At 43.3% G+C, this 284,217-nt stretch overlaps 13 protein-coding genes across 21 annotated transcripts in view; 7 read left to right on the forward strand and 6 right to left on the reverse strand.

Moving 5' to 3' along the window:
• LOC138963131 (uncharacterized) overlaps nucleotides 1–1,814 on the reverse strand; it is an 8,356-nt gene extending 6,542 nt beyond the window's left edge. The window contains exons 1-2 of one of the 2 annotated variants that reach the window (XM_070335156.1): nucleotides 1,621–1,814; nucleotides 1–80 (exon numbers count right to left, since the gene is read on the reverse strand). The exon at nucleotides 1–80 is cut by the window's left edge and continues 81 nt beyond it. In XM_070335156.1, coding sequence (XP_070191257.1) covers nucleotides 1–63 — 63 coding nt within the window. In that variant the 5' untranslated portion in view covers nucleotides 64–80; nucleotides 1,621–1,814. Of the gene's footprint in view, nucleotides 295–1,620 lie in introns of those variants that run through there. The other variant, XM_070335157.1, reaches the window with a different exon arrangement.
• Nucleotides 1,815–2,998: 1,184 nt separating this feature from the next.
• On the forward strand, nucleotides 2,999–12,679 carry LOC138963135 (guided entry of tail-anchored proteins factor 1-like). The gene is made up of 5 exons (XM_070335165.1): nucleotides 2,999–3,155; nucleotides 7,047–7,212; nucleotides 7,716–7,783; nucleotides 9,397–9,511; nucleotides 11,311–12,679. Exons 1-5 carry the CDS (start codon nucleotides 3,075–3,077, stop codon nucleotides 11,385–11,387), a joined length of 507 nt encoding a protein of 168 aa, XP_070191266.1. The 5' UTR covers nucleotides 2,999–3,074; the 3' UTR covers nucleotides 11,388–12,679.
• Nucleotides 12,680–17,901: 5,222 nt separating this feature from the next.
• On the reverse strand, nucleotides 17,902–48,441 carry LOC138963132 (lebercilin-like). Its single transcript, XM_070335158.1, has 9 exons — nucleotides 48,327–48,441; nucleotides 47,497–47,850; nucleotides 45,904–45,924; nucleotides 32,089–32,318; nucleotides 31,452–31,742; nucleotides 30,030–30,167; nucleotides 27,491–27,691; nucleotides 24,007–24,051; nucleotides 17,902–21,312 (listed from the first exon to the last, which is right to left on the reverse strand). Exons 2-9 carry the CDS (start codon nucleotides 47,624–47,626, stop codon nucleotides 19,939–19,941), a joined length of 2,430 nt encoding a protein of 809 aa, XP_070191259.1. The 5' UTR covers nucleotides 47,627–47,850; nucleotides 48,327–48,441; the 3' UTR covers nucleotides 17,902–19,938.
• Nucleotides 48,442–48,507: 66 nt separating this feature from the next.
• On the forward strand, nucleotides 48,508–73,480 carry LOC138963133 (trichohyalin-like). Of its 6 annotated transcripts, none has more exons than XM_070335163.1 (9): nucleotides 48,508–48,690; nucleotides 49,226–49,411; nucleotides 52,557–52,661; nucleotides 53,159–53,191; nucleotides 55,576–56,127; nucleotides 56,221–56,334; nucleotides 56,488–57,526; nucleotides 60,297–60,345; nucleotides 68,805–73,480. In XM_070335163.1, exons 1-7 carry the CDS (start codon nucleotides 48,637–48,639, stop codon nucleotides 57,517–57,519), a joined length of 2,076 nt encoding a protein of 691 aa, XP_070191264.1. In that variant the 5' UTR covers nucleotides 48,508–48,636; the 3' UTR covers nucleotides 57,520–57,526; nucleotides 60,297–60,345; nucleotides 68,805–73,480. The 6 variants fall into 6 exon arrangements, with proteins under 6 accessions (XP_070191264.1, XP_070191265.1, XP_070191263.1 ...); XM_070335164.1 differs by having other exon boundaries at nucleotides 55,576–56,086; nucleotides 56,204–56,334; XM_070335162.1 differs by lacking the exon at nucleotides 56,221–56,334 and adding an exon at nucleotides 56,204–56,220 and having other exon boundaries at nucleotides 55,576–56,086; nucleotides 56,347–57,526.
• Nucleotides 61,447–65,088, reverse strand: LOC138961302 (uncharacterized). Its single transcript, XM_070332902.1, has one exon. It carries the CDS (start codon nucleotides 65,086–65,088, stop codon nucleotides 61,447–61,449), a length of 3,642 nt encoding a protein of 1,213 aa, XP_070189003.1.
• A 1,347-nt stretch (nucleotides 73,481–74,827) lies between the features above and the next one.
• LOC138963136 (uracil phosphoribosyltransferase homolog) lies at nucleotides 74,828–89,983 on the reverse strand. The gene is made up of 7 exons (XM_070335166.1): nucleotides 89,650–89,983; nucleotides 86,460–86,502; nucleotides 85,270–85,339; nucleotides 83,875–83,937; nucleotides 82,865–83,026; nucleotides 81,844–81,942; nucleotides 74,828–80,524 (listed from the first exon to the last, which is right to left on the reverse strand). The coding sequence occupies exons 1-7, from the start codon at nucleotides 89,766–89,768 to the stop codon at nucleotides 80,418–80,420; spliced, it is 663 nt and encodes a 220-aa protein (XP_070191267.1). The 5' UTR covers nucleotides 89,769–89,983; the 3' UTR covers nucleotides 74,828–80,417.
• Nucleotides 89,984–90,106: 123 nt separating this feature from the next.
• LOC138963138 (putative leucine-rich repeat-containing protein DDB_G0290503) lies at nucleotides 90,107–97,524 on the forward strand. The gene is made up of 9 exons (XM_070335171.1): nucleotides 90,107–90,158; nucleotides 92,327–92,464; nucleotides 92,946–93,193; nucleotides 93,671–93,955; nucleotides 94,351–94,497; nucleotides 94,812–95,336; nucleotides 95,751–95,972; nucleotides 96,662–96,943; nucleotides 97,257–97,524. Exons 3-9 carry the CDS (start codon nucleotides 92,978–92,980, stop codon nucleotides 97,410–97,412), a joined length of 1,833 nt encoding a protein of 610 aa, XP_070191272.1. The 5' UTR covers nucleotides 90,107–90,158; nucleotides 92,327–92,464; nucleotides 92,946–92,977; the 3' UTR covers nucleotides 97,413–97,524.
• A 119-nt stretch (nucleotides 97,525–97,643) lies between these two features.
• Nucleotides 97,644–102,764, forward strand: LOC138961303 (myosin-6-like). Its single transcript, XM_070332903.1, has 6 exons — nucleotides 97,644–97,659; nucleotides 98,228–98,373; nucleotides 100,720–100,849; nucleotides 101,696–101,814; nucleotides 102,154–102,313; nucleotides 102,754–102,764. The coding sequence occupies exons 1-6, from the start codon at nucleotides 97,644–97,646 to the stop codon at nucleotides 102,762–102,764; spliced, it is 582 nt and encodes a 193-aa protein (XP_070189004.1).
• A 4,524-nt stretch (nucleotides 102,765–107,288) lies between these two features.
• On the forward strand, nucleotides 107,289–108,803 carry LOC138961304 (putative leucine-rich repeat-containing protein DDB_G0290503). Its single transcript, XM_070332904.1, has 3 exons — nucleotides 107,289–107,294; nucleotides 107,440–108,733; nucleotides 108,799–108,803. Exons 1-3 carry the CDS (start codon nucleotides 107,289–107,291, stop codon nucleotides 108,801–108,803), a joined length of 1,305 nt encoding a protein of 434 aa, XP_070189005.1.
• A 34-nt stretch (nucleotides 108,804–108,837) lies between these two features.
• Nucleotides 108,838–156,180, forward strand: LOC138963137 (nesprin-1-like). 2 transcript variants are annotated; one of them, XM_070335169.1, is made up of 16 exons: nucleotides 108,838–126,384; nucleotides 129,872–131,584; nucleotides 132,102–132,239; nucleotides 132,965–133,126; nucleotides 133,412–135,595; nucleotides 136,407–136,670; nucleotides 137,146–137,412; nucleotides 146,283–146,752; nucleotides 147,305–147,944; nucleotides 148,340–148,714; nucleotides 150,529–150,675; nucleotides 150,824–150,918; nucleotides 152,278–152,437; nucleotides 152,791–152,851; nucleotides 153,568–153,622; nucleotides 155,832–156,180. In XM_070335169.1, exons 1-16 carry the CDS (start codon nucleotides 108,853–108,855, stop codon nucleotides 155,962–155,964), a joined length of 24,396 nt encoding a protein of 8,131 aa, XP_070191270.1. In that variant the 5' UTR covers nucleotides 108,838–108,852; the 3' UTR covers nucleotides 155,965–156,180. The 2 variants fall into 2 exon arrangements, with proteins under 2 accessions (XP_070191270.1, XP_070191271.1); XM_070335170.1 differs by having other exon boundaries at nucleotides 155,853–156,180.
• A 2,340-nt stretch (nucleotides 156,181–158,520) lies between these two features.
• Nucleotides 158,521–242,415, reverse strand: LOC138963139 (acetyl-CoA carboxylase-like). The gene is made up of 52 exons (XM_070335172.1): nucleotides 242,332–242,415; nucleotides 241,296–241,659; nucleotides 237,860–237,877; nucleotides 231,549–231,675; nucleotides 230,770–230,908; nucleotides 229,441–229,550; nucleotides 228,363–228,444; nucleotides 226,986–227,302; nucleotides 226,003–226,212; nucleotides 218,424–218,597; nucleotides 216,524–216,685; nucleotides 213,178–213,341; nucleotides 212,547–212,801; nucleotides 211,623–211,704; nucleotides 208,395–208,465; nucleotides 207,844–207,984; nucleotides 207,432–207,560; nucleotides 206,920–207,010; nucleotides 205,804–206,019; nucleotides 204,772–204,891; nucleotides 204,165–204,354; nucleotides 203,517–203,641; nucleotides 202,322–202,435; nucleotides 201,530–201,643; nucleotides 201,026–201,115; nucleotides 198,911–199,029; nucleotides 198,105–198,254; nucleotides 196,894–196,990; nucleotides 194,302–194,415; nucleotides 193,705–193,761; nucleotides 192,918–192,959; nucleotides 186,691–186,906; nucleotides 186,082–186,180; nucleotides 185,074–185,145; nucleotides 184,538–184,629; nucleotides 183,787–183,913; nucleotides 183,130–183,285; nucleotides 181,625–181,771; nucleotides 181,016–181,147; nucleotides 180,229–180,366; nucleotides 179,648–179,768; nucleotides 177,020–177,117; nucleotides 176,526–176,636; nucleotides 175,770–175,913; nucleotides 175,034–175,154; nucleotides 174,413–174,606; nucleotides 167,778–167,913; nucleotides 165,983–166,160; nucleotides 164,965–165,232; nucleotides 164,186–164,359; nucleotides 163,341–163,474; nucleotides 158,521–162,557 (listed from the first exon to the last, which is right to left on the reverse strand). Exons 2-52 carry the CDS (start codon nucleotides 241,595–241,597, stop codon nucleotides 162,401–162,403), a joined length of 7,137 nt encoding a protein of 2,378 aa, XP_070191273.1. The 5' UTR covers nucleotides 241,598–241,659; nucleotides 242,332–242,415; the 3' UTR covers nucleotides 158,521–162,400.
• Nucleotides 242,416–252,025: 9,610 nt separating this feature from the next.
• On the forward strand, nucleotides 252,026–261,282 carry LOC138963141 (PEST proteolytic signal-containing nuclear protein-like). 2 transcript variants are annotated; one of them, XM_070335174.1, is made up of 6 exons: nucleotides 252,026–252,056; nucleotides 253,499–253,635; nucleotides 253,917–254,198; nucleotides 255,700–255,786; nucleotides 256,461–256,513; nucleotides 257,333–261,282. In XM_070335174.1, the coding sequence occupies exons 1-6, from the start codon at nucleotides 252,044–252,046 to the stop codon at nucleotides 257,439–257,441; spliced, it is 681 nt and encodes a 226-aa protein (XP_070191275.1). In that variant the 5' UTR covers nucleotides 252,026–252,043; the 3' UTR covers nucleotides 257,442–261,282. The 2 variants fall into 2 exon arrangements, with proteins under 2 accessions (XP_070191275.1, XP_070191276.1); XM_070335175.1 differs by lacking the exon at nucleotides 256,461–256,513.
• A 303-nt stretch (nucleotides 261,283–261,585) lies between these two features.
• Nucleotides 261,586–282,381, reverse strand: LOC138963140 (beta-1,4-N-acetylgalactosaminyltransferase bre-4-like). The gene is made up of 8 exons (XM_070335173.1): nucleotides 281,979–282,381; nucleotides 270,059–270,550; nucleotides 268,917–269,152; nucleotides 268,243–268,430; nucleotides 267,372–267,494; nucleotides 266,786–266,881; nucleotides 264,221–264,359; nucleotides 261,586–263,059 (listed from the first exon to the last, which is right to left on the reverse strand). The coding sequence occupies exons 2-8, from the start codon at nucleotides 270,486–270,488 to the stop codon at nucleotides 263,000–263,002; spliced, it is 1,272 nt and encodes a 423-aa protein (XP_070191274.1). The 5' UTR covers nucleotides 270,489–270,550; nucleotides 281,979–282,381; the 3' UTR covers nucleotides 261,586–262,999.
• Nucleotides 282,382–284,217: the final 1,836 nt, after the last annotated feature.

Genomic DNA, 284,217 nt, shown 5'->3' on the forward strand with positions numbered 1-284,217 from the left:
TTCTATAGGCACAATGGACTCGTCCGTCACACAGGCTGATATCGTCACTGTATCACACTCCATCTCTTGTCAACGAGAATCTGCTTGACCAAAAATAAAATCACCTGGATATATGTATATGGTCGTTGAGAATATTTCTCAAGTCAACATTTCGAAATGCTTGAAGGATTAAGTTAAGTATTCATTACGTGAGCAATCAACCGTTTCTAACACTTCGTGGTAATTTATGACACTAAAGCAGTGAGTTGTCATATGCAGACGAAAAGGACAAAATTAGTGTGAGACTAAGGGTTTTTCCCACGTTCTTCCAGGATATCAACTGTAGGCGTCGTAGGATATCAATCGTCAATCGTCCCAAAGTAGCCATTTCCACTCGAGCTGAGTTCTCGGTGAGATAGCGTCAAGGAGCGAACGAGGAAAGACGAGGAAGATTCAAGTGAACAAATTTAATTGTCACGGACTATTGACAAAATGAGCGATTGTATCATAGTGCACGTACTCGCGTGCACGCACAGTCACAGACAGACAAAAAGACAGACGTAAACGCGTACGTACGCACGCACACACACACACACACACACGCACACACATGCACGCACGCACACACACACACGCACACACAGGCACGCACGCACAAACACACACACACACACTGACACACACACACACACACGCGTGCGCGCGCGCGCGCGTACATCACGACGGTACACTAAATGCTGGATCTGAGGGGGGTTTCCTTGGTTCTGGAAACCCCTCCCCCCACCCTCCACCCTCCTTAGCCGGCAAATGTACCTTTTTTTTCTCAAGGAAAGGCACAAAATGCCCCTTTCCGCTAAATGTCAACACCCCGCCCGGTTGGCCCCTGTACCCCTGCCCCATATTGGAAGCCCCTCCCACTCATACATACCCTGACTCGTCATTCCAACTCACAACATCAACAACACTACAATACTTCGGTACGTTTTTACAATCTGTTCAGCAGTTCCATGATAGCGGGCGAAAAAGAAAGATAGCAACAATAATAGGCTTCTGAGTCTAACAATAATAGGCTTCTGAGGACAGGATTTAGTCACAAAATCGTCTTTTTCTTTACAACAAAAGGCAATCGAAATGAGAATTCTTTATTTTAACGAGGGTAATAGATTTAACATGCAGTAATCTGCTTTTTTTTATTTTTATTTTTTTACATCAGCTGGTCCTAAAAAGGGACTAATTAGAAAGTAATCACACTTGACTTGACTTGATCGGTGAGGGCCTGTTCACTGTTGACCGTTATAAAGTTGATGGAGGAAAAAAATACACAGTTGACCTGGGTATGATTCAAATAGCACTCTTGCATCAGTAAACATCGGTAATCCATACTTTCTTTTAACAAAATAATGACACCACTTTACATAAAAGCAAACTACGTGCCGCGTGTGATTAAGGCTCTTGAATACAAGAGTAAAACGTCATCGAAGTGTGTCATTGTGTGCACTTTCGCATGATTCATTTCACACGCAGACAACAAATACAAGGAACACCCTGAACCAATTTCAACTTCAAGCAAAAAGGTCAAATTCACACAAAATGGTGGAATCATTTCACGTAAGAACATAACACCTCAAATGTATTTCCTACCTGGTCAAGAAAGATGAAGCAGTGCAGAAATATGATGTCTTCACAAAAATCGATATAACTTTCTTGAGCTGAATTAGTTGAAGCTATTCTGGATTTGGAATCCCGTCAGTCTCAGCCAGACACGTCGCCGGCAGATCAAAGTGTATCCTGCAGACTCGTGCTGATGTCAACGCAACAGGACAAGATATGAGACTTCTTGCTGAATCTTCGCCGAAAGGTTTGTTAAAGGTACAATCACTTTATAATGTGTCTTGGTAACGATTATAACCAGGGATCGGAGTCTTGGCTAATGACTCGACACACACTCAGACTGAACGCGCACGCACACACACACACACACACACCACACACACGCACACACACACACACACACACACACACACACACACACACACACACACACATATATATCACACGGCACACAAATCCGATCATTTCAAGATTCCATCCCATTTTACAACTCAGTAATATATCAGAATGTTTTAGGCCCTAAAGTCCATTTGACCTCGACGACCGCCCTCCCACCCCCCCCCCCCTCCCCCCAGACAAAAAGACAGACAGACAGATAGACTGACATGCAGATATAGGCAGACATCGAGTGACAGAAAAATATAAATAGGTTTTGCCTGCTATCTATGTGAATATTATCTGTGATAAAATTATACTCATATGTTCAATGTCCAGTTTCTTAACCGAGAAACCAACAACTGGTGATCGCTGCTTTAAAAGCCATCAAATTTCATGAATGTGAATTTCTTACGTATCCGTCTGAACGGCGGTCTCTGTGGCTTCAGTCGTATTCATCGCCCCGTTCCCGGTGTCTTTCCGAGTGTACTTCAACGCCGCTCGTGAAAAGGCGGACACAGTCTCCAGTAGGCCTAATCATATTGTAGGCGGCCGCGCGGTGCCGGAATTCCGTCAGCACAGAGCGCTACCGTGCTGGGTGAAGTCATGGATAGATTTATTACTCAGTATCCCTTGAGGCTACTTGTCAGTTTAGCTTATACAGTGCTTAATTCTTTTCTCATAATCATCAACATTATTATAAGTATGAAGATGAAGACAGTTGTAAAAACCTGAAGAAAGTAGGCCTATGGGTCTATCCGAAGCCGTTCCAGCACTGCCGGGTCGGCCTGGGTCTATGGGTCTATCCCATATATCCCAGTATGGGTCTATCCCAACCTGTCGGCCGACTACACAAAATACTTATATCATTTTACATCGCATTCTAAGAGGAGCAGATTGAGAACTCTAACTATGCACGCGGTACATTTCTAGAATCGCGTTGCGCAAAGTTGGAATTCCTGCAATGACAGCCATTGTTGGAATTCAAAGCGCAGGTTATTTCCGGAACAGCGCCGATAACGAAATGAGTCGCAACACTTATTCCTGTTCCGGTCACTATGAAAAGATAACTCTAACTGCTCACAGAAACTTCCACCTCAAAAGACAAAATGTTTTTGATGATATTTATCCTCGTGCTCGTTATTGTGTTCGCCCTGCTGCAGAATTTTGTGAAAGACATCGCAGTTTTCGTAAGTTGAATGCAGATTATACATCTGTATTTTTTCCGTGTTGATATTTTGGTGGTTTTCTCCGTCAGTCCGTGTGTAGAAAAATCCACAGACTAGTCCTTTGGGTAGATCAGAACAAATTTCTAACGATATATGCATATCTGGTAATAGATAAAAAAAAGAAAAACAAGAAGGAGATGGGCATGTGAGGTAGGAGAAAAGACAGGTCATTTTTATGCAACTCGAGAGGGCACCGTGACCAATGTGTTGTCATTCTTTCAGGATCAGGATCGATACATTGCAGGAACCTTTTTAGGATACAAAGTTGCAAATTATAAAATTTCTGTGTGGAAAATGATGTATCCCTGATGACTACAATTCCCAGGCCGGTGTTTTAGTCCCCCACTAGCCTTGCTAGGAGACCAATAACCATCATTACTCTTGATTCTTTACAGTAGTTAAATCAATACACTTATTGTTACACAATGCTAAAAGCATTTTTTTGCTTTAATTGGAGGTAATTTAATTAACTCGATCACTGATCATGCAGTAGCTCGTCTACCAGTACCAACCGTCCCCTGATTTATCCACTATCCACTTCATCTAAACAGGCGTGGTGGGAAGACATATCGGCCTCCTAATCGGGAGGTCGTGAGTTTGAATCCCGGTCGCTGCCGCATGGTGGGTTAAGAGTGGGAATTTTTCCGATCTCCCAGGTCATCCTCCCCCGATATTGGCGCATGCTGCCTAAATGGCGGGGTAAAAACGGTCATTCACGTAATACACCAGAATCTTCAATATATGTTGAAGGCGGGTGTGAACTAGAAGAAGAAGAAGAAGAATCTCTAGGGGCATTATTGGCGCACCAACCAGTGAGGATATAGTTGCCCTGTATCGGGACTATACCGCAATATACCCAGGCGTTCAAGTTGAGGATTAAAGTTGCGCCTTATAGTCTAAAAAGTACTTTAATCAGATGAAGGAGATATCTGCTCAAATCATTTTAGGCAAAAGCTACACTGAGTGTATACAGACAGGAGTGATAGGTCTGTATACACTCCGGCAATCAAAAGCTCTGTTACAAATCGTAAGCCAATGAAATTACCCCTTACAAGTCGTTAACAAATAGCCAATGACAATCAATCCGACATACATATTGACTTCCGCCATCTCTTTTTCGGAGTGTATGTAGGCAATAATGTACACTGACATAGTGGTATACAACCTCATCTACACACTCCAAGTGTGTTCCATACTCTGACAATAAACTGCTGTGCAGCATAAGTTTTGTGTGTGCATGTGTGTCACGGCCTTACAGCCAGCAGAGAAACTTTCAGATGACAGGATGAGTAACTTTGTTGACTTAGTAAAGATTTAGACCTGTTTTGGTGGTACACTCTTAGAGTGAAATTGGCCGTGATGACACCAGCCCTTCTCGTTTCTTCATTTTTCTCTTATGCATACTGATTGACCGCCGCCGTGATAGTGTACTATTAGCATGCATACTGATTGACCGCCGCCGTGATAGTGTACTATTAGCATGCATACTGATTGACCGCCGCCGTGATAGTGTACTATTAGCATGCATACTGATTGACCGCCACCGTGATAGTGTACTATTAGCATGCATACTGATTGACCGCCGCCGTGATAGTGTACTATTAGCATGCATACTGATTGACCGCCGCCGTGATAGTGTACTATTAGCATGCATACTGATTGACCGCTGCCGTGATAGTGTACTATTAGCATGCATACTGATTGACCGCCGCCGTGATAGTGTACTATTAGCATGCATACTGATTGACCGCCGCCGTGATAGTGTACTATTAGCATGCATACTGATTGACCGCCGCCGTGATAGTGTACTATTAGCATGCATACTGATTGACTGCCGCCGTGATAGTGTACTATTAGCAGGTCGTAAACTCATTCATTTTCACACCACATTCCAAAGAAAATTGACCACAGTGCTAGTGATGAGTTCAGTGCAAGTTGTGATGTGTCAGTCATCTGTTCTTCCCTGTGGTGTACTAGCGCTGTGAAGCAGACACATCTGTCAGTGACCTAATTAACCACCCCCCTGCGGGGCCCCTTCTTTACCCAAGTCCATTCTGGTAAGCTAAACTTTATCTAGGCATGTTGTGTGACTGCACATGTGTGTTTGTTTGTTTGTCAAAACTGGATTTCCGTTTTACAGGGTGTGGAACTTGAACAATTTCAACACAACAACAAAAGAACCAACCAACACTCTCAGTTTTCTCTTTATTTCCAACCGGTTCTGGTTCGAGTATTACTGTTCTCGTAAAAGTATTACTGTCAAAACTCTATCATGTTTGGTGTGTAAATGTAGATCAAGGTACTATTCAATACTAGGAACTGTATAATGAAGTTCGCAAGTAAATCGGCTGCAGAGGTAAAAGAACAAGGCGGGTTGTTTTTGCCGCTGGCCAGCACTCACACAGCGAGCGGTACACGCGGCTAGCAAAGAAAGGCTGTCTGTGTACAGAATGAGCCAGCGTGCTGCCTGGCGTCTCTCGCCATCCACGCTGCTCCCAGAAACTAAGCGTCAAGGCTGTCTGTGTACAAACTGAGCCAGCGTGCTGCCTGGCGTCTCTCGCCATCCACGCTGCTCCCAGAAACTAAGCGTCAAGACTGTCTGTGTACAGAATGAGCCAGCGTGCTGCCTGGCGTCTCTCGCCATCCACGCTGCTCCCAGAAACTAAGCGTCAAGGCTGTCTGTGTACAGAATGAGCCAGCGTGCTGCCTGGCGTCTCTCGCCATCCACGCTGCTCCCAGAAACTAAGCGTCAAGGCTGTCTGTGTATTGATGTGCTTGGCGTCTCTCGCCATCCCTGCTGCTCCCAGAAACTTAGCGTCAAGGCTGTCTGTGTACAGAATGAGCCAGCGTGCTGCCTGGCGTCTCTCGCCATCCACGCTGCTCCCAGAAACTAAGCGTCAAGGCTGTCTGTGTACAGAATGAGCCAGCGTGCTGCCTGGCGTCTCTCGCCATCCACGCTGCTCCCAGAAACTAAGCGTCAAGGCTGTCTGTATACAGAATGAGCCAGCACCTGCTGCTCCCAGAAACTAAGCGTCAAGACTGTCTGTATACAGAATGAGCCAGCACCTGCTGCTCCCAGAAACTTAGCGTCAAGGCTGTCTGTGTTGGCGTCTCTCGCCATCCCTGCTGCTCACAGAAACTAAGCGGCAGGGCTGGCACAGCCGTGGTGTGTGTGTTTGTTTTCGTGTGTGTTGGTCCCAAGGGTACTTTGATTCTAACTTCTATGAATCAAAAGTTCATTGCTTCCCTTCGCAAAATGGCGTCGAATGAGACTTCGAGTGTTGATGTGGTTGTGTGGTCTTTTATGTACGCTCTGAAAACGTTATCAACATTAAAGTAAAGGCCGTGCAGCATCAGATTTTTTTTTTGGTACTTTCATAGGAACGCAGAGTAGTTATTACTTTGATAATCAACTGCTCTGCATTCCTATCGCAAAGTGGCTTTGAATAGCAAATTCGCTTCGCGACCGGAAGTTGACGTCGGCATGTATACAGGGGGCAGAATCGTGTATACACTTGGAGTGCGTATAGCCAGTGCGATCATTTTATTTTACGAGTGGTGTGGCATAAGCATGACAAACAGGGTTTTTTTTCAACCAGCCCTCGCCCGAAGAGGGACTACTCTAATCATATAATATATATTCAAGGACATTTACAATTTAGAAAAAAAATAAAATAGAAAAAATAGAAAAAATTAAAAAACAAAAATCATTGGCATATGTACAAGTATATTACAAGCTTTACACGAATACAAAACGTCATTTCGGCAGTGGAAAATTACTGAACATGTAGCCTTAAAGCAAGAATGTTTGTCTTATCTGATTGAGTACTAATTCTGTGTGTACTTCTGCAGGTTGGTCGTAAAGTTTTCACGCTGAGCGATGAGGAGCTTGACATGCGGGTCAAGGTGCGCGACCTGAAGGACGAGCAGAGTCACGTCAGCATGATGGATGAGTTCGCTCGCTACATGAAACTGCAGCGCTGCATTGACAAGCTGATGACAGAGCTCAAGGAAGGGGGTACGCTGAGCTGGTTTTCTGTCGTACTGATTTTAAAGCAGCTGTGGTTGCAACGGACAGGTTAATTTGTCGGCAGTTTTTGTAAATCTTGTCAACATGAGTCTGAAGTTGGAAGCAAGATGTCCCTATGAATTGTGAAACAAAACCCCACCCCGCACCACCCCTTCTTCCTCCACAATCAGAGTAATGCATGATGATTGCTAATGTCATATTCCTAGACACACCAACTGACTGCAAATTCATGTTTGTGAACCATGCATGCAGCTAGATTTGAAATCATATAGCAATTACTCGTAGCACCCTGCAAAGCTAACCTCTCAGACTTTAGCATTGGGAATTATAATGCAAAATTTTAAAGATCTGCTTTTAACAAGGACGGATCATTATTTTAATAACAGATTAGCTGTTACTTCATAGTTTCCATTAAATATTCCAGAAAATTGTATCAATAAGAACAAAATCTGATTATGATTATTTGTTTGCTTTGATTTTTTTGTCAACAGGGAGCTCCAGACAGAAGAAGATGGCAATGTTAAATGTGGGTGTTAAAATTGGTCTTCATGTTTTACATGTGAGTAGAAGAAAAGCTGTTGTCAATAAAAAAATTAACGGAAGTTCTGTTATTTCAGCACAATTATGGGTGAATGGGTGCAATAGGTAATCATTAATGTGCAGGTAATATGTCAAGGATTTTATCTTGGTGGAAGAGTTCTATGCTCATACAAATCACAGCTCATTTAAATGATTATTAGCCAACAGAATGTGTCCACTGGTTATATTCCTGATGTCCATGATGAGCTATGTATAGCTCAGTCTACCTCACATTCAAGGCTTGCATACAATTCTAAAAAAAAGACAATGAAGTTGTTTTCAGAAATTGTTTATTAACTGCAGACTGCTTAAAGCCATATGTACTCGATGACTATACACGCTAATTGCTTTACCAACAGCTGGAGACAGACTAAATTAAGTTCCCTGCAAAATATTGTGGTCTAGGACCCCTTAAATGTTGAGATATTTGAATTTTCATTTTGATCTGGATCGTCCTATTTATAGATTTGGCAACACATGTAACGTTGATGCAAGGGAGCTAACACCGCGGCTTTGTTGACATCCTCACTTTTTCAGAGGCTAGAACAAGCTGTAATACATGTATTATGGTCCGCGCATGGTGACGTATCGTCATTATATGGTCTTATGGTGCGTTTGACATCGATTGTGGGCAAACTACACTTTGTAAACACGGGAGTGCGTTAGTATGCCTTTAAAATAAATGAAGTCTTCATAGACAGAGATTAGAGAGAAAAAAGTCTGTGCCAGGCTTTGATTAAACATTTGCTGATCCGTTTTGTACTGGTTAAATATTTGTTCTTTTGGTTATGAATCAAGCTTGACAACTAATCAACTGCTCTTGAGTGCATTTGGTTGCCTTGCTTTTACGAGGGCGGTCAGCTTCTCTACTACAAAAACTTAAGTCTTCCTGTTTGGCACATGTTTTGCAAGAATTATTTGTACTGCGGGAAGAGAGACCGGCATGGTTGGCCTAGTGGTAAGGCGTCCGCCCCGTGATCGGGAGGTCGTGGGTTCGAACCCCGGCCGGATCATACCTAAGACTTTAAAATTGGCAATCTAGTGGCTGCTCCGCCTGGCGTCTGGCATTATGGGGTTAGTGCTAGGACTGGTTGGTCCGGTATCAGAATAATGTGACTGGGTGAGACATGAAGCCTGTGCTGCGACTTCTGTCTTGTGTGTGGCGCACGTTATATGTCAAAGCAGCACCGCCCTGATATGGCCCTTCGTGGTCGGCTGGGCGTTAAGCAAACAAACAAACAAACAAACAAACAAACTGCGGGAAGAGTACATGTCCATGCGCACACACAGACACACACATGCACACACCTAGAATGACACACTCACACACCTGCAATAAGATGACTGCTTATGGTTTTATTAACATTCGTTATTTTAACTGTGAATTTTGCTATACAATTAAATCTCCTCTTCAAGGCCATCCATTTTAAAACCTCGCCTTTTTTTTAAAAATTCGGTTCGAAAGATATTTTTTTCATAAATTCTCTAAATTTACCTGCATTGTATGGCTCCTCATGCATAAGGTCCACATTTCTGAAAACAGATGTGAAACAAATGTGTGTACTGGATTCAGGATGAGTCTTTGCATTGCAGGCGCTGATAATGCTGTGCCTGGTGCTGAGTAACAGGACAGAGCCGCTGGTGATGCTGCCACAGGGCTGGTTCTTCCCTGTAGGGAAACTCGTGGCTCTACCCACAGGCGTCACAGGTGGGCCTTTCTTTATCGTGACCTCATTCTTCAATCCTCTCTCTCTCTCTTCTTTCTCATTCGAACGCACGCAAGCAAGAACGTAGCCTTACGCACGCATGCACGCACACACACACACACACACACACACACACACACACACACACACACCCTGCTGACGCACAAACCACGCACACACACACTGACTGTCGGCAAGCATATCTTTTTGTTTGCTTCACCTTTGTTTATTGTGTTTTCGATATTTGTGTTTATTTTTTGCTTGACTTATCTGTTTTATTTTAATGTTTGCTATCCACATCGTGTGATAAATGTTTCTTCTCTCCGAGTCAGTTTAGTTTCTGCACGCCGCTTTGGCACTCCTTGTTTTTCTAACTGGTGTATTGTGCGCAATTTGCGGATTTCTTTTTATTCCTTTCATATGCTGTTGAAGTGTTGTGGGTGTTATTGTCTGAATATGCTATGTTGCGTCTGTGTATGCCTACAAGAATTTGCATTCGCGCTCTGCCAGTACAAGTCCAAACTTTATTGGGTGTAATGTGCCTGTGGTCTGCTCGCAGTCGAGCACAGATAGTGAACATTCCTCCAGTGAGCCGCCGCTGCGACCTAGAGTAAAGCGCTTCTTTGGTCTCTGGCAACGTTGAACTGCGCTGATATGCCACGCAGCCCAATGCGTACAGCCACGCGCAGACAAAGTCTGTGACTTTGCCTTGCTAACAGTCTGCCAGCAGTGATATCGCCCCGCTGGCTATTTTTACCACTCCCTTTCGCTGGCCTAAAGCAGAAGCCAGGTACAGCCGTGGAAGAAATCATTTTTGGATCGATTGCTAAAATTTTAATTTTAATTAGAATTTTGAGATTTTTAATGACAAAACTCATCAATTAATTATTAAGCTTCGACGCTGAAATGCAATCCCATTATCCGGGCTTCGTCGCAGATTGCTTGACCAAAATTTCAATCAATTCGATAGAAAAATGAGGGTGTGACAGTGCTGCCTCAACTTTCACAAAAAGGCGGATATGACGTCATCAAAGACATTAATGGAAAAAATGAAAAATATCTGGGGATATCATACCCAGGAACTTTCATGTGAAGTTCCATGAAGATCAGTCAAGTAGTTTTCTTGGAATCGCACTACACACACGCACACACAGTACACCATCACCCTCGTCTCGATTCCCAGTCAACGTTAAAACATTTAGTCAAAACTTGACTAAATGTAAAAATAGCCACAACTGTTTGTGAATTATAATTTTAGGCAGTACGGTAGGTGATTGCTGGTATTGCCTGTAATTCCCTCTCTTTTTGGCTCACGAAGTGTAGCCTATGCGATCGTAACTTTGTCTGTCTGTGCATTTGTGCGTTTGTGTGTGTGTATGTCTGTGGTAGAAACTTTAACATTTCCGAGTCTATGTGTGAGTGGTTATCCAAGACTATGGATAAAGCTCGCATAAGATTACGTCACGGTCAAAAGTGTTTGACGTCAATTAATGCATCATGACGGCATGCCTCCCTGTAGTCTTTCTCTCTCGCGTGGTGTGTGTGGTCTCGGTCATTGTTATTTTGAGCGGGCCGAGACTATTTGGCAGTCGTGTCCCTGTAAGTAGGCTACCTGCAGACAGACAGATCTAGATCTAGTGTCTCTCTTTCTTGCACAGTGTCACCTAAGCTTACTGTGTGTGTGGGTGTGTATGTGTGACGGAGTGATTGAGTTTTTGTTAGTGTTTGTCTATTTCTTACGTGAGCCTTGAAGGCTTCTCCTCTTGTTCTTGTTAAAGATAGCTGTTTTGCCATTTTGCAGGAGGTGTTGGCATAGCCTGCTGGATTCTGGTCTGCAACGCGGTTGTTCTTCGTGGAAAACGTCTCCTAGACTGCTGATACACCCATCTATCTCTACGTATGATATACAAGGACACATTACTGTCTGGACCAAGAACAGCTGAAACAATTTTACTCTGGTAAGACGACAAGGAATGTGTATTGACTGACTTCATATTGGTGCTGGCTAGACCATAAACCTGACGGGTTGTGGGTTACTGTCTTATTTTTTGCCAACTGTGTGCTTCTGTAGTCTCTTCGAGATTGAGTCAATGTTTGAGGTGTTAATTGCTGTTTTGAGTGTTTATGTTTTTTTCTCTCCAGAAGCGCATTTTTGGTAAGGCACATAGTTTAACTTCTTCGTTGAATGCATTTGTTTTAATACTCAGTCAGGTGTATACAAATGTTTCTTGGATGTTAATTCTGCTGAGCCAAATCCGGTGGTCATATTTTTTTTCTGCTTTTGCTAAGTTGAACAGACACACACACATACTGACACACACACGAGAATCTTCACGCTTTTGGCTGAAATCAGAATTTTGGTGAGCTCCAAGACATATTTCAGAGCAGTTTTTGTTATCTAGCTGTTTTCAGAATGTATTTATCATTTTGGTCGCTTTCAGACTTTATCATGTGTCCTGGTTCCCATGTCTGAGTCACAAACACACACACGCACACACACACACACAGCTTTCAATTTCATGCATTAACTGTACAAAAGAAAAAGGTTCTTTAAGTTTGATACCATTTATTACAATATCTTGACAACATCATGTAAATACTGTGTGTGAGTGTGAAGTATTTGGTCTGTGTAATTTGAGTGTCAAACAATAAGACTGTGTAATTTGAAGTGTACAAAATGCATGTTAAGTATGTGACGGTGAGCAAATATGTATATATGCATATAATATGGCAATTGTTCATTTCATTGTGTAGAGTCTGAGTGTCATTTACATAAAACATCCCCAGTTTTCATTGTAATTAAATCATTAAGTGTCAATTTCATTTGATGTAACTACCCCAGTAAGTTAGTAAACTTTTCAGCATATACTTATTTTGAAGTAAGGCATATAATAACATATTTAATTGAATATGATGTCATACTTCCAGAGATCATTTTTTTAATACATGTATTAAAGCTGAGTTTAAAACAGTCTTTATGCATACAGTGTTCTTCTTTTCTTTAAATGTACCAGTTGTGGTTGTAAATTGAGTCTAAATGAAAGAAATAGCTATAGTGTAAAACAATCGTATACACTCAAATTCAACTGGTAACTGACATGATCCTGTGTACAAATTCACGTTAATCCTTGTTCTAATAGCTGTCTCAATAAATAAAAAAAAGACCTTGCTTTTAATGTGAAAGCATTTGATTCATAATAATGGAATGGACAAAACATCATTATACATAATTATATCCCATCCATTCAAAACTACTGGCATCTGAGAACTGTAAGAAATATGAAACTTAGGTCTTTTAAGGCACAGTCAAGCTTAGTTTAGATAACATATGCATGTGTATAGGCTTACACATAACATGATTTGATTTGTGTTGTGTAGAACAGCCGTATTATAACTTTGATTTTTGCAGACAGCTAGCACATAATTTGAAGTAGAAGCCTAATCATTCATGCTGTGGATTACACATGTATTCAATTAGATATATTTTTGAATCAACCTATTCCTAATGCATCTGAAGAGTTTAGTAACATTATTTTGTTTTCAATAAATACATACATGTACATTGAAGAAAAGACGAGTGATTGTTAGAAACAGAAGCAATGATTGTTAGAAACAGAAGCAATGATTGTTAGAAACAGAAGCAATGGACGGATTCTGAACATAAAACTGCAACAGCCTAGGGTGCGAACACGACCTGACACAACACTCACATTGGGTAGTTCTCTCTGGAGCATTGCTACAGAAGCAGAAAGAGTGTACTTCTTGTGCTTAAAATCAGTGAAAAAAATATACACAGCCGCTGTCTAAATCATGCAATCAGTTCTGTCGTTAGCACCATCGTAAATATTAACTAATGATTACACAGGAGCTCAGGCTATGAAGTTTAAAACAGTCAATGACTCATTCAAATGCTGTTCTTTCTTTATTTGGTGTTTAACGTCGTTTTGAACCACGAAGGTTATATCGCGACGGGGAAAGGGGGGAGATGGGATAGAGCCACTTGTCAATTGTTTCTTGTTCACAAAAGCACTAATCAAAAATTTGCTCCAGGGGCTTACAACGTAGTACAATGTATTACCTTACTGGGAGAATGCAAGTTTCCAGTACAAAGGACTTAACATTTCTTACATACTGCTTGACTAAAATCTTTACAAAAATTGACTATATTCTATACAAGAAACACTTAACAAGGGTAAAAAGAGAAACAGAATCCGTTAGTCGCCTCTTACGACATGCTGGGGAGCATCGGGTAAATTCTTCCCCCTGACACACGGGGATTCAAATGCTGTTCAAATCCACAAATGCTATAGTTTACATATACTTAAAGTACCTATGTGTTAGTCTCTTCCAATAAACGATGTTTGGAGATAACTCTGTCAGGTCTTTTACTGGCTATAGAAGAGTTGCGCCCCTGGATGCTGAGGCCAATATGCGATAGCACTGACCACTACCGTTAAAACAAGCATGCATGGCATCTCAGGGATTAATGACGGCCGATGTGCATGATTTTTTGAGAGGAGGCATCCTCTCAAGCAATCTCACTGTCAGTAATGCAGTGCCCGCTCGATACGATGCTACTTTTTTCTCTCAAAAAAAACTATGCACATCAGAGATCATCGATTCACAGCTGCTCTTCTGGCTTGCCGTGGCTTCAGGTGGAGACAACTCTGCCATAGCTCTTCAAAACCCCGTCAGAGTTATTACCAGAATGTGTCTATTAACACAAATCAGGATGTGGTTTTTTTCACCACAAAATAACTCTTACACCATACAGGAAACATAACATATTTACTGTATAACACCTACCTCCATCCCTAAAAGAAAGATGTAAGCTTGTGTCTGTCTTCAGACAAAATCACATATGGAACAAACAGCCCAATAATAACATTACAACTGTTAATACTACAGTGGTACCTGCGATGAAAGGACACCCTTGGGACCAGCCACAAGTGTCCCTACATTGCAGGTGGCCTTTCATGACAGGTATACTTTGGTAGAGATAATCTAACAAGGTACAAGAGGTGTCCTTTTAAGGGAGGTGTCCTTTCATGGGAGGGTCCACACATCACAGGTACTGCTGTACTTGGAACTGTTATGGTTATTTAATGCAGCCCCACTCTAATCTATATTTGTTATTTCTCACATTTATAGGTGTATCATTGTAGGGGTTGAAAGGGGAAGCAGAAGGGGTTGTGTTTATTACAATATATGGTATGTTTATTCAGATATCATGTATGTTTATCATCATAATCATATTGACTTTCTAATACACCTCAACTTCTTCAAAAAACAAAAAACATTTTGGTCCTAACAAAACAACATAAATACTATCTCTTGCCTGTCTACTTCTATCATAAAATTGGTAAAAATAGCCGGTGAAAGAAGTAGAACTTCATAAATTCAAGACAACACATCTAAAATGCTTTTTTTTGTTTAAATAATAAATAAACAAGAACTGACACCAATGTTCACCATACCAACAGAAAATGGAAGGATTTTTGATATGCACAATTTAACACAAAATACTAATTACCAATGCCATTCAATGACTGTACAATGTATGACAGTACATGATCCCATCACAATGTACAATGTATGACACGTCATGATCCCATCACACTGTACAATGTATGACAGTACATGATCCCATCACAATGTACAATGTATGACAGTACATGATCCCATCACAATGTACAATGTATGACAGTACATGATCCCATCACACTGTACAATGTATGACAGTACATGATCCCATCACACATTCAAGAGCCGAGACAATTTTCCAAGGTTGTTGAACTGTCGATCATTTCACCTTGTTTAGAACTCAGCTCAGTCATAGGGGGGTACGGGAACACTCCGGTGATGATATTTATTACCAAAGGTCCCTATATATAAAACAGGTGTTCAAATAAGAATAACTGACCTTTGTACAATAGCGATCACTGTGTTGAGAGGACACCATTGGGAAGTGTCCCTTCATCGCAGGTGACCTGTCAGCACAGGTATATTTGTTAAAGATAATAATAGACAGAGAGACAAAAGAAGGCGTCCTTTCTCAGAACTACGTGTTCTCTCATCTGAGGGGCTTCACATCACAGGTACCACAATTTGTACCTCTCAAACGAACCATTCTCTTTCATGAAGGGGGGGGGGGGGGGGGTGGGTTCGAGGGGCAATGAGGATGAGCTTCAGACCACAGTAAAAGCATCACAATATCACTTGAATGTCACCAACATGTATATCACAGACTAATGTGTACGACGTACAGATCCACAATCTCACGGCCTAAAATGGCAGACTATGGCAGCTTGGGGTAGACAAGACCTGAATTCAAACTGTGCAATTTGGACAAAGAATGGTCTCTGTCCAGTGACCATTCACACACTTGACGAAAGTTCACCTAAATACAGTGGAACCCCTCTTTCAGGTCCCCGCATGTGTGGAAACCATCCAACCCCAACCCCCTTTTTTTAAGGCCCTCATTTTCTAGATTTATAGTTAATGCTGTAAACAAACCTCCAATCTAAGACTCCCTCCCTTGTAAGATCTAATTTTGCTAGATATTGTGAGGTCATAAAAGGGGGGTTTCACTGTACACCGAAGGAAGTGATGTTGAACATGCACAAGTGAGACATAAATAAAATAGCAGTGTAATATTCACTATGTATGCTGCAGTCGATCCAAGCATGAAAACAAAGCCCCACCCCCCCAAAAAAATTCGTGCAAATTAGGAATGCCTCAGACTCGTTTGCAAAATGAACATGCTAGACAGATCTTTCCAAGCCAAACTTGAAATCTATATATTTTTAATGCAGAAGTTATTAATTGTAATTTTTTCCAAGGCCAATTTGTAAATAAAAAATAAAATAAATCCCTGCGCTTAGAACTGTACCCACGGAATACGCGCGATATAAGCCTCATATTGATTGATAAAGAGGCCTCCAAATTTGTTCAGTGATTTGTTCCTGACAATATCACATAATGCATCACAGAAACACATTTGGTAACAGCAATGTTTTATAAGCATCAAATAATAAGACTCGAACGGCCAATGCTGACACTGTAAAATAAAACGAAGTGTGAAATCGAAATGTTCACACATGGAATGTTATTTGGTCTTACATTTTGTGGGGTGGAGAATTTCACACGACAGACATAATCTGGCTGATCCATTTTTTGACATACCGTAAAAGTCGACCTATAAGCCGCGACTTTTTTTTCCTAAATGGACCCCTGCGGCTTATAAGGCGGTGCGGCTTATGAATGACTTTTTCTGAATCAGTGGAGTGTATCCGACTTCGCTCAGTGACCTAGTTTCCGGAAGTTGGATCGCCGCTGTGTAATGGCCTTGAATCAGCTGTGTTTACCTCAATTCACTCACTCACCTTCTTTCCGGAAGTTTGAAGCATGACAATAACTTACACTCACACAGTAATGGGTTGGCATACACCGGTTTTGATCGATCACAATGCCGAAAGAAAAGTTTCCGAAGGGGATCGTCGTGCAGGTTAACAAGAAGGGGTGGATGGATGAGAAGATGATGGACACCTGGCTGACAGAATGCTATGGGAAAAGGCCAGGGGGTTTCTTCCGTCGCACTAAAGCTCTGTTAGTCATGGACAGCATGCGTGCACACATCACTGAGAAGGTCAAAAAGTCAGTCACTGCCACCAACTCCATCATCGCTATCATCCCGGGTGGCACAACAAAGTACCTGCAACCCCTCGATATCAGTGTGAACCGGCCCTTCAAAGTGGTGATGAGGGATGAGTGGGAGAGGTGGATGGTGGATGGCAAGAAATCATTCACAAAGACTGGCCGCATGCGTAGAGCAACCTTTGCAGATGTGTGCCAGTGGGTCCTGAAAGCTTGGGATGCTGTCAAAAAGTCAACGATCATCAACGGCTTCAGAAAGGCTGAGATCATCACTGGAGCAGACGACGCAACAGACAACACGACAGCCACTGACAGTGGGGCCGAGAGTGACACTTCCGGTGACTCTGTGCCAGAAGCCATTCTGAACTTGTTCATCTCCGACACTGAGGAGTCCGACTTCAGCGGATTTTCAGCATCAGATGTTGAGTGATTTACAGAACTAACTACAGGTGCTGTGTGCAGGACGAGAGGACAGTTTGATAGTCCAGAGTTCTGTGAATCACTCAACATCTGATGCTGAAAGTAAAGTGCAAAACTGACAAGTTAGCCGGTTCGTTTTTGTGTGTGTGTGTTGTTTTTTCGTTGACTTTCGATGTTTCTTGACTTGAACTTTGCTTCTAGGCGCGGCTTGTATGCCGGAGCGGCTTGTGTATGGATTTTTCTGATTTTTTTTTAAAAATCGGGGGGTGCGGCTTATACCCAGGTGCGTCTTATAGGTCGACTTTTACGGTAGTAAAGCTATGGAATGTGACCTTACAAGCTGCCTAAAACATAAAAATCATCTGCACTCCCAATATTTATCACTTCCAATGTAAATAGAATATCTAAACTTCGTTATGCATGTAAATTGTTCCTGCATGCAGCTAAGCTGTACCACCTTCCAGACACCTCGTTCAAAGCTTTGAACGAAATCACAAGTGTAAGAAACAAAACTAGCTGATGGTGAAGCTCACCTCTGTTCTTCTGTTCCCTCTACAGCTGTACATAGTCATGCCACACTTGTCTGTCCTTCTCACTACATCTTCTTCTACAGACTACTTCTTCGTTCATGGGCTGAAACTCCCACGTTCACTCATGTTTTAGCACGAGTGGATTTTTACGTGTATGACCGTTTTTACCCCGCCGTGAAGGCAGCATACGCCGATTTCGCGGGAGGCATGCTGGGTATTTTCGTGTTTCTATAACCCACCGAACTCTGACATGGATTACAGGGGCTTTTCCGTGCGCACTTGGTCTTGTGCTTGGGAGTACACACGAAGGGGGTTAAGTCACTAGCAGGTCTGCACATTAGTTGACCTCGGAGATCGGAAAAATCTCCACACTTAACCCACCAGGCGGCAGCGACTTTCTTTCTTTCTTTATTTGGTGTTTAACGTCGTTTTCAACCACGAAGGTTATATCGCGACGGGGAAAGGGGGGGAGATGGGATAGAGCCACTTGTTAATTGTTTCTTGTTCACAAAAGCACTAATCAAAAAATTGCTCCAGGGGCTTGCAACGTAGTACAATATATTACCTTACTGGGAGAATGCAAGTTTCCAGTACAAAGGACTTAACATTTCTTACATACTGCTTGACTAAAATCTTTACAAACATTGACTATATTCTATACAAGAAACACTTAACAAGGGTAAAAGGAGAAACAGAATCCGTTAGTCGCCTCTTACGACATGCTGGGGAGCATCGGGTAAATTCTTCCCCCTAACCCGCAGGGGGTGCGGCAGCGACTGGGATTCGAACTCGCGACCTCCCGATTAGGAGGCCGACGTCTTACCACCAAGCCACTGCGCCCGTCCTGCTCACTACTTCATGCAATACATTTTGTGCTGCTCAAAAAACAACACAAAAGCCGATTGATGCTTCAAAGGTAACATTGTATCAGCATGCAAAAAAGAGAGCAAGAGGTCAGTGTTTAATAGTGTAATTTAAACTATATTACAACAATCAAACAGCCAAAAATAACACAGGGATCTAACCTAGAGAACTGATAAAAATAAACGTACTGAACAAGCTGATCAATTCTACTTTAAACTCAATACACAAATCTTGTCAATATACAGCTTGTGAAGTAGTCTTATTCTACCTAGCTTGACACACTAGCTCTTCTTCCATACGTGAATCTCTGTCAGCACAGTTCGACCGCTTCCTGATCTTTCCTGGCAGACACACAAACGAAAGTTCGAAACTTGCGGCAACGAAACTTGCCAGCAGAAGGCAGTAACGGCTTCAAGAGGGCACAGAGGAAAAACAACAACGAAACAGTAGCGATAAGTCAGGCACTTGATTGGTTGACATCCACAAAGGTCCAGTGTGTGTGTCCATAAATTATAAGAGAACATACACCAAAGGCAAACTATCACATGAAGACGAAGTGAAAGTGTCGAGAGTTTGTACAAAACTGTAAGGTGCTTTCCTGTCAGGTACTCACCAACTGATTTAATCCATCATACATCTTCCTGTTCAGATTCATTCTGTGAGTTTTGACAAGACCGACAACACTTAAAGTGAAACATGCTTTTCACTGCCAACACAAAGCATGCAGAAAGTGAACGGTGCAGAAGCATGACGTGGGGGTCTAATGCAGGCTTGCAGGGATAAAACAGGCTTAAAAAAACACCAAGTTTCCTGCCTGGTTGATCACAGTTCTCTGTTTGAGTCTTTTCATGCATCAGCTCTGTCTTTCTGAGGAGTTTGTTCACCTGTACAGCTAAATACTTCATGACTCTGTAATTCACAAAACTGAGCCCTCAGTTTTCCTAACACGTAGCTGTCCATTAAAGAATCACTTCCTCAAGGTCGTCATCCAAGCTATCCACGTTCATGACGGGTTTGGAATTCAATGTGGACGCATGCTGTCGAGATCGCCGTGGCAACATGTTAGATTTGGGACTCCTTCCTCCAGACGGGTCATCGTCCACAAGCGCTGCTCCACCGCCGAAAAGCTGGCTGGATTCCCTGTAAGCGGACCCGTTGACCTTGGCTGAAGTGGATGACGAGTCATCCCATGGGAATCCCGTTGATTTCTTAGTCTGAGACTGCTGCTTGGGTGGCGGCTGCTTGGGTGGTGGCTTGGACGTCAAGAAAAAATCATCACCGTCGTCTTTCTTCGCTGGTGAGCCAGTTCCACCGAACAAGTCCGCCATCAATTTGGATTTCTTATCTTGACTCCCTGTGGGCTTGGAGGCAGGTTTGGGGTCATTGTCCAATAACGACATTGGCTTTTTCTGCTTGCTTGGCGTTTTGCTTGGGCTTACAAACGAGGGCATATAGCCCCCTGTGTCCCCGTCCTCTCGTGATGCTTTCAGTTTCTTCTGCCTGTCGATGTAGCCGACAGACACGTCTTCATTTGATGGCTTACCCTTGTGCATGTTCTCAATTTGTCGTGTGAAGGAGTAATCCTTCTTACTGCTAGATGGAGACTCGGAACTGTCTCCGCGACTGAAAGCGAAGAGGTCTTTACCCGCTTTTCGGGAGGGAGAGTGAGCGAGAGGCGAGTCGCCCTGACCTCTGGCCCTGGTGCTGTCGGACGGAGCGAAAGGGTCAGCCGACGGCTGTGATCCGTCACGGTTGGCGTCCATTGCTTGCAGTCGACGCAGCAGTTCGTCTTTCTTGCGTCGCTCTTCGACCAGGCGCGGGTCGTTGTCCAGTTTCTCCCGTTCTTTCCGCTCACGCTGCTCTGTCTCCCACCTCTCTTCCCTCTCTCTGCGCTCCCTGTCATCTCTCTCCACCCTCTCTCTTTCCCCTCTCTCTCTTTCCTCTCTCTCCCCTCTCTCTCTTTCCTCTCTCTCCCTCCTCTCTCTCTCCCTCTCCCTGTCGTCAGCTTCCTTCCTGTCTCTCTCCGCCCTCTCCCTTTCCTCCATGTCTCTCTGCAGTTTTGACCGCTGCTGTTGGAACTTGGACTGTTCCCTCTTCTCCTCCTCCTCCGCCCGCCTTCGTCGCTCATCCTCCTGTTTTTCTCGGTTGTGCTGGTCGCGTTTGTGACGTTCCTCCTGCCGGCGCCAGAACTCGGACTCAGAGTCCTGGCGGTCTAGACTCTTGAAATTAAAGTTGGGTCCGCCGGGTGAGTCATCATCAGCGATGACGTCCTTCTCCGTTTCCTCCACCTCCCACTTCTGCTTGGGTTCCCGCCTCCTGGGAGATTTGTCCTGCTGACAGACACAGAGAACATGAGACAGTGAACATGAGACAGTGAAAATGAGACAGTGAACATGAGACAGTTAGGCATTTTTTCCAGCCATACAATATGCTTCCATTTGAAAATTTAGCTGATGAATTACTGAAGCCTGGCTTGAGCAGACTAAAATTATTATCATGAATCCCTGAAAAACAAAACTGGTATGTGATAAAAGTCCTGGACTTCAGATTAAAAAACACAAAGCAACAATCTCAAATTATCACAACGGAAGCCAAAATCTCTACACCTGAGTTTGTTGAATCACCTAAAGTTTTAGATATCTTAATGTTTTCCTTGTGCTGTTCTCACTATGAGTTACTCTGTTTCCGAAAACAACTAACAACTCTGCCTTTTCAACAACAAATATCTAAGAACAAGAAAGAGACAGATGATGGGTCACACATTTAGCTAGACCAGAACACAGCAATCACGTCATAGCTGAACTCATACTCGTTGCAACTGCAGCAACATATAAGTAATTAATAGGAAAATCCCATCTCTGATTAACATATGTAGCTGAGCTACGATGCCACAACCATACAGTGCACACAGTCAAGCTGGCCCGGGATGGCGCTATATAGCACAATTGTGACAGCAGCACTCGGAGTACCATTAAATCAAGCAACAACAACAAAATGGCATTCAGACTCTCTTTTTTAGTTCCTTACTATACTCAGACCTGGGAACCCAATACGATTTCGCTGTATTTTGTACGCATGCATGATTGTCTAGAATACAATCAGTGGAAAACATACGACAAGAAAAATTCCAAGACTATAGTTTTCTTCACAAGTGTATCCTGAAGACGCTCCAGTATTTTATAACATTTTTTGGGAGTAGTTACATTGAGAGAAGTATTTGTTTTAAATGTATTGGTAAACTTAATTAACGCGTAGGACGGATGCGTGTGAAGCATTGTCTGAATCATGGATGTTCAAATGCTGTTGTGGAGTACGCTCATTTAAAAGGGAGGGAGTCTTAAAAGGGAGGGAGTCTTAAAAGGGAGGGAGTCTTAAAAGGGAGGGAGTCTTAAAAGGGGGGTTCCGCTGTACTGCTGATCATTTTTGTTGATGCATATATATAAGGACGGCCTGCACATGCAGACTGATGTAAGCAATTATGCCTGCATGAGGAATACCTTTCTTATGACGCATATATATATACAGCCATAGAAAACCACACTAGACTATCAAGTTCTCCAAATTTATACATGTACCTATTTGAGCAAAAACATTATTCCATGAATTACCACTCTCTTATTACACCCCCGGTATAGGGGTGTGTATAGGTTTCACTCGATGTGTTTGTGGCGGTATTTCTGTTCGCAAGTAGATCTCAAGAATGAACGGACCGATCGTCACCAAACTTGGTGAACAGGTTCTATACATTCCTGAGACGGTCCTTACAAAAATTCGGACCAGTCAAACACACGGTTAGGGAGTTATTGGTGGATTAAAATTATACAACGACTTATAGACAGACACCCCCGTTGGTCAAAGGGAAATAACCTTCTCAGTTGGTGGCAGTGAGAATGGTAATTTCCCTTTGACCAACGGGGGTGTTTTTCCTATCAGAGGAATTTCTTGTTATATATATGTTTGAAAGGATTTTCAGTCAAAAGAATTCGAAGGAACAGCATGTGAGCTCGAGTATCCACATGCATGCACAACCACACCAAAACACACAAATGACATTTTATACATGTATTAAGTCAACAACAAAATTACACTGGCAGAAGTAAGAAGGCGTATCAGTCACAATGTAGCCGAGAATAAGAAATAATATGAGTGTGTGAAAATAGTTTCAAGACTGTCGCAGCCCAATAGCACCCTCAGTAAAAGATTTGTTGTGTCAATTACTGCAAAAGCAGTCGATCACACTGTTCAGCACATCAACATTTGACCCATATACTGAATATTCATGAGAAGTAACAGGGAAGCCACACTGTCTACGCAGAGCAAGAAAGAGTATAAACACATCACCGAATCAAAGTTTAAACATCTGTTAAGCTGTGAGAGAAAAAGGATAGAAAAGCGTCCGCAAACAAATATAATGGAACGTCAATTGTACACTTGAAACTGAGTGCTGCCTCTGGTCATGAGGAAAATAACCAAACTTTGTCACCTGAAACCAAAAAGGTTGTTTAACTTACAGAAAAAGAACACACAGAGAGAAAAAGTGTTACTTGAATACTCTGACGCTTTCCCTTATAAATGCAATGCGAAACACAGTAAAATTATTTTGAGGATGACCTTCTTCAATTTGTCCAAAATGTTGTGTTTCACAATATGTTTCACTTAAATTCGTATAAGAACTGTCCATTTTTCTCTTATCTTATGTTGTTTTGCAGATTAACTGATCAATCTTTATCTCTGAGCTGTCAATTAACTTTTTGTTTGACATGACACACACGCGCAGACACAGATACACACACACACAAAAGCACACTTGCACACAAATATTACAATAGTTACACATCATGGACATTTGAGATATTTCATGCACGAATATCAACGAAACTTTACAACTTGTTGGTGAGCTTAAAACATTGACAGAGGAGTGAAAGTCTGTACATTAATTAAGGTAAGACTGTCAACACACAGGAGTATACAGTAGGCAAACATCTAGACGTTTGAGGCAAAGAGAGAGGGCTCAATTCTGTACACACCCCTGTGCTCCGGGAGGAGTCAAGTTGTAGTTTGGGTAATCGCAGCTGCAAGCAATATTTATAATGTCATTCTCCTAAAACAGGAATAGATCCCAAGAGTTTTGTAACTGGTTTCTTTAAAAACAGACATTTTCCAGAAATAACCGTCACAGATTTTATGCGCTGTAGAATAGTTGTTGAAAATGTAAACACGTGGATATTGTAACGGTGAATAATCAGAGCTCCACTGTGCATCATCTTGAAAGAAAAGGTCATCGTTATCAAGCGGACATTGCCAAATACATCACGTCTTACCTTCAAGAAAGACAACTCTTCCACAGAGCATAACAACCCTGATAGTTATTTCCAAACATCACACTGAAGGGGCCGAATTCATACACTTATTTACCACAAACAGAGGAGCGATGAGCTCTGGGTAATTCCCAGAAGAGAGATGCAACCAAACTCTAGACCCTATGTTATAACACGACACAGAATTCCCTAGTTTAGTTACACGCCTGTTTCAGTAATAAGTTATTAGTATGATAATCGTCAATATACGTGACCTGTTCCAATGAAGAGAGGAATTTCTGTTACCTATACTACATCCCTCACAAAAAGCCAACAGCTGTTCTGACTCGTCTCAGTCGTTTGCACACAACTGGACATTTACATCTGTGTTCATTTATAGGGCAGATGCTAACTAACTGCTCTATATAGTTTAAATTTTCCTATAATAAAAAAGCCAACATTCTTGCTACTTACACTGTATATAAATAAAACAAAGTACTATGCTCACTTTCAATTAAAAAAAAATAGTTCAGTAGGTAGCTACTTCGCTGCTCTGATGAGTTAAGATTTTTCTACAACTTGAAAAGAAAGCTAAAGTAGTCAAACGTGTTTTGCCAATTTAAAAGCTACAAAATACTTTGGGTTAAAAGTGAAGCCTTCCGTTTGACTGAAGCTAGAATAGTCATAAGTTTTGGGCCAATTTAAATGCTACAAAATACTTGGGTTAAGAGTGAAGCCTTCAGTTGAACTAAAGCTAGAATAGTCAAAATTGTTTGCTAGCTAGCTAAACTTACGCTGTGTATCATAGGGCACTGTGCTCACTGCATTTCTGCCACAACAACCCCAGGGGGAACCTGCGCTTGTTGGCTGCACGAAACATCAATGCAGATAACCAAAATAGGATTTACTTTCAGGAATATTTTTGATGCATAATGATTTGGTAAGACTGTGGCAATGATTCCTAGCTGGATTAGCTTCATGTGACGTTCGTTGTTCCACTGAATACATTTCAAAACGTTTATTCTCCTTTCAGTATGTGATGTCATTTCCACCCGGCAAATACCGGAGATAGTGAAGACTAAGTTGAAAATCACGTTTACAGCTGAGAAATTGGCCAAAGCTGTTTTTTGTCTTTGGATTTCGATTGCTGTTTTTATATTTAGTCAAGTTTTGATTGTTCTTAACTTTATATGTTTCAGGTCATATGCAAGTAATAGTAAACCAGTTCAAAAGTTAATTCTTTTGTACAGAACAGACTCCAGAAAAAGTGTTCAAAAGGCATGTGTTATTTAAAACTGTAGAAAGTCAAAGTTGCTACTATACTGCTACTGCAAAATGTTTGGAGTTGAAGTTTTGACATAACGATACAGTAGCTGTAATAATGGTGTAGTATGTATTATTGTGCTGCATAGAACATGTCAGCACACTATACCTGAAAGTATTAAGGATCAACCAAATGTATGTCTTTAAATATATACATGTATCACTGTGGTACGCTTGAACAGCAAGTCTTTCATCTACTTATGAAAGAATCATTACTAACAGCCATAAGTTTATTGAAGCATTTCCTTGCATAAAAAGTAAAACTGTTAATGGTAAGTTTCACTATGTAGCGCCTGGCTACAAAGTTGTACCAGTTGTAATTGTTTAGGCAAGCTCTCTTTGTTTTAAAAGTAAAGCGTTCAGTTTAGCTAACTTCAATAAAAAATTTAAAAACTGGCTACACAGTGTTTTATCAATCTTTTCTGTTTAGGCAAGCTGCATTATTTTCTATTAAAAACTAAGGGTTCTGTTGAGCTAAGAGCGCCCGACTTCGGATAAATAAGCTGTGTGAATTCGACCCAATAGTCTGATCATTCATCTCAATCAAGCGATTCGTTGTCTAAATATTAACTGCAGACTCATGCACACCAACATGATGAAAAGATAAATCCAACAATCAACACACACACACACACACACACACACACACACACACACACACACACACACACACACACACACACACACACACACACACACACACACACACACACACACACACACACACACACACTAAGGTACAACTTTGACCATAAGCAAATTCTGAACAGAAGTGAAATCCAAGTTCGTTAGGGTGTTTTTGGGAACCAAATTACACTACTGCATACAGTCCTCAAACAAAAAGATGAACAGGACTCTTCATATAGTACAAGAAAATGCATGCTTAAAGAGAAATGGTGCAGCAATAAATATCCATGGGCAAATAAACATGTACAGGGGACACAGATTTCAATGAAGAAAGTATAGCATTGTGCAAGTAGAATAATGACGAGGAGTTTGTATTAGATTGATTGCTCTTTTACATCAATACAAACATGCTAAAACAGTACAACAAGAAAGAAATTAACATAAAAAGTGTATAGAACTCCAATGCTGCTCTATTTAAAATCATGCAAACAGTGCTACTATGAAAAATCAGTCTAATCCCATATTTCTAATCAATTAAAGACTGATCCTGTTCAAACAGCTCCAGCTAAAACATGTACATGTATATCTATAGCTATAAGCAGCAGCAAACACTGCACGATTCATGATTCTTCTTCTGCGTATAGGGATGCAACTGTGCACCTGTGTGTTTGCATGAGTGCTTTGTTTACTTGCATGGACATCAGTATTGCCAAAATGCTACAACCAATGGGCTGCCTACCCCCAATGGGCTGCCTACCCCCAATGGGCTGCCTACCCCCAATGGGCTGCCTACGGCTGCCTACAACCAATGGGCTGCCTACCCCCAATGGGCTGCCTACGGCTGCCTACAACCAATGGGCTGCCTACCCCCAATGGGCTGCCTACCCCCAATGGGCTGCCTACAACCAATGGGCTAGCTGCCTACCCCCCATGGGGTGCCTACCCCCAATGGGCTGCCTACCCCCATTGGGCTGCCTACCCCCAATGGGCTGCCTACAACCAATGGGCTGCCTACCCCCATTGGGCTGCCTACCCCCATTGGGCTGCCTACCCCCAATGGGCTGCCTACCCCCATTGGGCTGCCTACCCCCAATGGGCTGCCTACCCCCATTGGGCTGCCTACAACCAATGAAAGATTCATCAGTCAAAAGAAAAAGGAAACTAAAACAGACGAAAGCAAAAAGACTTATACTGAGAAAATAAATTAAACGAATGTAAATGAAAAAGTGAAGCATTTTTAAACACACACTAAAGTAACACCAACCTTCTTCTTTTCCTCCCCTTTTCTCTTCTGTTCATAGGCCTTGGCTTTGTCGCGTGGTGCCAAGTCTGTCAGGGAGTCTGACTTTTTCTTCAAGTTCTGTCGCCATGGCGCTGGTGATTCTGCTGGAGTTCCATTGTATGATGAAGGCTTTCCAATTCGATTGGAGTAGATGTTTTTGGCTTCTAACTGTTTCTCTTTTTCCTGCAGAAAGATAACGAAATATGGACTGTCTAAAAGATAAACAAGAAGGGCAAAGCCCATACGACTCACATGCTTGACCTAAACCTAGCAATGACATCATACACTAAGAACTGCTTTACACATTTTTCCCAAGGTCAAGGTCATCCAAGGTCATGCAACACAAAGCTGTTAATTCAAGACATAGGAAGTACAATGGTGCTTTTTGGCTCTTTCTACCATGAGATATGGTCACTTTTAGTGGTTCACTACCTTATTTTGGTCACATTTCATAAGGGTCAAAGTGACCTTGACCTTGATCATATGTGACCAAATGTGTCTCATCATGAAAGCATAACATGTGCCCCACATAATTTTTAAGTTTGAAACAGTTATCTTCCATAGTTCAGGGTCAAGGTCACTTCAAAATATGTATACAATCCAACTTTGAAGAGCTCCTGTGACCTTGACCTTGAAGCAAGGTAAACCAAACTGGTATCAAAAGATGGGGCTTACTTTGCCCTATATATCATATATAGGTGAGGTATTCAATCTCAAAAACTTCAGAGAAAATGTGAAAAATGTGAAAAATAGCTGTTTTTTAGACAACATTTATGGCCCCTGCGACCTTGACCTTGAAGCAAGGTCAAGATGCTATGTATGTTTTTTGGGGCCTTGTCATCATACACCATCTTGCCAAATTTGGTACTGATAGACTGAATAGTGTCCAAGAAATATCCAACGTTAAAGTTTTCCGGACGGACGGACGGACGTCCGGACGTCCGGACGGACGGACGGACGGACGACTCGGGTGAGTACATAGACTCACTTTTGCTTCGCATGTGAGTCAAAAACTGACAGTGAAAACATTTTCACTTTCATATCACTATCAATAAACTGTTAAAAAAAAGTGAGGTCTTTAAAACTTCTTTTATTTGAAATCAATCTTGACCATTTGTAAAGATGTAAATACAAAATAATTAAAATTAAATACATTCTACTGTACATGCACGAACAAAAAAAATGGTTTTCTCAATTTCTGAAAGAAAAAAACACAACATCAACAAAACGAAACACCAGCAACAACAAGAAAATGAAAACAAGATCACCTGATACAGAGAATTCCCCTCAATTTAAGACTTTTCCACTTTCAAGACCTTGCTTTTCCAGATTGTTGGTTTATAACATCTGTAAATTTACCTCCAATTTAAGATTTTCTCAGAGTTTCGTAAGTCTTAAAAGGAAGTTCCACTGTAGAATGAAAAATCAGGTTGCAAAAAGATTTTTGCAAATGAGAATTTACGTTACAAATACTTACTTGCAATGCCCTGGCTTGACCCTTTGTAATAATGTGAATTGAATATGCAAAATAGGAATTAAACAACAACAGAAGATAAAAGTTAATCCATTATGCTAGACATATACAATACAATACCAACATTTATTTATCATCATCTCATATATCCAAACCCAAGGAACCAAACAGACATGCAAGCTCTTGCAAACCTTAGTATTCAGCAAAGCAGATTGTTAATGGGCTATTAAAGTAGCCCACACCCCCTCCTGTTTGTCTGGCTTTGCCTCCACAGGTAATTCAAGTGATTGGCACACTTGGTTATAGTGCAACCCCTCCTGTTTGTCTGGCTTTGCCTCCACAGGTAATTCAAGTGATTGGCACACTTGGTTATAGTGCAACCCCCCTTTTCAGACCCCCAATTAAAGACACCCCCCCTCCCCCTTTTTAAGACCTTACTGGCGGGGATGTAGCTCAGTCTGTAGCGCGCTGGATTTGTATCCAGTTGGCCGCTGTCAGCATGAGTTCGTCCCCACGTTCGGCGAGAGATTTATTTCTCAGAGTCAACTTTGTGTGCAGACTCTCCTCGGTGTCCGAACACCCCCGTGTGTACACGCAAGCACAAGACCAAGTGCGGACGAAAAAGATCCTGCAATCCATGTCAGAGTTCGGTGGGTTATAGAAACACGAAAATACCCAGCTTGCTTCCTCCGAAAACAGCGTATGGCTGCCTAAATGGCGGGGTAAAAAACGGTCATACACGTAAAATTCCACTCGTGCAAAAAACACGAGTGTACGTGGGAGTTTCAGCCCACGAACGCAGAAGAAGAAGAAGAAGAAGAAGAAGACCTTACTTTTTAAGATGAACTGTTCATTATACTCCGCAAACTTACCTCCATTCTCAGACTACCTCTTTTTTCTCAATTTTCTCTGATTATTTCGAGGTCTTAAAAGGGGGGTGGGGGTGGGTGGAGGGTGGGTGGGGGGTGGGTGGGGGGTGGGTGGGGGGTGGGGGGGTTGGCGGGTACCATTGTACACAAATAAACATACGTTGAAGATTTCACTCACCCTGACTTGAGCTTCCAGCTTGGCTTTGGCCTCTTCGGCATCGTCCAGGTGTTTCTGGATCTCCTTGGCCCTGGCTCGCTCGATGCCCAGCTCATGGCGGTGGTTCTTCTTCAGCATCTCCAGATGGCGCTGCACCTCCTGAAAGCAAATAGAAAATGCAGAATGTAGTGCAGTCAATGTGGTACGGGGGGGGGGTGGGGGGGGGGTAGCACTGGTGGTAGAGCACTGGACTTGTGATCCTAGTGTCCCGGGTAGCTCAGTGGGTAGAGCACTGGACTTGTGATCCTAGTGTCCCGGGTAGCTCAGTGGGTAGAGCACTGGACTTGTGATCCTAGTGTCCCGGGTAGCTCAGTGGGTAGAGCACTGGACTTGTGATCCTAGGGTCCCGGGTAGCTCAGTGGGTAGAGCACTGGACTTGTGATCCTAGGGTCCCGGGTAGCTCAGTGGGTAGAGCACTGGCCGGACTTGTGATCCTAGGGTCCCAGGTAGCTCAGTTGGTAGAGCACTGGACTTGTGATCCTAGGGTCCCGGGTAGCTCAGTGGGTAGAGCACTGGACTTGTGATCCTAGGGTCCCGGGTAGCTCAGTGGGTAGAGCACTGGACTTGTGATCCTCGTGTCATGGGTTTGAAATCCAGGCAGGAACAGACACGGGTCAACTTTTTGTGCAGACTCAGAGACGGTATCCGTGTCCCACCCCCGTGTCACCACAGTTGCACATAAAAGTCCTCGGTCATTCTGCCAGTAAGTGCCAGTGGCTGCATGATTACATCTAAACACGCAAACACCTGTTTCTCATCTAAATTCCGGGTAACACCCGAAAACATGCCCCCAATGGTTTCACCGTGAGGGCGTAACATTTTTTTATCATCCTAGTCAAACCTGTCTATAACAACTACCCAAGGGACTGACCACAAGAGGTTGTTAGAGACCGGTGGTTGCTATGGAAAGGTGTATTATATTGGCGAAAAAACACGCCCTAGGGATCCTTTGGGGTGGTCGTTGTGGGCTGGTGATACATTATAGAAAGGTGCATGGTCGCCAGGGCAGGTTGCCTTACTCGGTTACTGTATTGTGAATAAATAAGATTACCAGACATTTCCTGCTGTAATGTGAAATTGACGATTAATTTTGTAGAGGGACGTTTTATTTCCTGAAACATTAACTGGGACAGTTTCATAGGAAAACACAAGCAGACCAAAATGCAGACATAAAATATGCAATTTCGAAGACAGATAAGAACACAATTTCAATAACAGACAAAGTTACACTACAAACATGCCACACAGACACAATCACACAATGACAATCACACAACGACACACACACACACACACACACACACTCTTTCATTTCACCCCCTTTCCCCATACCGTTGTTTCTCTCTCCACCACAGCCCCTCTCTCACTCCTGAACATACATACCTTTATTTTGCACTCTTTTTCCTCGATGGCAAGTTCAGCTTTGTTGACCTTCTTATCAAGCTCGCTCCGCTCCTCCAAATCTTTCTGTTCAGCTAAGGCCTTGTACTTCTTTAATCTGGCTTTTGCCGTTTCCAGCTCATCTTCCGCATCTCGAAGGTAGCGGTCCGTCTTATCGTACTTCTCTCGTGTGCGTCTGACTTGATCTTTGAGCGTCCGTATCTCATTGGTGTGGGCCTGAATCAGCTGAGGCAGCTCACTCTCTCTGTCCTCAAACTTCACCAGGGCTTTTTCCTGTGGATGAGATAATCGTCAGTGTTAGGCTGAAACAAGTCTGTTAAATCCCGCAAACCACTTCTTCAAAATGAGTGTTTCAACAAGTCTTCCGAGTCCTCCATCAAGCTTAAAACATAAGCAGAACATGGATTTAACAAGCAATGTCACTGTGTCTGGATTTTGTGTGTGTACATAACGCATGCATCAGACAGCTAGACAAATTAGAGACAAACTAATTTTTGAACTCCCGCACGAGCAAGCACCAGCATTCTTACACCTCCATTTTCCAACAGCTACTTAATTCACCCCCCCCCCCCCCCCCACCCCTTGATAGGGGTACACACACACACAGAGACGACTTTACCTGTTTGTGCTGCATGCGTTTGTACAGTTTGTTCTCATCCTTCACTGTACGCAGCTCTTTCTTCATCTCCTCCATTTTGTTGTATAGCTCGTTCATCTTGAGACGATTGGCTGACAGCAGTTGCTTCGTCACCACGTCCAGGTGTGTCTCGGATCTTGTCTGGCTGGTGGTGCGACCTCCAGCACCCCGACCCTTCCCCCCTCGACCCCTGCCACCGCGAGCCCGTGCTCCTGAAAAATTCAAGAATTTAAGATTGAAATTTTTCTTTATGAAGATCGAGGCAATGTTTTAAAGGTATACATGTAACAGAAATAAACTGTCACAGAATAACGGTTTTATTCAAAAGTAAGCTGAGTGGTTATAATGACGTTGCTCAAGAAGCACGGACCTTGGGGTAATATTTCTAAGAAGGACAGTGATTTAGCCTGTCTGTGATTTGAGCAGAACCTTCCGTATGTAACTGCAACATGCTGGGACATCAACCTTAAACTCTACACAATTTTGTTTTCCGATCGCTCCAAAAGTGTCAGTTTTGAAGAAAAAAATATAGACATGCACGGACAGTTGAACCCCCTTCTAGGACCGGCAAAAATGTTTGGTTTTATTAAAATTAATAAATTTTAAATAAATTCTTAAAGGCAGAGTAAGCCTCCCGTAAACCATCACAGATACGGTCAGGCTTTTACACACAGTACAAACACCCTTTCATTTAAACACTCACCAATTGAGAACATCCTAGGTGCCCTCCGTAAAGAGCGAACAATTTTCAAAGAATTTATTTTTTGCGTGGTTTATCTTACCCCTGAGCCATCGTGAACCCGTGTGATCCAGTTTTCCCTTTTCACAATGCAGTCGTCATAGTTAGTCATTTGAATGCGACTCGACGTGAGCTTATCTACAATAGCACGTTTTTTTATGCACGAAACAACGGCTGTGGTTCACAAGAACTCTAGCGATGGCTTTTGACTGTTGAGAGGAACGGCGATTTGCACTGACTGATAAACCGGCCGTCGTCTGCTACGACCCTTGCGTGACCCTGCTTCCGGGCTTTTCTTTTTTTAAACTTTCACAACTTCGAATTGTTTTGATCTTGTCTTGATGAAAAACGAATTCTTTTATGATTAAAGAATGTTTGTGTAACAAGCTGTCAATTTATTATTTAGATTTTAAAAGTTAGGTCTAGCGCAAAAACGAGGCGCCGTTGTTGTTAACGGAACAAGTCTACGAAAATAAATTCTTGGAAAATGTCTCACGCTCGACAGAAAGCAGCCAGGATGTTCCCGTTCGGTGAGCGTTCGAATGGAAGTATGCTTGTACTGTATTTAGACGCTCGGGGAGCTCTGTGATGGTTTACGGGAGGCTTACTGTGCCTTTAAAAGGTCTTACTTATTATGGAAGAATATTTACAGACCTAATGATTAGAAAATTTGAGAAAATAAGGGTCTTCAAATAGGGGTCTCAAAAGTATAGGGTACATTCCACTGTACGTGTTGCACTCTCTCAGGTACTTGAAAACACAAAGGCGATCTCTCGTATCCATAAATTGTTCCTGCCCGCTTTCAAGTCTCGAAATCAAACTCTTTCCAACCCCACCCAATAATGCGTCACCTCAACTCTGCCCCGAGCTTGAACTTCATATCCACAACAATCACCTCCACACCTAGCTCCCCTCCGCCAAACACACTCTGGAAGAGCCTTCAACGGTGGTAAATGTTTGGTCAATGTAAGCACAAGCCCATTACACCAACCGCTTTAATCCACAAATCTGCCACGCCCATTCAATTCACACCAACTAACACTATATTGATCACAAAGGGTCAGTAACTTTGGTGGGTCAGTGAAACAACACATGCTGCAATGTCACATTAACCCTATAATGCCTAACATATATACATAGCTACATGTATTGTGCAACGGTAATTTAGTCAGAAAAAAACAGTTGTTCCTGGTTGATTTAATCTTTTGGATGTGCATGATGTTCACAGTGACCCAAGTATTTCTTGGCACAAACTGAGGAATCGCACACACATCACTGCCACAATCCGTCAAGGGGTAGGGTTCATTATTAAATTTTGCGCAATTATTGCATTTCTGGGTGCAATTAGCATTTTTTTAAACCATGGACGCAAAATATAGGTCTAATTGTGTGTCAACCAAAATAATGCACACTTTCTTTCTTTCTTTATTTGGTGTTTAACGTCGTTTTCAACCACAAAGGTTATATCGCGACGGGGAAAGGGCGGGGATGGGATAGGGGAAAGGGGGAGATGGGATAGAGCCACCTGTTAATTGTTTCTTGTTCACAAAAGCACTAATCAAAAAATTGCTCCAGGGGCTTGCAACGTAGTACAATATATGACCTTACTGGGAGAACGCAAGTTTCCAGTACAAAGGACTTAACATTTCTTACATACTGCTTGACTAAAATCTTTACAAACATTGACTATATTCTATACAAGAAACACTTAACAAGGGTAAAAGGAGAAACAGAATCCGTTAGTCGCCTCTTACGACATGCTGGGGAGCATCGGGTAAGTAATTCACACACAGTCAGCCAGGTCCCCTTAAGACACTCTCATAAACACAGAAATCATTAACTGATAATGATGAATTGTATACAGACTGAGATTTCTGACTGATAACAAAAAGACACAGTATTGCAATTCTAAACAACATTCAAATGAGTCTATACATGAACATAACTGAAATAAAAAATCAAGTACCGGTACTAGAGCTATAGTTTCTGATCAACAACTGGTCAGAACTCCGGAAACTAATAACACAATGGTGTGGTTTCATAACCATACAAGAGTAATGAAACATGACATAGAATTAAGTGGTTTAAACCTCAATTGTCTTGCACTGCAGGCACACAAGTTTAGTTATATATTTGACACTAGTACTGCCCTGAGTCACACATTAGCTTCTACACAATAGCTACAAGATTGAGAATACAAATAATGCAGTGAAGGCCAACTGTCATGCAAACATACTTTACGCACAATCTTACAATTGTAATTTAGCGCGTGACAATTTACAATATAATGATTCACAGTCTTCAAGTAAGGATTTTTTTTTTTAATTAAAAGGCAAAGAAACAGCCAATATTTATCGTCTCATTAAAACAAACTTCTCTTTTAATAATTAAACCTTTTAGCGACAGAAAACAACAACACTTTGGCCTAATACCAAAGTTCAATCTATCAAGCAATAAAAGCCAAGACTTAATGAAAGGCCCAGTCTTGAAAACAGGGTCAGGACACAAGTGTTTGCATTTCTTGATAGCTGTTAAACTGACTCTTCAAGCCGGGACTCTACAACATATTGCAGCAATAAAATACAACCTGCTATATAGACTAAAGCAATTCAGATAACCACTACAGAATGAATTGTATCCAAGTAAAAATGTGAGTGTGAGATTACCTTTTAAACCTGTCTTTTTAATCTGAGTAATGCATGCATGTCTTTTCTACTCACTAAATTACTATTGAAGTAAATTATCTTGAACAGCGGCAAACATTCTAAAGGCAATAAAAACTCCGTTTTTCTTTCTCACTAAACATACCAGTCAACCATTACAAGCATTTAGATAAAAGCAAGCGTATATTTCTACAAGTTCAAAAAGAAGTATCATTATGGTTAACTGTGCATTTCAGCAACTCTAACAGAATTCCCAGCCCGTTTTCCATTGAACAATTAAATCAGCTCACACACATGCTGCATGCACACACGTACACACACACACACACACACACACACACACACACACACACACACACACACACAGGCACACACACACACACACACACACACACACACACACATACACACAGAGGCTACAGTAGTATTATAACATAAGAAAAACTGCAGCAGTGAACTTTCCTTTACTTATGTAATTTGATCCACGTACTGTGCAACTGCTGCATACAGTATCACTGAATGATCAATTAATGTTATAAATGCCAATCAAAAATCACACATAACAATGGTGCCTTTTAGGAGCCCATACAAAACTTAGTATCAATAGTAACCCGCGTGCGTCCTACAAAGTGTTCAGCAGCACTTCACGATGATCTGAACATAAAGGTAAACTCTGAGGGCTCCAAAAACACAAACATCTCCTTCATTCTCACCAAGCTTCTGAGCAATGGGTCTTCCGTACGGGTTCTTGTTGCCATAGCCACGCCACGACATGACACACAATGGTAAATTCTCACTTAAAGTGTGACCTCACTGATTTCTTTTCCTTTCCATCTATACCTGTGATTCACTGTACACTTCTGCTTTTCCCACTGTTCTACACTGGCTCTGCAGCTATTTCTCTCCCGACAGTATATTACTGTGCCCAGCACACCAGCACAAAAAGGGTTATTCAACTACAAATAATCTATTGATCACAGACTACCAAATCCTAACATACACTGTGAGTATTGTCTACAACTGTAAGAGGCCTGAGCTAGAAAACGGCAAAAGCGTAAGTTGATCAGATCGAATTGTACACTCATATCAGACCTGAAGACTTATGGCTATTGCTGCGAAACTGTACAGTCTGTGTCGGCTGTGCCGGCAAAGGAGGGGCAGGCTCATTTTTACCACCACACAAAAGCCAACTCATGAATGGTTCTGATTCAAGTTCTCCATTTAGAAGCAAACTTCACAGGTTAAGAACATCATAACTTCACATCACAATACACCACAGTCAACGACCAGCATAGTTCCTCCAACGAAAGTCAGCCATGTCAATTATTCAAAGATGCCAGGAAGAATTATTTATCGGTAGATAGGTCTCCACGGCTGTGCCACTACGGGGGAAAACAGATGAACCAAACATGCTGCTGCTATGTGTAGCTAAGCCAAAGATCGACCTTGCTACTCTCAAGCCATAATAAGGGCGTGTGTATATACCTGTGTGGAAAGGGGGGCCGGTTCCCTTTCCAGATCAATTTACCATACCTGAACAACCCTCCCCCCTGTTATAAAAGTGCTTGATCGGTTCCTCCTTTTTCTATACCTGACCTCAGTTTATTTACACAGCCAAGCAATTCCATTAAGAATAACTTATAGAAAAATGGGGTGAACCGTTCCCATTGATATGTAAATCACATTGATTGGGGTCTCTAAACGCCTTATGCCAATGAAAGTCGCATTAGCAGCAACAAACATACAGATAATATTGCTGTATTTGTAAGTGTGAGTTGTGTGAGCACGCTGTATAATGTCTGGTCTCAAAAGGGCCGGTCCCTGAAGGTGGTGGTTTAGTCTTGTGTTGTGTTAATAGTGACAGCTAGAGTAGCTAATGGCATTCTGCAGTTATCTGTGGGTTGTTATCAGTACACACGTTTGATTAAAACTGACACCTATATATGTCAAAGCCTGAAAATAAACAGACTTCCCCAGGGAACCATTACAAACATGCATTATGCTTGAGACGTTGTTCCTTGGCATTTACTCAAACAACAAACATAACAAAAATTAAAACTTAAAACAGGCAATTATGAAAACAAACCTCATACTTTCAAACAAACAGATAGACCGACAAACAGACAGATAGACAAACATGAGACATGAGACAGATGTATTAATGCCCATGTACAAATCGGCACATGCATGCGCTTAGTCTTATGCACACGCACAGACTGACAGATGGATGGGATGATAGAAACATGGACAAACAGACAGACACACACACACACACACACACACACACACACACACACACACACACACACACACACAAGTACTGCATTCACCTTGCACTGCAAGCAAAATACAAACTCATTGTCTCCCAGGTACGGATTATATCCGTACCCACTCATATGGCTCTATCTGACCATGCAGGTACGGATATATCCGCTCAGACTGTTAGCTTCAGTCGCTGTAACGTCGATCAAACGCCTGCATTCCCGCGTGTTGATATACAGTTACTACACAGTTACTACAATTCTGAGTGACCAGCTGCAGCACAGCTGGTCTCGGCTTAATAAAACGTGGTCAACATAGGTGGGGTAGAAAGTGTTAAGGGAGTAAAATGTGATGAATAAATAAACACGTGTCAAAAACAAACATAGGCTGCGCCTTAACAAAGGTGACAACATATTATATCACAATAGCTTATGTACACTGCTTACCTCCTGATTTAATGATACTATGGTGTTCAGAAGCATACGTATAACCTGTGAAAATTTAACAGCTGCAGAGCAGTGTACTGAGTTGGCCAGATTCTCACAATTTGCAAATAAAATCTTTGCGCAAGCACCCTGAAATAAGGATTGTAAAGAAAAGGTGTACATACATGCCCTGACATTTCTAATTTAAAGTAACACTAGGCTTTACAATCCAAAATTTTATAAATAAATTTTAATTTAATTAATATACTTACCCAACTCACATATAGCAATTAACTCTAGTTCAGTGCTGGTTACGCTGTACGCGTCCCCTTGGCAACAAGGGAGACCACTCTAAAAAAAGAGAGTGACCAATCCCATAAGGCCAGACCAACTACCGGTCCGACTTCCGTATGCGTGCGCATACGCCGCCATTTGTATCATTCCCATCGAAGCCCAACTCACTCCTTTTTTAGTCCCAAATACCACCACAGCGGGGAGGCGGGAGGGATTAAACGATGTGAGTTGGGTAAGTATATTAATTAAATTAAAATTTATTTATAAAATTTTGGATTAAATTACATAACTATACCCAACTCACATATAGCAGATTGCTACTATAGGTGGTGGGTACTTCCCAAAATTCAACCATGCAGGACTTGCCCTGCGGCTACCATCGCTGGTAGCGCAGAGCTGCCATCCTGCCTCAGTGAAGCGATGTCCCTGAGGTAAAAGTTTATGAAAATATCCTCTGATCGCCAGTATGCTGACTCTAGCACTTCAGCCAGACGACCAGACTTGAGGACAGCCAGAGAGGCAGCCCAGGCTCTTGCCTCGTGAGTTCTGGCAGCGGTGAGAGGCAAGACTGCCCTAGACTCCCCTGATTGAGCATCCCACCAGGCGTAAGCCTGTTTGATCAGTGTGGATACCCACTTGGTCAACGTGACCTTTGCAATATCCTTATTCCTAGCTGTGTTTAGAGAAATAAAGAGTAGCCTTTGGGTTTCTGAACGAATGTGCCGCGTTCGTGACAGGTAGAGGCTGAGCGACCGGACGGGGCAATTAGCTAAATCTGGATCTCCAGGAGCTAAAACCGTGCTTAACGGTAAGATATGCAAAACGGGCGAAACCTGACCGGGCTTCTGATTCTTAGCGAGGAAGCCAGGAATAAACTTGAGAGACACCGACCAGACCTGTTTACCCCCATAAGTGTTTTGGAGTAATGCTCAGCCCCAAAAATAGTAATCCTGGCACAAAAATAGTAATCATCCAGCATTCGTCGCCAATTACAACGCACATGACAACTGTGTCTGCGAAACGCAAACATGCACATATATATCCATCATTCACAAACAAAACACATCAGTCAGTTTTTGTAGTCATCATAATTTCAACGAAGATCACATCAAAAGCACATGCATCACTGATTCTTTTTCTTTTGCTCGTAGTAGGCCTTTTTCAGTGTGTCAAGCGCTTCTCTACTGTACTTGCGCTTGCCGAATGAGTGAGGGCGAGACTTCACCACTAGAATAAGGCTCTCCAGCGTCTTATCAGACAGACATGATCTCTGGTCAGTCCTGTGCTTTTTCACCCCATTTTGCCATTGAAAAAACAATGCCAAACATGTGAATTGATTAAAAAAAAATTTTTTTTTTTTAAACATTTTTTTTATTTATGAAAATCGTAGTCTTGACACGGATAGCGGAATGGCGTATTTTTTGCAGAAAATCGTAATAAATTACGCCAAAATCGTAAGGGTAAACAGGTCTGCACCGACCCATCCTTTTCGAAAGAAATGTCTTTTCCTAGACCTGACAAAGCATGAATTTCACTACCTCTCCTGGAAGTAGCAAGCAAAGTTAAAAACACGGCCTTGCGTGTCAAATTAATCAAAGAAGCCGAACGGATGGGTTCAAACTCCTCCGAGGCTAAGAAACGTAAAACCACCAACAAGTCCCAGGCAGGGAGCTGTGATTTAACGCGAGCAGCTGTAAGGGATGCGCCCTTAATAACACTAGAGATCACTCCGCCAAGTGAGATCTTACGCGCCAGCTGTAAAAGAGTTGAGGATATCGCAGACCTCCGTACTCGAAGAGAAGAGGGAGAACCTCCCTGCTCTGCCAACCACGCAAGATGGTTGGCTACCTGCATAGACCTAGGTGCAAGGGGATTAACCCCGTTAAGCGCGCACCACCTAGACCAAGCCGCCCAGTGCGATGAGTATACAGAAGTCGTAGACTCTCTATGGGCGTGGCGGACAAACTTTACAGTAGACGCAGAGGCCCCTGCCTTAAGCAAAGCGCTTCGGACAGAATCCAGGCGTGAAGGCTCAAGAGCCGCGGATTTTCGTGGGGGATGCCTGACCGAGGCTGCACGAGGTCCCCCTTTTTCACGGCGAGAGGGATCGGAGGCTGAACTGCTAGACGCAGTAGGTCGGGAAACCAGTGCTGGCTTGGCCAAAGCGGAGCGACCAGAACCAGCACTGGCTTCTCTATGTCTACTTTCCTGAGGACCCTTCCGAGAAGGCAAAACGGAGGGAAAGCATACGCTGTCAGGTTTGTCCAACTGATTTCCAAGGCATTCACCTTCCAGGCCAGAGGATCTGGGAAGGGGGAGACAAAGAGAGGGAGTCTCGCCGAAAACCTTGTTGCGAAAAGATCGATCACAGGCTTGTCTATCTGCAACCAGAGACGGTCCAGGGATTGGTGTGATAGAGTCCACTCCGAGTGAACCACCTTGTTCCCCCTGCTCAAACTGTCCGCCAGGACGTTCAGACTTCCTATCAGGTAAATGGCTGAAAGAAGGATGCAATGAGAGTTGCACCACGTCAGAATGAGGCAGGCTTTGTCTGACATACTGGGAGACCGCGTCCCCCCTTGTTTGTTCACATAAGACGCCACCGTCGTGTTGTCTGTGTGAATCCTGACATGTCTGCCCTCCAGCAAGGACCTGAACGCCCGCAAAGCCAGAGAGACTGCCTCCAACTCCAGCAGACTGATGTGAAGGGAGCTTTGTGTTGAGTCCCACACCCCCGACACCATCTGCCCGTCTAGATGAGCCCCCCACCCTGACAGAGAAGCATCCGTAAAGAGCTCTTTCTCTGGCTGAGGGCAAACAAAGGGAACTCCCTGAAAGAGCGTCGGGAGCAGCCACGCGCGAGTGGTCTTCAGAAACCACGTCCCAAGAGGGATCTGAAAGTTCCAATCTTGGACTGACTGGTCCCATCTTGACTGCAGAGCGACCTAAAACGGCCGCTTGTTCACTCTGCCCAGAGGGATAAGAGTTGCCATAGACTCCATTTGCCCCAAAAGCGACGTAAGAACCAGAGCACCGGCCTGATTCTCTCCGTTGAGAGAGCGTATCAGTGCCTGGAGTTTGTCCACTCGCCTCTGAGAAGGACGAACTGACCAAGCCTGCGTGTCGAACTCCATGCCCAGATACGAAAATCTTTGGGATGGAACCAGTTCCGATTTTGTGCGATTGATCGAGAACCCCAGCTGCGAAGCTTGACTCAGAACCCTCTGAGTATGCAGATCGCAGAGATCCTTTTGCTGGTGTAGGATTAACCAGTCGTCCAGGTAAGCTCTTAAGCGGACCCCGTCCTTCCTTACAAGAGCGCACAGCTGCCGCACAACCATCGTGAACACCCAAGGGGCTAGCGACAGGCCAAACGGCAGAGCTCTGAACTGATACACTTTGCCCCCCCAGGGGAAGCGGAGCCACTTCCTGTCCGAAACATGAATGAGGATGTGGAAGTACGCGTCTGTTAAGTCCACAGACGTCGCCCAGTCCCCAGGATGCAACGCCTCCCGAACTGAGGTAGCCGTCTCCATGGTGAACCGTATTGTTCGTAAGAACTTGTTCAGAGATGAAAGATCCAAGACCGGCCTCCAAGCCCCCGAGGCTTTTGGTACTATGAACAGCCGCCCGTAATACCCCGGAGACCGTAGATCTATGACCTCCTCTATTGCTCCCTTGAGCAACAGAGCAGTGACTTCCTTTTGAACAGCATCTCGTGCTTCTTGTTCCTTTGGCGCCCTGCAGGGCGGGATTATCCTGACCAGAGGAGCCGGAACCCCGAACACACGATCCCAGTAACCCACTTGCTGTCCACTAATTGTAGCCAGGAAGTGAGGGCCCTGGACGGGCCGCCCGCTACAACAAGCGCGGGGGCTACCGGAACGTGCCGTTCGGGGGAGTTTCATTGGGGGTGAGGCTTGCGCCCCGACCCCCTAGAGCCTCCAAAAGACTGCCCCCTCTTCTGATAGGGCGCTCCACGGCCCCTACCCCTAGAGGCAAAGGACTGTTTCTGCGCTTTGCCGCCCCCAGAAGAGGAAGCCTGAGGCTTGCCGGTAGCCTGAGTCTGCGTGCTCGACTTGCTATGAGGCTTTTGGAAACCGTGCTGCGCTATGCGCGCAATCGCAATGTCTCTCGCATCCTGGGTCTCTTTCCTGAGAGCATCAAGAGAAGATTGTCCCAGCAGAGCCCCCTCTGAAAAAGGCGAGACCTTCAAACTCTCTAAGGTCGCCTTGTCTGAGATCTTTGAACCCGCCAAAAAGGCTGACCTCCTAGACAGCACCGCCTGGGTGTAAAGCCATGCTGACAGAGCCATCTGCTCTCTCGTCACTTTAGCCAAAGAAGACCGGAGAGTAGTAGCCACAGCAGGAGAAGCGTCAAATCGAAACTCGAAAGGGTCGAGCGAGGACACCATGGATCGAGAAAGCGACCTCTGTAACGATTCAGAGACAGAGGACAACTCGAGAAGAGACCTTCCAGTCTCCTCTATGGCCAAAAGAGAACCTTCAGTGCAAGGGACAGGCTTGTCCTTCCTGTAGGCATCCTCTCTTAAACCAGCCAGTTCCGGTGAGACCGGAAGCGCACAAGATGGCAAAGCAAAAGATTCGATCAAGTTGACCGGAAACGGATTCAACCTGAAGTTATGCAAAGAGGAAGCAGGACGATCCCCCTCTTTCACAACCCAAGGCAACACTTCCTCCGGAACCTCACCATGCTGAGCCAGCAGAGGAACCGGAGCGTGCCGTTTACCCCTAAGGGTAGATGCCATCTCCACAGCAACAGTTGACGATTCCCGAAAGCGGAAGTGAGGCTTCTGCTCCCTCGCACACCGGAAATCATCAAGTGCCGAAAGGGGTGGGGCAAGATTCATCTTACTCTCCACCACCCCTTCCGGGAAGAACTTATGCGCCGCTTCCGTCGCCAGTGCCACCATGGCAGGGAGCTTGAAGGGCAAGTTCGGTTGGGTGTCCCCCGGAACGGAAGGAGCACCCTCGTCAGTATCTCCGTCCTGCTCTTGAAAGCAGTCCGGAAACTGACCCTCGGACAAACCCTCGTGTTCCGCCCAAGGATCATTACCGACAACTTCCTGCCCCCCGGGCGGAAGAGGACGCAGCCGCTCGCCGGCACTCTCTATGAGGAGTGGATCGAGAGCCTTATCCTTTCGCTGATCAGGGCCCATACCCGCAACCGACCCCCTGCCAAGGCAGGAGGGGCCAGCCGCAGTATCTGAGCTTTCGCGGGGCAACTTTCGTTGGCACGCTACTCTCTCCTGACCACGCACACCGCTTTCGCCAGAGAACCCAGCTACTCGCGGTGTCAACATACCTTTGTCATGTGAGGGCACATTCAGCAAAGACACCCAGCGTGCGCCGCCATCCTGCGAGGCATGAACCTCTGCCTGAGTCACAGTAGCAGAAGGACGGGCGGAAGTAGAGGTGGAAGTGAAAGGAGACGACCGGATCCTGGAGAGAGAACAAACATCCGAAACACCGGAAGGGAGGGAACGAAGTTCCTCCCTAGTAGAGGACAACTCCGACGCTAACGTCGAAACTTGCGCACTAAGCGTCAACAACAGAGAAGCTACGTCTGCGGCAGCTAAACCTGGGCAAGCCTTGGCATCCGAAACACCGGAGGCCGAGCCAGAAACATTATCCTTATCTAAGGCAATGTTAGTCCGAGAGGGGCTAACAGTCTTGTCAGCCAAAACGGGTGACTTAGCGGAAGACGAATCGGAAGTCAAAGACGCGTCAAGTCCAGCGTTCTCAGACCTTCGCGAAGATTTCCTAGAAGGAGTCGCGTCAGCCGGGACCTGTCTCGAACTGAGCTTCTTCAATGCACTGTCTTTGAGTGCAGCTTCCGCCATTACAACAACAAACTCACAAAAATTTTCAGTCAAAAAATTTATAAGTTCGAAAGCAGCGACAAAACGTCGCTAAAGTTGCGATAAATCAGAAAGATCTCACCCCACACAGCATAGGAACAGGTGTAAAGCTTCAGGCGGTACCAAGGGGCGAATCCGAAGTCCTAAGACCAAGGTGAAAAGCTGATAACAGCAGGAGCGTACGTAAACGCGACCAGACCCTTGGACGCTGAGATGTGGAATGATACAAATGGCGGCGTATGCGCACGCATACGGAAGTCGGACCGGTAGTTGGTCTGGCCTTATGGGATTGGTCACTCTCTTTTTTAGAGTGGTCTCCCTTGTTACCAAGGGGACGCGTACAGCGTAACCAGCACTGAACTAGAGTTAATTGCTATATGTGAGTTGGGTATAGTTATGTAATTTAATTGTCTCCGCCAACCCCCTTCCCCCCCCCCCACCCCATCACCCTTTCCTCCCCCCCCCCCCCCCCCCAAAGCAAAACAATATTTTAAAAAAACAACCACACACGAGGCACACTTCAACTGAAAGCAACAAAAATGAATACTGCCAGCATGCATCAGTCATCCAGCTCAGCCTTGTTTTCACCGGTCCTTCCCAGAATTAATATGTGTTACACTGTATATATATATGATTACATTTTAATAACATTAGTACTTGTTTGAGTACAGTATGTTTGGATATTACTCTGTCAATTATTCTGTGGGAACTAGAAGAGTTGCAACCTTTAAAAATGAGGCAAATATCGCGAGTGTTAATTAAGTTGAGTCAAACAATCGTGAGCTTCATAATCATCGTGAAAATTGAACTCTGATGTGCATTTTGTGCAGTGTTTGCACAATATGACGCCCTAACTTTTCTTCCGAGAATATGCACTGCGCTCAGTCAGAGCTTACGATCACTGCTGACATGATCGCTTGGCTGCCAATTAGAAACAACCCATGTGCATATGACTTCTGACCAATAAACAACACACATGATGACTTTTCAGTCGGCAACTGGGCGATCATGGTGGAAGTGATTGTGAGCCCCAGCATGTGTGTTTTCAAGAGAAAAGGCATCACACTGAGCCGACATTGTGTGTTGACAGTGTTCGCTCAACATTATACTTTTTCGTTTGAAAACATGCATATCAGTCATAGAGACGCTATCAGTACAGTGGAACCCGCCTTTCAACAACCTTCAAAAATCTGAGAAAATCAGGTCTTAATTAATTTTAGGGAGGTAAATTTACAGAGATTTATGAACAGAACATCTGAGAAATGAAGGTCTTAAAAAGGAGGAAGTCTTAAATTGGGAGGTCTTAAAAGCCTGGGGGTTCCACTGTAAATGTTTACGCCTCACCTTCAAGGAATAGAACTCTTCCAGTACAACACATTAAAATCCAGAGTTATTTCCATAAAACATATATTTCAAATTGGAAAAAAATAAACTGTGTGAGAGAAAATATCTATAATAAACTCTAATCTAGTACAGAAACCACATGCGCTACGCAAAGGACCTTTTCATAGCGAATTTAGAAAAATAACTCACCATACATGCCGTACTTAAACACTATTAAAAGGAAAGAAAAACTGAAACTGAAATCAATCATCAATGCACAATAACGAGCCATCAACTCGGAATCATAAATGGAGAAATGTAGTGCATCTACTATAATATTATATATGATCAGGGGTCGACACTAACTTATTTGGCCTGGGGCCACACTGGCCCCAGAGATGGAAATTGCTGGGGCGGAAAAAAAAAATCTGGGGCCCACTCTCAGTATTCACGTGCGGCAATGCATTGTCTGTTTTTCTTCATCGTACTGAAGCCAGGGAAATTCTTTCAACCATTTGACATTGAAATTACGACAGCGCTTCGCGCTTTTGGCTGCATCGGTCTCCTTTTTTCGTTTCTCTCCACCCTGTTCTTCATCTTCATTTCCATGTCTTTTTACACCAGGGATGTGTCGCCACATTTTGCGTTTGGCATTTGAAGGCGATACTTATCTCTCACGCTAAAGAGCGCAATCTGGGAGTTATTTCCCTTGCGGCATTGTCCTTCGACGATTTCAATGTTTTTTTTCTTCTTGACTGCGGCATTGATCGTAACGCAAATTTCAGTGACGACTTTGACTGGCGATTTTTAGTGATTGGCTCTGGCATTAGAATTTTCGGTTTGTCATTGTTGGAATTTATCCTGGGGCGGAGTGGGCCCCAAGCTTCAGCAATGTTTGGGGCGGAACGCAAAACTCTGGGGTGTTCCGCCCCCCGCCCCCGCTCGTGTCGAACCCTGAATTATGTGTGTAAATTTGCTTGTGACTAAAACAAATTCCCTTGGAGATAAATTGGCATGTGGCTGTCAATGTATGAGAGGGGGGGGGGGTGTTACAAATTCATGCAGAAACTGTGAACGCTGTAGTAAATGACTTAGTTGTACCTATACAAGGTTTGTGTTCAAATACAATTGTGTCATTTTATAAGTTGCAGCAGTGACATTGTTTGGGCCCTCACCTAATCTCTTGCAAAAAATAAAAAAAATTTAATCCTCCCCTGCAGAAAGCGTCCTATTATTCACAGTCCATTACTAATGCATGTAATGGCAGCCGAAACCTTCAAATGCCAAAACATAATTAAAATATTAAGAGGCAGTTGAGGACAGTATGCAGAAAATATCTGTTCAGGTCAGTAGGTATGTTATCAATCTATGTCATGTCTTAATCTTTGTAAATACTGAACAAAAACACAAGCATTTCTGCATTATTGAACTTGAAGGTCTCTTACAAATTTACCAAGTACCTGTTAAATGGTCGGTTGTATGGAAAAGAGTTTTTGCATAAGATACGTCAGCAATCTTCAGTACGAACAAGAAGCTAGCTCAATAATACCGTTGCACAAGGAATTGAAAGCATGATGGTCCATGGCAAAGTTATTAACAGCTATTGTGTTTTCAGCGTAGCAATAGCTAGGGCCCGATATTTAGACGAGACAATTATAATGCCGATTAGCCTCACGGCTTCGTTAGACAATCAACGTAATCTCGTGTGGAAGAAAACGTCTGTCACACGACCAAGTCTGAATAGCAGGTACTGTATGCTTCAACACTGAAACGTTTAGTGTAAAAGAAATAACAGCAACTGACCTCTAGATCTCGGAGACCTCTGTTTCTCTGTAGCAGATCTAACGGGTGGGTCATCCTCATCACTTTGAAAATCCTCGCTGTAATCGTCATATGAGTCTTCAGCACTGCTGTAGCGTCGATGTGTGGCCATGTTGAAAGTATTGTAGGCAAAAAGTCAAGACTAAATTTTTGACCAGTCTCTGATTATCATGCAGGAGTCGAACTGGAAAGTTTTGTCAGGAAGACAAAGACATGTTGAGTGTAATGTTCTTTTCCAACCCTAAAGAGAACACTCTTTTGCACTGTTTTACGCTGTCCTGGTAAAATGCAGTGGTAGGCATGCTTTGATCTCTCCCATTTTCCCTTTTCAGCAGCCTGAAACAGAACATGAAAAGTCACTGTGAATACTTTGAAAACGATTTAAATATCAAGAGAAAAAACATTTGTGATGATGGATTCCAGTTAATATGCAATGGCATGCATATAATCACTTGATCAACATGACAATTAAACGCAAATCGAAGCATGGCATTTGATTTATTTTCTTAACTTGACTAATACCTCAAATGCACGAATACATCTCTTTCTGCACACACACACACACACACACACACACACACACACACACACACACACACACACACACACACACACACACATACACACACATGAATACACACCCGTAGCGATGACATCACAGTCACAACTGTTATTATCTTCTGGCTTCCACGGAAAGACAAGAATGATCATGAATGAAAAAATCAGAACCTCAATCTACATTATGTGTTTCTAAGTAAAAACGAAAACTATGCCGTTTCTACCAGATCCCCACACTTTCTCTGTCAACTGACCGCAATATTCACAACAGGGAACCATGTGCCGTGAAACGAAATCGAGTTTTGGGCATGAACCGCCGGAATGTCAGGTTGTTTATCAGCCCCAGCAACAAGCAACAACTACCTTTGGTATGTGGTCTACGTCATCCGTTTTCGTGCAGTAGGAAGTAGAATGACGTAGCATTCCATGCTGTGACGTTTATCACAAGTGCTCTTGGAGTGCCGTACTTGGTCTGGCAGAAGAAGCAAGAACGTTTTTTGTCTTTCTCCGATTTCTTCCTTGATTTTACATTTTCGTTGCGTTGCTGAGAGCCGAAAACACCATATGAAAATGGGGTCGATCAAAGTGTACGTCACGAGCGTACCTGGAAGTACAAACGTAAGTTATGAAACTTCATGATTAGCGATCAGTCCGCAGCAGACGCTCTTTCCAAAAAAGGAAACAAGCGTTGGTCAATTTGGTGTGCAGATTGATCATCACATCTACTTTGCGTCTTTGCCAGTTATTTACTTTTAATATCAACAGATTAGATGATATTTGTTCAACTTCAAGAGACCCCCACTGATTTAATGCCAGTGCTGCCTATTTTCATTTAATAACTGTTCTCGGTGCAAAACCACAAGGAAATGGGCATGTGCATTTCATTGATGATATATATATGGGGGGGGGGGGGGGGGGGGGGTAATATCTAAATACCCTCCCGTCCCTTTTATTAATTAATATATACTTGAACTCGATCAAAAAACATTTTCTTTGGAAAGACTCGCGGAGACCGACTAGCCATGGTTACGGAGCGGCGCCCCCAGGCTCGAGAAAGAGCACTTATTTATGGGTATGCATGCAGATTACCGTAACATGGATTTTTTCTCTTCACTTTTATTAACATTGTTTCTAAAAATGTGTTTGTTGGCAGTTGAGGAAACAGCAACAGATGGTGCTAGACGCGCTGGAGAGCTTGCACATTCCGTTTGAGAAAGTGGACATCTCCGACCCCTGCCACGAGGAGGACCGCAAGTTCATGCGCGCCAACAGTAAAGGGCGCAAGCAAGGTGCTATCGCTTTGCCGCCTCAGATTTTCAACAGTGAAGATTACTGTGGGGTAAGTTATCAAAATAGATGTAAATGCTTTTCTGAAGTGCAGCTATAGCTGTAATTTAGTTGAATTTTAGTTTTGAATTTTAGTGGAATTTTGGAACGTTGGCAGTCTCTTTGTTTTTGGATTTGTAATTTAGTTGAATAGATTTTGTATAGTTGCTACAGTGGAACCCCCCCCCCCTTTTAAGACCTCCAAAAATCTGAGAAAATCGGGTTTAAAAAAGGAGGGTGAGTCTTAAAAATGGGGGTAATTTTACAGAGGTTATGATCAGAAAGTCTGAGAAAACAAGGTCTTAAAAAAGAGGAAGTCTTAAATTGGGGGGTCTTAAAAGGGGGGTCCCACTGTACTGAGATCATGACAGATTAGTTGATGTAATGATGAGTGTCAGTTTGATGTCAAGAAAGACAGAGTGTGATGTTGCCATTAAAACGATTAACTCAGCAGTGCATTCATTGATTCAATGATTGTTTGTCCTGTATAACTACATGTATGTATTGTCATTACAGTCTATCAATCAATCAATCAATCAATCAATCAATCAATATTCGTAATATGAGGCTTATATCGCGCGTATTCCGTGGGTACAGTTCTAAGCGCAAGGATTGATTTAATTTTTTTTTAAATTATTTTTTTATGCAATTTATATCGCGCACATATTCAAGGCGCAGGGATTTATTTATGCCGTGTGAGATGGAATTTTTTTTTACACAATACATCACGCATTCACATCGGCCAGCAGATCGCAGCCATTTCGGCGCATATCCTACTTTTCACGGCCTATTATTCCAAGTCACACGGGTATTTTGGTGGACATTTTTATCTATGCCTATACAATTTTGCCAGGAAAGACCCTTTTGTCAATCGTGGGATCTTTAACGTGCACACCCCAATGTAAGTGTACAACGAAGGGACCTCGGTTTTTCGTCTCATCCGAAAGACTAGCACTTGAACCCACCACCTAGGTTAGGAAAGGGGGGAGAAAAGTGCTAACGCCCTGACCCAGGGTCGAACTCGCAACCTCTCGCTTCCGAGCGCAAGTGCGTTACCACTCGGCCAGTCTATGACGACCACCCAATGGACCTACCAGAAGTAGTCATTATAGACAGGCGGTCGCTATGAAAATGAGAACTACATATAGAGCGAAAAAAGGCTTATCATTAGGATTCTTTTCGGTGGTCGTATTAAGGGGCAGGTGGTTGCTGAGGCAGGTGTGGAGGTCGTCAAAATAGATTGACATTGTATGCTTATTGTATGCCCATGCTAAAAAGTTTGTGGTTTTTTTTAATCTGAAGTGTTTGTTGTTGTCATTTACTGTCATTACAGACTTAAATACTCCAAGGTAAGTTTATGGGGAAAACAAGAAAAAAACAACTTAACTTTGCAGATTGATTGTGAGCTGGACATTCAAACCCTTCTGTTTTGTTTCATTCTTTTCAAGTCATCTTCGTTTTTAGCGAGTTGTGGTATTCTTCCAGTTCCATTAATTACTTCTTGTAATGACTGATTTTCTTTCAGCTATTATCCCTTTCGTGTGTTAATGGTTTGCCTTCATATTTACAGGTGTATTGAGGACTCTTGCTGATCTTTTCTCTTAAAAAGCTATGATTTTCAGACATCTAAGGGGAAGGTTGACACTTGATTCTCTGCTTCTCCTAATAGAAAGTGTTCGGAAAGAGTTCTGTTGGGGTGGGTTTTTTTCTTCTATTATGGGCTTTGCAAGAGTTAGTGCGCCCCTTTAAACATTGAAGCAAATATTGAAACTTCTTAATTGTTGTATTAGCAATCAAAATCACGATTGCTTGGCTGCCGACTAAACCGTCGTCATGTTTGGAAAAAACAACACGCTGTGACTTTTCAGTTAACAGCCAAGTAATTGTGGCAATATGCATATTTTTTTGCAAGAAAGGATGTTATGTCAAGCGCTTACTGCCTTAAATGCAGCCCGGAGCTCATTTATCACTTTGATGATTCTGATCTCTTGACACAATTATTTTATCATTGTCGATATTTGCCTCAGTATTCGTTTCAAGGGGTGCAACTCTTGCATAGTTTGTAAAACCCTAGACAGAGTTCTCTCAGGGAAAAAGTCTATTCTGTAGACCTGTAGATCCTTGCTTTTAATTGTACTTTGCTCTATATATATATATGGACGTGGGTATAAACAATGGTCTTTTCACTGAATAGTTTGAAAGAATGATTGAATTCTTTAACAGCACTTGGAAAGAACGGGTCTGCTACGCTGTTGATTGATTTAGAAAGTACAAAACAATCCTGCCTACATTTATTGAATTCAAGAATGAATGTGTGTAAATCTCATTATTTTTATGGTTAGGTTTATTCAAATTATTGGTTGATAGATGGAATTTAGCTATTGTGCTTCTTTGTTTGTTATGAGAGGTAATTTGTTAGATATATATATATATATATATGCAAAAGGTGAGAGGAACTTATTTGTTTGCTGATTGGATGGCCATTTGGTCATTTTTACTTAAACAGAATGACTGATGTTCATCCAATGTGTGTTGTTGCAAGTGCGGTTGGTTTTGAACCATCTGTCTTGACATTTGAGAGGCGAACCCTTTTGAAATTATGGCAGATGTAAATGTGCTTTAATACGTAGATCTATATCTTAATTTCCTCTTTGATTATACAAGCTTTCGATCAATAAATGTATCTGTACCGAAAAACAAACAAACACACAAAACAACCCAGACTGAGCTTGAATAACAAGTACATGTAGAGCCCATTTTAGACAAATTTCACATGAATAACATTCTGTTAAAGACAAAGGGGACTGCAGGCCACATTATAATCTGTCTGTACAGAATTTGTATTAAGGATAGATGACTCCAGTGTCCTTATAGTCTTGTCTGATATATATATATATATATATATATATATATATATATATATATATATATATATATATATATATATATATATATATATATATATTCTAGTACTGCCAGTCAAAGTCAACATTACCTGGGATATTTGAAGCTGCATTACATACTGTTCCTGATGTAGGGCACCAATATAGGGTTGCTGGTGAACAAAATCTTTTAAGTTTAAAGCTGTAGTGTGTGAAGACTTTAATGATAATAAAAAAACTATGCTTTTCATCCTTAGTTATTGTTGTTGTTTTCAGGACTATGAAAAGTTTGAAAACAGCGTGGAAGCAGATGAGCTTTACGAATTTCTGAAGTTGGAAAATCCCAATAAAACTGCAAAGGCTGCTGTCGAAATCACAGGGGTGAGGACAATAGTTACAGAATTTGTTCCCGTGGAATGTGTAATATATTTGCTTTTGCTAAAACACATTACACCTCTCTTGTACAATACTCACTGAGGGAAGTTTTTGTTTTCATTTCTGTATTTGGTTATGGAAAAACATTTTATATGCAATAATTCTAAGTATATGATTCATCACTCAGCAGCAATATTTGTAATAACTGATCATTTGCTTACGCAACTGTGATATATCATGTGTTTGCCGTCGTTATGTTCAAGCTTATTGATGTAGTATGCATGAATCGCGCTATCTGTGAGTGAATGTGTATGTCTGTCTGTGAGTGTGAGTACATGTGTATTTATGTGCTTCCTTGTTTGTATATACTGTTTATGTTGTTTATGGTGGTACGTAACAGATGTGTTGTCAAGTTTGCGTGACTGAGATTCACCAAGTGGACAATTGATGCATGAATGTGTATTTATTTGGCTTATTACTGCTGTTGTTGTATAATTTATTAGGAAGAGGAGGAAGAGAAGGAGAAAACAGACGAGGTAAAGCGTGGTTTGCAGTGTTGTGTGACATCATCACATGTATTACTAACACTAAAGTGTCATACATTTTTCTTGTTTTTTTCTTTCAATTGTACATGTAGATACATGCGTTAGAGCAGTTTAGTGCTGATCAACAAACAAAGCAGGTTAAAAAATGGTATAAATAATTATACAATTTCTGTGACTTTGTAGATTTTGTGTTTTCTTTGTTCCTGTTTTTGATGTGAGTAATGTTACTTTTAAGATGGTTTATTTTTAGTCCGGAGAATATAAATTGATCTGGTAGCCTTTACGGTAGAAATATTCAAATTAGATCAACTGTATGCACTATCCCTCTGAACAAAATCAACTTTCATTGATTTTTCATATATATTTGAACGTACAATTTGAGCTTTTTCAAATTCTCGCAATACGTGCTCAGTTCTTGCATATGATGTTATATTTGATATTGCGTATGGAATGGGCCAGACACAACAAAAAGTCAAATGCTAATGGGATTTTGCTAGCTCCTAGCAGATGGCAAGGTTTTTGGAAAGTATGACTTATGGTTTTGCTCAATGCAAACAGCTAGATTTATATATTTTAGAACATGTCTTTCATCAGGAGTTTTGAATTGTCGTTATACAGTTAATGACAATGACAGATTATTTATTACCACTGTACAAGAAGGCACATATTAATGAATCAGTCTGGTTAAGTCGAAGAGACACAGTACATGTATACCCTTTTACAAATCTACAAATCTTTATTCCTTTTCATTTTTTTCTAGACCAACTGTCTTTTTTTGTCTTTCTTACTTTCTTTATTTTTCATTATCTTTGAATGTGCTTAACTTCTATCAAATGTTTGAGTTAATGAACTTTTTTTTAAAGTAAGTTTTCTTTTGAATGTATGAATCTTGTATGGTTTTAAATTTCATGGACTTTTATAATTGCAAACTTTAATATAAAAAAAAAAATGCTGCAGAGTTCATGTCAAAGATTAAAGCACAATTCCAAGAATTCAGCTCTTTGTATTGTTGTAGCGAACACAGTATTTATCGATCATTAAAAATGAAGATATACAATTTGTTCATAGTGGGTGCATAGATATTGATTTTCATCAAGAGCCACAAATTCCAGCCAGAGTTTTACTACAGGTGCAGGGACGTAGCACACCTAATAAAAGTGGTAGGGCGGAAAAAAATGGAAGACAAAATGCTGAGACAGCTAAGGAAATATGGGGCTTACACTACCGCCCCCCCCCCCCCCCCCCCCTTCCCGTCCCCTTGTAATGGTCTAAAAAAAGAAAGAAAACTATGCGATTTCGTGCCTTCTGAGCTCAGTTCCATCTAATCATCTTTCCATCCTCCACCAAACAACGGGCTGGTGAATGTATCAGTGATTATCAATCGACTTACATTTATATCTAAATTCCGATACGTTGAATGTGATGAGCACTTACTTCAAATGACTTTCGTCTTTATTATTGTCTAGTGTGTTAAAAAGCAAGGATTGACAAACTGGTTTACTTCTAAACAAGCAATTTATTGATCCGTCCAGCCATCAACATTGGCAGCCTGAGTGATGACTGAAAAATAGAGGGATTTGTCAGAATATTTTTAGCGCGTTTTCGATCCATCACAACCAGGATGCACACTTGTGTCCATTGTTCAATTCTCTCTCTACATGTTGTTTCATGTGACACTGTTAACCCCACAAGTTACTGTGTTACTCAATTGTTATGGCGTACTTACGGTTGACACACAATCACTCACCCCTCAGTCTGACCCCAGCTTCACACACAGAATATACAAAACATTTCTTACCTCTTGTTTCTCATGGGAGCAGACGGACGAAGAAGCAATTTTCACTAAATTGGCGCCAATACTTTTATGGCCTGACGGAACTCGTCACGTGTGACGTTCTCGTCAAAATAAGACGTCATCCTATTCCAGCAGTTGACCAAGACTAACACACACAAAAAAAACCCCAAAAAACCGACCTTATGCCATCGCGTGAATACTACGTGGGGTGTTCTGTTGGTAGATCTCTCTCTCTCTCTCTCTCTCTCTCTCTCTCTCTCTCTCTCTCTCTCTCTCTCTCTCTCTCTCTCTCTCTCTCTCTCTTCTCTCTCCCTCTCTCTCTCTCTCTCTCTCTCTCTCTCTTTTTTTTTTTTTTTACGGAAAAAGTGGTCGGGCGGTCGCCCTACATGCCCTACCGGGTGCTACGTCCCTGAGGTGATGTGCAAATTTGCTTTATGCATGCATAGGAGAAGAAGAGGAACATCTCTATTTTGACAAACCAGTTGTTACTTGTTGAAAAGACAACAATGGCTGCTATATTAGACTACATTTCTTTGTGTTTTTCTTTAGAACGTGTCTAGTTTTGGATTTTGTTCTGCAGACCAAAGAAGAGAAAGGAGAGGAAGGAGAAGGAGAAAAAGTTGACGGAGAGAAAGTTGAAGGAGAGGAGAAAGAAGGAGAAGACAAAGAAAAGGAAGAGAAAGATACAGAGAAGAAAGAGGAAGAAAAAGAGGACAAGAAGGAAGAAAAGGAAGAAAAAAAGAAAGACGACCCAGCTGCTGCTTTCGCTTCCAGATTTAAAAAGAATAAAGACGAGGACGAAGAAGAAGGACTCGACTTTGGAGCGTTCGAAGAGAAGGAAGAAGAGAAGGAGGAAAAGAAAGAAGAAAAAAAGAAAGACGACCCAGCTGCTGCTTTCGCTTCAAGATTTAAAAAGAATAAAGACGAGGATGAAGAAGAAGGACTCGACTTTGGAGCGTTCGAAGAGAAGGAGGAAGAGAAAACAGAGGAGAAGAAAGAAGAGAAGGTAGAAGAAAAGAAAGAAGAAACACCAGCTGAGAGACTGAGACGTCTGAAAAGAGAGAGAGAGGGCGATGATGAAGAGGAAGAAAAAGAAGAGGAGAAAGAAGAAGGAAAGAAGGAAGAGGAAAAGGTAGAGGAAAAGAAAGAAGAAACACCAGCCGAGAGACTGAGACGCCTGAAAAGAGAGAGAGCAGGTGATGATGCAGAAGAAGAAGAAGAGAAGGTAGAGGAAAAGAAAGAAGAAACACCAGCCGAGAGACTGAGACGCCTGAAAAGAGAGAGAGAGGGTGATGACGAAGAGGAAGAAAAAGAAGAGGAGAAAGAAGAAGGAAAGAAGGTAGAAGAAAAGGTAGAAGAAAAGAAAGAAGAAACACCAGCCGAGAGACTGAGACGTCTGAAAAGAGAGAGAGAGGGCGATGATGAAGAGGAAGAAAAAGAAGAGGAGAAAGAAGAAGGAAAGAAGGAAGAGGAAAAGGTAGAAGAAAAGAAGGAAGAAACACCAGCTGAGAGACTGAGACGCCTGAAAAGAGAGAGAGAGGGCGATGATGAAGAGGAAGAAAAAGAAGAAGGAAAGAAAGAAGAGGAAACCAAAGTGGAAGAGAAGGCGGAAGAGAGCCCTGCTGAGAGACTGAGACGTCTCAAGAAGGAAAGAGAAGGTGAAGACGCAGAAGAAGAAGAGAAAAAGGAAGAGAAGAAGGAAGAAGAGGAGAAAAAAGAGGACAAGAAGGAAGAAGAGGCGGAAGAAAGTCCCGCAGAGAGACTGAAGCGCCTGAAAAGAGAGAGAGAAGGTGATGATGCAGAAGAAGAAGAAGAGAAGGAAGAGGAGAAGAAGGAAGACAAAAAGGAGGAAGAAAAGGAGGAGGTAAAGGAAGAAGAAAGCCCAGCTGAGAGATTAAGACGTTTGAAAGCAGAACGAGAGGGAGAGGAGCCAGAGGAGGAAGAAAAGTCTTCCGCGAAGAAGGAAGAAAAGAAGGAAGAAGCGGAAGATGAGAGCCCAGCGGAACGACTTAAACGTCTCAAAGCTGAACGCGAAGGGGCAGAAGAACCGGAGGAAGAAACTTCATCTGCAAGACGTCGCCGTAGACGCGGAGGAGACGAAGAAGAGGAAAAGAAAGAAGAGAAGAAGGAGGAACAACCGGAAGAAGAAACTTCGTCTGCAAGACGTCGTCGTAGACGAGGAGGAGACGAAGAAGAGGAGAAGAAAGAAGAAAAGAAGGAGGAACAACCGGAAGAAGAAACTTCGTCTGCAAGACGTCGCCGTAGACGAGGAGGAGACGAAGAAGAGGAGAAGAAGGAAGAAAAGAAGGAGGAACAACCGGAAGAAGACTCGTCTGCGGCAAGACGGAGACGCCGGCGTGGAGGAGATGAGGAAGAAGCAAAGGAAGAGGAGAAGCCAGCAGAGGACGACCGTGAAGCCAGGCGAAGGAGGAGACGGGAAGAGCAACAGAAACAGGAAAGTGAGCCAGCGGTGGACGAGGATAGAGAAGCACGCCGTCGTAGGCGCAGGGCTCGTGATGAGTAAAGGAAAGGTAACTCCCTCAGCTTGCGCTCCATCGAGCTTTAGAGTGTTCTCCCTTTAGTGACTCACAGCATCTGAGTGTTACATAACCATGGAGTGTAGGATGAGCTCTGGAAAGGGTATTACACTTGGGTGCTCTGCAACAAACTCAGAGTGCTAACTCCCTGTTGTGACTCGCAACATCCCTGGTGTGTCGACTTATGCATGGAGTGTAGGGTGTGCTCCACAAAGGGTAACACCCTAGTGTGTCGACTTATGCATGGAGTGTAGGGTGTGCTCCACAAAGGGTAACACCCTGGTGTGTCGACTTATGCATGGAGTGTAGGGTGTGCTCCACAAAAGGTAACACCCTAGTGTGCGCTGCAACAAGCTTGAAATGCTCTTCCCTGTTGTGACTGACACAACGTCGGCGTGTGACAATGACGTACGCATGGAATGTGAGATGCATTCTGCAAAGGGTAACTACCTTGCGTGTGCTGCATCAAGATTAGAGTTTTTCTTTCCCGTTATGACTGACAGCGTATTGTACTGCCAACTTACTTACTTACTGCCTGTTATGCCGGTTGGCATGTAGGGCAGCAACAAAGGACCATTGTACTGCCAACTATCATACTAAGTGTGACATACGCATGGAGTGACCTTAGGTTGAGTTCGATCTGGATTCTCTATCACTGACTTGGAATGGTTTGGAACAAAGATGATCATGTGTGTGAATACATGTTATTTATTTTCTTCGTCTAGAATCTGAGTTTTCTCCAGCTTCTTAATTCCTTCTTACCCTGAATGAAACCTGACGGATAAGAATTGCATGGACAAGTTTGCTGTGTTTGAATTTCTGGTCTGACAAACAAAAACTCTTTAGCTATTTAATTGATTTAATATTTTCCTCTTTTCTTCCTGATTAACTATAGTTAAGTTTTCTGGGTGAAATTAGCATGGTTGTTTTTTTCTTCATAAATTTGTGTGTGTTGTTTTTCAGTTTTTCTCAACAGGCTTCTGCAAACTTCAAGTTCAGCAGCATGAAGAAAATAGTGATAGTGTCTCAGTGTGCTTCATGCAGCAGAATTTGTAATTTAACTTTTATCAAGTGCAGATTGCTTGAAGGGGGTTTCAAACAAACCTGCAAGATGACATGCAGTTTGCAGTTTCATCTTTGAGGAGAGATTTCTTGTACCATTTCATCTAATTGTTGTTAAATTAAAAATCTTCATCTTTATAAACATTCCGTCTTCTCATGTGTCCTGACCAACGCAGGGGGAGGAGAGAGAATTACTAGACTGAGGTCAAGATTTCTGGTACAGTGATGAGCATGCCTGTTAAAATTGTCAGTGAAATGCTTACAGTGATGACACGTTGTTTGCAGCACTGAAATGTAAATCCAATGTTGGAGGGGGGGGGGGGGGGGGGGGGGGTGGAATCATAGTGGTCTGTGAGAGAATTGCCTGTGCAAGGTCGCATCTTCATTTAGAGGCACAGTCCTTCCTGTGTAAACCATTTTAGCCCATTGTTATCTCAGGCTTTTACACAGGATGATATAATAAATCATGATAATGAACACTTATTAATCATCCCTTCTCACAAGAGCTCCCGTTGATGTGTGTGTGTGTGTGTGGGGGGGGAGGGGGGGGGGGGCAGGGTTGTTGTTGTAGGTAAAACACTGAAAATTGAGAAAACTTTCTCTCATTCACAAGGGGGGGGATTGTTGTAGGTAAAACACTGGAAATTGAGAAAACTTTCTCTCATCCACAAGAGGTGATCTTGAGTCTGTTGTAATTAATGCACACAGACGTATTTCATTCAAAAAAGAAGGGGGTGATTGGATGGAGAGAGAATTAAATACTGATGTTCACCCACTAGATTAGCATGCTTATAACCCTTTCACTGTAGCTTCATTGTGGAAGATAGTGAAGTCCATTACCTATAAGATTAAGCTCATTTTATCAAACCAACTGTTAATAGCTGTCGTGTATAGAACTAACATATCTACGTTTATAGTCGTACGTGTATATTGCGAGCCTAACAAGAACCTTATTATTGCAAGACAAAGCATGCTGTTAACCAGACTCAATATCAGAAAAACTAACTGCATCCATGTTAAAATGAAATTCACTGTCCATTCTCATTGAGATGGCAAGAATAACAACGAAAAGATATATTTATTGAGATTATGCCAAAAATTGAAAGTAGAAAAATGGAAGATGTAACTTGTCAAGCAATTTTCACCCATTTGGTTAAGATTGGGTTGAGGGCGAGAACTTACGGTAATCTATTTTTAGAGAAGGCAATTGATGTACCAAAATTGTTAGTAGTTATAGTCACTGAACTTTATTTGTATTCACTTTTCAATTTAGATAAGCAGCTTTTAGCAGACTTTTTCATGCAATCATCTTTTAGCAGTTTTTTGAAGATTATTTAATTTTGTGGGAGATCTTTAGCCCATTTTGGTGTTATTACCTGGAGTGATTCTGATTCGATGTTCAAATATTTTGCCACTGTCTATGACTGGTTATGTGCAGAGTGTTGTGAATTCATGTACATATTTCTCGCTCTGTCACGTGCAAACGAGATTAAGTCACATTATTTATCATCAGTGAAGCAGACGGATTATGATTCTGTGTTTATATGTGAATGTGTGCATATGTCTTCTTGAGTGTTGACATGCATTCGTACTTTGAGGATAAATTGATTTTTTTTATCTGCAGGCGTGGCAGAATTGTAAAGATTTAATGTGTTACAATATATCAAACTATTTTGTTAATTTTCCACTTGCTGTTTTTCAGACTCCTGATGACCATGCGTGACCTGACTGATCGTTACGTTAACATGTTGGTAAGTGAATGGAACTGCTACAATGTTGCAGTTCCACTTTTTACCTTGTGTTTTAGATATACAATATCTAAGAACACACCAAAGTTATATTCAATACTTTACAACAGTCATGCTTCAAATCAATCTCGTAAGACACTGATGATTTAGATTAATGAATAAATTTATTGGTTGGTAATATTTCCGGATTCTTTAACAAACTATTTCTATTTTTAGATCTAACGAATTTGCGTTCATAGTTAATTGTTCTTGCATTGACAGCTAGTTTAATGTCGAACTGGACTTATCTTAAATGGGCTGGTTAGTTACAAAGTCCGAATGTCCTGATGGAAGCCTGGATTCACATGATGACCGTAGCAGTGACGAACTTGATGAAGATTACTGGATGATGATGATAATTAGTAGACAAACTCCTTTTGCTCCTCGCTGGTGGATCACACTGGTGGCGTAGCTTGGTTAGTTCACCCTTATCCCAGCGGATCCCAGACGCTCGAACCCCTCTTGATGCTCCTTTCCGGACACTACTCTACGAGTCTGTGCGGCTGCGGGTTACATCTCAGGCCTTGGGATGGTAGGTTAAGTGCCGGCGGCTTTTCATCGGTGGTTACACAGGATTCTTGTTCCCCACTTGTAGCCTCTCAGTACCCGGCAAATAGAGTGACCGTAATGGTTAGCGGTTCACGTTTCCTTCCTCCAAATAACTGTTTTCATCCCACGATGCAACTCCATGAGTTACGTAAATTCGCATATTAATGACGCAGTAATGACGTTGATCCAATATGTAGATTCTCATACTAGTGACGTCATTACTTCGTCTCCAAGGTCTCGTAGACTCTTACCCTAATGGTGCAACAAAATATTTCAGTCTCGGCTAAACAAGAGTTGTTTGGAGTTGAGTCGTAACATAACCCCGGGGGGTGGACAAGCGAAATCTTATTTCGTTTCCGTTTATACGACTCAATATACAATACAATACAATACAATATACAATATGCATATACAATTGTTTCCACATTTTGGAGTAGATCCGCATGAGCCTGTCGCGGCCAGTTTGGCCTCACTACTCCAACGGGGTGGACAAATTTTCCTTCTGGACTCTGAAACTCAGTTGATGCGACTCAAATAGTCGGCACCTAGGTTGTCCTTTCCTGGCATCTTCACCCATCGAAACTGGCCTCGTGACGTCACAAACGCGGTTTTGTCTCTGTCTTCCTCGACAATGGGTATTCCCCAGTAGCCACGCGTGAGATCTAGCTTGGAGAAGTACTTGGCTTTTCCTAAGCTTTGGAATAAATGTTGAACGTCGGTGATGGGTTCCCCATCGAACACCGTGACATCATTCAACCCACGGAGGTCCGCGCAAAAGCGGTACTTTCCTTCTTCTTTCTTTTTGACGAGAACAATGGGTGAATTGTAAGCTGAGTTGGCGGGTTCGATGACTCCTAGCTTCAACATCTCTTCGACTTCATTCTCCACCATCTTCACATACGCATGTGGAATGGGGCGTGGTCTTATATAGACCGGTTTCTTGTCTGTGACCTCGATTCGACACGTAGTCAGATTCGTGGTGAGTGGTACGTCGGTCAGATTATCTAGTCTGTCCGCGCAGATCTGTCTCGCTTCAGTTCGCTGTGACTGAGTGAGTTTCTCTGAAAAGTGCACGTGGTCTAAACCTTCTGTGCGCTTTGTCTCAAATGTTGGGATAGTCCTCTGACTGTCCAACCTGAAGATGTCGTCGTTAGTGGTTTCGTCCTCCTCTACCACTACTGAGACGATCACTTCTTCCTCTTCTTCTTCTACTACTGCAACCGGAATTGTTCCATCGGTGACAGGTTGCTCACGTTCGACGTAAGACTTGAGGAGGTTGACATGGAATACTTTTTCCTTCCTCCTTACTTGGACTTTGTAGTCGAAATCATTCAACTTCTCTAACACTTCAAATGGACCTTGCCAAGTGAGTTCCAGTTTGTTTGTTTTCAATGGCTTGAGAATCAGGACTTTCTCTCCTGGTTTTAGCGACCTTGGTTTGGCTTTACGATCGTAATATTGAGCAGATCGCACTGAGGCTTTTTTCAGGTTCTCTCGAGCAAGCAAACAGGTCTCTTCGATCCTCTCACGAAGGTTCACTACATATTCCGCAGTGGTTTTGACCTCATCTGAGACGCTCTCATCTGTCCAAATCTGTCTCAAGAGTTGCATTGGTCCTCTGACAGTACGCCCGAACAACAGTTCGAATGGCGAGAAACCTAAACTCTCTTGAGGAGTCTCGCGGTATGCGAACAGTAATGCAGAGATGAACGTGTCCCATGCTTTGGGCTGTTCTATGCACATCTTTTTGAGCATGTTCTTTAACGTGCCATTCATTCTCTCGCACAAACCATTCCCAGCTGGATGAAATACCGCAGAGGTTTTCCTTTTGATGCGGAGGAGTTCAGTGACTTCCTGCATCAGAGTGCCTGTGAACTGGCTCCCGTTATCAGTCAATATTTCACTTGGGATACCGAGTCTAGTCCAAAAATCCCACAAAGCATCGGCTACTGTCTCGGCGTGGATGTCCTTCAACGCGACAGCTTCAGGGTAGCGGGTGGCAAAGTCAACCATGACGAGGATGTACCGTTTTTTGTTCTCGGACATAGGAAGAATAGGCCCGATGATATCGACTGCTACTCTTCTGAAAGCAGTCTCGAACACTGGCATCTTGCCCAATGGGACCTTCTTCGTAAGGTGTTTTGGCGCGGATCGCTGGCAAGCGTCACATGACAAGCAGTAGCGGCGGATCTCAACACCACAGCATGGCCACCAAAATTCGCGTCTAATCCTTTCGGCGGTACGACGCTGACCTTGGTGTCCTGCCATTGGATGATCATGGCCGAATGCGAGCACCTTACTACGGAACGATTTGGGAAGAATAACCTTCAAAGACTCCTCTCCTTTCCGATTGAACGTCGACTGGTACAAGATACCATTCTTTTCCACGACCCTCATGTGGCCTCTCTCTTCTCCGGTAGCAGCTTGTTTCCTGATGCTGTCTAACGAAGGATCTGTCTTCTGAGCCTCGCGTAAGTCCTTTGGAGTAAACATATCCGATGTTGGCTCCCGGCTACTTGGCTTACTCGCAGATTTGTCTCTATCATTGTCCAATTTGGACTGTGCTCTGGTATCTACGGCCCCAGCGACTGTCTCAGTGCTGTCGTGATACCAGGCAGGTTCTCTGACAGGGAAAATCGGTGTTTTCCTCCTGTCGTTCTGAGTTCCATGGAACTCCCCTATGAGCACCGGCATTATGGGATCCGCCATGACCACCACTTCTGTCTCTCCGCAGAAGAAGGGCGAATCCACATGAATGATCGCGGTCTCGCAGTACCGGACTTTACTTTTGTCCGCTAACGTGGTCCTCTTTCTGTGACCAGTCATTTTGTCGGCCGGCACAAGATGTGCGGCCACCACAATCGAGCTACAGCCCGAGTCTCTCAGGGCGTTCACTCGTTTGCCGTTGACTTTGACGTCAACTAGATCCGAAAACTTTTTTGTGGTGCAGTCTCGACACAATTTATCTAACGGGGATTTTCTTCCCTGTGTTTCGCGTCGGACATCTTCAACCGTCACAGCTCCAGCGGTGTTGCCTTTTTTCCGTAAGGGACAATCGCTCGAACGGTGTTGACCTACGCGACAATAGAAGCATAGTCCTGCTTCTCGGAGTTTTTCGCGTTCCGCCGGTGTCAAAGAAGATCTTTTACCTTGTTGAGGTGATGGTTTATGATCCTTCTCAAAACGTTTCGTTCCGTCCTGAGGAGTTCGCGTTGGTGTCGGTCTCAATTTATTTTGGCTTCTGTTCAGCTCATAATCGGACGCGAGTTTTCCCATCTCCTTGGCATTGATCGGGTTCCGGTCTTTGACATGCACGGCGAGATCGGAAGGCATTGACTGCAAGGACTGCTCTCGTAGGATCAAATCGGTTAATCCTTTGACAGTTTTCTCGCACGGATCAAGCTCGATCCACTTGGTTAGGTACCGATCGAGTCTAGTGATGTGTTCTTTGTAAGTTTCCGCGGGATTACGTCTAGTATTGCGGAATTTCATGCGATATTGCTCAGCGGTGAGCTGGAATCCTTCAAATAACGCGCTCTTCACCTTTTCATAGTCGTCAACATCCTCATCGTCCATTTTGGACACGATGGTACGGGCCTTACCTTTCAAGAAGTATATCAGCCGGGAGGCTTTCTTTGATTCGTCCAAATTCATATCTCTGGCATAGTGTTCAAACTGTTTGAGCCAGGATTCAACGTCATCCTTGTCATCAAGGTAAGGGATTTTGGGAATGAAACGGGGATCATGGTCATGTGAGGGTTGGGAAGGATGAGCTGCGTTTCCATTCGTGTTCATCTGAACCTCGCTCTGAATGCGCAGCTCTTCTATCCTAAAGAGTCTGTTTCTCTCATTCTCTTGGCGCTCATCTTTACGCTCTTGAGCTTCTCGTTCTTTATCCCTCTCCCCTTGGACGAATGACTGTAGTTCCTTTCCCTCCAAACCCAACTCTTTCCCCATGGTGATCAATTCCTTGATCGAACTGACGCTGGGACTTGATGGAACGGTCTGCTCGACCTGTCCGTTCACAGGCTGAGCGGCGTGGCCGTCATCACCTAGATCGGTGATATCAATCAGATTTGCTCCTTCTGTATATTCTGGGTCTATGCCCACGGTTGACGAGAATCTGGTGTAGTGCTGATGATGTCTGGTATCAGCCATTTTAGGTAATCCCTCAAAATGCAAAACTTTGGTACATCCACTCTTGGTGGTACTCTAATATGGAAGACTCTTACCCGCAGGTATTGTTCAACCTTTCAACACTGGTACAAACAATGTTACACGCGCACGTGATTTTTCCTACACCTGTCCTTCGTCTCTATCTTGAACCGAAACGACTAACTAGGACTTAGCGGTGTGTCGCTGAGTAAGTTGCCTTACAAAGCCTTATGTGATGACGACCTTCAGTCTGTCAAACACACCCACAGAAGTGTTCCCCACTATTAACTATCAACCGGCGGGTTATAGATAACCAATAATGTGAAGCACAACTTAAATAAGCAACACGTTTTAAATGTTACTCCGACTAGAGTTATAATTTAATCTGAACTTAAACTAAGGTCCTAGTACTATCGAGCGTCCATCCTGGTTGGAATTATAACACACTCACCGTTTTGATCAGAACTTGAGAGTATAATTCGAACCGACAGTTAGTTAGTAAACTGCCAATTTCCCGTGAAGTTGTCGAACATCAATTCTATGTCTTACCTTATGACTATGATACTGTTCGACGAACTAGATGGAAATCCTTCCACGAATTAATTTAGCAAAAACGCTGTTCGTGAACAACAGCGATCGCGAAGATTCTTTGGGCAGAATGTACCCAAATCAAACACGGAGTTATTTAAAATTTCTTCTTACAGAAATAATTTAAATATTCTACTTACCAATACCACCGTCTGGTCTGTATATGAGTGAATCCGACATGAAGCAGGAAATGATTTTGAATTTTGAAGAAAGAAATGAAGAAAGATTTTCCAGAAAATATTCTAAATTCCGTCGCTTCACGGATAAATTGACTAACTAATTTATGGGGTAAACCAGTTGTCAATGCAAGTTTTTCTTAGGTACGAACACGAGTTCAGTATAGATCCCGGACGAGCCCCCATTGTTGCAGTTCCACTTTTTACCTTGTGTTTTAGATATACAATATCTAAGAACACACCAAAGTTATATTCAATACTTTACAACAGTCATGCTTCAAATCAATCTCGTAAGACACTGATGATTTAGATTAATGAATAAATTTATTGGTTGGTAATATTTCCGGATTCTTTAACAAACTATTTCTATTTTTAGATCTAACGAATTTGCGTTCATAGTTAATTGTTCTTGCATTGACAGCTAGTTTAATGTCGAACTGGACTTATCTTAAATGGGCTGGTTAGTTACAAAGTCCGAATGTCCTGATGGAAGCCTGGATTCACATGATGACCGTAGCAGTGACGAACTTGATGAAGATTACTGGATGATGATGATAATTAGTAGACAAACTCCTTTTGCTCCTCGCTGGTGGATCACACTGGTGGCGTAGCTTGGTTAGTTCACCCTTATCCCAGCGGATCCCAGACGCTCGAACCCCTCTTGATGCTCCTTTCCGGACACTACTCTACGAGTCTGTGCGGCTGCGGGTTACATCTCAGGCCTTGGGATGGTAGGTTAAGTGCCGGCGGCTTTTCATCGGTGGTTACACAGGATTCTTGTTCCCCACTTGTAGCCTCTCAGTACCCGGCAAATAGAGTGACCGTAATGGTTAGCGGTTCACGTTTCCTTCCTCCAAATAACTGTTTTCATCCCACGATGCAACTCCATGAGTTACGTAAATTCGCATATTAATGACGCAGTAATGACGTTGATCCAATATGTAGATTCTCATACTAGTGACGTCATTACTTCGTCTCCAAGGTCTCGTAGACTCTTACCCTAATGGTGCAACAAAATATTTCAGTCTCGGCTAAACAAGAGTTGTTTGGAGTTGAGTCGTAACATACAATACATTTCATGAAAAACAAGAAATTCCTTCGAGGTAGGAAAAACACCCCCGTTGGTCAAAGGGAAATAACCATTCTCACTGCCACCAACTGAGAAGGTTATTTCCCTTTGACCATTAATATGTCACTCTTAATCTTAATCCACCAATAACTCCCTAACCGTGTGTTTGACTGGTCCCAATTTTTGTAAGGACCGTCTCAGGAATGTATAGAACCTGTTCACCAAGTTTGGTGACGATCGGTCCGTTCATTCTTGAGATCTATATGCGAACGGAAACAAACAAACAAACAAACAAACAAACAAACACATCGAGTGAAACCTATACACACCCCTATACCGGGGGTGTAATAACAACACCAGAAATGGTAAGTTTATGGAACTTTTAATGATAGAAGGTACGAAACTGTCACTAGAATTTCAACCTACGGTCTTTCAAGTGGAGGATCAAAGCACACAGACAAATAAAACTGACGGCCGTTAATGACTTATCTGTGATTATAATGTTGCTTCTTGTAAAATGGCAGGACGCGGGATAACCGCTTATTACATTTCTAGGTCTTTGTTAATGTGATCAGTATCTTGTACAGTGCGTCATGTTCTGTTCATCTGCAAGTCTTTGTTAATGTGATCAGTATCTTGTACAGTGCGTCATGTTCTGTCCATCTGCAAGTCTTTGTTAATGTGATCAGTATCTTGTACAGTGCGTCATGTTCTGTCTATCTGCAAGTCTTTGTTAATGTGATCAGTATCTTGTACAGTGTGTCATGTTCTGTCCATCTGCAAGTCTTTGTTAATGTGATCAGTATCTTGTACAGTGCGTCATGTTCTGTCCATCTGCAAGTCTTTGTTAATGTGATCAGTATCTTGTACAGTGCGTCATGTTCTGTCCATCTGCAAGTCTTTGTTAACGTGAGTATCTTGTACAGTGCGTCATGTTCTGTCCATCTGCAAGTCTTTGTTAATGTGATCAGTATCTTGTACAGTGCGTCATGTTCTGTCCATCTGCAAGTCTTTGTTAATGTGATCAGTATCTTGTACAGTGCGTCATGTTCTGTCCATCTGCAAGCACATAATGTGATCAGTATCTTGTACAGTGCGTCATGTTCTGGCCATCTGCAAGCACACATGCACAGGCAGGCACTCATTCGCCAGCTAGATTTAACTCATTTGGTCTTTGCGTTATCAGGTTTAAGATAATGTGGCTATGAGGAGATATATTTTTAGGGTGGTTGTAACAATTGCATATTTGAACAAGAGGATTTCCTATGAAATATTTATGTTAGCGAATCATTATCAGAGAGAATATAGACGGGCGCAATGGTGTGGTGGGAAGACGTCGGCCTCCTAATCGGGAGGTTGTGAGTTCGAATCCCGGTCGCTGCCGCCTGGTGGGTTAAGAGTAGAGATTTTTCCGATCTCCCAGGTCAACTTATGTGCAGACCTGCTAGTGACTTAACCCCCTTCATGTGTACACGCAAGCACAAGAACAAGTGCACACGAAAAAGATCCTGTAATCCATGTCAGAGTTCGGTGGGTTATGGAAACACGAAAATACCCACCATATGCCTACTCAACGAAAGCGGAGTGAAGCTCAGACTATGCTCTCAGAGTATAGTTTGGGGAACCCAAATGGGCAAATGAGCTCACACGTAACCAGAAAATTCTGGAACGCTGAAGAAGAAGAAAGAACAGAGAATATATCAGGTCAGTGACGAGAGAAAATGCTGTTTTATTTATAGCTGAGAAAATTAAAAGAACGTACAATTCACCAGTCTTCTTTGATCTTCTTCAAAGAAGTCAGTTTGGCATATGAATCATACCCATCCCTTGCATTGTTTTTACAAATTGGTACATCATTATTCTATTGTTTCATCTGAACTTTCCAGATTGCCAATGCCTGCAGTTGGAGTTCCAGTTATCTCCATTCTCACCCCAGTGACTCAAGTTTCATCGCCATTCTTCTGGTAGCGGCTTTCTTTGGCGCTGAGCAGTGCTGTTTATACTAATTCAAGGAACGTGTAGCATTACGGAAGACTTAATTGCCTCATCAATCAAAACGGAGACATTATTTACGCTAGACTTGGTTTGGTTTCTTATGGATTTGCCTTCTCTTGGTTTCTGTGGGTATTGTTTTTAGAATGTACCTTAATTTTCTTCATTTTTACATATCCTTATTTTTCCCTTGTTATGTTTGTTGAGTGTGTTGGTTTTGATTGCAGTGTGAGAAATTTAAGTTTTGCGCCCTCACTGCAAAGCCATAAGGGGCATGTGAAACAACTATGATTGCAGTGTGTGCATTTGTTTGATGTGTTTAAAGGAGTCTGTAATCTGTTTCTTCTGTGTTTTAGAATGAGTGGGTTATGTTTGATATTCACCCCTGAGTTATGAGACCATTCCTGGTGGAAATCACTCCTTTTAAACAGTTTAGCCTTCGTTCAGGTTGTGTATTTGTTAATACTGATGAACCTCTACTTTCTCGTTCATGCAGACTTTCAGTGTTATGTTTTGCAATATTTTCAACACCCCAGTTTCTTCGTGCACCTAATTTAAATAGAGAGTGTTGCAGTTCAGAAAAACAAGCAGGTAAAAAGACTGCCTTTACAAAATGTGAGTTGATTTGAGGTATGATAGATTAATTGATCAAAAGATCTATCAAAGCTAAGAAAAGGTCAGTTTTTTTACTCCTTGAATGCATCCAAACCGAAGAGTGTAATTACCGACAAAGCGTGAAGCTGGATTCTAAGAATTTGCTCATTTTTCGAAGCACATTTCTGATGATTTGTTCACTTTCGTTCTTTTTAGAATCATTGAATGAGTAAATTCTCAGGTGAAGATTCCTCAACATGCATTTATTGTTGACGGCTGCATTCGACTTTTAGACTTGCTCAAAATGTAACGAGCGGTTAATTGCTATTCAGAATTGTGAAGCGCTTCACTCTATTTACTTCTTTCACTACAGTTGCTTATGTTTGTTGAAATACTTGACTTGACTTGCTGTTCTGAGAACCAAAGATCTCGCTGTCTAAAGTGAGCGTCAAAATACTCTCATTTATATTTGATTGAATGCTGTCTGTGTTCTAGGGATACGAAGTGCATATTAGAAGACATTTCATTCAATCTAAATGTCTTCAGACTACTTTGTTGATGTCCTTTTTAGTTTAAATCATTAGGCTGGTCACAGTAACAGCAGGATTGCCCTGAATCTGCATATATATCAAACTTGGGTGGTTAATGTAGTATAACAAGTTCTTGCCATCGTTTTGTCTGCATGTGCGCCTGGAGCCAATTGATGGGACTCGCGCTATAGAAAAGTTATTTATTATTATTATTATTATGTGGCTCTGTTGAGGTCAATTCTGGAAGACTACAAATGTGTCTTATGTAGTAAGTGGTGTTTCTCTGCCAGAACATCACTAAGTTTTAATTTCAATGTGATTTCATGTACAGTGGTACCTGTGATGAAAGGACACCTTGGATCAACCAAGTGTCCTCACGTTGCAGGTGGTCTTGCACGAGGAAGATTCCTTAGTTACATTACAAACAAGAGGCGAAGCCTTCAAGGCTCACGTAAGAAATCGACAAACAGTAACACACACACACACACACACACACACACACACACACACACACACACACACACACACACACATACACACACACACACACACACACACACACACAGAAAGAGCATAGGTGAAACTGTGCAAGAAAGCGAGACACTAGATCTAGATCTGTCTGTCTGCATGTAGCCTACTTACAGGGACACGACTGCCAACTAGTCTCGGCCCGCTCAAAATAATAATGACCGAGACTTTCAGTACTTCCTTCGCGTGACGTCTAACCCTCTTACAAAAATACGTCATAATGTGACGTCAATGTAATGTGACGTCTTCAAATGTTAGAGTTTCTACCACAGACATACACACGCACGCACGCACGCACATACGCACGCACGCACAGACAGACAAAGTTACGATCGCATAGGCTACACTTACGTGAGCCAAAAACAGGGCTAGCAGGAAATGTCCTTTCTTGGGAAGTGTCCTTTCAACAGAGGGAGTCTGACATTTTAGGGTTCACTGTAAATGGAAGGGAATAATGATATACATTTATTGCATAACATCTTGTTGCAATTCCTTGTTGAAGATTTACAAGATTATTGACCGGTGCTGAAAACATTTGCCAACCTTCAGATTCACCATGATAGGATAAACTTAGTTTGGGACATGAATGCATGGATTTATGAGTGCAACAAAATGAACATAAACAGTCATGTAGTCTGACTATTTTCTTATGGCCTAAGCTCATTTCATTGTGTGAGTTGGCATCAGGTCATAGGGTTAACTTGTTTGTGTCTTTGTCAACATTGTTCTGCTTCTTGTATTGTTGATGCTTTATTGATGTAGGGATAAAGTAAGTCCCTAGTACTGAAGGAAATGTATGTAGATAAATAACTGGACAATGTATTGAGATTTTGGGGGTAAAGGTACAGTATTTACACAGAAGAAAAGCGGAAAGTGGGTTATTGACATGACTGCGTCAATGGAATTTCCTTTGTTTTGCCTATATTGGTGAGTGAGGTTGTTGTATTATGCAATGTTTGTTTTTATTGTTAAAGACTGTTAAAATGCATGTTTTGTGAAGGAACCTTTGTTTTGTATACTTTTTAATTAGTTTTTACATTTTCTTACCTTTTTTAATTACTTTTTGTCTTTTTATGGTCTTCCTGGTAGAATGTTTTATTTATGGGCAATGTCTCTGCGTATCAGCCGTTGTGTCCAAACACAGTTCTCGCAATAGAACCGTCCTGCAATATTGTTTTTGTTAATTAGGCAATATTGACGTTGTTTTTCCCCGCGCAATTTCAAAATCGGATTCTACCTACTGCCAACTCCCATCATTGCTATCTGAAAAGTTTGTTTAAAATAAAAAGAAGTTTTATTTGTTTGAGTTTGAGAAACATTTTTATACATCTATTTTGCTAGGATTTAATTAGTATTTAGTAGTCTACATTGTATTAGTATTGGATCAGTGTAGTTTTTATCTGCATAGGTACTTTTGTTTGATACACGCGTACATTGCTTCTAGTCATGCAGGCTTTAAAGCATAATTCGTTAGTCAGAATTTAATGAGTATTAGAATCTGATCTGTAGTTTTTATTGGCATAGGTTATACATTTGTTTGATACAGTTGCTTCTAGTCAATCTTTAAAGCATAAATTATTAGTCAGCTAGTACATGAATGTTTAGTTTTAAAGTGCAAGGTGCATTTTTGCATGCATTCGCCATGCTTTTAGTCCCGTTTGGATTGAGCAGAAATGTATCCTAAAGTCTAGTACTACAGTGCTTGTTAATTTTGATACAAGCATTAATTTTGCCTCTGTTTAGATTTTAAGCGAGAATGTACAAGTCTAGTACATGATTGTGCGGTTTTAGGCTGCAAGCTGTGTTTACAGAAGCTTTGGATGCTTATTTTAATGAGATTTTCTTTGTCTACAAGCTTCCTAATTTTTTTTCCAAGTTCATTGTTATGCTTGGAGAGCATATCTGCGTGAACCATAACATATCCTAATTAACGTACAAGAACAATGGCTGTTTGATATTAAGTATTAAATGCTTTAGACATCACCACCTCAGTGACTATCACAGATGAACCGGTAGAACAGGCAACTGTATGTGCCAATGTGAGTCACGGTCTGTTCTGGCTGTACATTTTAAAGCGTGTGCAATAGCGTTTTGTCATGTAATTCAGTCAGTGGCAACTAATAATTTGCTTTTGGCGCACACTGCATTGCAGGTGAAAGCTTCATGAGAGGCGGTACAAGTACATTGCATGGAGGTATTATAACTGGTTTGTTGCTTTGACCGTTTACTGTTAGAGTAGACAAACACACCAACTGTCACAGGTAAACATATATCTTTGTTGTTGGGTGTTTTTGTGATAGACAAATATTAAAAATTGAAACTGATTGCATGCATGAAGAGCTCGAGTTATCAAGCACCTGCCATTGGCATGATATGTTACACTTTCATATCTGTTGTCAGCAACAAAGTCCAATCATATTTTTGTAAGACTGAAGAGTAATATGTACATTGTATTAATCTGAAGAGTACATCACTTTGAGGCAAGTTTTCTCTTGTGAAAAAAACAACTTATCTTTGTGTCAGGCAAGGCCTTCCAACTTCTGTTAAAAAGCGAGAGCTCTGCTGCAAGCTCATGTTGACCAAACATCTACCTGTTTTGTATATTTTGTGGGTTGCGCTATAATTATGGCAATTGTATTTATAAACTAACCGTTTGTCATGTTGGACATATTTGGGTGATAACGCACACTGTGAACTCACTAGGTCAGTATTTACTGCTGTCCAGTTAATGTTTTTTATCCTGTTATTCCTGTTTGAAGGCTGTGCCAATTTGTTGTTGTTGTTTCAAACTGTAACAAACCTTGTGTGATGGCGAAGCAGTAATTGGACTAGTGTCACACCACGGAATTGCAATTTTGGCCATCATCTGTTATTTGTAAAATAGGCACCTTTGCAATAAACAAGATTTTATAAATAAATATGTGTTTGTGCAAATACGTGTGAGCCTATGTGTGTATGTTCTTCCAGTGTGTATGTAGAACAGAGTGTGAACACATCTGCGTGTGTGTGCAAATATGTATGAGCCTATGTGTGTTATGATGTTCCAGTGTGTATGTAGACCTGAGTGTGAACACATTTGTGTGTGTGTATGTTTGTGTGTGTGTGTGAGACACAGCTGCTGAAGTGTAAAATGAGATTTCACTGTGAGCTGAAACCTCAGAGTAGTTTGCGCAATCAACAAGTCTCGCATTCAATCACAATCACTTTTTTAGACACAACGGATGACATTGTACGAAAATATTTATTACTTGACGTGTACACCAAATCCTCAAAGTCACTGCGATAAGGCGTCAATCAGAATGTAAGAGGCAGTTTGGGATCCAATGTTACAAATGCTCTCTTGTTGAAAGAAGGCGTCAAGTTAGTTCACAAAATCTTGGAAGTACACAAAATTTTGGAAGTACATTGTGCAGCAGAGCAAGATTACCAGTACCAGAAATTGCTCACTGCTCTTTGATAAAAAAAATAATAAAAAATAAATATAAAAAATAAAAACTCAATGGCCTGGCCTCTGCCAGCACAGAGCGAGAATTTATTGTTCAATTAATTTTGTATAACTGGCACCAGTGTCGTCATTCAAAATTCATCCAATTTACCACCAGAGACTGTAGAGTACAGTCTCTGTTACCACTCACAAACAGTTTCCACTCTGTACAGAAAGCAGCCTGGCTGTGGATAAAGGTAACTTGGAAATGATGTCTTGGAAAGTGTGAACTAAAGCACAGGTGAACATAAGCAGAATTGACATATGCCAATAATGCAACTGATTAGAACAAAAGCACATAAAAGAGAAATGTTAATTTTTTGTTTTGTGTATAATTCAACATTCCATAAACTTAACCTTTCTTGTTTTTCGATTTTCAATTGAAAAACAAAATCACAAATGAGGCAGAGCGCTATTTTAAGATCGAGAAACGAAGGAAAGTTGGCGCTTTAAATGCATAAGATTTGTGCAATAGAGTAAGTGAGAGTTATCCGGAACTATCTCCTGGCACCCGAGAGAATAACAAGCATTGTAATTCAATCAAGTTTGCGTTTTAATGAAACAGATCCTGTGATTGGTCAGAATGCCCCAACTCATTAAAAATTACCGGTCATTAATTGTCGATAACCACTCGCTAAAAAATCCATTAACAACCTGCTGGCGAGGCGCATTGATACAGCCTCAACTAGTCTCGGTTAGCTTTCTTTCTCTTTCTTTCTTTATTTGGTGTTAACGTCGTTTTCAACCACGAAGGTTATATCGCGACGGGGGAAGGGGGGGGGAAGGGGGGGGGGGGGGGGGGGAGATGGGATAGAGCCACTTGTTAATTGTTTCTTGTTCACAAAAGCACTAATAAAAAAATTGCTCCAGGGGCTTGCAACGTAGTACAATATATTACCTTACTGGGAGAATGCAAGTTTCCAGTACAAAGGACTTAACATTTCTTACATACTGCTTGACTAAAATCTTTACAAACATTGACTATATTCTATACAAGAAACACTTAACAAGGGTAAAAGGAGAAACAGAATCCGTTAGTCGCCTCTTACGACATGCTGGGGAGCATCGGGTAAATTCTTCCCCCAACCCGCGGGGGGTTATTTGGTGTTTAACGTCGTTTTCAACCACGAAGTTATATCGCGACAGGGAAAGGAGGAAGATGGGATAGAGCCACTTGTCAATTGTTTCTTGTTCACAAAAGCACTAATAAAAAATTTGCTCCAGGGGCTTGCAACGTAGTACAATATATTACCTTACTGGGAGAATGCAAGTTTCCAGTACAAAGGACTTAAACTGCTTGACTAAAATCTTTACAAACATTGACTATATTCTATACAAAAAACACTTAACAAGGGTAAAAGGAGAAACAGAATCCGTTAGTCGCCTCTTACGACATGCTGGGGAGCATCGGGTAAATTCTTTCTTGTCCCAACCCGCGGGGGGAAAAGGAACATATACCAATAACAAAAATGACTAGAGCAATACCCGGTAAAACCAAAACATTCCAAGTACAGTGTTGACCTTGGAAAGTTTAGGACACATAACAAAATGTTCAAAAACAAAACCAAGCTTGTAGTGTATTCTTAGCTGTGAAATGTGATCCAAGTTCTATATTAACCAGTATGCAAACACACATGGTACTGTTGGTAAACACATTTCACCCATCAGATGTTTCAGGAAAAAGAATCACACACACACACACACACAAGAATACATCCTATCCATGCATTCATTAAAAAGAAATGTACATTGCAGAGACAAGAATCTTCTCCCGTTAAAAAAAATGTAGCTAAGCAGTAAACCAGCATGAGAATTATCATCCCAAGTATATAACTGTTCAAGCAATAATCTTCATCAAGTTATTTTACAGAAATGTACAACTTCTGCACACTGCATCTCGGTATTAGTGCATGCCATCCAATTCATGCATAAATTCATTCTTCCATCTTGCCCTTTGTAAATGGCAGCCATTTATTTGAATTTCATGACTAACACTTCACTAGCAGTTATCACTACTAAATTAGAATAAAACAAAATGGAAAAAAAAGTGAAAAAAGCTGTGCTTATACACAGTGCTGTGCTTATGTACAGTCGGTATACATCTATTTTACAGCAATAAAAGTATGACACCAGATTCATGAAGGAACTATGTTTGTTCTTTTTGTGACTTTGTGCAAATGGCAGCCTGCTCATCATTTCTTCTTCGTTCATGGGCGGAAACTCCCACGTTCACTCATGTTTTGCACCAGTGGGTTTTTACGTGTTTGTTTGTTTGTTTATTTGTTGCTTAACGTCCAGCCGACTACGCAGAGCCATATCAGGACGAGGAAGGGGGGGATTTTGTTTGTTTATTTGTTGCTTAACGTCCAGCCGACTACGCAGAGCCATATCAGGACGAGGAAGGGGGGGGGGGGGATGAAGGGGGCCACTTGTCAAGCGATTCCTGTTTACAAATGCACTAACCCATTACTTGTGTCCCAGCAGGCTTTAGTAAAACTAAATTAATACCTACTGGAAGATTACCAGTTTCCAGTATGTTAAAATAGGCTTAACCTATCTACTGCTGGACTTACATCAGAACACTAACAGATTAAACTATACATGAATCGCGAGACAAGCGGCAAGAGAAGAGATTTTTGGAAAAAATACAGGTGAATGAGCAAGAAGGCAGAAAAAAGAAAAGAATTCATGAAGAAAAAGAGAGCATATATGACAGGAAAGAGGAACCAAAAATCTACCTAACAGCAAACTAGAAAGCTCCTGCGGTTCCAAAAACAGGAGGGGCCTTTAATTTCATAACCGCAGTGCCCCACTGCGGGAGTTTTTACGTGTATAACCGTTTTTATCCCGCCATTCAGGCAGCCATACGCAGTTTTTGGGGGAGCCCATCATTTGAACTTCATTACCACATTAATGATTATACATGTATCGATATCTGTAAATCATAAAACACCCAAAAAATAATTCCTCAAATAATAACAATCATCATGTACTTGAGCTTTATCCGATCAGACTATATCGAACAACAGAGAGTACAACAGTGTAAACAGAACAAATCATGATCTCATGACACTAAACACAGTCAGCCACCAAACTGGTATTAGACTCATTCCGGACATAACTCTGTCGGGTTTGTATGAGTTGTAAAAAAGTGAATACTCTTGCTTTTACAGAGTCAATATTTAGGCCAGTCACTAGCAAGGACAGGCATGGGAATTACAAATTGTAAAAAAGGCTGAACATTTGAAAGTAATAACAAAGTCGACGGCGCGAAGCACCTAGCCTTACTAGGGGGGGTCCGGGGGCATGCCCCCCCCCGAATTTTTTTTTCTCTCCAAAGAACCCAAATGGTGCAATTTGGTGTCATCTTAGCTCCACGTTTGCCATGTAATTCAGTTTTTAGAACCATTTTTGCCTCCCCCATTTTTTTTTCGGTGGAAACTTCTGCTTTTTCGGCGGAACAAAAAAACCAATTCGGCGGAAATTAGCCTTTCGGCGGACAATTCCCATGCCTGAAGGAGTGTGTCGGAAACACATGAACAAGGAGCTCATGTAGAAGGCTTGACTTGAAAAGCAAGAATATTAATTCTTTCATAACCCATACAAACCCGACAGAGTTGTTTCCCCCAGTCCATCTATTGCAGCTTACACTTTCGGACACCTCTGCATATCAAACATGGTCCTAGAGGGAGGCAAATTCTTTCTTTCTTTATTTATTTGGTGTTTAACGTCGTTTTCAACCACGAAGGTTATATCGCGACGGGGAGAGGGGGGAGATGGGATAGAGCCACTTGTCAATTGTTTCTTGTTCACAAAAGCGCTAATCAAAAATTTGCTCCAGGGGCTTGCAACGTAGTACAATATATGACCTTACTGGGAGAATGCAAGTTTCCAGTACAAAGGACTTAACATTTCTTACATACTGCTTGACTAAAATCTTTACAAACATCGACTATATTCTATACAAGAAACACTTAACAAGGGTATAAGGAGAAACAGAATCCGTTAGTCGCCTCTTACGACATGATGGGGAGCATCGGGTAAATTCTTCCCCCTAACCCGCGGGGGGTAATTCTAATCATGCACAAAAAACAAAAAACAAAAAATAAAAATACAGGTCAACAAATAAAATCATAATCATAATCATGCCCACTATACGTACAACAACAAAATCCTAATCATGCACACTATACATAGGTGTACAACAACAAAATCCTAATCATGCACATGCAAATGAGTATGGTACACTACTAGAACTGCCTGATATACGTTATGACAGTGTCTTGAGTATACAGCGTTTCTTGTTAGATCAGGGTATGAGATGTTTGAATAGCAAGCTGAAAGAGTGGATCGACACAACAACAAAAAACTTAGGAAGAATACAAAAGAAAGGACAAGGAAATCAACACAGTCCACATTGGTACTTGGAAAGATAAAGACAATTCTAATACGATTACATTCCCATTTAAACAAATATATTTTTTCTATAAAATATACAATAATTCAATCGGACAATACTTTTACATCCACAACTTTCCATACAACAGCAACCAAAGATAAAGCATATATATGACATCAAAAACTAATGCTCAGCATTGGAAATCAGAATAAATCTTTGCCTAGTACAACATATTTTGGAGAGAAAAAATGTTAAAATGAACACTTCTCATGTACATGATTCAAAACAAAAGTTAAAAATTATTTTTTTTACAAGATGTTCAACAAATACTGACCATTTTATGTCAAAACGGTAATAACATTGAATAAAATAATAGCCTGCGACTATGTGTTCCCCCTCACATAAAACTAAGACACTGGCAGCTAGTCATATTTTGTGATATGAAATGAAGGGGTTTTTCTTTCTTTATTTGGTGTTTAACGTCGTTTTCAACCGTTCAAGGTTATATCGCGACGGGGAAAGGGGGGATGGGATAGAGCCACTCGTTCATTGTTTCTTGTTCACAAAAGCACTAATAAAAAAATTGCTCCAGGGGCTTGCAACGTAGTACAATATATGACCTTATTGGGAGAATGCAAGTTTCCAGTACAAAGGACTTAACATTTCTTACATACTGCTTGACTAAAATCTTTACAAACATTGACAATATTCTATACAAGAAACACTTAACAAGGGTAAAAGGAGAAACAGAATCCGTTAGTCGCCTCTTACGACATGCTGAGGAGCATCGTGTAAATTCTTCCCCCTAACCCGCGGGGGGCATCACCAAAAACAATTACTGGCATTTCAACCACACGCACAATAATCAAAATTATAGGTAAATTTAAAACACGTTTTTATTTTTAGTACATGTAAGACCATGATCTTTAATACACACGTGTGTATTGTTCAGGTATGTACCGGGGTAATCACATTCACACCTTAGTGTGTTCATTCCATTTAGTTTGTGCTCTTTGTTCAGACTACAAACTACAGTGCATGAGAGCATATTCAGAAAAATCCTATACTTTAAATAACAGCACAGAAGCATATTCATTGTGTTACATGTCTTAACCCCTTCACTGCCACAGTGGTAGTAACTTATCCGAATGGTCTATGGGAAAGAACTGTGTTTAGAACCCCTACAAGTACTTGGCCAGTGGTTACCTCCCATTTAGTTTTCAGAAATGTCCTGAAATGTTGTTGACACAAATCCCAAGTATGAGATACGGTTATGGGCGTACGATAAACAGAAAATGACCACGTATTACATACGGGGTGGGCAGTGAAGGGGTTAAAAAGAAAACATTAATCTGTTGTATCCTATGAACTTGAAAGCCAAATCAGCTCCCTTCTACAACAAGAAAATGTTGCAACAATATGTTGACAGTGAGTTGTACTTCCTCAGTTGGAAGAAAAAAAATGGCACCAGATTGACGACACAATTCAAAGAAAAAGAAAAGAAAAGGAATGTAGAAATAAATTTGGAAAGGAAAATTTGAACTTTGCAGAGACACATTTGATTTAGTCTGTCATGATTTTGTTGTCTCAGAGATTCAGAGTTCTGATCAACAAACAAGAAATACACTGAAACAAGCAAAGTCATGTTCACTCAGGTAGATTCATGTTGAGAACCTTTTACCAAACTTGTCTTTGAAATTCAGGCGTTACAACAACCATTCTTTCTTTCTCTCGTCTGCAACCTTAACCCCAGTCACAAGCAGCATTCAAAACCTTTCACTTATCTTTTAAAACCTAATTTCATAAATGACTTCAACCTGTCAATCAAGCTTGGATGTCCATACATCAAATCCATTACAAAAAAGGAGAAAAAAAAAGGAAAAAGGAAAAAAAATTCAATTCATGAATATCTGATCTTTTTGGCAGTTGGTCCAGAACGTACAGGCAATGAACATGTGAACAAGGGAGTGAGCTAGTCGGTGCCAAAGTACTTTTGTCCGAAGTGGTTGGGGGTGACGTGATGGATCTCTGTGGTCACAATGGTCAGCCCGGGGAACTTGGTCTGGATCTGCTTGACCGCTGCACACATCGTAATGAAACAATGAATAACACATGGTGATCATGAAACAACGATGACAATGAAACTATGATCAATGCATTGTGATAATGAAACAATGAATAACACATGGTGATCATGAAACAACGATGACAATGAAACTATGATAAATGCATTGTGATAATGAAACAATGAATAACACATGGTGATCATGAAACAACGATGACAATGAAACTATGATAAATGCATTGTGATAATGAAACAATGAATGACAATGAAACAATGAAACAAATAATGCATGGTGTTATTAAAACAATATACGTTATTTGTATTTATGACCAAAATATGACATGTTACACAGACTGAGACAGTCATTGTTCCTCCGAGAACGCGCCAGCGATCGAGGTGAACAGTGACTGTCGAGATCTGTGTAACATGTTATATTTTGGTCAAAAATACAAATAACATTTATGTATTGATCGATTTTTAGTAAGAATTCCTTTTATTTGTTAACAATTGAACAAACACAAACATGCACTCTGTTGTAGTCTCGTAAAGCCACCTATATATATATATATATACAAGAAATTGTTGGCTGACTCAAAGAAAGGAAATCCAATGTTGAATCAATGCATTGAATAATGTATGCCTGTATGCGGACCTACGAGCATTCATGTACATGCAATGCAAATGCATTCTCTCTCTTTCAGTTACACACACACCAATACATTTCATAAAGAGCAGCATTGTTTATGCAGAATCTGCCCACACAGACACTGCTATTCTGTTTCCCCTTCTTTTTTTTTTTTTTTTACATGAATGTACACATGCGTGCACACTCACACATACAAATATACGCCCACACAAACACACTAATAATACTTTTCCTACAGCAGTATTGTTTGCACAGGATCTGCACACGCGGGTACTATTTCAAGCTCCTTTTCTCATCTTTTACTTAGGCACACACAAAAAAAAGGGTGTGGTTACGGTAACATAGCCAAAAAAATAGGGTCGGAAGGTCGGCAATCACTTTTTTTTTAAAAACTTTTTTTTCTAATGTGTACAAATTAAACCTACTTGACAGGGAAATAAGTGTGCGACTCGAGCGCTTTCGCTTTCATTGCGTTTTCTGCACTCGTTTTCTTGTTTTTTTTGGACAAATGTAATAAAAAGTTATAGGGTCGGCCCCTAAAAATAGGGTAGGTCGGGTTACCGTAACCACACCTATTTTTTTTTTTAGGCCTTATAGATAAATATTATATTTTTTAAATTCAATTAATTCAATTATCCCTGCTGACCCTAAGGAGCAACAGGCATAAAATATAAAAAGTACTCTAACCTTGTGGGGTGCAGAAGAGGTTGAGCAGAATGATGTTCTTCTCATTGACGTAATGTTCTTGCAGCACGTTCACTGCTTTCACCACCGTGTTCCCTGTGTCTGTTACACAAAGGGCAACGCTCAGATAACACAGCCCTCAACACCAACACTATGCAACATTTTACATTAAAAAACAAAATAACATCACTGTATGTCCCGGAATATGTTCAAGAAGGGCAACCCTCAGAAAACACAGCCCTAAACACCAACACTGGGAAACATTTTACATTAAAAAAAAACCCAGTTAAATGTGTTCCCTGTATATATGATAAAGGGTCTTAAAGGAGAAGGGGGTGGGTGGGGTGTGTTTACAGTACCAGAAAGTGCAAAATCCATTCCTTATGTTCAGGTCATGATTTGACAGCCACCACCCCCCCCCCCCCCTCCCCCCATTTTATCATAATGGCAGTACCAGATTTAACCGGTTAGCATGGAAGAGCGACCACATTTTGTGAGGGCAAAAATGCATGCTTGTACAAAAAATACTGAATTGGAAAATGGAGAGTGCGATTACTGGGATTATATTTCATCACACACCTATATAAGAGACAAACTAAAGCCTCCAAAATCCCAGTTAGCCAAACTTACTTCTACTTCTTCGTTCATGGGCTTAGACTCCCACGTTCACTCATGCTTTTAGCACGAGTGGATTTGTAAGTGTATGACCGTTTTTACCCCGCCATTCAGGCAGCATACGCCGATTTCAGAGGAGGCAGGCTGGGTATTTTCGTGTTTCTATAACCCACCAAACTCTGACATGGATTACAGGATCTTTTCCGTGCGCACTTGGTCTTGTGCTTTGCGCGTACACACGAAGGGGGTTAAGTCACTAAGCAGGTCCGCACATAAGCTGACCTGGGAGATCAGAAAAATCTCCACTCTTAACCCATCAGGCGGCAGCGACCGGGATTCGAACTCACAACCTCCCGATTAGGAGGCCGACGTCTTACCACCACGCCACTGTGCCCGTCACCAAACTTACTCATTATGGGGTACATGAGGAGCACTTTCCGATGACAGATGTCGTGGGGAACCTTGGCGTACACACTCTTTGCTTCGTGCGTGTCTTCGTCACTTGTGATCAGAATCTTTCCCAGACGGATCGACCGGCAACAGTCACGCAGGCCTAGTTCCATGGCCTCTCCTGCAAACACAACAACAACAATATGGAAAAACAAGCCACTGTGACGAGCACAAGAGTACAGCGCAACTCCCCTTTTATTTTTAAGATCTCCAAATTCAGAAAATATCATGTCTTGAAAAGGAGGGAGCCGCAGAATGGTGTAAATTTAAAGAAGTTGTGAACAGAAAGTCTAAGGAAGCAGGGTCTTAAAGGGAGGGATGTTTTAAATTGGGGGGGAGGAGGGGATGCCACATTGTAAAAGCTACATTAAAATAAAACACCTTTTTAGCCCTCACAAAAATCTTAGAACATCAGGTCTTAAAAAGAAGGTTAATTAACAAAGGTTGTGAACAGAAAATATAACAAAGGTTTACAATACAATACAATACAATACAATACAATCATCTTTATTCATCTCTAAAAGAGAAATTACAAGCTTGACTGTGTGTCTGTAAAATCAATCAATTAATCAATCAATCAACCACTGTATTCCTCTAAGCAAAGCAACAGAGCCTAATATTTTGTACAAGACAAGTGCAGTTCCCCGTAGTTGATAACCTGTTCAGTTCAGACCATCAACAGCAATATCTGCTTTCAAAATATCTTGGTAAATTAGTCGTAACTGAAAAACAACAAATGCAATAGTTCCAACTTGCTGCTAATGCCTAGTAGGGTCTATCTGGAAGCTTTCAATATCAGAGGTTAGAAGACCAAAAGCATTATCATTTATAATCTAAATTGGTGTGTGGGCGCAACTCAGTGTGCGACCAGTAGTGTCAGTGTCGGTGCTCTGTAAATATCCTCAATTTGTTTTAAGGATATTAAAATCTTTAAGTCTTGAGTTGTACCATCAAAGTTCTATATCTCACCACTGCGCATAATGCTGACTCCACAATTTCCCTTCTCGTACTGCAGGCCATTGTATGTCTGACCTGGAACAAATTAATAAACACAGATATTCATGAAGTCGGCAGCAATTTTAAACAAGATCAAACACCAAAATAACAAGTAAGAACACGTCGGTTTTGAAGATACCAGCAAATTTCTCAAAGCCCTGAAGTTAAAAAGATTGTTTTTTCTTTCATCGTTATTTATCATCATTTTTTGTATTCACACATAAAGAAAGAACAATGAAAAGAAAAGGACACTGTCAAGAGGAAAACACAGAACCCCTATATAGGTCTTTGGAAAAGGTTAGAATCCTTAGGCACAGTCTTGAACTGTGAATGTCAGTAGTCATACCAAAATGTTGAAAGCATTAACTCATTCCCTGAAACCAATGAAGAACACCAATCACTTTGGCACAAATCTGAGATGGGTTTACCTGTAGGGAAAGGGATAACGTGTCACTGCTTGGCATCGCTTTTGCGACATTGACAGTGTGCATCTTGTCCAAAGCTATTTTTAAAATGCATAATTTAATAAATAAAATTTGTTGTTTGTTTGTTTCCTTCAATCTTTGTTTGTATTTTGTCTTCTTCTTTTTCATAACAAACATAATCATAAGATTAGTCCCTTTAATTGGCGGCGAGAAATGGATGTAATAAAAGCACAGATTTGCTTATGGCATTACGCTCGTTAATAAAGAATTATATCATTTTTTTTATCTTATAGTTATACAACAATTCATTCCCTGACAACTTTGATGAAAAGCAAAAGCAATCACTTTGCCACAAATTAATGTTTTAGATTGGTTTACCCGTCGGGGAAGTGATAACACATCTCTGTGTGGAATATAATTCAATCCCTGACGACTATGAAGATCATCAATCATGCTGCCACAAATTTACCTGAGATTGATTTACATGCGGGGGTCATGATGATATCTCTGTGCGACATACCCACTCCTGGGAACCTCAGATTTGCACTTGGTGTATTTTCAAACAAACTTGGTGTATTTTCAGAAAAGTGAGCGTACTCCACACAGCATTTGAACATCCATTATTCAACCATGCTTCACACGCGCCCGTCGCACCGTTAATTAAGTTTACCAAAACATTTAAAACAAATGCGTCTTTCAATGTTTACTGACAAAAACTGTAACCATGTGTCAAAATACTGAATCGGCTTCGGGATGCATTACGTTTGTGAAGAAAAATAGTCTAGAAATTTTTCTCGTCCTATTTTTTTCCCACTGACCGTACTGATCGTATTCTAGACAATCATGCGTACAAAATACGGCGAAATCGTATGGGTTCCCAGGTCTGCATACCATATTATTCATTCCCTGCTATCACTTTGGATAACATCCGAGGTTGGTTTACCTGTAGGTGTAGTGATGACACATTCTCTGTAGGGCAGCTGGTTCAGACCTTCTTCCACCACTAGACGAATCTGCAATGTTAAATGCAAAGCTTTTTAAAATTAATCTGGGGGGCCCGGGTAGCTCAGGTGGTAGAGCACTGGACTTGTGATCGAGAGGTCGCTGGTTCGAATCCAGGCCGGGACGGACACGGGTCAACTTTATGTGCAGACCCAGAGACGGTATCCATCTCCCACCCCCGTGTCACCACAATGGCACGTTAAAGATCTTGGTCATTCTACCATAAGTGCAGATGGCTGATACCACCTAAACACGCAAACATCAAAAAGCCGTGAGGGCGTAAAACTCGAATCGTATAAACCAATTCATGTCCAATATAGGCAATTAAGACCTGACGGACAATAAGCCCCTTAAAATTTACTTACTAAAATTAATCTAAAAATACACCCTTATCCGTTTACCCCCTCAAACGCTTTGGAGTACAACTACAATGTAGCACTTTGTCCAAAAATAGTAAAGAGAAGTGCAGTGCATCTTTTTCATTTTGTTACAGCAAAAGTAACACTAACAGCTCAAAAATACACCAAACAGTAACAGACAGTGCTTTGTTTCACAGCAACCATAAACTATCATCATCAACTCTTGAGTACACTTTGACTTGATAAATCTTACCCTGGGACAGGCTGAACTTCTCTAACCCAGTGTGGGATTTTCAGTGGGGCGACCACCCCCAACTCAGCGCGTCCCCGGGTGGCGGATAGGGAAACGGACTTCAGATATGAAGACCAGCCGCTTGCGGCCGCGGACCAAACTGGCGGTGTTTCCTACCAGGGTGGAGTGGGGTAGCAGGCGGTACTGCTACTCCCTTCGAAATGCTCCATCGCCCTTCGACGGGACTCATCTAATGCGATTATGGGCGCATTAAAACCCTAGCTCCGGGTGGGATCCCGGCAAATCCTCCCCCCCTGTGCTCTCAGGGTAGGACGTACGGGCCATGAGCTAAGGGTGAGGTATATAACCCCAACAGAAACCTCGAGTGCTTTCTTTATTTGGTGTTTAACGTCGTTTTCAACCACGAAGACCTCGAGTGCTGAAGACAGAGGTACTGGGCTGCACGGCGCACTCTAACAAACCAATGCACCACGCATCAACGCCAATCGACGAACGCAAGAAGAAGAAGAGAAATCTTACCAGTCTATCGGCATAAAAGATGAAATCACTTCTGGAAGTGGACCTGAAAAATAAATAAATCAATAAGAAAACAAAGAAGGCTTCTTTACAACTATGCGATGAGTCCCTTTCATTTCATAAACTTGCTAGCAACATTAACCACAACAGGAGTTTGGTGTAATATTACAGACTTATTTAAGTTGTGGACACAATCCATAACCTGAAGAATTGAAGAAATGTTTTCCTTGCTTAGATAAATCAAATAATGATATGTCAAATTGCATGCAATGACCTAGCTTTATTGCCTGGTGACGTAATGTTGATTTCATTTATGAGTTTGCCAGCACACATGCAGACACACACAAGACGTCCACATACACACTACACAGACACACACTATGTGAACACTGACAGTGACACACGTGTACACACACAATATTTTCATGGCCTGCATTTAATGATTTATTAATCCTTTTTACTTCACAGAATAAGCTGTTGTTTCAGAATAATCTGTATTACTTTCCTACTGCTTAGTATAATAGTACACTATATATATAATCAGTCAGTGTGTCATGAGCCTGTCAGTATAGGAAGCAGCTGTTCAACCCCACTCTGCAGGATAGAAACAGATGTCATAATATTGCATCCGTCAGCGTATTTTTTTCAATAGCTGAGTGTATGCACACATTCTGTGCTAGGACATTTGTGGGCGAGAAATTGAGACTGAGAGCACATTAAATGGTTAAGACAAAGAAAACAAATCAGAAAAGTGGATTTTAAATATATATTATACTAGATGAATACCCGCTTCGCCAGGTACGGCTGTGCCGGGAAGAAGTCGAGCCGAATACCCGGCTGCGCCGGGGACCCGGCTATGCCGGGTGTAAGCCGGCGCACCGCACGGAGGAAGGGAGATAAATGCGGCTGAAAACACTGGAGAAGATAAGGAAGAGTTATTGGGAATGGATCCAGAGAAAAACCAAAATCGGTTCAGCGCTGTTGAAATATCTCATCGATGAGGTTGTGTCCAGGGTGTAGCTGAATACTGTCTCCAAATTTGAAAAAGATCCACCGAGAACTTTGGCCGTGCATCGCGGACACACACACACAGACAGACACAAGTCGTATAGATATATATATATAATTATATATATATATATATATATAAAACTAAAAGTCAGAACTCAGCTGATATAAAAAAAACTTCAAACATCCTAGCACATAGCTGTACTGTGTACATTAATTGTCTTAACCTCTTTCTATAGATCTGCATGCATGGTAATTTAAGACATCAACCACGCGGGCTTCTGCCAGTGCCCTTATAATAAAAAATATATTATAATTAACATTAACTCCAGACTAAAAGTTTCCCTGAGCTGCCAATTCAAGTTAAAGTTATGATTAGGCCAACAAAAAAAATAGGTGTGGTTAAGGTAACATAGCCAAAAAAAATAGGGTAGGAAGGTAGGCAATTACTTTTTTTTGTACTACTTTTTTTTCTAATGTGTACAAATTAAACCTACTTGACAGGGAAATAAGTGTGCAACTCGAGCGCCTTCGCTTTCATTGCGTTTTCTGCACTCGGTTTTTTTTTGTTTTTGTTTTTTGACAAATGTAAAAAAAAGTTATAGGGTCGGACCCTAAAAATAGGGTAGGTCGGGTTACCGTAACCACACCTTTTTTTTTTAGGCCTTATGTAGAACAGAAAAGGGTTGTTCTCTGGAGTTGGGACACCACAGAGGGTCATTGGATTGAAATAATAAGTTTGACAGTTTTGTTCGTTACTATGCTTCTTTATGGGTGTCTGAATGTTGCTTGATGATGTTAAAGCTATTCTACAATTTGTTTAATAAAAAAATAACGTTTTGTGTATTCGTAATTTGGGTAAATACGTCAAATCGAGAGGCCAAAATGGCAGGTAATTTGTGACATGCTGTTGGATGAAGGGATTGAAGCAATAACTAATGTCGTACGGAATGAAAGAAACACGAAAAAGCCCATGAACAGTTTGTAACTCATCATAAACGCATGCATTTTGTTCTGTTTGCAGAAGATCAACACAATCTGAAATATTAACCATACTTGTATGTGGTCAACTTTGCAACGTGTCGTTCCACAGCAGCCCGAACTTAATTTGCACAAAACAGACCCACTTATCACAAATGCACGACTATTTTTGGCTGTCAATACTTTAGCACACTTCGTAACATGTGTAACGTCTTTCAGTTCAGCACATACACGGAGGCAACTCCTGTCAGTTGTTCCAAGCTTTATTCATTTCTTAGTAGAGGCAAGCACATGTATGGTACATCGACCTAGATATTCTCCAGCATGGTGGGAAGTAACGTGCAGTACGCATGTCCCGTGACGTATGACCTTGTTACAATGCGCATGTCTGGCCTAGTGCCTTACTAAGCTCACTAATCGTGTCAACATGCATGTATAATATGCAAGAAAAAAGCAAATAACGTCCACAGTTTTTGCAATCTGTCCATTTAAAACTGTCAGAGCATTTGGTTTCGCCTTTTTTCGGTTACAATGTTACCAGAGAACAACCCAAAAGCATGTCGACATGCGGTAAGTATATTTCTCACAAGAGAAGCAAACTTATGCGGTGACATATTTGATAGAGTAATACTGATGCCAGTAATAGTATTGCAGTTACACCAAAATTCAATTCTTTCATTCGATTCCTTCGAAAACACACCCAGGAATTAGAAAAGAAGGATTTTGAGATGTATAGCAAGTTTCTAATTTAAAATATAATTTTTTTAACGATTCAAAAATATAAAAAAAATAATACTACTAATTAATAGTTCGATCACCAGCAGTACTTTGGAGATGGGGGATTTAGTCATAAGGATTTTAAATTTTATGAGAGATAAACAAGGCCGGCTCACGTCTATACCCATAGCCGCATGTGTACACACGGTGTACAGCTTCTGAAAGCTTCATTATACTCATTGTTATTGACCTGTTTACTGGAGCACATATAATTAGTACTCAATCTCGATTTTAGTGACAACTGACATGCAATAATCTAATATATTTGACTTTTAATAAACTTCAAATGAGTAACAGGCAGATCTCAGACCTATGCCAGTAGCATAGAAACAACGATTTCTTTGAAGTTACGCAAATATTGCAGCATTGGGGACATGCAGTTCCTGCTACTCAAGCAATAAACACGTGGAAGCCGACAGCAACTCACTTGTCTCTCATCATGGTCTGAAGTTCCCTGACACTCTCAGTCACACGAAGGACTTTGAGTGACGTTTTAAACAGTTCATCATCCAGAGTTGGTACAGACGGGATCACGTCGGGGTTCATATTTTTCACTTTATATCTTTCAAGATGCACGTACAGCCGCCACAGCAGAATCCGCTTTGTTTGCGTTTTGCTGGTGGTCACGTGACCTAGTTTGTCAATCTGTCGCTTTAAACTTGGGTATTTACTTGTGAGTTGAATTTTGCGGAAACTGTTGATAAAATTAGATCACTGCAAGTACTAAAACAGTCTGTGTTTTAAGAATGCAATACATAGCGTATTCTTATTGTAAAATGCCTGTGTGTATTTCCTGCTCTCGCAATTTTTGAGCGTCAAGGGAAGCTATTCTGCAGTATGTTTGCAAAGGGGCACAACCTCAACATTTTGTCACGTGACTGCCAAGTGTCGCAAACATGGAAGGTTGGGTCGTCTGTAACATTCCTCCACAAACAGGTTGGCTTCTTTTACATGTATTCTCTGCGTTTCTTTAGACAATCTGACCAATTAATTTGAACGTTTCTATTAATGAGTATCTTTTTTTTCAATTATCATTATTTGCATTGGGTTGCTTATGATTAGAACGTAGTTGTTCACAGCAACAAATGTGCTCGAAGCCAACGGCAGGTCCCGCAGATCAACATGCGGTTATGATGAGAGAAAGAATCAGATTAGTGGATTCATGAGCTAAACTGATAGAAGTAGAATACCTGTACCACCAACATTCACGTTGTTTCAGTTTGACAAGCGTCGAACGAAAGAAGTATCTGGAAAGTGCAATGTATGGTAGTATAGCACTCAGTAATTACTAATAGCAGTCAATAGTACAGTGACTAGTACTAGTAGCTGGTATTACCAGTTAGCAGTACTTAGCAAGCATGATTAGATGGAACCGGCAAACAAACCCGTAAAGAAGTTTACTTTGTATTACTATTTAGCCTTAAAAGCCGTTAAGGGTTACGTTGAGGGTTTAAGATCCCAGATTCCAAAACAGAACAGTTCAGAAACTCGTACTTAGTTAAAACGGTGAGAGAGTGCCAACGCCTTCTCCACAGCAATTGGCAAATCAGGGGTGTTCTGAACTTCCCCCCTAGTATCCGTTTTTTAACCCTGTTTTTAAAGTATAGATCAGTTAGGTTTTATTAATAGGGAACGCTGCGCACTGCCACAGTTGTGGCGATGGCCAAAATTGGCCCCTGCGCAACTAATTGAATCCAGATCCAGAAGTTGAACTTTAAATATAGCTATAAATTGAGGAGCGTTTTTCTACTGCAATCCATAGGCTCTGATTTTGACAAACTTGCTCTTGTAAGCATAAAAAGTCATTTCGTTACTTGCATTCAAGTTACGGAATGGACTGTACAGATGCGTTTTATTAAAATTTAAACATGGGGTTTAGAGGAAAATTGTCGGCGCAATGAGGAAGGGAGACAACTATGTCAATGTTACATATGCGACATATATATATATTCGTTCTTCCCATCAGCGATTTGCCTCTGGAACAACATCTCCCAAGAGGTCGTCAGCACAGACTCCCCCCAGGCCTTCAGGACTATATCGATCATTGCATGAGGCCTGGCTCAGACGAGCCATACAGTTATAAAGTACCCCCTGCTCAAAATTCACTCCCTCCCTGTCGCGCAGTCTAAGGGGTCCAACCTAAGGGATATAATTCGACCCAAAGGGGGCAAAAAGGGTCTAATTCAATCCCATGTAGGTGCACCTCCTGCTTTTGGCTGTTTAAGTTAACACATGCCCAGGTGGGTATTCAAGTAAAGTACGTATGCCTTCGATCATGGTGGCAACAAAGCATCGTATCACAGTGATACTAAACTCCATCAGTTTATGGAAGTCTCGCCTAAGACTCGAGATTGTATACATGTATGGGTGTGATCGCTTTACATCAGGGATGCCACCTTTGGGCGCATCCCCTGGATCCAGGAAGAACACCTATGGCCTATAGGAAGTGAATTATCAGGAAATGCACCCCTTTAATGTAGACCGGGCCTTCTGAGTCACTAATGGTTGTTTGATTGTCTATAAAGTGAAATAAAATGGATGCAGGCTGTATTTTGAGCCTTTGAATTTAGCCTCATACTCATATATAAAGGTGTGTCCAATATTGGACCAATTGTCTGCTCTATTCTGTTCAGTACTTTGAAGTGTTGTTGGGTGCATGCATGTTTGTTTTTGATTTTTTAATCCAGGTGGGAGACCGGCACGGTTGGCCTAGTAGTAAGGCGTCCGCCCCATGATCGGGAGGTCGTGGGTTCGAACCCCGGCCGGGTCATACCTAAGACTTTAAAATTGGCAATCTAGTGGCTGCTCCGCCTGGCGTCTGGCATTATGGGGTTAGTGCTAGGACTGGTTGGTACGGTGTCAGAATAATGTGACTGGGTGAGACATGAAGCCTGTGCTGCGACTTCTGTCTTGTGTGTGGCGCACGTTATATGTCAAAGCAGCACCGCCCTGATATGGCCCTTCGTTAAGCAAACAAACAAACAAACAAACAAAATCCAGGTGGGTCATTTTTTTAACCTAACGGCTAATGAGAAGTGAGTGTTATAATTTGCACCCTGCAAATGGAAAAATGTTCAGATGAGAATTGTTTTTGTTTTTTTCAGAAATTAACTAACACAATGATGACGACCAGTACACTAATTCTGCCATGGAGGAAAAGGACTGCATGATGCTGTTTCTTCAGTTTTGTACTTTCTGTGTAGACCACAGGTGTTAGCATATCTTGGCAAAGGAATATTTTGGTGAGTGCAGATTTAATCTTAACACAACAAAGCCGTAAAGGGAGTGGGGGAAAGGTGAACAAATTTATGGCAGCAGAAGCTCAGGTAACAGGCATCAAAAGCTCTTTTGGGGGTGGGGTGGGGGTGTAGGAACTAGTGAAGCAGTTAACGTTCGGCTCTTTTCAGTACTTTTACTTGAAGTCATCAACTTTCTTTACATGGTCTTACAGTTCAGTCTTTATGCTTGTACCAAAATGAGTGGTTACTTTGGTGTTCTATACTGTTTGGGTGGACTTTTAGCAGCAAGACTGTTGCCAGCAGAAAACACCATCGAGAAGTTTCCCAAGTCGCAGCTACTCTTGATGTGTATGTGTGTGTGCGTCAGTAAAAGCTCTGCTGGGAGTTAGAACTTTCTCTTTTTTTGTTCTGTTTGTGGTCAGCTTGAGTTAAACATGCAACGGGAAGTAATAAATCATTTGCTTTTATCCTATTTGTTTTCAAGGTTGTGAGTGCCAGTAACACAACAGAGTTGAGATGGCAGACAGTGATTTAATGGAGCAGCAGCAGCTGATGATTGAGCAGCTGAAGGCGCTGATTCGACAGCGCGACAACGACCTTGAGCGCAAGGACAAGGAGCTGACGGAGACCAGCAGCAAGCTGTCCAAGATGAAGCTGCAGAACAAAGCCAAGCAGGCCAAGATGTCCAAGATGGAGGGGGCCAGGAAAGCTCAGGCAGAGGAGACGGAAAAGGTGAGTGTGCAGATTCCACAGCTTTGGCAGACACTCAGTTTGACATGGCAGAACAAGATATTCTTTGCAGTTTTAATTTATGCTTTGAAATGTTTTTTATTCAGCTATGCTTGTGGTCAGAAGTACTGTCAGATGACATTCCACACACCAGGTTAGGTTTTAGAAGTGGTAACAGCTGACATAAAAAGGTACAAAAATGGAGTTCTAGTCTGATAGTTTTTTTCTCCCAACAAGATTATATAATGACACATACTAGATACCTGTACCACCAAGCATTGCAGAGAAAGGCAGTGCCTTGACAAATTTTGCTGGCAGTCAGCTGTACTTTCAGTTGAAGCAGTGGAGAAATATTTGGAAATGAACCCGTTTGGGTCAAAACTACAATGTCAAAAACTGGCTGCTGTGTCAAAAGCCATCTTTTCTCTTCACTAATTTTGTTTTCTGTGCTCACTGCTTTTAAAACCTATTTTCTGACAGGCTGAAGGGGAAGAAGGACAGAGTGAGGAAAGCTCAGCGCCCCAGGCCAGTCGAGCCAAGCTGACGCTGCTGAAGAAGAAGCTGGAGGAAAAGGACCGTGTGATACAAGAGAAGGAAGGGGTCATCAGGGACCGAGAGCAGCAGATCGCAGCCAAGGAGCGGGTGCTCGCAGAGCGTGACGCTTTCGTCAGCGACCTGACTGAACAGCTGGAAGAGAAGACTAAAGCTGTGGAGAGTCTGCAGGCAGGCGGCACCTTGGGGGGAGATGATGGCGACACAGAGCAGGTAAATGTTGCTAGAAGTGAAACAAACAGCTGTAGAGAACTGCTGCCTGTTTGCTGTGACGTGATTGAATACTACTATTGGTTATATTTTCATCTGCTGTCAGTGTTCCAACCTAAGATTCAGAGTGTTTTAGTTGAACTGGTGCAAGGAAGAAAGGTTGGAAGATCAACAGATCCTTAAAATGCATAGGTTGGGATTTTGTAGGTCTGAAACGAGATCAAACAACAGTTGCTATTTGTATTAGTTAGAGGAGTGTATAATAAAGTTGATCAAATAACTCGGAATGAGCATCTAGAACAGTAGAAGTTAATTGTTTGAAACTGGTGAAAAGACAGTACTGTGGAAAACAGTTTAAATGCACTCCATATGTCAGATTGGACTGTTTCTCTGAGCAGGCCATGTACGCTCAGATGGTGTACAAGGATCGTAAGATCATGGAGCTGAACAACAAGGTGCTTGAGATGGACCGTAGGGTCATGGACCTTCAGGAGCTGGTCGGGGAGAAGCAAGAGGTCATCCGTGGACGTGACAGGGTCGTAGAGGTCAGTCAGTTTCTTGATCATGACATCGACACTGTTGAAAAAAGCGGAGGGCAATGCGGCAGTTGTGTACAAATTGCAAGTGATTGCACATCGTATCAGTTTCACAGTGCCTTGATAAATAATTTAACTTACCAGTCTGATGATAGGATTGGCAGTTGACTTTGCAGAGCACATTTTCATTCCTGTGTATGTTGTGCATCGTCTATTTTCAATCCAAGTTCACAAAAATTATGAAATTGATTAAAAATAAAATGAGGGCAAAGAGTTTGTAATTATTGGACTTAAAAACTTACTGATCTTGCCATGTTATGCAGATTCTGCAAGCAGCCATCAAAGAGAAAGAACAGGGTGTACAGGACCAATCGGCACTCATCGTTAAACTCACCTCCAGGATTGAAACCAATGAGGAATCTTTCGACATCACCAAGGAAACCCTCCGCAAAACGGAACACCAGCTCAAGACAGAAACGGACAGGTTTCAGATGAAACTGACCGAAACGCAGAGATATTTTGAAGAGATGCTAGCAGAGCTGGAAGGAGAAAGCAAGAGGTTGAAGGCAATGATCCATGAAAAGGACAAGGAAATCACTCAGCGCGAAAACGACCTAAGGGAGGTAATTCAGCGCCATGAGCAGGACATCCAGCGCATCATGTCCAAAGAGGAGGTCAACATCCATGACGAGGTCATTCGCATGTTTGAGCAGAAGCTGAAGGACACGAACGATGTCCTTGAGGGCAAGGTCAAGGTGATTGAGGTGCTGCAGAAGGAGTCTGTAGAGAGAGAAAAAGAGCTTCAAGAGAACAGAGAATCCATCAAGGTCCTCCGAGAAAAGCTTCAGGTGAGAAAATTACTTGTTTATATTATGGTGATGATGGACAGTAAAGTACAATGGCGTTGGTCTGCAAAGAAATAAGTTGGTTAAGTCATTGAACTTGAACCAAAGCAACTTTAAACAGTGCAGGTACCCCAGAATGCACACAAACACACACACACAACACACACACACACAGCAAAAAGATGCATTTTTCAACTGGATCACACTTACGCTCATCATGCACGCTCATCATACACTGATTTCAATTTTCTCATGATTTATTGACCTTTGAAAAAACAAGAACACACACACACACACACACTCACACACACACACATACACACACACACACACACACACACAAATGCAGGCTGTTTATATTTCTGGCATTTATTGCAATGAGTAGTACAGTTGCTGACATCTTTGCTGTACTTGCAGGTAACATCGGAGCAGCTGATGCTGGTGCAGGCGACCTTTGTGGACCAGGAGAATCAGTGGAAGGAGGACAAGCAGCGGCTGGAGGTCAAGCTGAAGGACGTGGTGGAGAAACATGAGGTGGAGCTGTCGGAGAAGGACGTTCAGGTCCACACCCTCAAGTCCTCCATCACAGAGCTAGAGTCTGCGTACTCACAGGCTTCTGCCCAGTACAGTGCCTTGGAGGTGGGTGTTTCTGATGGTGTAGAGATTGTGTGTGTGTGTGTGTGTGTGTGTGTGTGTGTGTGTGTGTGTGTGTGTGATAGAGGAAGAGACTGTGTTTGTATGTGATTATTGTTAGTGTCTCATTGTGTCTCAGAGGGGGCCCGGTTGCTCAGTTGGTAGAGCACTGGACTTGTGATCGAAAGGTCGCAGGTTCGAATTTGGGCCGGGACGGACACGGGTCAACTTTATTTGCAGACCCAGAGACGGAAGCCATGTCCCACCCTGTGTCACCACAATGGGACATAAAAGACCTCGGTCATTCTGCTGTAAGTGCAGGTGGCTGATACCACGTAAACACGCACACACCTGGGTAGCGCGACTGTTGCTGCTAGCTTTCCATTGGGAGGGGAAGTGACCCGAATTTCCCAGCGATGGGACAATAAAGTAATGAAAAGGAAAATGAGAGATATTGTTTGCATCACTGTGTGTGTGTGTCACTGACTGTACATGTTTTCTTCATCATATCTAAATGGGGGCTGATCATATTCTTTTGAATGTCGCATACATTCTAAATGAAAAGACGCTGTTACCTGCCGAAAATGTGTAGCTAGACCAGTGTTTAGTTTTCATTCCTGTTAACTTCTTCATCAGTTCATGTGGTCATTTGAATATTTAAAAATTACGACTGGATAAGATTCTGTTTGTTACAGGAAAGATACCAGCACGCAGCCGCGTCCAAAAGCTCAGGGTCTGCATCAGAGGGTACTACTGCTGGTTCTTCGTCTGCCTCAGCACCTGAACTTGCCGCTCTACAATCCCAGGTGTCTGAACTCCAGAAACAGCTGCAAGAGAAGTCGGCCTTTCTGGAGGAGTCCAAGAAGGGAGGAGAGAGTGAGGGAGGAGCAAAGAGCGAGACGAAGATGCTCAAGATGAAAGCTCAGATGACCTCTAAGATCAAGTCCCTGGAGAAGGAGTTAGCGGAGCTTCGCAAAGTAAGTCCCTTTCCAATATGTGCGTGGGGTAAATGTGTCAGACAAATGGACTTCTTGAAAACGTGTCTGGCAATCCATTACAAAAAGGAGAAAGGTAAAGAACTAACCAAATTTGTCTTCTTTCTGAACACAGATTTACATTTTTGAGAGGGATTAAGTTTTAAAACGGATGTTAAAAAAATGAACATGGCTGCTTTCTTTTGTCATTTTGGTATTATTTTGACAATTCTGGAAACTACCTCACTACCCAGTATTGACTTTATTTGTTTAGTTCTGTGTATTCTTTGTTTAATTCTGTGTTGTTTGTTATTAGGGCAGCGACCTGGCGGATGAGGTTGTGTTGCTGAACAACCGTCTGGCTGAGGCAGAAGAAGAAAAGGGCAACCTGCAACTGAAGCTGGTGGATTATGATGAAACAAAAGCTTACATTGGTAATGAAGGGGGCAAACTTATTGTTTCTCTGAAATGACTCATCCAGGGAGATAGTTCACCTGTGTGGACTTTGTATCTGCAAGCCATGACACATTGATATCAGTATACTGTCTGTGATAAAAGAATTGTAATAATTTTAAGATACCAAATACAGGATAATAAAACAGTACAGTTACAGTGAAAGCTGTTGTTCTCAGTACAGTGGCTGAAATGTTGTGGTGGCTGTGTATTTGACAGTGGCTGTCTGTATCACTATCAGTGTGTGTTAATGTGGAAGAACCGGTGTGAGTATGCAAACCCTGTGAACTTCATGGCACTCAGAGATTAATGGATCATTGTTTGAACCGGATGCATCTTTAATGCCCAGTTGTTGCTGTTGTTGTTGTTATAAAACTTCTTCTTCGTCAACCGCACTCAGTTTGCATGAGACGCAAAAGTTACTTTCTTTTTGTTATCAGATTGTCATACCTGGTGTGTTCACCTGTTTCACTTCCATGTCTTGCTGGAGTAAATCGTTTCTAACACAGGCTCAGCATTTTACATGGACTCCTGTTATTGTCTACGGTAGATGCTGTTGTTGTTGTTATCAAACTTCTTCTTCGTTAACTGTACTCAGACTGCATGAGACGCAAAAGTTACTTTTTTGTTATCAGATTGTCATACCTGGTGTGTTCAACTGTTTCACTTCCATGTCTTGCTAGAGTAAATCGTTTCTAACACAGGCTCAGCTCTTCAGATGGAATGATAATAATAATGAGGATATTTATATGGCGCAAATCTTAAAACAGTTCTAAGCGCCTCACAAAAGGAATCCTGTTATTGTCTATTAAGAAATAATTGTTTTGATGCCAGGTGAGCTGGAGAGTCGCATCAAGGAACTGGAGGACTGTCAAATACAGACGGAGCAGGAGCGTGACCAGGTGAAAGCAGACATGGCAGCCGTCACAGATGAATGTAACAAATACAGTCAGATCGTTGCAGACCTGGAAGTACAAGCTGTGAGTAGATAATGTCATGGAGCGTTGTGATTATGTTAGAAGGGTAACAGTTTTGTGGATCTGGCTTGAGCATTTATTTGGAACTAGGGCTCTTCTTCTCTTCTTCAGTGTTCCAGAAATTCTGGTGACGTGTGAGCTCGTTTGCCCATTTGGGTTCCCCACACTATACTCTGAGAGCATAGTCAGCTTCACTCCGCTTTCATTGGGTAGGCATGCTGGGTATTTCCGTGTTTCCATAACCCACCGAACTCCGACATGATTAGAGGATCTTTTCCGTGCGCACTTGGTCTTGTGCTTGCGTGTACACACGAAGGGGGGTTAAGTCACTAGCAGGTCTGCACATAAGTTGACCTGGGAGATCGGAAAAATCTCCACTCTTAACCTCTTCACTGCCACAGTATAACAGCATTTTGGTATTGCTGTGCGCCAGGGCAAAATTTCGCTTTCTTCGATAGGTTCACTAATCTGTTCACTGCTGGATCATTTATTGAGATATCTCTTAGATCTTTGGCATGTGTTTTGCTTATACCCTTGGCTATTATAGGATGACATGATCAGTGGACTTTGTTTGTGATTGTTATAGTAACAAGAGGCGAAGCCTTAAGGCTTCCGTAAAGAAATCGACAAACAGTAACACAAACTCAATCACTCCGTCACACGACGGGCGCTGTGGCGGGGTGGTAAGACGTCGGCCTCTTAATCGGAAGGTCGAGGGTTCGAATCGCGGCCGCCTGGTGGGTTAAGTGTGGAGATTTTTCCGATCTCCCAGGTCAACTTATGTGCAGACCTGCTAGTGGCTTATCCCCCTTCGTGTGTACACGCAAGCACAAGACCAAGTGCGCACGGAAAAGATCCTGTAATCCATGTCAGAGTTCGGTGGGTTATAGAAACACGAAAATACCCAGCATGCTTCCTCCGAAAGCGGCGTATGGCTGCCTTAATGGCGGGGTAAAAACGGTCATACACGTAAAATTCCACTCGTGCAAAAACACGAGTGTACGTGGGAGTTTCAGCCCACGAACGCAGATGAAGAAGAAGACTCCGTCACACATACACACACACACACACACACACACAGTAAGCATAGGTGAAACTGTGCAAGAAAGCGAGACACTTAGTCTAGATCTGCCAACTAGTCTCAGCCCACTCACAATAACAATGACCGAGACTTTCAGTAATTCCTTCGCGTGACGTCTAACCCTCTTAAGTCATAATGTGACGTCTTCAAATGTTAAAGTTTCTATCACACACGTCAAACACTTTTGACCGAGACGTAATCTTCTTATGCGAGCTTTATCCATAGACTCGGAAATGTTAAAGTTTCTATCACACACACACACACACGCACGCACAGACAGACAAAAGTTAGCATCGCATAGGCTACACTTACGTGAGCCAAAAATTGATATAATGACCATTTTTGTCAAAAAATTAGTTTCCGGACTTACACACACACATTGCAGCACATAAAACCACACAAAACACTGCTAAAACTGGTGTCAAACATCAGGTACTCACATTACAGCCCATAAAAGTATTCTTCTGTGTGGTAATCCATAAATCACTTCTTGTAGAGCTTCCAGAACACTGTATCGCTTGAAAACAGGTCCGACTTTCGGCCGCCATTGTGAATACTATAGATAGGTTCTATGTCTAGGCACAGTTGTCAACACGTGGTAGTAGCTTATCCGAACGGTCTATGGGAAAGAACTGTGTTTAGAACCCCTACAAGTACTTGGACAGTGGTTACCTCCCATTTAGTTTTCAGAAATGTCCTGAAATGTTGTTGACACAAATCCCACGTACGAGATACGGTTATGGGCGTACGACAAACCAAAAATGACCACGTATTACATACGGGGTGGGCAGTGAAGGGGTTAACCCACCAGGCGGCAGCGACCGGGATTCGAACTCACGACCTCCCGATTAGGAGGCCGACGTCTTACCACTGCGCCACTTCGCCCGTTGGAGCTAGGGCCAACATTAACCAGACATTTATGGTATTTTACTGGTTAAAATTAAAAAAATACAACGAAGGAAAACTGTCAGCTAGTCATGCAGTTGTGCTCGCTTTGAATACATTTAAACATTTTCTACAGTGAGAAATGCAGATCTCACTGTGTGTCTGTATGTATTGACAGGTTGCTGTGACTTAGCGCTCTGCTTTGGAGGGAGCTTTTATTCTCGTTTTGTCAGTGATAGTGGTTTGCAATGTACCTAGCAGGATCTCTCTGGAAATACAACTGAAGTATCTTTTATGTGGATACGAGTTTTTGGGTGTGTGGTGAAAAAGTGCTCTTTATTGTTTTTTTGAAAGGTAATATTACTGTCTCTTTCACTTTTCAGGAAAATCTCACACAGCAGATGGAGAGCCTGAAGAGTGAGCTTGCATCACAGGAGTCGGTCAAGCGTGAACTGGAGGGAGAGAAAATGTCTCTGGAAGTCAGGATCGCTGAGCAGGAGGAACAGAGAGAAGGTATTGCTTTGTTGTAGCTTGGAAAATAATCTATTTTGTCTTTGTGTATCCTTCTCTTTTTCGTACTTTAATAGACATGATGCAGTATGCCACAGTGATGGGAGAGACAGACCTGTGCACATCTACGTTTTCTCCGTAATTTCTCCGATTTTTATATGCAGAATACGGTGCTACGGATTTTTAATTAAAATTCCGATGTTTTACTCAAAACAAAAATGTGTACTTTTTTTCTGTTTTAAGATGTTTTGACCAATTAGTTGGCCGTTGCGCTGAAAAGACGTTTTCCTATTTACCGGAAGCGCGTGTGTTCTCAGCATTGAGTCTTTGTTCTTAGACTTAGTTCGTCCAGCGTCTGCGTGGTAACTTGTGATTGAAGTGAAACATGGAAAAGAAAAAAAGAGTGCGAGATTCAGATAGTGAAGAGGAGACACCAGCTCTGTCACCAAAGAAGAAGAAAACGGCACAACAGTGTTTCAGTTTGTGTGCTTTGTGAGCAGAATTATGTCTTGAACTGTCGTTACAGCTTACTACTGAAACATGTTAAAAACTACTGAAATTTGGTTTGTTTACTACTGATGAGCGTTTTGAGTGTGCACAGGTCTGGAGAGAGTGTGTGTGCAGGTGTCTGTTTCACCTTTTTTGCTGTTGCTGTCTAAGGGTCATTGTTAATGTTATCTTTCCTAACGATAAGCTAACTGGCTTGTTAGAGCAGGTAAACTGAATCTTTTTTCATTGCAGTATTTTTTAAATTTCTTTTGCTAGATCTTAGATGTAATTATTTTACCACTCCTTGATGTAATTCTTTTACCTCTCCTAGATTTAACTACTTCTTTTCTTGTTTTGCAGCATTGGAGAAGGAGAAAGCTGACCTACTGAAAGACGTGGAGAGATGGAAGGAAAGAGTGGAATATGAGAAACAACCAAACATTGCTTTTGAAAAAGAGAATGAGGAGATCAGGACTACAGTACGTACAGACTTACAATTGTTGCTATACTTATTTCATGTCTGAGTGGGTGTGTGTGTGGGGGGTGTGCATGTGTGTGAGTGATATTTTTTTAACCAATTGAATGTGCGAAAAAAGGAAATCTTTTGGGTGTGTGATGGACCCTTGGCATATCTAATTTAGAAACGGTATGTTTTCTATACGTCTGTGCTTGCTCGTGAATTAAATAATAATAATAATAATAATAATAATAAATAACTTTTCTATAGCGCGAGTCCCATCAATTGGCTCCAGGCGCTTTAATTCCAGTTATCTTTCATTATGTTGGCCAGTGAGTACAGCATTGTGTGACTATTGCAGATAAAGGAGCTGGAGGAAGAGCTACAGGCAGAACGCACACTGACAAAAGAAAGCAAGGAACAGATCAACTCTCTTCAGGCCTCACTGGATCAGGCCAAGAAACAACAGGTGGGTACACAAAACATTCTCTGCTGTGATGCCGGAACCTTCAGAGTAGTCAGTAGGACAAGAAAAATATTACATTTACATTAAATGCCTCCTTCACTTGTTTGCTGAGGATGTTTTCAAGATACAGACAGAATAAAGTAATGAAAATGAAAAAAAATGAAAAAAAAACAAGTCGCGTAAGGCGAAAATTCAACATTTAGTCAAGTAGCTGTCAAACTCACAGAATGAAACGGAACGCAATGCAATTTTTCAGCAAGACCGTATACTCGTAGCATCGTCAGTCCACCGCTCATGGCAAAGGCAGTGAAATTGACAAGAAGAGCGGTTTAGTAGTTGCGCTGAGAAGGATAGCACGCTTTTCTGTACCTCTCTTCATTTTAAGGGCAGACACCACAGTGAAAAAAGTGATTTTTTTGTTCCCTGGTCATTTCCGTTTTCTTTCTGATTCTGGATTTTGAACCTCTTCTGGTTACTCTGATGTACTGATTTTAGATCAGAATTAATCATAAACGGTCAAAACGGCTAAATGAACAATGTATGTGTATGCAATTGTGTATTGAAAACACACAAAACAGCAAAAAAATGCGTATGTTTGAGTGGTGACTGTGAGTCAAACAAATCGTGAACGGTAGTCACGTTTGCATGACTGGAATGAGTTGTCTTTTCTTTGCTAGGATCAGTTCATACCACGGACAACGGGAATTTCCGTTTACTGGTTTCGCGCCGTTAGTAACAGCAACAAGAAGACATTCCAAAGAGCCGAAGAGAACCGATGAAGATTCCGGGAAATTCCGTATGAACAATTTTCGCTACTGACCAATCGAATCGCGGATATTAAACTTCGTTTATGCTCGGTCTCGTTCGGTTCGATTCGGCCTTCCCAGAATGCAATATTCTTCAATTTCCGCCAGATCTTGCCAAAGGCGATGTGAAACATCTACAGCTGCGATTTTCCTTGGATATCTTTGTGGAATCTTCAGTTTATCACACGTTTTACCCCGATTTCAGTGCTAGACACGCAAAGGATGATTATTGGGTAAAATCAGATCAGTTGCAGAGGCTGGCGTGACAGAAGTTTAAAAAGAAAGTGCGAGTCGATAGTGTCGTCTGCTATTGCTACGAACGAATCGGAAGATCAAGTTTGTGCATTCAACTTCGTCCAGAATGAAAATTGGCTGGAAACTATGCTGCTTCCCTTGCAACAGCTGGGTTGGAGCAAGAAATCACCATCGGTGGTGTACGTTTGAAGCACGTTTCCATGTGTGTTTTGAACCACGACTTATTTTAGAGCTGCGGAGCGGAATGTGTACGGCAGTAAAGACAACACGGAGTTCGCCATTTATGGCAACGAAAAGACAGACCCTATATCTTTTTTCGGGAAAAAAGCAAATAAACTGCTTAAAAAAAGAACAATCAATACAAAAATGACTTTGTTCAGCCATGGTGCAACACCATGCATCTCCTGGGAAATCTGCTGCAGCTGAATACTAGCCCAAGCAGAGCAGTAAAGATTCCAAGCAGCTGATAAAGCTTGTAGTAGGTATGCATTTTTTCTTCTTTTTTTGGACAGAAATGTAGAAGTTTATACATGTGTTTGGTTATGTTTGCGGCTCTGGCTCTGTGTGTTCATGTGTGTGACTGCTGAAGAAGAGAATCTTACTAACAACACCCTGATGCAAAGAAACTGAATAGGATGCAAAGTCAGTAATGTGCCGCTACTGTGAAGCTTGGTTGTCACAAGGTTTGTCAGGGTTGGGGCAAAACATCTGTTCTTTCCTCATTTATTTTCTTGAGCATATTACTTATAGCTTCCTCCTGTGATCAAAGTTTTCTTGTGGCACAAACAAACATGCATTCACATGGACCAGTGAGTGAACATTGCTTGTGGTCATACTTCCCATGCAGACCATATGGTTTCTGCATGCAGTCAGAGACATACATACAGAGATGCGAAGCGAGGGCCGCTCGCATGAAGTATGTGCAATAGCTGTAGACCAGACCAGCACTGCCTTAGCACCGTTCACATGATTTTTCAACATCTTTTTGTTCACTGCTTGACTATTAGCACTGACATAAGCATGCGCCGAAATAACGTGTTATCACATATTACAATACCTGTTTTTCAAATGTGTGTGTAGGGGGGGGGGGGGGGGGTGTCATTGTTGGGAAAATGTGAATAGCCGTATTGAGTTTGTAATCATATTATTAATTTTGAATTTATGTTCTCTACAGATGGTGAGGTGGAAGCTGGAGAGGAGCTTCCAAAGTACCCATGGCACTGCATGGCAATTCACAGAAGTCAACCCTAATATCGTAGTATAAAAAATAAAGGACACTGTTATAAATTTCCCTGATAAATCAAAGCAAGTCCAAAAGAGGTCCAAGATAAGAGGCTTCACTGGTAACAATTTGGGAATTATGGATGGGCATAATTTATGCAGCGTGCACATAACGGATGAGAGTTGATCATTGTGACCTTGGAACAGGTTCCTTGGTGCTTGCAGAACACTGGCTGGTTTTTTTTGAGTCACTTGAGAAAAAGTGACTCTATGTAATCGGTCAGTGTTAGTCTGTCCGGCCGGCCGGCCGTCCGTAGACACCACCTTAACGTTGGACTTTTCTCGGAAACTATCAAAGCGATCGGGCTCATATTTTGTTTAGTCGTGACCTCCAATGACCTCTACACTTTAACGATGGTTTCGTTGACCTTTGACCTTTTTCAAGGTCACAGGTCAGCGTCAAAGGAAAAATTAGACATTTTATATCTTTGACAAAGTTCATCGGATGTGATTGAAACTTTGTAGGATTATTCTTTACATCAAAGTATTTACATCTGTAGCCTTTTACGAACGTTATCAGAAAAACAAGGGAGATAACTAGCCTTTTCTGTTCGGCAACACACAACTTAACGTTGGGCTTTTCTCGGAAACTATAAAAGTGACCGGGCTCAAATTTTATGTGAACGTGACTCATTGTGTTGTGAATAGCAATTTCTTCCTGTCCATCTGATGCCTCATATAATATTCAGAACTGCGAAAGTGACTCGATCGAGCGTTTGCTCTTCTTGTTTTACATTTTGTTGAATTTAGTTTCCGTTTTTCTTGTGGAACTCAGCAAGACTTGTTGTTTTGTCAGTGTTGTTTTGTTACATGTTTCGTAAACGTTTGTGTGAAAAAAAATCATTTTCTTCATGTTTTGTGCATTTTCTCAAAACTACTTTTTTGTCACTTCAAAAGCCTAAGGCTTTTTTTCTAATAAACTTGCGCTGTTGAAACTTTGCGTACATCTTGAGTGTGTTATTTTGCAGAAACTGATTGAGGGATTTGTTGAAAAAAAAAATTCTTGAGAAGTTATACCCTTTTGGGGGGCGTTTTTTCATGAAATTCAACATCACTCACTTTCATCATTGATATTTTTTAAATGACTTGAGATATCAAAAAAAGCCTCAATCAGTTTCTCGGCATTGTGCTGAAGTATAAATAACAAGCATCAAAACTAAATTTCATGCAGTTTTAAAAAAGCCTTAGGGTTTTAAAAAGGGGCAGTTTGGTGGCCATCTTGGATTGCTACCATGGCAACCGATGGTCCAATTTTTATTTTTTTTCCATTTTCTCAGGAGATAGACTGAGTACTTAAATTCTAAAACAATTGTTGACCCAAGAGTTATGAAACAAAAAAAATCACTTTTAACACCAGTGCCTCCCCTTAACTTCCTGAGCGTGTTTTTAATCCAAACATATCATATCTATATGTTTTTGGAATCAGGAACCGACAAGGAATAAGATGAAAGTGTTTTTAAATTGATTTCGACAATTTAATTTTGATAATAATTTTTATATTTTTAATTTTCAGAGCTTGTTTTTAATCTAAATATAACATATTTATATGTTTTTGGAATCAGAAAATGATGGAGAATAAGATGATCGTAAATTTGAATCGTTTTATAAAAAAAATTTTTTTTTTACAATTTTCCAATTTTTAATGACCAAAGTCATTAATTAATTTTTAAGCCACCAAGCTGAAATGCAATACTGAAGTCCGGGCTTTGTCGAAGACTACTTGACGAAAATTTCAACCAATTTGGTTGAAAAATGAAAGCGTGACAGTGCCGCCTCAACTTTCACGAAAAGCCGGATATGACGTCATCAAAGACATTTATCAAAAAAACGAAAAAACGTTCGGGGATATCAATCCCAGGAACTCTCATGGAAAATTTCATAAAGATCGGTCCAGTAGTTTGGTCTGAATCGCTCTACACACACGCACGCACGCACGCACACACACACATACACCACGACCCTCGTTTCGATTCCCCCTCTATGTTAAAACATTTAGTCAAAACTTGACTAAATGTAATGAAACGGAGGATGACAGGCTGAATTGGGGGCGGGGATATAGCTCAGTTGGTAGCGCGCTGGATTTGTATTCAGTTGGCCGCTGTCAGCGTGAGTTCGATCCCAGGTTCGGCGGAAATTTATTTCACAGAGTCAACTTTGTGTGCAGACTCTCTTCGGTGTCCGAACCTCCCCCCGTGTACACTACATTGGGTGTGCACGTTAAAGATCCCACGATTGACAAAAGGGTCTTTCCTGGCAAAATTGCTTAGGCACAGTTAATAATTGTCTACCTATACCCGTGTGACTTGCAATAATAGGCCGTGAAAGGTAAATATGCGCCGAAATGGCTGCAATCTACTGGCCGTATAAAATTTCATCTCACACGGCATCACTGCAGAGCGCCTAGAACTGTACCCACGGAATATGCGCGATATAAGACTCATTGATTGATTGATTGATATTAAGTAGAATAAGCTGATGATCGTGCAACTATAGAAGGTTAGTCTCAGAACAGTTATGCGCACAGATAACACTCATGGTCTGAGTACCGCCCTGATATGGCCCTTCGTGGTCGGCTGGGCGTTAAGCAAACAAACAAACAAACAAACAAATGGTCTGAATATTTATGGACACGTTTTAGAGCTTTTGTCTAGCTGTTCCCAAGACTTCAAGGGATCAGTTTGACTGTTCATGACGGTTGGTTCTTGACGTTGGTTTTTAACCTCCATTTAACCTATTTGGCTATGTGGTGCTATGTGATAGGCCAACTTCTAAAATATACTCTGGACACAAAATCTGCTCAGATAATGTTTTTACAGAAGTCTTATTTGTTTTTTTGCAGGAGGCTGCCACTGTGGAGCAGGCAGAGAAAGAAGCAGACCTGAAGCTAGAGATGACAGAGAAGGTGGAACTGCTGACACAGGCGAGAGAGGAGTCTGCCCGACTCAAGGAGGAGCTGAGCAGCAGAGAAGACAAGATCCGTCAGCTGGAGGAGGAGATGGCCCAGAAGGTCACTGACCTTCAGCAGGACATGGATCATAAGATTGCTGCACTGCAGGAGCAGCTGTCTCGGCAGACGGCTGCTGCTGAAGGAAGCACCAAGGAGCTGCAGGACCAGATCAGCAGCTTTCAGCAGGAGAAACGGCAGCTGGAAGAGGACGTTTCGCGCAAGGCGACCCTGGTGGGAGACCTGGAGCTGCAGGTGAAGACTATGGCCAGGGAGGCGGAGGTTCTGCGGGAAGGACAGAGTGAGAAGGGCCAGGAGTTCGAATCCAAGACACAGTCTCTTCTCGATCAGCTCTCGGAGCTTGAGTCAGAGCTTTCACATCAGCAGACTCTTTCGGGAAGTTTTGAGGAGGAGGTTGCTCGTCTGAATTACGAGCTTCAAGACAGGCAACAGGAGATTTCTTCTCTGAAGGAAAAGCTTCAGGAAAATGAAAGTCAGTTGAGTTCTGTGAAAGGAGAGTTGAAGGCTGAGTGTGAAAAGTGTGCCAAACTTCAGGAGGATTTGAACAATTTGCAGTCTCTAAAAGAAAGGGAACTTTCGGACAAGGAAAACGCCTTGATGCAGCTCACTGATAAATTGAACTCTGTTCTTTTATCTTCGGAAGAAACTGAACATTCTTCCAAAAGGCTGCAAACAGAAATAGATGAGCTGCATTCACAGCTGCAGACAAAAGACTCGTTAGTTCAGGAACTGCAAGTGAAATCAGAGGAACTCATGACAAACCTCTCAGAAAAATCAGCAGTGGCAGATTCATTGCAGTCAGAGTTAGAAGACTCCAAGAGACAGATTTTGGAGTTGGTGTCAACTCAGACAGAACTTCAGCAGCAGATAGAACTGAAACAGAAGGAACTTGAAGAAAAAACAGTGTCCCTCGATGCCTTAAAACTCTCCATGAGTGATAGCAGCTCCAGCACACAGGAAGCCCTTCTCGCCAAAGATACCACCATCCACAGCCAGAATGAGGAGCTTCTCCGACTACAAGCTTCTGTTGAAGAGCAGCAGCAGAGACTTTCGCAGCTAGAAACAGCCTTGGATGAAAAAGCGCAGCAGCTTCTGGAAACGGGGGGACAACTGCAGGTGTTGACTGCTGAACTGGAAACCCGTTCGGAGGCGTGTTCGAGCCTGGAGAGTTCGTTGAAAAGAGCGGAGGAGGAGAAGGAGCAGTTTTCTGAGAAGGTGAGGACGTTTTCTGAGCGTAACGAACTTCTGTTGCAGGAAAAGTCACAACTGTCTCTGTCTGTCAATGGCATGCAGCAAACTGTCTATCTTCTTGAGTCTGAAAAGTATACACTTGGGGAGTTCCTAGACTCCTTGCAAACATTGCATGAATCCAAGTGTGACGAGTGTGAGTCTTTGTCTGAAAAACTCACTGGCTTGCAATCTTCACTGGACGCTAAAACCTCTGAATTGTTGCATGAAAAAGAAGTCGGCTCAAGCCTGCGCTTGACATTAGAAGAAAAAGGTGCTGAAGTGATGTCTGTGACTGAAACTTTACGTAATACCAAAGAGTTGCATGAAAATGTTGTGTCAGAATTGAAGACGGAGATTGAACAGTATAAGAAGAGTGTGCATGATACAGAACTAAAGCTAGAAGAATACAACGCTAACATTTCACAGCTGAAGGAAGATGTGGATGCTGCAGTGCATGAGAAAGAAACCCTGCATGAACGGTATGTGAAATGTCAGTCTGAACATGACGATAAAGTGGCAGCTTTGCAAGAACAGTTACAGACAGCAATCTCCGACATGGAGCATGTAAAAGTTGAACATGAAGAGAGGATCGTTTCGCTTCGTTCTCAGCTGGAAAGTGCCTTGCTTGACAAAGAAAGTCTAGAATGGACACATGAATCAGAAGCTTCCAAGAAATCTGAAGAATATTCCTCTCTTCAGTCACAGTTACAGACTGCCCTGAGTGAAAAAGAAGACTTGCTTGCCAAGCATGCAGCCCTTGAAACTAGTCATTCGTGTCTTGTCACTGAGCATGACACCTTGCTGCAAGAATTGCAGCAATGTCGCAACGACCTTCAGCGAGCCTCCTCCTCCCTGGCCTCTCTGCAGCAACAATCCGAACAGAACTCAGCTGATCTCTCCACCCGGTGTTCAGAAATTGTTAACATATTGCAATCCCACCAAGAGTTTCTTCCTTCGAGTACATCGAATTTAGCAGACAATCCCTTGTCAGACTTGACAGGCATGGTGCATTGTGTCGTGGACAGCATGAAGATGAAGCTGCTTGATGTGGAACAGACGCTGAAGAGTGAGAGGGAAGTGTTCGCTGTGAAGGTGTCTGATCTTGAGGAACGTGTTTCTAGTCTGTCTTCCGAACTGTCTCACCACAAATCCATTGCTTCCACCGAAAGCTCCTCCTTGCAGGCCCAGATTGAGTCACTGCAGGAGGAGGTCAAAGCCAAAGAAGAGAACATTTCCAGCCTGGCTGGAGACTTGGAGGATGAGAAGTCCGCGTGGTCTCAGAGGTGCGCCTCTCTGCAGACCGCTGTGGAGGCTGTGCAGCTCTCTATGAAGGAGAAAGACCAGCACATTGCCAAACTTGCGCAAGACTTTGACGTGAAATGTCGGGCACATGAAGAGGAGGTGGCGGACCTGCAGGCCCAGTTAACATCTTTAACAGAACAGCTCCAGGTGCAGACAAGCCAGATTTCAACTCTGAAAGAGGAGCTTGCACAGGAGCAGAGCAACGAAGAATCTGTACAGAACAATTTGCAAGACGTTACCAGAGATCTTGCCTTTGAAAGAGCTGCCAAGACAGAGCTAGAAAAGAAGATGGCAGCCTTGACGGAAGAGCTGGATGCAGAAAGGGGTTCCATTGTGTCTTTGGAACAGAGGCTGGCTGATGAGAGGGCAGGGTCCGCTGAGCTGCAGGCTACAGTAGATGCAGTTCACAGTCAGCTGAGAGCCCAGGAAAAGGCGATGAGAACCAAGGATGAAGCGATCACAGCACTGAAGTCTGAAATGGAGGGCCTGCAGTCACATCTAGCGTCACAGCAAGGTGTCACCAAGTCCACAGAAGAGCAGCTGCAGTCCACCCTGGCAGCGCTACAGAGTGAAGTCAGGGCTCAAGCAGAAGCTACCAAAGCAAGAGAACATGGGCTACAGACTGAAAGGAGTGAACAACAGGCTGCATCCCAGCAGAAGGAGATGGAGCTTCAGCATGTTATAGATGCTTTACAAAGTGACTTGCAATCTCTTAAAGATGCTGCCACGGCCAGAGAAAGGGATCAGCAGCAGCTTGTAGACACTCTGCAGGCTGACCTCAGCTCACAGAGGGATGCTGCCAAAGAAAAGGAAGATGAGATGCAGGCCATGCTTGACACACTACAGGCTGGCCTTCAGCTTCAAGAAGATAGTGCTAAAACGAGGGAGGCACAGCTTCAAGCTGAAGTGGAGCTGTTGAGGCAGAAGCAGAACTTGACTGAAAGTGAAGTGAAGGAAAAGGCAGATGCCATTGGTTCTGTAGAACACCAACTGCAAACGGCACTCTCAAGGTGTGATGACCTTCAGTCTCAACTGGAGGAAGGGAAGCAGCTCCAGAGTTCCACTGAAATGCAGCTGAAGGCGAAGACTGAAGCTCTCCAGTCAACTGAAAACAGGCTGTGCACTGCAGACTCCAAGTGTGCAGATCTACATGCTGAGGTGGAGACGAGCAATGATGCAGTCAGCAGTCTTCAGGAGCAGATGATGCAGCTTGAAGCACAGCTAGAAGATATTACCATTCAGCATGATAGTCTGCTGAACCACTTCCACAAGGTGGGCAGAGAGAAGAGAGACCTGCAGTCTCACCTGAAGAAAAGTGAGGAATCATGTGCCATACAAACAAAAATGTTAGATGAATCAGAAGCTGAGATTCAGAAATTGAAGCTGTGCCTTGAAGAGAACCTAAAAGGAAGAGAAAGTGATAGGGGTGAACTGGACAAGCTGCAAGAACAAACTACCCAGCAACAAGAGGCAATAGAGACGCTGACCAGAACACTGAAAGAGAAAGAACAATCTATTGTTGATCTGTGTGCTGCAGAAGATGATTTGAGAAAAAAGCTGGCTGCTCTTGAGCAGGAGAAAACCACTTTGGAAGAGAAACTGACCTCTCAAACGATCCTTGTGGACAACCAGAAGAATCAGCTGGAGGACCTGCTGTCTCAAATTGATCTCAAAAGCAAAGACCTGACCTCAGCTAGTGAAGAGAAAGACAGACTGCAAAGGATGCTGCATGAATCTGAAGAACGCTTCAGCAGAGAAGTACAGCAGTCAGGTTCTGCCACAGCTTCTTTAGAGACAGAAAAGTCCTCATTGAACAAGAGAGTTGCAGATCTTGAATCACAAGTTGTGAGTTTACAGCAAGGAAGAGCAGCACTTGATCAGCAAGTGTCCGAACTACAGGCCGACGTTCAGTCCCTTGAAAGCAACAGGGATTCTCTGCAGGCCCAGTTGTCTACTTCACAGGAACACCGAGAGGCTCTGGAAAAGGAGCATGCTGCCTTGTCTGAGGTTCTGCACTCTGCCAAAGCAGAGGCTGAGGAGCAGAAGATGGAGAAACAGACAGCAGCACAGCAGCTGACCGAGCTCAGGGTGCAGCTGGACTCTGTGGAAGTGGAAAGATCTTCATTGGTACAGCAGTCCTCTCAGCTCAAGTCTGCAGTCGGGGAGATGGGAGAAACCAAGTCTTCCCTGCTTCAGCAGATCTCTGACCAGACAGCCACGGCAGAAACACTGAAGGTGGAGAAGGAAGCTTTGACCAACCAAGTGACTGATTTAACCAGTGCAACAGATATGTTGAATGCTGAGAAAGCAGCTCTGACTAAAGATGTATCGGAGCTAAGAAGCTCCTTAGAGTCGGTGCATGCTGAGAAAAATGTATTGACCCAGCATGTGGTAGACTTGACAAACTCTTCTGAAGCCCTGCAGACTGAGAAGGGAGCTTTAACAAAACAAGTGGCAGACCTAAGAGACTCCCTGACATCCTTTGAAGCTGATGTGTCATCTCAAATTCAGAAGATTAAGGAGATTTCAGAGGAAAAGTTAGCCTTGTTGGAACAGTTGAACAATTCTCAGGTCCAGCATCAGCAAGCTGAGGATGAAAAGCATGCTTTGACCGAAGAGTCCTCCCAGCTTTCAGATAAACTTGAATCTTACACCAGAAAGCTACAAGCCACAGAAACTGAGAAGGAGTCCGTACTGAAGGAGCTCTCCGAGGCAAAACGACAGCTTTGCGAGTTGGAGGAGAAGGCTGGTGCTGCACAGTCAGAGCTACAGGCAGAAGTGCGTCAGCTCCAAAAGGACTTGCAGCAGGCAAGGGAGGAGAAAGAAGTCCTTCAAGAAGAACGCAAGCTGCTTTTTGAGAAGTCATGCAGTAGTGAAGCCGCCCTGCAAGAAGAGATGACTCAGCTCAGTGCCGCCGTTAAAATCCTGAAGCAAGAGAAAGAAGCCTTGTCCCAAACTCATGAAAGTGAGCAGGCTTTGGTGCAGGAGAAGGAACAGCAGCTCCAGAACCTCCAAAAGACCATGCAGGATAAAGACCTCAGGCTGAGTGAAGAGACTGGGAGCTATGAGGCAAAACTGTCCGAATCTTACCAGAAAGTCGACTCCCTGATCAAAGACCAAGCAGCCAGTATGGAACTTATAAAATGTCTTGAAGACGACCTTGCAGAAGCAAAGAACAATCTCCAGACCGAAACAAGTAAAAGTGAAAACCTTCTGCAGCAGTTGGATAAGCTGAGCTCAGACGTGAAAGCAGAACAGAAGCTTGTGCAAACCCTGACAGAGGAAAAGCAGACCTGTTTGACTCAGTTGGTGGACATGAAAGCAGATCTTGAGAAGACTTTTGCTCAACTTCACAATGTTAAAGAAGAGAAAGATCAGTACATCGAGCAGTCCAAGAACCTTCTTGCCACGTTAGCAGCATCTCAAGAAGAGTGTGAAACAGTGAAGGTGGAGAACCAGACCTACATCCAACAGTTGCAGAACCTGGAAGAAGACTTAAAGCAAAAAGATGCAGTAATGAAGCAGCTTCTGAAACAGATTGAAGATTTGAGCCAGTCTACTGACACTAGACTTCGAGAGGTGACAGACAACTTAGACATTACAACTAAGAACCTCCATGGCGCAGAAAACACTATCTCAGATCTAAGTAGTCAAGTTGAGTCGCTGTCTGTTCAACTTGCAGAAAGGACCTCTACATCTGAAATGGAAAAGGCAGAATTTGAATGTCTTCTGCAAGAAAAAGAGAGACTAGAGTCCAGTTTTAAACAGGCCTCAGAGGAGAAAGACATACAGTTACAAACAGTACAAACAAGTTTGGAGCTGGTCAGTGACCAGCTAGCAGCATCAGCAGATGAAACCGAATCTCTCACTTCTCAACTGGCACTCCAACTTCAAGAGAAGAGACTCCTCAAGCAACAAGCGATTTCACTTGAGGAAAAGCAGACAGAGCTGAAAAAGTCTATGCAAAGAGTAACAGAGGAGAAGGAGACGATCAACAGGACCTTGTCTGAACAGTTGCAGTCGGCTGTGGAAAGAACAGAGGATCTTCGAGTGAGGTGTGAAGAAACTCAACAGCAAATAGAACAAGTCAAAGCACAGCTTTTAGAAACCAAGATTGCTTATAGCAGCTGCAGCCAAACCTTAGAAGAGAAGACTACAATGGTGGAAGAAGGAACCAGAACAATAGAACAGCTGTCCCAGAAGATACAGGAGAAAGAGGCAGAACTGAAACAGAAGTCAGCTGATTATGCAGTTCTTGTTGAAGAACATGGCAGACTGAAGCAAGAGCTTACTGCACAGGCTGAGGCTGCAGAACTTTTGAAGGAAAGATTGGAAGAAAAGTCAGAGCACCTACTGGCAATTCAGACAGATCTGAAATCAAAGAATCTGAGCTTTGAAGAAATGGAGGCAGTCATGTCTGAAAAGAACCAAGCACTTGACAGTCTGTCTCTTAAGGTTGAAGAGCTGACTGCAGATAACCAGAAACTCAATAGCAGCCTTCGGGAGAAGGAAACAAAACTGGAGCATCTTCAGGCAGAGTACCACCAGCTGGCAAGCAAGTTGTCAGATGCAGAACATCAACATGAGGAGTCAGCTTCTGAAGTCAATGCCAAAACAGCAGAGCTAACCAACCATTGCCGCACCCTAGAAGCACAACTGACATCAAAGTCTGAGAGTGTTTCAGAACTGGAGGCCAAGCTGCAATCTATGGAGGAGATGGTCGTGGATTCTCAGTTGGAAGTGACCAGAAACGTAACAATGCTGGAAGAAGAGAAAGAACAGGTGTTGGTTTTGCGGGAAGAGATGGCTGGTCTGAACGAAATTAACATTGCCCTTGAGCATCAGACCAGGTCACAGGAGGACCAAATAGCTGAAAAAGCATCCAAGTTAGAAGAATTAATGATATTATTGACAGAGAAAGAGTCGGACATAAACCAGATGACATCAGAACTTGAAGACCGAGATGCCAGGATCAGTCAATTGACAGCCTCCGTTTTGGCTTTGGAAGATCAGCTAATGTCTGCACGGGAGAGTGGAAATGTCCAGGTGATGACCATGCAAGAAACCGTGAAATCTCTGGAGGGAGACCTGTCCAGTGCTCAGTCAGAGATCAAGAAGTTGCAGGAAGAAGAAGAGACCCAGAGAGCTGTGATGGATGAACTGCAGCAGAGCACCATGGATAGAGAGGTCCAGAGCCAGGCACTGCATGAGCATGTTCTTCAGCTGGAGACCAGCCTGCACTCTAACCAGAGCCATGTGGCCGCAACCCTGAACATGAAGAGGATACTGCAGGAGACTGTGTCAGACCAAGAACACCTATTGGAATCCAAAGAACTCATTATATCTAGCATGTCTGAAGACCTGGAGAGAGCTGAAGAAGAGTTATCGGCTGCAAGAAATGCTCTTGCGGGGAAAGAAGAAGCCTTCAGGAAACTGGAAGCAGATCAGCAGACTTTGTCAGACAAGATGAACAGTTTGCAGCAAGATTCGTCTGAGAAGGATTCTACCTTGCAACACTTGACAGAGGAACAACAACATCTTGAAAGACAAAAGGCAGAGTTTGTTGAAAAACAGAAGACACTGGAATGTGCTCTGGACCAGATCTCATCAGAACTTCAGCAAGCCAGATCTGAATGTGAACAAATTCATACCGAAAGAGACCAATTGTTAGAGGAGCTTCAAAGATCAGCTTCAGAGAAGTCCCATCTCTTACAAGACATTGAGAACATCTCTTCTCAAAAGGACCAGACAGTTCAGCAGCTTACAGAGGAACTCAAAAGCCTACAAGAGACTTCAGAGGCAACAGTTGCTGATCATGTAAATAAACTCCACAATTTCAAAGAAGAATCAGAGTTAGCAGTTGGCAGCCTGACAGAACAACTCCGGAAATCAGAGAGAGAAGTTGCCCAGCTGACGGAAGATCTCCAGAAGTCCAAAGAAGAATCAGACGCTCAAAAGACACGTTTTACTGAAGAGCTGCAGAAGTCCAGGGAAGACTTTCAGGCAGAAGTCAGCAGGCTGACAACAGAGCTTCAAGACAGTGAATCCAGGCTGGAGGACCTGAGGAGACAGTGTGCGAAGATGGCCGAGATCTCCACCTCCCTGCTCAACACCAAGCACAACCTGCAGGAGGTCGCCGCCAGCAAGGAGGAACTGGCAGCAGCACTGGGTACCAAGTCTTCTGAGATTTTCGTCATCCAGGAACAGTTCCAGTCCTTAGTAGAACAGTCCAGCAAGCAAAGCGAGGAGCTGAAGGAAGCCAGGCATCAGCTCCAGGAGCAGGAGGCTCTCAGTCAGTCTTTGTTGAATGATCTCAAAAAGATGGACGAAGAGAAAGACGAGCTTCAGGCTACTCTTGAAGACCTTGGTGAAAAGTTGGAACAGCTGCAGACTGAGCATGGATCTCTCCAGATGCAGTATGAGACTGCTCAGGCGAGTGTGCACCACACTAACAGTCTTCTTGAGAGTGAAAAGAAGAAGTTTGAAGAACTTGACTCAGAAAAACAACAGCTGAGTTCACAAGTCAAAGCATTGGAAGGAACTGCACATGATCTCAGGATGGACTTCTCATCCAAAGAAGAAGACATGACGTCCAGGATCAAGAAGTTCCAAGCGGACATAGAACTGTTTGAATCAACCACATCACAGCTGCAGGCTGATCTGTCATCCAAGGAAGAGCAGCTTAAAAGTATTCAGTCTCTTCTTTCGGCAAAAGAAGATGACCTTGAGAATATTGCACATGAGAAAGACAACATGGTCAGGAAATTATCAGATGAGGTGAATCATCTCCAAGAAACAGCGCAGACCAAAGATGCTACAATCCAAAAACTATCAGATGAACTTGAAAAGTTGAACAGTGCTGCACACAACAAAGGATCTACTATTGACCACCTGTCTGCAGAATTAGAACATTTGCAAGAAACTGTTCTGAACAAAGACACAACCATTCAAAAACTGTCCGAAGAGATGGGGCACCTGCGACAAGAGCATGCAGAGATACAGGCCAGACTTCAGGAGGAGCACCTTGAAATGCAGACCAAACTTCAGCAAGAACACCAAGAGATGCAGCTCCAGTTGAAGCAGGAACACTTTGAGATGCAGTCGCAGCTGAAGCTAGAGCATGCAGAAATGGAAGCAAGACTCAAGCAGGAACATTTTGAGATGAATACAGAACTGCAGAAGGAGCATGCAGAAATTCAGACCAGGCTGCATGAAATGGAGGAGACGAGAGACACAGTGGTGCGACAACTGAAGGAACACCTGGAACATGAGCGCAGCGAGACGCAGACCAAGCTGAAAGAAGCAGAGATGAACTTGGAGAACCTCAAGTCACAGCTTCAGCAGTCTCTGGACACTCAGCAGAGCCTGTCCTCAGATAACAAACATCTGAACGAAGACCTCTGCACCGCCAACAAGGAGGTGGCCGTTCTTCAGCAGCAGGTGACTAAACTGGAGTCCACCTGCAAGAGAAAGGAGGAGAGGATCGTTGAGATGGACAAACAGCTCAAGTCTGGCCACCAGCACGTGGAGGCGGTGCAAGGGGAACTGGGAGAGGCCATTGCGGAGCTGACTCGCAAGGGGGCAGAGCTGCAGAACCTAAGAGACCAGTGGGACACCATGCAGAGGGAGAACTCGGACAGCTCCAAGCATGTGGAGGAGCTGGAGAACAGGGTGAGGCAGCTGCAGGAAACGGCCGACAGGCTGAGAGACGAGAAGCAGTCGAACGACCAAACATTGACGTCCAACCTGGAGAAGGTAAACACGGCTTTGTTTGAAGAGAGAACCAAGGCCGGCAAGACTCAGAAGGAAATGAGGGAACTGAAAAACTCTCTTCAGGCTGTGCGCAGCAAGTTCCAGAAAATCAGGGAAGAAAAGTCGCACATGGAAGAGAACTTCAGCGCAAACATTCATACAGCTAAATCTGCTTTGGAAAAGCTAAGAACTAATGTTCAAGGAATACAGGCTGCCTCTTCCTCTGACAAGTTGTCGATTGAACAGCTGCAGGTTAGTGTTCAGGCTTCCAAAGCGGAGAGACAAGAGTCAAAGCAGACATTAGAGAAACTGAGAGGTCACATTGAAAAGCTTCAGACATCGGAAAGTGGAGACGATGGTACATCAAAGGAAGAGCTAGAAAGCAGCAGGAATATGCTCAAATCTCTTAAGCGCTCCATCAGTAACATGGACAACACATCCATACACCAGGTTAAAGACTTTGAGGAGCTTACTGTGCAAGTCAGAACTTTGCAAGTCAACAGGGAATCGCTGTGTGACCAGATTGCAGCAGCAGCTGACAGTTTCAGCTGTGTGAAATCCAGCATTGATCAGGTGAGGCAGCTTCTGGGGGAGGAACAGCAGCAATCATCACAGAACAAAGCTGCTGTTACTGACTTGTTGAAAGCGCAGGCAGATGCTCTTGATCAGGTCCGTTCAGCGGCACTCGGCATGGAGAGGATTGCAGAAAAGTTGGAAGCTGTGGAAGTTGGTGTTCAGCAGTGCTCAGCGGTAACCACTGACTTTGAGCAGCAGCTCAGTAAGATGGATGACTTGGCTTCTGAATGCACGCGGCTTAGAGATGAAGTTGAATCACTGACTGGTCAAGTCACTGTTTTATCTGAGGAGAAAAGACAACTCCTCACACAAGTTGAAGAAAGCAAAGAACTGACCAATGCCCACAAGGCCCAGCTTGTTATATTGGCTGAAGAGCTGGAGAGGAAGGAGGAAAATATGCAGAAAGGGGCAGCGCTGGCAGGTAACCTTGAGGAGATCCAGGCAGAGAGGGCTACACTACTAGCCCAGTGCCAAGAGCTGCGTCACACATCCCAGATGAAGGTAGAAGAGGAACAAAGTCTTCTCCAGCAGTTGCAAGAATTGAGAGAGGCAAACAACTCGCTGCAACAGGAGTTCACCTCACTTCAACAGACCTTTGATACTGAGGCAAAAGAAAAGAAGACTCTGACAGAAAAGGTAAAACATCTTGAAAAGCAGTGTCAAGTTACAGGCAGTGAAAATGAGAAGAACCGCGAAGAATTGGCAGAAAAACAGTCAGAAGTAGAATCGTTCTCAAAGCAGGTGGACAGTTTGCAGCAACAACTGAGGGATAGGGAAGGGCAATGTGAGCACTTAAGGCAGAGCTTGCAAAAAGCTCAAAATGATGTGATGGAGAAGACTTTCCTTGCTTTAGAAAGAGAGTCTCAGCTGGAGATTCTGATGGAAGAGTTTGAAGCTGTGCAGGATCAGTTTCTAGCCAGCGACAACAAAAGCAAGTACCTGGCAAAGTTGTATAAGAAAGCCCTAGGTGACGGAGATGTCAGATCAGCAGAGAACCAAACACTTCTCAGGGAAAGTATTCACTCTTTAGATGACGTGACCAATACCTTTACCAGTCTACTTAGTGTTTTGAACAGCAGTGGTGAGGGTGTAGCAGACAGTGACGCTGAAAACAAAGCCAGTGCCTCTAGGTCTGATTTGCAGCAGCTGTTGGAAAAGAACAAAGATAAAGAATGTTTGGAATTGCTGCAGTCAGAAAAAGCAGACAAGCTGAAGCAGTTATCAGATAGTATTCACAGGGTGGTTCAGGACAAACTGTTCCTGGAGAGAGAGCAGGCCAAACTGCTGACACTGGTAGAGGAGAATGTAGCAGCCAAAGACACAACAGATGAACAGCTGCAGGTCACACAGGTGATGTGCCAAAACCTTCAAGAGGAAATTAGCAACGTCTCACGGGAGCTGGGAGATGTGAAGGGCCTTGCAGCTGACAAAGAGAAGCACATAGAGAGGGTTGACGAAGTGAAGCAGGGCTTTGAGGTGGAGATCAAGCAGTTCCAGTCCACTCTGTCATCTATGCAAGACCAGCAGCAACAGCTTCAGACAGAGAATGAACAGCTTGCCAGCAAGCTGATTGACTTCCAGGCCAGTGCCGATGTTGAGAGGGACTTCCACCTCACACAGATTAAAAATCTTGAAACAGACAATGCTGATCTGCGGGATAGAGCCGAGGAAGCCTCATCAAGCAAGCTACAGCTTCTCAAGCAGAAAGCTCTCCTTGAGCAGGAAAACGACAGACTGCAACGCTTGCTACAATATGAACGGCAGGAGAATATCACACAGCTAAATGTTCACAACAGTGACTTAGCTGAACTGAATACTTTGCGCGAGGAACAGCAGACCACACTTACAGAAGTCAGGGAAGAACTTGCGTTAGTCAGAGCTAGATTTGAAGTTGTCCAAGATGAACTAGCAACGTGTTATGAAAAACAGTTTTCGTCAGTGACTGCTACTTGTAAGATCACTCATGACTTCAGAAATAATCTGAGAAAGATGGAGGATCTGGCCAGAAATCTAATGATCAAACAGACCGAAGCTGAGGAATTGTCAGCGTCTCTCGACCAGAAAGGTTCTCTTCTGGATGAAGCTCAAGGCAAGATCCACGAACTGGAGTTGATGCTGGTACAGCAGGGAGAGGAAATTGCCTCTAAAGAACATGATCTGCAGTCTATGTTCCAGAAGATGACAAAGCTGCAAGAAGATTCTGTGGAACAGAATGTTTTGTCGGAAGAGAAAACAGATGAGCTTCAGGATGTGCGGAGCAGGTTGGAGGAAGCACTTCAGCACGTGCATGTTCTTCGCTGTGAGAAGGACGAGCTGGAAGACAGACTCATGGATGCACAGGCACAGGTTCAGCGTGTTGAACAGCGTTCACATGAACACGAAGACCTGATGCAAAACCTTGAAACGGAGTTGCAAGGATGGAAGAAGAAATATGAAGACACCAAAGACGTTTTGACCAATACAGAATCTCACCTGGAAAATGCCCAAGCAGATTTGAAAGACCTTGATGTCCAAGTTACATCACTGGAAGCTGAATTAACCAGGAGTAGAACAGCCCTTGTTGAGCACAAGAAGAAGTTGGAAGAAACAAATATCTCTGAGAACAGGACTGCTAACCTTCAAGAGGACCTGGATACTCTTCGGCTAGAACTGCAGGATTCCAGAAAGCTGTCAGTCACGCTTGAAGAGGCTGTTAGTGAACTGAAGAATGATTTAGGCAATTCCAGAGAACAGGTTTCAATTCTAGAGCAGTCTTTGCAAGAAAAAGAGGCCAGTTTAGCAGAAATGACTAGCCAAGCCATGAGTTTGAGTAAGACAAAGGCTGACCTCGAATCCTGTTTGCAGGGTGCGCATGAAAAGGTAAAAGACTTAAAGCACGAGCTAGATTCTAAAGAAGAACTGTTGGTAGATAAGACTGTAGAGACTGATTCTCTTGGAGAACAGATAAGTGTAATGGAAGCTGAGCATGCACGACAGGTTGAGAGTTGGGATGAAAGAATAGTGTCGTTAGAGAAAGACGTGGAGGGTTTGAAGGCAGGAGTGCTGACATCTTCTGTGGGTACCCAGGTCCAGTGTGACGTTCCTTCACAAGACCTTGAACAGGTGGAAGGTGAGCAGAGTGTCCAGACTGAGGTGTATGAGGAGAGGGCAGCTCAGGTTGCCCTGTTGACAGAACAGCTGGAGGCTGCCCAGCAGCAGTGCCACTCTCTGTCCTCCTCACTGTCGGACCTCAAGCACCAGCTCAAGGGCCTCAAGGCCATCAGGCAGGGTCTGGAGGAGTCTCTCAACGCTGCTCAGCTTGACAAGACTAACCTGGAGGGAATGCTACACGATGTCCAGGCAGAGAAAACAAAGATTGAAGATTCCCTGAAAACCTCCCAGACAGAGAAAGCAAGCCTTGAAGAGTCATTAAAGGCTTCCCAGACAGAGAAAGCAAGCCTTGAAGAGTCATTAAAGGCTTCCCAGACAGAGATAGCAAGCCTTGAAGAGTCACTAAAGGCTTCCCAGACAGAGAAATCAAGCCTAGAAGAGTTACTAAAGGCTTCCCAGACAGAGATAGCAAGCCTTGAAGAGTCACTAAAGGCTTCCGAGACAGAGAAAGCGAGCCTTGAAGAGTCACTGAAGGCTTTCCAGACAGAGAAAGCAAGCCTTGAAGAGTCACTCAAGGCTTTCCAGGCAGAAAAAGCGAGCCTTGAAGCAACACTGAAGAAGAAGGAAAAGATCATTCAAGGAATGACCATCAAGCAAAAGAAAACCGCATTGAAAGGGAAACAGCTGGCAGCAGAGAAGTCAAAAACGGATTCACCACAGCCCCAAGAAACCCTAAGTCCGCAGGAACAAGAAAAAGTTGTGGTAGTGGAGCAGATGGGGCAAACTACAGCTGAGGTGTTGACAGCATCATCTGTGCCGGACCTGGTCTCCAACTCTTACAGTCTGCAAGACTCTGTGGAGGATCTGGGAACTGGGGAGCACGCTGACATGCTGAGACAGCTGCTGGCTGAGAAACAGTACCTGGTCATCGAGAAGGACACACTGAAAGAACTGTGCTCAGAGAAGGACGCGGAGATTGTCCAGCTGCAGACTCAGTTCTACGATGCAGAGTATCACTGGAAGGAGGTGGTGGCCAGCAAGGACATGGAGCTCAGTGTACTGCTTAGGAGGGTCCATGGTAAGGAGGATGATTCAGACCACATGCATCACGGCATGGTCACCTTGGAAAGTGATCTGAGGGAAACGACTTTCGAGCTCAACACAGTCTCTCAGGAACTGGAACAGAGTAGGCAAGATCTCCAAGCTGAACAAGATAGGATTAGAGAGTTAACAGACTACATAGACCAGCTTCGCGCGGAGCAGTCCTCATTGTCGCAGCAGCTGGAGAGCTATGCAGGGTATTGCACCCAGCTGCAAGAGACAGTGTCTTCACTGCAACAGCAGGCAGCAGCACACAGCCATCAAGTGCAACCGACACCCACACCCTCTTCCGAAGATACAGGTGCCATGGAAAGGGAAAACCAGCGGCTGAACTTTGAGGTGAGGAACCTTGAGGCACAGGTGTCGTCTCTCAAGGAAAACGCTGGAATTCTTGAGATGGAAAGAAAAGGTCGCAGTGAGCATGTCAAGACTTTGTCAGCCAAGTGCCAGGCCCTGGAACAGACGTTGCAGGAGAAGACTGAACTGATTGAGGAGCTGAAGAAGACCATTGCAGAAAAAGATGAGCAGAATGAGGTAATGGAGAGTGTAATGAAAGGAATGCTGAAAGAAAAGGACACCGATCAGTCATCCGGGTCAGCTGTTGCATCCCATCTGGAGTCGGCCTTGAGTGAGAATTCCTCTCTGAAAACTCAAGTCGCTGAGTTACAAAAGACACTGAGGAAACGAGAAGCCAGACTTGCAGCTGTAAACAAACAACTGAAAGAGAAGTCTAAAGGTCATCATCATGCTGGTAGCTCATCAGACGCTGGTTCATCTGTGTTTGGTTCCCAACATCTAATGAGCAGCACAGACACTATCTCAAGTTTCGTTCATGACGAGCACCAACCAGCAATAGTTGAAGAAGTGATGACTTCTTCAGCCAGTGAAGAATTAAACACAAGTGTTCATTTAGGAAAGAGTGCTAATCCTGAGACAGAAGCCCTTCGCCTGGAGCTGCTGAACAAAGATCAAGAATTGTCTCACCTGCAGAAGGAACTAGAAGAAGCAAGAAAGCAGCTGAAACGAAGGGACGCCAAGCTTTTATCTCTCAACAAGAGGTTAAAAAGTTCAGAGCAAGCAGCATCTGCACCATCCACACCCCAGGCGTCTGTGACAAATCTGGAGAACGTTGCAGACACCCCACCAGCCACTCCCAGCCACAGATCCAGTTCCAGTGCTGAGAGTCTAGACTTTCAGGAGCTGCTCAGAGACCGGGACAGGCTGGAGATGTGTCTGAGAGACGCTGAAGACTCACTGCAGCGAGCGGAGGAGAGGAACGATGTGTTGGAACAGGACCTGGAGGAGTCTGACGCTCAGCTTCAGCGTGTGGAGAGGGACAGAGACGAACTGGAAGACGACCTGCTGGACATCCAGGCCATGGTGTTTCAGCGACCCAGGGTGGAGCTGACCTACCTCACCAACATCAGGGAGATGAAGGACAGGTTGCACCAGCAGCTGGGAGAGAGGATGTCTGTGGGCAGCCATGTGGGTGAAGTCCAACAACGCCTGCAGGAACTGCAGTGGGAGAGGGACAACCTCCGGGGCCACTTATCCAGGGCAGAAGAGTACATCCAGCATATACAGGTCGAAAAAAACACCCTGGAGACAAGCCTGCAAGACCTCAGCAAAGAGTCACAACCCATCGAGGCACAGACCATTCCAGAGATCAGAGTCTCCAGTCACGACCTTCAGCAGGAGCCTAACCTTCAGGAGCAGCTGACACAAGCTGAACAGAGCTTGCAGCAACTTCAGCATGAGAGATCTAGTCTGCAAGCGGAGCTTCAGACTTTGAAAGCAGAGCTTCAGACATCCCTGGAAAAACAGCACACTCTTGAAGAACAGCTTGTGGAAATGCAGAACTCGGCAAGTCTTCAGGAGGAACAGGCTCAGAAGGAGAGCTCCCAAGTCACCTCGATGGCATCTAGGGTTGCAGAGATTGACGCAGAACAGAAAACCACTGCAAAGAAATTGCAATCACAGGCGTCAGAGCTGGAGCATGCTCAGAAGGAGAAGCAGCTTCTGGAGAGTCGTTTGGATGAAGTTCGTCAGGATCTCGCGGAGTCCGACAACTACTACCGACAGCTCCACCACGACCTGACGAACCAGTGCCAGCAGCTGGAGGCCCAGACAGGAGAACTGCGACAGGAGAACCATGACCTTGTCGTTCAGAGGTCAGCAGGTCAGGAAGAACTGGGCAAGATGGCTGACCAGATCTCAACGATGGAGGAAGCGGTGAAGAAGGCTGTTCACGAGAAGGAACTGGCAGAGAAGCAGATGGTGGAGGTGGAGAAGGATGCCGACTATCAGCGAACAAGAGCGGAGAAACTCCTCAAGCTGCTGAGAGAGAAGGACAACTCAGAAGCCTCCACTGCAGAGAAGTGTGTGCAGCTGACAGAGATGGTGAGCTACCTGCAGTCTGAAGTGCACAGTCTTCAAAAGGAGAGACAGTCCCTGCATGACAGCTTCAGCTCTTTGCAAGAACAGGAAGCCAGAGCCAGAGAGGAGGCTGCATTTTACCACTCACAGGTGGCAACACTCACTCAGGACTTGACCGGCAGAGCTGAACGCATTTCCCTTCTTGAAGAGCAGGTCCACATGATGGAGCAGAACATTGTGTCCAGAAATGAAGACTTCCTACAACTGGAACAGATGTTGTCCAATCTCAAACAAGAGCTGTGGAGTAAAAATGAACTTGCAGAAAATGCACAAGCAAAGATAGATGTGTTGTCCAAAGAAAATGCTATCTTGAAAGAACAAATGGAACATGTCACCAAAGCTCAACAGGAGGTGGAGACCCGAAAACAGAGTGATGATTCCACATGGAAGTCGGCGTATGAAGAACTGCAGCACACTGTGGAGAGCTGGAGGACTCGGTCAGAACAGGACAAGAGTCAGATTCAGAGTCTGGAGCAGCAGCTGGCGTCACTGTCAGAACAGTGCAGACAGGAAGTGGAGATGAGGCAGGGGCTTGAAGGGCAGGTGGCTTCCAGCCAGCAACAGAGGCAGCATCTGGAAGACAGCGTCAACACGTTGCAGCAACAGCTTGCAGACTCTGCAGGACAGGTCCAGCAACAGCAACATGCCAGGCAGCAAGCAGAGGACCAAGTCAGGGCACTACAGCAACAGCTGGCAGAGGCTGAACACAAGCTAAGAGATGAAATATCAACACTTCAAGGAGCCAGCTCAGAACTTCAAGTGCACAACACCAGCCTACAGCAAGAACTGTCCTCGGCCAGGCAGGAGCTGAGCGTTGCAGCAGAGCGGTTGAGGAAGACAGAGTCTGCAGACCCTTCCCACCAACCATCTTTCCCACCGGTCACAAGCACTCCAGAAACAGACAGTGCTCAGAAGCTTAAAGACAAGGAGATGCAAAAGGTGATGAAGAAGAAGGACGCCAAAATAGCATCACTGTCCAAACAGCTGGAAAAGACTAAAGAAGAAGTGAACACCGTGGCCCACCAACTCACTCAGGCCAGAGAAGAACTGTCTCTGAGGTCTCAGGATGCATTGGCTCACACCAGCTTACAAGACCCTGACAACAGCAGTGCATCATCCATGGCAGAATACTTCACACCCACCCAGACTCCCACCCTTGGTTCACAGTGTTCAACGCCCACACAACACTCTCAGATGCCTGCGTTTGATGAGACTTTCGCCACCTATTCACCACTGACCAGCAGCGAGTCACCAGCAACTGGCAAAGAAAGTTCATCCTCAGATGTGGCTGTCGATCAGCTGAAGCAGCAGCTGATGGAGAAAGATAGTCACGTAAGATGATGGCAGGATTTGTGTACCCTCTGCCATATTATTGCGCTGAGTTGTGTACGCTAACAGATTTGCAAGAGTTCCCTATTTTTATCACTAACTACTTGCAACACTCGCATTATTTTTGTAACCACTCCACTGCATGGCACACCAACCATGAACTTGAGTTTTGTTTTGTGATCTTGTTGATTGATTACAATTTCTTCCTGGTAAGTTTCTGTCATGGTTGGTTTGCCATTCTGTGTATGCTTTCATCTTCATTTGTTCATCCCATTATCATTTCATTGCATGTTTGCATGCCGTTATATACTGTGCTAATCAATGTGTGAACTCTCCTTCTTGCATTCTGTTGCGGCCAGGTAACTGAAAGACTTTGTCACCTGTTATAGTCATTGGGTGCAGGTCCATTTATCATAACACAAAAATGTTCACCTGACTTCGAAATAAGATGCCATGAATGAGAGGAAAACGCATATACAGTAGTTCACAATAACATTTCTTAAGTATTTGGTTATCAACTTATAGTATGTGTGTAAACATTTTTATGTTCAGGAAGAGAATGACAATTTTAGCTAAAAAAACCAACAGCTAGCATCTGCACCTAGTGATTGCAACTGTTGCTACTGTAGAAATCAGACAACACGCTATGAAATTTCTTCTTTTTGTGTGCACAGTTTGGTATACATGTATTAGCATTTGGGAGAAGACCTTTACTTGTGTGATAATCATTAATGTTTCATCATTGAAAGTATTTTAAATTCTAGTTCCAGTGTGAACCATTATTTTGATAAAGAATCGTTAGTGAAGTCTTAAAGATTAAGGCATAAACAAATCTTAGCAGGTTTTGAGTAGAGAATTAGTTTAGATTAGTTTTTTGTCTTGTTTTTGTTACGTTTTGTCCAGTGTTTTCAGTTTTCTTCCATTTTATTTATTTTTTATTTTTTATTTTGTTGAACTTGTTTTCTGTTTGTTGCTGCCATCTCTTTCCAAATCTTCATATTTGTTTTATAATGAGAGTTTTAGCAATTAATTTGAGGATCTTTGAAGACAGCATGGACAGACATGCCAAGAATCATAAAAGTAAAATATGTCATTTGTTTTTAGGCTGTAGGTAATTCATATTTGAAGAATAAATAGATATATCTACTTAAACAGAGTTAAAACAAGAATATTCATGACATTTTACTGGTCTTTTATTGGTCTAATTGTAGACTAAATTGTTTGTTTCTGTTGGTACGTAATTTCACATTAACACTTGGACTCATTACAAAAATTCAATGTACAATGTATATAATCAGACTTGGGTCATGGTTCTTAGTAGTTTGTAGTTTGACACGGAGCATTACAGTACTTTCTCCTTTTTTTCCATGAGGTAATATTTGAGAAAGCTTAAGTACAAACAATAGCCTCGGACATGTAACTCAATGCCTCCAATTTTTTCTTTTCTGCCAACAGTAATTGCATTCTCTGCGTTAATTCAAATTGTTTCACAAATGTAGCTCATTTTGAGAGTGCTCAAAAGTCTTGCTTAAAAAAAAAGAGCTGATAAATGGCTTGTTTATGAGCTGTTTTAATGTGCAATTTCTTAAATTAAAACAGTCTGTATATTTTATGTATGCATGATGTACTCAGTACATAGACAATATTCAAAAATAACTGTCAACTTTGTAAGGGTTGTGGACGAGTTGCTCACCTTGAAAATACTGGGGCAAAGAAACCCATTTGACATTTTAGGCCAATCACTAGCAAGCAGCGTTTCTATACACGTGGTCTCCTCGCCAATCACGTTTGGAGACACTCCGCTTGCTAGTGATTGTCTTACAATGTCACGTGAGTTTGTTTGCTCCAGTATTTCCTCGGAAAACGCTCATCCACAACCCATAACAAAAGAACTGACAGTGTAACATTTCTGGAATTCGTTTCCTGGAACAGGCTAACATTGCAAACTTTGATCAAAATAATAATGACCTTGAAGAATCCTTAGTGTCACCCTGTATATAAAACGTATACCCTCATCCACTATACTAGAAAACGAAGCAAATGTATCGCTACGATGGTTCTGGTTGCACACTCATGGGTTGATTTTGTTTCGGGTACAAAACATCTATCTGATTGCTTGGACTTAGGCTTTGCAATCCCAGATTTTTGTTAAAAGGTCCAGGCTTTAAAGCAAGTATTCATAATCATTGCCTAAATCAATCCTCGGTGGCAATTATATGTCAAACTAGGTCTTAAAAGGAACAAATTACGTGTTTAAAGATGGAGAGGAAGGAAGCAATTTTATTGAGTCACTTGAGAAAAAGTGACTCTATGTAATCGGTCAGTGTTAGTCTGTCCGGCCGGCCGGCCGGCCGTCCGTCCGGCCGGCCGGCCGGCCGGCCGTCCGTAGACACCACCTTAACGTTGGACTTTTCTCGGAAACTATCAAAGCGATCGGGCTCATATTTTGTTTAGTCGTGACCTCCAATGACCTCTACACTTTAACGATGGTTTCGTTGACCTTTGACCTTTTTCAAGGTCACAGGTCAGCGTCAAAGGAAAAATTAGACATTTTATATCTTTGACAGGAAACTATCAAAGCGATCGGGCTCATATTTTGTTTAGTCGTGACCTCCAATGACCTCTACACTTTTACGATGGTTTCGTTGACCTTTGACCTTTTTCAAGGTCACAGGTCAGCGTCAAAGGAAAAATTAGACATTTTATATCTTTGACAAAGTTCATCGGATGTGATTGAAACTTTGTAGGATTATTCTTTACATCAAAGTATTTACATCTGTAGCCTTTTACGAACGTTATCAGAAAAACAAGGGAGATAACTAGCCTTTTCTGTTCGGCAACACACAACTTAACGTTGGGCTTTTCTCGGAAACTATAAAAGTGACCGGGCTCAAATTTTATGTGAACGTGACTCATTGTGTTGTGAATAGCAATTTCTTCCTGTCCATCTGATGCCTCATATAATATTCAGAACTGCGAAAGTGACTCGATCGAGCGTTTGCTCTTCTTGTTAATTAGTAGCTGGTTTTGTTCTTTTTACTTTTTTGTTTATTCAGTCTTACCAATAGAATTAAAAGTTGCATTCTGTTAAATGTTGTGTTAATTTGATCATTTCTTGCCCTGGTGTTTTAATTTCCATGTTTTGCATATTGTTGTTTCTCGGTTTAGGTTTAATGTGCAAATACAAAATGAAAGACACAGGAAGTAACAAATCATGAAATTTACAATGAAAATTAGAATGCAGTCATTTATATTGCTAATTGTGTTTTTTTCACATCATCCTAGTAGTTTAGAGATTTATATTTTCTTTTTTTTTTTCTTTTTCTTGAATCAAATTTTTTAACTTTTTTTCTTGTGTTTTCTTCCTTTTGTTAATTTATGATAATTAATTTAATTTATTGTGGGCCCTCTTCAGTGTGGTTGTGAATTCTTTCTTCTTCCAACACTTTCCAAAAATGTTGACTAACCTTTCCTTTGTTCTCTTACTCAGGTGTCGGAGTTGATGCAGACCATAGAGACGTACAACCAACAGATCCAGGTCTACGCCCACAGTGCTGAGGACCTTCAAGGCCAGCTGGACACCCTGCAGGATGAAAAGGATGCCGCACAGCAGCACACTGCAGAAAGGGACACTCAAATTGCAGAGCTAGAGGCAAAGCTGTCGTCTGCGTTGTCGGACAGAGCAGCTTTGGGTGAAGCCTCCACAGCTCATCAGGCAGACTTGGAGTCACAGCTATCAGAGGCGCTGTCAGCAAAGACACAGGTGGAGAGCCAGGTGGAGGCCCTGGACCAGCAGGTGTCAGAGCTGGGATCGAACTACTCACAGGCCCTGGAAGAGAAGGCAGAGGCTGAGAAGGAGGCAGCCAGCCTCAAACAGCAGGTGGACGACCTCAGTGCCAGGTGTGCTCAAGTTCTATCAGAGAAAAATGTAAAGGAGAGTGAAGCAGTGACGATGAGCCAACAGCTGGAAGAGCTGGGGACCAAACTGTCCGAGGTGCTGATGGGTAAGGCAGAGGCTGACAACCGCGCACAGCGACTGGAGCAGGACCTCCACTCCACCACGGAGATGGTCACTCACCTGCGCTCCGTGTCCGAGCAGTCCGAGGGTCAGCTGGGTCAGCAGCTCCAGGCCTCACTGGAGGAGAAATCTGCTCTGCAGGCACAGCTGCTGACTCTCCAGCAAGAACTGCAATCCTCGCAGGACCAGCTCACCACTGTACAGGGTCACTCACAGACCCTGCAGGACCAGCTGGCGGCTGTTCAAACAGAAAAGGAGTCTGCTCTCGCTGAGCTGCAGTCCCTGAAAAACCAGCTTGACAGTGTTCAGGCAGAAAGAGAGACTCTTGAAGAACAGCTGCAGTCCACACAGGAGCAGCTTGCCGTTGCTGAGAAAAAAAGAGACAGTGTCCAGACTCAACTAACAGAGCTGCAGGAAGAATCGGGGAGCCGCGCCGTGCGGGTTGCCGAACTGGAGCAAACACTCAGGGATCTTTCCGACCAGTTTGCCAACACACAGGCGGATGCTGCTTCCCACCAGGCGGAAAAAGAAACGTTGAAAGACCAGTTACAGGCAGCAGCCTCCTCACAGAAAGACACTGAGAACCAGCACACAGCTGAACTTGAGGCACAGGTCACTGACCTGACAGGGAGGTTGTCTGAGTCCCAGTCCGTCTTGTCATCCAAACAGGAAGAGCTACAACACCTTGTGTCACAGAGTGAATCTCAGCTAGCGGAGATTGAGACTCTGCGTTCCCAGCTGGAAGCAAACCAGTCCTCTCAAAGCACTTCAGACAACCAGCACATCTTGGAGCTTGAGACGCTGAACAAGGACCTCACAGAGAAGTTAGCAGAATCCCAATCTGCCATGTCAACCAGTCAGCAAGAGGTGGACGAACTACAGTCAGAGCTAATTGAAGCACAGGCCTCCTTGTCTTCGCAACAAAGCCAGTTCCAGGAGAAAGAGTCCTCCCTATCGCAACAGCTGACGTTGGCCCAGGCTGAGCAAGAGTCATCAGCAGTTCATCTTGCTGAGCTGGAAGGCCAGGTGACAGAGCTGAGGAGCCAGCTTGCAGTGGCAGAGACTCAAGCAGGCAGCGCTGGTGTTGATGCGCAGCACGTGCTGGAGGCCATGAACCAGCAGATGCTGCAGAAGGCAGACCAGATGGTGCAGCTGCAGACACAGCTAGAGGCTGCTGAGGCAAAGGTGAGCTGAGTAATCCAGTTAACAAAATCTTTTATTTAATTGTTTCACGGTTTTGAAGCATGAACACACCAAGACATGTAGGCAGGCTTGCTCACACCCTCTGTTACTCTGGTTTTTTCTTTCCCCCCCCCCCCCCCCCCCCCTTTCTCTCTCTCTCTCTCTCTCTCTCTCTCTCTCTCTCTCTCTCTCTCTCTCTCTCTCTCTCTCTCTCTCTCTCTCTCTCTCTCTCTCTCTCTCTCTCTCTCTCTCTCTCTCTCTCTCTCTCTCTCTCTCTCTCTCTCTCTCTCTCTCTCTCTCTTTCTCTCTTCATTCACGCACTCTCTCATCCAACTTATTCTGTACCTCTCCGAACTTCAGCATCTTACATTGCATAGTTGTGCGCTAGTCATATGTGTAGCATTTATTCCACTTGTTACTGCATGGCAGCTAAATAATTCATTAACATTATATGAGAGCTGACTTTCGTCAAGCCACATGCCATTAGTTTGCACCTACTAATGTACGTTATATCTTGCAGGCTGCCGATCTGGAGAAGAAGCTGGCAACAAAGGAGGAGAAGATGACGTCCTTGGTGGAGACCATGCAGGAGATGGAGGAACGTCTGGAGCAGCTCACCACAGAGTCCGAGCAGTCCACTGCCTCCGCCGCTGATAAGGTGAATCGGTAGACCTTTGAAGGCATACCGCATGGGCTTCAGTGCCCTTGTTAAAATCTTTTGAGAAAGCCTTTCTTGCTCTGCTCTGTTGTACATGTTGTTTTAATCATGGGGGCCCGGTAGCTCAGTTGGTAGAGCACTGGACTTGTGATCGAAAGGTCGCAGGTTCGAATTCGGGCCGGGACGGACACGGGTCAACTTTATGTGCAGACCCAGAGACGGAAGCCATGTCCCACCCCCGTGTCATCACAATGGCACGTAAAAGACCTTGGTCATTCTGCCATAAGTGCAGGTGGCTGAATACACCTAAACACGCAGACACCTGGGTAGCGCGACTCCGTTGCTGCTAGCTTTCCACTGGGAGGAAGCGACCCGAATTTCCCAGCGATGGGACAATAAAGTAATGAAAATGAAAAAATGAAATGAAATGAATGTTTATAGAATGCTGTGCCATCATGAAACTGTGGTCAAGAAAAATGTGCAATAAAGAACAGAGCAAAATGATAATGAAAAATGTATGATATAGTCAAAGTTGACATAGGTTTTGAAATTATCACAGTCTATCTTCCTGGTGATTTTAGCTAGATTACAATTACTTTTTGTTCCATTTCTATTGCAGTTCAACACGAAATCAGTTTTGTTGAATGGCTTGTTCTGTGGACATTAATGCACACCAGTCTTTGCTTTGTAACCATGTGGATCTTTCCTCTTTGCATGTCATACAGTCCATAGAAGAAGAGCTGTCAGCAGTGAAAAGCCAGGTGGCAGAGCGAGAGGAAAGCCTGGCGGCCAGGGAGAAGTTTGTGTCCGACAAGGAACTGATGCTCAAGAAGGCACTGGCCACAGTAAAAAAACTCAAGTTCCAGCTGGAGCAGGCAAAGAAACAGGTCAGCGTAGTATTGAACTTGCAATCACTGACTACTGGAAAATAAGAGTTGAAGCACTTGATGTACTTTCATCCCACTTCTCTCTCTTTTTCCTCTGTTTGTTTGTCTGTTTGTAAGCTTCAACAGTTTCTTTGTTTATGTTTTTGTTCTTTTTATAAGTTTTCTGTGTTAATATGTTCATATTCTTATTTGACGTGGCGTTCTTTGTCTCATTTTCTCTTTCTCTTCTCAGATTGGAATTTCAGTGGTAAGCTCTTGCAGTAACTCATGTGTTACGTGTTACAGGCTGAGGAGCTTCGTACAGAGAAAGAAGCCTTGGAGCAGCAGCTGGCCCAGCAAGGACCTTCACCTTTACCCGGTGCCACTGTCCCTGAAACAGCGCCTAAGGAGGAAGAGAGGCTGCAGGGACAGGGAGAGACTGCGGCACCAGGAGGCGACACTGTAGATGCCGCAGCTCCGTCGACAGAAATGCAGGCGCTCCAGCAACAGCTGCAGACCTACGCAGAGTACTGCCAGCGCCTTCAGGAGCAGGTCCAGCAGCTGACCGACACCGCCCAGTCCGCTGAGATCACCAAGGCTAAGGTCAAAGCCCAGGAGGAGCTGATCGAGCAGCTGAGACAAGAGGCGGAGAAATCCCAAATGGAAGTCATATCCGTCAAACATCAGATGTCAGAACTCCAGCAGCACTCTGAGGAACGACCCTCTGAGGATGTACAGCAGCAGCTGACAGAGAGCCAGCAGTACAGTGAGAAGTTCCAGGAACTTGCTAAATCCCTCCAGCAGCAGCTTGCAGAAGCCCAGCAACAGGTCACCACACTTCAGCAGGACTTGGCTCTCACTGAGGAGGACCTTGGCAATCAGCAACAGCAGCTGATAGAAGCTCGCCAGGAGATAATACAACTTGTGGAGGATAAATCAACCCTCCAGCAGTCCCTGGAAGACCACCAACAGCAGCTGCAACAGCTGACAGAGGAGCGATCATCAACCAGCCAGCAGGACGCATCAGAGATGGAGTCTTTGAGGTACTCGGTGCAAGAGAGGACCCAGCGTGTGGAGGAGCTGACCGTGTTGGTGGAGAACCTTCGCAGCTCTCAGCTGGAGACCGTGGAGACCAAGGAGGAGCTGGGCGAGCAGATGACCTCCATGCAGAGCATGGTGGAGACGCTGCAGAGCGCCCTCAAGAGCCGGGATTCCGAGATGGAGGACATGCTGACAGAGGTGACTGCGCTGAAGGACAAGCTGGCAGACAGAGACCAGGAGGTTGTGGGTCTCCAGGCCAGCCTCGCCAGCCTGCAGGACGTCATCGCCATGACAAAGTCTGACCTTGAGGCTGTCACTGACGATTTCAGCGAGCGTGCCCAGGACATGGAGGCCCAGATTTCCAGGCTGGAGAAGGACAGGGAGCAGCTGACTGCAGACCTGCAGGCAGAGAAAGACCGGAACCAGGAGCAGGAGGTGCAGTTAGCTGAGGCCATGACCCAGCAGAGAGAGGTCAGTGCAGAACTTGAGGCAACCAGAGAGAAGTTCCAGGGTCAGATAACATCTCTCTCTGCTGAGCTGGCTGATGCGCAGAATCAAACGGAGCAGCTAAGTGAGGCCAAAGCTTCTCTAGAACTAGAACTGGAGGCTGTGAGAGAGCAGCTGAGTACTCCTTCACATTCCACGGAAGACAGTGAAGGTCTTTCTGCCCAGGTGTTAGCGTATCAACAGGAGGTTCAAACTCTCAAAGACCAACTTAGTGCATCACAGCATGCTCAGGGTGACTCCGTGGAGTCTGAGCAAATCAAAACAGAAACAGAGACAGTGTTGACAGAGAAGAAACAGCTGGAAGCTTTGTTACAAGGCCTGCAAGAAGAGAAGACAGTACTAGAGAACCAGTTCCTGCAGCTGAAGCAAGCCCATGACCACCTCACACAAGAACTCCATCGGCAGCAAGAGCTAACGACCCAGAGGGATGAAGAAGCATCTTCCTTGCTGTCCAACCAGGAGTCGTTGAACAACCGTTTCACGCAGCTAGTGAAGCAGCTAGAGCAGCTGACTCAGCAGAAGGAGCAGCTTGAGATGGACAATGACAGCCTGAAGGGCGAGATCGAGGAGCTGGGGAAGATCATCGCGGAGGCGCAGTTCTCTGAGCGAGAGGCGCAGCAGGAGAGGCAGCGACTGCAGCAGGACCTGAACAAAGCCCGTCAGGACAATGCCGCCCTCAAGGCTCAGCTTGGACACACTCCTCCCACTTCTCCATCCAGAGAGGCTCAACGTTCACCTGCCCGTTCTTCACCTGTCAGGCAGGTGCCGTCATCACCTGCCAGGGATGAGTCGTGGGACTCTTGGGGATCACAGGTGGAGGTGGAGGAGGCACCTGTGACGCGGGAGAATCTGCAGCAGACGTCAGCGGCAGCACTGCAGGACGCAGGGGAGCTGCAGGAACTGAGGCAGCGGTACCAGGCTTTGCAGAAAGAACATGACAAGGTGAGCACACTATCAACTGTATTTTAGTGTGTGTGTGTGTGTGTGTGTACTTTGCTATTGTACATCGCCGTGAGCTCCAGTGAGAAGGGGCGATTAATAAGTTTATTATTATTATTATGCTGTTGTTGTTGGCTGTCATCGCTAGCATTCTCCACCAGAAAGCATTCACAACTCCCTTCTGTTCTTAAGTGTCTTACAAGGTTAGACTTCCTTTTGACAGGAGGCGAGTGTATTGTTTTCAAACACAGAAAAATTGTTTATGTCACTATGGTTTATGAAGTTCTTGTTTGCGCATTGGAGAAAGGGGGCAGGAGTTGAACGCTTTCCATCATGAATACTTTTTTTTTAAAAAGACTGGTAGTAAATAAAGGAAAGAAAAGAAGGGATAGCAGATGGGTGTGCAGGCTGTGGTGATTGAAAGGAGAAACAGGGAATAAAGAGCATAGAGAAAAGCAGTTCAGAGTAAATAGGACTTCAAGCAGCAGTCTCAGCAGAAGTACATTTCCCTCATCTTAAGAATATTCTTTAGTAACTCGAACATGCTAGACTGCTGGCAGTTATCCACATTGTAGTTGAGTAGTCTATGTTGGTTTAAGCTAATATAAGCTGAATTCAAAATACATAACATGAAAATATGCAACTAGGACACAAACTCAAGCAAAAGCTTATTTTACATGACCAAAACAATACATCATTACACAAATCTTCATGACGGTGGACATGACAAAAATAAACCAAAAGAAGTCTACATTCAAAGTACATGTATCATTCCGAACTGTGACTTTCACTGACAACCTATTTCTCATCACAGGTGCGAAGTCGCCTGCAGGTGAGCGAGGTGAAGTGTGAGAAGATGCTGATCAAACTCAAGTCGTTCAAGGAGAAGAATGAGAAGCTTCAGCTGGCACTGGACGAAGGCGAGCGCCATGCCGACCAGCGTGTGTACGAAGCTCGGCGGGGCGTGGAGGAACAGCTCAAGTCGCTGCACACACGCCTACGTGACGTGGAGACCCACAACGGACAGCTCATTCACGAAAACAACACCCTCAAGGAGTCTGCTGCTCACTCGTCTCAGGTGTGTGTAAAGCTGAGTTTGTGGGCGGACAGAGAAGAGGGGATGAATTAAAAAAAAAATTGGTTAAGTAATTAGGAGTCGAATGCAGTTCTGCGTTTCTTATTGCTTGTTCTGAAGTAACTGAAGTGTTTCAACAGTAAATTGAAGGTAGAAATTGTTTGTTTGTCCTTTGTGTCCAGGATATCTATCTTTCTACAATTATGTTTCTGTCTTTGGTTGTCTGTGTTGAAGAAAGAAATTGGTTGTTGGTATTGCTGTGTCGATAAGAATTAATGATCTTTGAACAGTTATTTCTCCATGTTCAGTTGTCTTTCTATAACTGGAAGATCTATTGTTGTATATACATGTATATGTATCTGTCAAACTTAATTAGCCTGTCTTCACATGTCCAGGAGATGTATCTTTCTATGACTGTTCTGTATAATCTTTCTACAATTCTGGTCTCTGTGTTTCTACAACCCTGAACTTTGTACAGGCCAAAACTGAAGCAGACAGGCTGGAAACAGAAGTGGGACGCCTTCAGCAGGAACTGGACTCTCTGCGGGAAGAACACGGTACCATGGCAACCAGCAACCAGGAGCTGCAGACTTCTCTGCGGGAGGCACACCAGGAGACGGAACAGCAGCGGTCGGTGGTGGACAAGTTGCAGAGGGAGGTGGAGCGACTGAGGGAAGAGCTGAGCGGACAGAAGCAGATAGCTGCAGTGGAGGAGAACGAAGCCATGCACGGCTTAGAGGCAGAGGTAAGAATAGTCTGGAGGTGTGCTGTTGTAATTGATGAAAGATTGATGTTCATCAAGTTCAACTGCTAAAAAAAAATAAAAATAGTTTGGCATTCCACTCAAGAAAGTGACTTGTTAATTTGAACAAGGGAAATCATGAATAAAACAGTTGATTGTGTCTGTATTCCGGGAATCGTGCATACTTTAACAAAGAATCAGTACAGTTAAACCAGCAGGGCAGTGAAGTTGTGTAAAAGTAGCTGAACTGTAACCTCAATTAGTTTTTACATTTTATCGATGTGAAATACATATCCAGTATGGCTAGCACCTCATTGCACACAGCATGTAATGGTAAACACACTTACAGTGCATTACAACTTTAATACAACTTTAGTGTACGTAATGTGGGCTATAAACAGAGTGCTGTCTTTTGACTGGTCATACTTGACTTATTCCTGTAGACTCCCTGTGGAGCATAGGGCCGCAGACTGGTCATACACACAGTAATAAAATGCACAAACTAAAAACATCACAGCAAAAATGTAAGATCACACCATAAATCATAGTCGGTGAAGAAACACTTGCATGTCACATGTTAAAACATTAGTCTCAGTCACGGTATCTCTAAAGTCTGCATAGGGTCACATGTTAAAACATTAGTCTCAGTCACGGTATCTCTAAAGTCTGCATAGGGTCACATGTTAAAACATTAGTCTCAGTCACGGTATCTCTAAAGTCTGCATAGGGTCACATGTTAAAACATTAGTCTCAGTCACGGTATCTCTAAAGTCTGCATAGGGTCACATGTTAAAACATTAGTATTAATTTAGATTTACCAAGCACAATGTTATTTTGCATATACAGTAAAACCTGTCTCTAACGGACACCCTTGGGGAATGGTAATAGTGTCCCTATTAGACAGGTGTCCCTTCTTCACAGGTGGAGGGGCCGGGGCAATATTTTACAAAGAGCACGTAAAATGAACAAGACACTTTTTGTCAGTCCTGTAGTATGTATTTATTGGATTGAACATGAGACTCACTGAAAATGTGAGTAAACAAATGATACATGTAGCAAACAACAACAACAACAACAACAACAACAACATCCCCCCACCCCTCACCTACCCCGTTCCCTACACACACTGTGCATTCAAACTTACGCAAGTCGGACGTCACAAAGCTAAATATAGCTGACTCTTCATCAGTCATTCAACGGGAAATTCCGCAGTGTGTCTCGACCTGTTTCATTAAGTTTTTCTAGTCTCAGCATAAATGCATGGAACAGAAATTTAGCTGTGTTAACTATTGTTTCCTTCGAAGGATTGCTTACAAAGAGAGAGAGAGATCGAGAGAGAGATTAGTAGGAGGGGGGAAGGGGGGAGTGGTAAATGATAAATGGTTGCATTTTTGCGTCCACTGACAGGCAGATTCTTCGATCTTGCAGTACAAAACCACTCCCATACCACGTTGTTCAGGTCTTCATATTGCGTTTTCCGACGTTTCACAGTTTTTTGGCCGATTCGCGCACCTGACTCCCACTCCTTCATCACGTCTTCTTTTTCCGATTTGATCCTCGCGATCTGTGTTTTACCACATCCCATCTCCTTCGCCACATCTCGGCATGATTGGCCGCTATCTAGTTTTTTCAAGGCAGCGACACGCTGCTCTAAAGTCAACGCTTTTCTTTTTCCTGCTGGAGATTCCATTTTCAAACACAGTAGTCTACTGTTGCTTTTGGTTGTGACTGTATCCACAATGCGGAAAAGCGAAAGTGAGCCGAAAGTGAGTGAGCGAAAGTGGGTCTCCATCTAAACAAGCCACTGATTGGTCAGAAAAGGGACAGGACAACCAATCAACAACCATTTGTGCTACGGCTACTGCTGCCGAGCACTGACTGCATAACAGTCGAGTTTTCGAAGTTGCGTTTTTGTGTACGTTGTGTCCGTTTGTGACAGTGTTTACACTTCCTACGGTCCAAAAAATCGTGTCCGCGTCCGTAAGTGGCAGGTGTCCGCCCGTTAAAGGTTAGTTATTGTTGAAATCGTGTTCGTGCCATGATAAACTGTCCGTATGTAGCAGGTGGCCGTTACAACAAGGGTCCGCTAGACTCAGGTTTTACTGTAGCCCCTTAACTACCGAAAGAAAACGAAAGTGAAACTAGAGTTATACCCCAGAGTGACCGCCCTTTGCAGGTGGCGCCAGCAGTGCTTGGCGCCAAGCACTGTCAGCTGGAATGCGGCACAGGCAACGCGGGCGCGCCACTTATCACTTCACCTCTTTTCGCCGACGTGTACACATCGTCAGTGCCTACGGTCTAGTTTCCTGGATCTCTACCGGTTGTTTTTTCGTCAGTGATTCTATGGCTTATTCTTCTTGGAAGAAAATACATAAAGAAGATTAAGCCTCCTCGTGTCTGTGCACGGTGTTTTTTCCCTACGCTTCTGGTGTGAATACCGTTGGTTTCTTGTGATCTTCACACGCGACCGGTGTCTTCTTGTTCAGGGAAGTGAAAATTTTTTTTTCTATTTTTGATTCAGCTATCGTCTGCTTGCTAGCTTTATCTTCTTTCCTAGTTCATTCACATTATAATTATGTCTGGTTCTGATCAGAGCCGGGATAGCACGGGACGTTGGGCCCCCAGCCCGGACCCCACTCCTAACGCTCTGCGTAAGCGTCGTTCAAAACAAAGAAAGTTGGATCTCCTCCAACAAAGGTTGTTGAGTGCGCCGATTTCTGGCCGCTCGACCCCGGAGCCCCCTTCCCCTTTGAGTGGGGGCTCCGAGGTTCAACCTTCCCCCTCTCACCCGCCTTTACGGAGTGAGACCCCCTCTGGTCTACTAGTTGGTTCCGGGGGGCAGGCGGGTGGTCCGGCTTTGCCTGACTACCCCCCTCCCCCCGGCCTTCAGGGTCAGGGTCCGGACCAACTGCGGGGTCAAGTTACGGAGGCTTTGGCGGCGGTCTCAGCTCTCCCCTCCACTGCCTGCCTCCCAGCTCCCCGCAGCGTCCGCCGCAGCACTCTCTGCTGCCTGCCAAGTTCTACGGGACGCTGGCTTCCTTGGTTTTTCATCCTTCCAGGCACTCGCAGCCCCTTGCGTGATATCGGACTTAGATGCCCTGGTCATGTCGGTTGACCGCTCCTCTCCCGATCACGGGGACGCCAACCGGACCACGAGCCTGGACAAGGCCCGGTCAATGGGCTTGGGCGAGTCCGCGGCCCGGGCCCCGTGCTCTCGCGGGGCCGGGGCCGGGGCCCGGGCCGCTGGCCTGGACGGGTCCCGGGTCGCTGGCCTGGACGGGGCCCGGGCCCCGTGCTCCGGCGGGGCCGGGGCCCGGGCCGCTGGCCTGGACGGGGCCCGGGCCCCTGGCCTGGACGGGGCCCGGGTCGCTGGCCTGGTCGGGGCCCGGGCCCCGTGCTCTGGCGGGGCCCGGGCCGCTGGCCTGGTCGGGGCCTGGGCCCCGTGCTCTGGCGGGGCCGGGGCCCGGGCTCCGGGCCCGGTGTGGGCCCCGGTCCGGGCCCCGTGCCCCGACGGGGCCGGGGCCCGGGCCGCGGCCCTGAACGGGGCCGCGATTTGGGACGGCGCCCGTGCCGCGCCTCCTAACGGGGCCGCGGCCCGGGACGGTTCTGACGTGGCCCCCCCTCACGGGGGACATACCTCACAGGCGGTGGCCTCCTCGGTTCTGGCGGGCTCTGGTTTCGACCACCCACCCCCAGGACTTTGATTTAGGCCTGCCTTCCGCCTTTCAGGAGTTTGACGACATCTCGTCCGAGGACGATCTGTATCCTGAACTTCAGCCACCTAAGGTTGCTGACACATCTTCAAACAGTCTTCTTTCAATGATGTCCTCATTCAAGGAGGAACTCTTTTCTCTGAGACGCTCCGTCCAGGGTCAGCTTGACTCTCTCTCCTCTGCAGTCCGGGGAGGAGGTTCCGGTTCTATACCATCAACCACACACTCTGAGAACCCCTCGGCTCCCCAGGCTCCACGCCCTGGGTGTCCTCCTTCTCCTCCGCTGGCTCTTTTTGAGTCAGAGGAAATTTCCCCTGAGGACCCGTCTGCCGACAGGTCCACGGTGACAACCACATTCCTCAACCTGTTGGCGGACAAGTTGGGAGACGGGGCGTTTTCCGAAGGCCAGTCCTCTAAGGCTAACGCTCGGGCGGCTTTCGACTCCATGCAGGGGGGTCCCCTGAGTGACAGGCGTTCGCGCCTACGACTGACCTGTCACCCTAACCTTCGGTTGGCGTGGGACCTCGTGCTCCAGTCTTTCCGGTCTAATGATTCGGACAAGACTGGCAGCACTGTCCCCCCAGAAGCACAGGACACTGCTCCCTCTTTCCCCAATCCTAGGGATCCTTTTTCTTTCCCTAGGATGACTTGTAAAAGTGGGGGTCAGTTCGCGTTCGACTCTAGCACCCTCCCCTTTCAACACACCAGTAAGGCGGTGGGTGCCGATAACGAACCTTTTCGGGGCTCTGCCCCTGCAGTGTCCTCCTTCGCTTTGACCCCGTTGGCTTTTTCGCATTTGGAGGGGGTCGTCAGCGACTCTCTTCAATGTCTCTCCAATGCATGGCATTGGTCAGACGCTGCCATCAACTCGACGGGTACGGTGGCCTCCGGTTCCAACCTCCGGTCTGGTTTCACGCCCCTAGCCCAGGTGGACGGTAACCAGGCCGGACACGCCTTTTCTGCCCTTAGGGCGGCTATGACCTCTCAGACGGAACTTCTCCTCCGTCTCAGAGCACAGCTGCTCGCGCTGTTCCGGGACGCACACCTTAAGTCGTCCTATCTCTCACCTGAGGAACGGCGTTCTTTGCGGAACACCCTGACCACGCCTTCCGCACTGTTTAATCCCGGCACTGTCAAGGCCGTGGTTGAACAGTCGCACAAGCGGCGTCAGTCAGATTTCTTGGTAGGGTCGCGGACGTGTTCTGCCCCCCCCTCCCAAGCGTCACAAGGGCAACCCATCCAAGGATTTCCGCCCCCCTGCCACTCAAACTTCTTCCTTTCAGCCGGTGCGGCCCACTCGTCAACCGGAATCTCAGAATTTTCGCCGTCCTCAGCCCGTCGGGCAGAAGCGGCAGAAGGCTAGGAAACCAGGGCAGAAAGGCCCCCAGAAGCGGCAGCCTCCTTCGGGTCCCTTTTGACTCGCCCCGCCCCTCTCCTGTCCTCCGTGGGCTCTCTTCGACGTGCTCTCCCGGCTTGGGAAAAACACGTTCGAAATCAGTATGTGTTGAGAGTGGTACGGACGGGGTACTCCTTCCCTCTGGTTTCCCCCCCTCCTCTCACGGTCGTTCCGATTGCTTTCCCAGAACCAAGCGACCCCTCTCGGGCTCTTGCTCTGGATGCAGAGGTCCGGGACCTGTTGACAAAAGGCGCCATCTTCCCGGTGTCCAACCCCGGCCCGGGATTTTACGCCCGTCTCTTCACGGTCCCCAAAAAGAACGGCGAGTTCAGGCCGATTCTCGACCTCTCTGCTCTAAACGAGCACATTCAAAAGTCTCCTTTCAAGATGGAGACTCCCCCCTCTATCAGACTTGCCATCCGGCCGGGGGACTGGGCCACGTCTCTCGATCTATCGGACGCTTATTTTCACATCCTGGTCCACGAGAACGTTCAACACCTCCTCCGGTTCGTCTGGTCAGGGGTGGTCTACCAGTTTCGGGCCCTCCCCTTCGGTCTGTCTCTGGCCCCCCTCATTTTCACCAAGGTCACCAGAGAACTGGCTGCCTTGGTTTGGGCGGGGGGAGTTCGTCTAAAGCTCTACCTGGACGATTGGCTGACCCTGGCAGCAACCCAGTCCCTCTGTCGGACTCACTCGCGCCTGGTCATGGACTGGACTTCCGAGTTGGGCTTTCTGATCAACCACTCCAAGTCCGACCTCCAGCCGTCCCAATCTTTTGTCTATTTGGGCATGTCTTTCGACACGGTGGCTTACACGGTGGCTCCCACCTCAGCCCGTCTCGACGCCCTGACGTCACGGATTGCGCAACTCAGTGCTCGCCGCACCGTTACCCTTCGTCACCTTTGCCAACTCTTGGGTACGATGGAATCTCTTTCCCCCCTCCTTCCCCTGGGGAGGGTGTTCAAGCGTCCCCTCCAACGAGAAGTCGCTCTCCGGTCCTCGAAACCACCTGTCTACTCGCAAGTGATCACTCTGGGCCCGTGGTTTCGGGCCGCTGTCTCTCAGTGGTTAGACCCGGTGTGGCTGAGGACCCCGGTACCCATCCAGCCCCCAGCCCCTCAGGTCTTTCTTTTCACGGATGCCTCCAAGACCGGCTGGGGCGCTCACCTCGATCTTCTCGAGACCTCCGGCCTCTGGAGCCCTCAGGAGTCTCTACTCCACATCAATCTCCTCGAGATGGAGGCAGTTCGCCTCTCTCTCCTTCAGTTTGCTCCTACCCTTCGGGGAAAGTCTGTTCTCCTTCACGGGGACAACACAGTCTGCCTAGCTTACCTGAAAAACCAGGGGGGCACACACTCAACGTCCCTCTCGTTGAAGGCCGAGCAGATCTTGCTTTGGTGTTTCCAGCAGAACATCCTCCTCTCAGTGCAGTTCATCCCGGGGAAACTGAACTCCCTCGCGGATCTCCTCAGTCGCCGAGATCAGATCTTGCCGACCGAGTGGACCATTTCCCACAAGGCCCTTCTTCCTCTGTGGTCCCACTGGTTCACTCCGTTAGTGGATCTCTTTGCCACTCGGTACAGCAAGCGACTCCCTCTGTACGTGAGTCCGTTTCACGACCCCATGGCCTTCGGAAAGGACGCATTCGCTCTGCCATGGTCGGGTCTCCAAGCCTACGCCTATCCCCCGACGGCTCTGGTAACCCGAGTCCTAGCCAAGTACGCTCAGGAGAGGCCCACACTGCTTTTGGTCGCGCCCTTTTGGCCCACGGCAGCTTGGTTCCCCGAACTGGTCGCGCTCTCCCACGTTCCCCCGTTCGACCTCAATCTCGACTCGCTCAGTCTCCTGCAACCTCGATCGGGCATCCCACACCCCGCGCCCGACTCCCTCCGCCTGACCGCCTGGCTTTTGTGCGGTCAAAGCTGCGAACATTAGGACTTTCGTCACACGCTGTTTCCTTGTCTCTTGACGCTCGGCGTCCCTCTACTAACAACCTTTACTCCCTACGCTGGTCCACTTGGGTTTCCTTCGCTGCCGGAAAGAAATTCGACCCATTACAGCCTTCTCCAACCCAGCTGGCTAATTTCCTTTCCTCCCTTCATCTACAGAAAGGTTTCAAAGCTTGTACCCTCTTAGGGTACAAATCGTCGGTCACCAGTACCATCGCGGCTGCCACGGGGGTTAGGCCTCTCCATCTCATTCATTCTTCCCTCATCACCAATCTGATCGACGGAATTAAGAACCGTTCTGTGCGCAAAACAGTCACCTTTCCCAAATGGGACGTTTTCCTCGTGCTTAACGCCTTGAGGTCTCCGCCGTTCGAACCTCTGAGCTCTGCCTCCCTTCGGGACCTCACTCTCAAGACCGTTTTTCTTGTTTCGCTCGCAACTGCTCGCAGAGTCAGTGGTATCCACGCCATCAGTGGTCTCCCACACGATGTTGAGTTTGCCCCTGACCTTTCGTCCATGACTCTTTCCTTTTTGCCTGAGTTCAGAGCAAAAAAAAACCAACTGGCTGATGTGTTTTCAGCCCCCCTCGTCATTCCCTCTCTCACTCGGGACCTTGACCCTGATGATCCGGATAGGTTTTTATGTCCTGTTCGGGCCATAAAGGCCTATCTTGACCGTACTGCTTCTCATAGGGCCACTAAACGAGCCTTGTTTATCTCCCTTCTGCCTAACATGGAACGAGATATCTCCAAGCAGACGATTGCTCGCTGGTTAGTTTTTTTGATCAAACAAATTTACAAAAACGCTAACCTGACACGAACGACTCCGGTTCGTGCACATGAGATCCGGGCCATCAGTTCCTCACTCAGTTTCGTTCGGGGGGTGCCGCTGACTCAAGTCATGCACGCAGCCTACTGGAGGTCTGTGTCTACCTTCACAGACTTCTACCTCCGCACGTTCTCGGCTAGACGGGGAGACGAGACCTACGGCATCAAGAAAGCTGTTCTCGCACAATCTCTGGTCTCTCTCTAGGTGAGTGTTGCCTCTTACCATAGATATGTGGATATTTTCAAATCCTTGGTTCATTCAGACAGGGGCCAGGTCCTTAGGCGTTCACTGCGCGTGCACCTCTGCCTTCCCCCTGCTCTGACAACCTTCTTTTGGAAGTGATAAGGCATGGGATCCCAACCTCCTCGGTGGTATTCTATGCAAAATAACATTGTGCTTGGTAAATCTAAATTAATCATGAAAATTTATATTAATTTTCTTATTTATTTATACTTACCAACACAATGTTATTCTTATTGCTCCCTCCCTCCTCCCCTCTTCACATGCCTATTCGGTTTTATAGGTGAAGTGATAAGTGGCGCGCCCGCGTTGCCTGTGCCGCATTCCAGCTGACAGTGCTTGGCGCCAAGCACTGCTGGCGCCACCTGCAAAGGGCGGTCACTCTGGGGTATAACTCTAGTTTCACTTTCGTTTTCTTTCGGTAGTTAAGGGGCTATATGCAAAATAACATTGTGTTGGTAAGTATAAATAAATAAGAAAATTAATATAAATTTTCATGCTCAGTCACGGTATCTCTAAAGTCTGCATAGGGTCACACAGGTATCCCAAAACAGATAGACTGCTAATGTTTTGTCAAAAACAGATAGACTGCTAATGTTTTGTCAAAAACAGATAGACTGCTAATGTTTTGTCAAAAACAGATAGACTGCTAATGTTTTGTCAAAAACAGATAGACTGCTAATGTTTTGTCAAAAAGTAAAGGTTCCCTTAACTAACCATTCTTGTTTGTTGATTTTGTTGACACAGGTGTCAAGCCTTCGCAGTCAGCTGTCGGACCTGCGCAGTCACCACAGCATGCTGCAGGAGGACAACAACCAGTACCAACAGGTTCTGGACACAGTGACAGCCACCAACAAGGACCTCAGGCGCCAGGTGGAACAGCTCCGCTTCGACCTCAGCAAGGCCTCAACTGCCCCTCAACAACCCTCAGCCGCTGAGAGCACAAGTAGTGAGGAAGTTGAGAACCTGAAAAAGGAGGTGGAGAGATTGCGAACAGCCCAGGCCAGCCAGCCTTCCGCTGTGGAAGATCCAGGCAGTGTGGAAGTGGCCGAGATGAAGGAAGAGGTGGAGAGGCTGCGGAAGGAGCGGGACGAGGTGTCGGAAGAGCTGGACGGCGTGACGGAAGAGCTGGTGTCGCTGCGCAGAGAGAAGCTATCGCTCAGCAAGAGAGTGGAGGACGTCGCTCAGCAGATCGATCACATGCACGACCAGCACAGGTTGGTCTTTGTGTGTGTGTTTGTGTGTGTGTGTGTGTGTGTGTGTGTGTGTGTGTGTGTGTGTGTGTGTGTGTTTGGGAGGGTCAAGGTGTGTGTGGGAGGGTCAAGGTGTATGTGTGAGGGGGGGTTAAGGTGTCTGTCTGTATGTGTGTGTGTGTTTTTGGGAGGGTCACGGTGTGTGTGTGTGTGTGTGTGTGTGTTTGGAAGGGTAAAGGTGTGTGTGTTTTTGGAGGGTCAAGGTGTGTGTGTGTGTTTTTGGAGGGTCAAGGTGTGTGTTTTTGGAGGGTCAAGGTGTCTGTATGTATGTGTGTGTAATCTGATGAAGGAGTGAGAATAACATTTGACTTAAGCCACATGTTGCCAGGCTCGGGGCTGAAGGGGGCAAATCTTGAACGTTTACTTTTTAAAACAGAATATATACTTAGTTAATTTTATTTTTTGAAAAGAGGAAAGGAACTAAAGGGGAAATAAAAAATTCTCTGTGTGTGTTTTATGCACTTTTTGAAATTGCTTGTTTAATTATCTCCAACATGTTTTCATTTTGACTTGTAGAACTGAGGTGACGTCGCTACAAGAGCAGATAGCAGGACTCAACTGGAAGTTGGAGGAGGCAGCCGGTCTGGAAGAGGAGCTGGATGACCTCCGCAATCATTCCGGCTCTTCTGCAGAGGAGAAAAACCGGCTCTTGTCAGAGATCTCACGTCTTTCCAGTGCCGCACAAGAAGTTGAAACACTGAGGTCTCGCGATGCCACAGCGACAGAAACAAAGCAGCAACTGGAAGAACTCCAACTGATTGTCAACGTCAAGGAAGAAGAGATCCAGAAGCTTCAAGGCACCATTTCACACGGCCAGGCAGAGAACTCCACACTCCAAGACACAATTTCACAGGGCCATGCAGAGAATTCAAGACTCCAAGACGAGATAAACGAGCAGAAGAAGAAAATGGGAGAGTTGTCTGCCTTTGAAGAGCAAGTAGCGAGCCTGACCCAGGACCTGAAGGAGACGAGGCGTGAAGCGGAGCAGTACCGCCGCCAGACCGAGACCTTCAACAGCAAGCTGGACACTGTGCGATCCATGGAGGCCGACTTTGAGTCGCTCAGCGTAGACTACAGCTCAGTACTGAACGATAACTCAGCACTGGCTCAGCAAGTGGAGCAGCTTCATGCTCGCATCGGAGAGCTCACCAAACAGGTGGGGTTGATTATTGTCATTTCATTGTCAGTTTGTTACTCTCTCAGTACAACTGTGCTTTGTTAATAAGAGAGGTTCCAAATGATTGAGGCGTAACTGTCCAGTGGAATTTTAATTTGTGTGTGTCTGTCTGTTTTTAGGTCTGTTTGTCTATCTTGATAATTCAGTACTTGAAAACATTGGAAAGCATATAACTGTTAATTAGTGTTGAAAATGTGAGTGTAAGTGTGTGTTTGAGAATTTACGTTTGTATGTTTTATATAATCAATATTTCTATAACGAGGTAATAGCAAAAATAGTATGTTTTTATTCATAGTTAATATGTAAAGCGCGGGGAGCATAGATTACTGTGGTTCATGCTATAGGAGCTATCAATATTATATATTATTATTCAGGATCAGCAGATGACGCTGGGACAGGAGCAGATCCAACACATGATGCGTGAGAAGGAGTGTCTGACTGACCGCATCAAGGAGCTGGAACAGCAGGCGGAAACCTTACTGGCAGACAACGCTGGTCTCACACAACAACTGGCCACTGCCACTTCCTCCTCCCAACAGCTGTCCTTCCAGAATGAGACGCTCCGCGCTCAGAGCCAGCTGGCCGAGGGGGGCGGGGACCAAATGTCGCGATTCACTGAGGACTACGGCAAGCTGCAGGCCCAGTTCCGGGAGGTGGTGGAAGGCAAGAACAGCCTGCAGGAAGACATCAACACCATGCGACACTCGCTGCAGCAACGAGAGGCACGCTGTCAGCAACTCGCCATGCAGGTAGGCTTCTCACTGCCGTGCTCTGTAGTGGTTACCATTTTAACTCGGTAGAATTTGTAGAAGTTTGTTTCTTTGTTTATTTGTGTGTTTGTTTGCTTGATTATTTATTTGTCCATAAAAGTCAGCGACTGTCTGACAAAAAATTGATGACAAATTTACCCACACTGGTTGCTGTTGTTTTCTTTTTGTTTTGATATTTATTTGGTTTTCTTTTTGTTTTGATATTTATTTGGTTTTCTTTTTGTTTTGATATTTATTTGGTTTTCTTTTTGTGTTGATATTTATTTGGTTTTCTTTTTGTTTTGATATTTATTTGGTTTTCTTTTTGTTTTGATATTTATTTGGTTTTCTTTTTGTGTTGATATTTATTTGTCTGTCTGTTTTGAGGCGTTTTTTACTGTCAAGCTTGTGAGTAGCAGTAGGAGAACTGTACATTTGGTTTCTGTACCAAATCACCATCTATTTTTTAAAGGGGTGCTTGAGTTTCTCTCTAAAATTGAGATAGTTGGTATTTCTGGTAGTCAGATATATTAAGAAGAATTCCCCTGGTCTTCCCATCTACATAAATATTTGCCAATATTGTTGTCTCACTTAGTGCTGGGAACAGTTCAAGCAGTTATATGTGTAGGTCTTTCCAGTTAAAAATGTGACTTGTTAATTACTTTGATTGGTTGCATTCCATTGCTTGATTAGTGCTAACATTCTAGGTTATTCTGTGGTCCTCTTTATTTTTGAAAAACATGGTTTTAGCCAAATTTGTGTTGATTCTAACTTAATGGATGGGTGAGACCAATGGCTGTTGTATCATGGTGTTATATCTCTAGCATTCTCAATAGTATCCTAATCGTGTTGTTGCCTTCAGTGTGAGGATGATGATCCTCCATCACCATCATCACCACCTGCAGAGGTACTTCACTTTCCTCTACACTGGTGGTGGTGGGGTAGTTGGTTTTTTTTGTGTGGTTTTTTTTTGGGGGGGGGGGGGGCAATTACCCGATTTAGATCCATGAGGTTCACTGTCCCACTGAGTGAATCTGAAACAGTCGCTCATCTTTTAATATGTGATGTCTCTTCCACAGGGTTAGTTCTGGACGCTAATTGTTTTTTTCTTTTTTCTTTTTGCTCTTTGCAATTGCTTTTGCTTGGACAAAGTTAAAAGATGTTCTTCAATTCCTGCATTTTGCTTTGTTCTTTGTTTTCTTTTCTCAAAGATAAAAGATGGATGGTTATTTTACAGATCAAAAAAGATGGAGCAGTACAAATCCTTTTCTTTCTGTTTGTTTTTCTGCTTTTTAATGATGGGAGCAAAGGAATAAGAAAAACAGTAATGAAGAACATTACTGTTGCCAATAATACCCATGCAGTATTTTTGTTGTTGCCAAGTGTGGCCCTGCATCTCCTTATAGTTATACATGTACCCACAAAAAGCAATGGTTAACCATCAGGCCGCATGTGCAGTGAGACTTTTCTCAATTCAAAATGTTTTTGTGCTAAAAGTACTTTACTCAGATGCTAAGCAAGCATTTTAGATGTGTACTATGGTAGAGAACATTGAGATACATCCGCTTGTATGATAACTTGTATCATAACGCCTTCTTTTGAGAAAGAGTGAGAGCAATGCTTGTTGCCAGAGTGGTTTGAACATCTGCTGCAGTGAAAGCACCATCACCTAATACAACATATACCCCGGCTCAGCCTTTAAAAGGTATGAATCAGATACAAAGTCTCACGTTGTTGTATTTTGGTAACCCTCTCATACATAATGTGTGCACAAATGAGTCAGGCTTTTTATGGTGTCATTTCCCAATCAACAGGTGAGCCAGTTAGTGGAGGACCGTACGTACCTGAACACACAGCTGGGCACCATGTCGCGGTCGCTGCGGGAGAAAGAGTCAGAGTGGCTGGCTATCAGACAGCAGTACGCTGCACTGCACCAGACACACATCAACACACAGGCCAAGGTGAGAGGAGAAAAATAAATAACGCTATGGTTGTGTATAGGGTGATCATTCACACCTGAGAGAGTGGATAGACTTCAGATTTTTAGTAGAGTAGCTGTTGCTGGAGATTGTTTTTGTGTGTAGACTACAATGATGCTGTGTGTTTCAGGTGGGAGAGCTGGAGAGGAGGATAGCGCTGGAGTCGCTGCAGAAAGACGTGGACGAGGACACTGCTACTGAGGCTGACCAGGACACACAGGACAGGTAGGGAATCATGCCCGAAAGCAGTGTATGGCTGCCTAAATGGCGGGGTAAAACAGTCATACGCATAAATCCCACTCGTGCAAAATAAACATGAGTGTACTCGGGAGTTTCAGCCCTTGAATGCTGAAGACGATGCCTGCTTCTGGGAATAGATGTTACTTGGTGAAGCACATTCTTTGCGTGCCTGCTTCTGGGAATAGATGTTACTTGGTGAAGCACATTCTTTGCGTGCCTGCTTCTGGGAATAGATGTTACTTGGTGAAGCACATTCTTTGCGTGCCTGCTTCTGGGAATAGATGTTACTTGGTGAAGCACATTCTTTGCGTGCCTGCTTCTGGGAATAGATGTTACTTGGTGAAGCACATTCTTTGCGTGCCTGCTTCTGGGAATAGATGTTACTTGGTGAAGCACATTCTTTGCGTGCCTGCTTCTGGGAATAGATGTTACTTGGTGAAGCACATTCTTTGCGTGCCTGCTTCTGGGAATAGATGTTACTTGGTGAAGCACATTCTTTGCGTGCCTGCTTCTGGGAATAGATGTTACTTGGTGAAGCACATTCTTTGCGTGCCTGCTTCTGGGAATAGATGTTACTTGGTGAAGCACATTCTTTGCGTGCCTGCTTCTGGGAATAGATGTTACTTGGTGAAGCACATTCTTTGCGTGCCTGCTTCTGGGAATAGATGTTACTTGGTGAAGTACATTCTTTGCGTGCCTGCTTCTGGGAATAGATGTTACTTGGTGAAGCACATTCTTTGCGTGCCTGCTTCTGGGAATAGATGTTACTTGGTGAAGCACATTCTTTGCGTGCCTGCTTCTGGGAATAGATGTTACTTGGTGAAGTACATTCTTTGCGTGCCTGCTTCTGGGAATAGATGTTACTTGGTGAAGCACATTCTTTGCGTTCCTGCTTCTGGGAATAGATGTTACTTGGTGAAGTACATTCTTTGCGTGCCTGCTTCTGGGAATAGATGTTACTTGGTGAAGTACATTCTTTGCGTGCCTGCTTCTGGGAATAGATGTTACTTGGTGAAGCACATTCTTTGCGTTCCTGCGTGTGTACTTGCATGTTATTGTACCTACCTGCAACATATTACTCCACACTTGAGTGGATGCTTTTCTTGATGTTTTCTCTGTGCTTTCTTTGATTTTCTCCCTCTCTCTTCACAAACAAAATAGCTGGCTTTAGAATTGTGTCAGTTTGGTGGCCATGCATCCCACAAGATGCTTTGGGTTTCTTCTCCCTCAATGCACTGAGGTAGCTGGCAGTAGAATGGCGCCAGATTAGCTGACAGACCATTCGTTGCAATTCCATCTTCTCCCATGGACATCAATTACCAATCTGTGTAATGACTGTTGCAGACTGAGCGGCCTGGTGGCGGAGCGAGAGCGGCTGATGCAGAGTGTGGTGTCGCTGGAGTCGCGACTGGCGCGGGAGTCGGTGGCCTGCACTCAGGCACAGCGAGCGCTGGGCGAGGCTCAGGAACACATCAGGCTGCAGGCCGCCGGGGCGCTGCAAGAGGTGAGAAATAACACACACAGGTGGATGAAAGGTGTGTGCAAGATGCGTGGGGCGTAGTGGAAGAGGATTGACATAGTCAGAACATAATCAGCACTGGGAGAGACACACAAACTGTGTGTGTGTGTGTGTGACTGTATGTGTGTGTGTGCGTGCGAACGTGTGTGTGTGTCTGTTTCCGTGAGTGATTGCTTAGAAAGTCTTGGATGTTTTTAGTGCAATTTGAACTGTTGGTCAATGAGATGTATTTTGTATTTTAAACACCCTGTGAAGCAATTTTCCTTGTTTTAATAAAGACAACCTGATGCGTGTAATTGTTGAAACAATTTTTGTACCTAACTATTTTTTCCTCGCAGATCAAACTGGACATGGATGACGAGGACGATCCAAGAATACGTGAAACCAGCGCCATGTTGAGTGAGTCATTTTCTCCTCTTGTCATTTTTGTGTGATTGTCATTGTGGTAAAATGTTCAGACTGGATGCATTTGAGTTGATGCCAACTTGCAGTGGTGTGTGAGTGACTACATATTTGAAGTTGCTGTTTGTGTGTGTGTTTACATGTGTGTGGTGTTGTGTGTGTGGGTGTGTGCGTGCATGCATGTGTGAGTGTGGGAGAGAGAGCTCTGTGTGTGTGTGGGAGAGAGAGCTCTGTGTGTGGGAGAGAGAGCTCTGTGTGTGTGTGGGAGAGAGAGCTCTGTGTGTGGGAGAGAGAGAGCTCTGTGTGTGGGAGAGAGAGCTCTGTGTGTGGGAGAGAGAGCTCTGTGTGTGTGTGGGAGAGAGAGCTCTGTGTGTGCGTGCGTGCATTCTTTCTTGCTTCTGGTAAGTTTTGTCTTAGTCTCTAGTATTCATCTAGTAGTGTTTTTCTTTTCTGGGGTAAAGCTGTTTTATAACCTGAAAGGGTTTTCCACTATGAAGTTTTGTGCTGTAAATCGACTTGAATGTTTTGCAACAAAGCAGCTCTTTGTCAATATTGATGTTTATTTCAGCTCTTTGTCAATATTGATGTTTATTTCAGCTCTTTGTCAATATTGATGTGTATTTCAGCTCTTTGTCAATATTGATGTGTATTTCAGCTCTTTGTCAATATTGATGTGTATTTCAGCTCTTTGTCAATATTGATGTGTATTTCAGCTCGGCATGGCTTTGGCTACATTTCACGACTTCGCAGTTTACTTCGAGTCAAAAGGTCAGTATGCTTGTCTCCCTTGTTAAGCTTTCAAAGAGTTTGTGTTGAAAACTTATGGCAGTTGTCCTGATAGTTATTGTTATCATTCTGAATTCAATTTTATTTTGTTTTATTTTATTGTTATTTTGGGTGCACTTTTTAATTGTTGCTACTTTATGAATCGCTTAAAAAATGAAAATAGTTTTCTTCTTTTTCTTTTTCTTGTTGAAAAAAATATACAATTTTTTTTTAAAAATCACTAATTTTGATACAACTATTTTAGAGATTGTGTTGTCTTGCCACTTTAGCCCTTTGTAAAGATCTCAGGGAACATTTCGGCACAATAGATTCTTTGCTGACAAAGGGATAAGATTTGGTTTTACCTTATAATGTATTTGTGAGCTAACGATTGATGTGAGATAACATTACAATGTCTGATTGAATTTGCTGCTCATCAGACATCATATTTTTTATTTTACATCCTCGTCATCATTTTGCGAACCATCTCTCCGCTTACCTGTTGTTGTTGTGTGGTGTGCTGTGCTAAATCTGTGTAGTAATTGAGAAATTATGAATTTAGTGGGTACTTGATATTCATTTTGTTTCTTGTTGAATGTATTATCTAATGTACCTGTTTCTTTGGGGAGGCTTGGCTCTTTCATCGTCACTGCTGTCTTCATTTCTGTGTTGTATGAGTGCCGTGTTTTTTTCAAAATTAATTCCTTTGTTGTGCATTTTCCTCATTCTAGGCCTACATAGATCAAATTATGTAATCTTGCTTGTGATATGGATTGAGATCAGTAATTATGCATGTACCAGATACTGGATCATCTGGAGAAAAAAATTCTTTGTGCGAATTATGCATAGCTTATTTTATAGCTAAACTAACTCCGGTCATGTAGCTGCTTTATCTCTTTCATCTCTTGTAGCCTTGGAGTCATCGCTAGTCAATGTAGTAATGATCTGTAGCTGTGTACAGCATGCTGAGATTTGTAGTCTTACTTGAACTAGAATCTGGACTGTCGGAAAAAAATCCATTGTAGTATGTTTTATAACACCAAGACAGCTAAACTAACCCTGGGCGTATGGATGCTTTATTTTTGAGTCACTTGAGAAAAAGTGACTCTATGTAATCGGTCAGTGTTAGTCTGTCCAGCCGGCCGTCCGGCCGGACGGCCGGACGGCCGGCCGTCCGTAGACACCACCTTAACGTTGGACTTTTCTCGGAAACTATCAAAGCGATCGGGCTCATATTTTGTTTAGTCGTGACCTCCAATGACCTCTACACTTTAACGATGGTTTCGTTGACCTTTGACCTTTTTCAAGGTCACAGGTCAGCGTCAAAGGAAAAATTAGACATTTTATATCTTTGACAAAGTTCATCGGATGTGATTGAAACTTTGTAGGATTATTCTTTACATCAAAGTATTTACATCTGTAGCCTTTTACGAACGTTATCAGAAAAACAAGGGAGATAACTAGCCTTTTCTGTTCGGCAACACACAACTTAACGTTGGGCTTTTCTCGGAAACTATAAAAGTGACCGGGCTCAAATTTTATGTGAACGTGACTCATTGTGTTGTGAATAGCAATTTCTTCCTGTCCATCTGATGCCTCATATAATATTCAGAACTGCGAAAGTGACTCGATCGAGCGTTTGCTCTTCTTGTTAATATTACTTTTAACAAACTTTGGACATGTAACTGCTGCGTGACTCTAGTGTGGGGGTCTGTAGTTGTGTCTGTGCATACTAACAAGTAACATTAGTATATATAGTCTTGCATGTACTAGGAGCTGAACTATCTGAAACCGTCGTGATATAACCTTGAATGGTTGAAAACGACGTTAAACACCAAATAAAGAAAGAAAGAAAGAAACTATCTTAAATAATTCTCTTGTGGTGTTTACTTACAGTCTGCTTTGTAGCACGAAGATAGTCAAACTAACAGTGGGCATATAGCTTTCTAGCTTTTCTTATAGCAATACAGTGGAACCCCCCTTTTAAGACCTCCACAAACCTGAGTAATTCAGTCTTAAAATGGGGATCCTTTTACAGAGGTTATGAACAGAAAGCCTGAAAAAACAAGGTCTTAAAAACGAGGGAGTCTTTAATTGGGGGGTCTTAAAAGGGGGTTCCACTGTAGCGCCATTGGTAGTGGATGTAGCGGTGAAGTGTATGGGTATGTAGCTTGTGTCTCTGCATGCGTCTTTTTCTGGTTCTTCACTGCAGGGAGTCATGTTGCTTTTACAGCCGACAAATCTCACGACTGATGCGCTTGCGGCCGGGGATTCGAACCCTCATCTGGATTTACTTCATCGCACTGCACGTGCTGGTGGTCTCCTGCTTCACCGGCATCCTGTGACCAGCGGACCGCGTTGTCTGATGCTCAACGATTGCTGTGGAATTTATGATGGGAATGAAACTACCTTGAAACTGGTGTTGACTGCATGAAAAATGGACCTTTTGAATATGACCAATGTACTGGAGGGTTCCTCTCCTGTGGTGTGTTTCTTAGAGAGGATTATAAAAGTTTTTTTAAATATTGTTTGTATTTGTTTTGCCCCAGCACAATGTAGTTTAAGGGGACTTTATCCTCTTATTTTATTGGGTCCAGAAATTACTTGTTACTTGGTATTTTTTGCATTGTTCAACTTTCTTGTTTGAATATTACTTAGGTTAGCATTTCTTTTTAATATTTATTGAGAACTGGGAGCAGTTTGCGATTTTATTGCTAGTTGCTCAAATTGTGGCGGTGAGATGTTGTTTCTGAACTTTGTTGAGCGCAGTTTCCTAAATGTTTTATTGTTGGATTTTATTGAAAAGCTGTCACCTTGGCAGCTATTCTTCTGCTAGCAAACGATGCTTGACGTAGGTAATTTGTGGAGATAGAATCTAGTCTCTCCATATTTTCTGGGCCTCCACATTTATCACATGCCCTTTTACAGATTATTGCAAAAATGTATAAACTCTAAGAAAAAAAAATTCTGTGAATATTTATGTACACATGTATAAATGATTGCACATTCTATTGTTGAAGCTTGTTAAATGTCATCATACACATGTTAATGCAATTGTTCACAATGTATGTTTAAATTTACTCTTTCTTACTTCTATGGTGAATGTACATTATATAATAGACAATGAATTTTTCAGTTGATTTCAAATTGTAATCATGATGTGAGAATTCGAGACAAGATTTCCAGTTGCCATTTTGTAATTCACACACAATGGTGCTTGACAGAATTATTTTCACACCTTGTAGAATATGCATTAAGGTTGGTGCATGGTGACAGTGTTTTAGACATCGACATAAACTTATAGCTTTTAGAAATGTGGACATTTTATCTTAGAAATGCAATATCATCTATGAATTAAACGCTGGGTGATGGAATTGTAAAAAAAAATCTGTAAATTATAATCGGCATGGATGCATATTATCTGACCTGCCATGTGATAAGTAACGATACTACAGGACAGTGTTGACATGTTTTCTGTGATTTCCAGTTGTCATATCATTGGGCAAACAGATGTGGGTTTTAGCATGGTACAAAACCTATTTTTGTAAATCTTACTTTTATCATGTATAATATGGGATTGCAGAGTGAAAGGGGGTTAAATGTATGTTGATACTCAATAGATTATTATTTTAATTTTATTCTTGTTCTTCATTCCTTTTATTTTCTCCCTCGCATTTAGCAGTCGCATTCTTATTTGCCGATTATGTTTCTGCCTGCCGTAGATATTTTTCATTGATGCATCTTATTCACAAAGGACTGAGTGATCACAGAAATGAAGTCCAGAATGGTATTCTGATATTCCCGGTTATGAAAAAGAAAAAACGATTCTGTATTCGTTATCTTGTTCGAAGTTGGGATGTTGAAAGTAGAATTTGACTTAAGTTAAATAACTATTCAATAATGCCTTTCTGAGTACATTCCAGTTTCTGTTGTCAATTCACTTATGTTCTGTTCACTTGTCTATTCACTTATGTTCTGTTCACTTGTCTATTTGACTTTAAACTCTTTGCTTTACTTGATGACATTCCAGCAACTTCTGAAAGAAAAGTGTTTTTGTGGTTTGAATGTAGTGTAGAAATGCAACTCACATGTTAATATATGCATGTGCTGCATGAAAAAATGTTTCAGTGGTTGTGTGATAAACTGGTTGTGTTAATTGTCACGTCTTTGATGAAATAGGCCAAGGGCTGATCTGTCAGGTGAACTTTTCCCAGTTGTCTGCTGAATAAAGCATACACCTGTTCAATAATGCATTTGGAACTGCCTGTTTGTGTGCGAGTGATACAGACTGTGGGCACATGGTTGTGTGTTGTTTATGCATTGTGTGTGTGTTTTTTTTTATGCGTGTGTGTGTTTTTGTGTGTGTGTGTGTGTGTGTGTGTGTGTGTGTGTGTGTGTGTGTGTGAACAGATAAATCAAAAGGAGAAAGGTTAATAGAAGTTCTCAGAGAACCGATTCATTACTCGACATTTAGACAAAATCAGAAGTTTTTGGTGCACTTTGTTGTCTCGGTCTGCTAGCATACTGCTGTTGATCGACAACACATCCAGCGTGTCATGAAACCTTGTCTTTGATGGTATTAATGAGCTTGGTCAGATACAAGGTTTCATATCAACACCATTAATTTCAAAATCATATCTGAAGATGACTACAGTCGTACCTGTGATGAGGGTAGCATTTGGACCAGCAAAAAGTTTTCCTACATTGCAGCTGGCCTTTGACGACAGGTGCATTTTGGTCAAGATAATAAGTAGCAGGTTAACTGAAGGTGATCCTCTCATTGAAGGAGCCTCACATCACAGGTACCATTGTATCAGTGTCTGCAAATATTAAATGCGCCTCTCTGAGGTCAAGGTGAAAACAACAGAAAGGAGGAAAAAAGAACAGAAACAGAGACTTCATTCTTTTTGATAAGTTATTTATTTATCCAAACTACTGCTCTTATTCAAACTCTTCCATGCATAAGATGCAAAAACTTATCACAAGTTATTCTCAACACACTTCTCAATCACACATTCTTCAAACATGCTTAGAAAAGTACACAATATATCCGGTACACAAAGCAGCATCAAGTCATTATTTACAATTTCTTTTCATAGTAGAATATTAAGCAAATAAAATGTTTATCATTCTCAAAAAAAAATTAAAAAATTGTACCCGGTAATTTTCTACCTCAACTCTCTGAGGCGTACATTCATACTCTTAGTGAACACAGATTCATTATGTGCACGCAGTCATGCAGTTCTGCGGACATTAATGAAACGTTAATGAACAATTGAATGGTTGTGTGAAAATCAACATAACAGCTGCAAGCACTGTGTATAAAGATAAAAACAATCTCACGCAAGCAAATCTATTTAAATATCAGCTTCGTCTTTCCACAATACAACAGAAAAATAAGTCAAATACTTAATTCTCACTCTCTGCAATCAAGTTATTCAAAATACTGACACACAATAGCTCAAACATGATGTTCCAACAGAAAATGAAATTTCCCCTGCCTCTACCCAGTCCCAAAATTGAACACAAATGAAAAAAACAGGTCCAGCTTAAAAAAAAAAGGGGGTAAAAAAAGGAAGAAATGATTATGACAGTACTAAGTGTGCCAGGTAACAAATAAAAATAAAAAAATAAAAATTTAAAAAAAATTAAAACATAACCGACATTTATTTTACATGTACCTCAAATTAACTTTTAAAGTGACCTGAACTGATAGTAAACGAGCAACAGTCGGAGATGTAGGTGGGAAAAAAAGGAGGACTATGAATTGAACATTCGGCAAAAGATGACCAGAGGAAACAAGAACAATGTGACCAAAAAGTCAACGAACTAAATTTGATCAAGACACTGAAATGAGGTAAAGCAAGACAAGAACTCAGTCATAGAAACTGTAGGTGTATGTAGTTTCAATCTGAGGCCTGAGACTGAAGTATAAGAAACATCTTTGCTGGACAAAAACTTGGATCAGTCCTATAATCAGTTTACCCGTAGCAAGTCCATCTCATTCACATAGACCTGGAAAACTGAGACTTTAAATGTAAGGTAAGGTAAGGTAAGGTAAGATAAGGTATTTTCATATTTATTGTTCTCTTTTGGCTGTTGTGCATTATAGTTTAGGCTTGTGTGAAGTTTTGGTGCATTTTCTCATACAGTGGTACCTGTGATGAAAGGACAACCTTGAGATCAACACAGTGTCCCTACATTGCAGGTGACCTTTTATGACAGGTCTTTCTTTCTTTCTTTATTTGGTGTTTAACGTCGTTTTCAACCGTTCAAGGTTATATCGCGACGGGAAAAGGGGGGAGATGGGATAGAGCCACTTGTTAATTGTTTCTTGCTTACAAAAGCACTAATAAAAAAATTGCTCCAGGGGCTTGCAACGTAGTACAATATATGACCTTACTGGGAGAATGCAAGTTTCCAGTACAAAGGACTTAACATTTCTTACATACTGCTTGACTAAAATATTTACAAACATTGACTATATTCTATACAAGAAACACTTAACAAGGGTAAAATGAGAAACAGAATCCATTAGTCGCCTCTTACGACATGCTGGGGAGCATCGGGTAAATTCTTCCCCCTAACCCGCGGGGGGATGACAGGTCTATTTTTAGTCAGATTAATATGGAGACAACAGAGGGTGTCCTTTAATGTAAGGTGTCTTGTCATGGAGGGGCCTCACATTCAAAGTACCACATGTGGTGCAAGTACTGAGTACAAACCCAGTCATTATTCTACTCATGCAATCCATAAAAATCACAACCACACAATTTGTCCAAAGTCAAACTTTCAAACATCAGTGCAAGTGTCACTTGGTCAATGGCCATAGTTTTACATGTACAATCTTCTCTTTAGTTTCACAACCACATTACCCTCTCCGCATCTAATCCAGTACACACACACATGTCCATCAGTCTTAAATAGAAATGGCATCACAGATGAAATAACTAGCAAGCAAACCTTGAAAGAGTTCTGACACAGCCATATATCCACCATACCGTATCTCCACCCTAGAGCTCACAACAATCAGTTTTACGTGTTTAACATTAGCTGCAAATTTTATCTCTCGGCAGCGACAATTAATGCACATGAAAAACATGAAACTGTTACATGGACAAATAAAATAACTTAGTTTTTTGATTCCCCGGTCAAGACGTGAACTGACCGATGTGCAAACGAGGTAGGTTTTCTGTCACAAGTCAAACTCTATAAATGGCTATATTTATAAATAAGTGTGTATGAACCGACACTGATGACATATTTATAAACACAGGAGCTTGTATCAAAGCGCTGGTCATTTGAAAAATCCAACTCCTTTATCCTTACGACCGACTATTCTTCACTGACTATTCTTCACTGACTATTCTTCACTGACTATTCTTCACCGACTATTCTTCACCGACTATTCTTCACCGACTATTCTTCACCGACTATTCTTCACCGACTATTCTTCACCGACTATTCACTATTCTTCACCGACTATTCTTCACCGACTGACTATTCTTCACCGACTATTCTTCACCGACTATTCTTCACTGACTATTCTTCACCGACTATTCTTCACCGACTATTCTTCACTGACTATTCTTCACCGACTATTCTTCACTGACTATTCTTCACTGTAACACTATTCTTCACTGTAACACTATTCTTCACTGACTATTCTTCACTGACTATTCTTCACTGACTATTCTTCACTGACTATTCTTCACTGTAACACTACAGTAAGAATTAAGGAGTAGGATACTTCAATCGACCGGCGCTTTGATAGAGTCTCCTGTGTTTATAAAAAAAAAAGTGTGTATGTACTAACACTGATGAAATACTTATAATAAGTGTGTTAATGAACTGACACTGATGACATTTTTATAAATAAGTATGTATGTACCGACACTGATGACAGAACACACCATAAACAGAATCTAAACAATTGATACGATTATTGCCATTTATTACTTCATTACATCACCTTACCATGCAGCACGGAGAAGACCTACCTTTGCAAACCAACTGATGTCCAAAAGATAGCTGTTCGTGAGAGGTTCTACTGTAAGTGTGATTAAAGTGATGCGAAAAAACAGTAGCTGCCACCAAACAAATGAAACAGTGAATACTTCTACTTTGGTACACATGAACATGAGGTGGCAGCTTGGAAAAAGCCTTCTCAAGTGAAAATTGTCACTTCTTCACAAACATTGGGCATACGTTTCTTTGTTTGTTTCGTTCATGGGCTGAAACTCCCACGGCTTTTACCTGTATGACTGTTTTTACCCCATTTAGACAGCCATACGCCGCTTTCGGGTTCATTTGGGCATTAGTGAAGGTTGTCAGTTTTTCACACACTTCTCACACAAGTAAAAAATTGTCAGTTTATACTTCTAGGGAACCATCCCCAGGGAAAAGTTCTGTTGTAGCTATATGACAGTGAAAATCCCAAACAGCAGTGAACAGTTTTGCTTCAAGTGACAGTGAAAGTTTGTTCCTTTTCAGCAGTGAAAATATTCAGTCTTTGTTGACAATTCTCTTGCTTGAAATAACAGTGAAAATGTCTGCTGGTTCAAAAAGCTGTGACAGTTATATCCTCACACACAATCCTTCACAGTCCGTTTCACATCGCTGTGTGTTTCAAGGAAGCTTCTTCTTCTTCTTCTGCGTTCATGGGCTGAAACTCCCACGTTCACTCATTTTTTTTGCACGAGTGGGTTTTAACGTATTTGACTGTTTTTACCCGGCATTCAGGCGGCCATACGCCGCTTTCGGGGGAGTTTCGAGGAAGCATTATGCGTGAGGTGTAGACTCGGTGGTAGCAACAGGCGTCTCCGAGGCTTCGATATTTGACAAGATGCGGGCAACTTCTGTCCTCTGAGAGGCGTTCATACCCTGCATCATGTGAGCTATCGCATCCATGGAAACGTCTGGGTTCTCATCCAGTACTCTGAAACAAAAAGTGTGCAAAGGTAAATTTCAGTCAAAACTTCACAGAATTTCAAGATACATGCTCTTTACTTGTAGATTTTGTGAGAAATTCGAAAAACTGTGTGTGTGTGTCTGTGTGTGTGTGTGTGTGTGTGTGTGTGTGTGTGTGTGTGTGTGTGTGTCTCTGTGTGTGTGTGTGTGTGTGTGTGTGTGTGTGTGTGTGTGTGTGTCTGTGTGTGTGTGTGTGTGTGTGTGTGTGTGTGTGTGTGTGTGTGTGTGTGTGTGTGTGTGTGTGTGTGTGTGTGTGTGTGTGTGTGTGTGTGTGTGTGTGTGTGTATTCGTGTGTGTACTCATGTCTTGCCTTCAAGGTGCAAAATGCTGAACTAGGTTATGAGAGAGAGAGTAGACAGAGAGAGGTCAACAGTCATAAACAAATGCCTGCAAAGACGTTCAATCACAATCATCACAGTCAATAGCAGCAGCAGTATATCCCAGTATAAGCCCCTAAACAAGCCGAGCAAGGGGACTCACTGTTTGACGTGTGCGAAGATGTAAATGAGAGAGAGAGAGAGAGAGAGAGAGAGACAGAGAGAGAGAGAGATAGAGAGAGAGAGTGAGAGAGACAGACAGAGAGAAACAGAGACAGACAGACAGAGAGACAGACAGACAGAGAGAGAGAGAGGTAGGTCACAGTCATACAAAATGTACGCCTGCTAAGAAATTCACAATCACTGTCAATAGTAGTAGCAGTATCCCACTACAGGCAGTAATCCCCACGAAGGGCCTCAGCTAGGGCACTCACTGTTTGACATGTGCGAAGATGTTGTCTTTCTGCATGCAGCGCATGTTGGCCAGCAGCAGGCTGTGACCGTCCTTGCCCTCCAGCTGTGTCTCCAGCCACTCCACCACCCGCTTGTCATCGTCCCACTGGTACGCCTGTTTTAACACACAGTGTCAGAGTTTAGCCATACCACACTGGATAATGCATACATGTTGAAATAGCTGAGTCTCCAGCCACCCCACCACCCGCTAATTGTCGTCATCCCACTGGTACGCCTGACAAATTTTTACTTGTGTGAGAAGTGTGTGAAAAACTGACAACCTTCACTAATGCCCAAATGACCCCGAAAGCGGCGTATGGCTGTCTAAATGGGGTAAAAACAGTCATACAGATAAAAGCCGTGGGAGTTTCAACCCATGAACGAAACTAACAAAGAAACGTATGCCCAATGTTTGTGAAGAAGTGACAATTTTCACTTGAGAAGGCTTTTTCCAAGCTGCCACCTCATGTTCATGTGTACAGAAGTAGAAGTCTCCAGCCACTGTTGGTACACACACAGTATCAGTCTTTAACCATACCACACTGGATAATGCATACATGTGAAAATAGCTTGGTCATTGTTCCACTGGTACGCCTGTTGTTATACACACTGTCAGTGTTTAGTCATACCACACTGGATAATGCATACATGTGGAAATAGCCATATCTCCAGACACTTCACTGGAGTGCCTGTCGGTACACACACTGTCAGCGTTTAGTCATACCACACTGGATAATGCATACGTGTGGAAATTAAAAAACATTAAAAAAAACTCTACCACAAACACAAACCAAGAAAAATCCCCCCCTCCTCCCCCCCAACTCACGTTAAGCTCGCCCCTGTCTTCGATGAACCATCTGTTGAGTGTGGAGTCGAGGTGAGCGCGTGTTTCCAGGCGGTGACCTCCCCCCTCCATCTTCTTCCTGGCCTGACCCTCCAGCAGACGACGACGTAACCGCCAGTAGAAAAACTTGCGACTTTGCTGCCACTGGATGACGTTCTGTGGAAAGATAGCCAAACTGTCATGTTACTATGTTCATCAACCTTGTGTGGCTACAAGTTCTGTACAACAGCTGAGGAATAGTATGTGCAATTGAAAGCAATATTTTGTTTCTTCCTAGTGAATGTTTCTGTCTTTTAGGTCCTAACATAAGGGATTTTCTTATTTCAGAATGACTTCTGAAAAACACACAAAACATAACCTTGTTTACAGTGAACTGAAACATAACAATTAAAACAACACATAGCACGATAATAGGAATATCACACACACACACACACACAAATATAGACACACACACACGCACATACACACACACACACACACACACACACACACACTTTTCTGTCTTACTTTATTTGGTGTTTAACGTCGTTTTCAACCATATACACACACACACACACACACACAAACACATATAGACACACAAACACACACACACACACACACACTACCAGACGCTCGCGGAACACTACACATAAGTAAAAAGATATGTACAATGCATAGAGTACAAAAGTGACATCAAGAACAGAGTATAGGTTTGACAAGATGTTAAAGACAGATACAGCACCAAAGAACAAAAACATCAGAACGTCTCCACTCACAGAAATCACCCCTTTCTCCTCCATGCGGCCCGGCGTGTCATGAAGATCGGCAAACTGCAGGGCGACACTGTGGTACAGCGGTGCCAGCTTGTCTTCCGCCGCCTTGACTGCTTCCTGTAGCTCTGTGCGCGCCTCAGGGGACAAATCCGTGTTGGACGCCTGCTCGCTCAGCTGCTTGAGGTTAGGGTCGAGCCGTCGCATGACTTTGTCCAGGTCCTTGCGACGGAACTTGATCTCCACCGTGCCTTCTGGCTCCAGCACCCCACCCCTGGGGAACACAACGAGGCTCAAACAACCAGCAATGTATGGGTACAAAGACCAGTCAGCATACAATTTTAGATATGATAATTGTCAAAGCCAACATGCTAATGCATGGGCCATGTTTAGTTTGCCAACAAAACACTTCTTGAACAAGTGCAGAGCCGCAACGGAGTTGACACACCCCCGCCCCACATCTAGTAGAATTTCAAAATCTGTGTGTGTGTGTGTGTGTGTATGTGTGTGAGAGAGAGAGAGAGAGAGAGAGAGAGAGAGAGAGAGAGAGAGAGAGAGAGAGAGAGAGAGAGAAGAGAGGAGTGAGAGAGAGAGAGGAGAGATGGATGATAATTAGTTTTAACGTCCTCTTAGAACCAATTGGCCTATCTTGGGACAGGTAGAGTTAATATGCTTTATGTGGGGACAAGACACTGGACAAACATGCAAACAGAGAACACATATGATCGTGTTATATATCTGGAAGTCTGTTGTCGCGATGTTTCAAAAGAGAGAGAGAGAGAGAGAGATAGAGAGAGAGATAGAGAGAGAGAGAGCCGTTTTAACAATTTAGTACCGACATTCAAACAAACAGAACTCGCAAAGACAGGCACAATCAAATTAAGAGCACCCAGGACTGTCCATTTAACTGCAAATTTGACAGTCTCCCAGTTCTGAAAGGATACATGCATCCATAATAAGTAACGCTTGCCGACTCCACCCTCCATGGCATTCTCTCGGGACAGGTATCACTGTCTTGACTGACCTGGACATGGAGTCTGCGAACATCTCCATCTGATCGGGGTTGATGGTGGGGTCGACCACGACCCACGACCCTCCTCTCAGCTCCCCGTGGGGCGGGATGTAGATCATTACAGGCTGCTGGTACTCGCGCAGTGCGTCCACGATGTACGACCCAAACTTCAGCACTTGGTCGTACATGTCTGCAACACAAAATCAACAATGAGAGTAATAATAATAATAATAATTAATGTTCAGGGGAATAAAACCAAAGTTGGAAAATCATACACAAAATTTGTCTCACACAGATGCATGGAAGAATGAGAGAATAGGACACTGACATAGACTTTACTAAACAATTCGACATAAGCCCCATTCAAGGGGGTCGAGTGGTACATGAGAATCATAACATAATCATAAACATGCAAAACTTTATAAAAACCATGTATTACAATAGTATCAAATCAGAAGGTAAGCAGCAAAATGAATGCTCGGTTCTCCTGAACCCATCTTTACCACCACAAACACCCTCATATATACCACACCTATCTCATATATACCATACCTACCTCATATATACCACACCTACCTCATATATACCACACCTACCTCATATATACCACACCTACCTCATATATACCACACCTACCTCATATATACCACACCTACCTCATATATACCACACCTACCTCATATATACCACACCTACCTCATATATACCACACCTACCTCATATATACCATACCTACCTCATATATACCACACCTACCTCATATATACCACACCTACCTCATATATACCACACCTACCTCATATATACCACACCTACCTCATATATACCACACCTACCTCACATATACCACACCTACCTATGTGCCACAGTGAATAAGATGAACAAAAGCCGGTGATCAAAACATTAAATTCATTTACTGCTTTTGTGATCATGCAGCAGGAACATGAGCTGTTTCAGGAAACAATAACTGGCTAAAAGTACAAGTTGCACACTCTTCACATACTCTGCCAAAGTACATGTACACAAATGAGCTGTTTCAGGAAACAATAACCGGCTAAAAGTACAAGTTGCACACTCTTCACATACTCTGCCAAAGTACATGTACACAAATGAGCTGTTTCAGGAAACAATAACTGGCTAAAAGTACAAGTTGCACACTCTTCACATACTCTGCCAAAGTACATGTACAAAAATGAGCTGTTTCAGGAAACAATAACTGGCTAAAAGTACAAGTTGCACACTCTTCACATACTCTGCCAAAGTACATGTACACAAATGAGCTGTTTCAGGAAACAATAACCGGCTAAAAGTACAAGTTGCACACTCTTCACATACTCTGCCAAAGTACATGTACAAAAATGAGCTGTTTCAGGAAACAATAACTGGCTAAAAGTACAAGTTGCACACTCTTCACATACTCTGCCAAAGTACATGTACAAAAATGAGCTGTTTCAGGAAACAATAACTGGCTAAAAGTACAAGTTGCACACTCTTCACATACTCTGCCAAAGTACATGTACAAAAATGAGCTGTTTCAGGAAACAATAACTGGCTAAAAGTACAAGTTGCACACTCTTCACATACTCTGCCAAAGTACATGTACAAAAAAAAGTTAGAACCAACAACCAACAGCTACTTCCTTCCATTTAAGATCTCGTTTTCCAGACTTTTTGTTCATAACCTCTGTAAATTTACCCCATTTTAAGAATCCCTCATTTTTAAGACCTGATTTTCTCAGATTTTTGGAGGTCTTAAAAGGGGGGTTCCACTGTATAACTAGTGACTGATAAGATCTCTTCCACATTACCTTTCATGCCGCCAGAGAAGCCGCGCCAGTTTGCGAAGATGATGAGCGGTAGCTCCTCCCGGGCAAAGTCCTTGATGGCCTGTGCCGTTTTGTATGCTGAGTCGGGGAACCACACCTGCCCCGCTTGTTGGATCACCTGCAATTCAACACCAAGTCAAGGTCTGCAGCCTGTTCTTTCTTTCTTTATTTGGTGTTTAATTGAAAATTTTCATCTAAATTTTAATTTGATTATATACTTACCCAACTCACATCAAGCAATTTACTCCAGTTTAATGCTAGGACGCTGAATAGCATCGCCTTGGTAACAAGGGGAGGTCACCCTAAAAAAGAGCTACCTTGACCCCTTATCATGACAAAGTCACGCGTGACTTCCTGACCTTGCCGCCATCTTTGAATCATTCAATCGAAAGCGAACATAGAAAAATTTCCCTCTTTTTTAGGAAAAAACCCCCATAAAAACCCCAAAAGCGGGGCAGGCGGGCGGGTATCAACTATGTGAGTTGGGTAAGTATATAATCAAATTAAAATTTAGATGAAAATTTTCAATTAAATTACATTCTTATCCCAACTCACATCAAGCAGAATGCTAATGAAGGAGGTGGGGAAACAAAATTCCACTTGTCCAGCCGACAATGGCTGGTAGGGAGCTACTGCCACCATGACGAGTGCTGGCCACATCTCGCAGGTAAAAGTTGATGAAAACACCCTGCGATTTCCAGTAGGCAGCGCCTAAGACCTCTGCCAGCACGCCTGAGCGGAGGACTGCCAGAGAAGTAGCCCAGGCTCTGGCTTCATGAGTTCTTGACAACTTCATAGGAAGGACAGAATGCCCAATCCCAACTTGTCTGTGCCACCACGCATACGCTTGTTTAATAAGCGTAGAGACCCATCTTACCAAAGTGACCCGCGACAAGTCCTTGCTCCTTTCAGTGTCTACTGAGATGAAGAGCAGTTTATGGTCCCTAGACCTAATGGGCGTGGTACGGGATAAGTAGCTGGTAAGAGTACGAACAGGACAATTGACCATATCAGGGTCACCAGACGCAAGAATCCTACTTAAAGGAGGAATGCGAATAACAGAGGAGGACAGACCTTGTTTTTGGTTTTGGCAAGGAACTCCGGCCGAAATCTTAAAACAAAAGAGCCATAGCTCTCAAAAGAAATATCCTTAGCCAGGCCTGAAAGAGCGTGCACCTCACCGCCTCCACTGGCAGAGGCTAACAAAACGAGGAACAAGGCTTTACGAGTCAAGTTAGCTAAGCTCGCTGAAGCTAAAGGTTCGAAATCCGAAGAGGCTAGAAACTTGAGTACCAAAAAATAAGTCCCACGCGGGAAGAGGGGACTTAGCCTTCGTAAAACCAATCGCTGCCCCCTTAAGAACACTAGCAATTACACCGCCCAGGTTAATGCTATGCCCTAATTGCTTCAGAGTAGAAGAAATGGCTGAGCGCCTGACTCTCAAAAAAGAAGGAGCCAAGCCCTGAGCAGCCAAACACGAGAGATGATTTGCTACATGCATAGAGCGAGGTGAAGTAGCAGTAACTCCATTCTCCGAGCACCACTTTGTCCAAGCTGACCAGTGTGACGCATAAACAGTGCTGGTCGATTCCCTGTGGGCCTTTTGGACAAAGCCTAAAGTAGCGTCTGAGGAGCCAGAACGGCGCAGCGACCTAGAAAGAATGGAGGGCCGTCTGCGAGGCGAAGGAGGACGGGGAACCAATGTTGGCTGGGCCACCAAGGGGCCACCAACACCAAGCAAGGCTGTCCCCGCTCCGCCTTCCTGAGAACCTTTCCCAAGAGATGAAACGGGGGGAAAGCATAGGCTCAGACGCGACCAGTTACTTCGAGGGCGTCTGTTTCCCTCCCCTCTGGGTCTGGAAAGGGGGAGATAAAGACCTGAAGCCTGCAGGAGAATCTTGTCACAAACAGATCGACTGTAGGCTTGCTGAAATGCCACCCAGACGTTGTAGGACCTGATGAGTCAGAGTCTACTCCGTGTGCATCGTACACTACGGGCGACTGAAGTAGTCCGCAAGAACGTTGAGTATGCCTGGGACGTCCTTCGCTGACAACAGAATAAGGTGCTGGCTGCCCCAGGCAAGAATCTGACCTGACCTGACAGAAAGAGCGAGAGACAAAGTGCCTCCCTGTTTGTTGAAATAGGCCGCCATGGTCGTGTTGTCTGTGCGAACCCCAATTTATTCGTTCCTGACCATAGACAGAAACGATTGGAGTCCCAGGAAAACAGCCTCTAACTCTAGGGCATTAATGTGCCCCCCACTCTGCGTCTCGTTCCACAGACCTGACGCAGTGTGAACAGAAAGATGGGCACCCCAGCCCTCCATAGACGCGTCTGTGAACAGAAACTCGTCCGGGGGGGGCAAACGAGATTGGCACTCCCTGTGAAATCCCAGGGAGCAGCCACTGCCTCGTTGTGTGCCGAAACCAGCTTTCAAGAGAGACTACTGTCTCCCAGCCCTGAAGAGAAGGCTTCCACAGCGAACTCAGGGCAGCCTGAAATGGCCGCTTGTGGACTCTGCCTAAGGGCACAAGAGTGGCCATCGATTCCATTTGGCCAAGAAGAGAGGTCAGAACACGTACAGCCGCTCTCTTTATCAAGGACAGAGTACGAAACAGACTTTGCAACCTGTCCACCCTTCTCTGTGAAGGGCGTACCCGCCAATCGACGGTGTATGTCTTTGCGTGTGGAAGAAAAACAACCCCAATGCTAAAAACGTCTGTGCCAAACCTAGGCTTAGCCACATGATGGTGTTTAGTTCTTTCCGTAACCTCTTAGAAAGAAAAGCTGAAACTAAGGAATTCCAGCGAGTCCTTTGTGCTGCGCAGCGAAAGTCGCTGACAGAAGCCACTGCCTCAAGAGGTAGGCTTAGCCGGAAAAGTTCCGACTGAGAGGTTACGAGCAATGGCTCAGTGAGCCTAAAAATTTAGTCAGAATGTGAGCCCATAATCTGGACATGTTCTGGCGACTTGTCAGCAACCAAAGCTTATGACCCTGATGAGAAAGCGCAATTCCGTAAGCCGTAAAAGCCGAGAAAGTTTAAACAGCTTGCCTTGTTTTTCACCACAGAGGCAAAAAACAAAAATTGAGGCCTTAGCAACTTCACCCTAGAAGGTGAAAAATAAGAGGTATGCCGCACCAAAGATGGGCGTACATACCGCGAAGCTGCCTAAGGCAGAGGGTTTGCTTAGCTCCGTATCTTGCCTAAATAAAGGCCAAATGTGGCCAGCCGACGCAGATCACAGCTTCTCCCAGAAGATGAACCACAAAAAGCAAAGAGCGGAGTAGATCCGCCTCTTGTTTGCAAACTGAGCCAAGCAATGCCAAGAAAAGCGCTGGGAGGCTCCGCTGTTCAAAAGACTTTAGCCAAAGCAGCTAGAAGCGACATGACATCCTTCTCCCGTGCGTCACGACGAAACTCGAAGTTAACAAGAGCAGAGAAAATAGAGCTCTATAAAAAAAATCTTGCAAAGTTTCCTAAACAGAGGATAACTTGAAAAGATCATGTGCTTATTCCCCCAGAGACAAGAAAGAGGACTCAGTATAACATACTGTTCTACTGTAGCCGTCTTCCCTACCAGAATAGTGACAACTTTCTCTACCGCATCGTCACGAAACCTGAATTGGTCTAATGACGACGCGATCCATCTCGACAGAGATCTCTGCAAAGTCTCAGAGAGAGACGATAACTCAAGCGTAAGCCAGTTACTCCAAAGACAAAAGAGAATTCTCCGAAAACGGGACTACTCTGTCTCTGCTGTATCATCTTGCCTAAGGACTGCAAGTTCCGGAAAAGTGGAACGAGGCAAGGCAAACGAGCCAATCAAATTGACTGAATTATGCAGCAGTGTAAACCTCTTAGCCAAACCAGCAGGCAAAGCTGAGGCTAAAAACAAAGAAGCACGGTAAGGCTGCGCTGAATCAGGAGCCAGACCTTGTGCTGTTAACCACGGTACAGCGTGAAACGCACCGCCGTACTGCCCAGTAGTCAGTAGCATAGACAGCTCAAACGCTACCAACGGGAATTTCCGAAAACGGGAATTTCCGAAAACTGAACTGCTGTTTCCGTCCTTCGCAGAACGGGAATCCCCCAAAGCGGAAGGAGGTTGAGCAACAAGCCTACAAGTGTTGCCGCACCCTCCTCGAACTACCTTGAAGTAACTTCCGCCGCCAAAGCCAGTGCTAGCGGAAGTTCAACCAGTACACGGAAGTTGGCATCTTTGTCAACCTGAACAGAAGCACCAAAATCCGACTCATACTGAATCCCGCACAACCGTGCAACAAGGCAACGAACTTCCGCCCTGACTACAATAGTCAGGCGAAGCGTCACCCAGAAGAGACGACACACGAGGGATGCGATACCCAAGCAGTGTGTCCCTAGGGACTGCTTTCCTGCCCAGAGGGCGGAAGCGGGGAATGTCACCCCCTCCTCAAAATACCGTGAAGCCACTTCCTCCGCTAAAGCCAGAGCTTGCGGAAGCTTAGTCGGTATGCGGAAGTTGACATCTTCGTCACCCTGGACGGAAGTGCCAAAATCCGACTCATAGTCCCTCACTTCCGTGAAGTCAGGCAAGACACTTCCGCCGTGACTACCATAGTCCGACGAAGTGTCGCCCGGAAGAGACGCCCACGAGGGATTTTATACCCAAGCGGTACGTCCCTAGGGACTGCTTCCTGCCTGAAAGGCGGAAGCGGGGAAAGCTGTGAAAGCTGTGCTGCCGCACCAACCGCTCCTCTAGGGAGTGTCGGAGGACGCACTTCCCCTGTTCGGTCAGAGACCGAACGCGTGTCTGGGCTTTTCCCTCGATCTAGACGTTCACTCAATCGGAACGACGTAGACCTAGGGCCTAAGCTTTCGCGCACACGAACCGGTGTGGCTACTCTCTCCAAACACGCACTTCGTTTTGGCCGGAGAACCCGGTTACTGGCGAAGTATAAATACCTTGATCGTCGTCAGTCCAAGAGGCCTGGGAACGCAGCAGGGAAACACCACGGCTGCCCTCAAACGAGGCGTGAACGTCGGCGGACGTAAAAGTGGAGGAAGGCGGACACACACCCTGGCAAGGGAACGCACACCTCCCACACCGGAAGGCAAAGACACATCTCAGCCTTGGTAGACGAAAACTCGGCTGAAAGAGAGGATATCTAAGCACTCAAGGAGTGCAAAATAGCATAAACATCCTGCTTCTCGCTAACAGGGCCTGAACCGGACAAGACCGGTGAAGCAGCTGAAGGCAAACTAGGCATAGCCGGAGAATAAGGTAAGTCTATCGCACATCAAACGAGGATTTAGTCAAGGATCTGTGACTTTAATCAAAGCTTAACATGCCGAACTCTACGACTTACGAGAAGGCTTCTTTGTGGGAGAAGGCTCGGCCACCAACTTAGCATTTTTATTCTTTCCTTATCCGACATGGCGAACGGAAAAAATGTAAACAAAGCTAAGTATTTGACCAAACCTAAGTCACAAAACGATAACAAACGACAAAAAAGCTCACCCAAACACACAGTAGGAGCAGAGGGACCGTGTGCAAGTACCAAGGCAGGGTCTGACAAAGGCAGAAGTCAGACAAACCGGCTGAAAGCCGGAGCAAAATCAAAACACGTCTGTAGACACAGATCGCTGGAGAGTGAATGATTCAAAGATGGCGGCAAGGTCAGGAAGTCACGCGTGACTTTGTCATGATAAGGGGTCAAGGTAGCTCTTTTTTAGGGTGACCTCCCCTTGTTACCAAGGCGATGCTATTCAGCGTCCTAGCACTAAACTGGAGTAAATTGCTTGATGTGAGTTGGGATAAGAATGTAATTTAACGTCGTTTTCAACCATTCAAGGGGAAAGGGGGGAGATGGGATAGGGGAAAGGGGGAAGATGGGATAGAGCCTCTTGTTAATTGTTTCTTGTTCACAAAAGCACTAATCAAAAAATTGCTCCAGGGGCTTGCAACGTAGTACAATATATGACCTTACTGGGAGAATGCAAGTTTCCAGTACAAAGGACTTAACATTTCTTACATACTGCTTGACTAAAATCTTTACAAACATTGACTATATTCTATACAAGAAACACTTAACAAGGGTAAAAGGAGAAACAAAACCGTTAGTCGCCTCTTACGACATGCTGGGTAGCATCGGGTAAATTCTTTCTCGTCCCAACCAACATGGGGCTCCCCCTAACCCGCGGGGGGTTCTGCAGCCTGTGTCAAGATCCTGCACTTAACATTATGTGAGGTTCAAGAGCACCAGACACAAAACCATAGCACCGACTATTTGTGTCTTCTTTCATAATGATGTCAGAGATAAAGGAATGGCAACCCCAACTCACTTCACACAATCCCACAACAAATTTCTCCTTGGTGCGCCACATCATTTTGCAAAAAAAATAACACAAAGCATCCAATGGTGCCAGAGATCTAGACTGGAACCCAGTTTCGAAAAAATATCGTCAGACTTGTGATGTTCACACAAGGTTAAAACATGTCATTTCAATGCGTCATTGCCAGCCAACCAATCAGCATCTACTGTACGGGACACACCTTTCTACTGCTCAAAGCAAACCCTGCACAGTGAAATTCACTGCATGCAGCTGTACGCAGCGTATATCAAGAACAGGCTTTACCTTGGTCTCAGAGTCGAGGTTTGCAGGGTCAGCAGGCACCTCCACCTCCACAGTTCTGGTTTCCACGGCGACCACACCCATAGGAATGCCGCCCAGCCTGGCACGCCCCACCACCACCGTCTTGGCCCAGGAGCTCAGGATCTCGTCAAAGGAACCGACGTCGAAGAATCCTGCCTGCACGTGCGGCTGAGGCCCTGGGGATGAAATGACAAATACAGTCAAGTCAGTCGTCTTTTGACAAGAAAACGAGCGCCACACAAACTTCTTTTTCTTCTTCTTCTTCTTTGTTTGTGGGCTGAAACTCCCACATTCACTCATGTTTTTGCACAAGTGGATTTTTACGTGTATGACCGTTTTTACCTCGCCATTCAGGCAGCCATACGCCGATTCCAGGGGACACGAAGTTCATTAATTAGATGTGAAACTCAAGTAGCATTAACATCAAGTGTGACTAACATTATGTTGGCACTCAAGCACCGAAATGCATTGACCAATCGCCAAAGGGCTCTGAGATCATTTCACAAAAGGATTTCCCTGTCCAGAAGTCCAAACAGGTTTGGAGATTTCGAAGATTTCTTTTTGTACGATGACGCCCTATGCTAAGTGGCCTTCCGTACTCACCTGGCATCTTACGGCCGGCCAGCATCCAGCGGGGATCGTAGGGCGCCTTGGTCGGCATGAAGGCCACTTCACGCTCCACTGGGTCCATCGTCTCTAGCATGGGAAGGCGACCTCCATGCACCTGGTTGGGGTAAAGACGCACATTTTCATTCAAGAGTGTTGGTGTACTCACAGAAATATGTAAATCATTAACATGGATCTGCAAAGATTGCATTTAAGAAACCAAGAAAGGGTAGTTGGTGGAAAGTTTGTTCAAGAAAAATCATTAGTCAATGCCACACAGATTATTTCCATTACCCATGTAATTAGTTTGCAAAATATGTGAGACACAGTTAGCCTCCTTGCAAAATGTGTGAGACACAAAATAATAGACACGTGAGAGCTGTTGTACATCAGAGCACTTAAAACGCACCTCTTCAGGAAATACAACCCCTGATTTTGTTTTCTCAGTCCATCAGTAGGCTACATGTAGTGTTATTTGTTGTTTTAGTGATTTTTCACCACCTATTTTATTCATGTTTTTATTACTTAGTTAGTGGAAGAATCTTTTGTAATGTATGTTTGAAGGTGTATGCTTTTAATTAAGCGTTGTTGACTATGAATGTAGATGTAAATGCTTGTATAACTGTGTTTTAATTTTAAATGTGTCAAGCGCAAAGAGCATAATTGTAAAGTTATGATGTTGCGCTATATAAATGCTCATTTATTATTATTATTATTATAAGTGTCCACCCACCTTGGGAACGTAGGAGAGCCATTGGAAGATCTTGTAGACGCCGGCAAAGTCGTCGTGAACCACAGCGTGCGTGACACCGTTGTTGTACATGATCTGAATGCCGCCCAGCTGGTTGTTGCTGGTGTACACCTCACGACCCAACACCTGTACACAGGTAGACAGACAGGACAGTTAGAATCATGAATGCAGTAGAGGCTAACCGTCACTGTGCGTCCTGGGTCCTGGGTCCTGGGTCATGGGTGACCAAGAGCCTCACAAAAGTGTCTGCATCTCTGAGACTATTTGTGTTTTTTGATTGAGACTTCATGTGATCTTCAAACACAATAGAACCTTCCCATGGACCCTTTTTTTGAAGAATTATCTTTGTAAAGAAACAAACAAACGAATTAATTTGAACTGCACAGACCCATATGGAACTAGACACGGAATTTTGTCTTTATCCCTGTTCGAATAGCGTGGGTCAAGTACAACCCAGACTCTGCATGAGGCGGTGAGACGTTCATCGATCCTATTTGAATGGCGTGGGTCATGTACGACCCATACTTTTTACGTTGAATCCTCCTTTTTCTAAGTATGGGTTGCACATCGTCCGGACTGTGTGGTCCAAAGCGGGATCCCGTGAAGGTTAATAATTTCAAACCATCTGTAGATGATGAACAATGGTGACTACAACATAGCAGTAGAAAATGACTTGTAAGGTCACCACCAGGCTGTGCATGTATCGGTAATATATATCATTAATGAGGAGTATCTGACCTTGTTGAGGGCAGAGGCACCGGTGAGGATGATGTGCGAGTTCTCCACCTGGATGACACGCTGTCCCAGTCGCACCAGGTAGGCTCCGATACCTATCGCTCTGCACGTCACCTGGTGAACAAGGTAACAACACCTGTCTTAACAAACCGTGGAGAATAGACCATGTTCGGAAATAACTCTGTCCACTTTTTATGGGTTGTAAAAAGTCAAAACAGTGGAACCCCTTTATCACTACCTCCAAAAATCTGGTCTTAAAATTAAGGCTGTCTTAAAATGAAGGTGAATTAACACATGTTATGAAAAAGCAAGGTCTTAAAAGGGGGGAGGTCTTAAATTGGGGGTGGGGGGTGGGGGGTGGGGGGGGGGGACTGGGATCTCAAAAGGGGGGCTACACGTTCCTCCTTTTGCAACCATGACATGTATTTGTTCTAAATTTTCAAAGACAGCAAGTACATATTTCACACAGATTAAAAAAAAAAGAAAGATCCACTGACCATGTTCATGGTGACGACCTCATCGTAGGCAGCGGACGTCTCGCCCGCGATCATCCCGGATCCCCTCAGGTTCTCAACTCCCAGACCCTCCTCCTTGCCTGATTGAACACACCCCGCACACACTCTTTCATTGTCATTACTTTATTGTGCCACCGCTGGGAAATTCAGGTAGCTTTCTCCCAGTGGAAAGCTAGCAGCAACAGAGTCGCGCTACCCAGGTGTATGCGTGTTTAGGTGTAATCAGCCACCTGCACTTATGGCAAAATGACCGAGGACTTTTACGTGCCACTGTGGTGACACGGGGGTGGAACACGGATACTGTCTCCGAGTAACTGCACATAAAGTTGACCCGTGTCCAAACCTGCGACCTTAGGATCACAAGTCCCGTGCTCTATCCACTGAGCTGTCGGGCCCCCCTAAGAACACTAAGAACTTCATCATAGTACAAGGTCAATTGTTCTGTGAATTCAAATTACAATCATTATCAAATGTATCTATTTGCAATATCATCCACTGCTGATTTCTCTCTCTCTAACACACCAACACACACACATCCACTACCCAGACCTGCCTACCCCAAAAATTACAAGGAGTAATGAGCCCAGCCAAAAAGAGTAATCTGGTGGTAGAAAGAGTACTTTTTCGTTGCCAAAAGTAACGGCCATCGGTGGGTGTTACTAAATGGAGAACCCAAATAAAGAATATGACACTACCTTGCCTGTAGACATCCTCATTTTTCTCCCAACGGAGAAATAGTTGTTCATAAAGTCTTCCACTTGCAGGACACAAACATTCTTCTGCACACTTTCTGTTCATATTCAGTTGCTTCGCAAAAGTAAAATGTCATTGATTTTCTCAAATAGTGAAGTCAATCAAAACAACCCTAGAACACAGCACTGGGAAACGATCTAGGATGACGAAAGCAAAATATGTCATGTGGTCACACATCTCGAGAAATCAGCCTCGCACATAACCAGCGCTCCACCATTAGTGTAATCAAGAGTTTGCTGAATGAGCATAGAGTTTATTTGGAGGTAGAGGGCTTTTTCAAAGACTTGTAATAGCATGACTTAAATCTGCCAAGTTCTGCTTGGCTGTACTGCCTGGTGCCGAAGGTTCCTGATCTTGATTTCAGGAGGAGCAGACTCTCCAATGTCTCATCCGACAAAGCTCGCAAAGCACGACGAGAGCAAAAATACGGATCGGATTTATATCGGGACGAAATGCGAAAAATCGTACTTTCGGTTTCTTAAAAATCGTATTTCCATCGCGGAAAGCGTAGTGGCGTAGTTTGGAATAAAAATCGTAGTAAATTACGCCCAAATCGTAAGGGTAGGCAGGCCTGCACTACCCCTTACTTAACATTCTCTTTTGTCTAGCTCATTCAAGATGGCTTCTGAAACAACTTATAACAATGTCATGATTATGTCAATTAGCAGCAAGTCTTGATATCAGTCCCCAAAACATGAATATTTCTTTTATCATCTTGCTAGGCTTCAAGTCAGTGAATGCCCAGATAATGACGCATGTCACTGTTTATAGCCCTATAGTTTCATTTGTACATTTTAAGCCAGCCTTATGCTAGGGTAGCTGCCACCTTCTTCTTCTTCTTCAGCGTTCCAGAATTTTTCTGGTTACGTGTGAGCTCGTTTGCCCATTTGGGTTCCCCACACTATTCTCTGAGAGCATAGTCAGCTCACTCCGCTTTCGTTGAGTAGGCATGCTGGGTATTTTCGTGTTTCCATAACCCACCGAACTCCGACATGGATTACAGGATCTTTTCCGTGCGCACTTGGTCTTGTGCTTGCGTGTACACACGAAGGGGGTTAAGTCACAAGCAGGTCTGCACATAAGTTGACCTGGGAGATCGGAAAAATCTCCACTCTTAACCCACCAGGCGGCAGCGACCGGGATTCGAACTCACGACCTCCCGATTAGGAGGCCGACGTCTTACCACCACGCCACTGCGCCCGTCGGCTGCCACCTGAAATGGGTCAAGCGGGAAACGTAAGTGAAGGAACATAAAAAGTCCACTCCGCCTCATGAAAACAGTTTGTCCCACTGTCTCAGGCATTAAGATGGAATAAAACCATCCTTCCACTTGGTCTCATGCCAAACATCAACACCCTGACAATACTTACTGCGTTAAGTTTGAACTTTTTCATGAATTAATTTGCGTAAAAGGCAGCAGTGCTTTTCATGAATTAATTTCCGTAAAAGGCAGCAGTGCTTTTCATGAATTAATTTCCGTAAAAGGCAGCAGTGCTTTTCATGAATTAATTTCCGTAAAAGGCAGCAGTGCTTTTCATGAATTAATTTCCGTAAAAGGCAGCAGTGCTTTTCATGAAATTAATTTCCGTAAAAGGCAGCAGTGCTTTTCATGAATTAATTTCCGTAAAAGGCAGCAGTGCTTTTCATGAATTAATTTCCGTAAAAGGCAGCAGTGCTTTTCATGAAATTAATTCTTTAAAGAAAAGCCCAGTGTGCACAAAGCCCACCCAGGCTGTTCATTGTTGGTTTGTGTCCAAGTGGAGAGATGATCTTATCCCATGCAAAAGCCTGACCAGATATGAGACGGTGAGGCGTACTGTTTTCACGAGGCGGAGTTGGCCTTTCAGTGTAGCATACCTATGATGTCGGTGATCTTGTAGCGAGACTCGCCCTGGTCCTCGATCAGCTCTGCCCTCACCGAGTTCATGGAGCTCACTTTCTTGAAGTCGTCAGGACGCAGGTACAGGTACTTGAAACCCTGTCACACACACAACAAAGCTAGCATGAGTACATGTACCTGTGTTTCAAATGCCTCCACAGCGAGTGCTGTAAGTGCAGCTGACAGAAATGAGGAGAAAGGGGCAAGGAAAGCAATCTGCTGGTAGGACAAAGAATGAGGAGTTGGCAGTTGCATTAACGGTGTATAACAAATGGAAAGTTATTCTTTTTGTTTGAAGTTGACTTACAAGTTAAGCAGCAACTTAGCATCAGAAAATGATTGTACTTAATCCTTTCATTTTTACGCTCTCTTATCACAATTTTCACTGTGACTCTGGGATCTTTATCAAAATAAGCATATCTTTTGTTGTGTATGCATAGAACTGTGATTAGCAGATGATCAAGCTCTGCAGTTAGTTCTTGTAAGATGAATGCTGTGTTCTGTTAGGTAAGATTATTAGTCAGTGACATGACAATCAACACATTCCATGCAGCATTACCTTGTCAGGTTTATCGGGGTCCTCCCACGCCACACGGAAGAGCGACTTGATCTCCTCAGCCAGTCCGATGCGGGCTCCGCTGTTGGCCGAGATGAAGATACGGGGTAGGCCCTGCTTGCGGGACAGCTCTGACGCTTTCTGAAAATAGCATGGGAAACGACGTCAAATTTCAAAATACAGAAACAAGAATGGTAGGTTATTGAAACGTTTAATTGTTGACAAAACAAAACGTTACATGTACAGTACGTCGACCCACTGATCTTTGAAGTAGACAGACAAACACTTATGACACAGATAATCAACTTATCTCAAAATCGTCAACCAAACTCACCTGCAAGATGCCAGCGAGGCAATCCAAAACAGTTTATGTAAAATGTATTAATGGTATGTCAAAACAAAAGTGTCAAATTTCAAAGGCGTTGTAAAATCTTGTATCTCCTTCATGAGGGGAGATTTGAGGTTTTCCCGGAGACCCATTGATTTGACCTTGTTCTTTCATTGGTGGTTATACAGTACGTTTCAATGAGCTGGCCTCTTGTGTTCCAAAAGATTTACTTCTTTTCAATTAGGTTGGATGTCATATGATAACTTACTTTCAATCAGATCTCATTCTTTTCAGTTATGTTTGGCATTGCTTTGTCTGCTTCTCTCATTTTTACAAAGAAACTGAAGAAGATTGCGAGTGCCTGGCTGACATATATATCAACAATTGTCAGAAATTAATACTTTAGCCATAAGCCTTGTTGTACAATCTGTGATTGAAAAAGAAAAAACTAAGACTTTTGACCTTGAAGAGGAGATCTTCCTGAGGTCCGAAGGATCCGATCTTATGCGTCATGTCGTTGGAGATGACGATGATGTCACGACCGTCGGGGAACTCTGGCGTCTTGAGCGTCATTCTCCACGCCACCATGCCGATCTGAAACACAGAGAAACTCATTCTGACCTTACGTTCTCGACTTGGTTTGCAATACCATATAGCGTCGCACTTACATTCTAACAACTGTCCTGCATTCCTCTTTCTGTCCTTCATCCACCTCCTACCATGATAAGAAGAGACTTACTCCCTGAAAACGTACAGATTGTGAATATAAAGTCAGCTGCCACTGCAGGAAAAAAGCTGTTATCCTCTCCAGACAGCACAACACTTGGTCTCACCTTTCTACCTACACTGCATATGTGACTGACGCTAGAAGATGTTATATAGTGATTATCTTGTTCATTTCAACGCATGTGTTTCAATTGATGTCATTCAATTGTTTTATAGCTGCGTATGTTGGGTGTGCTTGGCTGGAATGAATGGAGTGAAAACCGCAATTGTCAAAACAAATTCCCAAACTTGGGAAATAAAATATTGTGTATTGTGTATATTCCACACACTCTCCATCTTCCTCACCTCATTCTCCCCAGGCAGCCTGTTGTGTTTACACAGGTGTTCCCTGGAGTCCAGGACCAGCTCCACACAGGTGAGAATGTCCAGCGGGTTCCTCTCCTCCTTCCTGCCGTACTGCTTGTCGTATTTCTCCCACTGCTGCATCAAGGCCTGGAGAGGACAAGACATGGAATGTACAGTGTGTTAGTGACTGCCGTACTGCTTGTCGTATTTCTCCCACTGCTGTATCAAGGCCTGGAGAGGACAAGACATGGAATGTACAGTGTGTTAGTGACTGCCGTACTGCTTGTCGTATTTCTCCCACTGCTGTATCAAGGCCTGGAGAGGACAAGACATGGAATGTACAGTGTGTTAGTGACTGCCGTACTGCTTGTCGTATTTCTCCCACTGCTGTATCAAGGCCTGGTGAGGAGCAAAGATACAGATGAAAATGTGAATGGATTGATTTGTCTTTTGGTTTCTGCATGAGTCACATATGACCACCTGCAGGAGAAGCTGTTTGGCAACCTGGTGGCCCTAAAGAAGACTGCAGCATTCATGCATGCCACAGGAGTGGATGTCTAAAAGGAGCGAAGAAGAAGAAGAAGCAGAAGCAGAAGCAGCAGAAGCAGAAGCAGGAGCAGGAGCAGAAGAAGAAGAAGCAGAAGCAGCAGAAGCAGAAGCAGAAGCAGCAGAAGAAGAAGAAGAAGAAGAAGAAGAAAACTGAGGGTTTTCTCTTTCACTCCAGATAGCTGACACAACTCCAACAAAAATACACAAGTTAAGCACGATTTATTTATACGTTATATCTATTTGGTTTGACTGAGAATCCTGTTACAGTGGAACCCCCTTTTGAGACCTCCAAATTCTGAGAAAATTGGGTCCTAACTAGGAGGGAGTCTTAAACTGGGGGTACATTTACAGAGTCTGAGAGAAACAAAATGTGAGCAACCAGTGTCTTGGAAGGGAGGGAGTCTTAACTTGAGGGTTCCACTGTACTTCTCAAACACTATGCCTGATCCTGTCTTTTCTGCTGCTCCCTATATCACAGTCACTCCATTTGATCACATACCATTTCTTCACTTGTCATTGCTGTACATCATGTGTGTTTCTGACATGTTCCACTATGTCTACGAACAATTATAAGCAATTAAAAACATTATTTCTTTGATGTTTGTTGATTTTTGTTTAATAATAATGATAATAATAATACTACGAGAATTTATAACGCGCACATATCTCACCACAAAGCGACTCAAGGCGCACTCATACACAATCTTTCGCATTAACAACTCAAGCATACTCATATACATGTGTGGGGTGGATTTAATTTATAGTTGCTGACATTTGCGAATGCGTTATATATTGTGTGTAAAAAATGTCTGTTTGTCTGTCTGTCTGTAAAAAATTCCATTTCAAACGGCAGAAATTAATATGTAAGCGCCTAGGGCTATATCTAGATTAGGCGCATAAAAATGATCACAATAATAATAATAATAATAATAATTTGTTAAGGATATGCAACCTACCTGCCTGAACATCTCAGGGTAGTCATAGACGTAGGTGGTGCCGCTGGACTGAGCCTGGAAGCGCTTGAGCTGCAGGTGGTCCTTGGTCACGTAGGGCGTGGACACCAGCAGGCCGTGCAGCGGGCCGCGCTTGGACCCGTAGGACTCGCACATGATCTGTACACACCCATATCTCTCGTGTCACATTTGCAAAGCCAGTTAAAACATAAAACAAATCTCTGAATCACATTTACCAGTCATATACCATATTCAGAATCACCGGAATAATTACTACATCATTACATCTCCACTGATATCTGCCAAATTTTACGCCAAGAAAGTATGCAAGTGCGTGCGTGCGTGCGTGTGTGTGTCTGCATGCGTGTGTGTGTGTACGAACATGTGAGTTGTTATTGTTGTTAAATCATACATTGTAAAAGTGAGCCCGTTGTTAGTGACCCTTCAGTTTGAATGATAGTGATCAAATTCGTAATTCATGAATATACACAGATTTGGAAATTATGTCTAATTCTCTAATGACAGTCCACATGCAGTGCACTTAACATTCTGCCTCTAGGTGTTCGCAGAACTTAGACATTCCAATGCATTTTGACATTGAGCGCATACACATTGAACACAATGACAGATATTGAAGGAAAGGTGGATCATGAGGATTACCTGTCCAGTTCTGCTGTCGGTAACTTCGCGGTACAGACTGATGTCCAGGTAGTAGCCGCTCTCGTTGGTCACAAACAGACGGATGGGGAAGCTGGTGGTGTTTGTACCGTTCAGACCCCCGGTCAGTCTGAAAAAAAAGTTATGAGAGTTACTGTTTCATGTTATGTCGCTTATTCCACAACCTACTGGGAGATTGGATCAGATTGGCTCCACATAAATTTCGAAAAATAAGTTATGAGAGTTATTAGTTCACGTTATAAAACTTATATCGCTTATTCAATAGCCTACTGTGAAATTGCTTCAGATTGGCTCCACATAAATTCTGAGAAAAAAAAGTTATGAGAGTTACTGGTTCATGTTATATCGCTTATTCAACAGCCTACTGGGAGATTGCCTCAGATTGGCTCCATATAAATTCTCACCGCTATTCTGATCTGAGCACTTTATTCTCCTGGGGTTTTTTTCTCAACCAAAAACCATATGGTGGAGCCATCCTACTTATGTAGCAATATGGAAGTCTGCAACTGTGATTAAAACAAAACAGAAATAAGAAAGTTCTCTCAATCACTGAAAGCTAATATAAAAATATACAGCAACAGATGAACATAAATTTAACTTCTGGGTTTTTATGAACAGCGAAATAACAAAATGTTTAAGCAATTTACATTTTCTTACCACGCTTGTTTTATGGGACAACCTTATTGTTAAAACATGAGGCTAACATGTCTGAATGACAAGAGAGCAGACGTACCTGATGGTGAACTTGAGCTCTGCATGCAGCACTCTGAGTTTCCACAGGCGACTGCCGTAGCGCATGATGAAGGTCCGCACCGTCTCCACAAGCTATGACACACAATCACGTCTTGTAATGATCAAAACACAACAATGGTGGGTTATTGAAACATTTAAAAAAAATTAAATAAATAAAAAAAAGAGAATAAAAAAAAGAGAATAAAAAAAGAGAATAAAAAAAAGAGGATGAAAGTCACTTGTTCATTTCAATGCTTGTTATTCTCTCGGGTGCCAGGAGACTGGTTCCGAATAACTCTCACTTACTCCATTACACATGTTGTATGCATTTAGAGCGCTTCCTTACCTTTGTGTATCAAATATTGAAACATTTAATTTATGACAAAACAAAACATTACATTTATAGTACGTCGACAGACAGACAAACACTTATGATACAGATTATGAACTTATCTGAAAATGGTCGATGAATCTTGCATGCAAGATGCAAGGTGGCGAGTTAGAGCGACATAAACATGTGTGTGTACTAGCACTGACCTTTCCGGCTTCACTCAGCGTCAGAGTGGGCACAAAGTTGAGGAAGATGTGGTTGCAGTCCGTCTTGGCCCACTGAAACAATCACAGCAAACTTGGCGTGCAATCATAAAAAACAAACACAACTGATTCCACTGCAATACTCTAAAATAGCAAATGAACATCAATATGAATAATTTCACATGTTTGGTGGCTTGTTGACAGACCAGCTTTTTTGTTGGTCCCAGGGGGGCATATCATCTTCTGTTTCATCTTTATCCACCAAGGGCAACTGCCAAATCTTTCCTAAAGCCCTTCTCTAAAACACCTAGATGTGGAGATAAGTCTGTGGGACAGTTGCACTCAATAAGTTATTATCAGCATTTCCACACATTTCACACAGAAAGTAACCTCCCATCATCGTAATATACATGTTCCCAAACAGACAGTCGCTGATCTTATGGACACTATCACTTCATAGCTAGCAAATACATGTACATAGTCATTACAATATTATGAATTATATCTATTAAGTACAATGTAAAACAAATCTGTCCATAATCCAACAGTTCCACAAAATGCTTGCCCTGTGTAGATACTGCCCTGGCGACCACCTCTTGATAACAACCACCTGCCCATTACAGCCACCCCAAAGAAACCCTGACGAGGTTATTCCCTATATAATTACTTTCCATAACAACCACCTGTCCTTGAGGACGAGTTATGTTGGTCCCTTGTGTGGTTATAATACACAGGTTCCACTGTACTGTGACATCCACTGTTCCATGAACCAAAAACACAAAACCAACAAGTGTACCATTCTTAATGAACAAACCAAAATGTTGTACAATGAAACACCCCTTTAAAGATGTCACTTTTTCAGATTTTCTCTTGGCAACCTCAGTAAATGTACCCCCATTTTAACACTCCCTCCTTTTTACGACAGAATTTCTCTCATTTTGGGGGTCTCAAAAGGGAGGCTGTACTGATATTCACTGTTAAATAAACTAACAAGTGCACAACACCAATTACCGGTCTAACGTTTTGGTTGGAGAAGGCCACTTCCAGGGAATCCATGGCCTCCAGTAGAGTTCTCTCCCCCTCGTTCTGCAGGTATTCAAACGACGCTTCCTGAAATAGAATAACACGCAGATCAAAGTCAGGCTACTGGCATGAAGAAGCAACCCGATGAGACAAGAACATTAACGAGGCTATCGACCATAAATGTGACGTACTTGTTTCCAATAACCCACACTCCGTACGCAGCAAAACCACGTAAACAAGGAACCACAGGTTTAACGCAAACTGGAACTGGTGTAGAAAGTGCACCAATGAAAGAGCAGTTTTGCAAAAGCGCATCTACAGTTGATTACCAACACTCATACTTCTCCAAGCAAACACAATCTACGATGAAAAGATGCTGCTCAACAATGACCGACTCATCAATCTTGCCACATTTTATTCAGGGGTGGTGTGCACCAGAAGGTGCCCAACTGGGTGGGACCCAACCACTGGGTCACATTGGTTGAAATCTCTAACAAACTATAATTCCAACCAATCCAACTCCGCGCTTGGTTCTCACCCAGTTTGGGCACTTTCTCATGCACACCACACTTGATCATCATTACAACAAGCACCCACCTTGGTGATGAGGTCCGAGTGGCGCACAATGGCGCGGACGAAGAATCTGTAGTCAGTGACCTCCTGACCCTTGGCGACCTTGGCCTTGCCGAGGTAGAGGTGCATCTTGTAGTTGGCGGTGGGAATGTTGACGAGGTCAAAGTTGCGCAGACGGTTGATCTCCAGCTGGAAAGCCAGGCCCGGCTCCAGGTGACGGTAGATCTGGTCCTCACAGAACTGGCACACACACATCATTGGATATTTTTCATTTTTATTAATTTATTGTCCCATCGCTGGGAAATTCAGGTTGCTTCCTCCCAGTGGAAAGCCAGCAGCAACAGAGTTGCCCTACCCAGGTTTAGGTGTAATCAGCCACCTGCACTTATGGCAGAATGACCGAGGTCTTTTATGTGCCACTGTGGTGACACGGGAGTGGAACATGGATACCGTCTCTAAGCCTCACCCATGTCTGCCTCGGCCCGGATTTGAACCCTAGACCCTCGGATCCCAAGTCCAGTGCTCTACCAACTGAGCTACCGGGTATTTGTTATTTGTGTCATATCGTCCTGTGAGGTTACCCTCGTGGAAATTCGGGCTGCTTTCTCATTGGGGAAAGCCAGCTGCCATACAGTTTGACGCTACCCATTTTCCCCCCTTTTTTCATGTATGCATATATTCATGTTTCCAAGCTCCGAGACTTTGCTGACAACAATCTGAGGCATGAGATCACCAGACTGTAAAAACAAAGTCTGAACTCTAAAAATCATAGTGATAATGATACTGAAAACTGATCTCGAGAATCTCTGAAGCTTTCAAAATGCTACAAATAAAAAATAATAAAATACCAGACAATGGTGTACACTTGTGTTGTAAAACACAGAGCCTTCCACATGTCAAACAGACATAATTAGCACAAATGTGACCGGATCTGACAAAATGGTAGATAACCCGATTTTTGGAAAATTTTAGATATGCATATCATCTGAAAGCTTAGAAAACAAGCTTTCATGTGATGTTTGAATGAAAAGGATACTCCCAAAAATGAAGACTCAGGAGCAGTTTGAAATACGGGTATTAATGGCGGCCATTTTGAGGAAATTGGATTAAAGTTTGGACACATTCAACAGCGAAGAGTCCCTAGCAACCATGCTTAAATTTCGTTCTAATGGAATAAAATGTGTACAGAGTACACTAAACAACAGTGTTATGCTTGTTTCCATGGTGATTTTGCATCACTGTAGGATTTGTGAGATTTTTAAAGTACAGTTGATAGTGTGATTCGAGAAACTAGGTCTCACCAAAATAGTAGTCAAAATTATCCATGCTCTTCCATAAAATACATAATGCTTTTAAGCCATGTGCAACTTAAACCTTCTCTCAAATAATTCATTGTCTTAGTTTGTAAAGCATAAGCTTGATATTTTAAGTATTAGGCCCTATTATTAAAGTTCATTTTTACGAACCGAAACAATAAGTCACAGAGTACTGATCTCACTTGGGTTTTATTTGTGGTTACTTGAGTGAACTTAAATATGAACGATACATCAATCTCATTAAAACATGAATATTTCAAACGAATCAGAATGGTTGAAGTCGATTGTTCTCCATACAATAAATATACAATTTAATTGAAGATAAAACTAAGGAAAAAGTAGTGCAAGCAAAATTTTCCCACTGAAAACCGAAACAGAAAAGAGAGAGAGAGAGAGAGAGAGAGAGAGAGAGAGAGAGAGAGAGAGAGAGAGAGAGAGAGAGGGAGATAGAGAGAGAGGGGGGGGGTGCAGCTTTGAGTCTAGAAGGCAACAGCTGTAACTGTCAGAGAACCAGGTCGAACAGACGAATGTACTGGCAAATACTTTGAACAGAGGTAAGTTTATAATCTAATAATTTTTGTATCAGCATTTTGCTTTGCTATTCCTTACCGTTATCCTTCAACTACACACTACAGGTTTGAAAGCAAAGAGTCTCAATAATCCTGATTCACAAGTCAATCCAAATAATAAACACAATGAACTTCATGATTGCACAGATCTGAAGTCAAGCCAGTTCCATTATTTAAAATGTCATCCTTAAACTTGAAAACATTTACTGCCACAAAGTCCCGGTAGCATCACAGTGTGTAGCCAATGTAGTGTACACAAAAATGTACTACAATATAAACCATATACTATGAGTAGATAGAAAGCAGGTTAGTTGGGGGGGGGGGGGGTGGACACATCACATCCCTCTTGTCCTCGCGCACAAACTCACGAATCTGGGGGAACAGGTATGTTTCTCGCTCACGCGAGAGTCCGGGGGTGGGCAGAATCAGTGGCATGTCTGCCAAGGCTCAGAAAGCTTCCCGGCTGACCAGCAGGTTCCGCTGCTCCTCAACTTCAGCCAGAGACATCTTCACAAAGACACAGTCAGGGTGCTGGTGTGACATTCTGAAGTGGGCAAACTTCAGCATGCCAGGCAGGCGCTTGAACGCTAGCTTGAGGAAGGTCTGCCAGTCGTACGTGTTGACAAGAGTAGAGCCATCCTCCCTGTCGACTAGCTGTGGAATGTTAACGTGGCTCACTGCTGTGCTCTCTCGCACGACCTCGCACAAATCATCGAGGCTGTCGGCAGGACACCTCGGATCGCCGGAAACTTCTTTAGCAGGCCAAAGGCCCAGTCGGGGGCAAACTGTGTATGCCCGGCTGGCATGAAGTGTACATTGATCTCTGTGTGAAGGCCTTTCATGACGCGCCAGATCAGGTACCACATTACAAAGTTATGTTTGTTCTGCCCTGAACAGTTGTCACAATGCAGACTGAGCACTTGCTCTCCTAGTCCGTATTTCTCGAAGAAGAAGTGGAAGTAGCTGATTACAGCAGTGGACCCTTTACTGCAGTTGACGCTTTTGTCGACAAGAAAGTTGACTTGTTGAGGGATGGCCTCACAGTTGACACAGAAGATGGCACATTTCCTCGGCACCAGGAAATACATTGGGCCCGGTTGTGCAGCGTTACTTGGAAGATGCACCTGCTGCGCAAAATCAAAGCTATAATGAACAGCAATGGGGCGTGAGTTTGGGGCAGTCTCCGTGAGAGCGGTCAATCCAATCCCCTGGACAGCCGTCTTGCACTGGGCTATTTCATCCTTGTAGAATTGACGCTCTGCAACCACTATACTCAAGTGTCGATGTTGCTACAGCATAAGTTCACCCTTCTCTTCGTCGGTCAGGTTTGCACCGCGAAATATCTTGGTGTTGTTGCTTTGGCACCTCCAACACAAATCCGTCATTGGTCTGCATAACTTGAGGGTGTCCTGGAACAAATTAATATCAATCATCACATAACACGATCACTCACTTTCCTTTGCTAATAGTTGGTCAATAATAGGTGTGACTTGTAATAATTCTATCTTTGATATGTTATGACTAAAATTAATTGAATCTAGTTTTGAAGAAATACAAAAAATGTAGAAAAAAACGAATAACACACGTACACATTGAATGCACAGTGCCCTGCAGTGTCATTACAAATAAATCTGTAATTATTATTTATTTTTGAACACAAGCATACATAGCCAGCAGACGCCCAATCAGTACTAAAATTAGTGATACATAATACACAACTTACATTATGTTAAGGCAAAAAAAAAAAAGGTCTGTTTACGGTAACATAGGCCAAAAAAATAGGGTCGGTAGGTCGGGATTATTATTATTTTTTTTTCTTCCAAAAAACCATATTTTTACGTTATTTTGCACAAAAAAACAAAAAAAAAAGATTTATATATATATTTTTTTTTTTTCCCAAATGCCCAAAAAAGTCTAGGGTTGCGCGAAAAAAATAGGGTCGGTCGGGTTACCGTAAACAGACTATTTTTTTTTGGTCTAAGGTAAACACAGAATCAGCAAACAAGAACAAAATAGCAACGCTGCAAAGACCTTGGAATCATGACATACATACACAAAATATTGGTTCACCCCGTCCCATGTATAGTCACATGCACCACACACCACATGCACACACACACGCACGCACGCATACACACACACACACACACACACACACACACACACACACACACACACATAATTATACACATGGCCAAACATTCACACACATTCACAGGCACACACACGGGAAAACACACGCTGCCTTCAGCACACACACACAGGCTACCAGTAAGTTCGTCACACGGTAGATTCGTCACCTATGACGAAGTTACCGGCAGGGGTGGGCGGATGTTTATGCTAAAGAGCTTATATATGCTTTCAGATGTTTGATTTGTGGGAGAGATTCAAGATTCACATTTTTTAGAGAGAGAGAGAGAGAGGGAGAGAGGGAGAGAGAGAGAGTGTGTGTGTGTGAGAGAGAGACTGAGAGAGAGAGAGAGGGAGAGAGAGAGTGTGTGTGTGTGTGTGAGAGAGAGAGAGAGACTGAGAGAGAGAGGGAGAGAGAGAGAGTGTGTGTGTGTGTGAGAGAGACTCAGAGAGAGAGGGAGAGAGAGAGTGTGTGTGTGTCTCTGTGTGTGTGTGTGTGAGAGAGAGAGAGAGAGAGAGAGAGAGAGAGAGAGAGAGAGAGAGAGAGAGAGAGAGAGAGAGAGAGAGAGAGAGAGACACGGACGTACATACACCCACATCCATGACACGCACGCACACACACGACACACACACGCACGTACACACGCACTGACAAACACTCACACACTGACCATCGCACATACACACACACACTAAAACGCACTGACATGACACACACACACACGCACGTACACACGCATAAACACTCACACACTCACTAACACACACACGACTTCAACCTCACTGTCAAGGAGGCAGAGAAACTCGGACTACTGTGGCGAAGTTACTGTGGCGAAGTTACCGGGACCGGTGACGAATCTACCGTGTGACGAACTTACTGGTAGCCCACACACACACACACACACACACATTCTTTGAAAATGAGAAGCACATCCGGCATACAATCATGTGCAGTCATTCAAAACATGGAGGAAAACAACACCTGAAGAAATGATAGAAAAGGGGTAAGGAGTAAGAGCTTACCTTAATCTGTTTACAGTTACATGAAAACTGCCTCAGCATTCGTAGCAACTCTGGTGGCGGTACACCATTACAGTCGTCCATTTGCTCGTCGCCTGGTCCACTGATGCGAACAATGGGTTCCTCGATTTCTTCTCCGACATCGTCAAATTCCGATTCGGCCAGAAAAAAGTTGTCAGGCAGCTGGTTTTCAGTTCGACGTCGTTCGTCATCGTCGCTCTCACTGTCACAATCGCTTGACTCGCTATCGCCTTCTGGACGCTCACTACACTGATTCCCGTCAGAGAGAAAGTAATCGTCAATCAACGACTTCAATTCTTCTCCTTCCGCATCGAAAATGTTTCCTGCTTTGCAAGAATTTAGCAGAAACGCTAATCTTTTCTCCATGTTCGCAGTCAATCGCAACCATAGAATGATAGATCTATGATCGCAACATACGAACACAAGCGATAGAGCGGCATTACTTCCCTTTAAGACCGCTTCGACCAATCACGAGTGCTGTTTCAGCCGAGAACGGACATTGTTACCAAGGAAGTTTTTGAAAGTGACTTCTGATTGGTAGAAGCCTCTTTCTTGTGTACGCCCAAAGAATTGCGTGTTAAACCAGAGATACTGTAGCAGATCTCTGGTTAAACTTCATGGTTAGCCAACATGATTTAACCTAGAAGCTGGTTTAAGAATAGACACAGTGACCTTTCGAACGCTATACGACATGATGGGGTTCTGTAAAGGATTATGCTGTCATTCTTGTTGAAAAGTCGGTCAATTATAGCGTCCTTTGTCTTTATTTAGAGCATGGTAGGTTGATTAAATATCGATTTGGAGGCATTTATAAGCCACTGACATCCAAAAACAGGCAAATATGTGTGTAGAAGTGTCAAAACTATCCCCAAATGCCAACAACCCAATTCTCCCATAATTGACCTACATTGGTATATTCAATGTATCTCAAAAGAGGTTCCCGCGGCTTATCTACCATTTTGTCAGATCCGGTCACAAATGTCCTCACGCAAAATCGTTTTTTAACTTGCAGAGAGGACTTTCAATCAGTGAGGATGACCACCCCAAGTGGGATATTTGGCAGATCGTTAATCAGTGTGCAGGCCATTGTATTTTCATGTGATATCAAGTCCAGGGATTGACATGACAGAACAAAACAAAACTAAACTTTACAACTAATACAAAAAACTCTGGACAAAAGAAATGAACCACTGACCTTGAACTTGGCTCTGTATGTGAAGTACTTTGGCACAGACCTCTGCAGACAAGAAAACAGCCTGTTGCACACACAGTTTTGGCAAAACACTGTATACTATTTCCAGAAAGTCAAGGTTCAATGTCAGCTATTTCTGACGTTCTGCGATAATTATTTCTACAATGCTACATAAAATGTACGTTCGTTTGGTTTGTGCACAAGCTGTTTGTCCAAGAAACATTTTCAGCTAGACAGACAAGAATTAAACATACATTGTAATCAATTGCATAGGTCACAAATAAAACAACTTTTTTAAATTTTATTTTTTTACCTATATCAAATACTGCAGCAGTTTGTTTGTTCGTTCATGGGGTGAAACTCCCACGGCTTTTACGTGTATGACCGTTTTTACCCCGCCATTTAGGCAGCCATACGCCGCTTTCGGAGGAAGCATGCTGGGTATTTTCGTGTTTCTATAACCCACCGAACTCTGACATGGATTACAGGATCTTTTTCGTGTGCACTTGCTCTTGTGCTTGCGTGTACACACGGGGGTGTTCGGACGAGGAGAGTTTGCACACAAAGTTGACTCTGAGAAATAAATCTCTCGCCGAACGTGGGGACGAACTCACGCTGACAGCGGCCAACTGGATACAATTCCAGCGCGCTACCGACTGAGCTACATCCCCGCCCTTATACTGCATCAGTCAAAATCAACACAGTTCATTGTGAAAACATTTCTTCTACAACACAGTAAGAAGAATTCAGAGACCTTAACCAAAAAAGTATGAGGACAAACAAACAGTACCTTGTTCGGCACGACGAACGTCACTCTCCTGATGCCCCTGTCGTACAGTGTTTGCTCCTGAAACAACATTCTCACTGAACTGATAAACATGGAGAGATATACACAATAACACCCAACAACATTCTCACTGAACTGATTAACATGGAGAGATATACACAATAACACCCAACAACATTCTCACTGAACTGATTAACATGGAGAGATTAATACACAATAACACCCAACAACATTCTCACTGAACTGATAAACATGGAGAGATATACACAATAACACCCAACAACATTCTCACTGAACTGATAAACATGGAGAGATATACACAATGACACCCAACAACAAAAATCAAACGAAAAATGACACTTCTCCAGATCAGCAAAACGCAAACAGAACACAAATTTATAGTATTTATCACATGAGTTAAACTTTTCACTATGGGTTTCTATTTATATGGCTTCCTGTAATGTTTGAGAATTTATAATTTTGGAAAACTGGCATTAGTTTCTTTGCTACCAATTTGTCAAGTTTAAAATTGATGGAGTTACTCTCCATGCCATGGGGGTAGACGGGTAAGAAGTCTATAAGTTTGGGATTTGAGCTGACCTTGCTTTTGCAGAAGTTCTGGAATCGCAGGGCGAGGCCGCTGTCCTCTGCGGAGATGTCCATCATGATGGCGATGTTGATGATGTGGTTTGGGTCGTCTGCGTCCGCTAGGCTCTGTTGATCAAGCGACCGGCACCTTCCGTAATGATACTTAGCAACACATCCGTTATCGCTTGTACGTAAAATGTGTATACACAGTAAACCCCCCTTTTTTAAGACCCCCCCCCCCCCCCAATTTAAGACTCTCTCCCTTTTAAAACCAGCATGCACTACACTTTCAAGGAGCAAAGCCAAAGAGCCGGTCAATTACACCAGGCTGGAGAACTACTGTCTTGAAAAACTCTGAAATAGGCTGGGGTCCACGAGCTGCCAAGGCCATGGTGGGGTGTAGGGGTAACGCTGGGTGGAGGGGGAGGGGGGTTCAGGATGGCATAAGGCCTCTCCTGGCTGGAAATAGCAAACCTTGTTCGTTCCGTGTTGCGTCTGCTTTTTGTTGTCTTTTGTGTTCTTGTTTTTCCTGATGAAGCTTCCATAAGCGAAAATCCGTACCGTCTTGTCTCGTTCTTGTATTGGTGAGTACAGTATTCCTTTGTTTTTTAACTTTGTTCATCTTACCACAGTCACTTCGTTGTTTAGATTATTATTTCTGTACAGTGTACCATAGCACATTGATCTGAAACAGTGTACTAAGTCTAAATTAAGTAGAAGTGCAATGCCAAGGCACTGCATACCCCCAGCGAAGGACAAATCCGCTTTCTCTCTCTCTCTCTCTCTCTCTCTCTCTCTCTCTCTCTCTCTCTCTCTCTCTCTCTCTCTCTCTCTCTCTCTCTCTCTCTCTCTCTCTCTCTCTCTCTCTCCCTCTCCCTCTCTCTCACACACACTCACACCCATCCCAAGTCACACACACACACGCACAAATATACCGTATTTGACGGATTACAAGACGCACCGTTTTATAAGCCGCACCTCCGACTTTAAAAAAAAAATTGGGACGAGCCACGTATAGGCTGCGTCACTAAATTAGCCGCCGTCGAAAAAAATATAATCAGATTGTGTCAATCATATCAAAACAACCAGGCAAACGAAAGTACGGTATTTGGCGAAATCGGCTCCGAGAATAAACAAGTGAAACAAAGAAGAAAAGTGAAAAAGTTTGAAGAAAAATATCACACACAATTTGTAACCAACACACACATGTAGTCCCGCCCGGAATAAGCCTTTTTTTGGATGATTTACGACTTTTGCGCACATTTCGAGCAGACGAAAACACAACATGGCGGCTCTCGCTCCTCCAACTATCGCGAGACACAAAAAAACGAAATCTCGCGCGCGCGAGATCCTGATACATCCGGTGTTTCTCTGGACGCTATCTTGTCACGACGACTTGTTGACAAACGAAGATTCGTGAAAGAAAGAGAAAAGCGCCGAGTCTTGAATAGCGAGCTAATAAAGTTCCGGTAATCGCTAATCGAGCGAAATGAAAATCCGCGGCGACTTCCATTAGGTGAATGCTATTGAAGTTTAGGTAACGTTTTAGCCGCATCTTTTTATAAGCCGCAATGCGATTTTTTCTTTCTTTTAAAAGTCGCGGCTTGTTGTCTGTCAAATACGGTACACACAAACTCACGCACACGCACATACACACACATATTCTCTCTCTCTCTCTCTCTCTCTTACACACACAGAAAAACACACACACACACGCACGCGTGTATGTACGCACACACATCTAAATAACCACATCCTCTCTCTCTTTCTCTGTCTGTCTGTCTGTCTCTCTCTCCTACACTACACACACACACACACACACACACACACACACACACACACACACACACACACACACACACACACACACACACACACACACACACACACACACACACACACGAGAACAGACTCGCGCACACACACACACACAATCTACATACGCACGCATGCATGCACACAGGCTCACACACACACCCACACACACACACAGTGACTCACACAAATCTCACACACAAAACACACTCATACGCACATAGACAGACGGACACACACACCTTACACACATACACACTCATATACACACAAACAAACTCATGCACACACACATACACACACACACTCTCTCTCCCTCTCTCTCTTTCTTACACACTCACACACACACACACACACACACACACACACACACACACGAGTACAGAGTCATGCACGCGCGCACACACACACACACACACACAAACAGTAACACTAACACATGTGCACAAAATGGGGGCGCCTATTGCACCCACCGTATTTAAGTTAGTATATTCCCAATTTTTGGTGAACTTCCATCTCCAACTGTAGCCCCTGATCGGGCACAACGAATTTTTCTTTATCATGTATTATCGGTATGAAAATTTCTCAAGTCGATTACAGTATAGCGTTCGTGGGATACCTCAAGCTTCGCTGGGATCAAGTGATCTTTCATCGGGCTAGATTCGTAAGAAAACTTTTTTTTTTTTTTGTATTGGATTTTTGTCCTCGGAGATGTATTTCCTTACTAGGAAAACCAAACAGGTTCCCTCTGAAATTTGCGGATCCGAGGATAATTCAGCAGGCTGTTACCTGCATGGACTGGACAGACCCCATCTCGTCGTCTGACAGGACGGGGCTGTCTGGTCTCTGCTGACTCTGGAACTTGTCCATCAGCATCTCAAAGTTGCTGCACACACAGGTTGGTTGGTCAATGGTTGGTTAGGCAAAAAACAAAAAAAAATAGGTCTGTTTACGGTAACATAGGCCAAAAAAATAGGGTCGGTAGGTCGGGATTTTTTTTTTTTTTCCCCCCAAAAAAACCATATTTTTACGTTATTTTGCACAAAAAAAAAAAAAAAAGATTTTTTTTTCTTTTTTTTCCCCCCCAAATTCCAAAAAAAAAGTCTAGGGTCGCGCGAAAAAAATAGGGTCGGTCGGGTTACCGTAAACAGACCTATTTTTTTTTGTGGCCTTAGTAGATTTGAATGTCCCTACAACTGATTTGGCAAACCGGGGATGATGCAAGTTTGATTCCTTTCTCAGTTTACATGGACACAGAGGTTGTGAAAGATTAAGCTGCATGTCTCTCAGACCTACATATTTACACAGTGTCTGGCCTCTACACACACCCAACAGCACGACAAATAAATACACACAACTTGCACGCACCCATACACACATGTGCTTACATTTGCATACACACACATTTACAAACTGGCTGGACGGTAATGACAAGACACAGAGAGATACACAGAGAGATACACAGAGAGATACACAGAGAGATACACAGAGAGATACACAGAGAGATACACAGAGAGATACACAGAGAGATACACAGAGAGATACACAGAGATACACAGAGAGATACACAGAGAGATACACAGAGAGATACACAGAGAGATACACAGAGAGATACACAGAGAGATACACAGAGGTACAGAGTTAGAAGAGAAAAAGATCTCGAAAGAGAGAAATCCACAAAAATATGGAGATAGAGAGAGAGAGAGAGAGAGAGAGAGAGAGAGAGAGAGAGAGAGAGAGAGAGAAAAAGAAAGAAAGAAAGAAAGAAAGAAAGAAAGAAAGAAAGAGAGAAAGAAAGAGAGAGAGAGAGAGATATATATATATATAGAGAGAGAGAGACAAATAGGGAGAGACAATAAGAGGTACAGAGACAGTGATAGACAGAGACAGACAGAGAGAGAAGGACAGAGACAGAAACAGAGACTGAGATTTTTTATGCAGACAGGAGACTGGACACAAATAACAATCAGAGAAAAAGACGCGTTGAGCAGTGCACTCACTCAGCCATGGCATCGAAGGACTCGAAGGCGGTCATGACCCCCATGCGCTGACAGATGGGGGGCTCCTCCCAGTTGTCCGAGTCGGACGATTCCTTCTCCATGCTGCTCACCCTCATCAAGCTGTGCGAGTCGAAGCGAGTCACCATCATCCTGTGACGACAACAATAATACAGCCCTGTAGTCTTTTCACAGCAAAATGGGTATCCCTTTTTAGACCCCGATTTTACACTCCCTGTTTTAAGAACCTGTTTTCTTAGATTTTCTGTTTATAACCTCTGTAAATTTACCCCATTTTTTAAGACTCCCTCCTTTTTAAGATCTGATTTTCTGTTTATAACCTCTGTAAATTTACCCCATTTTTTTAAGACTCCTTCCTTTTTAAGATCTGATTTTCTGTTTATAACCTCTGTAAATTTACCCCATTTTTTAAGACTCCCTCCTTTTTAAGATCTGATTTTCTGTTTATAACCTTTGTAAATTTACCCCAATTTTTACTCGGCCATCCGATAGTTTTGGTAAGTAGGAGGTCCACTAACAAGGCAATGTTTTTGTAGCAAAGAGATTTGGACCTATCCTTACTTTCAATCAATCAATCAATCAATGAGTCTTATATCGCGCATATTCCGTGGGTACAGTTCTAGGCGCTCTGCAGTGATGCCGTGTGAGATGAAATTTTATACGGCCAGTAGATTGCAGCCAAGGTCCAACCCACCCTTTGTCCTCTGAGCTTGGGAATCCGTACTTAGAGTTGGGAGAAGTAGTTACCATACAAAGACTGCATACTAAGAGCGACAAGGAGCACTGACCTGTTAGGATGGGAGCGCGGCAGCAAGAACCTGAACTCCACGACAGAGGTTCCCTCGTTCAGACAGGAGTGCTGCAGGGAGTGTAACTCGTACGCCACGTAGGCACGCCGGATGTACACCTGCAAGCATGGAGAAATGTGTTCAGTCAATATCATCATTCATCCTCACAATCATTCTTCATCACATGGTCTATTCCTTGTCGTGGTGTGATGGCTTGCGTGCCTCAGTAACCCGGAGAGCTATGCCAGCGGGAGCTTAAGCTCCTGGTAGGGTCACCCATGCTGGACAGGTCGAAGGATAGAGGTCAGACAAATTTGGACCACCTCGTTCAGAGGTTTGCATAGGGCCAACACCCCTGCCTAGAAAAGAAAAAAACACGTCACAGAAGCATTGACGACGAAAAATGTCGTCAATGGCCTATGCTCCGTTGGGGGCAAAGGGCCTAAGTAAGTCACAATCATTTTCAAAGGTACATTCTTTTTGTATAAGCGATCATGTTTACCATCACAGATCTGCTGAAGCTGCTATGCCAGATAATAACACCATTTAACTAGACACACACCTAAAATCAACAAGCTGGCTGCTATGCCAGATAATAACACCCTTTAACTAGACACACACCTAAAATCAACAACCTGGCTGCTATGCCAGATAATAACACCCTTTAACTAGACACACGCCTAAAATCAACAACCTGGCTGCTATACCAGATAATAACACCCTTTAACTTAGACACACACCTAAAATCAACAACCTGGCTGCTATGCCAGATAATAACACCCTTTAACTAGACACACGCCTAAAATCAACAAGCTGGCTGCTATGCCAGATAATAACACCCTTTAACTAGACACACACCTAAAATCAACAACCTGGCTGCTATGCCAGATAATAACACCCTTTAACTAGACACACGCCTAAAATCAACAACCTGGCTGCTATGCCAGATAATAACACCCTTTAACTTAGACACACACTTAAAATCAACAACCTGGCTGCTATGCCAGATAATAACACCCTTTAACTTAGACACACACCTAAAATCAACAACCTGGCTGCTATGCCAGATAATAACACCCTTTAACTTAGACACACACTTAAAATCAACAACCTGGCTGCTATGCCAGATAACACCCTTTAACTTAGACACACGCCTAAAATCAACAACCTGGCTGCTATGCCAGATAATAACACCCTTTAACTTAGACACACGCCTAAAATCAACAACCTGGCTGCTATGCCAGATAATAACACCCTTTAACTTAGACACACGCCTAAAATCAACAACCTGGCTGCTATGCCAGATAATAACACCCTTTAACTTAGACACACGCCTAAAATCAACAACCTGGCTGCTATGCCAGATAATAACACCCTTTAACTTAGACACACACCTAAAATCAACAACCTGGCTGCTATGCCAGATAATAACACCCTTTAACTAGACACACGCCTAAAATCAACAAGCTGGCTGCTTCCTGTGCACAATGTGATTTTGTGTGGAATTTATTTTGTGGGCGCCTCAAGAAAAGAAAGAGTATTCGCTCTTTCATAACCCAAACAAACCCGATAGGGTTATTTCTGAAAATCATCTATTAGAACTCACAACAGGTTTCAAGCGCACACATCTAGTCTCACACAAATCTGATAAACAAAGTGCTCAACGACTTTTGATTTCTGTAACACAAACCTGGATCACACAACATACTCCCTCGTTTACCCTCATTAAAAATCCCATCAGCAAAGTGCTCGCAAGTTCTTGCTTTCTGAAAAAAACCCACTATATATTCTCTTTTCCTGCTCATGAGGTCCCATTCTTGCAATAGACGATGTTGGGAAATAACTCTGTTGCATTTGTATGGGTTGTGAAAGATTAAGAGTGAATGCTCTTGCTTTTAGTGAGTCAAACTTTTCCACATGGAATTATAGGCCAGTTGCTATAACGAGGGGTGTCTGAAACTTGTGGACAAGCACATGTAGAAAGCTTGCCTCACTAAAAGTAAGAGTATTCACTCTTTCACAAGCCATACAAACCCGACAGAGTTATTTCCGGCATGCGTCTACTTTCCACAATTTTTGTGGAAGAACTACTATCTGCGTTAACAGTGAACTGACCTCCAAGGCAGCCACCTTGACCAGGTCGTTGGGATGGAAGAAGAACTCCTGCAGTACGTCGTAGATGGCTGTCTCAGAGTTGATCAGTTTCTGAAACACAACCACAAAAATCACACTAATAAAATATGAAATAACCAGGGAGCATTGAAGGCTAAAAAACGCATTGTAAACTGGACAACTTTGCACAAATGTGTTCAGCATCTTATTTCAAATTATACGCATCTCGAACACTGGGAAAGAGACTGATCAAAACCTCCCTCTAAACAAAATGTTTGTTGGTTTTACGGAACCCACCAATATAAAGTAAAATCACTGTGCAATCCAACACGCCTCTGGTATTTTTACAGAAATAATCAAACTAATAAAGTGAAATGTAAGGCTATAAAGTCTTCAGACGTCCACTCCTGTGGCGCGTACGAAAGTTGACATCCTCTTTAGAGCTGCTTGGCCGACATAGAGCTTCTCCTGCAGGGGAGGGGGGGGACACCAGGTAAGGGCACTGACCTGCAGGTTCTCGGGGCAGAAGTCATGGCCGTACATGTTGATGGAGGACAGGAAGATGGACTCCATGTGGTTGTAGCGGTGTTCGTACGTCGGTTGGTGGGCTGCTATCAACACCTGAAACAATAACAATAACATAACAATAACATTAAGAAAACTTTATTGTCCATTAAAATAACATATATATAAATGGAACATTTCCTTTGACACACCCATGGGCTAAAACTCCCACATACACTCGTGTGGTTTTTATTTGCACGAGTGGGTTTTTACGTGTATGACCAATTGTTACCCCACCATTTAGGCAACCACACGCCGATTTGAGGGGAATCGAATACGTAAACAATTATATTTGTGTGTGTGTTTATTTTCCAGAAATTGTAAAGCACTCTGAGAAGGGTCTAACCCTAGATGTATGCGCTCTGGAAGTTTGTTTGTTTGTTTGTTTGCTTAACGCCCAGCCGACCACGAAGGGCCATATCAGGGCGGTGCTGCTTTGACATTTAACGTGCGCCACACACAAGACAGAAGTCGCAGCACAGGCTTCATGTCTCACCCAGTCACATTATTCTGACACCGGACCAACCAGTCCTAGCACTAACCCCATAATGCCAGACGCCAGGCAGAGCAGCCACTAGATTGCCAATTTTAAAGTCTTAGGTATGACCCGGCCGGGGGTTCGAACCCACGACCTCCCGATCACATAGCGGACGCCTTACCACTAGGCCAACCTTGCCGGTCGCTCTGGAAGTATTATACATTATCATTAATACGTTGACAAAGCAAAGCGCTGACCTGTCTGGCCTTAAGGGCCACCTTGGAGTTCTCCGTCTTGCTGAGCTGGGTCAGTTCACTCAGCACGCTGGCCAGCTCGTCCGTCAGGCCCGGCTCCTTGCCGCACAGGTGGTCCTGTGCACACAGTGTAACACTTTAATACACATTGTGGCTTTATTGTGACTTTTACAAGACACACATGCAAACAGGCCTTCATCATCAATTGGGAGGGTGTGAATTGCAAACAGGCCTTCATCATCAATTGGGAGGGTGTGGATTGCAAACAGGCCTTCATCATCAATTGGGAGGGTGTGGATTGCAAACAGGCCTTCATCATCAATTGGGAGGGTGTGGATTGCAAACAGGCCTTCATCATCAATTGGGAGGGTGTGAATTGCAAACAGGCCATCATCATCAATTGGGAGGGTGTGGATTGCAAGCAAGATCTAAGCAACCCAACTTCGGTTTTACCTTTTTAACATCAGGCTGTATATATTTTATGGGACTGAAAATCTACAAAAGAGCACAAAGAGGTCCTTTTTAATTGCCCTGCGCACACCACCTGTCACATATAGCCCAAAGCAGCACCTGTGATGCATCCCACGACCAATACCTGGTGAGAATCCCGATCCAGAACAGGGTACTGATGCACACAAAACAAATCAGTTTGTATGACTGCTCTTTTAGCACTGGTATGGAATCTTTTCTTTTTAGCAAAAATAAGTGCACACATATGAAAAACAATACAATCCTGTTGAAAAATTACAACTTTCAAAGAAATGGAGTCTTCAATATCGAAATTAAATTAACTTTAATGAAGGGAAAACTGAGAAAACCCGATATTAAAGAAGAAGATATTTGAAAATAAATGAACTCTCAGACATCTTTGTACATGAGCAAGCTTAAGGTGAGTGAGTGAGTGAGTGTGAGTGAGTGAGAGTGAGTGAGTGAGAGTGAGTGAGTGAGTGAGTGAGGTGAGTGAGTGAGTGAGTGAGCAAGGTGAGTGAGCAAGGTGAGTGAGTGAGTGAGTGAGTGAGTGAGTGAGTGAGTGAGTGAGTGAGTGAGTGAGTGAGTGAGTGATCGAGCGTGTGCTTTGCTATTGTACATCGCAATGTGTGCGTGCGCTTATGCTTTACTATTGTACATGGCAGTGAACTCTTGTGAGAAGGGGCGAGAAAGCGTTCATTATTGTTATTGTTGTTGTTAAGTAACGTACAATGAGGAGAATGACCAGGGAGTTTTTCTGCTGCACGGCGATGTGAGAAAAGATGGTCTGCATGACCAGCGGGATGTTGTCCTTGTTCTTGTCCCGCAGCTGCTGCACGCACTTGTCATAAGAGCCTGCAATGCAGACACACACACACCATCAATATCATATCACAGGCATTTTATTCACCACAATAGACGATGTTCGGAAGTCACCATTTCCAAACTTGGAAGAGTTGCGCCCCAGAATGTGTGTCAAACAATAACATGTGGTCGACCAGTTAAACCCAGCGATCACAGCAAATACCTGACTGTGTATGTTATGCTGTGCCTGCTCAATACGCCTTTTTCTTTTAAATTCACTGGTGATGGCCTGCAGTGATCACTGAGCACGCATGTTCCCAAAAATCCAGTGATCTCAAGTGATCACTGGGGGTAAGCAATCATTGCCGCAACAAATGGTAAACTTGTATGTTTCGAAAGAAAGGGGTCATATCAAGCGGTCAATCTGTGCTCACCATGCTGGAACTGTAGCTCTACACACAGGTACTGTCGCAGCAGGTCCTGGACAACCATCTTCATGTGGCCGCGGATACCGTTGACCCCCCCCCCCCCCCTCCCCCAACCATCCCTCCCTCCCACCCCAGTCTGTGCTCACCATGCTGGAACTGTAGCTCTACACACAGGTACTGTCGCAGCAGGTCCTGGACAACCACCTTCATGTGGCCGCGGATACCGTTGCGATAGCGCTGCACCAGCTGCACGATGCCCTGCGTGTTCATGAAGAAGCAGTCGCGGTCCGCTCGCTTCGTCAGCGTTGCTGCGTGGTTGTCTATCACATTGGCGATCTGGAAACAAAACAACAAAAATTATTACACAGATTCAAATATTTCAAATTAACAAAAATAGCCAATCTGCTACTGCTAGTATGCTTTACTTTATTTCATAAAAAAAGGTTGTCCTTACATCATAAAGACCAGTTTGGCTTGTGTGTGCGCTTGCATGTGTATGTGCAATTATGTTGTGCACGCACTACTCTCTGTCTGTGCACCTGTGTTCTTGTGTGTGTGTGTGTGTGTGTGTACACTTGCGTACGTCTATTTGGATGTGTGTTGTACATTTATGTCAGTGTATGCTTGTGTCAGAAAAATAACCATATCATACCATAACACGAATCAGGAGTGAAGCGATGAGTAGAAACAAAACACAGGACCAGAACAAAATAAATGAAATAAAAATAAATGTTAATAAATGTCCAGACTCACGGGTTGACTAGGAAACTGGCTGAGCATGGACGTGATGTTGGAGGAATACGACGACATGAGGCGACGGATGCAACGCTCCACCTGGTGAGGCACTCGCCCGTGACCCTGTGCGATCAGCTCCTGTAACACAACAACAAACGTCATCCACGACTGTTTTTTTATTATTTTTTTTTTTTGCTTAACGCCCAGCCGACCACGAAGGGCCATATCAGGGCGGTGCTGCTTTGACATATAACGTGCGCCACACACAAGACAGAAGTCGCAGCACAGGCTTCATGTCTCACCCAGTAAACATTATTCTGACACCGGACCAACCAGTCTTAGCACTAACCCCATAATGCCAGACGCCAGGCGGAGCAGCCACTAGATTACCAATTTTAAAGTCTTAGGTATGACCCGGCCGGGGTTCAAACCCACGACCTTCCGATCACGGGGCGGACGCCTTACTACTAGGCCAACCGTGCCGGTCTCCACGCCTGTTCCTAGCTTGTGTTTTAGTGTGAGTTAAAAATAGCCAAGCAGAGGGAATAGTTTGGCTCGCTTGCCTGTTATACCCAACTGCTTCCACGCTATACTGGGAGATTGGCCTGATCAGTGCATGGCACAGAGAGAGCTACTAGCTAATGTGTTATCTCTGCTGTGAAGAAAGGATGGGTGCTACAAATAGCCTGCAGCTAAGGAAGCAGAAATGAAGCCTTGGGAACAGCCGTGCATCCTCCACTCGATGCCTCAGCTTTTTCATTAACGCTGCCTCTTCCCGCCACTTTTCACAAGCCACAGTTTCTATGAAGTGCAGGCAACCTGGTTTCACCCTTACTGAAGTGGTGATTTTAGCAACAGAGATAGATTTTTATTGAACATTCTTTCACAGGCGTCAAACCTTTTGAGTTGAAAACATTACAAAAAGTAAGGCAAGAATTTGGAAATTTGTGCAGGCTGGGGTCTCAGAGTTCATTATCCCCTCCATTATGGTCTGAGCCTGAGGGATGGGACACATCAGTTTGCACACAACATAGAAACAAACTCTCTCACCTGTAACTCTAGCAGGGGCAAACTGGCGTCCCTGAGAGAGTTCATCATCCTCTCGACAGTGGTCTGTGTGCGTGTGATGAAGTAGGGGTCGGGAAGGACGTAGCCGGTCATGATGTTCTCCAGTTCGGCCCGGGCTCTCTGGAACACTTGGTGCAGTCGCTCCCCCTGGGCCATGGCGTTGTTGGTCAGGGGTAGCGTCCCCTCAAACTCCTTGGCCTGTGGATAAGAGAATACGTTTTATGTTGTCCCGTGAGGTTACCGACTACCAACAGTCGCTACCTACTGAGCTATTTCCCTGCCCAGAGTCAATGTGTTACAATGGAACCTTTATTTTAATACCCTCTGTTAAACAAGAAGAGCAAACGCTCGATCGAGTCACTTTCGCAGTTCTGAATATTATATGAGGCATCAGATGGACAGGAAGAAATTGCTATTCACAACACAATGAGTCACGTTCACATAAAATTTGAGCCCGGTCACTTTTATAGTTTCCGAGAAAAGCCCAACGTTAAGTTGTGTGTTGCCGAACAGAAAAGGCTAGTTATCTCCCTTGTTTTTCTGATAACGTTCGTAAAAGGCTACAGATGTAAATACTTTGATGTAAAGAATAATCCTACAAAGTTTCAATCACATCCGATGAACTTTGTCAAAGATATAAAATGTCTAATTTTTCCTTTGACGCTGACCTGTGACCTTGAAAAAGGTCAAAGGTCAACGAAACCATCGTTAAAGTGTAGAGGTCATTGGAGGTCACGACTAAACAAAATATGAGCCCGATCGCTTTGATAGTTTCCGAGAAAAGTCCAACGTTAAGGTGGTGTCTACGGACGGCCGGCCGGCCGGACGGCCGGCCAGACAGACTAACACTGACCGATTACATAGAGTCACTTTTTCTCAAGTGACTCAAAAAACTCCCTCTACTGTAAGACTTCATTTTCTCAGATGATTTCTTCATTGTGCCTGTAAATGTACCTCCTCTCTGTTATAAAATTGGATTTTTTCAGACTTTTGTAGGTCTCATAAAGGGGGAGGAGGTTCGACTGTAATCAAATTGTCACCAAATCTTTGCTCATAAGCAAACCTTTGTGACATGTTGGAAGGACAAAAGACACTTACCTGTTGCACACGACTGGGATCGTCCAGCTCCAGGTAGGCCACAATGCTGCCTGCGTCCAGTGTCGCTCCTGGTCGCTTGGAGAAGTGGATGCTGCACACATACAGTACAATATAATACAATATCACACACACACACACAACCAGCTCCAGGTAGGCCACAATGCTGCCTGCGTCCAGTGTCGCTCCTGGTCGCTTGGAGAAGTGGATGCTGCACACATACAGTACAATATAATACAATACACACACACACACACAACCAGCACTAGCACCATCCCCTTGTAACTAAGCATCACAGTTTTATAGCTAGCATTCACAAGAATGGCTTTATTTTTTTGCTATACATGTACTGTATTTCAAATTGTAAAGTACTTTTTAGGTTACACACACACACACACACACACACACATGCACACACACACACACACATACACCACAACCCTCGTTCCAATTTCCAGTCTATGTTAAAACATTTAGTCAAAACTTGAGTAAATGTAAAAAGCAGTTGAGCTTACCATCCATCTTCAGTAACGCGAAGTTCCATGACCATCTTCATGACCTCGATCTCTGCGTAGACGTCGCCCGAGAACACGTGACCTCCTTCCTCCACCACAAAGTTCAGCAGCTTGCCAGCCGACAGCGATCTGAGGGAGACAACTCATTTTATCAATACTGTGTGTGTGTGTGTGCACATATTCAAAGTATATCCTCCCCTAAAATTGGCGTATGCTGTCTGAATGGCAGGGTAAAAACGGCCATACACGTAAAACTCCACTCGTAAAAAAAAATGAGAAAACATATTCATTCTGAAATATTGTAAACAATCAAGTATCCAAGTTGCAAGCACAGAGAAAAACTCTGGCAGTACACAAAAATGCTGCAAACAAAATACCAACTTTTAATTTTTTTTCTTAAATCAGCAAGTACCTGAGGATGGTGGGGTCGTTCTCTTTCTGCATGGTGCATGTCTGGTTGTCAATGGTGATGCGATACGTGCTGATCTGTTCCTTCATGTACGTCGTGTAGCTCAGGCCGTCCACCGACATCAGCAATCCCCCGTCGCTCAGCCTGAACACACACAAACATTCCTCCGTCAGCAGAGTGCACTGCTAACTGCCTGAGATTTTGTAGATCTAACATACTTTTATTTTGTAGATCGAACATCATTATCATTTTGTAGATCTTACATCATTTTATTTTTTATATTTAACATACTTTTACATTGTAGATCTAACAATTCTAATTTTTCTACATCTAAAATACTTTTCATTTTTTTCATCCAGCATAATTCTCATCTTTTACTTTTAACATCATTTTCATTTTTTTACATCTTACATCATTTTTCAAATCTACAATAATTGTTCAACTCAGGCACGGGAACTGAGAAAAGTGATTTTGGAAATACTGGAGCGCGGTTCAGTGACACGAGGTATCAGCGCAAACAAACAAACAGACCAAACACAAACAAAAATGTGTACCTGTGTGCATCCATGTCCAGCGTTGAGTGGTTCATGCACAGCATGTAGCTGGTCTGTCCCGTTTTCACTACCTGAAAGAGTCAACATCTACATTTAGAGAAACAATTCCAAATCCACCTCTCTTAATTTTAAACTTCATTGACACTTCCTCAAATAATCAAAACCTTTTTGGTCTAGATTCATACTTGAAGAACAACTTTTTCAAATGGAAGAAACACGAAAATACCCAGCATGCTTCCCCTGAAACCGGCGTATGGCTGCCTGAATGGCAGGGTAAAAACGGTCATACAAGTAAAAACCCAATCATACCTTATCTATTTTTGATTTGTGCTGAAATATTGTCTCTTATGGTACGCCAGAACAAAAAGATTGGTGGTATGAATATTCTTGGCGAAAATATTTTATTGTCACAATTCGCTGATGATACCAGTCTGTTTCTTGATGGTACAGAGCAATCTTTTTGCGAAAGTATAAAAGTGTTACAACATTTTGCATCACTGTCAGGTCTGAGAATGAACTATGATAAAACAATTGTAGTTTGGTTAGGACCTTTAAAGTTTAGCAAAAGAAGATTTTTGCCTGATATGAATTTTACCTGGAACCCGGATAATTTTAAAGCACTTGGCGTTATTTTTTCGGTGAATATATCCGAGGTTGTTTTTCTTAACTATAGAAATAAGTTAAAGGAAATTCAAAAACTTCTGAATTCATGGACCAGAAGGAACCTGACACCTTTTGGTAAAATAACAGTCCTAAAAACCTTGGCTATTTCCAAATTGACACATTTGTTTACTAATTTACCTGATCCAGACGAACAGTTTATGATGGAGTTAAATAATATTTTTTTCAAATTTCTTTGGGATGGAAAAAGAGATAAAATTAAAAGAAGTACGGTCACCCAACCCTATGAAGATGGAGGATTAAAGATGGTTGACGTGAAAAGTTTTCTGTCATCTCTAAAAATCGTTTGGTTAAAAAGAGTTGATGGCCTTACTGGATTAATATCAAGATTATTGTTTAAAGCATGTCCATCTGTTACAACAATTAATATGAGAGGAGAGGAATTTGCAAATGTTTTGATGCAGAGAATGGAAAACCCGTTTTGGACCAATGTTTTTAAACATTATAAGAAACTACATGGAAAATGTGACCCTATAACCTTTAACGATTTTGTATCAGAATGTTTACATTATAATGTTAATATTCGGAGAGATAAAAAGACAGTGTACATTCAAAATTGGATCGACAATGGAATAGCTCAGATTGGTCATATTTTGGGACAAAATGGATACTTATCCTATAATGCGTTTAAAATCAAATATCCAAATGTGCGAGGCGATTTTGTATTGTATCAAGGTGTAATCCAGGCTGTTAAGAAATATCAGAGAAAAATCGGCTTAGAATTTGATAAACATTTTATTATGACAGAGCCCATTGTGTGGAAATGTATTTGTAAAGGTAAGACACAACTTATTTACAAAAAACTGATTGAACATACTACGGTCCCAAAATGTATCGAAAAATGGTCTGAATCTTTAGACTGTTTGTTAGATAAGAAGGCTATTTTTCAACATGTTTTTAAAACAACAAAAGACACTTGTCTGAGATGGTTCCAGTACCGATTATTGTACAGAATTTTGCCCACAGAAAGGTTTCTATTTTTGCGAAAAATTGTGGATACGTCATTGTGTACATTTTGTGGTAGAAATGAAGAAACCCTTTTACATATGTTTTGGGAGTGTGATAAAGTGCAGACTTTTTGGATAGAATTTGTAAATTGGCTAAAGGCGAACTGCACCCATTGCAACAATTTAAAACTGTCTAAAGAACTGGTTCTTCTTGGAGTGGCGAACAATGTAGTCACCGATAAAGCTTTTGATGTGTTATTAATCTGTGCCAAACACCATGTATATATTTCCAAAATGAACAAAAAGACCCCTCATTTTCAGACATTTAGTAGAAACTTTAAGCAAAGATTTATTTGTGAAAAGTATAACGCAGTTGTGAATAATACAGTAGATAAATTCTACAAGGATTGGCGCCTGTATATGCACGTTTTGATGTAACCCTTAGGTTTTTTCGTTCCTAAAACCTTTTGATAATGCGACCACCAAACCACTGAACATCCCCCCCTCCCCATTCCATCCTCCCACCCCATGTATGTTGTAATTGTCCAAGTGTGTTTTTCTGTTATATGTTTCTGTCCTTTCGGTTAGGTGATGTCCTGTAATGTACAGCATATATACATGTAAAAAAAAAAAATGTACAAAAAGAGAATAAAAAAAGAGAATAAAAAAAAAAAACAAAAAAAACCCAATCATGTGAAAACCTGAGAACATGGGAGTTTCAGCCCGTGAACAAAAATGAAGAAGACTAGTGCCTTTAAATCAAATCAACAATTTACTATTGAATTTAATACAGTGATGTATTGCAATACTCAAGAATACCAGCAAATCATATTCGACGAGTTAGTCACTATCATCTATTTATCTATCTCTGGTTGTTTAAAAAAAATATATATATATAAGCACTGCACACAGAACCAGAGTAATCAAATCTTACATCTCTATAGAAATGTGCTGAAGAAAGTCAATGAAACACACACACACACACACAGAGCATATTAAAAAGCCAGTGGCCCTGTACAACCCCTCCCCACCCTCACCCTGGTTACACAAACCAGGGAGTGTGCACACACTCGGACAGGTGCGTTCAGGTATTTTTTTTAATATTTTTTTTATATTATTCTCTTTATTTATATAGCGCCTTATCCGAAGTTCAAAGCGCTTTATGCCGTGTGAGATGGAATTGTTTACACAATATATCACGCATTCACATCGACCAGCAAACCTCAAGCCTGTTAGGCGAATGTTCACCTTTCGCGGCCTTTATTCCAAGTCACACGGGTATTTGATGGACATTTTTATCTATGCCTATACAATTTTGCCAGGAAAGACCCTTTTGTCAATCGTGGGATCTTTAACGTGCACACCCCAATATAGTGTACACGAAGGGACCTCGGTTTTTCGTCTCATCCGAAAGACTAGCACTTGAACCCACCATCTAGGTTAGGAAAGGGGGGAGAAAATAGCGGCCCGACCCAGGGTCGAACACGCAACCTCTCGATTCCGAGCGCAAGTGCGTTACCACTCGGCCACCCAGTCCAGGTAAGCACAGCACGCTGGGTCTATCAACGAGCTTCACCTGTTGATCTGCCAGACAATGTACCTGCAGTGTGTACTTGACGCCGTCGTAGATGAATTGGACGTCCGCCAAGCTCTTCAGGGAATAGGACGGCAAGATCTGACCCCTGCAAAACACACCAATCACCAGTTAGTCCATCCCATTTAGAGATAATGCTTTTCACTTGCATAGCATATCTGACCCCTGCAAAACACAGTAAATCACAGTTAGTCCATCCCATTTAGAGATAATGCTTTTCACTTGCATAGCATATCTGACCCCTGCAAAACACAGTAAATCACAGTTAGTCCATCCCATTTAGAGATAATGCTTTTCACTTGCATAGCATATCTGACCCCTGCAAAACACACCAAATCACAGTTAGTCCATCCCATTTAGAGATAATGCTTTTCACTTGCATAGCATATCTGACCCCTGCAAAACACAGTAAATCACAGTTAGTCCATCCCATTTAGAGATAATGCTTTTCACTTGCATAGCATATCTGACCCCTGCAAAACACAGTAAATCACAGTTAGTCCATCCCATTTAGAGATAATGCTTTTCACTTGCATAGCATATCTGACCCCTGCAAAACACACCAAATCACAGTTAGTCCATCCCATTTAGAGATAATGCTTTTCACTTGCATAGCATATCTGACCCCTGCAAAACACAGTAAATCACAGTTAGTCCATCCCATTTAGAGATAATGCTTTTCACTTGCATAGCATATCTGACCCCTGCAAAACACAGTAAATCACCTGTTAACCCATCCGAATTCCAGATTTTTAGGATGGGTTTATGGGTAAATCCTAATTTGAGATAATACTTTTTAGGACAGGTGAATGGGCAAATCCTAATTCCAGATGATACTTCAGGGGGGAGCGGGTAGCTCATCCTAGCTCAGTGATCTGCATATGGGAGTTTGAGCAGGGGCTCTGGAGGGAAAAGGGCTAACCAGCTGACCTTTCCAGTGAGGTGGTGAAGTCAGAGAAGCTGGTGGTGATCTGACTGTCAGCGATGTGGAGCGCACAGCAGATGACAGCCAGCATGGTGTCGGGCCGTTTGGCCTTGACCTTCTCTGCAATGAGTCGGTCGAGCCAGGCGGTGGTGATGTTGTTGGTCTGGTACTCCTCCGTCTCCAGCAGTTTGATCAGGTACTCCACTGTCGTGCCGAAGTCGCCGCGGATTGACAGCTCTTTCAGCGCTACCACCAAGTTTCTGCAACAATCACTTCATGGTTAAAACAGATTTCATAATTTTTTTCTGACTGAATATGCTGGGTCTTATACCGTCGTGCAAGTTTCCGCTGATTGACAGCTCTTTCAGCGCTACCACCAAGAAGCAGTTCAAGGTTAAACTGCATTTCATAATACATTATTTTTTTGATGATCGAGCTTCGAATGAAAACTTTTGTGACTGATATTTGTTATTTAAACTCAACATTTTGTGACCTAAAATGAAGGTAAATTAACAGAGGTTTCGAACAGTACATCTGAAATATCAAGGTCTTAAAAATAGGGAAGTCTTAAATTGGGAGGTCTTAATTAAAAGGGGGAGTTCCACTGTAGTTAAAAAAAAGAAAATTATGACTCACTCCCGAGCATCCTCCCTGTCCTCTCCCCAGGAGAAGCAGTGACCGAACTGAGAGTCGGCAAACTCGTGCAACCCGCCCGACGCTGCCACGCTGAAGTATCCCCACACGTTCTTGCTGCTCCTGAAGTTCAGCTCTGACACTGTGCCTGAGCTGGGTTTGAAGCCCTGGAAAAATGTCAGACAGTTGTTGGTGTGTTTTCTGTTTAATTTGTGACATCTGTTCATTTCACTGTGTTTTCTGTTTTACTTGTGACATCTGTTCATTTCACTGTGTTTTCTGTTTTACTTGTGACATCTGTTCATTTCACTGTGTTTTCTGTTTTACTTGTGACATCTGTTCATTTCACTGTGTTTTCTGTTTTACTTGTGACATCTGTTCATTTCACTGTGTTTTCTGTTTTACTTGTGACATCTGTTCATTTCACTGTGTTTTCTGTTTTACTTGTGACATCTGTTCATTTCACTGTGTTTTCTGTTTTACTTGTGACATCTGTTCATTTCACTGTGTTTTCTGTTTTACTTGTGACATCTGTTCATTTCACTGTGTTTTCTGTTTTACTTGTGACATCTGTTCATTTCACTGTGTTTTCTGTTTAATTTGAGACATCTGTTCATTTCACTGTGTTTCTGTTTAATTTGTGACATCTGTTTGTTTGAAATGTCAAAATCTGTCCAGTGAATCAAATAACATCACTATGTATGTAATCAAAAAACAAGAAAGGTATGTTATTTGAACATGATGTTCTTAACAAACCAACATGTTGTATTTATACACAACAACATGTTGTATTTATACAAAAATATATACTTTTTAAATAGTACTATACAATTTTGTTTGTTTTAATTGTCAAAGTCTGTGGAGTGAATCAAATAACATCACTATGTACACAATCAGAAAACAAGAAAGGTATGTTATTTGAACGTTATCAGTCTGTCCACTGAATCAAATGCCATCACTATGTACAGACTTTCAGCCTTCACATGGCAAAGCATGTCAAGAGACTTAACATACTGAAGAATTAAGCAATTTCCTCTTTGTATTTAAAACTGATACAAATAACATATGAGCCCCTTTTGCATAGAAATATGCCATGAACCATTCCATTTTCATTTCTTGTCGGGGTCACAAAAAATGAAAATAAATCTGATATATATAAATATGAAAATAATAGGCTATTCTGTAATGAGCCCTGAAGGGACAGCAACCGGAACTCTTTCTGTAGCAGAGTTTTAATCTGACACATTGTACAACCACCAAAGAAACTGTTGCTCAAGTGAAACTAACACTATATTACTGCTCATTTCATTTTTCATTTTTCATTTTTATTACTTTATTGTCCCATTGCTGGGAAATTCGGGTCGCTTCCTCCCAGTGGAAAGCTAGCAGCAACAGAGTCGCATTACCCAGGTGTCTGCGTGTTTAGGTGTATTCAGCCACCTGCACTTATGGCAGAATGACCAAGGTCTTTTACGTGCCATTGTGATGACACGGGGGTGGGACATGGCTTCCGTCTCTGGGTCTGCACATAAAGTTGACCTGTGTCCGTCCCGTGATCGTCGTTGATCAATACTAAGCTTCATTCTCATTCTCAAATCAAGAAATCCCACCTCCCACGTCACATCTCATACAAGAAGAAAGCAAAATGAGAACGAAAGTCGCTTGTTCATGTCAATGCTTTCAGGTGCCAGGAGAATGGTTCCACATAACTCTCAGCGTCTCACTCACTTTTGTTACTCATGGTTTTTTTTATTATTCATTAGTGAGTATTTCTACGCACATACCCTCCCAGAGGGAGGCTCATGGCGTTTACAATATGCCGTGTGAGATGGAATTTTTACACAATATATCACGCATTCACATTGGCCAGTAAATCTCAAGCGTGTTAGGCGAGTATATACTTTTCACGGCCTATTATTCCAAGTCACACGGGTATTTGGTGGACATTTTTTTTTATATATGTCTATACAATTTTGCCAGGAAAGACCCTTTTGTCAATCGTGGGATCTTTAACGTGCACACACCAATGTAGTGTACACGGGACCTCGGTTTTTCGTCTCATCCGAAAGACTAGCACTTGAACCCACCACCTAGGTTAGGAATGGGGGGAGAAAATAGCGGCCCGACCCAGGGTCGAACACGCAACCTCTCGATTCCGAGCGCAAGTGCGTTACCACTCGGCCACCCAGACATGTTGTATGCATTAAGAGCGCTTAAATCCCTTTGCTTCTCAGACTTAGAATATGAAAGTAAACACGTTACCTCCTACAAGAAGATCAACTATAAAGAGGAAAACATTTCAATGATTGTTATTTTTGGTGGGTTTTTTTTTTTTTTTGGGGGGGGGGGGGGGGGGGTTGGGGGGGTGGGGAATCAGCTTTTCTTCTGAGATATTAGGGCTTGCAAATTGAGGTGCCTTAATTTACGTTCCTTAATAAAATCTTATTTTACATTATTATCATAACATCAAAACTTTTTCTAAATATATTTAAATCGTGCAAAATAAAATAAATTAATCGATAAATAAATCGAAAAATATATCAATCAATACTTAACAAATAAATAGGTATTCAAATTCATAAAAAGGAAAAACTAAACATAAAATGACAACAACTTTAACCTAAACACCTAATTTAACAAAAAAAGTAAAATATATTTCTTACAATTATTTAATTTTTTCTTTAAAATTATTTATAAAAATTCAAACAACTTAATTTCATACTCTTTTAATCATTTATAATTTATTTTTATTCTTAAATAACTATCTTCTTCTTCTTCTTCTTTGTTCATGGGCTTAGACTCCCACGTTCACTCATGTTTTTATCACGAGTGGATTTTTACGTGTATGACCGTTTTTACCCCGCCATTCAGGCAGCATACGCCGATTTCGGGGGAGGCATGCTGGGTATTTTCGTGTTTCTATAACCCACCGAACTCTGACATGGATTACAGGATCTTTTTCGTGCGCACTTGGTCTTGTGCTTGCGTGTACACACGAAGGGGGTTAAGTCACAAGCAGGTCTGCACATAAGTTGACCTGGGAGATTGGAAAAATCTCCACTCTTAACCCACCAGGCGGCAGCGACCGGGATTCGAACTCACGACCTCCCGATTAGGAGGCCGACGTCTTACCACCACGCCACTGCGCCCGTCTAAATAACTATCAAAAAACATTTCAATGCTTGTTATTTCTCTCAGGTGCCAGGAGATTGGTTCCGCATAACTCTCGCATAACTCTTGCATAACTCTCCCACATATAACACTTACTTTTGTTACTCATGTTGTATGCATTTAGAGCGCATAAGTCCCTTTGTTTCTCAGATCAAGAAGATAAAAGTAAACACATTACCTCATCAGGATTCTCGCTGGTGATTCTGGCGGCGATGACATGTCCGCGGGGCTGTGGTTTGACGCGGGGGCTGTCGAAGTTGATTGGGTTGTCCCCCCAGGGGTCCTCCCCGTACAGAAGGCGGATGTCTTTGATGCGGTACAAGGGCAGGCCCATTGCAATCTATATGGAGATGTCACTCAGTAAATTAACAAGAAGAGCAAACGCTCGATCGAGTCACTTTCGCAGTTCTGAATATTATATGAGGCATCAGATGGACAGGAAGAAATTGCTATTCACAACACAATGAGTCACGTTCACATAAAATTTGAGCCCGGTCACTTTTATAGTTTCCGAGAAAAGCCCAACGTTAAGTTGTGTGTTGCCGAGCAGAAAAGGCTAGTTATCTCCCTTGTTTTTCTGATAACGTTCGTAAAAGGCTACAGATGTAAATACTTTGATGTAAAGAATAATCCTACAAAGTTTCAATCACATCCGATGAACTTTGTCAAAGATATACAAGAAGAGCAAACGCTCGATCGAGTCACTTTCGCAGTTCTGAATATTATATGAGGCATCAGATGGACAGGAAGAAATTGCTATTCACAACACAATGAGTCACGTTCACATAAAATTTGAGCCCGGTCACTTTTATAGTTTCCGAGAAAAGCCCAACGTTAAGTTGTGTGTTGCCGAACAGAAAAGGCTAGTTATCTCCCTTGTTTTTCTGATAACGTTCGTAAAAGGCTACAGATGTAAATACTTTGATGTAAAGAATAATCCTACAAAGTTTCAATCACATCCGATGAACTTTGTCAAAGATATAAAATGTCTAATTTTTCCTTTGACGCTGACCTGTGACCTTGAAAAAGGTCAAAGGTCAACGAAACCATCGTTAAAGTGTAGAGGTCATTGGAGGTCACGACTAAACAAAATATGAGCCCGATCGCTTTGATAGTTTCCGAGAAAAGTCCAACGTTAAGGTGGTGTCTACGGACGGCCGGCCGGACAGACTAACACTGACCGATTACATAGAGTCACTTTTTCTCAAGTGACTCAAAAATGTCTAATTTTTCCTTTGACGCTGACCTGTGACCTTGAAAAAGGTCAAAGGTCAACGAAACCATCGTTAAAGTGTAGAGGTCATTGGAGGTCACGACTAAACAAAATATGAGCCCGATCGCTTTGATAGTTTCCGAGAAAAGTCCAACGTTAAGGTGGTGTCTACGGACGGCCGGCCGGCCGGCCGGCCGGACAGACTAACACTGACCGATTACATAGAGTCACTTTTTCTCAAGTGACTCAAAAACACCACCAGCACAAGAGAAAGAAATGATTAACATCTAACACACAAAAGAACATTTTTGTTTCACATGAGCACAAATAAACACACCTAAACATCCACACTCCCATACACACAAAACCACCATCTCCTTTTCCCACAAGCCAACCATCTCATACAAGGCACAAAAAGAGAAGCTGAATTTAAAGTGATCTTCATTACAAAAGGATAAAAGTTGTAGGCAAAGCCTAAGCTTTCAACCCATCACAGTTACAGTGTAAAAACACTTAAAAGACAAACACACGAAGTTGCCAACACACTCACACTACAATTAAAATGTTCAATAGCGTTTACAGAGAGAGGGGAAGGGAGATAGAGGGCGAGGGAGAGAGAGGGGTGGAGAGAGAAAGAGAGGAAGAGAGAGAGACAGTGAGAGAGAGTGAGACAATGAGGAGACAATGAGAGAGAGGGAGACAGAGAGAGGGAGGAGGGAGACAGAGAGAGAGAGAGAGAGAGAGAGAGAGAGAGAGAGAGAGAGAGAGAGAGGGAGGAGGGAGACAGAGAGAGAGAAAGGGAAAGACAGAGAAAAAGACAGAGAGAGAGAGGGGTGGCAAAGAGACATATCGAGAAGCCCCCTACCTGTAGCTGACAGGCCGGCAGGTTGATGTCAGCCACCATCTCTGTACAGGGGTGTTCCACTTGCAGCCTGGGGTTGAGCTCCAGGAAGTGGAAGATGTTCTCCTCGGCGTTGTAGAGGTACTCCACCGTGCCGGCGCTCACGTAGCCAACCATCTTGGCCAGCTTCACAGCCGCCTGCACACACCAACAACATGTTAAAATATTGACGTTGTCGTGGAAATTTGGCGTAACTCATTCTAAACAGCTTTCAGGAGGACAAAACTGATTATTTGTACAGTGGAACCCCTCTCTAGTGACCTTGAAAATGTTGACAAAAATCGGTCCTTATGGAGGGGGGTCCTTACAGAGGGAGGGGCGGGGTCAGGGGGCCACAAAGAAAGTCACCTCAGATTTTCTTAAAAAGAGAAAACAGAGAAGTTTGAGTTGCTGACGACCATTTCCTCAAGCAAACTGCTTCGATTTCATGTTTGACATTGTCGATGGTGTCCATCAGTTCTGGTGCATGTTTCAATGCAAAAAGAGTTACCGTATTAATTTTGATGGATTACCCCCGACTTTAAAAAAAAAAATTGGGATGAGCCACGTATAGGCCGCGTCACTATATTAGCCGCCGTCGAAAAAAATATCACATCGTGTCAATCAATCAAAACAACCAGGCAAACGAAAGTACGGTATTTGGCGAAATCGGCTCCGAGAATAAACAAGTGAAACAAAGAAGAAAAGTGAACAAGTTTGAAGAAAAATATCACACACACACACATTTTGTAACCAACACACACATGTAGTCCCGCCTGGAAAAAGCTTTTTTTGGATGATTTATGACTTTTGCGCACATTTCGACACAACATGGCGGCTCTTGCTCCTCCAACTATCGCGAGACACAAAAAAACGAAATCTCGCGTGCGCGAGATCCTGATACATCCGGTGTTTCTCTGTACGCTTGTCACGACGACTTGTTGACAAACGAAGATTCGCGAAAGAAGAGAAAAGCGCCGAGTCTTGAGTAGAGAGCTAATAAAGTACCGGTAATCGCTAATCAAGCGAAATGAAAATCCGCGGCGACTTCCATTAAATGAATGCTATTCAAGTTTAGGTAACGTTTTAGCTGCATCTTTTTATAAGCCGCAATGCGATTTTTTTTTTTTAAAGTTGCGGCTTGTAGTCCGTCAAATACGGTACAGTTTTTGTCAGTAAAAATTGAAAAAAGCATTTGTTTTAAATGTATAGGTAAACTTAATTAACGGTGTGACGGACGCGCATGAGGCATGTTTTAATCGAAAATTTTTAATTAAATTTTGATTTAATATAATATACTTACCCATATTCTTATGAATGCATTGACTTTAGTCCCACATGCTAGATGTCGAAAAACCTCTCAAATTACCTGCCCTTAGTAGGGTGGTAACCAAGCTAAAAGCGACGCCATAGCCGTTGCTATGGCCTGACCTTGCTCGGTTACCCATAACACCCTGCGCACCACGTGAGCGCCAGCATCCGTAATAATCATTCGAGACTATTAGTCAAACAAACCCCCAAGGACATAATCCAGCGGGGACGGATGGGAGGGTATTAACTATAAGAATTGGGTAAGTATATTATATTAAATCAAAATTTAATTAAAAATTTTCGATTTAATCACATATTCTTACTCCAATTCTTATGAATGCAGATTCCTCCTAAAGGTGGAGGGAACCTACTTATGTCCTTGTAAGAACCTGCCCTGCAGCCACTAAAACCAGCAATGAACTGGAGCCGTCTAGCCGCGTGCAGGAGAAATCCCAAAGATAGAAACCGATGAACACATCATCTGACCTCCAGTAAGCCGTTTGCAAAGCTTCGCCTAGGCGACCAGAACGCAACACGGCAATAAATGTAGCAGAGCCCCTAGAGAGAGACAAATAAAAGATGTCTCTTTCGCTCCATTGTAAAGACATAAGAACCTGAGCTAAAGCTCGTTGTTCCCAAAAGACAGTAACGTCAAAAAAGGGATTAAAAAAGTCTAACCAGACAGTTAGAAAATCCGAATCTCCCGGAGCGAAAATCCTCCCAAGAGGAGGGAATCAAACACCAGAGGATATTGACCAGGTTTCTGAAACCCCAAAACCTGGCCAAAAACCGTGAACAAACGGCACCAAAAGCCCTAAGGCTACATCCTCTGGCAAACCCCAAAAACGCATGCGCCTCACTGCCCTATAGGGCTGAGGCCCAGAGTAAGTAGAACAAAGTCCCACGCGCTAACCAAGGGGGAGCCTCTAAACCTCATAAAACAAGGTCCTTGATCATGCCCACAAGAGGGCCATGAGCCACAGAAGAGAGGCCTATTTGTTTCAAAACAGCTGAGATAGCCGAGACGCCGGAACCTCAAAGAAGAGGCCCAGCTGCCCAAAGCCAAAACTGAAACAGAGGTGAAAAACCACCTGGCTTGAGAGAGGGGCGCTAAGGAGTTGCACCCCCGCTCTAAATCCCCAATTGGCCAAAGAGGCCAAACAAGGAGCATACACAGATAAAGTGGAGGAAATATATGCTTCGTGCCCAAAGAACAGAGTAAGAACCCATGATCTAAAACACAAACAGCACGCCTCCAGACCCGTAATCAGATGGGCCAACCCCTGAGCAAGCCCTGAGAGGACCTGCTGAGCGAGTCGGCCCGATCGCAGAGCTGGCCGGGGAGAAATTCCCCTGAGAAAATGATTTAGTGTGAAAACCCAATCAGAATCCCTTATACTCTGTCTGACAGGGAGTGAGAACTTGCTCACCCCAGCTAGTTCACATAAGAAGCAACAGACGAATTGCCCGAATGCAACAGGACATGCCTGTAAATAGCCAAAAAGGAAAGGCTAGCAGACTAAGAGCTACTGCTCCTAACCTCAGGCAAAAGAGAAGCCCAAGGATTCACGTCTACATCACAGCCTCAAGACTGCAATCACCATTGCAGGCCCCATCTAGACGAAAACGCATCCAAAAAGCGGTCTAAGTCCAGGGGGAAACAAAGCTAGGGAAAAAAGTCCCCTGAGCGATCCAAAAGGATTCCAGCCACCTTCCCGCGTGGAGGAACCCACTCTGGAGGCGGACCCTCATGTCCCAGACCTGTGAGGCCGAACCCCCCAAAAAACTTGAGGAAAGACTAGAGGGCCAGCAAAGCTATCGATACCGTCCGACCAAAGATCGGGTCTAAAGACCCCGCAGAGGCCTGCTCTCGTGCCAGTCTGGCAGTGAAAAGCGCTAAAAGCCTCCCTATTCTCTCTTGTGTGAAGAATAAACCTTCCAAGAGACAAAGTCGAACAGCATGCCCAGGTAAAAAACCTGGGATAAGGACAGCTCGGAATTTTGCCTGGTTACTGAGAGCACCAGGCAAAAAGCCTGGTTCAACACCAAAAGGAAGTGCAGCTGACAAGCTGATTGACCTTGAAAAAGCTCAACCAGCCCCCGAGATAGTCCAGAGACCAACACCCCCAGAAACCGAGCCCTTTCCTGTGTGCAGAAACGCAGAAGGAAAGCTCATGTGAGAGCACCGAGGAAAATCTCAGCCAAAGCTGAAAGCTCTAGCCCATGCCGACCCACCTCCCGCAGAGAGGGAGGCGACACTGAACCAAAACACCCCTTTGCAACCGGGAGCGCATAAATGCGCTGCCAGAGGTCCACGAAGGAAGGGAAAGATTCCAGCTATTGAGTAGGTCTTAACAACCCCCGAAAAAGCCTGACCCTTGCTTCCTCCAACCAGCATGAAATCAAACCCCTTGTAGAGGAAGGAGATCACACCAAGCAAAAACAGTGTGGGCCTAAAACGTCACCGAGAAACTTCTCCGCTCAGTGACTACCCTAGCCCAAGCTGCCAGCAGCCTGGCTAAAGCCTTAACCAAGGCATCCTCCCTAACCCAAAAGAGCGTTCAGGGAGGAAAAGATTGCCTATAAGAAAGCACAGAAGAGAGTCTCAGCCAAAGCAGAAAACTCCAAACCATGCCATCCTAGCTCCTCCAGAGAGGAGAGGGAGGAGTAACATCATGAAAACTCCATGTTCCCTGTGGTCTGTAAACGAAGCCAGAAACTAGCCCCTGGCAATAAAAAGTGCAGATCAGACCCTGAGCCTGAAAATTCCCTGCTATCTTCTTCCGCACTAAAAGTGAGGACGAAGCAGCCTGAAACCCCGAAGCCAGCAGTCCCCTGCGTATAAAGCAGCGGGAAAGGTGTAGACTGAAGACCACTATCCTAAGGTGCGGAACAAGCCAAAAGTGTGGCATGAGGTAGGCAATCACCGGAGACTCAGCAAATGAAACAAATTGCGAGAAAGCCTGTGAAAACCCAAAGCCATCCCGGAAGAGGAAGGAAGAGAGACACCCCCAACCTATCCGGGACAAAGTAAACTGCAAAGGCAGCCGCTCTATGTATGGGAAGCCTACAACCAGTAGGCAACCCTATACACTACCCCTCCTCCAACAAGGAGTCCGAACCTAACCACCAGTTGTGTAAAACACAAAAGGAGGGGAGACCGGGGAGGTCGCGCACTAAATACTCCTGCCGATAACACCGCCAAGAGTGTGGATGAAAAGCGTGATCAGTCTCTGACTGCCGACCCAACACCGCCCACCTGAACAAGAGGTGGGGGGAAGAGGGGTTGGTAACTGGCACAGATCTCTGCCGAGAAGGAGATAGAGTGGAGAAACAAGACAAAGCCGGGCCCGGCGCATCTTACCCCACCCGCTGTGCGAGAGAAGCAACCCAGTGCTAAGAACCAGACTACCTGGTTTGAACCACAACTCACCCGAAGTGGGGAGGGGGGTGGTCCAGCACAGCCGCAACCCCTAGAGGGGGTAAGGACTGAAACAGAGAAACGGCCGTAAACGGCCGATCCTCGCTCGTCCACCTGCCAAAGTCAAGTAGCCCTATCACTCACCCACCCCTAGGAGGGGGGGGGGGGGTGACCTATGCTGGCTAAGGACAATGACCACTGGCCAGGTGATACTATAGCCGAGTCCCCGCAGACCATTGTGAATACAAAGAATGGGAGACTGGAGAGAAAAGAGTATATTCTGTCTCCGCCTGTCCCAGGTAGACAGCCGGCACAGCCCGTGCAGAGAACAAAACGGAGCAAAGCTCATTGTTCCCTGACCACTGTGCGAGACACCCTGCCGAGAACAAAAGAGAGTCAAGCTCATTGTTCCGCGACCGCTACCCGCGACGAGCGCGGGCAGCTAACACAGCCACCTGTCCCAAATGGAGCAGAGAAGGAGTATGTAACGTAGCCTGGAAAGCCGTACATAGCACCCCCGCTGTGTAGAAAGGCCTCGATAGATGAGGAGAACGATTGTCAGGCCAGGCCATAGAGGCACAGACTGTGAAGACAGTCTAACAGCGCCCACCCCGTCCAACCCAGAGGGAGGGAAAGGGTGGACCCGCGACAAACGCGGGCAGCTAACACAGCCACCTGTCCCAAAAGGAGCAGAGAAGGAGTATGTAACGTAGCCTGGAAAGCCGTACATAGCACCCCCGCTGTGTAGAAAGGCCTGAGCCACCCCATGCCCCAGATGGGGAGGGGGGTGGCTCGTCACAGCAGTAAGAGCGACGGAGAGAGACGAACCGAGCAACGGCCGACCCCCCTCCGTCCACCTGCTGTAGTCCTATAGCCCACCGCCCGCCCACCCCGATAGGGGAGGCGAACGATTGTCGGGCCAGGACAATAGAGGTACAGACTGTGAAGACAGTCCAACAGCGCCCACCCCGTCCAACCCAGAGGGAGGGAAAGGGTGGAACGCTACTCCAGCCCCCACCCGATCCTGCCCGGTGGGCGGGAAAGAGTGAGCCACTGATACCCCCCCCCCCCCCACCCTGCCCCAAACGGAGCAGAGAAGGGGTATGTAACGTCGCCTGGAAAGCCGCCACCCGAACGCGCCCGGGGGGCGGGAAAGGGTGGGAAGCTAACACGGCCCCCTGCCCGCAAAGGGCAGAGTGGGACAAGCCCTGGCCGTGACTTACCGTGCCCCCCCACTCCCCCTTCCTCACGGTAAGGGGGCTGCATGACCGACCCAGCAGTGCTGGTTCAAAGCAAGCCGAGCGGCCAACGCAGGCGGGGAGCTGGCCCCCTCTCCTAAAGGAGAGAGTGCTCGCGAACAACCCAGTCTACCAGTGGCAGAAAGGACTGAACCGAACTGGCCGTTTGCACCAGGCGACGGTGCGACGCAGGAGCGCCCCCCCTATCCCCCCCCATTGGCGGGGGGCTGCGTAACACACTGTGAAGTACCGGCGGTAATCAGAGTGGTTAAACGCAGGCAGGGAGCAGGCCCCCCCTCCGAAAGGAAGGGGTGCTCGAGAACAGCCCAGAGCCACCAGAGGCAAAAAACGGGCTGAACCGAACAGGCCATTTGCACTTGACCACAGTGCGAAGCTGACGAACGGGAGGGCGGGAACCGCCGATCGCGCCTGAAACAGCTGAAAACACAGACCAAAACATCGTTAAGTCCCCCCAAAAGGAGGACATTGACTGATTCCTCTTACTCAGAGAAAGGGGAAAGAATAGCCACACGGCCACCCCCCCCCCCCCCCATCAGTCGCACCGACGACGATCCAACAAAAAGTCTATAAGGAGCCTAAAGGCTGATTAACCCCAACAGGGGAAGCGAGCTGTGAAAGAACTGAACCCACCCTCGGAGGGATAGGAACATAAAAAGAAGTGCTGTTTGACGGATCTACGACCCGCATAATAGGCAAATCAAAGTTCTTAGGCTACTCTTAGGTATAGTTTTCTAAACCAGGCTAAGAGCCTTGTCACCTTCCAGTCTCGCGCCAAGTTTAGCTTTGTTGTCGGCCATTTTAAGACCGGCGAAAAACAGTCACCCAGAACAAAAAACTTCTGCGTGCGTGTTCAACACAAAGCTATCAACATTTATACCAAACATACACAGGAAAGATCTCACCAAAAGGTAGACGGACAGGTAGACCCCCAAGAACCGGCTAGTCTCAAGGACGAGCAGGCATGTGAAGGCCAAAAGTGAGAGCGAAATTCGGACACGTCCACCGTGTGTTGTCGAAAGTCGAGAATGATTATTACGGATGCTGGCGCTCACGTGGTGCGCAGGGTGTTATGGGTAACCGAGCAAGGTCAGGCCATAGCAACGGCTATGGCGTCGCTTTTAGCTTGGTTACCACCCTACTAAGGGCAGGTAATTTGAGAGGTTTTTCGACATCTAGCATGTGGGACTAAAGTCAATGCATTCATAAGAATTGGAGTAAGAATATGTGATTAAATCATGGATGTGCAAACGCTGTGTGGAGTATGCTCATCTTTTTGAAAATACACCAAGTTTGTTTGAGAATACTCAAAGTGCAAAACAGGGGTTCCCAGGTCTGTCCAGCCCTACCTGGCCACCACCTCTCATTAATGTGAACCTGCTCATTTTGACCATCTCAAAAGATCGCAGACAATTTTTAATTTTGCCTGTACAATTTACCTTTCCAAAGCAACCACCTGCCTATAACGACCACTTTTGGCAGGTCGATCCCTAGGGTGAAGAAAAAATAAAATCACAACAAAACTGACAACAAACCGAACTCAAAAATGAAAACAGAAGAGTCAACATCAATGCACCTTCTCCATTCTCTCCAAGACGTCAGGGTCAGCAATAGTAGCGGGGGCCTCCTCAATGATTTTCTGGTGTCTGCGCTGGATGGAACAGTCGCGTCCAAAGACGGAGATGGCACAGCCGTACTTGTCGGCCAATAGCTGCACCTCCAGGTGACGTGCTGCCGACGCAAGCTTCATGATGAAGATGGGGGACCCAGGTACCTCTTGTTGCACCTGCCAAGAAAGAATCAAACAACAAGATTGGTAAGTCATTGGACGTTGAATTTATGACGAAACAAAACATTACGATCATGCATTAATTTTACATTACATAAATCAAATGTCATAAATAGAAGATTTTCGGAAGTAACTCCATCGGATTTGTACACTGGTTGTGGAAGAGTGACCTTTTCTTGCAAAACCTTGTACAAATATTGGAGGGGCCAATCACTATTTATTTATTTATTTATTTATTAGTGAGTATTTCTACGCACATACCCTCCCAGAGGGAGGCTCATGGCGTTTACAATATGCCGTGTGAGATGGAATTTTTACACAATATATCACGCATTCACATCGGCCAGTAAATCTCAAGCGTGTTAGGCGAGTATATACTTTTCACGGCCTATTAGCCTATTAGCCACTAGCCAGGGGTGTGAATTTACATGTGTTTCTGACAGACCCCTCACTAATGATTGGCCCCTCCTATATTTGTAGGAGGTTTTGCAAGAAAAGGTCACTCTTCCACAACCCATACAAACCCAACAGTTATTTTCGGAATTCGTCTATAACGGCATGTTTTTAGATGTAAGTTTTCCTGAATTTCTGCCTGAATCTCACACTAGTTCACCTGAAGAAAGGCCTCAGAGTTCTTAGAGTTCATTATTAAATTGCATTCTCTTAATAACGTGCACAACAGAGGGTGTCCTTTTGCTGGAGGTGTCATCTCATTGGAGGGCCATACATCGCATGTATCACTTTCATAAAAAAAATTAAACTAATGTTACCTGTCTGAAAAGGGTGGCGAAATCAGTTGGGCTGTCAGCCTTACGAATGCCCTTCCCTCCGCCACCTTCTGACGCCTTGATCATGACAGGGAAACCGATGTCATGCGCCGCTTTCAGACCTTCGTCAACGTCCGTGGTGCAACCGCGACGATACAGATCGTTGGGCACCACCACCGGTTTGGGAATGCTGAGATCGCCGGAACAGTTCAGTTTGAGGCCTGAGCCGCTCCATGGCAACGTGGGAACTCCAGCCGTCTGCGCCACGATGGATGAGGCGATCTTGTCGCCTAGCGACCACATGGCGTTCTCCGGAGGGCCTGTTGGAACAGAAAATTTTTCAGTTTAGGTTAGGAAATAACATAACTAAAGTCTGTTCTTAATATGCACTTCGTGCAGCTGCAGCTCACTGCATATATAATAAGACCAGCCTTAGGCAAAATGTAACGTAATGGATCTGTGACTTCGATCCTCATCTATTGGATCTCCACAAGGGCGCAGTGATGTAGTAGCAAAACGTCAGCCTTCTTACCAGGAGGTCGTGAGTTCGAATCCCGGTCGCTGCCGCCTGGTGGGTTAAAAGTGGAGATTTTTCCGATCTCCCAGGTCCATTTATGTGCAGACCTGCTAGTGACTTAACCCTCTTCGTGTGTACACGCAAGCACAAGACCAAGTGCGCACGGAAAAGATCCTGTAATCCATGTCCGAGTTCGGTGGGTTATGGAAACATGAAAATACCCAGCATGCCTACTCAACGAAAGCGGAGTGAAGCTGACTATGCTCTCAGAGTATAGTTTGGGGAACCCAAACGGGCAAACAAGCTCACGTAAACAGAAAATTCTAGAACGCTGAAGAAGAAGAAGGATCTCCACAGGGTACTGTGATCTCACCAATCCTTTTCACCCCCCACATAAATGATTATGTATCGATTGAACATTCGAATTTCCTTCTTTGAGCCCCGTGATGTCAGAGTCATATTTAGACCACTAGCCAAGACTACAAACTAGTGCATGTTTGTGTGCGTTCAATCGTACAAAAAGGAATACAAACCAAAATCCATCAATAACTATTATTTGTATTTTTGACCAAAATATGACATTTTACACAAATCAAGACAGTGATTGTTCACCTCGACTGCTGGCGCGGTCTCGGAGGAACACTGACTGTCTCGATCTGTGTAAAATGTCATATTTTGGTCAAATAACATACAGACAAAACTCCGATTTAACCTCGTTTGTACAATATTCAAAAGAAGGGGGGCTGACAACACAAATCTCAGCAGAACAGCCATACAAACAACAACAGAAGCACAATCAAAAAGCAGTACGGACACATTGATACCTCTTGAAATAGACAAGTCTTGCGCTTACAAGAACTCACCAATAAACTGGATGCCATTTTTGTGCAGCAGTTCAGGAAGCTTAGGGTTTTCTGAGGCGTGACCCCAACCAGCCCACACAGCCTGTAAATAATGAGAGAAAAACATGAGGCATGACCCCAACCAGAACACACAGCCTGTAAATAATGAGAGAAAAACATGAGGCGTGACCCCAACCAGCCCACACAGCCTGTAAATAATGAGAGAAAAACATGAGGCGTGACCCCAACCAGCCCACACAGCCTGTAAATAATGAGAGAAAAACATTGTGCTTGGCATCAAAACTAAAACAATTTTTTTTAATTTATTTTACAAATAACTGACTGACCAAACCAAATGTATGGACAAATCTCAAATTGATTAACTCCAACATGGACAGTTTTGAGAACAAGACCAAGAATAAGGTAACAATAAAAACAATTATTAAAAACCCAGTTTCTAAAAAAATGGGAAATCTTCTGCCAGAGATGCCGGCACTTTACAAATTCTTTATAATGACACAGTGGAACCCCCTTTTACAACCTTCAAAAATCTGAGAAAGTAAGGTGTTAATTGGGCGGGGATATAGCTCAGTTGGTAGCGCGCTGGATTTGTATTCAGTTGGCCGCTGTCAGCGTGAGTTCGATCCCAGGGTCGGCGGAAATTTATTTCAGAGTCAACATTGTGTGCAGACTCTCTTCGGTGTCCGAACTCCCCCCCCATGTACACTACATTGGGTGTGCACGTTAAAGATCCCACGATTGACAAAAGGGTCTTTCCTGGCAAAATTGCTTAGGCACAGTTAATAATTGTCTACCTATACCCGTGTGACTTGGAATAATAGGCCGTGAAAGGTAAATATGCGCCGAAATGGCTGCAATTACTGGCCGTATAAAATTTCATCTCACACGGCATCACTGCAGAGCGCCTAGAACTGTACCCACGGAATATGCGCGATATAAGCGTCATTGATTGATTGATTGATTGAATTAAAATGGAGGTAAATTTACAGAGGCAATGAACAGAAAGTTTTAACTTGGTGGTTTCCACTGTGCAAACTGATGAAAGAAATCAAGTGAAAAAAATGTAAGTCACGCTTACCTGTACTTGTGCCCGCTTGGCGATGTCCAGAATGAGCTCAACGTTGGCGTAATTGTTATTGTTGCTCCCGCCCGGCACTGGAATGTACTGGTCAGCCATACGGATGTACTCTGAAATCAAACACAGAGTAAGATGTAATTGTTGTTGGTCCCTCCTGGCACTGGAATGTACTGGTCAGCCATACGGATGTACTCTGAAATCAAACACAGAGTAAGATGTAATTGTTGTTGTTGGTCCCTCCTGGCACTGGGATGTACTGGTCAGCCATACGGATGTACTCTGAAATCAAACACAGTAAAGTTTAAACCAATAGTAGTAGACATCAATTTCCCCTGTGGCAACGCTCTCACAACTGGAAGGCCATAACCTCTGACCCGGTTGCACAACTTACGCAACCCTTGACTACAATACAATACAATACAATACAATACAATACAATAACTTTATTAATCTCTAAAAGAGAAATTGCATTGCTGAGCGTTTGTGTCCGTAATAATAACATACATAAAACATTCAAAATAAACATTTGTTCTTTGTCCTGAGAAAATATAGCACATTGGTTATCACATAAGAAAGTATATTAAAAATAAATTAACATGCATTCACCATCAATACGTCTACTATCTTCCTTGTTGAGTCGGCTTCCATTCAATTACTTTTCACAAATACCGGACACTTACCACACCATCGTTACTCCTCTGAAGTTCCTTGTGGCACTGACTTAACCACTCCCGTTGTATTGCGCGATGCCACGTGTGGCTTAAGACAAAGTTAACACTACCCTGAGTGGCTTCTGAATGTAAATAGTCTGAAACGTAGAACTTGTCACGTGAAGTGAAAAAGAAAATAACTGCATCGGTCTTGAATAGCAGCTAGCATCTGCTGAAGGGACATTAAAACCCAAAAACCAACCAATCTGTAGTTTGCAGGTTTTAATGTACTGATGGATGACAAAAGACACAGATTGCATAAAGAGAGAAAAATACATCCAGGATATTATAAAAGCCAGAGACTTGTATAACAATAAACTGTAATTTAACACACTAAATCTGTCTGTCTACAGCAAATTCAACCCAAGACAGAAATCTACACAGCTATCAATCACCAATTCACAAGTCCACAGTCCTATGAATCAAAAAAGAAAACAAAACACACACACACACACACACACACACACACACACTCCGATCTGACCACTTGATTCCCAAGATCAAGCCTAGGTTGCGCATACGCACGCACGCACACACACACACATGCACACAAACACACACACACATAGCAGACAACCAAAAAAGCAGACAGAACTTTGAAGATTTTTTTTTAACCGACCTGCATTTGCCTTGAGGTCTTCGGGTGTGACCATGACAACGAAGCGAATAGCTCTCTCGTTGCGGAACATCTCGTACGCCCACCTGCGCACCGAGCGCATGCACTTGACCGCTGCGATCCCATTGTTGGCAATCAGCACCTGTGTCACAGATTCACATTATCATTATCAATACAGTGGAACCCCCCTTTGAAGAGTCCCCAATTTAAGACCCTGATTACTCAGACTTTATGTTTATGACCCCTGTAAATTTACCATTTTAAGACCCTGATTACTCAGACTTTATGTTTATGACCTCTGTAAATTTACCATTTTAAGACCCTGATTACTCAGACTTTATGTTTATGACCTCTGTACATTTACCATTTTAAGACTCCCTCTTTTTTTAAGACTCGATTTTTTTCTTAGTTTTCTGGATGTCTTAAAAGTGGGGGGGGGGGGGGTGTACTCTCCAGTTAATGAATACACCTAATTAGGCTAATACAACAGTCACAATCTCATATTTCCATATTCAGATTCTGACACAACAGTTGTTGCAGTTTGCTATATATAATATATATGTAAGTTGTATGTGTACACACATACAGAAACACACACATAGTGGTGAACAGTATTGGAATCAAGTTGCTCTCTCCGCAATACAAACCAGTCAATTCACACCAACTCACATCAAATGAAACAGCAACCAATATGATTGTCTGTTGATTTCACCTCTCGTATTTTTAGAATGTTCTCAATCAAATGCCAACAGTCGACACCAGTTAATGTGATCCCTGCCTACCCTGTTAATGACGATGTCTCCTCCGAAACTCTTGACGAACTCTTCAGGCGTGGCCACACAGAAGTCCTTAATGTAGCTTGACCGTCGTCCTTTGGTCGTGTCCAGCGAGATTCCGGACATTGTGTGTCTGAGGAAAAATCGTCTAAATCAAGAAAATGTCATCGTTTTGTCTCTGAAGCCGGAACAGATGCATCCTTCAGTGGTTTTTATTTTTTCCCTTAAAAGATACACTCCGACAGATGCATCTTTCAGTGGTTTTTATTTTTTCACTTAAAAAATACATTCCTTCTAATATAACCGATAATAATACTCCACTAAAGATTCAAGGCTTTTACACGAAAATTAGAGTTAGGCCCATTACCCTTCTATGGGGACCCATACCAGAACTCGACAACAGCCTGGCTGCTTTTCATTTAGTGTGGGAATTTTTTTCTGAATTAATTACTAGCCTGACACCAGTGTCAATGTTCCAAACTAATTGAGCCAAACAATCCCACTCTTCACACAAGGCAAACGGACAGCCAGGTTTTGGTATGTGTCCAAGTGGAAGGAATGCTATTTTTCGCCCGTGAAAGTCTTGGTTTGAACAAGATTTTATTAATGAAATACAGGGTGGCATGTATATATACGATATAAACATTTGTGGCCACACAACAAGCTAAGCTTATATTAAGTGTGGTTATAAATATGTACATCTAGACAGGAATTGTTATTTCACGTTATGTCAAGGTCATAGAATCACTTATACCCTTATGAGAACGCAAGACAGACAAGATACAATTTTTACACACACACAAAAAAAAGAGGGAAAAAAAAGCAAAAGACGGGAAGGACTGCAATATCGGGGAGATCCCGGGGGGGGGGGGGGGGGGGTCCAGAGAGACGATGAGAGACTTTCACAGACTTGCTAGATCAATGCTTCTGCAGCAGCAAAAATTTCATTTACATTGTCGTACAAACTAATTAAGCTGAGGTTAGTCATGTGAATACACAGAAAAACCTTTAATAAAAAGATTCACTCAAAACTTGACCTTCAGTAAAAACGTAAAACAGCATGACCTGCCAATAATCAATTACTGGATCATTGACATGGTGAAAGTCTTGACAGAGATCAATGGTGGCTGACATGATGGCTTACATTAGAAGGACCGGTACTACTTGTCTCCGAAAAAAACCAAAAAACCCCTGAAAACCTCATCAGAACTTAAGAAAATTCATCCTTAGATCGTGTTTTGTTACATATTTGTTTGAAATCCTGACTGATATCTGCAACTTTCACTGTACATGGCTTTATTTACGTGTTTGTGCAAGGATTTACGAAGGAGCGGAAGCACTAATCACATGACGTTCATCAATACTTACTTGTGCTTTCGAGTAACAAGAGTTACCTCCCTGGCATTGAAATTGTTGCATCGAAAATCCGGCTAAAAATTAAGGGTGCATGTAGCATGAATCAGGCATGACTTCTCACAGGCATGTCCAATACTTCACTTTGAAGGTAGATTTAGATGGGGTTTTCGGAGAAAATAAAAACACAAAAGGACTGTACCTTTAACTTAAAGTACAGGAAGTTTCACTTTCAGGGGGAGGCTGGGGAGGGAGGGGGTACTGTCCCAGAGGAAAGGGAATCAAGGATGGAAAATTCTGACACAGGAATGGCTGAGAAGCACTCAGGGAAAGCCAGAGAGACTGCAATGCCATATCACCCAGGTATCATCCTGCATTAAAGTTAACTGTCTACAGACATGGGAAGGAATGGATTGTCAAGACAAAAACTTTTGATAACCCTTACAACTACATGTACATATGTAAGAAAGAATGCAGCTCATATTGCAAACTAACATCAAGTTTCGCAAACATTAAATACATGTAATAATAATAGGCTTTTTTAAAGAAAAAAAATGGGAAAAAAATCAAAGAATAAACCAATGACAGCAAAATGAATATATTCTAAATAAAACTTTTAACAAACATGACCCAAAAAGACCAAGAAAAAGTCTCTCACTTACAGATATATATTCAAACTACATCTTCATGTGTTGAAGAGAACAAGTGTACTTCATAATAATGCTATCACTTGTGATTACTTTTCCACAATGGTTTAATCTGGAAACTTTAAATTTTTCATTCAAAAGCACTATAACAATATAATTACAGGGAAAAATAACTGAGGAAAAAAAGAAAGAAAAAAAGGTGAAAAAAGAAAAAAGAATGAATTTAAAAACAAAATTAAAACAATGTAAATAAACCTATGAGAGACTCAAACTCTACTATTGAAGAGTAATACGCAAAATCAGGGCAAAGGCAATTAAATGACTTGCAAGCAGTTGGCAGTTGAAGTGATAAAAAGTGGTTACCGGTATCTTTGAAATTTCAGGTATTTTAGAGTAAAATGTCATTGTCAATAGAAAAGAAAAAAATATCTTCTGAACCAAGCAGACTGTGTTCTAAAAAACAAAGTCAAACAACAGATCAAGTGGATCCATGCAACAACAACAAATAACTAAATATGTCAGAATACAAAACATTAAACATCGAGCTCTGGTTTCATTAAAAACTACAAATAAATTTGAAGGCTTCATGAAATAGATAGATAATGAATAATAAACAAAACAGACAAAGAAACAAAAATAACGGTAATAAACACAGAAAATGAATAAATAAATTAAATAAACAACTAAATAAAATACAAATAAAAGTTAAACTGAAATAAATCAATCAATCAATATTCCTACTTGAAGATTTGTTTCAGACTATATGTCATGCCCTACTGCATTACCACAAAGTAACAAACACTGCACAGGCACGGTATACACTGCACAACGCAAAACCACACCAATAGTGCACCATGGACACATCACATACTCTGCCCCCCACCCCCTTCAGTGCAAGGAGATTGAAACAGGCTGATAAACCTGTTCCACAGGTGACAATAATATGTACTTTCAGATTGTGTCTGGACTTGGCTACCACTGTATGTGCCTGCATGTTGGAACAGCATAATCTTTAACAAGATAACAGTTCAATCGACCAGCTGATTTGTGAGTGAGTAAGTGTGTGTGTGTGTGTGTGTGTGTGTGTGTGTGTGTGTGTGTGTGTGTGTGTGTGTGAGTGAGTGAGTGAGTGAGTGAGTGAGTGAGTGAGTGAGTATGTGTGTGCTTTGCATGTATGTGTGTGAGTGTATACAGTGTGTGTGTGATTATGTGTACTTGTGTGAACGTAAATGTATACTGTGTGTCTGCCACAGTGACTGCATTGTGTGTATGAGACTTCAAGAGGCCATTTTTTGTTACAGCATACAGGCCATATTAAACAACAAGTTCTTTTTCTACACACACTATACTGTAAATTTGTAGACTGTCCAAAGAGAGCTGAGTAACTCTGGGGTAACACTGAAGTGTTGATAACCGGTTATGCACCTTGAATACCCGGATATCTTAGCAAGTCGATGGGTATGAATGCCAGCTGTGGATCATTATCAAGTGGTGTGACTACCTATTTGGTATACATGTCCTAAAACCGGGCCACCCAATGCTTCCAGTGGCATGACTCGAAAGTCGAAGTACATTTAATCAAATCTTTTTTGGGATAATTTGACCCATACCCCTTATTGCTTGGTAGATTTTTCTTCTTTTTTACATTTAGTCAAGTTTTGACTAAATGTTTTAAAATAGAGTGGGAATCGAGATGAGGGTCGTTGTGTATGTGTGTGTATAGATTGGTTTCGAGATAACTACTGGGCCGATCTTCATGAAATTTCACATGAGATCAGTTCCTGAGTATGATATCCCCAGAATTTTTTTTCATTTTTTTAATAAAGCCTCTGTGCTGTGTTTGTGTGGCTGCTTTCGTATGCCAGCTAGTGCATGGTGAGTGTCACTGCCTTGAGGATTTATTTTATTTCTTCTTTTCAACACTTTTCATACAAATCAATTTTACAGAACGTTTAAAGAAGTATTAGGAGTTTATTGTTATTGTTTAGTAGCCACAAGAAGTGATTAGCATAGACTCAATCCTGTTGTTTGTGCGTCTCTGTGTGAGTGTATGGGGGAGGGGGTGGTGTGGTCACCCCTCCCGTGACACCTGCAATGTACGGACAGTTTTGCTATGGCCCAAGGGTGTCCGTTCATGAGAGGGACTGCTGTACAACCATCGCCCCCAAGCCGATAAATAAACGTGCACCTGGTCGATGACTTGTCGGCATTGACTGATTGAGTATAGTACGACAACAGTAGTCAATGACAGTGCAGTACTGAGTACTACGACAACTGGTACGAGTGTGCAAAGGTTCGCTTATTGATTGATCGATATCTTACCTGTGATGGGCCATTAGCGTTGCACAGCTTGTTCAACGTAAAACCCTACTCGTCCACAGTCTGTTACGCTTTCTACTTCAGGTGATCACATTGAAAATGATTTAAAAAAATCCGCCTACAACTTGCTGTCACCTTACATACATGCGTAATCGGCATGCAGCCATTGCCAAGCACAGACTTTGGTCATGCACATTGCCTGGCCCCTCTAAAAACTTCCGGGTCAAAGTTGACGAGGGTCACACCTCGAATTTTGTTTTTAGTTCAGTGTTTGTTTGTGTGTGTGTGTGTGTGTGTGTGTGTGTGTGTGTGTGTGTGTGTGTGTGTGTGTGTGTGTGCAGGCAATGTAAGTGTGTTTGAGAGAGATAGAGGGAGAGAGAGAGATAGAGGGAGAGAGAGAGATAGAGGGAGAGAGAGAGAGATAGAGGGAGAGGAAGAGAGAGAGAGGGAGAGAATAGAGTGGGATGAATAAGAGAGAGGGGGAGGGGGAGGGGGAGAGCAGTTTCCTAGTATAATAAGGAGACGATCAGGGATCAGTGGGTGACGGAAGAATGAACTGATTGTGTAACAATTCAAACAGCTAAAATATACAGTTTGTGCAGCTAGCCAGTCGGCAGTGTCTTTAAGAAGAACAAGCAAAATAAAGCACTGCCTGCAAAAATAGGCAAAAGCGAAAAAGCACAGCCTATATCATCTGGGACATTGCAGATCTCAACTGATATCATATATATGGACAAAGGTGAATGGGGGGGGGGGGGGGGGGATAAAATATACATTTCGGGGGAATTAACAAATGGTAAGCCAGTAACAGATGGAATCAAACATGTAAAAGGATCATAATGACAATAAAAAAGAACACATTCTTGCAACTGCCCAATGTGTTAAACACGATTTTCTGTCGATGTTTATGTTTCCATACAGTGATGGGATGGCGGCGTTAGGGCCTAATTTTTTTTCTGATATCTTAATTTTGCTCTCCTCTAACCACCCCCCTCCCAGCAGCCAGTTTGACATTTGGACATCCTGCACTAAATAATGTTTCGCCATTCCGATCCCAAAACATACAAAACATAACAACAACAAAATGGGCTAAGAATTGTAATGAACAGGAAAACCCTATAAGAATAAAAAACAAAAAACAAGAAACAAAACGAAATGAAATATCAACTGAAGATTTAACTCACGGTGCCGTGTCTACGTCTGAATGTTGAGGTACAGCCTTTTCTTTACTTAATGTGTCACTGCCAAGTTTTGAACAAAATAAAATTTGAGTGCAAAATTAAGTGCTAAAAACCCACTAACAACAACCACTAAAAATCAACCTTAAAATGAACAGAAGTAAAATCAGAACTTATCACACAGTTTTGAACATCTGAATCTCGATCTATATCTCTTTACATTTTCTCTTTACAAATCTGACGTTTTTACTGCATGGTTCTCCCTTCTTTGAGAATCCCACCTCCTATAGCTGTTCCTTCCCTCTTCACAGATTTTACTAATTAAAATGCAATCAGACTATTCAGGTTTTTTTGTTTTGTTTTGTTTTGTTCATTGATTTTTTAAAAAAAGAAAGATTTTTTGGTGGAAATTTGGGGGGGGGGGGGGGGGGGGGAATTGTTGCGTGGTTATTTTTCAGTACAGAAGCACACATGCACCATATCACCAATCACTGCTTGTTAAAACATATATAGCCAAAAGATTTACAGGTCAACTGAAGGCGTACTTATAGATCACATTTAATCACCCAAAAGTGGTTTCATGCAAGCCATGACTTTTAGTTTCATTCCCAACCATACGGATTAATGCCACAAAAAGCAAAAAAAGCCCCCATCACCGTGCCACAGAAAAAATTTTTTACAAGACAAGAAATAATACCAAAGAGCTACAGTGTTACTGGTTCAAAGCATGGCATCTCTTCTGCAAGTCTACAGATGATTGTGGCAAGCGACCACTTCACATCACAATCTATTCGTCTTACAGGGAATTTTCGCTGCTTACCTGTGCGAGATAAACGATCTGAAATAGGGAGTTGAACAGATTCTTTGTCTAAATTTAGGACACTTTTCGTGAAGACACTTTCTCTATCATATGGTGGAATATCACCAGAACTGGATTCTTCAGTGCCCCATGAATAATGTAATGCCATGCCAGTCTCTCCTTTGTGTACACAAAAAACAATTAAAAACAAACATGACTTACAGGCCCTGACCACACATCTTACATGTTAATGTCTAGATTTCAGCTGAACATTTCTTGTTATCACATTAAGTTAGCACAGATCAAGTTAACCCAAACCACATGTTTGGTTACTTGTAACCAAGGTACAAGGGTTGATAAGTATATCTAGCACCTGCTTACCTTCTGGAATACACAATATGTTCCTTGTCACATAGACATGGTGATCTAACAAGTTATAAACCCTCCAACATCATGTACGAATACAATTCTGCAGTTAGCTAAAATAGCATTATGTGCAGGGTGAACCTCATCGTAACTCAGTACTTTTCAGGGACGTAGAGACCATGCATCACAATAGACAATGTTTCGGAAATAACTCCTGTAGGGCCAAAAAAAAAATAGGTGTGGTTACGGTAACATAGCCAAAAAAAATAGGGTAGGTAGGCAATCACTTTTTTTTTTTAAACTTTTTTTTCTAATGTGTACAAATTAAACCTACTTGACAAGGAAATAAGTGTGCGACACGGGCGCTTTCCTCAGCCAAGACAAACCTGCAGACCCTTGACCGTGTGCAAAACCAGGCCCTCCGACTCATCACCGGTGCAATGAAATCCACGCCCATCAAGGAAATGGAGAAGCTTACCACCATCCAACCCCTCTGTCAGAGAAGAGAAGCCAAGACTATGGTACAGGCCGAGAAGCTCAAGTGCCTACCCGACCACCCCATGAAGCACAGACTGAGCAACCTCACCAAGAACCGGCTTAAGCAGAGCAGTTTTGTACACGAGAGCAAGAGACTTTCTCGACAGTACAGGGAAGTCCTTCCACAGAACACTCTACCTCTGACTCAAGAAGAAGAGGAAACCCCCAAGGCAACAGAGAAACCAGGCATCCAGATCTGCACCAGTGTTCCACATGTTACCTCAGGAGAAGATCAGAATGACACAGCTCGACAGGCACTCACCTTAGCCCTGATCGACGAACAGTACCCAAAAGAGGCGTGGATCCATGTATACACCGATGGATCAGCAACTAACGCCGTGCTCAATGGAGGTGCAGGCATTCTCATCCAGTTCCCTGGGGGACATACAGCTACATCCAGCGTTGCCACTGGCAAACACTGCACAAACTATAAAGCAGAAGCAGAAGCTCTCATGCAGGCCGCCTCCTTCGTTCAGGACTCCGCAGACCCTTGCTACCAAGTTGTCTTCCTCTCGGACGCCCTTTCAGTCCTTCAGGCCCTAGAGAACGACAAACTCCCACAGCTGGCCAAAGCATTACAGATGGTCAGACAAACCAGAAGAGTTGTCCTCCAGTGGATACCAGCACACTGTGGGATACCAGGAAATGAAAGGGCAGATGAGCTGGCAAAAGAAGGAGCCGTGGAAGACCAACCTGAAAACAGTGTCAGCTTTAGTGAGCAGAAGACAATCATCAAGGCATTGATGAGGCCAAGGACAAACAGAGATGACTACCACACAATGTCCAGAGAGCAGCAAGTCAACCTCATCAGGCTGCGTACTGGCCACAACAGGCTCAATGCTCACATGAACCGAAAGTTCAAGCTGGCGCCATCACCAACCTGTGCCTGCGGTCAAGAGGACCAAACAGCGGAACACATCTTACAGCGATGTCCCTTACTAGATGAGGAACGAAAAGAAGTGTGGCCGTCACCAACTCCCTTGCAGACCAAACTATACGGCAGTCGACAGGAGTTGGAGAAAACGACAACATTAATTTTATCACCAGTGCTGGACTGATTGTGTAACCTCTGCGAACGCCAAGAAGAAGAAGAAGACGGGCGCTTTCGCTTTCATTGCGTTTTTTGCACTCGTTTTTTGTTTTTGTTTTGACAAATGTAATAAAAAGTTATAGGATCGGCCCCTAAAAATAGGGTAGGTCGGGTTACCGTAACCACACCTATTTTTTTTTTAGGCCTAGGGTTTGTATGCATTAGTTGTGAAAGAATGAATATCTTTGCTTTTAGTGAGACAAATAATCCACACAAGCTCCTTGTCCATGTGTTTTGGACATATGCACCCCTCTCCTTCTTCTTTGTTCATGGGCTGAAACTCCCACGTTCACTCATGTTTTTGCACGAGTGGATTTTTACCTGCATGACCGATTTTACCCCGCCAATCAGGCAGCCCTACGCCGATTCCGAAGGAGGCATGCTGGGTACTTTTGTGTTTCTATAACCCACTGAACTCTGACAGTGACATGGATTACAGGATCTTTTCTGTGCGCACTTGGTCTTGTGCTTGCGTGTACACGTGAAGGGGAATAAGACACTTGCAGGTCTGCACATAAGTTTACCTGGGAGAACGGAAAAATCTCCACCCTTAACCCACCGGGCAGCCGTGGCCAGGATTTGAACTCACAACCTTCTGATTAGGAGGCTGATGTCTTATCCACTAAGCCACTGCACTGCGCCCGTCCACGACCCATACATACCCATGTTCTTTCCAGAAAGTTTGTTTATTTCTACCTTTCCTTCCTCCACCAGTGGACATTTCCTAGAGAGGAACTGCCAGTAGAGGAGGAACTATTAATAATAAGAATTTCAAACTTATTTCAGATAATGGTTACAAATTTACTGATTTTGATTTGGTTTGGACTTGTCTTTTCATCAATTTTCAAATGTTTGTCAACCCATGCCCCTTCCGACCCGTTCTATTTTTGCTGCTGTGAGCCTGTGACAGAGATCTTTTGGAGCAATTTCCTTACCACCTTTGCCCCGCAAGCATTAATACTGAGTGAAACTCAACACCAGCCAAATGCATACCTCTGTTACAGGTATATGACAGGTCTACTTTATTCAAGTAAATACACCAATGGATATTAAAATGACTTTAGTCTTATCTTGTAGATTATCTCCTCACTGAAGGGGCCAGAAAAAGACAAATTCCCAAATAACTCTGTCTGGTTTGTATTGGTCGCGAAAGAATGAATACCCTTGATTTTCATTCAGACAAAGATTGGAGCGGCCAATCACTAGTGAGGGTGTGTCGGAAACATGTGGACAAGAGCATGTGTGACTTTATTTGTCAGAGGAAAAGCAACCCATACGAACCCGACAGTTATTTCAGAAAATTGTCTATTAGCAGTACTCAATAAAGTGTTCTATGTCTATGTCTATGACTCCTACATTTCATTGGTATTTTACACAGATTAGTTACAATGAGGTTCATCCATGCAAAATTAAAATCTTCTTGGATATAAAAATACATGCACTTTTCCCTGTCTCCATCCTTACCTGAGGGTAGTCCTCTTTCCCTCCGGACTGGCAAAAATGCCTGACTCAGGGTCAGACGACACCAGATTGTCCTTGGAATTGGACGGCGAGATGGAAGTACCGGTAGAATCATTGCTGTACAGTCGTGACAAGCGGCGATGTCCAGTGTTCAGGGGACCCGGCTTGTCATTGGCCTCTGGATGATCGTCCTCCTCTCCTGAATCATCGTCATCTAGTTTGAAAATGACTTTTCCTTCAGCCTCGTCCAGGTCTGTGCTCTCTCGACGCCGACGAGTGCTGTCAACCGAATCTTGTTCAGCCATGGCGCCAGTGTCGTATTTTAGCACTGGGGTGATTGTCAGTGCTGCCAGCCCCACCTTTCTTCCTGTGGAAGTTGAAAGAAAGGTTCAAAAATAAAAGAATCTGTAAAAAGCGAGGTCTTCTTAGTGAAGACCTCTTCTTAGTGATAGGTAGCCAACATCAGCATGGTGATGAATCTTGAGGTTGCAGTATATATAGGTCTACTACTAAATGTGTGTGTGTGTGTCCGTGTGACAGTGAGTGTGTACCAGGCATGACAGGCAAACTCGATAAAACAGACTGACAAATCTTCAGAAGGAAATCAGGTACAACTGAAGAGCACAACAAAAAATACACAGAACACAGAGAACTCTTATGGAATGAGAAAACATTGCTTTGTAGTTGCCTGCGTTCTATGACGCAAACTAGGTAATAATTCGCAAATAATTATCAGGATCAAGTAGGCCTAACTCACTAATTACTGATCTAATCTGATAGTGAATTGATCAGTTATCAAAACGCCAGACACTGGCACATGAAATAACACGTTGTTCAGGCTTAAATTGCAGGGTTCAAGATTACCGGGGATTGTGAGCTACGAATTTACAATGATAAGTCAACATTACCGGTAAATGTAACTACAAAATCCTAATCAACAGGAACCACTCCTTCGCGTCATAACATGTCGTCTGCTGCCACTTCTGCTTTCCAATGCCTTAAGAACAATAATTGATCACAAAATCAAGAACAGTCAAACCTGTGCAAAAAACACGTGGGTACACACTATACGATCAGCCGTCACAAAACGTAAACACCAGCATCAGACGACAGTGGCGTGAGGTTGTCACAACTCACTGTTCTCTTCTTCCGGTTTATCCTCGTTCCCTGGCCCACATTCACAAAATTACCGTCTCAAACGCAACCCCACTGTAACATGAAGTTTTGCACGTCTGTTACCAGGGGCGGATCCACAGAGATATAGAATATGTTATATCTCTGTGGGCGGATCACATCATTTTTAGGGGGGGGGGGGGGGGGGGGGTATAAATTTCTTTTAGGGACAATTCGACGAAGCGTTTAGTTGAGGGCGCGAAGCGTTCGAACCTCTTAGGGGTCCGGGGGCATGCCGCCTCCCGCCCCGGAAAATGTTGATAAAAACATGGCAAATGGAGCAATCTGGTGCATTCTGAGCCAAGAATACACCTTCCAACAAGTAAATTTAAAAAGACAAATTTGGATCAAAACAAGGGCAATTGATCGATCTGGTGCAACCTGAGCCAACAAATGAGCTAACTACTTTTCAATACCGTCACTGTCGGACTTAGAAGACAAAGGCCGCCTCCCAGGGGGTCCGGGCGCATGAATGAAAATGAATTATGTGTCCTCAGTGAAAGCAAAGCAGCCAACCGGTTCAAACTGAGGTACAATTAAACTCTTTATCGGGAGTTGCAATGAAAAGGGCGAACCAGCTGGTAAACTAGTGTCTGGGAACGTTTAATACTTGTATAAGGTGCCACTGAACTGCACAATATGTCGGTCCGCATCTTCTGCGATTTTTAAAAAATTGTTTTCTTTTTTCCTTTCTTTCTATTTTGCTTGTTCATTCGGTATAATATAATGCAAAACAGGTGGAATTACTCAAAATATTCGAACCGAGCAAATAACTGTGTGACAGGACAGATAATAGACGACTTCCGGAAATAACTCTGTGGGGTTTGCATGGGCTTCGAAAGAGTGAATACCCTAATTGCTTTTACTGACTCGACAAACAATCAACGCCGGGGCCAGTCACTAACAAGGGGTGTGTCTGAAACACGTGAACAAGGAGCACGTGTGGATTACTGATTTGTCTCAAGAAAAGCATGGGTATTCACATGCACACTTCCACAACTTAATTACACTTACAAACCCGACAGAGTTATTTCCGAACATCGTCTATTAAGACGTACAGTTTTTGTCTGAGTTTTATTTTAGACATACATTTATACACCATTTGACAACATCAACAAATCGGAAAGTTTGTCTAGAACTTAGTACAGCAGGCAAAAATAATCAGGCATATGCCGCTTGGTGACACACACATATATAATGACGCACTTGAAATCCAGTCCTGTATCAGTCGAGTGTCACTGAATTAAAACTGTTATCCACTGACGGTCAGTGTGGATCCAGTACCGCTACTTGCTGCTCCTTGCATCACTTGACTGAGAGACATGCAGACAGACAGAGAGAGAGACAGAGTGCTAAGTTCTGCAGAGCGTTTCCGCTGCAGCCAAGTTATCTTCTCCATGGCTGAAGGCGCGATCGAAATTCGGAATTATTAGTTTCTTATCAACACTCACACGAACAATTGTGACCCTCCACAACGGAACGAGTCGCATGTCATCTTTGCATGATTTTCATATTTTTACATTTTTCTAAAGAGTTTTGTATGCTCTATCCAGTGGTGAAAACCGTTTTAGAAAAGAATTTGAGTTATAAGCCTGTGACTAAGGTGACCCTCACACTGTTACCAGACACTCCCCGGACTTATATTAAGCCTAGCGCAGAACCGCGCGAGGTGACATGCGATTCATTTCGTGGTGGAGGGTCACTACTAGTCGATTATTTAGAACCATGTCCACAATAACAGCAAAGCTTGGATTTTAGTGAGCATGTCAGTCAGTAATAATTCACAACGTTGAAACTGACTGCATGACCGGAAGAGGATATAATTAATATATCGTCCGACAAAGAGCCTATCGTACAAACCTCCACAGAAAATTAGCAATGACATAGCGGAACCTCCCAAGTATACCTGTTTAATGTCACAGATCATTACAACAAATTAATCCATACAGACTAATAAGAACAGATCCTTTTTTGTTAACGCTAAAACAAACTGACCTGTACAGGTTACCATCCGCCAAAGAGATCGACACATTTCCATCAAACCACAAAGAAAATTAATGATGACATAATGACCTCCCAGGTAGCACTGTTCAAGGTCAAACATCATTTCAAAAAGAAACAGGTGCAGACAACTGAAGACAAAAGCATGACAACATATACGCTTAGCAAAACTCCGGCTTCACCAAACGAAACTCATCTGACACTATATAGTGCCACAATCAGACTTCAGTTCTAATACAAGGAAAAAACCCATATATTTGTCCCACCTCAGATATAGGCCTTGTGGACAGATAGCAGTATCCACTGCAAGCACTGGCGAGTGCAAGCGTAGTGAACTAGACTAAAAACAGAATAGTGTGAGCAGTTACAGTAAATGTCTATCTGCCGACTGACGTGATGTTTGTCGTAAATCATCAACGCATATCAGGGGACAGTGTCAGTGACAAGCACGGACAGTGGCCTTGTTTTGTGGCTGACATCAGTGACTGACAATGCGACGAGTGGGGCGCAATGGTTAGGGGTCTTTTGTTTGTCTCTTGGCTTGCGTAACGACAAGGCTTGTGTAACTGTCGTTGCTATGAGTAACCTTGCAGTAAAGAGTGCAACATTTGAGACTCTTTAATTTGTTTGTGTGTGCCGTGCGAGTCTCTGTCTCTCTTTCTCCGTCCGTCTCCCTCTCTCTCTCTCTCTCTCTCTGTCTCTCTCTCTCTCTGTCTCTCTGTCTCTCTCTCTCTCTCTCTCTCTCTCTCTCTCTCTCTCTCTCTCTCTCTCTCTTCAGTCTCTCTCTCTTTCTCTCTCTCTCCCCCCGAGTCTCTCTCCCCGCGATCTCTATAACACAAACACACACACACACACACACACACACACACACACACACACACACACACATATACACACTCAACACACACACTATTTCTATGATGGTCGTTTCAATTTCTTCTGTTGAGCATACAGATAAAATGTGACCCCTCACATCAGTCTCTCACTTCCCCTCTTCCTTGAACTACAACGACCACATAAGTATCACGTTTTGAGTCAAAAAGAGCAACACATCAGTTTCCCGAGGCTGACACACTCCCAGTCTGTGCTTGCTCAGCTCATGTACATGTCTACTTCATTTTCTTGTAGCCCTCATACTTTTTCAGAAGTCAGTTGTGTAAGGAAGACATTCTCATGACAAGGTATTTTTTATGATGCAGGCTTATGCAAAAAATGTTTCTTTATATTTAGTGGGTTACGGTTAGTCAATCTCAAGAGACAATGACAGCTCGATGGTTTTTCAGTTTGGGGAAAAAGTTATTTCAATATGGGACATTACACAGTATGGCGCCACTATGAGCAAGGAATGCACATGCTGTAATGCTGTTCCTCTTGGATACAAATGGTCACCGAAGATGCTCTGACGACCCCACTTACTCTAAAGCCTTGGGGACTGTGCACATGGGCCATCGTTGTTACCGTTCTCACGAGATCAGTTCCTCGGCTTTTGGGCGAAAGCGTGCTTGCGTATTCTTCAATTTATTTCAGTGTCGCTAACTTATCAGCTGTAACCGTGGCCGAACGGTTATGGCGCTCCGGCTCGTTAAGCCTCTGACTCCAATTCAGATCGCGGTCTGACCTTTTTTTTTTTTTTTTACCCTTTGTCAAATTAGTTTATTTTTGTTTAGTTTTAATCATGTGTGGAATATCAACATTAAATTATGGTTCTGGAATCAATTTTCTTTAATTTCTCTCCAACGTAACTTTTGTTTCCTCTTTTCTCTGTGTTCTCGTGATTGTTTGTTAGTTTGCTTGTCTTTCTGTATTATTTTTCCTCGTGTTTGTGCTGTTGTTGTTTGTTGTTTTTCCACATTATTTTGATGCCTGTTGTAGTAGTAGTAGTAGTAGTAGTAGTAGTAGTAGTAGTAGTGGTAGTGGTAGTGCCGGGTGGTGGTGGTGGTAGTGGTAGTGGTACTGAGTAGTAGTAGTAGTAGTAGTAGTAGTAGTAGTAGTAGTAGTAGTAGTAGTAGTAGTAGTTGTAGTAGTTGTTGTTGGTATGTTTACGAAATTGACTTGGAAATTAACATGCCGGCGGAAACATCGATCATTAACGCATGCGCGGAGAAGAGAAAGAATGAGAATTTCCTATTCTAAAAAAATCAGCATCACTGGTGGCTACTGATCTTCTACCAGACTGACATGAATACAGGTGGAAAATGAATAATTACCGGGCGGTATAAACTTAAACGACAGTTTCACTATGTCGGACACAATTTTACAGAATGTTCATGTATTGGTCACGCCGAGGCTAGAAGCAGCATTTGTTGACAAAATGCAGTAATCACTGAAATGAACATGGGGAAAAAAACTTTCTTGTGCATCTGATAAATTATGTACAAAAATAAACAACAGTTCACTAGCACAAACAGATGCACCATTGCATAGCCAACACCCTCTTCAATAAAACCATGACTCCTCGTTAGCACACGTGTCAAGTCGTTTTAATTCCCCGTTCCTTTTACATTTAGTCAAGTTTTAACTAAATGTTTTAACGTAGAGGGGGGAATCGAGACGAGGGTCGTGGTGTGTGTGTGTGTGTGTGTGTGTGTGTGTGTGTGTGTGTGTATGTGTGTGTTGAGCGATTCAGAGTAAACTACTGGACCGATCTTTATGAAAGTTTACATGAGAGTTCCTGGGTATGATATCCCCAGACGTTTTTTTCTTTTTTTGATAAATGTTTTTTATGACGTCATATCCGGCTTTTTGTAAAAGATGAGGCGGCACTGTCACACCTTCATTTTTCAATCAAAGTGATTGAAATTTTGGCCAAGCAATCTTCGACAAAGGCCGGACTTCGGTATTGCATTTCAGCATGGAGGTTTAAAAATTAATTTATGACTTTGGTCAATAAAAATCTGAAAATTGTAATTAAATTTTCATTTTTTATACAATGATCCAAAATTACTTTTATTTTATTCTTTATCATGTTCTGATTCCAAAAACATATAAATAGGTTATATTCGGATTAAAAACAAGCTCTAAAAATTAAAAATATAAAAATTATGATTAAAATTAAATTTCCGAAATCGTTCCTTGTCGGTTCCTGATTCCAAAAACATATAGATATGATATGTTTGGATTAAAAACACGCTCAGAAAGTTAAAACGAAGAGAGGTACAGTAAAGCGTGCTATGCAGCACAGTGCAACCGCTACCGCGCTAAACAGGCTCGTCACTTTCACTGCCTTTTGCACTAGCGGCGGACTACGGTCATTGTGAAAAAATGCAGTGCGTTCAGTTTCATTCTGTGAGTTCCACAGCTTGACTAAATGTAGTAATTTCGCCTTACGCGACTTGTTTAATACTGTTATATTATTAGAAGGGGATATGAATGCAAGTCAGCTTGAAAATATTAATATATTCAAAACCGTTCAGGAATTTGTCAGATTAACTGGCGGATTTGGACAAAAATGAGACAAACACAGAATCCCCTCCCCCCCCCCACCCCCCCGGTCTGAATACACGTCCTTTACTCCGTTTTCCTTGGGCGGTTATTATTCTTTACGCATACTCTGGTTAGATGTGTATATATGTGTGTTAACTTTTACAAATTTTTTACCTTCTCTGTTGTTGGTGTTGTGGTTTTTTTCCTTCTAAATTTGGGTGACATCTTGTGTTAAAATGACTGACTGTTTTTGCACATTGTCGGTGTAAGTACTTGACTGTCTGCCATGTTCCTACCTATGATTGTAAGTTTGTGTTGAAGACACCGCCACAAGCTGTAGGCTTGTTGTCGTTTTTACCTCATGTCAATGTAAACTTTAGGAACATATGTATATGTAATACATGAATAAAACATTGTTTTAAGCCAACTGTACGAAGCACATTCTTCGATCATCTATCAAATTCTACCTGCGCTGAGTCAGTCACAGTTCTGCTTACATCTGCCAACAATCTCAAACCGTACCGTACCAAAACAGCACACAAAAGCGTCAATAGACCTACAACCAATCACAATGTCCTGAATCACGCATCACAATCGTACAGCCAATGGCTGATCCAAATCTATGAAAAACAAGTGTACCCGACATTGCTAAATACTTGCATACAATGGGATAATACAGGTAGAGAGAGAGAGAGAGAGAGAGAGAGAGAGAGAGAGAGGGGGGGGACATGCAAACATGCCCGTATACCTGTATTTGTCAAGTATCGTTATCAGTATGTGTTTGGTGTGAGATTATGAAATTTAAAAAGAGGGTCCGAAGTTATCTGAAGTGGGACTCGGAAGATATCTTTAGCTTCTACAGAGGTTCTCCTTTTTGTGGCCTGAGAATGGAATTAAACACAGCAAATACAACGCTAGCATGTGGAACTCGGGTAGGTTCAATTTTAACTTGAGTAAAGGGCCGCGGTTTACTATTAAAAATATAATCTTCAAATCTTGCCCCCGACACCCACCTACCCCCACCCACTCTCTCTCTCTCTCTCTCTCTCTCTCTCTCTCTCTCTGCTCCTCTCTCTCTCACACACACACACAGAGCCTCAGCACGCTTGCGAACACGAACACTATTGGCAACGATGGCGGTACTAATGACAATGAAGGACACAGCTTTCAACCACAGACGAATATACCGTTAATAGTAAGTAGACAGGCAGGCAGGCAGGCAAACACACACACACACACACCAAACACACACACACACACTCACACACACACACACTGACACACACACACAGCAACCAAAGAGCGATTTCCTCGAAAGGACTGGACTGGTCGCAATCAACGGATATAAATTGTACTCAATAGATGAATCAACAAACAAACAAAACCAAAAAATACACCAGATGTCACAAAAGATAAGTTTTTGTTTCATACCTTTCGGTGTTGAGTGTTGAGACATCTCACAGACGAGACAATTACCACCTGTGACAAGTCAGTTTGTTCCGACTCTGTCTTACTAGGGTTTTAATTTTTTAAAACTTGTTCGTTTGCTCACACCATCAATTTCTACTGAGTTACCGCAGTTGTCTCGATCCCAAAGAACTACCGCCCCTCTCAACGGTATCTCTGTCTCGGCCGGACGGACGAGTCACATATATGAGAGTGGCACTGACATATGAGAGTGACACTGACAGTCAGTTTATTCGGCCCAAGAAACGCGTGATATGCGGGCCGACACTGCAAACTTTTGTCCGAGTTTCCACTGACGGAGGAATATTGTTTCCCGGGAGCGGGAGGGGGGGGGGGGGTGTTGCAGGGTGGGAGAGGAGACTGGTATGTGTGTGTGGATGTGTGTGGATGTTACATGATGATGAAATGCCTAGCACGTGTACCAGTGGTGAATAACTCACTCTTGGGGAAGCGACCGCTCACAGAGTGACAGCAGTGTGCCGACGACAAGCATCCATCCATCCACGGACTCGTTGGAGTGAAATCACCGCCTACCAGCCTTCTCTTCGCAAGACTTTCTTTACTGTCCAGTTCAACGAACAACCCGAAGGACTGCTGAAAACTTGCTTTTTTTGCCTAGCATTGAGAGATAGTGTTGACAGCGTGTTATCTGCATGGCCAGAGCGTTGGCATATAATTATCTGCGTCCACTGCATGCAGTGAAGGTCGCTGATTCCGCGCCATAGTCCATGCATGTTGTTCAGTTCACGGTCGGTATGCCTTTATCATTACAAGTGTAGTGTTTATCTGAAGGAACGATTATATTTATGAAGTCTTTTCGTTATTGATTTTTCGCAGGTCAGCATACAAAAAAAAAATAAAAAAAAAATGTGTATTGCATGCTGTTTGTTATACAACACTATCCCAAAAGGCTACCGCCCCTCTATCTCTCATGGTCTTGGACGGACGAGTCACAAGCCCCCCCCCCCCTCTCCCCCACCCCTCCCCATTTCACCACCCGGCTCCTCCCCCGTGCTTTTCCACACGCAGCACACAGGAAGGTTTAACTGTGCACGGCACACACACACATACACACACTCACACACACATACACACACTCACACACACATACACACACCCACACCCACACAGGCACATGCACACACACACACACACATACACTCTCTCTCTCTCTCTCACACACCCGTGCACACACACACTCACACACGTGCATGCACAATTAGCGAGCTATACTCAGTATATTTTGTGTTTATTTAGCCCTGGACTCAGTGTTAATTCCTTCCTTTGTCAGACTAAAGAAAGAGTAGCATGTCTCCCAGAGCTGAGTGATGTAATTTCAAATGAAAAAGAAGAGGTTAAAAGTAACTAGCCTTTCGGGATGATTTATAAACGTGAATCATCAGTGTTACAACATTGCAACAAAAGTTCATACGCACGCACGCACCGGCGCACGCACGCACGCACGCACGCACGCCACACACACACACACACACAGAGTGCCGACCGTAACACTAAACAACACACTAAGGCTGCACTCTCTCTCTCTCTCTCTCTCTCTCTCTCTCTCTCTCTCTCTCTCTCTCTCTCTCTTTTTTGCCAGTCTCCTTGTCTGCTTAGCTGATCTCAGTCTCTGTCTTTATCTGTCTGTTTTCGGTCTCGAATAGCAGCTAGCATCTGCTGAAGAGACATTAAACCCCAAAAACCAACCAACCAACCATCTGTCTGTTTGTCTGTCTGTCTCTCTCTCTCTGTCTGTCTCTCTCTGTCTCTGTCTCTCTCTCTGTGTCTGTCTCTCTCTGTGTCTGTCTCTGTCTCTCTCTTTCTTTCCATGTCTGATACTAAAAGATTTCAGATTCTTCCCATCAAATCAAGATGTGCATATGACAAAGGTGTGATGATGTACATTATTATGTCAGGGAAGGCACCTACACTCATTGCCTCAAATTTCAAAATCAATAATTCAAAACAATTGAACAAATCAATTACCCCAGGAATTGACCGGCACAAGTCGAGTCTCTCATAATTTATTCTGGTGTCTTTATGTGGAACTCCATTACTAATATAATTAAATTACAAATCGATGAAACATCATTCAATAATTATGTAATTTATACTGTAGTTAACTTAACTTCTATTTCTTCTAGCTGTTGAGTTATCCCTCAATGGGCGAGGGCCGGATGAAAAAAAAAGTATGTTTGCTTTGCTTATTCTGTCACCCTGGAAAAATAAATATCAATGCAATTCAATTCTCTCTCTCGCTCTCCTGCTCCACATACAAAATAGCATAACAATACTTACCGCAGTATTTGATTTAGTCAGAGTCTTAATCAACGTCTCGTCAGGAATAATAGCACAGTGGACAAGAGACATAGGTAGTATGTCTCTCAGTGAATGGACTTACTAAGCTTCACTTCCAGTTTAATGGTGCTATAGCACTGCATGTACACTGATAAAAGCTAACCGAGTGTATCGTTCAGCATCTACTCCGTCTATCTGCGCAATGATATCAAAATGAGCAGAATAAGAACAGATGTAGGACTTGGTATTTATATACATATGTCTTACACAACGCAATGAAGAATTAGCTATCTCAACTTCAAGGCCTAGCATCATCGCGCGCGGCCGCGTGGGAAGACAACTCTCTTCATTCAAAACTGTTTTCGTCGAAAGTGAGTTCCCTTTGAAACATGGCAGACAGGGGTAAGCCAGAAAATATTGACAAAATGTTCTTGGATTGTTCGAATACCTTGTTGTGTTGTTATGGGTGAATGGGCGAAGATTTTCCTAAGCAAGGGTTAATTGAATGGTTGACTGACTTGTACAAGTCTAAAATAAAGGCTACAAACCACAGTGTGGTTTTCATGCATACCGTTGAGTCTACTGAATGACTGCTTGGGTTTCAATTTCAGTAACTGTTGCCAAGTGGCGCTGATGGGTCTATGTCGACCAAAAGAGTGGGATTCCCTGTAGGTAGATTACCTGTATACAGGGAATACCACAGGGTGTAGTTCCTGTAGAGTTTTGCTGATATCGCTGAAAGTCACGTGATGCTTAGTGACATCGGTAGAATTTGATGTTTTTCGATCTTTTTTGATATTTCTTAGAAATTCGAGTATGGTTTGCAAGTTTTATTGAAAGACTACACCCTGTGGGATTCTCTATATACAGGGAATCCACCTACTGGGAATCCCACTCTTTTGGTCGACATAGCTATAGACCCCATCAGCGTAGCAGTTAACATACATTTTCAGATCAGGCACGTGTGTGTGTGTGTGTGTGTGTGTGTGTGTGTGTGTGTGTGTGAGAGAGAAGGAGTTGGTGGTGGTGGAGAGTGGAAGATTGAGAGAGACATGCAGAGAGAGATTCACATTTCACAAGTATTACATTAACTATGTACACAGTGGACACTACGGCTCATGACTCTGAAACCAACAACAACAGCAACAACTACGAAACAAACATTTATGTATAGCTTAGGGCTGGGAACGCAGAAGAAGAAGAAGTATATATTTATATAGCTTAGGTATAGGACAATGATGAGAAAATGACAGAGAGACAGAGAATATCTTATATTCAACACTGACTCAGTGACTAACTCACTTAAAATGTATGTATATATATATATACGTGTTATAACTTATGTGGTTCACCTGAATATGCCACATGTATAGAAATTCCAGAAATAATGTCAAGTTTATAACTGCTCACAGCCATCTGTTGTGTCTGGTGAGTCTTATAGTCAGTAATTAATAGACCTTTTCGGTATCTGAGTGCTCAGCTCTCGCGAGATATCCGCGAGACATGCTCTTTGTTGTGCTTCGAACGTCGCGAGAACTTCGAACCTCGACTTTTGCAGCTCGCGCGAGATAGCTGTACCACATGCTTTGCTATGCTTTGAAGTTTGGAATACCAATAGGGTCTATTGTATGTCATAGTTTTATTTTTATTTTATTTTTTTAACAGCACAACGTGCCTGAAAAACATGTTAAATATATCAAAATCGGATTTTCTTTTGCTATGCCATCAAACTATTCAATCCAAGTGCTGGATTGTGTAAAGTTTAGAGAGGATCGAGTGACACAGTTGAGTCTCCAAGCAAACCCCAGGTAATATTTGTGTGTGACTTGTATTTGCTGTTGCAGAAGGTCAGGTGACAATGGCGGACACACAGGTGAAGTCTCTGGTATCAGAACAGTACCTGGATGGCTGGACGTATGATGACGAAGACAGCGACGAAGGAGTATCTCTCACAAGTCAACAATCAGCGAGTAATCAGCAGGTCAGTGAGCTATAAGGACAGAAGAAAGAAATATTTGGCTTTGCTAAGCAGTAAAACTGATAAATTCACATCTTATTTTTTGTGTCCACACAAACAACAGCAGGTCCAGCTGTAACTGTCAGTGATTCTTGCTTTTAAGATCCCCCCCCCCCCCTCTCCCAATTGAAAACTCCCTCCTTTTTAAGAGCTGATCTTCTTACATTTTTTTCAGGTCTAAAAAGGGGGGTTCATAAGCATTTTGTTTATGTTTTTTTAATGTTTTTGAAAAAAAATTGTTCCAGACAAAACCTGGTTCTCACAGCAAGCGACAGCACTCTGAAGTGGACAAGGCGAGTGGTGACAGTAAGTCAGTAGAGAAGAAATTCTGCATGTCAATGGTCAGCAAAAGCAAGGATACGTCAAAGTCATTGTCGGTCAACACAGGCGGACAACCTCCACCATCTTCTGGGAAAATCAGCATGAGTCTTGGTGCCTCTTCCGCAAGTAAGAAGATTGCTATGAACGTGGGCCCATCAGCGGTGAAGGCAAAGGCTGTCCCTATCAAAATGAATTTGGCGTCTCAGGTGAGATGATTATGTTAGTTTTGTGTAGTGCTTGTAATGCTGGTTCTTGTGTCCAACTGTGTACGTATGTGTCGTGCCGAATTCACGGAATTGCCGAATTCGCGGAATCGGCAACATTTTTGCCCATTTCGCGTAATCGGCAAAACGCTGCCCATTACGTGAAATGGGCAGCGTTTTGCCGAAAATGCGGAAAGGCCTCTAAAATTTGCCCATTTCGCAAAAGCGACAGCCAGTCTGTTACTTTTTGTGTCACCAGAACATTGCATTAACATTGCTTTACCTCCCTACTATGTTTTGTATGGTCTATGTTGGTCTGTGTCGAGCATGACTCCGGAAATGCACGAAAACTACACTTTTTGCAATAACTTGCCATAACTTATCGATTATTGCAATATCTATCCATTCGAGTATCTATTTGTCTAAGTGTGATGATATCCCAGGCATTTGAGAACTTTAAAACCAAAAAGTGGCTGCCGATTTCTCAAAATGGGCACATTTTAGAAGCCTTTACGTGTTTTCGGCAAAACGCTGCTGATTTCACGTATTGGGCAGCGTTTTGCCGATTACGCGAAATGGGCAAAAATGTTGCCGATTCCGCGAAGTCAGCAATTACATGAATTCGGCACGACATATGTGTTAGTTAGAGTGCCTTTGAGAATGAGGAACATAATATGAGCTTTGTGGCGATCATCCTTTTTGATGATGATAGCTGCTTGTTTTTTCAATGCTTGTTATTCTCTCAGGTGCCAGAAGGCTGATTCCGCATTACTCTCACTAACGTTATAACTCTATTACACCTGTTGTGTGCATATAGAACGCTTACGTCCCTTTGTTTATCAGATATTTGTGTAATGCTCATGGCGATCTTAACAACGTAGTAAAGAACGCTATGGTAATGCTGTTTTCTGGGAATTGAACATGTAGTGAATATACAGTTATAGAACACTTAATTCTTTCAGTTTTTTTGTTTTTTTCAATTTGGATTTGAAAATGTTTGCATGTTTGAGGGAATAATGGTTGATTATTTTGTAAAATTCAAATCCTGGTTCTTTTCTAAGATACTTGTTCTTGGCATAGTTTTGCATACATGTATCATTGATTGATTGTGCCATTGCTTCTGCTTTGTGTGGTGTGTGTGTGTGTGTGTGTGTGTGTGTGTGTGTGTGTGTGTGTGTGTGTGTGTGTGTGTGTGTGTGTGTGTGTGTATTCGTGTTCCAGGGATAACTTCAAGGTGTGTATGTGTTTGTGTGTGTGTGTGTGTGTGTGTGTGTGTGTGTGTGTGTGTGTGTGTGTGTGTGTGTATGTATGTGTGTTTGTGTTCCAGGGATAACTTCAAGGTGTGTATGTGTGTGTGTCTGTGTGTGTGTGTGTGCAGGCATGTGTGCGCATATGTACGCACAAGTGTGGCAGGGATGGCTTCAGGAAGAAGTCCACATGTCTCGGATTAGGAATTGCTTTAGATGCAAGTTAAGAGTGAGAAATCCTGCTTTGACTGTTTCAGAGTAAAACGAAAGACACCAGCAATAAAGCCCCGTCAGTGAAGCAGAGCTCGGCTGTGGCCCATGCCTTTGGATCAGACAGTGATGAGGTGGGTTTAATGTACACGTTCTGTGAGCGTTTAACTTCATGGTCTTTGTCCTTCTCTTATACACAGAGTTTTTCTATGTCAGAGATGCATTGCATCTCTTTCGGTTATCTTTTAACAGCTTCCAGTTAGTGAGTGTTCAGGACTTGTTTTCAATTTGTTTAAATTGGTACATTTGTAGAACATGTGAGCAAAGCTTGTAAATAAGGTAAGTACAGGTTGAACAGGGTTGAACTGTTTCATTTTGAGAGAACTATCATGGCCATAGTGTAAGCCTCCTACTATGCTCTACTATAGAGATTGGTAAATGGTTGAGACATATACCTAGCCACATGCTTTATTGGAGGGAGAACATGGTTGAAATATTCAGACGAGGTAAGTTTATATGGGAGCTAGACAGTGGTGTATGGTTATCATTTCCACTGCGTTAAATTTATACTCCACACTTGAAATAGATTAAACTAATGAAAGGGGATGGATGTGGGTACGTGGCACGATGGTGTTTGTATGTGGAGGGGGAGGGGAGATGTTTTAGGTATTGGATTCCTTGTCAAGTAGTACTTGCACATTATGTACTGAAAAGTATAGGGTTTTGGGGAGGTATAGTCCTTAGGCCAAGGTTATGGTTAAGGGTAAATGGTACCAATCCATCTGATGTTGGAGATGCTATATTTCAGAGTGAAGAAGAGATGCCAGCTGAGGCACGGATGCGCATGCGGAATATTGGAAGGTGAAGAGAAAAAGACGACTGCTGCAATTCTTCGGTTCTTTTGACACATAGTCTGTGAAAATAAGGGGGTGGTTTGATGCATAGACTGAGGGTGGTAGGGAAAAAAGGATGAGAACACACACGGGAGGAAATTTTTCTTCATGACCTTTGATGAAGTTATTCTTACGATTTTGCAATTAAACCGTGTCTGTGTGTGCGTTTGTGTGTCTATGTTTTTGTATGCGGGGGTGGGGTAGTACTTTTTTCACAGAAAAGATGTCCTAGTGTTAATATCTCAGTCACCAGTAACAAATATTGGGCAGAAAAAATGGATGTTATCAACAAAAGGTGGCCAGTGAATTTGTGTTATCATTTTAAATGTTTTAGTTAGTGTTTTATCAAGACAGTGAAATCAATATTTACTGTCCTGAGGTATGTCATCATGTCAAAAACATTAGCCTTTCAGTTGTTTGATTGGATTTTTTTCTGAATAGGGTTACTACTGTTTTGTAAGTAGATGTTTTTTGGAGGAAAAATGCAGAAAATGATGACTAGAGGTGTCTTTGTGTTTGTTTGTTTTTGTTTTTTGCAGGAGGCTATGAAGACAAAGCTTTTATGTATTAGCGGCTTTTGAATGTTTTAAGGTATAGAGGGTGCTGGGGGTTCCTTGCCAAATCTTTCACAATGTACTTTTCTGATCGAACAGCTTTCCCCTACCTTAATTGCATGTTGTTGTTTTTTCATATATACTTTAGTTTTACCTGGAGTTTTACCTCAGTTTTATCTTGAGTTTTATCTTGAGTTTTAGCTGATTTTGACTGGAGCTTTTGTGTTTTGCAGAGAGACACCCACAGCTGCGGGTCCCAACTCCTTCGGAAAAGGTCGTCTTGGGTTTTGCGACCGTCAGAAAATCATCGAGCGAGAGTTGCAGACGAAGAATGATGGATGAAGGGGAGAGAGTCAGAGTTTGAATGTTAAGCACATGGATTTTTTTGAACAGCTCCTCTTCTGTTGGAGCAAACGGATTGAATGATGCAACTTCTTCTTCTGCGTTCGTGGGCTGAAACTCCCACGGAATGATGCAACAAAATCTGTCCCGGTACTGTTGTAACAGGAATCTTGGTGATATTCATTCAGTGCTTGCTATTTGCTTATGGGATCTTTTCTTGAATTGTCCCTTTAACACTTGGGCAAGAGAACTGACTGATGCAAACACAACTGTCCCCTGCTGAGTTGTATCAGAAATTTGGGGGATTTGTATCTGAATCTAGTTAATAAGTTGTTGAAGCCTAGCTGACAAGGCTGGATACGCAACCTTTCTGTACACAATCTTTTTTTTTTCTCCCAACAACCACTAAGGCATTGTGATTTGTTTTGAAATAGAAGCAGAAACTGGTGTTTCAAGCCACTTTTTTGTTTCATTTCTTGAAAGAGGAAGTGAGAAGTAAAATTGAGCTGTAATGTAATCACATGCTATCTGTTTTTTGTGAAGTGATAAACTTTGGTGGAGAGGTACGCTCTTGTATGTAATATCTGTTCAGTGTTGCTTTGTGATCATTTCACTTTGAAACTTGTCGCACAATTGGTATTTAAAACACAAATGGTGCTTATTTATAAATAAATAGTGATATGTTGAAGCAATGTGACATGCAAGAGCGAAAACGAAGAATTCTGTGATCGTCAAACTGTCCAAAAGCAAGAGGGGATGCACACAAAATTTCTCATGCTGCTGTTCTTTCAAGAAAACTGTTGGACAATGGTGAAAAAAAAAAAAAAAAAAATCAGGGATGGAAAAAATTCAGTCTGAAGAAAGAAACACTTGTGATCAATTTACATTATGCACAAGAAAAGCAAGACTTGTGTAATTGTCATTTTCTTGTCGCAAGCGATTTCATCGTTAGAAAGTATTCATATTGCGTGTTTTGCTTTAAAATATATCTGAGTTAGAATTGGATGTGTCAAATGTCAAACGTGTTGACTTTTTGCTTGTTGCTCTCTTACAAGATGCTCAGAGTCCTTGTTATGCGCCCTGACGGTGATGTGAAGGAGTTTCAGTGAAAAAAATTGTTTTGTACTATGACTCTCTTCTTTAGTGTCGTCAGGGTGGAGAAATACAGAACCTTTCTTGTCATGTTACTTTTTGGTTGACTGGATCATGGAAGTAATGTAACCTATTCTAAAAGATTATTCACAGAGCTTTGGGGTAAAGTAATTTTGTCTGCAGTTCTGAAGAAACAGAATAGGGAATGTGTGAGATATCACCAGTAGTTCTCTCATATGGGCTGATGGCACTGTGTTTCAGATCATTTCTATGAATTTTAGCAGCCTGCATGATCCAGTTAACCAATGCTAGTTAATAAACACTGGCAACACATGTGGCCCGTTTTAAATAAATAAAACCTCAATAAAGATTAGTTACACATTAAAAACCCCACTTCTTTGTTAAAAAAAAGGCCAGTTTTTTTACTTGTTCACGGAGTTTGTGCACAAAACAGCATTGATGAATTTCAGCTTTAAGCCAGAAAGCATTTAGATTTAAACAAAAGTAGGTATACAATCTGCATAAAGTTAGTTTGGTAAGTACCCTTAGCCTGTGTGTGTGTGTGTGTGTGTGTGTGTGTGCGCGCGCAACCAAGCGTCCATGTGTTTGTGTGTGCAACCAAGCGTCCATGTGTTTGTGTGTGTGAGGGTATAAAAACCCTGATAGGGTTACTTCCAGAAAACGTCTATTTCTGGTTTTCCCAGTGATGTAGTTGGGGAGAAAGTGATTCACTGAGTTTTTTCCCTTGGTTTTTGTTTGTTTATTTATTTGTTTGTTTGTTTTTCTGTAGTTTTGTTTCTTTATGTTGTGTTGTGTAAGGGTTAATGTGTAGCTCTGTGCTTGCATTGGACAGAATTTGTTTTCCTTGAACCCAAATGGCACCCCCGTGGGTTAGGGGGAAGAATTTACCCGATGCTCCCCAGCATGTCGTAAGAGGCGACTAACGGATTCTGTTTCTCCTTTTACCCTTGTTAAGTGTTTCTTGTATAGAATATAGTCAATTTTTGAAAAGATTTTAGTCAAGCAGTATGTAAGAAATGTTAAGTCCTTTGTACCGGAAACTTGCATTCTCCCAGTAAGGTAATATATCGTACTACGTTAAAAGCCCCTGGAGCAAATTTTTGATTAGTGCTTTTGTGTGAACAAGAAACAATTGGCAAGTGGCTCTATCCCATCCCCCCCCTTTCCCTGTCGCGATATAACCTTCGTGGTTGAAAATGACGTTAAACACCAAATAAAGAAAGAAAGAACCCAAATGGCCTGCTTTGTGCCATAAAGGGGTGTTGATAGGACCTAGACGTTTTGTTGTCGTTGTATTAAGCATTGTAATTTGATTTGAAACTGAAGCGGGTTTTGTGCTTCGTAAAGATTTTGTTGTTGTTGATGTTGTTGTTTCATTTTGAGATGCAAAGTACATGAATCCATATATAATAAGTTTTAAGTGTCAAGGAATGACGACACTTTGTATCATAGAGTTTACAAGCCTCGTTGATAAAATAGTATTAGCTTTTTATTTTAATCACCCACATAATAGTGTGAGCTGAGATGCTAGTTGATGATGTCTGAGGAGCATACATTATGCGACTGAAAGCGCTTAGATTTATTCTGAAAGTTGTGGGTCATCAGTATGGCCAAGCTGAAGCTGTAGAAATAAGGGCGCAGAGGCAGACGACAGAGAAATAGTACGAGAAACAGAAAACACTTGGTTGCAGAGGCGCGCCGATCGAATGCCCTACAATTAATGCTGAGAGGTTTGCTATCTTCGGTGGATTGTTCTAGCACTTAAACAAATACGGGCAAAGATAGTAGACATTATACCTGATAACAAAGGCGAAGAAAAAACCTGGAATAGCAATGAGAAAGTAAAACAAGTAAGCTCCACGATAACCATGTGTCCTGTTCAATTGCAGATATGAAAGTGAAGACGGATAGCGTCGGTATGATGTCGGTGAGACAACAGCGGGTTGTAAGCGATGGTGATAGGTCAGTTAATAGTTTGAAGGTTAATGGTCATTGGCTATGCAAATTAGTAGCATGAGTAATCTGCGTGAAGGAAGTGTTTCTTTCTCCACTTCCCATAAACTCCCTTGTTGCCACAAGAAGTGTTGTTGTTGTTGTTGCATATGAACAATGGTACACAACCTTTCTAGATGTGAGCATTATGAAGTCAATCCTCATGTTATTTATTCTCCCAAATATCAGCTGTACCAATTTGTTTGAAAATAATTTGTTTATCACAGAGGTTTATTTACCTAACTTGCAGAGTTTTGTTGTGTAATTTTAGATAAATGCAAGGTAAGATATAGAAGAATTATTTCAGTCCACTGACATTTTGTTCTTTGAACAAAAAAGTAAAATAAGGAGGTGAATTCGGTACATGTAGTGTGAAAATTCAGACATGAGATTTTGATCATTTTCAATCCTCAAGAGCTCATTCTTGAGATGCCAGATTGGACCATTGCATTATTTTTGTTGATGTCAAGTTTTGGATTTATTTCAGACGGGCAGAGGGTGTTTGGGGTTGGTGGTGGGGATCAGTACTATAATGACGATTCATTTGCTGAGTTGGAAGTTAATATAGGTGGTAAGTTATTTAAAAAGAAATACCAGTAATTAAGATTTAATTTGTTTGCTGAAGCTTACGTTTTATGAAGAGTTCAGTGCAGTACGTCTGTTCATACTCCATTTTTTCAAGTGATGGTCTTCGTTATCTCTAGACAGTGAGATGTATTAAAGATGTCAAAATATCGTTATTGGCTTTTTGTTGCATTTGACCTACACAGACACGTACACAAACACACATTTTCACACACACACCTACACACAAACATTTTAATTTGCACAGACGCACAAACATTTTAATTTGCACAGACGCACATGCATTTGTATACACACACACACACACGTTTGCATTTACACAGACACACTCACACATATATTTGTACACACAGACATATCACATGCAAGCAAACGAGCAAATACGCTATTTAAAGCATGCCTACTCGCACACATGCATGCGCATCAATAAGAGATGAATCGCAAACAAGGAAAGTAAGACTATAATCCATTTTATTTGGACAAATAATTTACATGAATTATAAGGCTATATAACAGACTTGTGTTTATCCTACAGGTTATGAAGAATTTTGGTCATGTTGTCATACTGACAGGGAGAAGCAATAGTATTTTTGAGTCACTTGAGAAAAAGTGACTATGTAATCGGTCAGTGTTAGTCTGTCCGGCCGGCCGTCCGTAGACACCACCTTAACGTTGGACTTTTCTCGGAAACTATCAAAGCGATCGGGCTCATATTTTGTTTAGTCGTGACCTCCAATGACCTCTACACTTTAACGATGGTTTCCTTGACCTTTGACCTTTTTCAAGGTCACAGGTCAGCGTCAAAGGAAAAATTAGACATTTTATATCTTTGACAAAGTTCATCGGATGTGATTGAAACTTTGTAGGATTATTCTTTACATCAAAGTATTTACATCTGTAGCCTTTTACGAACGTTATCAGAAAAACAAGGGAGATAACTAGCCTTTTCTGTTCGGCAACACACAACTTATCGTTGGGCTTTTCTCGGAAACTATAAAAGTGACCGGGCTCAAATTTTATGTGAACGTGACTCATTGTGTTGTGAATAGCAATTTCTTCCTGTCCATCTGATGCCTCATATAATATTCAGAACTGCGAAAGTGACTCGATCGAGCGTTTGCTCTTCTTGTTTATCAAGGATAAAGATACAGATTTTCTGCAATTACATGTTCAAGTGGAAGAATTTCACACCATTTTTTTCTCTCTACTAGTTCACTACTTCATTAGAATTGAGATTTTTTTTTACATATAAATTGTTAAATATCAGCAGCCCAAAACAAACATATATATATACAATGTATAATGCAAATATTTTGAACATAATGAACAATACCATTTAAATAAAATATGAAAGTAATAGCAATGGCACCAGTGGAAGTTTGTTTCTGAAAGCATGTGGAATATACTTACAATCACAGCAAGGTGCACTCACACACACACATGCACACACACAAGCATGCACGCACGCACACACACAAGTGTTTGTTTTTAATAACAATGACAATCCCTTAACAAAAAATAAAAACAAACAAAAGAAAAATAATGTTCCCATCACTTCCAGTCAGGCACAGAAGAAAGAAAATAAGAAAGGAAAATGCCAGTAACATTGTGAACCGATACAATGAGACTTGAGATCTAGAACTCCACCATTTTGTATGGAATCAACACTCCCCTTTCACACAGAAAAGTTTCAACAATTACTTATTCAAGCAATTCTTAGATGAAATGTTACACCCTCCCACACAGCCTGCACTACACTCATTGCAAAAAGAAATGCTGCCAAGGAAGCCTTGAAAACACATCATTCTTAGTCACTTGCACCACAATCTGTTCACATATTTTTGTTTTGTTTTGGCAGCCATCCAGGGTCATGATATCAATGGTTTCTTCCTTTTTATCTGTGGTTCAGTTGGATTGAAGTCTGCAGCCTGGAACATAAAAGTAGCAGAAAATAGAATAGTACATCAATACATAACACACACACACTCACACAGACAAAAGCATGCACGCACGCACGCACGCACGCACGCACAGGCACACACACACTCATACACACAGATACACACACACACACAATCACATACACACTCACGCACACACACACACACACATACACACACAGTGACACGCACGCACACACAACGGTCGCTGTCAAAAGCAATTGTGAGGCAAAAGGGAGACAAACAAGGAGAAACAGAAGACACGTAGGAGGAGCAAATCACGACGAAAGTTGCCTCCCCTCCTCTTTGTTCAAAATGACAAACGATGAAGCAAAACGCATGGTGAAAACAGCCCCGACAACAACAAGATAAACAAGGATCTAACCAGAGGAGGTTAGATAAATGTTGTTTTACGCCCTCACGTTGAAACCATTTGGGGGCTGGTTTCCGGGTGTTACCCCGACTTTAGATGCGATAGGGGAAGCTTGCCTAATATGGCCCGACCGGCTCCTATAATATGGGCCACCTCCTGTTCTGACAAACTAACGGTGCTAAAGCACTCAAAGCAATTTCAACTTCAAAGATAACTTACACATGTCAAAACCGTTGCAGAAACACAAACCATAAACCTGTACGGCTTTTTCTCTTTTTTTTTAACATTTTTTTCAACGTTCACTCTATATGACACTTAAAACGAACTAGTCAGTTCTGTTCACAGCCAAAGCTGTTATCACACAGAAATTGCTATACATGACAACTAAGACCGTATTTGTTACATTTTAGCAGTGTTGATCCCGAGTTTCTACTGCAAACAGAAAATAATAGCGAATTCTTAAATGTGTGTGTGTTCCCTAATAGGGACCACCTTCAACAAATAGAGGTGCATGCTGACGACAAGTACGAAAATAAAGAGATGTGAGGGGTAAAGAAAGGGTGGGGGTGGAGAGAGGGAGAGAGGGAGGGCGAAAAAGAGGAAGAGAGAGAGAGAGAGAGAGAGAGAGAGAGAGAGACAGAGAGAGAGAGATCGAGAGAGAAAAGAGAGAGAGAAAGAGAGAGAGAAAAAGAAAGAAAGTCTGAGAGAGAGAATAAAGAGAAAATGGACAGACAGACAGTCAGACAGACAGACAGACAGACAGAGATTCCTCTTACCGCTAAAATGGCTTTCTGGTCGACAGAGACATATACCCACGTGTACAGCCTCTTCAGCTGTTGCGATAACAGAGTGTAGTTCAGGCTGTTCAACCCGTCCGTCGGAAATCGCTTGGGTCCCTGGTGCAGTAGCTTGAGCCTGTCGCATAAACAGTCTTATAGTGATTACGTCACCTTTCTTGTTATGGAGAGTGTAGCCCCAAATCCCCTCGCTGCCAATATCCCCGACAGTGAGGAAAATAATTAATTGTGCCTCATTGTCAGGCAAACCATTACAGCAATTATGACACGTTTAATGAGTGTAGCTCAAAATGCTGCTCTCTTAATCTGTTCACTGTTTACTGCAAAATAAGGCTGATACGGGAGGTGCCTGACTCCTCTCCTCCCCCCCCCCCAGCCCTCCTACCCTACCACTCAGCCTTGGTGTGGGCCATGGATTTGAACCTGACCACTGACGTCTGCCACCACCCCACCCCCCTCAACCTAAACCAGCGTTATGTGTCTGTGATTCTCAATTTATTGGGGTTACTCTCAGCAGTCTCCCAGGCCCCGCCCCCCCCCCCCAACAACCTCAACCACAACCAGTGTCACTATATTTTATATACCTGTGGTTCACTCACACCTGGTCGGGTTCCTCTCAACGTCCCCACCAAACCCCAAACCTGTGTCCTGAGCCTGTGTTTCAGAATCTCTCGTTGTGGGATTCCTTCACGGCAGTTAGCCCTACCCCCAACCTACCCCCAACCTACCCCCAACCTTCCCCCAACCTACCCCCAACCTTCCCCCAACCTACCCCCAACCTACCCCCAACCTTCCCCCAACCTTCCCCAACCTACCCCCAACCTTCCCCCAACCTACCCCCAACCTTCCCCCAACCTACCCCCAACCTACCCCCAACCTACCCCCAACCTACCCCCAACCTACCCCCAACCTACCCCCAACCTTCCCCCAACCTACCCCAACCTTCCCCCAACCTACCCCCAACCTACCCCCAACCTACCCCCAACCTACCCCCAACCTTCCCCAACCTACCCCCAACCTACCCCCAACCTTCCCCCAACCTACCCCCAACCTTCCCCCAACCTTCCCCCAACCTACCCCCAACCTACCCCCAACCTTCCCCCAACCTACCCCCAACCTACCCCCAACCTTCCCCCAACCTACCCCCAACCCCCAACCTACCCCCAACCTTCCCCCAACCTACCCCCAACCTACCCCCAACCTTCCCCCAACCTACCCCCAACCTACCCCCAACCTTCCCCCAACCTACCCCCAACCTACCCCCAACCTTCCCCCAACCTACCCCCAACCTACCCCCAACCTTCCCCCAACCTACCCCCAACCTACCCCCAACCTTCCCCCAACCTACCCCCAACCTTCCCCCAACCTACCCCCAACCTACCCCCAACCTTCCCCCAACCTACCCCCAACCTACCCCCAACCTACCCCCAACCTTCCCCCAACCTACCCCCAACCTTCCCCCAACCTACCCCCAACCTACCCCCAACCTTCCCCCAACCTACCCCCAACCTTCCCCCAACCTCCCCCAACCTACCCCCAACCTACCCCCAACCTTCCCCCAACCTACCCCCAACCTACCCCCAACCTACCCCCAACCTACCCCCAACCTTCCCCCAACCTACCCCCAACCTACCCCCAACCTTCCCCCAACCTACCCCCAACCTACCCCCAACCTTCCCCCAACCTACCCCCAACCTACCCCCAACCTTCCCCCAACCTACCCCCAACCTACCCCCAACCTTCCCCCAACCTACCCCCAACCTACCCCCAACCTACCCCCAACCTACCCCCAACCTACCCCCAACCTACCCCCAACCTACCCCCAACCTACCCCCAACCTTCCCCCAACCTACCCCCAACCTACCCCCAACCTACCCCCAACCTTCCCCCAACCTACCCCCAACCTACCCCCAACCTTCCCCCAACCTACCCCCAACCTACCCCCAACCTACCCCCAACCTTCCCCCAACCTACCCCCAACCTACCCCCAACCTACCCCCAACCTTCCCCCAACCTTCCCCCAACCTACCCCCAACCTACCCCCAACCTTCCCCCAACCTACCCCCAACCTACCCCCAACCTTCCCCCAACCTACCCCCAACCTACCCCCAACCTACCCCCAACCTTCCCCCAACCTACCCCCAACCTACCCCCAACCTTCCCCCAACCTACCCCCAACCTACCCCCAACCTACCCCCAACCTTCCCCCAACCTACCCCCAACCTACCCCCAACCTTCCCCCAACCTTCCCCCAACCTACCCCCAACCTACCCCCAACCTTCCCCCAACCTACCCCCAACCTACCCAAGCCAGTGTCATACGAGTCTGTGGTTCTCACCTGATGGGTTTTTTCTCAGCCTTGGCGTGGCCCATGGACTTGTTCCCACAGTGTCAGGAGTGTGTGGTTCTCCGGGTTTCTTCGCAGCCATAACGTGCCCCCCCCCCCCCCCAAAAAAAAAAATAAAAAAAGATAAAATAAAATAAATAAATAAACAATACCAACTACCCTACCCAGACCAGTACATAGGAGTGTGTGGTTCTCACCTGATGGGGTTTTTCTCAGCCTTGGCGTGGCCCATGGACTTGTACCGTGCAACGTCCGCTGTGAACCGCACGATGTTCAGACCTCGACTGCGTATTCTGTCGCCAGGAAAGGGAGAGAATACATTGAGACATGGCGGAAATAGTGTGTGTGTGTACGTGTGTGTGTGTGTGTGTGTGTGTGTGTGTGTGTGTGTGTGTGTGTGTGTGTGTATGTGCGTGCGTGTTTGTGTGTGTATGTATGTGTATATATGTGTGTGTGTGCCACAGTGTGTGTGTGTGTGTGTGTGTGTGTGTGTGTGTGTGTGTGTGTGTGTGTGTGTGTGTGTCGCGTATGTGTGTGATTTTGTGTGTGTATGTGCGTGTCGTGTATGTGTCTGAGTTTTGAGTGTGTGTGTGTGTGTGTGTGTGTGTGTGTGTGTGTGTGTGTGTGTGTGTGTGTGTGTGTGCGTGTGCGTGTGTGTGTATGTTGGTATGTGTTTGTGTGTGTGTGTATGTTTTTCCCAAATCCTTTTAAAATGCTGCTGGAAAAAAATGTGTCACAATCCGCCAATGATACCACCACTACCACTGCCAAAGGAAGACTCACCGACGAAACATGTCATCATCTTCGCCACCCCAGCCAAAGTACATGTTGGAAAAGCCGTTCACTGCCTCAAACAGTTCCCGTGGTATTGCAGTCACACCGCCAAATATCTGGTTGTACGGAAGTCTGAAACATAGAATATCAGTTTTGTTTACTGCCTGGAAGTGTTCTGTGTACAAGCAGAAACAACAACAAATATCTGGTTTTACGGAAGTCTGAAACATAGAACATCAGTTTTGTTTGCTGACTGGAAGTGTTCTGTGTTCATGCAACAGCGAATCGAAAAACACAACATTTGTTTACCAAGGAAGAAACACTGCCAAATATCTGGTTTAACAGCAATTTGATAAACAGAACATCTGTTCATTACTGCAGAAACGCTGCCAAATATCTCGTTGCATGGACATCTGAAAAACAGAACACTTGTTCGCTGCTAAAGGTGTTTTGTAAAAAACTGACGAAATTTGCCAAAAATGTAATGTCGATTTCGGCAAATTTGTCCTTGTCAAATATCTGGATGTAAACCCTACGCGGAGGGGTTTTGCGGCCAGCGCAGCAAAGATAAAGAGGGAACATTTTCTCGGCTCGCGCGGCAGCAAGCACCATGTCTATATACTGTGTATAGCGCAGTTTGTAACAGTACTTCTTATACTTATATCAAAGTGACCAAGGGACAGTATGGAATCAATCACCAACTGTGATTTGTTGTAGTTATGTTATTTTACTGTCTCCCTATCTTGTAAACATGTGTTGATATTGTGTATAGTAATTCGTAATAGATATACTATAGTAAAGCGCGGAGAGCACAGAGTTACTATTTGGTTCGCGCTATATAAGTGCTCATTATAATTATTATCATTAACTGATGAATTACTTGTACTTCATCCTGTCCACTGCAACAGACATGTGTCTCGGCAAATCAGAACACCTGTAGAGGTTTCGGTCATCCTCGGGCAGGAGATCAACATCATGAAAGATGAAGCATGTATAGTTGTTCAGCTTCATAGCTTCTTTGAAACCGATGTTGAACAGCAAGGCTCGGTTGAAATCGATTCCTTGTTCCTGTAGACAATAAGAATGAAGTCACAAAAAGGGGTGAACCAGTTAAACACATATGCGGCTTCTTTCCGTCAGTTAATTACCACCTCGGAAACAAAGAAAGACCACTCTGTATCCAATAGAGGCAAATGTATCGTTCTCGCAGCTTTTCTGTTTCTCTGTAACTCAACCCCCCCTCCCCCAACACACACACACACACACACACACACACTCACACACACACACACTCACACACACACTCACACTCACACAAACCGCACACGCACACGCGCGCACGCACACACACACACACACACACACACACATACATACACGCACAAACTCACACACACGCACGCAAGCACACGCACACTCTCTGTCTGTCTGTCTGTCTGTCTGTCTGCCTGTCTGTCTGTGTCTGTCTGTCTGTCTGTCTGTCTGTCTCTTTCTGTCTCTCACGACCATTCAACAAAACATAAAACTAAACCAATAAAATACCACCAAACTCACCAATTCTACAACAAAAACGGTATAGTCCAGCTGCTGCCTCTGAAGGAGTGGGTGCATATTGCGGAGGAACATTTTGAGGTGAACACGGCGTTCCCTGTAAGGTATGATGATGGCTAGCTTCTGTTTGGGACGGCAGTCCGGAGGCTGGTACCTCCCCCCTGGTTGTAGCATGGAGAACTGATTCTCCAGGTCACCGAACGATGGGGGAGGCTTCAGGTTCAATTTCACCAAGCCCTCTGTGATGACAAATAAAACAAGGTTTCACACAAGGCTTTATGCCAGGCTTAAAAGCTGAAAAAAGAAAACTAACTCACAGACTTCAACAAAAAAAGAATTCCCACAGACACAGCCAACAACTATCACCAAACCAAAACAGATTTAACGAACATGGACAGCATAACGGACTACAAAGTAATGGAAATAACTACAGAGAAGGAAATATTTAGTGCTGTTAATATAAACAATTGTCACAAGCGGTGTTGTTTCAAATTGAATATCGAAAGTATGTAAAAGACAGAAAAGATGTGATTCAGCCATTTAAAACTTAAAGCCTCGAATTAACCGGGCGAAGTCGACTAGGCGAAGTATACATGGATCGCGAAGCTGGGCGCACGGAGCTTAAAGGCATACTAACGCACTCCCGTGTTTACAAAGTGTAGTTTGCCCACAATCGATGTCAAACGCACCATAAGACCATATAATGACGATATGTCACCATGCGCGGACCATAATACATGCATTACAGCTTGTTCTAGCCTCTGAAAAAGTGAGGATGTCAACAAAGCCGCGGTGTTAGCTCCCTTGCATCAACGTTACATGTGTTGCCAAATCTATAAATAGGACCATCTAGATCAAAATAAAAATTCAAATATCTCAACATTTAAGGGCTCCTAGACCACAATATTTTGCAGGGAACTTAATTTAGTCTGTCTCCAGCTGTTGGTAAAGCAATTAGCGTGTATATTCATCAGCTTTCTATGCCTTTAAGCACTGAGTTTTCGGTAAAAAGACTTCGCGAAGTCGACTTCGGGATAAATAAAGGACCGCCTTAACAGTAAACTGATCTTGGAATGAATAATTACTTGAACTTGACATTACTTAGAACAATGGAATGATAACATTACAGATTCGCTCTCTCTCACCTAGTCCTGGCGGTACCAATGGACAGGGAGGCAGCTTTTCACGGTCCTCCACCCTTCGCGGCGTAGACGTTCTGACGTCATCAAAACCACCAACTACGTCATCACCACGGTGCCCTACTAAAGTCCTGATGTCATCATCACCGACGTCACGCGGCCTGGCCACCACTCGCCGAAACTCGGCGAAGCTGAGACTACCATTCTTGTGTACGTTCACACGCTGAAGATAGGTCCCTCCGTTGTAGCCTAGATACACGGCTATGGACAGCAGCGATTCTGCCGCGCACAAAAGGAGGACAAAAACGGCAATGAAGCGTAACGTCCTTCTGGCTGGCACCATCAGGCGGTTCCAGAGAAAGCAGGAGAGGCTTGAAGGTGCGTTGTAAGCGGTGGTGGTTGTGTTGAAGATTCTGGTAGAGTGATGTGGTCCCATTCTATCCTGACAAAGCCGTGAGTTGGGGTGAGGGAGAGCAGAGGTTCAGCTTTCAGTGGGAACTGGACAGACAGAAAAAGTGGGACAAAAAAGCCATTATATAACTGATTGCATAGTTATACGCCTAAATATCTCTCACAAACATGTTACAGTAAATTCTAAAAACCAGGACATTTTCACATTTTCTGGCCCTTCATTTTTTTTTTAGGAAATTTACAAAATCCCCGAGTGAAACAGGAAATGTACAATCTTAATATTTTAATTTTCAGGGATTTTGTAAATTTCCTGGTTTTGAGAATTGTGCGTGTACGCGCGCGCGCGCGTGTGTGTGTGTGTGTGTGTGTGTGTGTGTGTGTGTGTGTGTGTGTGTGTGTGTGTGTGTACGTGTGCGTGTACGTGTCCGTGTGTGTGTGTTTGCTCATGAGCGTGTGAGTGTGTGCGTGCGTAGCCTATGTGTGTTCTAACTCTCACCTTCTTGTGTCATGATGCTGTATGTCGAGGGTTCAGAAGGGCAAACAAAGACAAAAGAGTTTCAGGCCCTTGGTGCCCATGTTTTAATGTGACAATGTGACACTACCTGAGGGTAGGGAGTGGTGTGTGTTTTGGGAGGGGGGGAGGGGAGGGTGGGGTGGGGGGGGGGGTTGGGGGTTTGGTGAGGAAGGTAGTCGGAGACGGATCCGCAACCAATGATAAATGACTCAAAGATGGTTTCCATGTCCCACCCGCGTCTCGCCACCGTGGCAGTTAAAAATACCTCGGTCATTCCACCAGAAATGCAGGTGTCAGATTATACCTTCGCACGCACACACCTGGGTGGAGGGATTCTTGTTGCTGCTAGCTTTTACCGGAGAAGAAGCGACCAGAAGGTCCCATGGCCCGGCAATTGCAAAACAGATGAATGAAAAATAAAATGCCCAGAAAAACGGGTTCACGGTAGCGCTAGATGGCCGAAAGATGGCTGTTTGCCTCCAAGTCAATTTAATTTCGTTAAAAAAACACAAAAAAACCCAGAAAAACAAAACGTACCGAGGATAGTCAAGGACAAACTACAAAACCATTCCCAAGCAACAACTGGTGGCAAATCAGGTTTTAATGAAGTCACCTGCTTTACATTTTCAAACATCAAAGTTGGACAGCAGTTTGTTCAGGATTAGCCCCGGTGCATTGTGCGAATTGCGCAGTGCAGATTGCGCTAGCCGTTTCCAAAACCGGTATTTCTGTACACGCACAACTCCCAGATTACGCACGCACGCACGTACGCACACGCGCACGCACGCAAATAAACTATCTCTCACACAAAGAGACAGACAGACACAGACAGACACAAATACACACCCACACACACACACACACACACACTGACACATACACACACACACACACACACACACACACACACACACACACACACACATTCACACCATCATCATCATCATCATCATCATCATCATCATCATCATCATCATCATCATCATCATCATCATCATCAGCCTCGTCTCGATTCCCAGCCTACCGGAAAACATTAAGTTAAAATTGGACTAAAACTGAACAGCCTGGTTTGGGCTAAATGTTTTCAGATAGATAGGGAATCGAGACGAGGGTGATGGTGTATGTATTGTATGTGTGTATTTGTGTGTCTGCGTACACAGCGATTCCTTGAAAACTACCCGACAGATGTTTATGAAACTTTGCATGCGAGTTCTTCCATATATAACATCCCCAGACGTTCTTTTTTCTTTTGTTCGATAAATGTATTTGATGAATCGTCGACTGTGACGACCTCATTGTTCAACCAGATTGGTTGAAGTTTTGGTCAAGCAGTCTTTGACTCAGTCCGGACAATGGGATTGCATTTAACCTCGAATGTTTAAACATGAATCAATGAGTTAGAATAAATTACTTTGTTCATTAAAATTCTAAATTGTTTAATTACAATTAAAATGTCAGTAATACATACACACATGATTTTGCATTGAATTCCTTAGAATTTTTTGAATCCAACACTATGTAATGTTAATTCTGAAAATGTGCCCCAAATTAAAGAAACTCGGTTTATGTCATTCTGATAATCATCGGTCCACGCTATCGCTTATGGTCCCGAAGGGAAGTAACTCATTTTGACCTGAGTTCAGGATGGGTTTATGTGTGAAGGATGTCGGTAGTCTCCCTGTCACATTCGTCGATGCACACTCTACGCTGGATGTTGCGAGTTTTCCTTCCCCTTGTTACATGATATGTAAAGAAAGTACTTCGTTCGCATGCTTTGCGGAGACGAGCGCGACCCGTGTCAGTCCACGAGTTTCGACTAGCCAAGCCTTAGTAGGCTACATAATTAGCCTATAGTCTCGGTAATGACTGGTTTTCACTTTCAGTGTTGATCTTTTAGTTTCAGGTCGACAGATTGACTAAATGTTTGATATCGCTGCACGCAACTTGTGTTTTCTCTGGTAATAAGTATCCTTTGCTATACAAACACTCATTCTATCAGAATATCGGGCTCTTTTTGTTATGCGGTGTCAGACTTGTATGTAAACCTGTGTTGAACACCATATTGATCGCGGGGGTTAAATCCGGTTCACGCGTCGAAACTAAAGTCTGGCATGTCTACACAACTTGCAGACACATGCACAGCGGAATGGAAAAAACAGTCGACATCTGCTAGGCTGATGTGCACAGAAAAGTGCCACACTGCATGGCACTGTGATTTTAATTGTAAAAAACCCACCAACGACAAAAACAACAACCGAACTCATCTATTTTATATAAATATACATGTGTTCAAGCGTGCGTGCGTTTAATCTAAATGCCTTATTAATATATATATGTTGCCCGCACCAGAGATATATGTATGTTACGTACAGTTGAAAGTTCTGGACTTTTCAATCGCTAAAAAGTAGTCCTCAAAAACTATGACTGCTACCCATGAGCCATCGAGGAAACATGGCGGTTAATAGGTAACGTAAAAATACATTTTGGCTGCTCCGTCCAGTTTACAGATGGAAATAAGCGGGTAGGTGGAGGTAATATTCGTTAAACCGCATATTTGTAACAACTGACAAAAGTGCTAAGCTGGATAGGCGTGTAAAAATGTGTCGAGTACAAAATCAACACTTCTCTCTCTCTCGTAAGAATAGGCTACTTAAAGACGCGTAGAAATTGTGCCCTCAAACTATTATTCGTCGTATCTTAATTAACGTCCTAGGAAAATCGTCTGAATACCCGTGTCAGGTGAGTAACTCAGGTCCTCAGAACCGAGTACTCAACAAACACACATATAATTATATATACAGTGTCATTGAAATGATGGAAACTAATCGTTTGAATTGACACTCCTGTGGGGCTACTTGAATGAATGTTCATCTATTTTCATTTCTCATCTTCATTGTAAAAATTAAAAAAAACAAACCAGATAGAAATTCAGAATAAAAAAACAAGCATTTCGTCATTGATCATTACTTCGCCACACGATTTTGAGATACGTTCATTATCTGTTTCATAAGTGTCTGTCTGTCTGTCTGTCTGTCTACTTCAAAGACCTTTGGGTTGACGTACTAGTAAATGTGACGTACTAGTAAATGTGACGTACTAGTAAATGTGACGTACTAGTAAATGTGACGTTTTGTTTTGTCAATTCTTCTTCTTCTTCTTCGTTCATGGGCTTAGACTCCCACGTTCACTCATGTTTTTAGCACAAGTGGATTTTTACGTGTATGACCGTTTTTACCCCGCCATTCAGGCAGCATACGCCGATTTCGGGGGATGTTTTGTCAATGAGAAAGGTTCCAATTATTTACCATTCTTGTTTTTTTGTTGTTATCATTCATTTTCATTGTAGATTTTGTCCCATCGCTAGGAAATTTGGGTCGCTTCATCTCAGTGGAAAGCTAGCAGCAACAGAGTCACGCTAAGTAGGTATTTGCGTGTTTGTGTTATCAGCAACATGTTCTTGTGGCAGAATTGCCGAGGTCTTTAACGTGCCACTGTGGTGACACCGGGTGGGGCATGTGAACTGTTTCTGAGTCTGCACGTAAAGTTGACACGACTGTGTCCGTCTCGGTCCGGACTCGAACCAATGACCCGCGGAGTACATGTCCAATGCTCAAAGGGGGAGAGAGAGAGAGAGAGAGAGAGAGAGAGAGAGAGAGAGAGAGAGAGAGAGAGAGAGAGAGAGAGAGAGAGAGAGAGAGAGAGAGAGAGAGAGAGCGAGAGAGAGCAAGCGAGAGAGAGAGAGAGAGAGAGAGCGAGAGAGCAAGCGAGAGAGAGACAGAGGGAGTGAGAGAGAGGGAAAAGAGAGAGAGTGGGAGAATCACAGCGAGAAAATGAGAGAGACTGAGAGAGAGAGAGAGAGAGAGAGAGAGAGAGAGAGAGAGAGAGAGCAACAGAGACAAAGAAAGAGGATTGAGAGAGAGACAGAGAGAGACACACAGAGAGACAGAGACAAAGAGACATAAACATAGAGAAAGACAAATAGAAAGAGAGAGAGAGAGAGAGAGAGAGAGAGAGAGAGAGATCCAGAGAGGCAGAGATAGAGCGACAGAGTGAAAGAGAGAGAGACACAGATACAGAGACAGAGAGACAGAGAGAGTTGCAATATCTGTATCAACGCGTGTTTCAGCTGTCCACCCATTAAAACATTCGAATAGGAATAAGTGCGCTCTACATGCCCCTTCACAAGACATGTCACATTCAGGTCATTTATTGTTCTCGTACAAATCCTTCAGTCATTACACCTATAAAACACAGGCGCACGATCGAACAGTCACGTACTTTATTTTCAAAAACAAAACTTCGTTTTAACATAATTATTTCAAGATTTTGTTGGCGCGAGTGGTTCCCGTTGATACTCATGAATTAAAAATAAATAAACAAATAAATAAGATCTTTCCGACGACATTGATCACGCCATAGGTATTTAAAAAAACCGGCGTTACCTTATAGCATAGACCTCTGAATAGAGGTCCCTGCTTATAGGTAAGAAGAATACTGCAAACAAAAGCGGCTCATTTTATCACGGGAACAAGTCATCCTGACCTCAGGTCAAAATGAGTTCGGCTCATTCTCTCCCTGACAGGATGGCTTAATTTATTTAAAATTTTTTTGTTGTTGTTTGTTTTACATATTTAGAGCTTTTTGTAATGTATTATTGATATAAGCAGATTCGCGATCGTCGATAATGATTTTTTATGGTGTTGTGAATTTTTTAGATTACAAAGGAATTGATTTGTAAGACAGTTTCAAGGAAAGCTATTTTTTCGCGGCTGTATTTACTGTGCAAACAACTCTAAATATGGCAAAAGTGTCACGTGATAATCAACCGTTTGGTTTCGGCGTTCGCTGAAGCAGACGATTTTTTCTGTAGTGATGCAACCATATATTACGGTCTCCTTCCGGCAGCAGTCCCAAAATTTCGACTTGTTTTGGCCTTAGAACGATGTCTTTATCATAACTGTGAAGAACAGAACGGAGATCACTGTCGAAGTCGGCCAATCTGCAATTATTTTCGTCTCGCGAACACGGCTCGCAAGCAACATAATTATGGGAGATAACTTGTTTTGATAGATTCGCGTAGGACTTTCGCGTCCGGTCAGAGAGATAATTGGCAATAGCCGTTGAGCGATGATGATCAGAATGGGGAACAAGCCACAATAAGGTGTGACCTTCTAGCAACGGCTTTCTATTGATACCAAAAACTGTCTGATGCAACCGAAACCGGTAGGACTCGCAGTTTTACAACCCCCCCCCCCCCCCAGTATTTTTTTTTTACACAAAAGCCAGTCAAACACCGGATATTTCCCGGTTATAGCCAAACTTGGGCGAACCCTTTTCCACACAGCCCCCCTTAGCCCTATAATATTTTTGCATACTCACAACATCTTTTTAACATTTTATTTTCTGAAGGATTTTTATGGTGCTCTGGATTGCCGCTGGTACCCACGAATTTTAACACAATTTCATTTTTCAGACTTCAATTCTTAACCAACAACATTTGACAAGCAATTTGAGAAGGATTTTTGAGAAGGATTTTTTGAAGGAGTGATTTTATTCAAATGGTGAACAGGAAAGACAAGAGGGACGATAGTCATTACGGTGAGAAATTGGATACACATTGTAATTTCATTGTGTTTTGATGTATCGATAATACTCAAGCCAAACTCCCGATCTGTGAACTGGAAATGGTTGAAATATTACAGAAAGTCTCACGGCCTTAAGCCTGTCCTTAACTAGGCGAAGTCGACTACGCGAAGTATACTTCGTGAAACTTGCCGCACGAAGCTTTAGCACTGAGTTTTCGGTAACAAGACTACGCGAAGTATACTTCGTGAAACTTGCCGCACGGAGCTTTAGCACTGAGTTTTCGGTAAAAAGACTACGCGAAGTATACTTCGTGAAACTTGCCGCACGGAGCTTTAGAACCGAGTTTTCGGTAAAAAGACTACGCGAAGTATACTTCGTGAAACTTGCCGCACGAAGCTTTAGCACTGAGTTTTCGGTAACAAGACTTCACCAAGTCTTCACGAAGTCGACTTCGGGCTCAACTTGATTAAGAACTGCCTTTTTGTAACAAACACATACAAGAGTTCAATATCTTCCCCGCGTTTCAATCCAGCAAAACGGATTCAGTTAATGATATACGATACCGATACATGCACAGCCTGGCAGTGACTTTACGATTAATTATCTGCTGTTGATATGTTGAAGTCACCGAGACAAACTTTGTAGGCCTTCACATTTTTTTTTTCTCGGTTTGGTTTAAACAATGTTTATTCATATTTTACATGTTCAGGAACAAGCCTACGGCTTATGGGGGTGTCTTCCAACAAAATGTACAAGAAGAACATGGCAGACAGTCAAGCCCTTACACAGTAAGCAAAAACAATCCGTACATTTTACACAAAATATTATCCAAATTTAGATAATCGCGGTTTCAATCGCCTGTGTTATGGGTTTTATCGTATCCCGTCCTTATCACAAGTCTCTGCCCTGTGTGACGTGCGTACGACGTGAGGGGATCGCGCAGTGGACAGATAAGGGGCGACCCGCCCTGACCAAGCATCTACACTTCATTCATCTGTCAATACTATACCAATCGACAAAACAAACGCCACACTAAACTATGTCTTTCATCACGTTTGATTCAGGATAAAACGAAACATTCACAATAATTTTGACCTATCGGCCGATACGTTGAAGTTCTTGTGAGTGTTTTATTTTGTCCTGCATTAACCGTTCCAATAATTTAACCTTTCTTGGCTTTTAAAAAAATATTCTTGGTTTGGAACCTTATCAGTCTATCTGTTTGGGATTTATTTTCATCGTCAAAAATAGCGTTCATGTAACCAACAATCCCAGCCCTTGTTTTGTTTGCTTAACGCCCAGCCGACCACGAAAGGCCATATCAGGGCGGTGCTGCTTTGACATATAACGTGCGCCACACACAAGACAGAAGTCGCAGCACAGGCTTCATGTCTCACCCAGTCACATTATTCTGACACCGGACCAACCAGTCCTAGCACTAACCCCATAATGCCAGACGCCAGGCGGAGCAGCCACTATATTGCCAATTTTAAAGTCTTAGGTATGACCCGGCCGGGGTTCGAACCCACGACCTCCCGATCACGGGGCGGACGCCTTACCACTAGGCCAACCGTGCCGGTTACATCCCAGCCCTGCTCCTCTGTTACTGACATCATATTTTACAGGTATTGTGGAAATTCAGATTAGGGTTTAAGTTCTGAACGAAGTACTGTATTGAATCGTTGAGATTTCTATCTTCTAAGTACATACAATGACGGGCGCAGTGGCGTGGTGGTAAGACGTCGGCCTCCTAATCGGGAGATCGTGAGTTTGAATCCCGGTCGCTGCCGCCTGGTGGGTTAAGAGTGGAGATGTCTTATGTGCAGACCTGCTAGTGACTTAACCCCTTCGCGTGTACACGCAAGCACAAGACCAAGTGCGCACGGAAAAGATCCTGTAATCCATGTCAGAGTTCGGTGGGTTATAGAAACACGAAAATACCCAGCATGGGCCTCCCCCGAAATCGGCGTACGCTGCCTGAATAGCGGGGTAAAAACAGTCATACACGTAAAAATCCACTCGTGCTAAAAACATGAGTGAACGTGAGAATCTAAGCCCATGAACGAAGAAGAAGAAGAAGAAGAAGAAGAACATACAAGATAGCGTATCGTATCGGAGGGGCCTGTTCTCTTTGACGTGCTTACGGAAACGTGGAGGGACGCGTCATGGACAGATGATGGCCGACCTGCCCTGACCAAACTTTTAATCTTCGTTTACCTGTGTGGTTGCTGTAAATAAGAGTACATCAAATGAAGGCGAAACTTTTTATTTTGTTTGTGGATAAGACTAGATTGTGAACTTGACCGGCGTTGTTCACACACACACACACACACACACACACATACACACACACACATACACTCACTCACACACGCACACACACACAGACTCACTCATACCCACACCCACACACACACACACTCACTCATACACACACACACACACCCACACACATACAAACCCTCGCCTCCCTCTCGGTCCCCAGTCTCCAGCAAAACTTCTTCAGTTAATGATATACGATACCGGTACATGCACAGCCTGACAGTGACTTTACGATTAATTGTCTACTGTTGATATAATTATCAATCAATATGAGGCTTATATCGCGCGTATTCCGTGGGTACAGTTCTAAGCGCAGGGATTTATTTATTTTTTTAATTTTTATTTTATGCAATTTATATATTCAAGGCGCAGGGATTTATTTATGCCATGTGAGATGGAATTTTTTACACAATACATCACGCATTCACATCGGCCAGCAGATCGCAGCCATTTCGGCGCATATCCTACTTTTCACGGCCTATTATTCCAAGTCACACGGGTATTTTGGTGGACATTTTTATCTATGCCTATACAATTTTTCCAGGAAAGACCCTTTTGTCAATCGTGGGATCTTTAACGTGCACACCCCAATGTAGTGTACACGAAGGGACCTCGGTTTTTTGTCTCATCCGAAAGACTAGTACTTGAACCCACCACCTAGGTTAGGAAAGGGGGGAGAAAATTGCTAAACGCCCTCACCCAGGGTCGAATTCGCAACCTCTCGCTTCCGAGCGCTGAATTACGTGCATATTGACTGAACGCGAAAACCCCAAAGGAAACAGGTCGCTATAAACAAGGATACAACAACTTGAAGTGAATCTTCGCATGAGTGTAGATGGTGCGTTTGAGTGCGACAACGTGTGTGTGTGTGTTTGTGTTTGTGTGTGCAGTGTGTGTGCAGTGTGTGTGTGTGTGTGTGTGTGTGTGTGTGTGTGTGTGTGTGTGTGTGTATGTAAGTGTATGTAAGTGTGTGTGTGTGTGTGTGTAAGTGTGTGTAAGTGTGTGTAAGTGGGTGTGTGTGTGTGTGTGTAAGTGCGTGCGCAAAGTGCGTGCGCTTGGTTGTGCTCGACGTGTCTAGTCTAACCTAGAATGGAATTTTACACCAAAGACACACACTTTTCAGTCCGAATAGTTAGTAACTAGACCAACATGCCCCTGATACCGTCCTCTGGACATTAGGGCGCTGAATAAGAGGCAGATAACATTCAGTCCGGTGTAACACGAAATTTTTACTCCACAAAAAATTTACTCCGGAGTAAAAATTTCGTGCGAAATTCTTACTCCGAGTAAATTTTTCGTTCGAGAAAAGAATTCCCCAAGGTCCGAAAAAATTACTCCCTCCACGAAATGTTTACTCCCCATTTTTTTTACTTCCAGTAAAAATCTCGTATGCAAAAATGGGATGCGGGCGAAGGTATAATGCCAATAAGTGATCTCGCGCACACGAATGTCGCGCTACCCTCCTTCCACCCCTTCCACCACCAAGACTAACAGGGGACAAGGGAGTAAAAATTTCGTACACCTGGCATGGGAAGTTAACTTGCTCGTGTTGGGGTGAAGTAATTTATTCGTTATTTATTCGTCAGGGGAGTAACATTTTTGTACGAAATGTTTACCCGGAACTCACCTGTCTTGGGGAGTAATTTTCTCGTGCAATGGGGGAGTGCTTTTTTCGTAAAGGGAGTAACTTTTTCGTACGAAATGTTTACTCCGGAGTAAAAATCTCGTGGGAGTAATTTTCTCGTGTTACACCGGCGCACAAGTCACGGAATTCAATAGTGGCTTTGGGGTAATCTGGTGTAAGCTGCATTCTCCGAAACTGGACCACACACAAACCAACACACCTTCACTTACACTTTAATGACGAACGACACCAAATGAAGAAACCAAGATGTCTGTTCTTGGTACTCTCTTGCAAAGTAAAATCGGTGACGTTTAATGCAAAACAAAGTTCAAGAATAAAATAAATCATAATGCGAATAATGATGTCAAGTAAAAGTTCTAGCACTTCTTCTGCACGTCTCGAAGAAATTGACAAATAATTTTGAGAACGAAGTTTGTTTCGGTGACTTTGTCATACCAACACTTGAAAGCTGATTACTCGTAAGGTCACCGCCAGGTGGTGCATGTATTGGTATCGTGAACCATTAAGATTTATCATGCGAGATATGAATGAAGATTAGACCTGGTTGCCTCTCTCCCTCTCTCTCTCTCTCTGTCTCTCTCTCTCTCTCTCTCTCTCTCTCTCTCTCTCTCTCTCTCTCTCTCTCTCTCTCTCTCTCTCTCTCTCTCTCTCTCTCTCTCTCTCTCTCTGCTCAATGCTTATTCTGTTACCCTCGTAAAATAAAGAATTGTCATTGTCATTGTCATTGTCATTGTCTCTTTGTCTCTCTCTCTCTCTTTGTCTCTCTCTCGCTCTTTCTCTCTCTCTCTCTCGCTCTCGCTAACAACAGACAGGAACCTGTGCAATGCCAGCCGGAAAATAAGAGTGTAGGAAAAGTATGAAAGCATTTTCCCCAAATGTACCTGTCTGCTACCTTATTATACAGATACAGGTGGGAGCAGGTGAATGATAAGAAACTGAAGATCCAGAACCACTGCTGTACTGGGCTGAAATATAATGAAAATCACAGTCTTGTATGAGAACAAAATGCAAGCAATTTCCAAAAATCTGCCCATAAGCTACCCTTAAATGGTACTTGTAGCCCATTTTTTTTTTATTATTCTCTTTATTTATATGCAGGATCACACAACTGAAGATTACTTACTAAACACAAACAGGTAGAACGGAAGACGAAAGCGACACCAATTTTACTCAAGCAGTCCATGTGTTTAAGTTGGCAAGATGCAAGTAGCGGTTTCGCTTCCAGTCTCACTCTCATCGTATCTCTCGATCTCTCGACACCCCTTCACCGTATTTTCACACAACCTCTGCTTCCAAGGTAGCTTGCAAGATTTGAGCAAAGATTTGGCTTTGGCGAGGTTAGTAAGTTCACAAGTACTGCTATCAACATCATCAACAACCACCACAACAACAACAACCACAACACTGTGAAAACCAGGAGCCGTCTCTCAATCTCACTACTGACTTACCTTCAGTGTCAGCAGCTCCAGTATCTTCCGAACTCTACAACTTCCCAAGATGTAATGAAGCAAAGTTTGTCCTAAAAGTTTATCCTGACAGAAAACCTCTCTAGTTTGGCTCTGGCGATGTGAACAAGCTACTCCACACACACTTCCACCATCGTCAACAACCACAACAACACAGTGAAAAAGAAATCCAGAAGCTGTCTACGTCTGGCACTGGTGCCACCATTTTGGACTGCAGAGGCAAGCACAGACTGTACACGAAGGAGGCAGACATATTTCTCACAGCAAGAAGCAGAGCCACAGGGCTGATAGGGCGAGAAGAGAGGTCTAGAATTTCACCTGTAGGGGCAACGCGCGCCGTGGCTGTAGTGGGGGCAAATAGTGCCAGATTCGCTGTGCGCCCAGTTGAAATGGGGAGAAAGGGGACGGCTGAGGTGCGAACGCAGCTGTGAGCGCTGTTGGGGGGGAAGGGGACGGGCGTGTGTGTGTGTGTGTGTGTGTGCTACCGGCGAGCCCGGCCTGTGTGTATACCTATGTTCACAGTAGAACCCCTAATGTAAGACTCTTAATATCTGTAAAATATGAATGGATTTGAACCGTATACTATCTCACTATCACCTTCCAATCTTCCTAACCCCCAGCCCAGTAAAGCGTGCCAGACGTTTCCTGATAAAATGTCGCTTTGTGGTGCGAGTTCAGTGTGACATGCATAGTTTCCAGAACCCCATTTTTTACTTTCAAAGTTTATCTACATACGTTTAGCAATGCACGAGCAAAGTATGACAACTTAATGGTGCCTTTTGGTTTAATGCTATGGTAAAAAATGCTAGTGATAGTGTTTACAGCTTGAAACAAAAAATAACAGAGGGGAGTAGTCTTCCTCAATAGTCTGGTTCATAATTCAATTTAAAGAGGTAGCATTACTTCTGATAAGAGCTAGAGCCAATATAATGATGCTGAATATTTGAAAAATGAACCTTGTGACTCATCTGAGTAGCAGGAGAGCCTTCGTGATCGTCACCGTAAGGCTTGCAGTCTTCAAGGCTATTTCCCGGCAGATCATGAACAACTTAACACTGCGTTCGTTTATTCGCCCGTTTCTTAAGTTAGAGGTTTGAAACTTTACACGCGTCTAGCCTAGTATATGAATGATGTACACTACGCAAATATAGTTGACTCTCGCATTATTTAAAGGTCACAACAAGGACATTACCAGGTAAAAACGAGGAAAAACCGAGGGAAAGTACCATTTTCTGCAACTGTTTGTAAAAATGAGCTTTCAAATTCAATTGTTTTCTAGGATTAGTGCATCTCTAGACATGCCAATCATCTGATTAACAGACATCAACAGTGTGGAGGTCTCGACGGCAAGGTCATTACCAGGTAAAAACGAGGGAAAATCGAGGGAAAATACCATTTTCTGCAACTTGTGTGTAAGTAAAAGCTTTCAAACTCCATCTTTTTTTCTGGGATTGGTGCATCTCTAGACATGACAATCATCTGATTAACAGTCCTTAATTTTCAAGGTCACAACAAGGTCATTACCAGATAAAACCGAGAGAACACCCCCCCCCTCCCAGCCTGATTCAGTTTAGTCTCCCCAATACTACAAACAAATTTAGACCTCGCTTCTCACAATAGTCTGCTTATTACCTTTATAAAATCACCCCCGGTTTGAACTGAAAAAGAAGAAATGTAGATGATTATGGAACATTTAAAGACGAAGAAGACGCTCAACAAACAAATTAAGAATAATGATACATGTAGATGCTCACTTACCTTTAGATGTTCTTTCTGAGAAGAACGACAGGAAGGAAATTGACAAGATGAAAGATCTTCTACTGCAAAGCTAAGATGTGTCACTCCTTCTCAGCGGCATTTCACAAAAGCGCTTTCGCAAAAATGTGCCGCTAGGTTGGTCAGCTGGCCATCCAGCTATACGCATAGACTATTTATTATGAACATTATTACACCCCCGGTATAGGGGTGTGTATAGGTTTCACTCGATGTGTTTGTTTGTTTGTTTGTTTGTTTGTTTGTTTGTGTTCGCATATAGATCTCAAGAATGAACGGACCGATTGTCACCAAACTTGGTGAACAGGTTCTATACATTCCTGAGACGGTCCTTACGAAAATTGGGACCAGTCAAACAGACGGTTAGGGAGTTATTGGTCGATTAAGATTAAGAGTGACATATTAATGGTCAAAGGGAAATAACCTTCTCAGTTGGTGGCAGTGAGAA

Source organism: Littorina saxatilis, linkage group LG3, assembly GCF_037325665.1.
Source record: "Littorina saxatilis isolate snail1 linkage group LG3, US_GU_Lsax_2.0, whole genome shotgun sequence".
In the NCBI taxonomy this organism is placed as follows: Eukaryota; Metazoa; Mollusca; class Gastropoda; order Littorinimorpha; family Littorinidae; genus Littorina; species Littorina saxatilis.

What these genes read in the sequence shown, in the direction of transcription:
- LOC138963135 (XM_070335165.1), top strand. Translation starts at nt 3,075, where the DNA reads ATGTTTTTGATGATATTTATCCTCGTGCTCGTTATTGTGTTCGCCCTG. An exon ending in GACAGAGCTCAAGGAAGGGG is followed by an intron (nt 7,213 to 7,715) that starts GTACGCTGAGCT and finishes TTTTGTCAACAG; the next exon opens with GGAGCTCCAGACAGAAGAAG. An exon ending in TTGGTCTTCATGTTTTACAT is followed by an intron (nt 7,784 to 9,396) that starts GTGAGTAGAAGA and finishes TTTGCATTGCAG; the next exon opens with GCGCTGATAATGCTGTGCCT.
- LOC138963132 (XM_070335158.1), bottom strand. Translation starts at nt 47,626, where the DNA reads ATGGCCACACATCGACGCTACAGCAGTGCTGAAGACTCATATGACGAT. An exon ending in AAAAAGAGTGCAAAATAAAG is followed by an intron (nt 30,168 to 31,451) that starts GTATGTATGTTC and finishes ATTTGCTTTCAG; the next exon opens with GAGGTGCAGCGCCATCTGGA. An exon ending in AGCTGGAAGCTCAAGTCAGG is followed by an intron (nt 27,692 to 30,029) that starts GTGAGTGAAATC and finishes ATCTTTCTGCAG; the next exon opens with GAAAAAGAGAAACAGTTAGA.
- LOC138963133 (XM_070335159.1), top strand. Translation starts at nt 48,637, where the DNA reads ATGAAAATGGGGTCGATCAAAGTGTACGTCACGAGCGTACCTGGAAGT. An exon ending in GCGTACCTGGAAGTACAAAC is followed by an intron (nt 48,691 to 49,225) that starts GTAAGTTATGAA and finishes GTTTGTTGGCAG; the next exon opens with TTGAGGAAACAGCAACAGAT. An exon ending in ACAGTGAAGATTACTGTGGG is followed by an intron (nt 49,412 to 52,556) that starts GTAAGTTATCAA and finishes TGTTGTTTTCAG; the next exon opens with GACTATGAAAAGTTTGAAAA.
- LOC138961302 (XM_070332902.1), bottom strand. Translation starts at nt 65,088, where the DNA reads ATGGCTGATACCAGACATCATCAGCACTACACCAGATTCTCGTCAACC.
- LOC138963136 (XM_070335166.1), bottom strand. Translation starts at nt 89,768, where the DNA reads ATGAACCCCGACGTGATCCCGTCTGTACCAACTCTGGATGATGAACTG. An exon ending in TCTTTTATGCCGATAGACTG is followed by an intron (nt 85,340 to 86,459) that starts GTAAGATTTCTC and finishes TTAACATTGCAG; the next exon opens with ATTCGTCTAGTGGTGGAAGA. An exon ending in AGTCAGCATTATGCGCAGTG is followed by an intron (nt 83,027 to 83,874) that starts GTGAGATATAGA and finishes TTGTGTTTGCAG; the next exon opens with GAGAGGCCATGGAACTAGGC.
- LOC138963138 (XM_070335171.1), top strand. Translation starts at nt 92,978, where the DNA reads ATGGCAGACAGTGATTTAATGGAGCAGCAGCAGCTGATGATTGAGCAG. An exon ending in GACGTGACAGGGTCGTAGAG is followed by an intron (nt 94,498 to 94,811) that starts GTCAGTCAGTTT and finishes CATGTTATGCAG; the next exon opens with ATTCTGCAAGCAGCCATCAA. An exon ending in TCCTCCGAGAAAAGCTTCAG is followed by an intron (nt 95,337 to 95,750) that starts GTGAGAAAATTA and finishes CTGTACTTGCAG; the next exon opens with GTAACATCGGAGCAGCTGAT.
- LOC138961303 (XM_070332903.1), top strand. An exon ending in CAGACCTGGAAGTACAAGCT is followed by an intron (nt 98,374 to 100,719) that starts GTGAGTAGATAA and finishes TTCACTTTTCAG; the next exon opens with GAAAATCTCACACAGCAGAT. An exon ending in ATGAGGAGATCAGGACTACA is followed by an intron (nt 101,815 to 102,153) that starts GTACGTACAGAC and finishes TGACTATTGCAG; the next exon opens with ATAAAGGAGCTGGAGGAAGA.
- LOC138963137 (XM_070335169.1), top strand. Translation starts at nt 108,853, where the DNA reads ATGCAGCAAACTGTCTATCTTCTTGAGTCTGAAAAGTATACACTTGGG. An exon ending in CACATGCACGACCAGCACAG is followed by an intron (nt 146,753 to 147,304) that starts GTTGGTCTTTGT and finishes TTTGACTTGTAG; the next exon opens with AACTGAGGTGACGTCGCTAC. An exon ending in CCGCCGGGGCGCTGCAAGAG is followed by an intron (nt 152,438 to 152,790) that starts GTGAGAAATAAC and finishes TTTTCCTCGCAG; the next exon opens with ATCAAACTGGACATGGATGA.
- LOC138963139 (XM_070335172.1), bottom strand. Translation starts at nt 241,597, where the DNA reads ATGGCTGAACAAGATTCGGTTGACAGCACTCGTCGGCGTCGAGAGAGC. An exon ending in CGTTCGTCGTGCCGAACAAG is followed by an intron (nt 192,960 to 193,704) that starts GTACTGTTTGTT and finishes TCTTGTCTGCAG; the next exon opens with AGGTCTGTGCCAAAGTACTT. An exon ending in CATACAGAGCCAAGTTCAAG is followed by an intron (nt 186,907 to 192,917) that starts GTCAGTGGTTCA and finishes TGTGTGTGCCAG; the next exon opens with TTCTGTGAGGACCAGATCTA.
- LOC138963141 (XM_070335174.1), top strand. An exon ending in AAATGAATTTGGCGTCTCAG is followed by an intron (nt 254,199 to 255,699) that starts GTGAGATGATTA and finishes TGACTGTTTCAG; the next exon opens with AGTAAAACGAAAGACACCAG. An exon ending in TTGGATCAGACAGTGATGAG is followed by an intron (nt 255,787 to 256,460) that starts GTGGGTTTAATG and finishes GCTATATTTCAG; the next exon opens with AGTGAAGAAGAGATGCCAGC.
- LOC138963140 (XM_070335173.1), bottom strand. Translation starts at nt 270,488, where the DNA reads ATGGGACCACATCACTCTACCAGAATCTTCAACACAACCACCACCGCT. An exon ending in GTGGACAGGATGAAGTACAA is followed by an intron (nt 267,495 to 268,242) that starts GTAATTCATCAG and finishes TCTATGTTTCAG; the next exon opens with ACTTCCGTACAACCAGATAT. An exon ending in GCTGAGAAAAACCCCATCAG is followed by an intron (nt 264,360 to 266,785) that starts GTGAGAACCACA and finishes TTTATGCGACAG; the next exon opens with GCTCAAGCTACTGCACCAGG.